At 46.5% G+C, this 209263-nt stretch overlaps 47 protein-coding genes, 1 long non-coding RNA gene and 2 pseudogenes across 65 annotated transcripts; 25 read left to right on the top strand and 25 right to left on the bottom strand.

Moving 5' to 3' along the window:
* Window positions 1–9874: 9874 nt before the first annotated feature.
* LOC6590441 (protein ORD) lies at window positions 9875–12343 on the bottom strand. The gene is made up of 6 exons (XM_002015832.2): window positions 12296–12343; window positions 11611–12230; window positions 11296–11545; window positions 11064–11240; window positions 10919–10996; window positions 9875–10855 (listed from the first exon to the last, which is right to left on the bottom strand). The coding sequence occupies exons 1-6, from the start codon at window positions 12335–12337 to the stop codon at window positions 10595–10597; spliced, it is 1428 nt and encodes a 475-aa protein (XP_002015868.1). The 5' UTR covers window positions 12338–12343; the 3' UTR covers window positions 9875–10594.
* Window positions 12344–22129: 9786 nt separating this feature from the next.
* Window positions 22130–23508, bottom strand: LOC6590440 (G-box-binding factor). The gene is made up of 4 exons (XM_002015831.2): window positions 23407–23508; window positions 22516–23306; window positions 22377–22429; window positions 22130–22309 (listed from the first exon to the last, which is right to left on the bottom strand). The coding sequence occupies exons 1-4, from the start codon at window positions 23461–23463 to the stop codon at window positions 22281–22283; spliced, it is 930 nt and encodes a 309-aa protein (XP_002015867.1). The 5' UTR covers window positions 23464–23508; the 3' UTR covers window positions 22130–22280.
* A 3822-nt stretch (window positions 23509–27330) lies between these two features.
* LOC6590439 lies at window positions 27331–27876 on the top strand (annotated as a pseudogene).
* A 21633-nt stretch (window positions 27877–49509) lies between these two features.
* LOC6590320 (putative odorant receptor 65c) lies at window positions 49510–51207 on the top strand. The gene is made up of 5 exons (XM_026985314.1): window positions 49510–49678; window positions 49732–49903; window positions 49962–50482; window positions 50533–50896; window positions 50961–51207. The coding sequence occupies exons 1-5, from the start codon at window positions 49527–49529 to the stop codon at window positions 51012–51014; spliced, it is 1263 nt and encodes a 420-aa protein (XP_026841115.1). The 5' UTR covers window positions 49510–49526; the 3' UTR covers window positions 51015–51207.
* A 1069-nt stretch (window positions 51208–52276) lies between these two features.
* On the top strand, window positions 52277–53837 carry LOC6590319 (putative odorant receptor 65c). Its single transcript, XM_026985315.1, has 5 exons — window positions 52277–52428; window positions 52482–52653; window positions 52712–53232; window positions 53282–53645; window positions 53710–53837. The coding sequence occupies exons 1-5, from the start codon at window positions 52277–52279 to the stop codon at window positions 53761–53763; spliced, it is 1263 nt and encodes a 420-aa protein (XP_026841116.1). The 3' UTR covers window positions 53764–53837.
* A 1574-nt stretch (window positions 53838–55411) lies between these two features.
* On the top strand, window positions 55412–57063 carry LOC6590318 (annotated as a pseudogene).
* A 3593-nt stretch (window positions 57064–60656) lies between these two features.
* LOC6590317 (proteasome subunit beta type-5) lies at window positions 60657–61802 on the bottom strand. Its single transcript, XM_026986170.1, has 2 exons — window positions 61608–61802; window positions 60657–61553 (listed from the first exon to the last, which is right to left on the bottom strand). The coding sequence occupies exons 1-2, from the start codon at window positions 61755–61757 to the stop codon at window positions 60738–60740; spliced, it is 966 nt and encodes a 321-aa protein (XP_026841971.1). The 5' UTR covers window positions 61758–61802; the 3' UTR covers window positions 60657–60737.
* A 7868-nt stretch (window positions 61803–69670) lies between these two features.
* Window positions 69671–70694, bottom strand: LOC6590316. Its single transcript, XM_002015825.2, has one exon. The coding sequence runs from the start codon at window positions 70633–70635 to the stop codon at window positions 69706–69708; it is 930 nt and encodes a 309-aa protein (XP_002015861.1). The 5' UTR covers window positions 70636–70694; the 3' UTR covers window positions 69671–69705.
* A 4523-nt stretch (window positions 70695–75217) lies between these two features.
* Window positions 75218–77792, top strand: LOC6590314. Its single transcript, XM_002015823.2, has 2 exons — window positions 75218–77485; window positions 77552–77792. Exons 1-2 carry the CDS (start codon window positions 75218–75220, stop codon window positions 77774–77776), a joined length of 2493 nt encoding a protein of 830 aa, XP_002015859.2. The 3' UTR covers window positions 77777–77792.
* On the bottom strand, window positions 77753–78692 carry LOC6590313 (bromodomain testis-specific protein). Its single transcript, XM_002015822.2, has one exon. It carries the CDS (start codon window positions 78595–78597, stop codon window positions 77800–77802), a length of 798 nt encoding a protein of 265 aa, XP_002015858.2. The 5' UTR covers window positions 78598–78692; the 3' UTR covers window positions 77753–77799.
* Window positions 78693–78766: 74 nt separating this feature from the next.
* On the bottom strand, window positions 78767–79552 carry LOC6590312. Its single transcript, XM_002015821.1, has one exon. The coding sequence runs from the start codon at window positions 79550–79552 to the stop codon at window positions 78767–78769; it is 786 nt and encodes a 261-aa protein (XP_002015857.1).
* A 14838-nt stretch (window positions 79553–94390) lies between these two features.
* Window positions 94391–97451, bottom strand: LOC6590311 (aminopeptidase N). Its single transcript, XM_002015820.2, has 5 exons — window positions 96955–97451; window positions 96736–96891; window positions 95269–96679; window positions 94716–95215; window positions 94391–94648 (listed from the first exon to the last, which is right to left on the bottom strand). Exons 1-5 carry the CDS (start codon window positions 97449–97451, stop codon window positions 94432–94434), a joined length of 2781 nt encoding a protein of 926 aa, XP_002015856.2. The 3' UTR covers window positions 94391–94431.
* Window positions 97444–98430, top strand: LOC6590310. The gene has a single exon (XM_002015819.2). It carries the CDS (start codon window positions 97495–97497, stop codon window positions 98209–98211), a length of 717 nt encoding a protein of 238 aa, XP_002015855.1. The 5' UTR covers window positions 97444–97494; the 3' UTR covers window positions 98212–98430.
* Window positions 98431–101676: 3246 nt separating this feature from the next.
* On the top strand, window positions 101677–102249 carry LOC6590463. The gene is made up of 2 exons (XM_026986442.1): window positions 101677–101737; window positions 101803–102249. The coding sequence occupies exons 1-2, from the start codon at window positions 101724–101726 to the stop codon at window positions 102059–102061; spliced, it is 273 nt and encodes a 90-aa protein (XP_026842243.1). The 5' UTR covers window positions 101677–101723; the 3' UTR covers window positions 102062–102249.
* Window positions 102250–105762: 3513 nt separating this feature from the next.
* Window positions 105763–107952, top strand: LOC6590462. The gene is made up of 2 exons (XM_002015817.2): window positions 105763–105821; window positions 105875–107952. Exon 2 carries the CDS (start codon window positions 105885–105887, stop codon window positions 107895–107897), a length of 2013 nt encoding a protein of 670 aa, XP_002015853.1. The 5' UTR covers window positions 105763–105821; window positions 105875–105884; the 3' UTR covers window positions 107898–107952.
* A 350-nt stretch (window positions 107953–108302) lies between these two features.
* LOC6590461 (ribose-5-phosphate isomerase) lies at window positions 108303–109220 on the top strand. Its single transcript, XM_002015816.2, has one exon. The coding sequence runs from the start codon at window positions 108399–108401 to the stop codon at window positions 109125–109127; it is 729 nt and encodes a 242-aa protein (XP_002015852.1). The 5' UTR covers window positions 108303–108398; the 3' UTR covers window positions 109128–109220.
* On the bottom strand, window positions 109209–110098 carry LOC6590460 (protein TEX261). The gene is made up of 3 exons (XM_002015815.2): window positions 109982–110098; window positions 109617–109918; window positions 109209–109558 (listed from the first exon to the last, which is right to left on the bottom strand). Exons 1-3 carry the CDS (start codon window positions 110049–110051, stop codon window positions 109337–109339), a joined length of 594 nt encoding a protein of 197 aa, XP_002015851.1. The 5' UTR covers window positions 110052–110098; the 3' UTR covers window positions 109209–109336.
* A 379-nt stretch (window positions 110099–110477) lies between these two features.
* LOC6590459 (protein mahjong) lies at window positions 110478–116685 on the top strand. Of its 3 annotated transcripts, none has more exons than XM_026986790.1 (11): window positions 110502–111074; window positions 111138–111288; window positions 111350–112162; window positions 112233–112505; window positions 112572–114695; window positions 114768–114888; window positions 114950–115047; window positions 115120–115482; window positions 115910–115970; window positions 116057–116290; window positions 116351–116685. In XM_026986790.1, exons 1-11 carry the CDS (start codon window positions 110692–110694, stop codon window positions 116353–116355), a joined length of 4626 nt encoding a protein of 1541 aa, XP_026842591.1. In that variant the 5' UTR covers window positions 110502–110691; the 3' UTR covers window positions 116356–116685. The 3 variants fall into 3 exon arrangements, 2 of the variants coding, with proteins under 2 accessions (XP_026842591.1, XP_002015850.2); XM_002015814.2 differs by having other exon boundaries at window positions 116045–116290; XR_003408532.1 differs by lacking the exon at window positions 116351–116685 and having other exon boundaries at window positions 110478–111074; window positions 115120–115970; window positions 116045–116058.
* A 61-nt stretch (window positions 116686–116746) lies between these two features.
* LOC6590458 lies at window positions 116747–119277 on the top strand. The gene is made up of 3 exons (XM_026986793.1): window positions 116747–117467; window positions 117870–118214; window positions 118275–119277. The coding sequence occupies exons 1-3, from the start codon at window positions 117279–117281 to the stop codon at window positions 119067–119069; spliced, it is 1329 nt and encodes a 442-aa protein (XP_026842594.1). The 5' UTR covers window positions 116747–117278; the 3' UTR covers window positions 119070–119277.
* A 434-nt stretch (window positions 119278–119711) lies between these two features.
* On the top strand, window positions 119712–123997 carry LOC6590457. The gene is made up of 2 exons (XM_002015812.2): window positions 119712–119980; window positions 120493–123997. The coding sequence occupies exon 2, from the start codon at window positions 120523–120525 to the stop codon at window positions 123064–123066; it is 2544 nt and encodes an 847-aa protein (XP_002015848.2). The 5' UTR covers window positions 119712–119980; window positions 120493–120522; the 3' UTR covers window positions 123067–123997.
* Window positions 123998–125058: 1061 nt separating this feature from the next.
* On the bottom strand, window positions 125059–125843 carry LOC113565224. 6 transcript variants are annotated; one of them, XR_003408533.1, is made up of 3 exons: window positions 125692–125843; window positions 125385–125544; window positions 125059–125315 (listed from the first exon to the last, which is right to left on the bottom strand). It is a non-coding gene; the product is annotated as an uncharacterized LOC113565224 (long non-coding RNA). The 6 variants fall into 6 exon arrangements; XR_003408536.1 differs by having other exon boundaries at window positions 125394–125544; window positions 125692–125842; XR_003408535.1 differs by having other exon boundaries at window positions 125398–125544; window positions 125692–125839.
* Window positions 125844–132179: 6336 nt separating this feature from the next.
* Window positions 132180–145263, top strand: LOC6590456. 2 transcript variants are annotated; one of them, XM_026986792.1, is made up of 10 exons: window positions 132180–132457; window positions 137230–137623; window positions 137672–137908; window positions 137969–138067; window positions 139567–139693; window positions 142134–142266; window positions 142327–142403; window positions 142458–142839; window positions 142910–143637; window positions 143697–145263. In XM_026986792.1, the coding sequence occupies exons 2-10, from the start codon at window positions 137339–137341 to the stop codon at window positions 144461–144463; spliced, it is 2835 nt and encodes a 944-aa protein (XP_026842593.1). In that variant the 5' UTR covers window positions 132180–132457; window positions 137230–137338; the 3' UTR covers window positions 144464–145263. The 2 variants fall into 2 exon arrangements, with proteins under 2 accessions (XP_026842593.1, XP_026842592.1); XM_026986791.1 differs by lacking the exons at window positions 132180–132457; window positions 137230–137623; window positions 137672–137908; window positions 137969–138067; window positions 139567–139693 and adding an exon at window positions 140880–141363.
* On the bottom strand, window positions 138152–139446 carry LOC113565240 (GRAM domain-containing protein 1B). The gene has a single exon (XM_026986968.1). The coding sequence runs from the start codon at window positions 139061–139063 to the stop codon at window positions 138152–138154; it is 912 nt and encodes a 303-aa protein (XP_026842769.1). The 5' UTR covers window positions 139064–139446.
* Window positions 145264–145532: 269 nt separating the features above from the next.
* On the top strand, window positions 145533–146193 carry LOC6590455 (NADH dehydrogenase [ubiquinone] 1 beta subcomplex subunit 3). Of its 3 annotated transcripts, none has more exons than XM_026986709.1 (3): window positions 145533–145586; window positions 145762–145906; window positions 145972–146193. In XM_026986709.1, the coding sequence occupies exons 2-3, from the start codon at window positions 145779–145781 to the stop codon at window positions 146159–146161; spliced, it is 318 nt and encodes a 105-aa protein (XP_026842510.1). In that variant the 5' UTR covers window positions 145533–145586; window positions 145762–145778; the 3' UTR covers window positions 146162–146193. The 3 variants fall into 3 exon arrangements, with proteins under 3 accessions (XP_026842510.1, XP_002015846.1, XP_026842511.1); XM_002015810.2 differs by lacking the exon at window positions 145533–145586 and adding an exon at window positions 145588–145654; XM_026986710.1 differs by lacking the exon at window positions 145533–145586 and adding an exon at window positions 145640–145691.
* Window positions 146182–147428, bottom strand: LOC6590365 (mRNA export factor). The gene is made up of 2 exons (XM_002015809.2): window positions 146944–147428; window positions 146182–146883 (listed from the first exon to the last, which is right to left on the bottom strand). Exons 1-2 carry the CDS (start codon window positions 147352–147354, stop codon window positions 146251–146253), a joined length of 1044 nt encoding a protein of 347 aa, XP_002015845.1. The 5' UTR covers window positions 147355–147428; the 3' UTR covers window positions 146182–146250.
* A 1991-nt stretch (window positions 147429–149419) lies between these two features.
* LOC6590364 lies at window positions 149420–150732 on the bottom strand. Its single transcript, XM_002015808.2, has one exon. It carries the CDS (start codon window positions 150330–150332, stop codon window positions 149733–149735), a length of 600 nt encoding a protein of 199 aa, XP_002015844.1. The 5' UTR covers window positions 150333–150732; the 3' UTR covers window positions 149420–149732.
* Window positions 150733–152559: 1827 nt separating this feature from the next.
* Window positions 152560–153196, top strand: LOC113565210. 2 transcript variants are annotated; one of them, XM_026986707.1, is made up of 2 exons: window positions 152560–152613; window positions 152663–153196. In XM_026986707.1, the coding sequence occupies exon 2, from the start codon at window positions 152671–152673 to the stop codon at window positions 153133–153135; it is 465 nt and encodes a 154-aa protein (XP_026842508.1). In that variant the 5' UTR covers window positions 152560–152613; window positions 152663–152670; the 3' UTR covers window positions 153136–153196. The 2 variants fall into 2 exon arrangements, with proteins under 2 accessions (XP_026842508.1, XP_026842509.1); XM_026986708.1 differs by having other exon boundaries at window positions 152594–152613; window positions 152670–153196.
* Window positions 153197–153889: 693 nt separating this feature from the next.
* LOC6590363 lies at window positions 153890–154694 on the top strand. Its single transcript, XM_002015807.2, has one exon. The coding sequence runs from the start codon at window positions 153996–153998 to the stop codon at window positions 154620–154622; it is 627 nt and encodes a 208-aa protein (XP_002015843.1). The 5' UTR covers window positions 153890–153995; the 3' UTR covers window positions 154623–154694.
* LOC6590362 (GPI mannosyltransferase 1) lies at window positions 154655–156132 on the bottom strand. Its single transcript, XM_002015806.2, has one exon. The coding sequence runs from the start codon at window positions 156117–156119 to the stop codon at window positions 154719–154721; it is 1401 nt and encodes a 466-aa protein (XP_002015842.1). The 5' UTR covers window positions 156120–156132; the 3' UTR covers window positions 154655–154718.
* LOC113565212 lies at window positions 156105–156356 on the bottom strand. The gene has a single exon (XM_026986713.1). It carries the CDS (start codon window positions 156334–156336, stop codon window positions 156139–156141), a length of 198 nt encoding a protein of 65 aa, XP_026842514.1. The 5' UTR covers window positions 156337–156356; the 3' UTR covers window positions 156105–156138.
* Window positions 156328–156619, bottom strand: LOC6590361. The gene has a single exon (XM_002015805.2). The coding sequence runs from the start codon at window positions 156610–156612 to the stop codon at window positions 156346–156348; it is 267 nt and encodes an 88-aa protein (XP_002015841.1). The 5' UTR covers window positions 156613–156619; the 3' UTR covers window positions 156328–156345.
* LOC113565211 (cx9C motif-containing protein 4) lies at window positions 156530–157012 on the bottom strand. Of its 2 annotated transcripts, none has more exons than XM_026986712.1 (3): window positions 156895–157012; window positions 156652–156824; window positions 156530–156597 (listed from the first exon to the last, which is right to left on the bottom strand). In XM_026986712.1, the coding sequence occupies exons 1-2, from the start codon at window positions 156959–156961 to the stop codon at window positions 156673–156675; spliced, it is 219 nt and encodes a 72-aa protein (XP_026842513.1). In that variant the 5' UTR covers window positions 156962–157012; the 3' UTR covers window positions 156530–156597; window positions 156652–156672. The 2 variants fall into 2 exon arrangements, with proteins under 2 accessions (XP_026842513.1, XP_026842512.1); XM_026986711.1 differs by having other exon boundaries at window positions 156554–156621; window positions 156677–156824; window positions 156895–157011.
* A 3381-nt stretch (window positions 157013–160393) lies between these two features.
* LOC113565190 lies at window positions 160394–175935 on the bottom strand. Of its 4 annotated transcripts, none has more exons than XR_003408512.1 (9): window positions 175849–175935; window positions 167430–167557; window positions 167178–167363; window positions 166877–167001; window positions 166704–166772; window positions 166557–166647; window positions 166362–166482; window positions 160733–160898; window positions 160394–160675 (listed from the first exon to the last, which is right to left on the bottom strand). XR_003408512.1 is itself a non-coding variant. In XM_026986551.1 (5 exons), the coding sequence occupies exons 3-5, from the start codon at window positions 166389–166391 to the stop codon at window positions 160464–160466; spliced, it is 408 nt and encodes a 135-aa protein (XP_026842352.1). In that variant the 5' UTR covers window positions 166392–166469; window positions 166557–166647; window positions 175849–175935; the 3' UTR covers window positions 160394–160463. The 4 variants fall into 4 exon arrangements, 2 of the variants coding, with proteins under 2 accessions (XP_026842352.1, XP_026842353.1); XR_003408511.1 differs by having other exon boundaries at window positions 166362–166469; XM_026986551.1 differs by lacking the exons at window positions 166704–166772; window positions 166877–167001; window positions 167178–167363; window positions 167430–167557 and having other exon boundaries at window positions 166362–166469.
* Window positions 162223–163521, top strand: LOC6590360 (dr1-associated corepressor). The gene is made up of 2 exons (XM_002015804.2): window positions 162223–162304; window positions 162498–163521. Exons 1-2 carry the CDS (start codon window positions 162263–162265, stop codon window positions 163404–163406), a joined length of 951 nt encoding a protein of 316 aa, XP_002015840.1. The 5' UTR covers window positions 162223–162262; the 3' UTR covers window positions 163407–163521.
* LOC6590359 (protein stum) lies at window positions 167675–175854 on the top strand. 2 transcript variants are annotated; one of them, XM_026986549.1, is made up of 11 exons: window positions 167675–168634; window positions 168692–169174; window positions 169239–169470; window positions 169510–170367; window positions 170425–171772; window positions 171849–172422; window positions 174351–174986; window positions 175057–175162; window positions 175225–175351; window positions 175415–175609; window positions 175678–175854. In XM_026986549.1, exons 1-11 carry the CDS (start codon window positions 167802–167804, stop codon window positions 175785–175787), a joined length of 5502 nt encoding a protein of 1833 aa, XP_026842350.1. In that variant the 5' UTR covers window positions 167675–167801; the 3' UTR covers window positions 175788–175854. The 2 variants fall into 2 exon arrangements, with proteins under 2 accessions (XP_026842350.1, XP_026842351.1); XM_026986550.1 differs by lacking the exons at window positions 167675–168634; window positions 168692–169174; window positions 169239–169470; ... (1 more) ...; window positions 170425–171772; window positions 171849–172422 and adding an exon at window positions 173253–173472.
* A 225-nt stretch (window positions 175936–176160) lies between the features above and the next one.
* LOC6590358 (eukaryotic translation initiation factor 3 subunit K) lies at window positions 176161–177037 on the top strand. The gene is made up of 2 exons (XM_002015802.2): window positions 176161–176273; window positions 176349–177037. Exons 1-2 carry the CDS (start codon window positions 176203–176205, stop codon window positions 176944–176946), a joined length of 669 nt encoding a protein of 222 aa, XP_002015838.1. The 5' UTR covers window positions 176161–176202; the 3' UTR covers window positions 176947–177037.
* LOC6590357 (TATA-box-binding protein) lies at window positions 177029–178298 on the bottom strand. Its single transcript, XM_002015801.2, has 2 exons — window positions 177476–178298; window positions 177029–177420 (listed from the first exon to the last, which is right to left on the bottom strand). Exons 1-2 carry the CDS (start codon window positions 178232–178234, stop codon window positions 177142–177144), a joined length of 1038 nt encoding a protein of 345 aa, XP_002015837.1. The 5' UTR covers window positions 178235–178298; the 3' UTR covers window positions 177029–177141.
* Window positions 178299–179294: 996 nt separating this feature from the next.
* Window positions 179295–179768, bottom strand: LOC6590356 (immune-induced peptides). Its single transcript, XM_002015800.2, has 2 exons — window positions 179684–179768; window positions 179295–179621 (listed from the first exon to the last, which is right to left on the bottom strand). Exons 1-2 carry the CDS (start codon window positions 179733–179735, stop codon window positions 179335–179337), a joined length of 339 nt encoding a protein of 112 aa, XP_002015836.1. The 5' UTR covers window positions 179736–179768; the 3' UTR covers window positions 179295–179334.
* Window positions 179769–180313: 545 nt separating this feature from the next.
* On the top strand, window positions 180314–181531 carry LOC6590204 (plant intracellular Ras-group-related LRR protein 7). 2 transcript variants are annotated; one of them, XM_026985508.1, is made up of 3 exons: window positions 180314–180508; window positions 180579–181151; window positions 181217–181531. In XM_026985508.1, the coding sequence occupies exons 1-3, from the start codon at window positions 180329–180331 to the stop codon at window positions 181466–181468; spliced, it is 1005 nt and encodes a 334-aa protein (XP_026841309.1). In that variant the 5' UTR covers window positions 180314–180328; the 3' UTR covers window positions 181469–181531. The 2 variants fall into 2 exon arrangements, with proteins under 2 accessions (XP_026841309.1, XP_026841308.1); XM_026985507.1 differs by having other exon boundaries at window positions 180579–181163.
* On the bottom strand, window positions 181488–182087 carry LOC6590202 (mitochondrial import inner membrane translocase subunit Tim10). Its single transcript, XM_002015797.2, has 2 exons — window positions 181862–182087; window positions 181488–181801 (listed from the first exon to the last, which is right to left on the bottom strand). The coding sequence occupies exons 1-2, from the start codon at window positions 182010–182012 to the stop codon at window positions 181674–181676; spliced, it is 279 nt and encodes a 92-aa protein (XP_002015833.1). The 5' UTR covers window positions 182013–182087; the 3' UTR covers window positions 181488–181673.
* LOC113565079 lies at window positions 182050–182356 on the bottom strand. The gene is made up of 2 exons (XM_026985509.1): window positions 182290–182356; window positions 182050–182219 (listed from the first exon to the last, which is right to left on the bottom strand). Exons 1-2 carry the CDS (start codon window positions 182325–182327, stop codon window positions 182066–182068), a joined length of 192 nt encoding a protein of 63 aa, XP_026841310.1. The 5' UTR covers window positions 182328–182356; the 3' UTR covers window positions 182050–182065.
* A 65-nt stretch (window positions 182357–182421) lies between these two features.
* LOC6590201 (WASH complex subunit 1) lies at window positions 182422–184110 on the top strand. Its single transcript, XM_002015796.2, has one exon. It carries the CDS (start codon window positions 182461–182463, stop codon window positions 183934–183936), a length of 1476 nt encoding a protein of 491 aa, XP_002015832.1. The 5' UTR covers window positions 182422–182460; the 3' UTR covers window positions 183937–184110.
* Window positions 184111–184306: 196 nt separating this feature from the next.
* Window positions 184307–184745, top strand: LOC6590200 (protein LTO1 homolog). The gene has a single exon (XM_002015795.2). The coding sequence runs from the start codon at window positions 184310–184312 to the stop codon at window positions 184724–184726; it is 417 nt and encodes a 138-aa protein (XP_002015831.1). The 5' UTR covers window positions 184307–184309; the 3' UTR covers window positions 184727–184745.
* On the top strand, window positions 184713–187283 carry LOC6590198 (methyltransferase-like protein 25). The gene is made up of 3 exons (XM_002015793.2): window positions 184713–185108; window positions 185176–185373; window positions 185986–187283. The coding sequence occupies exons 1-3, from the start codon at window positions 184731–184733 to the stop codon at window positions 186892–186894; spliced, it is 1485 nt and encodes a 494-aa protein (XP_002015829.1). The 5' UTR covers window positions 184713–184730; the 3' UTR covers window positions 186895–187283.
* On the bottom strand, window positions 185386–185787 carry LOC6590199 (small nuclear ribonucleoprotein F). Its single transcript, XM_002015794.2, has one exon. It carries the CDS (start codon window positions 185756–185758, stop codon window positions 185492–185494), a length of 267 nt encoding a protein of 88 aa, XP_002015830.1. The 5' UTR covers window positions 185759–185787; the 3' UTR covers window positions 185386–185491.
* Window positions 187284–187327: 44 nt separating the features above from the next.
* Window positions 187328–189604, top strand: LOC6590197 (cytochrome P450 6g1). Its single transcript, XM_002015792.2, has 4 exons — window positions 187328–187380; window positions 187781–188252; window positions 188319–189125; window positions 189195–189604. Exons 2-4 carry the CDS (start codon window positions 187788–187790, stop codon window positions 189501–189503), a joined length of 1581 nt encoding a protein of 526 aa, XP_002015828.1. The 5' UTR covers window positions 187328–187380; window positions 187781–187787; the 3' UTR covers window positions 189504–189604.
* Window positions 189605–189686: 82 nt separating this feature from the next.
* Window positions 189687–194008, top strand: LOC6590195 (probable cytochrome P450 6t3). The gene is made up of 3 exons (XM_002015790.2): window positions 189687–190195; window positions 192303–193536; window positions 193616–194008. Exons 2-3 carry the CDS (start codon window positions 192310–192312, stop codon window positions 193895–193897), a joined length of 1509 nt encoding a protein of 502 aa, XP_002015826.1. The 5' UTR covers window positions 189687–190195; window positions 192303–192309; the 3' UTR covers window positions 193898–194008.
* Window positions 190188–192149, bottom strand: LOC6590196 (probable cytochrome P450 6g2). Its single transcript, XM_026985301.1, has 2 exons — window positions 190569–192149; window positions 190188–190510 (listed from the first exon to the last, which is right to left on the bottom strand). The coding sequence occupies exons 1-2, from the start codon at window positions 191838–191840 to the stop codon at window positions 190223–190225; spliced, it is 1560 nt and encodes a 519-aa protein (XP_026841102.1). The 5' UTR covers window positions 191841–192149; the 3' UTR covers window positions 190188–190222.
* Window positions 194009–194071: 63 nt separating the features above from the next.
* On the bottom strand, window positions 194072–200652 carry LOC6590688 (proteasome-associated protein ECM29 homolog). Its single transcript, XM_002015789.2, has 9 exons — window positions 200625–200652; window positions 200360–200490; window positions 199379–200259; window positions 198824–199312; window positions 198289–198755; window positions 197870–198232; window positions 197165–197806; window positions 195782–197028; window positions 194072–195714 (listed from the first exon to the last, which is right to left on the bottom strand). Exons 1-9 carry the CDS (start codon window positions 200650–200652, stop codon window positions 194278–194280), a joined length of 5685 nt encoding a protein of 1894 aa, XP_002015825.1. The 3' UTR covers window positions 194072–194277.
* Window positions 200653–203001: 2349 nt separating this feature from the next.
* Window positions 203002–204284, bottom strand: LOC6590684 (40S ribosomal protein S11). The gene is made up of 5 exons (XM_026987057.1): window positions 204273–204284; window positions 203927–204049; window positions 203673–203846; window positions 203405–203610; window positions 203002–203198 (listed from the first exon to the last, which is right to left on the bottom strand). Exons 1-5 carry the CDS (start codon window positions 204282–204284, stop codon window positions 203075–203077), a joined length of 639 nt encoding a protein of 212 aa, XP_026842858.1. The 3' UTR covers window positions 203002–203074.
* Between the last annotated feature and the right edge of the window lie 4979 nt (window positions 204285–209263).

The following is a 209263-nucleotide window of genomic DNA, read 5'->3' as shown; positions in this document are numbered from 1 at the left end:
CAGAGAGGTGCCATCTCAAGGCGTAGCTAGCCAAAGAATGTCCCAGGCGATCGTTCTCCATGAAAATATCTAAAGAATCGAAGCCATGGAAAAAAGTATGATACATACACCTCTAGGTATTTATTTTGTATTATGTAGAAATTTCCTGGTTGATTTCAGTGTTAAATAATAACCTCTTCAGGACTGCCTTCACTCTCTAAATCTCTCTTCTTTTTATTTCTAGTTTTGTATCTGTTGCAAACAATTCCCGGCCCAATATTCGTATAGGGGAATTTTCAATAAAATTTACAGCCAACGAAATAGTTGCTACCTTTTCCTGCCCCTTCCTGTCTCTTTTTCCAGCATAGAAATACCTGCATACACTGCCGTACAAAACGTGCAGATATTTTAACTAAAATGGCGAAAATACGAATAGGATAGCACCCCCCCTCCACCCCCACCTACCAGAACCCCGTTCAAGGAGGGCTCAAACTGTATGGCTGCTGTTTTTCAGTCAACATAATTTTAGTACTTTTATGGGCAAAGTAATACCCGCCGCTAGTCGGGTCTCAAGAGTGCGAGAGGGGGGAGGGGGGGCTAAGCCACCTGCAGAGATACCCTGTACTCGCTCGCCCTCTCCCTGTTTCACTCGCTTGGTCTTGCGATCCTTGTTTGAGCTTTAAATTTAACAATTTTCTTTCATCTCACGCGTCGTCTCGCGTACAATATTCACAATGTATTTCCACTGTGTGTAGTACGTACACACATACATGAGGTGCGGTGTGTGTGTGTGTGTGTGTTGGTGTGTCCTTCTGTGTGTACGTGGGCCAGAGTTTATTGGCTTTCGGAGCATACTTTGAAATTTACCGAGTTTCTCGTGTAATGCCTCGCTATATTGAAATTAATTACAAACAAAGGATGCTCCAGCGAGGCGCGCGCGACGCCTGGAGGCAGGCGCCATGCCAACACACTCGCTATCTCTTCCCATTAGCCAGCGTCTATCTCTGCCTGTGAACTTTTCCGCTGCGAGGCCGTTGGAATGAATGTCTCGCCGAAAGCTTCTAATTTCTGATGTTCATCTTTCAGTCTCAACGGCAAAAGAGAGAGCAACAAAGGAAGAGATTCTAACAATAGTTGCAGGACTTAAGGGGAGGGGTTTCTATGGTTAAACAGGCCCAAAGGTGGGTTACTTGCATTTACAGAATACATTTCAACTTGAATAATACTGATACCTAAAAATGCAGATTGTATACAGAATGTGGCCAAAACATAGCCAGAAACGTAGGAAAACAAATTGAAGTCCACCGGTCGGATGGCTGCTTGAACACCTGGCCTTCGAAATATCTTAGTGTTAGAGCAAAGCCCTTTCGAGGGTACATCCCTGTATGAAGATCCTTTGGTGTAACTTCGATCGATTTGAGATTTCAGTTCGCTTAGTGAGCGGGGAAAGCCCGTGAGGAGAGTTGGCGCCAGAAGCGTATTCGCTGAATCCCACTCAAAGGAATAGACAAACATTTACCTTTAAGGGGAATCAGGAAGAAGCTCTTGGGCTCTATGGGCTTTCTACACATGTACATATTTATATTTCTCAATGCCTCTGATCTCTTGCTTAAGCACGTTTGGCTGCTTGAACACCTGGCCTTCGAAATATCTTAATATTAGAGCACAGCCCTTGTGATGGAGAAAACTAAGCCCTGGCCTTGGTGTAACTTTAAGATTGAGATTTCAGTTCACTTAGGGAGCAGGGAAAGCCCGTGTTGATAGTTGGCGCCAGAAGCATCTTCCCTGGATCCCAGCCAAAGGAATAGACAAACATTTACCTCTAAGGGGAATCAGGAAAAAGCGCTTGGAGTCTAGCTATGGGCTTTCCACATACTTATATATTATACTTATATGTATGTTTTCTAACTAACTATTTAAGAATATACTTGTCCGGAAGTGTACTAGAATCAGAAATCGGTAAAGATGATTGGCCCCAGAGGCTTTTCTGTCGGTTCCAGGATGGATAGATACCCAAAAATAAGCCGACAGCATGCGACCATCCAAAACTACTAGGTACAAGCTCTAGGTTTTCCGTTCTCTTGTGTAAGTGTGACACTCGACTAAATGTTTTATTGTTCACACTTTTTATCAGTCGATATTTATGTACTTTGAATCACTGCACCACAGATACCATGGAGTGTTACGAGTGGTTGCATGTGGAACGTCTTGAAACCTCGGAGTTTGATTTGAAACTGTTTCTTGTCCTTATTGGGGGGCATCTATTCATACCCCATCGCTGGCCAGCGGATGGGTGCAACTCCTGCAGATATCCTTTTGTTTCCTGCTGCATTCGCAGTGGCTGTAGGCTGTAGGCTGTAGGCTGTGGGAGGCTGACCTAAGGTGGATGGAGCTCTGAAAAGGGCAGATGCTGCCGCCTTGTGATAAAACAGCCGGGAGGAGGATGAGCCGATATAGTTGTACAATTGAAAATAACTCGAACTATTATCGGACGGAAGCAGAAACTCCTTCTGCTTATTAGTTAATTACACGCTTGGGCATCCATAATTGCATCTTTCATCACGAGTATATGCCGAGACCCATTGGAGGAAAAGGACCCAACTCTGCTGGAGTTGCATCCGTGCGCTGGCCACCCCATTCAGCACCCCAACCAGCTTATATATAGACGCCAGGACAGCCATATATGTACATATCTATGCATGGCCAATGAGAATTCGGCAGAAAGAGTTTGACCCCCAAGACGGGCCACGGTCGCCCAGGCTCCATTGGTCGCAGAAATTTTTGTGTTATGGCACGGAGGCAGCTACTCCCCCCATTCCGAACACCAACCCCTCTATTACTCATAAGCTTATTAGCTAATTACACGCTTGGGCATCCATCAATGCAATGCTGCCGAAACCCATTGGTCCCCAACTTCGCCAACAAAAGGGGTGGCGCACCCCATAGTGATTGATGTGCCACCAAAATTATGACACAATTCGGAAGACATTCAACTGAAAGGCTAAGGAACTTCCAAAGTACGAGAATGGTTTAGCAACGAAATATTAAAAACATCGAACATGGTTGGTTTCAATAGTTTTTTACAAAAAATTGTAGACCATTTTTTGTTTAAAAAATTCTACAAAATAATGCTATAAAGTCACGCGTATAAAAATTAGCCAATCCCATAGAATATTGATTAATTTATAGAAAAAAAAAAATGATATCTTTTTTAAAAAAGTGTGTGTTTAAGGCAAGTTTAAGTAAGGCTGCCACTGTTTATTTTTATACCCGATACTCAGATACTCAAAATGAGTATTAGGGTATATTAGATTTGTGGTAGATACGAGAAAACAGAAAACGCTGAATCGTAGAGGATGACTATATGTTCTAGAGTGCCAAATCTGAACCAGATCGTATAATTATTATAGCCAGAATCAAGAAAACAATATCATTCTTTCTCGCTCTGTCTCTCTCTAACACACAGGTTTCATGGTCAGTTTTGCCAATTGCAAAATATGAGTTCAAGGATCTCAGAACCTATAAGAGCCAGAGCAACCAAATTTGGTATCCACACTCCTGTGATATCGGACCTTGACCGTTTTGTGTCAAAATTTCACCACACCCCCTTCCGCCCCCTCAAATGACGAAAATCTGGGACATCCACAATATTGCAGAATCGAGAAAACTAAAAACGCAGAATCATAGATAACGACCATATCTATCCGGTTGCTAAATCTGGATCAGATCAGATAATTTGTATAGCCAAAAGGAACAAATCAATTTGCACTGGCTACGCAGCGCCCGACGTCACGCTCAGACTAATTTTCTGTCTCTCTCGCACGCACTGTTTGTCTTTGTTTAATATTAGCGCCGTCTGCCGGAGGAGAGCCATACTGACTAAGTATCGGGTATAAATGTAGAGTTGCGGTCTCCGCAGCAACTCACAACGTTCCCCCTCGTTTGGTGTTTGATTTTTTTGTTTTTGTTTTTGTTCAATTTTACGCTAAACTTATTTAACTCATTTGGCTGTAATTGTTATTTTTTTAATTGCCAATTGGCTGCGGGTTTTGTAATGGCTCATTTTCCTCCATTTGTGCTCGTTTTTTATGGCAATTATTGCACTGTTTATTCGAAAAAAAAAACCTTTGATAATTAAATTCCCAAATGTACATCATAATTCAGTCCGATCTTATTTACACTTTATAAATATTATAGTATTATTGTTGAATGCCAGAAAAGAGAAAAACATTTGCCAGCTAATGATAATTGAAATTTTGCTTTTTCTACATTGGCAAATCTAGTGGAAATTTAAGTATTTATGAAACTCGAATGTGTATGTGTGCGTGTGCTTGTGAGCTTTTGTTTAAACATTTTGTCTAGGGAGTGCCCTTAAAGAGGGTATCATGATTCCGAGCAGATTCCTGGAGCAAAAACCCTTCCATATTCGAAATATATGAAAAGCAAAATTTCTCGATGTTTTTGTGGATTCTCTACCATACAATATATTGCCATAGGAGGAATGATTATAGATTAGATCCAAAGATCAGCGACGACCAAAGGCTCGCTAAATGCTCGCAGACGGACTTAAAAACGGGTGTAAAATGTACAAAAAAGTTACAATTTAAGGGTGAAAACGGATACTCTAGAGTATCTATTGCTCCGGTGTAGCGACGGATACATATCGGCCACCATAATCCACATATTGACATAATCGCTGAAATCCTGAATATTTTGCAAAACATTTGCCAAGCAAAGCATTTATCCGTGTGATAACAAAATGAAATTATTTATTGACTTTTTGGTGCTGTTTACCTTAAAGGGAAAACCACACACACACTCGCACACGCATACGCATACACACACACACAGAGGAAAATCAATTACTTGCCAAAACAAAAAACTAATTAAAAAAAATATATATTCCTAAGCAAAGGAAACCAAACAAAATGAACCAGGAGTTTGTTCAATTGTGCAAATAATTTTTTGGGGCAAAGGAAAGGCAATTTTCCTTTTGCTAACAGAATTTTCACTCCATTTTCCTTCGTTAACAGAAAGATAATTGCATAAGCACAAATGAAATGCACGAAACATGGGCTTGGTTTGGGCCAACTTTGAAGAAGTTCAACAAAAACCAAGGCTCTAAACACTGGAGGACCCCCCGATCCCAAAATCAACAGAAGAAAATGTGAGAAAAACAATTTTTCGCATATTTACACATCGCAAATATGAGAGAGAAGACAAGACAATTACAATTTTTGAGCGGAATTTTGCTTAAATTTTGTTTTCTTTCAACTCAAACAACGAGCCACGCCTCGCCTCTGTGACGCCTCTTTTTTATTCGCAAGCATTAAGCACAAAATTTGATTTGGGCTCAGACACGGGGAGAGAGGGAAAGTCTGCCGCACATCGTATCGGAGGGATTTTCATCTGTTGTTTGGGAGATTTTCCCTCTTCTTTTCGACGTTTTTTGTTGGGCTCTCGATGATGTCTAGCTTTTTGTTGGCTTCTCTACGATGTCTAGCCTGTGATGCTAATGAAATTTAAGCCGTTTATGGTGCTGAAAATTGTCCTGTCCTGCCACAGGGACAGGCAGTAGGCGCTGGCAGGCGATAACTAAAACAAAACATTCGATTCGATTCGTTGCAAGGGAAGAGAAGTGGCTGCACAGACTGAAGCAATCTATGAGGGATTTGATTAGGAATCCGATTAAGGATAGCCAGCGAGAAGAAGAACCCTTTGGGAACCTCTAAGAACCTTTTTAAAGTGAAATGTTTAAGAATATTCCCATAGATCGTAGACTTTAAATGCTTTTAATTAAATAAGGTCTTACCTGTGCTAATATTTTCTTTCTAATTTCAGGTGAGTTTTCTTCACAGTGCAATCCATACACACACTCGTATTCCCCAGACAATAATTGTGAGTAAAATAATGATATAATATTCCCCAAAATATCTTACTTGTTCTTCAACAGACCGCAGCCATCAAATTTGCCATCTCTAGGCCCAATCCTTTCCATTCCGTCCATCACGGTGCCATCTCTAGGCTCAAAATTCAATGGCGCAAGCGGTTGGTGTTGGAGGCGGAACTGCGGTTGAAATTAAAAAGGAATTTCACCAAATTGCTATTGAAGCCGCGTGAAAAACGGGGTGGGCGGTTTGCGGTTTATTTGGGCAAAGTGCCAGACCAAAGAACCGGACGGAACCGAACAGTGGGAGGGAGAGAGAGAGAGGGAACAGAGCCCTGGTCAAACAGTTGCTTCTTCAATCAGTAGGCTGAAGGGGGGGGGGTGAATAAGCACCCACGGAAGAGTGCGGAGGGGGCGGGGTTGGGACGCGTACGGATGAGGCATCTCTCTCGTCGTCTGGTGTGGCCGGGCGACAGTTTAATTGGGTTAGCAACGTCAACGGCCTCTGTCCATTGCACTGGATCATTGGCACTGACGTGGGGGTGAATCCGCCAATTCTGCATCCCCCCCTCCCCCCACCCCTCTCTCCCTTCTCTCGCTGCAAGCTATAGGCTCCGAACCAATCAATTTCCATGGAATGTACATCCCCCCTTCGCTTTGGAATATTTTGTAATTAAACACAAATGCTGAAACTCTCCGCTACTCCACCTACACACCCCGCCTCTAGTCCCATCAATTTGAGCTTCATCTAGTGGATACTGTTGTTTGTCCTGCGGACACCATCGATTGTTGTTTCTGGTGTGGCTTCACCCCCGACTAATTAATGACACTTGAATGGATGATTTCACCTGTACCGCCCACCGCCCACCTCGCCCAACTCCCCCATCATATGGGAAATAATTTCAGATCGGAAATGTTTTTGAGATTCCTGGAGTGCTTCTCGGAAGAACTTTGAATGTGTGGCGCCACTCTTCGTTTAGTTTTTTAGTCACGTCTTTTCTCTTTTCTTGTCGATCGTCGAAATCATCGCCTCAGACTTATCGCAGTATCATATCGCAGAATAATATCGCGTAAAACTTATCCCAGTATCATATCGCAGAATAATATCGCATAAAACCTATCGCAGTATAATATCGGGATCGGTTAGGGTTAATATCGGTAAGGGCTAATATGGGGTTGGTTAGGGTTAATATGTGTTGCCTTACAAATGGAATTTCTTGAATGATGGATTCACTGGTTCTTTATTTCTTGCTAATTTTTATATTTTCCGACACTTCGATCGTTAATTCCCTTGTTTTTTGGGCTAAATAATTATTGAAAAACATTTCAGCACAAATTCAGGCGGAACTTTGACCCACTAAGGGTCCACCCCTCTACCTCATCGAGGGGGCGGCTAAGTGCTGTTGTTTGTTATTTGGTAAATGCAACAAATGCCACATCAAGGCAAACACACGCTCGCACGCCCCCGCAACCAGGGACCCCACAGGACCTGCTCTCTGTGTGTGTGTGTGTATCCATAGACACCCGCAGAACCACAATGACAACAACAAATTGCAAGAGCTGCCAGGATGCAGGACGCAGGACAGGCGGGAGCCTGAATCCAGGCGGGGCTTCATAATTAATTCAAATTTAAATTTCCTTTTGGAAGCACATTTTTGCACGCGCCATTTTACAAAACCAGCGAACACGAGGCGCGGTTTGGGGCACCAGTGCGGGTGCAGCATGCCACGCCCACATGTGTGTCCCTGTTTGTGTGTGTGGCAGGAACCCCAGGGCCCCCCCCCCCCCCCCCCCCCACCCAACATAATAAACTGTTTAAATATTTACTTGAAACGAGTTTTAAATACTCGTTGCTTTTTGTTGTTGTTGCGCTTTTATGCCAGAGCGGCCACCGCGAATGTGTTAAGGGGGAGGGGTGATAGGGTCAAAGGTCGGTAAAAAGATGGCCCAATATGTCCGCTGCCGTAGTCGACTTTTGGATAACTATAAACGCCGATAATGGCCACAAAAAGGGGACTAGCAGGCGTCCCGGACGGCCAATTAATTTATAATTATACAAATAAGAGTCTCTATACTTCATAGAGTCTTTTGGCTTTTCATTTACCAGTAAAATTTGCATTTATTTGAGTTTTTCCTGCCTTTGACTGTTCGATCGAAAGACAGTTCACGACAGAAACCAATTTTCAGTTCATGTGAAATATAACATTTCTCGCTTCTGCACTTCATTTTTCATTAGACATCTTTTACACTTGGTTTTCACTCTCTGCTGCTCTTGGGAGCAGCATGGGAGACAAGTGAACCTTCGGACTGTAAGATACCCTACAGAGCCACACACGCAGGTGTTCTACTCATCGAAAAGTACTTACTCAATATATTAACCTCCATTAGGCTCTTCCATTAGAGACTACCCAAAATAATATTCACAACATTTACACGTACGTATTTCCTTGCGCAATTAACAGATGACAGTGGCTCTTTTGGGGGGGTGGTGGGCGCCTGTCATTTGCCTGAGTGCCGTGGCATGCGATCTCCTGGCCGGGGTGCGAAATGTGGCACGCATCGTGTGGCTGAAACCTGTCTAGACGGCATCGGTGTCGCCCCGAGGCTAATGCATTTTCTGCACATATTTACTCGTATGATCATCCGCGTAGACGACCAGCTGCCCGCTTGACCCTGCGGCCACAGTTTCCCCACTAATAAATTGCATAAACTGCATCAGCCGTGGAGCCGCAGGCTAAAGAGAAACTAATTTCTCTATCAAAAGGTAGCGCCAAAAGTGTGTGCGTTAAATGTGTTAAATTAAAACTAGCTAAAAATTAACTTACTTTTCCGTTAGCATAACATTTGAGAGACGTCTTGCAAGAACAAGATACCCACCCAGTCGACTTGCCCAACAGGATGATCTAAGAGGACCTCTACCGTAGAAACCTGAACAGATAATTGAACCAAATAATATCCCTCTCCAAATTCTTCAACATTAATAACACGCATTTTCTTTTTTTTTTAAATCATCATAATTTTTCTGACTGTTGACTGGTATAAGTTGTTCCAAAAGTAATAGCAAACAATATGTATGTATTATCAAAAATAAACCTATCCCTAAAGTGGAAAATAAAAATAAACTCATTTGAGAGTCGAATTATTTAATGATTATTTAATCATACGCTTTATTTTTGCTTACATTTTTTTAAAATCAAATTTGTATTGATATACAACAAACGAATTTTTTTCCAATAATCTCGCATTCATTCTTTATTCAATTAATTATAAGTAGATTTGTGTTCAGATATCAATTTTATATTGACATACAAAAAATAAAAATGTTTATCTATAAAGAATTGTTTCTCATAATCTCACATTATTTCACTCTTCTTGTTATTCTCTGATATTTGTTTTTCTCGCTTTTTCTTTGTGGAATAAATTCTTAGAACATTGATTTTACTTGATATTCGAATTTTGAAATGATTATTTGTTTCATTCGCTTTATTTTTCAATTAATTATCAGTGAATTTTCTCTCAGATATTTTTCCATAATTTTTGTGGATCAATTTTAATTGGATATATAAAAAAATAAAAATTAACATAGAGACTTGTTTCCCATAATCTCACATTTATTCATTCTTGTTGTTGTTGTTCTATTATTATATTATTTGTGGTTATTATTATTTTTCTTTGTGGCTTAAACTCTTGGCACATTGATTTAATTTTAGACTCGAATTTTTAAAGATTATTTCAGTTACTTAACAGTGGATTTTCTTTCTGATATTTTTCCATAATTTTTGTGGATTAATTTTATTTGGATATAAACAAAAAAATGTATTTGTAAAGAAAGAATTTTTTCCAATTTTTTTTTTTCTTTGAGAAATAAATTTGATTTGAGATTCCAATTTTGTAATGATTATTTCCCTCGCTCGCTTTATTTTGTTATCAATTCAATATTGTATTTTTTTATATTTTTTTTCAATTCATCTTGACACAACCAAAAAAAAAAATGTGTGTATTTTTTCCAAATAAATGGGATCTATCCCTTGTTGTTCTCTGATATTATTTTTGAATGAATAGAATATGTTATATATGTAAGATTTGGCCCCACCAAGGCACTTATTGAATGCCAAATCTTGAATATCTTTGATTCTACAAAAAAAAAAGTGTTCTGTTTCCTTCGGCTTCGCCTAAAAGGCACTAACAATGTTAACTATTTTATGAAAATATCTTCTGTAGCACATTCGGATATGTTCTTGCGTTGAAAAGTTACCCCAACAACCGCCAATCAGTCAAGTCAGCCAGACAGATAGACAGACAGTCGCTCCTTCCAAATGCATCTCCAGGCCGTGGTCCCTGTCTTCTAACTGGGTCGATAGCGGTGGGCGTTGGGGTTTGGCTTAAAATGCTTTTAGGTTTACGTAAAATGCATTTCGCCAGCAAATGACGCGTGCCTTTGACTGACAGCCATTGTAGTTGTAGTTGCAGTTGCTGCTGCTGTTGTGGTGGCAGGGATATGGATGAGGATGAGAATGGTGATGGTGATGGCTTGCTGGCTGTGTGGCATTCAAACTGACAGCCAGCAAAACCCTAATTGAAATGGAGCTGAAGAATGGAGCTCTTGTTGTTGTTCCGTGAGCGGCAGCGGCGGCGGCGGCTGCGTAATTACAAAACGAGCAATGGAACAATGGAGGAGCAAAGGAAATATTTGTAAAACTAAAATTGGATGTGCGCTTGATAGATGCCTTATTCTTGAGGGGTGGCGGGCGCGACACTGCCTAGCTCCAAATTGATGGCAGTCTTAAAGATTTCCAAGCGGGACTCGGACGATTCGGCGGACCCAACTTTAACGTCCCAGGATTCCTTGTCTGGCTGCTTCTCACACTTGATCACATGCCGCTCGTCGGAGAGAACGCTCAGGAAGCTGGGATACTCGATGAGGACAATGATGCAGTTGGCCTGGGCCATTTCGACGATGCGTTGCAAGTAGCGCATGCAGACCCATTTCTGTAACAGAATGTAGATTAAAGGAAACCAAAGTCGGGAATGGGCGACTGCTGGGGATCTTACCGAATCTGTGGATCCACGGGCATAGATGTCGTTCATGTAGGAGGCCGTGATAAACTGCCAGGTCACGAAATCAGCTATCTATAAGATACAGGACGGGGGGGGGGGTATCAAGAGAAACGTAGACTCAAAGGCGCACAGTGCAAACCTTATCCAAATGGCTGATAATCAGCACCGATTGCTTGGCAATGCTGCTCAGGGCCAGCTGGAAGGAGACCATCAGCAAGTTGTGGACATTGTGATCGGACTGGCACCAGAAGATGTTCCTGTTGTCGCCAGCAATACGGATGGAAGTGCGCACATTACGCAAATCGAAGTCGAGATCCTGCCGGAGGAAAACGCAATGAAAAACATGTGGAAAACAGAGAGGTCGCATATACCTCTTCGGTCAGACTTTGAGGGCCCTGGGCGCCGGGCACCAGGAACCACACCGTGTACTGCTTCATGGTGATGTACTCGAATATGCGGCGCACATGGTTGAACACCTGCATCACGAACTGACGCTCCGAGCGGAGTACGGCCTCGTTGACGGTAATACAGGATTCGGCCAATTTGCACACCAAATCCTCCTCATCCAGCTTCTTGCGAACGAAGAGCTTGGCAAAGATCTCAAACGGATTGCCCGGGGTCCTGGAATGAATCTCAAATGTAGCAAGCCCCTAAAAGTAAATGATTTTAGTCGTTTCGAGACCCACTGAAAGTTTTTGTAGCCATTGCTGTCCGCCCGGATGATCTGCAGCCAATTGCCGGCGCACTTGTGCTGCAGATCCCACAGATGGATGGACGAGTACTGGGGATCCTCGAAGAACTGAGCGTGGAACTCGTCCAGCTGCCATTTAAGGATCTCGCCACCGTTCTCCGTATAGGTGACCCAGTCCAGACTCTGGGGATCGTCGAATCGCCGCTCGACCATCACCTCCTTTTTGACTACGAAGATTTTCTTGCGATTACGTGCAGCCTCGCGGCGTTTCTTCCGCTCCTCGAGACGCACTTCTGCCTGCGCCGATGTGGACGGCTCCAGGTCCAAGTCGCTGTCGCTGTCCTCTTGCGAGGGTTCGGGCTGCAACACCTGGAAGCGCAGGGAAACGCTGCCGCGTCCCACCTCCAGCAGCGGCAGCCGCTCCAAGCTCTCGGCGTCCGGAAAGGTCCGAGTGCACAGCAGCTGTATGGCCTGTGCCACTGGCGTCACGGCCATATTGCCGCGGGCCTGCTCCTGCTCCTGCCCCATCAGCTTGTACAGCAGCACGTGCACACTGTTCGATGGGGGGAACGACACGCTCACATCGCTGCAGCCGAGACAGTCTTTGATGTTCAGCTTCGGGGGCGGCACAGTTGTTAGATTCTATTCATGCTCGAGGGCATACGCCTGTTCCCACTTACCGATAGAAAGCGCATACTTTTATCTCCCTTAGCCTCGTCCATGTTTTTTTTTTCGCAGAAATCGAACAATTTTCACCAGAAAAACTTTTTCAGAGAGCTTCACATTCACAGTGTTGCCAAACACCCGCTGGCCACCGGCTGGGAAGCATGTATCGTGTATAGTGCATCGATACTTTCGATACTATCGATACTGATTTTTAGTGTGGGAAAGCTGAAATTATGCAAGGTGGCCCGCAAACCTCACTTTCGGGGCTTATGTTACGCTCAGCACTAGGGAGAGCACTTTGAGGCCATGTTTAATGAGAGAGAGCTCAAAATAAGATCCGAAAAGAGTGCGAAAAGAGATACTATCGATACTTTCGACACTGGTTCTTAGTGTGAAAAAGCGTGGCCTTTTCGGGGCTTGTTTAACGCTTCTTCTCTCTCTCTCTCTCTCTCTCACACAAAATATGAGAGTAGTGCTGAGTAAAATAAGAACCGAAAAGAGAGTTTGTGGACCACCTTGTAAAATTTCAGCATGGCCAGCCAGGCTCCCCTCCTCAACTACTTCTGCGTCTCTTTCTACTTCTACATCTCTACTACTTCTCTTTCTACTGCTACTTCTCTTTCTACTACTCATCGTTCTTGTTTTCCCTCCTACTTCTGGTTCCGCGTCTAACCTAAAATTTATGAATCAGATCAACATTCGGCCTGATTCAGTTCCATGAACCATTAAATTGGCTTTTCGGGATTAACGACATTCCAAGTGCCATCAAAACGGGTACCCCTCCCCCCACAGGCACCCCCTTCCGACGAAACATGGACAAAAAAAGCAACAATTAGCTCAAAATTTGCCATCAAAATTGAGACCAGAAAATTGTGATTTTCTTTTAATTTTTACGACAGACCTGTCGGCCGACTTTTTCGTCCCAGTGTCTTTATGACTCGTCGAAAAGGGCAGTGACAAGAAGAGGGAGATGATGTGAAGGAGTAAAAGAGAGCGATGGATGTGTAGGAGAAAAGGAGAACGGAACATTTGCTTATCGCTGCGTGGCTTCCCCTCCCCCTTTGTTATTTCTCTACCCTTCTTTACCCATCCCTCTTTCGCTTTGCCGGTGCCTTTTTCTCGTTTCTCTACTGATTTTTTATGCTCTCTTTGCATTTTTTAATGATGATTGCCATTTTTTGTTTGCGTTCTTTCTGGGGGATTTATGATCTTTCTGGTTTAATGATCTCTGATTCCGTGGACCACACCGGCGATTAATGGCGATTTAATAACCGAACCGCAATGATCGCCAAATATATGCAAGTATTACGGATGGATCGGTGGGCAAGAGACAGTGTTTAAGCCTAATGCGAAATAGATCTGTTTTGTGCGGCAAAGGGAGAGGGAGATGATTCCCTGGCAGCTCGTAAAGCTAACGAAATTATGGCAATTTAACGGACGATTGCGATCCTTCCGGGGGAAGCCAGGGTCCATGGCAATGGCCAGCAATTAGATGGCAGCCACAGAACAGCCTTGGGGCCTGTCCTGGCTCCAGTAGTCGTTGGGGCTTTATCGCCTACATAAATTTCCACAGATAAAAGCGCGAAGAAATGCACTGGTCCATGCTCCATGCCCCATGCTCCACGACTGGTTACATGTCCACACAAACAGAGCCTGGGGAATGTCCAGAAATTATAGCAATTTGCTTGTCAAATTGTTGCCGACTTGGCCAATAAATCGTGGGCTTTATGGGCCGCTTTGCCGTCGCCCGATGATCGCGATAGAGTTGTTTTAGAAATAAATTCCCCAAAAGGTGTACACCACCTCCACCTCCGCCTGCATCTCCTTCTGAAGAGGGGGAGCCTCTGGCTGTGGCTGTGGCTCTCCTTAGTGGTTCGTAAACTTGTAAAATGTGCAATTTTGTCGGCCGGCCGGCTTTTACTTAAGTCGATCGATCGCATTCGTTGTTCGCTTTATTTCTTTTGCTAATTTAATGGTCCTTTACCATCGAGCGGCTATCAATTGAATAGCTTGGCCTCGTGTCTGTGGGGGATCCACACGAACTGATTGAAATATAGTTATTGATGATTTACGATGCGGTAATGTTTGTGGCTCGCTGAGGATGCTCTTGGTGGAGCAGTAGACCAGCATTTCAGAATTATGCCTCCAAAGGGTATTCCTTTTAAAGCAGCTTCAACAGCCGATGTTCCATTAATGGAATGCCTGCCAATCCCAGCAAAGGAAACCCCACCCACACCCACACCCTCCTTCGATGTTTGCCTAATTCCACCAAAGTATGTTCTTGCAGCGTGCACCATTATGCCAGCAATTTTGCCCCCATTAGAATGCAACAACCATCTACCGCTGGCCGCCATTCCGCCATTCCGCCGTGCATTCGCCAGCCGTGCATTTGGTTTCGGATACGAATTCCGAAAATGTTATTGTCTCGCTGTTTTGGGGCAAGGCCTGCACCTGCTGCTGTTGCTGCTTTGTTGCCTCCTGAAGGGGCTTCTGCTTTCATCCTCCTAGTGTGGGGCATGCCAGAAGCTCTACCCCCTGCTGCTCCTCCCCGTCCTTCTCCTGTGGGCTCCTCCAAGCTGCCGAATTTCTCTCTGTGTCTGGCTCGCTCGTAACTCGAAATGTTTACGGTACATTTAATTTCATTTGGATTATTACAATATGCTATAGGAGGCCCTCTTTAACTGCCCCCCTCTCTCCCTCAATGCTCCATTTGCCAGGCCAAACAATGAGCCATGAAATGGAGGTGGGGTGGGGGTTATTCATGCCCCCGCTCGGGGCAGGTGTACCGTACAGCATGCGGACATATTTCATTGTTGTTGCCGAAGTGTAATTGCGAATTCCAGACAAATGTGAAATTTGAATTTACAAGTTTAACTTTTCTTGTGGCATCATTTGTTTGGATGGGAACCATCTCGTTGTTGTTGTTGCTGTGGCACTGTGGCTGCTGCTCCCTTCGACTCCAGTGTGCAGTTGGCAATTCTCGACTTGGTTCATTTGTTCCATTTCAACGCTTGCCTACTGGGGAGGCGGTTCTGGTGGGGTCTGAATCTTACATCTTGCCGGAGCGCATAAACAAATGTACTCGTGTCCTTTCTTTCTCCTTCGATTGTGCCAGCGGCTCACTCTCTTCGTCTCTCTCTCAATACCTTGCAGCAGCACATAATGGCAAACTGTTGCCATATTTCCGTCATTTGAAATACCCTGGAGTTGTGCAGGAGTACACGGGTTATATGCTATCCAGGGCTGACAGAAGAGAGAAGTCCTTCGAGCATTCGAGGATATATTCAAGTCGGAACACTCTCTGTCCCATCAATCGCTCTTGTTTTGTGTATTGTGGAGTGCTTTCATCGTCTCCTGCTTTTGTGAATGCAACATCTTCGCCATCGGGGGATCCAGCCCAGGATTCCGGAGCAGTGCCAGCGTGCAGTGTACCACAAATTTGGGCTGCAGTTTGCCAGCAAGTGAGTGCCGTGACCGGTTTCTGTGGCAAGGATGTACGGGATTCGTGCGGATTCGCATTGTAGTTTACATATCTTGTTTATCCTTTCGGCACTGCACTCCTTGTTTGTCTTTTGTACATTTGCTCGGCTTTTTGTAAGCTCCATGGGGAGGCGGCTCCTCTGGCGCTCCTCTGCTGCTTCTCTGGTGCTTCTCTGGTGCTCCTTTTGTGCTCGAGCGTTGTTCCGAAAAAGTTGCATTTCACGTCTTGTTGGACATTGGACTAGCAATCGGAAACGCGTCCTGGTGGTGGTCCTGGCCCTGTGCTGGGTCTCAAGGAGTCTCGTCTCTCAATTCTTCCGTTTTGCTTGGCTTCATCATATTTTCCACAGCCTGCTCTCTTCAGCAGTCCGAAGTGTACCCAAAAGTGGTGCGTTCCGTTTGGCCGCATAAAACACAATGCCACGCCCTCGGCGCCTGCACACACACGCCCACGCACACACGAGCACACGCACACGCACACGCACACACGAGCACACAAATACAATTAGAGACTTGGTTTGTTGGTTCAACTTGTTTGCTTACATTCAACTTTATTTCACTTCTGCTGCGATAGTTCCTTTCTTCCGCCGCCCCCCCTGCTGCCCCTGCTACCCCTCCACACACACATCTACAGATGTGTAAAGTTTTTGGCCAACTTCTGCTTCTCGCTGGAGTCGGAGTCGGAATCGGAGTCATCGTCATTGTGTTTTTTGACGGGGGGGCAGGGGCAGGGGCAGGGCATGGTCCTAACTTAATTCTGCTCGGATTTCTATACATCTCTCTACATTCGACAAGAACTCGCACTCGCACTCCTTCCTCGTGCTCTTATGTTTGCTTAAATGTTGTATAATTCACTGATTTCTCTGTGGCTTTATGCCATTGTTGAAATTTTGTTGCTGCTGCTGCTTTCGTTGCTTCTGCCGCAGGACTTGTGTGATTATGTTGCACATGAAGAATTGTTCATTTGGCGAACAGTTGCGGCAATCCTTTGCGGTGAGTCCTTGAGTGCAATTCTTCAATTGAATAATTAGAGAGATTACAAAATGGATAAAGCTGGAGACAGTAGATTGGGGTGTGGAGTGTGAGTCTTATAAAGGTAAAGGCTGTGTATGCTTTCCGGGCATCATGGTCGATTTACAGAATCAAGGTAAAATTCATTGATTTTCGGCTTCATAAAGAACCAGAAAAATCTTTGAGGAGGGTTTAGTGCTGCTTAAACTGTATATCGTGAAAGCAGCGGCTTTCCAACTACTAATCATGGATTTATAATATATATTATATTATATTATCTTTTATATATATTAAACATTTACATTTATATCGGTTTTAATGTGTATAAACTCTGAAAGATGATATATATTCTCTGTTGTCGCTTGATCTACACCCAAAAAAAAGTATTGCCATCTAGCGAAATTTGCTGATGGAAATATAAGCCTTTTACTGCCTTTTCCTTTCAAAGCGAGTTATTTTTTGAGTCTTTAATCTTTCATCGTCGCCCAAAAAGCAGCACTAGATCCTTAAGGCCTCAGGGGGTACCAGATCTGCACGAGTTCTTCAGTAAATGGCCATAAAATAGCCCAAAATACATTGCCCACACCCCCCCCTCACAAGTGGCAGGGCCAGTAAGGCCAGCCCCATTTCCATGTCGAGTCGCTGAACGAAATGCAAAGAAAACGCACAGGGAACATGGAATGAACATTGTAAATTGTTGTCCGAAAATTTATTGGCAGCACTTATCAGATTCACTCATAAATCTGCAAAAAAAGCCCCGTCTCCAAATCCATGCCCTCTCCCGCTCTTCCGCTCTTCCGCTCTCGCTCGCTGGCTGACCAAATGCGTGGGTGTTATTGCTGTCTCTTTTCCGGATGGGTGGCATGTGCGAGACATTTATTTGCATGCTCTCTCTCTCTCGCTGTCTCTCTCTGCGGTGCTCCATTTCGGTCGCACAGTCCACAAATTAACATGACATTTTTACAAGCCCAAACATGTGTACACATGGGTCCCGTCCCGAATGTGAGTCCGGAACCAGCACTCGAACCACTCGAAATTAATAGCCAGCAAAGCAGGCAGCCAGGCGGGCAGCAGGCAGCCAGCAAACAGGCAAATGTAAGCTCATTGAATGACCAAACCGACCGACAGGAGGGCTCACACACACACGGACCCACAGACGGGGGACGTGGTCAAAAAAGTCAAACATTTGAACAGGCCAGAGAGAGCCAGCGAGAGAGCGAGAGCGAGCCAGCGAACAGGTTGAAATTTTATGCATCCATAAATTTAATTACTCAAAGGCTCCAAAATGTGCAAAACAAAAACCCATTAGCCATGGCATCGCATCGGATCAGAGCGCTCATCCTGCCATCCTGCCATCCTCCCATGAAGTCCATGTGGACTTCAGGACTCTTCTGTTCGATAATCTGGGCCAAGTGATGTGCATACTCGAACGACAATCGAATTGCAGCAGAGCAGGTCTTTTCATTGACAGACAGACGAGTCCATAAAGGCCAAGGAGTAGAGGAAAAATCATGACAAAACATTTGCCCAACGAGTTTTCATTTTCTTTGTTTCGTTGTTGTCTCGGTTTCTGTTTTCTTGTTTTCTTGTGTGTGTGTGTGTTTTTGTTGTTGTTGTGTTTTTGCTCGGCTTGGGTTCCACTTGAATGAGAATGACGAGAGGACGTCCTGACGATGATGAAGTTATCAGCAAAAACAAGCCAAAAGTTGGCACAGTTTCAAAAAGTTGGCCCACATTCAGAACAGAACAGAGCAGAGCAGAACAGAGCACGACTCAGAGCGAGAGACAGGATCACAGGGTCTACAGGGAACTATTGGGGCGCCTAACAATCCGAAAAGCAGTCGGAAAATTCCAAAACAAGGCAAAAACTTGGCCTCACAGAGGAAGAGCAGAGAGAGACAGAGAGGAAGAGGCATATTCCTAAATAGAGAAGGACTCTCCCCGCTGTCAATATGGGCAGGAGTGACAGTGCAACAAACGACAAGTTAAAACTCATGTTCATTGCATTACTCGCCCCACGAAGAGGAACGGCAGGCGGAGAGTGCGGTACATGCCACATGAAGTACATGTGGATGCCACAAGTTTGTCTTTGGTGAGGTTACCAAACACAACACTATTTCTTGACGTCTGACACACTAATCGATTCTCCGTTCACATGTGCATTTATCAATTTGAATTGATATTTATAAACCCAAGGCCTGTTGGGTTATTCATAGGTTCTTTGGCAAATGCTAAATGCATTGTTAATCCCTTTAAATAATCCCTCAAACGAGGCTAAGTATTTTAATTGCGGTAGAGGAAAATCCATGCCAAGTAATCCATGGCCATCCCATTTTAGATGGGGGAAAAGATTAATTCAAATGCAAAATAAATTATAAGTCCTCTTGCATAAAGCAATAGGTTTGGTCTCCTTAATACTATTTACCTGGGTTGTTTAGATACGATATATGCAATGTACGGATTCAACGCTTAATAAAAAAAAAAAAAATAAAAAAAAATGCCAAATGAGTACAAAATACTGACTTGAAGGTGAATTAAATTAATTTTCTATTCGCTTTAATTTAAACTACGGCTAGGAAAGTGGATTTTATTCATCCTGGCCTGTTTTTTTTAAGTATTGTTAGTGGATCGTTAGCAGAAAGGAGTAAAGGGCCTTTTATAATGTTGGAAAAATATATTTAAAATACTAAATGCCCACCGCAATGAGCACTAAGTACTGATTTAAAGTTGTCTCAGATTTATCATTGAATTAAATAAATTGTTTTGTTAGTTTTGGATTTTTATTCATCCTGTCTTGATTCTTATAGTATTTCTAGCGGCCATCATTATCTATCTAGTTGAGCAGAAAATACAATATATACTGCAAAATACTAGAAAATACTTTGAGAAATAGATCAAATATCCCAGTTTACAACTTCAAGAGCTTACGATATAGAAACATATATATACAGTGGAATTTCCATCTAGCGAATCTCAACGTAAATTCTTTATGCCGAAAATGGGGAATATAGAATTAATCTTTGTGGAACAGAGTTCGTAATAGAGAAAAAAATACAGAAATAATATAAGAAACTACTAAACGAAAAGCTGAACTCATTTAGTTCTACGGGAAATACCACAAAATACCACAGCAAAAGTGCTAAAATGCTCCAAGCCCTACTCGTATTTGCAGTCTTCGTGAGAATTGCATTACCCGCATGCTTTTCTGGCACCTAATCTTCTGGCTTTTCATGCGAAAAACATGCCAAAATTCGGAAAATGTGCAAAGGTGTTTAGCATATTTTAATAGGGGCTAATAGCTGCAAATAAAAAGTGTTTTTGGCCAGGCACCTAACTGATGGACTGATGGAGAGATGGAGAGACGCACGGCATGAGTCGTTCGTTCTGCTCGTTTCCGGTGTTGGACAATAATATGACGGATGTGTCTTCATACTCGTATGTTGAGGCCAACAAAAAGTTTGCCCGCAAAATAAAAGAATAAACTAAGAAATTGGCTATTGTACAACAAACGAGTGCGAGCGTATACAGGAATTGGGGGGAGTCGGTGGGGCATGTGTTGGTGCAACCTTTCAAGCGTAAATTGCATATTTTGCAGAAACTGTTCCCCAGGGGAAACGATGTATGGGATGTGGGACGTAGGAATGCCCTGGAATATGGGTCTTGGCTTGGCCTGGCGTGGCGTGGCATGGCGTATAAAAGGAATTAGGAATGCAATTTGAGGTTATGTTGGCAATGTGCACCCAGGGGGGGCGACTGTACCCCACTAAAGCACGAAAACACTCTCATCCGGCCTCCCTCCCCCCCCCGTGACCACATCTGTATGCGCATTTGTTTAGAACGGGGTGTGTGTGTGTGTGTGTGTGTGTGTGTCAGTTAGACCAACAGACAGTTGGACTGACAGTTGGACAGATGCTGGGGCTGGGGCTGGGGCTGGGGCTGGGGCTGGGTGCTCGCTCCTCCGACATACTCCCTGGAAGTTGGACCCGGCCAGGGACCCTGACAGTTGGTTTGGAGTCCTCCTCCTCGTCCTCGTACTCATCCCTTTGCCAAGATATTAATAGACGAAATTTGAGTATTGCTTCCGTCATGAATAAAATTTTCTGCATTGCTGTAGCCCCCCCCCCCTTCCGCAGCACACAAAACTTTCCCGGAAAACTTCTCATCCGCCCCCAACGGCCTCATTGTCCTGTGCGCTTCGGTCTTCAGCCGTCCTGCTTCTTGCTGCAAAACTTTTCCCAATGTCCATTCGGCGAGCATTCAACGTCCATTCAACTGTCTGTCTGTCCATCTGCCCGTCTGCCCGTCTGTCGGTCTGTTTTTGTGGCTTGGGGTTTACGTCTATTTTTGCATCTTTTAATTTTAATGATGCCCCTTCTGCAAAAATGTAAAATGTTTTCGCTTGCTGCAGACCAAAACAAATTTGTGGGCGCATCCGGAGAGCAAGGACTGCCTCCTGAACGGCGGGGGAAGGCAACTCGGTAATGTGATACATTCGAATGCCCAGCAATCACAGAAATACAATTCTTTGTAGACAGAAAATTCCAAGTATTAATCGAAAATACAATTAGATTAAGCTCTTTCACAGAAGTACAGTCTTGCCACATCAAAGGGAGTCTCTGTCCAACACTGGAATTGCAATTTGCACGAAAATGAAATGAAATGAAACGAAACGAAATGAAATGAAATGAAACCACAAAACGAAATGCGGTGGAACGCAAAAACTTTTCCAGAATCAACTACTAAAAGATTTATGGTATCAAAATAGTGCCACATAAAATATTCACACCTTCGCCTGGCTGCCAGAATCTAACGACTTCAGTGCTCGGGCTCCATGCTCCATGCTCCATGGGTGCGGGGTGCGGGGTGTGGGGTGCTGGGTGCAGGGAAAGGAAAGCCACAACCAACTGATGCCAGTGGCTCGATAAAGCCATTGTTTATACAGCCAGCAGGGGAAGGGCGGAACAGGCAGGGGGGGCCTGGCAGGGGCCTGGCAGGGCTATTGCATTTTGGGCCATAAGTTGGCAACATTTTTTATGCGTTCATCATGCGGTCAGCATAAATTTTTTATCGTCTTTTGCGCTGATTCGTTTCGTTTCCCCCCCGGCGTTTTCTGTTGCCAATTTTGATGCCTGAATGCCATAAATCAATGCGTTTAAAGTCGCCAAAGGAAAGCCCCGAATGGAATGGAAAACAGCCTTCGGTTGTGATGATGAATCTTGCTTTGATCAAGACATATAAACCATTTATTCCAATGCATTGTTTTTTTTGAATACGTGCGTATGCTGGATCCATTGGTATGTGTTTTGTTATTGTTGTTGTTATTGTTGTTGTTATTGTTGTAGTTGCTGTTGTTGTTGTAGTTGCTGTTGTTGTTTTATGTTGCTGTTGTTGTTGTTAATGCTTGCGGAGGGGACTGTACAAGACAGGTTGCATCTAAGATGATCCAATCAATCGAAAATATAACGAAAACGATTGAGCTGAATGATTGGATAGCAAATCAAAGTTTCATTAACGCCAGACCTTATTCAGATTTTTGCCTGAAAAAAACGGGGAAGTAGGAAGGGATAACCAAAGTAGGCCAAGATGTCACCATTTAAAACTCACTTGAATTGAATGAATTGCCCTTGTTGTCACGAAGCGAAAGCATGGCAGGCGAGCTGTGGAAAATGTGTCAAAGAAATGTCGAAGAAAATATTTAGATTCATGGAGAAATGGGGAATGGGAAATGGGATTGGGGACTCACTTTAGGCCATTGCGCACATCCCGGTAGTTGTTGTTCATCATTTCGTAGTGCGACCTCATCCGCTGCTGGTTCTGGTGGGCCTGCTGCTGCTGCTGCTGTTGCTGTTGCATCTGCTGCTGCTGCTGGTGGTGGTGGTGCTGCTGCTGGTGCTGCTGCTGCTGGGAGGGACTCCCGCCGTACTGCCAGATATTGTTGCTCATCGGCTGGCCGTTGCCGTGGCTGCAGCCCCAGTTGCCAGGGCTACCACCACCGCCGCCGCCAGTGAGACGTCCCTGGTGCTGCATCTGCGGCATTTGGGTGAACTGCTGCATTGCCGGCATCTGCGACATCGGCGACATCTGGGGCATGGCCCCCATCTGGGGCATGCCACCCATCTGGGGCATGCCACCCATCTGAGGCATGGCGGACATGGGCTGAAGATCCGATATGACCGCGTTCACGCCGGGGGCATCGATCGAACCCATCGAATTGCCCATCATTGGCAGCATGGTCATGCTATTCAGCGGTGTCACCGCACCAATGGGCAGGTTCGAGGACATGGTCCCCAGCGGCGTCATGCCGTTGCCCGCTGGCATCATACCCAGGGGCAGGGATTGCATGCCGCTGCCCTGCATCGGATAGGACATCTGGCCGGTGGTCATCGGCGGCATCTGCAGCTGCGGCTGGTTCATGTTCATCTGCGCCATCGACATGGGCATGCCACCGGGTGGCATGCAGCCCTGTCCCTGTCCTTGGCCTTGGCCCTGGGGGCCATTCTGTTGCATGCCCATTTGAGCGGACATGTTCATCATCTGCAACGGAGATGGAAGGAGACGGTCAGCACTGTTACACTCTCGACGCTTGCAACTCGCGGTGGCAACTTGCGGTGGCAACGCGCGGTGGCAACCGTACCTTATTGGCCTCACTCATGCCGAAATCCGCTTCGTATGGAACCGAGCAAAAATTCATTTTGAAAATTTTAAAACGAACTTCTTTCCTTCAAAAGCAAATTAAAAAAAACCAAAAGAATTTTCACAGGAAAATTTGGACAAGAAATAAAATTTACTTTTTATAATTTTTGTAGTTTTTTTTTCTAGAGATCTGAATCTTACGATGAACTGCCTACGACTGAGGATTTCGGAATTCCGGGGCCAATACCAACGACAGGCCCCACACGTACGGCCTCCCATGATCGGGAAAAACTGTTGAAATTTAAGAGAACTTTCGGATTTTTCTGTGAACGCCAGTAGGCCATGCCACTTCTCCCCTCTCTCTTTTGCCCCCCTCCGTCTCCCAAGGAGAGCGTGATCGGGCTATTGGCCTCGCCCACATGGTTGGGCTCCACGCCGCGCCACTTGGCTCCCAGCCATCCCGGGGACGCCCCAGAACAATTAATTTTACCTCTGGCTTGTCATTTTATTGTTGGTGTATCTACATAAAAACGGGAGGAGGCTCTGGGAGGCTAGTGCCCGTGAGCTGTCGTGTCAACCCAACTCCTGCGATGGCTGTCTTTGGCCATATCCTTTTGGCCATGGCGGTGTCGTGGCGGCGGTGCAGTTGCCACACCATTTATGCCATTAAGTCATTAGCTTTGTTTAACAAATAACAAACTGTCAATGAGTTGATTAACGATGTTTTTCGCATGAACTGCAATTAGCCGTCTCCTTCCAACGTTGTGTCTCGCTTCTGGCCTGATAAATGGGTGTGATTTGGGCTTCCAGCGTGGCAGAGAGCCAGAGAGGTCTCGACTTGGTGGATTGTTAATGGGGGGCACTGGAGGAGGGAGTGTTGGAGTGCTGGAGCACTCGTTATTGATGCGCCGCCAGCCCCTCCTAAACTGCCGTCACTTGGCAATTATTGTGTATTGTGCTTCAAGTCAATGGCATTTGACACAGCCACAGCGATAGCTTTAGCCACTGCCACGGGTAGAAGCACTTCATCACACCCGTAGTCGTAGTCGTAGTCGTCATCATTGGCTCCACTAACAAGGAGCAGCATGAGATGGCGGTGGAGAGTCATCGTAAACGCAATTACACCCGTTGACAAGTGTAATGTCAGCCATTCTCCCATTCCCATTGGCATCCCATCCGATACGACCATCACGCCATCGCCATCATCCCATCCGACTGCCAGTTACCAGTTGCCTGCCGCTGACGCTGACGCTGTCGATGTGACGCGCTCCATCACTCACGCCACACGCTCCACGTTCCCCCCTGTTTTAGCCACTTGGTGACGCCTCGCCGTGGCAACAGGAGCGGAGCCCTGGGGATATATGTATCTATAGAAGGTATCTGTATCTAGATTTCCTGGTTTTCCTTCTAATTTTTCATCCGTGACTCCCATGGAACACCTAAGTGGAGTGGAGTCCGCTCCTGTTTTTAAATATTTACACTGTAATTATTATGCAAAATGCACTTTACTCCATTATTTACGATATGTTGGCACTTCGTGAGCAGACTTCTGAACAGGGGCCCCGGGATGCCATAAATAAATATGTATATATGTACAATAGAAATATACTGAACGCTGTACATACATATATATATGTATAAATGGAATGTCTAAAGGGTGTGCGGAGTCGCATTGTATGTCCACAAATTAGGAATTAGTTTGTCTGTGTGTGTGCGGTCGCTAATTGGCTTTCCCAGAAGTTAATTACGATGAAAATGTTGAAAACGTTGAAAATGCTGAAAATTTGACTTGTCAAAAACATTTTTGACATTTCCCGCCCGACCCTCTCCGTTTCCGTCACTCCTCCCCGCAATCATACGGCAGGAAATTAGTTTTACAAACTTTCGGCATCGGTTTTTGCATTTGCAATTTCCATTTCGCTTTAATTTTAAGCTAAAATTTCGGAATTTATTGTTAACACTCATTATGATTATTATTGCGAGTGTTGCGGCTATTATTACTAATATTAGCCCTCAAACCTCATCAAATAATTGAGGAAATGCCATTCATCAATGGAATGGAGTGCCGATGGAGTGTTGATGTTGCATTTGTGCGGCACACGGACATTTTTGAAGCTTAATTAAGTACCAATTTCGCTAATGAACTTGTGGTACAAAAGTCTGTATGAATTAATATTATATTTGATTATTTTTTTGATTGCTTTCGATTTGTATTTCATGGCGAGACTTTTTTTTGGGGAAATACTCGTATTTTTTAGAATTAAAATCATTTGTTTTCCAAGCTGCACAAAGCAGAACAAAACAAGAAAAACTTCTGTTCGAGTGTCTACACAGTGAATACTACTGGAATGTACCCTTCTTCTCCGGTGATGGTGGGCGTAAGAAAACCTTTGATAGGACATCAGTATACAGTATATAGATGGCCAGTTCATACCACGAAAGCGTCACACACTGGCTAGCGCGTTCAGTACCCCAGAGTACTGACGCGTCATCATGAGAGAGAACGCAGAGAGAACATCTTTGCATGTGTTAGTACACACGCAGTATGTTTCGCCAAAAATATGTGATTGTATGCTTTTTTCAGATTTTTTGAACTCTCTCAGGTCTGCACTATGGTCCGAACGACCACTTTTGTTGTCCAAAACTTGGTTATGATCACTCTGCATTAGAAAAAGATGGACCATTAATAGTGGAAGTTAGAACTTTCATAGAAAGCATTTTACTAATAATTACATTAAATTCATACATAGTTGGATTATTGCTGGTAACACCGCCAGATCTGATTAAATAAAATAAATTTTCTTGGTTTGATTTTGGGTCTTGGTTTAATTAGGACTTAGCAATATAAAAAACTTCATGCATTTTGGGCCATTGAAAGTATGGAGTTGATTGTTAAAATCATACCCTTTATGCAGTAGACTTCCTTTGGATATTTAAATTCTTCAAAATATTTTCGCATATCCGACAGGGTCTCATTGACAAGTTTTTTGTGTTGCAGTGCATTCCTAAATGGGTTTTTATCGTAGAGGACATGACTATTTAGACAGTCGAATAATCTATTAATTTTTTCAATAAATGTAGCCGTTGCTTCTGCTTTTTTTTTTTACTTTAAGAAGCCTCCAGAACTAATCATTGTTCGAAGAGCAGCGGCCACACTTTGGCTAAACACTTGAGTGGCATATTTGACCTTCATTTTTTCAAAGCTATTTGGATATACATATGTACATATATGCTTTGTTGTTAATTTCGGGCAGAGTCGCGTTGAATTTCTGGAATCGATTTCATACAGTTCTTCGACTATTTTCCATGAAATAACGCCATCAGGGGTATAAAGATTTCTATTTCGGACAATGTTCCTTAGCGATTTAATCAAATGTGGAACATCGTAAATCGCAAATATTTCTTTATCTTGAACTTTAAAGCTGGGGCAGCTCTATTATTTAACTATTTATCATTAGTTAATGCGATTTAACAACCCTTTTCACGGAACGAAACAAAGCCAACCTGCAATCAGCTGTTCGGTTGCAGAAGTCCCGCGGGGGTCCCGCCAGCCATCCGTAATTGGGGGAATATTTGGAAAAATTTCAATATTGTTTATTGCTTCTGTCCCGCGTACACTGTGATTATCTATTTACGATTCAGTGGTATTTCGATAAGAAGCCACAAAAGTGAAATTAAAGCAAAAATGGATTGTGCAGAAGATCGGATATCTTTATAACTATAGTTTATTAGTGTTCAATCAGCGTTTAGAGTAATTAAAGCAATATAACTCTACCATGCATAAATGAACACAGCATAAAATAACACGTTCGTGTCATTCAAATTTTATTGTGCCCTCAAGAGCAGGAACAATGCGTTGCCAGCTGATTATCTCTGCGCTTCTCGGATTATTCCTAACATTCCACATCAATATAAACGTAAATATATGGATAATACTAGTAAAGTGGACAATATTGAACCAAGTTTTCAGGATGCCGTCGTCTTCAAGTATACAAACTTCGTCTGCGAGAGTTACAACCAATCCTGGTTCGTGTTCCACAACTATCGTCTGAAGGCCGTCAGTCGAAACAAAGTGCTCCTCAATATGAAAGGGACGATACTACATCCGACCAACAATATTTAAATTCATGTCAGAATTTTCAAAAAGGCCAACGGCTATAAGCCTTGGCTCGTCGATATTTACTTTGATTTCTGTCAGTATTTCAGAAAGCGGAATCAACCTGTTTTTAATATAATCTATGGGCTCTTCAAAGGGTTTAGTAACATATACCACTCATGCCCCTATGTCTAACCACTTGTACATCTGAAATTTATATTGCAGGGTCCACAGATTGTCGAGGACTTTTATCTAAGACCTGAGCTACTGCGTATTCCCATGCCAACAGGGGATTATTTATTGGCGCTTCAGTGGAACATCGATAAGAAGATAAACTTTGATACGAACGTTAGTTTCACATTCGTGGAGATTTAATGAAGAGAAATTAGTGGGAATCACCTGATTACAGTATACAGGATACAGTAGAATCCTGAAGATCCCTGAAAACAACAGTAGAAAAAGTATTGTACCGATTAATCAAATATATGTATGGGCTAATCCGTGATATTTGACTGAACGCTGTATGAAACGAAAGGAAAATAGCAACGGAAATTGGGGCCTAGTTTCGGTAAAATAAAATCTGTTTAGCCGAGAACCATTTGATATTTTTGAGCTATAATTATCAGCATTTATTGACTCATTCATGCGGCAATGCGACGCTACAGGCTGCATGCTATTCGAGGTGATAAATTCGATCCGATTCTATTGGATTTTGAAGCCAACGGTCAGCTCCTTAAAGCCCTACCGCGTCTGAATCATAAATGTGCCTGCCAAACACACAGAATGCTTTACAACTGTGATGCAAGCCAATGCCCGAACGCGCAGCGCATTTCGCGTGCAGTACGCTATCATGTAGAAAAGTGATTAATTAATCGGATCAAATGATGTGTTCAGGGCTGAGGTCCTAGCTTACTAATAGCATTCAACCACTGACCATACAGTATATTTTAGTATACATATATATATTTTTTCTTATATTGTATATTTAGATACATCATTGCTTTAGTTATAATAAACAAAAAAGTCGAGAACCGACGGCGTTTGCATAAGTTTTACAATTTATAATCAACCTGTTTAAAATAAGGAAATAAATGTGTAATTATATTATTGTAATGTTTTATATTTTGTGGTATAAATCAAACAACCCATACACTAAAACATGCTGGTGGCAAAACAGAACCAGACCACAATGGTCCGAACGACCACTTTTGTGGGCCAAAATTAATAACTGTACCGAACGGTACAAGATTTTTTTATTTTTTATTTAGTTTTTTGTATTGGATATATATAATCAATAAGAAGTGGATTTAAGAATTAAAAATGGGTGTGGCACAGCCCCTTTTTTAATAATGCATATTTAAATTATTAGTTATAGTGAAAAAAAGTATTAAGCATAAGCGTTGCACGCTTAAAAAAAAATTTTGATTTCAATAAAAATAAAATCGTTTAAAGGTTTCCGTAAATTATTGCCGAAATCCTTGTCTAGAAGCAAGGTTAACGCCTCGTTAGGTGAGATATGTGCCGGCTTTCCGACTGGGTCCTGTACAGCCTTACGAACTTATTTAGCATTCTCTGGGAATAAAGATAAAAGTGTTGAAATAAAGGCTTGTGGCCAATCCACATATTTTCGTACAAACATCTGAGAATTTGACCGGCATTTGTTCCGTTATGTTGCCAAACGATAACAAATTTTCTTGCTGGTATCTTCAAAAGCTTTATCAATTTCAAATTGTCAAATTTCAATTGTCAAATAATTGATCATTTTACCCTTCTCTGAATTTCATACGGCAAACAACTCTGCATTTTCGAATTTGAATAACCTCAAATGCAAATTAATGCAAATTCCAAGATTTGTGGTGAAAAGTGGCATTTGATACTATATACATTTCAAAAAGAATTTTTTAATCTACGACACACAAAAGGTTTCAGGCTGGGACTAGGTAGGACTCACTTTGCACACCTTTTCAAAAATTAGTTTTCATTACAAGTTGGCACATGTTGAAGGCCTCACTTTAACCTTCAATTACGAGGACATCACAACTACTCGATACAGTTCAAAACTCAAAACACGTAGTAGAAACCCTACTGATTAAGATTCATCAAAAAATTTAATCAGGTCTTGGCGTTTTTTAATTTTTGAGAGATTTAAAATGGTTATTAATACGGCACTTTTTCCCTTAATGTGCTTTACGATAAAAACAGTTTGGTTGCACAGCTGATTTTGTTAATGTGTCGCCATCTATGGAATTTTCTTGTGCGCAGCCTTAATGATCCATCTTTTTCTAATGCATAGTGATCAAAACCGAGTTTTAGTTGTGACTTTTAAAAATTAGGTTTTGGCCAACAAAAGTGGTCGTTCGGACCATAGTGCAGACCTGAGAGAGTTCAAAAAATCTGAAAAAAGCATACAATCACATATTTTTGGCGAAACATACTGCGTGTGTACTAACACATGCAAAGATGTTCTCTCTGCGTTCTCTCTCATGATGACGCGTCAGTACTCTGGGGTACTGAACGCGCTAGCCAGTGTGTGACGCTTTCGTGGTATGAACTGGCACATCTATGGTTAGTGTATGGTTAGTGATTTAATATTCTTGGTATATTTAGTATTTTGTGATATTTTATAGGAACTTTCTAATTTAAAATCATCATTGTTCTTCGGTGCGATTTTTGTCTCGAGATTAGAAAAGTTAAGTACCTAGTTCTACGATTTTTGGTATATGTATTATGTTTTTGGGTGTATTTTTGGTGTATTGTGTACTTTTTATAATTTGACAACTGCTTGAAATGACGGAAAATGAGTAATCCCATTTGGGAGTTGTTCAAAACACCTCTAGCGAGTGAAATATATTATAAATTATCTACCCTTTGAGTACCGTGTACGAGAAAGCAATCTTTTTACTCTCATTACAAAAGAGAGATGTGGGTGTGTAGGTGGAAATTGTAGACCTTGGAGGAGCTTTGAGGAGACGACTCCAGGTTTATTAGGCAGCCGGCAGCTGGGGCAAAGTCTTTGATTTAACACCTAAAAACAGAGCTGCCAAACAAAGGCGCCCCTCATTAATTAGGGATGTTAAGATGATGGAAACTAATCTGCTAAAAGCACGCTCCTCTGCCGCTCACTGCCCTGCCACGACCTGCATACTCGTACTCGTACATGCCTGCAACGTACAACCTATAGTGGTGCTTCGCCATCAGAATCTCTGGCTTCCTTCAGGCAAGTAATTTGTCTGTCAGGATCAACGGCAAAGGTTCTGCAGGCGAATGAGGAGGATGAGGAGGAGGAGGAGCAGCAGCCATTGTTCATATGCTCTTAATGCACTTGCAAGTGCAGGCTTCACCTTCGACAATGCTGCACACACCGAACTGAAGGAGAACGATAATCAGGGACGAATGATAGAGATGGAGATGCAACAAAATAACCCAGGATGCTGAGAGAATAAGAGCCGAGAACAGACTAGCAGCTTGGTCCTGGCAAGGAGGTTGTCAAGCAGAAATCTGTGCAAATCACAAAAATTGGAAAACCTAGAGAGACGGCAGAAGGAAGAAGGCAGAAGGACGAAGGCAGTAAATGTTGCAGCCAGGCAGACTGCAGGCAGCCAAATGCCCAGCGAAGTAGGTAGAGAAGCCGGAATCAGAGCCGAGTCCTCCATTAGAGTCGGCCATAAAATAAGCATCGGTTGTATCGGTTGTATCGGTGGATGCAGCTCCCCCCCTGGGGCCCGCCCGTCTGCTGCCTGCTCTAAGCCCATGCATGACGCTTGGCTGAGTGCAAATTCAATTAACTTGTTACAACACAATCTCAGGATCAGCTTTAGCATCGGCCTCAGTCTCAGAGTCAGCTTCAGCTTCAGGTCCAGCTCTGGCTCTGGCTCCATCAGCATTTGCCCAGACGGGGATTGGGATTTGTCAGTGCATGAAGGAGCGAGAGAGAGAGAGAGAGAGAGAGAGAGAGAGAGAGAGAGAGAGAGCGAAAATTTCATAGCTTCTTCGTTGGTCCTTGGCCATGTTTTTGTTTATTTTATTTCGAATTTTATTTCCCAATCAAATTGGTTTTTGCGGTGCGCGCGAGAACACCATACACACATACACACATAAATAGATACATTTGTACAGTTATTTGATTTAAGCCCAGTTAGTAAATGCAGTTTTGCCCCTCATTCAATTAATAAAAGATTCGAATGGCTTCGGGGCCGCCTGCGATGGCCAACATCCATAACCAATTGACATTTACATTGGCCCAGATACATACGTGACTAGAAGCATCTGCTCGTAGATGCATGGCCGGGCATTCGATGGTTAGACAGATGCACATGTAAACGAATGCCGATGATTGGGTTAGAGTCATTTTGCAACAGTTTCGAGTCGAAATCAATAATCAAATGTCAATTACTCGTTGGATTAGCATATGTACTAGCCGAAGGACAACTAGATGAAGAGGGGACATGATAGGGCTGGAGATGACAGATGGAGAGATGACAGATAGATGACAGATTCTCATCTGGGGTGGATCAAATATAGCTGTTAACTCCATGGAATCTAGCCATCTTTAAGCCCCATTCATGGTGAACCCAGTTAAGAAATCCCCCACTTCCTTCCCCCACCCTTCGCCCCCAAGGAAATTATTCAGTATGCTCCCGTTTCCTTTTCTTTCTTTTCTTTTCTCAGTTTTTGCTGTTGAATCTTAAAAATACATCTACGTTGCCCCTTGGTCCATAATTTATGGCCTGTTCCAGTGCCCGTTTCCATTATGAATTCATTAGCACCTGAGGGCTGATAACCCACAAAAAAACAACACCAAAAAGAGAGAACGAAATTCCCGAATAAAGGCATTTAAAAATCCGACAAAAGGAAAAAATACCAAGCGCCAAAAAGGCAAAGTTCAACGGGGGCCAATGTCAAAAGGTTTAAAATTAAAGTCGAATTCCCGCAGAGACCCGCCCTCACAGGCACACCCCCACGGGGCGGGGGTCAAGGGTCTTCAAATTAGTCTGACTTTCTGCGGGTTTCGACCCTAATCCTGGGACTTGTCTGCCCCGTTCTTTGCATATCACGGACGGCTATACAGAAAAACGAAAAACGCTGCACAAATGATGCGATCCGTGTGGGACGTGCCAGCCATCTCCGTTTTGGCCACAAATCGATGGACCAGGACCAGGGCCAGGCCCAGACGCAGAGCCAATGCGCCTCACGTGCGCCGTCTGCTGCAGTCTCAGCTGGCTGCATTTGCAATTAGTTTGGGGACTGGGAGGTCCTGCCTCGAGTCTCGGCTTAGTCAAGGATTTGCAGTGATTTTGCGGCGCTAAGCAGCTAAATGGCCGTGACAGCTGCTCCCGAGTGGTGGGAAATCGAAGCCAGCCAAAAGCTGCCACCAGTCCAGGCAAATCTTGCGACATTTTATGACATCCTTCTGTCTGTCTGTCTGCTGCAGGAGGGAGTCCCTGGTCAGTCTTGTTTGCTTTATCCTTGGGAAATGTCACCTTTAAGACGTTGCCAGCAAATCAACGTCACGTCCGCCAATTCGAGGAGCAACGACAACAACAACAGCAGCCATAAAAATGCCGGACGAACGAAGCTCCGCCGCACGACTTGACGAATAGTTTTGCTGACTATTGCAGAAGCGGTCCTTCCTGGTCTACGTGCCCTGATCTCCTTACAAGTTGATAGTGTTTGGCCAGCGGCAAGGTCAAGGGGGTTCACAGCGAGGGGGGGCCGCCTCATTGGCAGTTTATTGAGAAATTGATACGAATCGGATGAGAAATCTGTTGAATGGGGAGGAGCTGGCATATGCAAATCGTTAGTGATTTTACTAACCATCAAAGACTCCAACTATTCATCTTATTTGTAGACTGAAATCATCCCATTTAAGCTTCTCTTTCCTTCAAAGAGCCATGTCACCAGCCTGTACCTATTCCCACACACTGATGCCCCATTCTCAACCTTTTGCCTTTCAGCCTTTGACGCTTTAAATGTCAAATGCATTTCCGTTTGACTTTTAAAGCTAGCAAGATGTACATTTAGTTAAGGCATGGGGCTTTCACTGAGTCCGAGCTCGGCATTTGTCTCTGATTCCGATACCAGTGTCTGGCCTGGGCCTCTGCTAATGTCGTTGCACACTTAAGTCCACGTGTTCATCGTCTGTATCCGCATTTAGCAGTGTAGGACAAGATATGCCCCATCCGAGTGTTTGCTGGTTTGTTGCCATTCAATCAGTTGTCGGTTGACTGCTTTCGTTAAGTGCCATCTTTGCATGTCTCTGCCTGTCACATGAGGATAGCACGCAATGAACATCCCCCCACCCCCTATCCATCTACCCATCTGTACATCATGTACCCTGTATTTGGATCGGACTCCGAATCGGACTCTCTGCCTGCCTTGCGTTCCTCTGGCCACATTGCAAATTATTTGGGTCTGTCACAGCCGTGATTTGGACTTTTGATTACTTGATTACGTTTGCAATGCGTTTGCGTTTGCGTTTCCTCTCTGGCACTGGACACTGGCCATTGGACACTCGATGTAGCTTTCCGTTGCCATCTGTCTCGTTTAGTCCGGGGCTGTGGCTCTGCCTCTGGCTCTGGCTTTGACAGACGCCATCAACGGACACGGATGGCATGGCCCGTTCTCGTCAATGATTTAAATGGAGGTCAAGTGAAGTTCTCTTTGATTGACACAGCAAATCGAACCGCTGCTGGATGGACGTTCTCCTCCTTGGTGCTTCGGTCTGCGTCAGTCTTTTAGCCAAGATGTAATTTGCACATTGATTACACGAAGATAAAATGAGTTACGCTGCAATTTAGTGCCGCAAATGAAGTGAAACCAATCCGACAAGCAGAGGGGGGAATATTGGATGATTGCAAAAAGGGGGGTAAGTCAGGGCTTGGTATACGTTTAAGGAAAGCTGGTTGATTGAAAGTGGAGTAAAGAGATCCCAGAATGGAATAACATCCTAAAAATATAAGCCGAAAAGTCTAGCGCCCAACATTATCCGAGTAAAAGCACCCGATCCACCCGTAAACACCTTTCTTCGGCCACATATTTGACATAAACCAACAGAAACAGGCAATTAGAGGCCTCCGCACATGGCCCCGGGGCCAGGCAGCCCATTATCGTGTATAAATCAGTCAACACCCCGTCGCTCAATTCTCAACACTTGACTATTAAAAACTGTTGCGAATTTAGTGTGGCCAGGCGGGCATACGATGGCTGGCGGAGTGGCCAGGCGGGCATACGGCGGATGGTGGTGTGGTGGAGTGGTGGTGCCTGGAGGCGCCATTGGGGACCCCTGCAAGTGGAGTTAATTGCTCTCGCTTCCATGTTGTTTATTCTTGGTATTTTAAAGAAAATAATTCATAAATTAATTTGGACAGCGCGTAATATTATATGTACGAGTATGTGCTGAGTGCTGGGGAAAACGTTTTTATGAAAAATCACCTCATAAATTTACAACTACGTGAACGCACAGCAATTATGTGCCCGAGGGAGGAGGAGAGGCAGGGATGGGGCTGGAGCATGTCGATTTTTATACGACGCTTACGTGACCAGGTCGAAGGCATCAACATCAAGTTTTATTTACTCAACAATTTGGCAACCTTTTTGTTAGCAACTTATCAAAAATTATGACAAAATTGCAGCAGCAGCAGCAGCAGGGAAGGGCATGGGCATGGGCTTGGGCAGCATGGGTTAAGGTTAACCCATGTCCTGGCCAGGGCGCCGCTGATTGGCATTCAAGCACTTCATTACAGCAATTGCCCCCCATTGAAGCCCGCTCCCAGGAAGCCAGAGCCAATGCCAGTGCCAGGAATTGAAACTTCACGCAACTTAAGCAGAGAGGAGGTGGCATGGCAGTGGTGGCAGGGGCTGGCTGCCACATGCAGCAAAGCAATTTAAATGTCGGCCATCGCCTGAGTGCGAAAAGGGTTCCCTTTCGACGACGTCGGCGGAGAGAGGGGGCATGGGTATGGATATCGTATCGTATGGTAGGGGACCTGCTCCCGTTTTCTGCATTGTTGGTCGCTGAGTGATGCCTGCTGTGGCAGCCCTACTCCTCCTGCTCCTCCTCGTCGGCCACTCCACTCCACTCCCTTTGGGCTTGTTTGAGCTCCTCGCGTTTTTCGCGCCGCGCAAGCCGATAATTTATTAAAGGCGATTATTATGGCCTGGTTCGAACGAGTTTGCACTCGTCTGGGACCTGGCACCGGGGACCTGGAACCTGGAACCTGGGCATGGGGCCTTGCGTGTTGTGGTAATTTACTGACAGGGAGGGGGCAGGGAAGGGAGTGGGCAAGGGAGAGCCACTCCATTGGGAACCCAACTTTTGTTGCTGTACTTTGAGGTATTTACATATGAAATGTGTTAAATTGAGCTCTTTTTTAGCGCAAGTTTGTTTTAGCGAACAAATTGCTGACCCCCCAAGCCCACGCCCCACCCTAGCCGCCGCACTCTTTGGGTTTTGCACATCACGGAATTATAGTTTCAACATTCCAGCCAAGCGGTTGCGGGGTCCCTCCATAATCGGCCGCCGATTTGATTAAAAAATCGCACAATCATCGCAATGAGAAGGAGGAGAGCCACAAAAAGGAAGGCCCAAGGGGCACTCCACATGGAAGTCGTAGTCGTGGTCGTTGTCGAGGCTTCTCTCCTTCAACTAATGAAAAATTTGCATATACCCTCCAGATTACCCCTTCCCTTCCCATCCCATCCCATCCCATCCCGTCCCATCCCTTTGCCCTGGAAAGTATAGTTCGCTTTTTTTGGGGCGTGGCCGCATAAAGTGCATTCAACTGAGAGGTTTTTAATGGCTGGGATGGACTGCAAGCGCAACCTTTAATGAAACAATGAAATGGAACATGCAAATGATGGAATGGAAGAATCCAATCGAGAGCCTAAGTTCCTCATCTCAATCTATTACTTTTCACAACAAAAACGTAACCCATGATATGGCGGAATGGTGGAATGGAACATCAGTGAACAATCCCATGGAGAGAGTAAGTTTTCACATCTCAATCTATTAATTTTCGCAACAAAAAGAAACCCAATAATATGGCGGAATGGTGGAATGGAATACAAGTGCATAATCGCATGGAGAGAGTAAGTTTTCATAGTTTTCACATCTCAATCTATTACTTTTCACAACAAAAAGCCCCCCAATGATAGTATCTCTATAAATACCACCCACCAAAACGGACATCTCGTGCATCGCGATAATAGATAATGTCCTAGAAACTTTCTCCTAAGTAACACACTCAAATCAGGATTGACAGGGCAATCAACCCTCACGATCCTGTCCGTTCGAGGTCCCTCGGCGCCTGCCGCCAGTTGATTTTTTGGGCAGCAAAAGCAACGTTTTTATGGGCCGCAAAACTTTACGCAAAGCTTCCGTTTCCATTTCGTCTCCTTTTGGTCCTTCTGGCCTCTTCGTCCCAGAGGAAATGCCCAATTTGACAGCCGAGACGCACAAATTGAAGACATGTGCTGAATTTTATGGCTTTTAAATAAGAAACCATAAAAGACAACAAACAAGAGCAAAAGGGACACAAAAAGAGCGAAAGAGTCAACAAACCGGAAATTGTCTAAGGAATCAAACAAAACGGAAAGCGAAAGTGAAAGTGAAAGTGAAAGCGAAAGCATTCCGTTGCAGGATTGGTATTTAAAAATGGACTGATACAATTTTATGCGCATTTCTCGCATCGAAAAGGAAAGTGCTGGGGTAGAGGGGGAAACAGAGGGGGAGAGGGAGGACGTATACTCCATAATGAATGAGCACTGGCGCCGACGCCTCGCTGGCTCGCTGCCTCGCTGCCTCGCTGCCTGGTTGGTTAATATTACAATTCCCTCTGGGGGATTCCCTTACTTCGTTAACTTGGTCACAATCACCCATGGGTCGGCTGGGAGTCGGTGATGGTGGCGGTCAGGTCGCTGCGGGTTCCTGGTTCCGGGGTCAGCATGGGTTCGGGTCGTGGCCCTGAAATGTGGGAGGGGGGGGGGGGGGAACGAAAGTTCATGTAATGAAAGCAAACGAAACGCGACGAAAATGAAACGCACTGCAATGTTAAATGGTCTTCCCCTTCGAAGGGAAGGCAAGGCCTCCCCGCGCGAGGCTTGCAGCCCCATGGAGTACCCCATGGAGTACCCCCGGAGAAACCGAGCAGCAACTGCTATTTACACATCACAAAAAAATACTCTTACAGAAAAAGTAAGGTACAAAAGGCGCAAAGGAGATGACAAAGGAGGAGGGAGAAAAGTGGTAAAGAAGCTGAAAAATAAGAGAAAAGCAGTAAAGAAGCTGGAAAACAAGAGGGAGAGCTGTAAAGAAGCTGAAACACAAGAGAAAAGAAGTCAAGCAGCTGAGAAAAGTAGAGAAAAACGGTTATGGAGCTGAGAAAAGGATAAAGGATAAATGGAGTCGAAACAAAGTGCAGGGGAAATGATTCAGACCAAAAAGTCAAACTCTTCCATTGATAATGACATTGGGGGGTGGTCTTTGAAAATGGGGGTCTATGGGGGTCCCCGAAGATGGTAGGAGATGGAACTGCAAGGCGGACCTTGCAGAACTGAAAATTAGAGGTTCTGGGTGAAGAGAAAAGTGCTGAAACAGGGAAAAACCAACAGTTGGAAGGGAAAGAATTTAGATTTTCATTAAAAGAAAAACTAGAAAATGCTAAACGAGCGCCAGACCACCCCCCAGCGACCCTCCACCGACAGGTAAAGCGATGACGGAAGGAAATCAAATGCCAAAGGTGCAAAAAGAAAGAAGGAAAGTCCAGTAATGGGGTAGGTAGTAATGGGGGCTGCTTGCGGTGTAATTCCCCCCCTTCTGGAACGCAATGCCACAATTGAAAGTGCAACTAAAAGCTTTGCAATCTTTGCTAATTGCTGATGAGGGAACGAGTGGAGTCCATCTGGAAGCCCAATTAGGGGAAAGCTGGTAACAATGAGCGGAGAAAAAGTCAAATGATTTGAAAGCAAAAAAAGAAGAGAAGAGAAGAGAAGACTCTACAAAAAATTGAGAGTGGAAATTAACTGCGATTTCTTTGCACACTAATCCCACTCCCCTTGTGTTCCATTTAAACCCGTTTGTTATCCATTTTGTGTTCCATTTCCATTGAATGCCTGCCTACAAATCGGGGAAGAACCCTTGTCAAAGCCGCTTATCGAACCCCAGCTGATTCGCCAGCTCATCCATCGATACAGCCGATAATAGTTAGGCATAAGCCCTGCACAAATCACTATCTTGTGCAGCAACTTGTTCTCTCCGCCTGTCTCTTTCTGTCGCTGTTTCGTTCCCCTTTTGTCTTGTGTTTCATTTATTTAGTTCCGTGGGGCATAGTGTGACAAAATCGCTTGAGCCGGCTTAACGAGGCTTGTAATTGAATTATGCGATTTCATTGTGATTATTCTCAAAGCTCTCACTGTCTCAGTGTCTCCCTTTGGCCACTGGTTGGGGCTGCTTGGGGGTGCTGGGGTGCCGGTGCCTTGTCACTTCTGAGTAATGAGATACATAAAAGTTATTTAAACTTTTAAATCCGCGTCGCTGCCTTTTACTTTCGCGTTCGCTGCCATTTCCCCCCCCGTCCCACCCTTTTATGGCGAAACCATGGCTCTCCATTCGCCATTCCACTTCACTCCGTTTTCATCATTTCAGCTCCAGCGCCTGTTGGCATGCCACGCTTTTTGGTTCCTTTTTGGGGTAGGTCCTGCTGTGGCAGGCGTCGGGGAGTGGGCTCTGCAGGCTAGTTAAACGTTTGAAAAGTTTCCCAACTGAATCCCTGAAATGATTTGGAAAATGACAACAACCAGAAGCAGCCAGAACCGCACAAGGAAAGGGATGGCTATCGAGGCTTGGGATACCCTTTTGCAGAGCGAAAGACGACACGTTAGATCCATTCTGCTTGTGCTGATACTCTATCGAATCCGAAATACTCTCTTTTCTTCGGTATACCATCTGTAGAGGGTACATGAAACGGGATCAGAGCACAGCCCTGAGTAGCAGATACAAATGAGTCGACATTTTACGGCCTTCCCACCCTCCGGAAGTATGCTGCTGTTGACAGTCGTTTCCCCCAAGCCCCTGCTCCACATGCCGCATGGCAATGTGATGTGGTGGCAGCCAGGAGGGGAGCCAAAGATGGAAAGAAAGAAAGGGTTGATTGGCATTTCTCGCAGAGTAAGCAAAAGTTATTCAGCCACCCGCACACCCGTACTCCCCGCACTCTTCCACCCGGAATCTTCTCTTCGCTTTTCTCTGCTCATGTTTTTTTTCTCCACTGTTTTTGGCGAGAGAGTGCCGACACCTCCCGACACACAGACGCAAGTGTTTCATTTTTGGACTGATTGGGCCCCCACCTTGCACCACCGAGGAGGTGGCATTCATTGCCTCTGTGGGTGCCTATTTGTGGCGAGAGAGAGGGGTGGGGAGAGGTGGGGTGGGGTGGGGTGCTGAAAATTCATTTGTATTTCGAAATCCCTTTTTGATGAACTCGACATTTTCGTGTCCGTGCCTCTCCTGTTTGTCTGCAGTTTTGTTTGGCTTCGGTATCCTTGCCCTTGCATTGGAGAGAGGAAAAGCGATCCTAGACATCACATAAAATGTGTGTTCGCCCCCCCCTTTGTTCTTCTCACTCAACAAATTCTCTCGTTGCTGCCTCTGTCTCTATTTCTCTGCGTCTGTGTCTGTGTCTGCCTCTGGTTCTGGGTGCAGACTCCATCGGGTCGCTCCTTTGCGCCTGTCGTAATGCGATTACTAAATATATTTCACTTTGCCGTGTATTTTGGCTGCCTGTCGGCCTGGGCGCCGGAATGTGTGTTCCATTGATGATATCTCTGGAAAAAGACTTCAAGATCAAAAGGGAATTACGTACAGCATTCTCCAGGGCAATGCACGTGAAGAAGGCCTGACATGACCTTCCTGCCTTCCTCAGACATGGCACAGAACTTGCCTCCTCCCACAGACGTGGCACAGGGATTGGCTCCTTCTATAGACATGGCACAGGGCTTCCCTCCGCTCAACTCCTTCCTCCCACAGACGTGGCACAGACTCCGCCACCCACACCTGGTAACCGGCCGCCCAAAATACTGGGCCATAAATTATCATTGTAATGCAGATTTGTGCCAGACGCCAGAAGGGTTCCGTTCCGTACTCTGCAGTCCATGGCCCTGAGACCAGCCTCAATTACCTTTTGTCTTCTTTGGTTTGGGGTGTATTTGGGGGCTCGGTTGGGGGGGGAGGGGGAGAGGCAAAGGGATAGACTCGTTGAATCATAATTGCAGTTGCGGATGGCCCTTGAAAAACTTTAATTGCTTCTTGTGGATGGGTCGATGGGTGGTTGTATGGGTGGGTGAGTGCCTCATTCCGCTCCTTAAACCGATTTAATTGATTTATGGCCTCTTGCTTGTAGGTGCTTAGTGTGTCCAGACACTGCCCCGCCCTCTCCCTGTGTAGTTTCGCTTTTCCCCCAAATCGAATCAATAAAGGCTGCATATAAAACAATCAGAAAAAAATAAAACTTTTGCGATTATAATTTATTGTGTTTTCCCCGCCAACAGTTTTTCAATTAATTGCAATTAATGTCAGACACACACAGAAGAAGAACACAGCAGAGAGGGAGAGAGACAAAGAGAGTGGAATAAAAAACAATAAAAGGGAATTACATTAAAATTACACAATCAGCAAAAAGCAGGAGGAGCAGCAGCAGGGGGAGCAGCAGGAGTAGCAGCAGGAGTAGCAGCAGGGGGAGAGAAATGGAGTAATGGAAACCTTGTTACGTTGCACGAACGGATAAAAAAAGCTTCTCAATGGTGCTTGATGGGAGGATGGCGGATGGAGAGAAGGCGATTTCAGCAGGGAGTCTTGGCAACAGGTTCATGAACCACTCCGCACCCTACCATCCCGTCGAGCGCAATTGAAATTGTTGTTAAACGAGTTTTAATTAGATGGGGATTGGAGCCGCTGAGAGGAAGGTGGAAGCTGCAACAATGGCTTACAGGGGGCAGGGAGTCTGTATTAGAGAGACGCAAAGTAATCAGGTGGTTGCAAGGAGGCGAAAAGGAGTGTGAAGAGGGTCCGCCAATGGCATCCTAATTAGATGACAGTCCGTCCAGTCAATGCCCGTGTCCGAATGATGTGCGAAAAGCCCTGAACGATGTCCGACTGGCAGGCACTCGACAAGCACTGGCTAAAAGCGCATCAGAATCAAATCGGAAGTGCAGCCAAAAGAAGTTGGCTTAATTACTTTCTTTGCGAATTAGCTGGGCGGAGATGAAGGCCGCGAATGGAGGAGATGGAGACCATCCGGTGGAGGAGAAAAGCCCTAAGGAGACGGCTAATGGAGTGCCAAGAGGGGCACAGACACTAAAAGCTTTCGATACAAACTTTTCTCTTCCGCTCGTCTTGAATATTCCCCCGAAAAAGTCGTCACTTAATTAAGACAAGCAAATTAAGTAATTATCATGAATAAATCTAGAGGGCATGGACATGGGCTGCTAAATGAAATGAATGAAGCCATAAGCGATGCGACATCCAGGTGCTGCCGGTGCTCCCGGTGCTCATGGTGCTCCCGGTGCGCCTCGGTCGTCCGTCCAGATGTTCCGCCCCCAGTTCTAGTGGGGAGACAGCAGACAGAAGACGGACATTTGTCGCTTGGCGAGATTGATTGAGCGTAACCTCGACGCGTTTCTCATTGTCGGGTGAATTGCTGAAATTTCTTGGCGTCTCGCTGTGTTAAATTGCTGAAATCGCCCTGACAAGAGCTCGGACTCCTCGGGGTAGGAGCTGGCCAGCGATGCATGCCATCCATCTGATGGCTGGGCCTTGGGTTTTGGATTGTCCAGCGTTTCTTTTCCTTTTTTCTTCTTGCTGGGGATCCACTGAACGGGCGGCCGACTGACAACGGAATTGATTTAATGCTTTTTTGTCTCCGTGCAGCAGCAGGCAGCAGCCACCAGCCACCAGCCACCAGCCACTAGCCACAGGTGGAGTCGCGTCCCATCCGAGTCGATTCGATTCGAGTCTCTTAATTGGCCTCACTTTGACTCTTGGCGGTGCTTATTCATGCGTTGTGGTTCTACCACTTTTTGCTTGGCAGAAAACATTTTAATTATTGCCGAGTGATAGACACAGTCGTACGAGAGGGAGTGAGGGGGACGGGGACAGGCGAGGCATTGATAAGCGCATAATTGCCTTCAATTAAGTTGCCCCACGGCGGTTGCAGTGGCAAAAAGTGGACACCGCGCCTTGGGGGCATCACTTAATTGAGTTTGCCCCAGTTATCTGCTTGGATCGACAAATGCCTGTTAGGAGTGCTCCTTCAAGAGCTATTAATGGGGCCCACTTTTGTTGTTGTCCAACAATGGGGAAGTGGAAATTCCCCGACTGAAAGAGCGGTAGTTATGGAAAAAATAGCGGATAAACAAGGAAGCCATAAAGGAAGTTTGTTTCGAAATCGAAATCCTCACACCTTAAACGATGCCATTGTCTTCCTTTTATTAACCCGAATGACTGTTTGGCAGATGCAATCCTCTGCCTGTCAGTTATAATATATATTGTTATCTGCACAGTATTTTTCTCTCTCTTTTTCCCCGCTACATAAACGAAAGTCAGGTGTCAGGATCCGGCTGTTAGAGTGCTCAACCATAGGGTATCAATTAACTCAATTGCATTTCTGTTTTAGCCTTAAATAAAATCATGACATGACGTCCCATTGAATGGGAAATACGTTTCGCTTTTCTGTGCAATTTTCAATTTCCCAACTAACGAAGCAGAGAGGAGAATAGATGGAGAGATACCTCCCTTTGTATTTGCATTTATGCATTTGAATACCCTTGTAGAGGGGTATATGGACACCGACCTCAAAGTACGTTTCGACGGTTCGTATTTTTTATTGAGAAACACATTCCTATTATTCAGGAAGTAAGGCTTTATTTCTGAAAGAATTTAGGTTCCGTTACCGAATCTGAATAAGATCGGATCGTTATTATAGCCAGAAGGAACAAATGAAATTGCAGTGGTTAAGCAAAACCTTCCACGTGTTTAGTCATTCTCTCTCTCTCTCTCTTACACCCTTCGTCGTGCAGTGTGTGGCCTCTCACGAAAGGAGCGCATTAAACGAGGGGGAACGTTGTGAGTTGCTGCGGACACCACAACTCTACGGTTATACCCGATACTAAGTCAGTATGGCTCTCCTCCGGCAGACGCCGCTAATATTAAACGACACGACAAAGAGTGCGTGCGAGAGAGACAGAAAATCAGTCTGAGCGTGACGTCACGCGCTGCGTAGCCACTGCAAATTGATTTGTTCCTTTTGGCTATAAAAATGATCTGATCTGATCCAGATTCAGCAATCTAAAAGATATGGTCATTATCTATGATTCTGCGTTTCTAGTTTTCTCAAATCTGCAATATTGTGGATGCAACAGATTTTCGTCCTTTGTGGGGGCGGAAGGGGGTGTGGCGAAATTTTGAGATATACGTTTTATAGTGAGATCTAACAGAAGTGCGGATACTAAATTTGGTTACTCTAGCCTTAATAGTCTCTGAGATTTATGAATATCCCCAGATCTGCATCCTTTGCGGGGGCGGAAGGGGGTGTGGCGAAATTTTGAAACAAACTCGTCTCGGTCCGATATATTAGGAGTGTGGATACCAAATTTGGTTGCTCTAGCTTTTATAGTCTCTGAGATCTAGGCGCTAATGTTTTACTCTAAGCAAAGCCGCCTATGCTACGTGTGTGTTAGAGAGAGACAGGGCGAGAAAAAATGAAATTGTTTTCTTGATGCTGGCTATAATAATAATACGATCCAATTCAGATTCCGCAGTCTAAAAGATATCGTCATTCTCTACGATTCTGCGTTTTTGGTTTTCTCGTATCTTTAAAATTGTGGATGCCACAGATTTTCGCCCTTTGTGGGGGCGAAAGTGGGCGGGGCAAAGTTTTGAAATATTTTTGTAGCAGTGACATATCACAGAAGTCTGGATCCAAAACATCGTTGCTCTAGCTCTTATAGTCTTTGAGCATTAGGCGCTGAAGGGGACGGACAGACGGACAGACGGACAGACGGACGGACGGACAGACGGACAGACGGACAGACGGACAGACAGACATGGCTCAATCGACTCGGCTATTGATGCTGATCAAGAATATATATACTTTATGGGGTCGGAAACGATTCCTTCTGGACGTTACACACATCCACTTTTACCACAAATCTAATATACCCCAATACTCATTTTGAGTATCGGGTATAAAAAGAATAAACTCGATCATTATTTAGGAGATTGCAGAAGTTTGTTATGCACGAATGTCAGCCAGACCGAGACCGATGGCAGTGCATTTCAGGAGCATTGGGAGGTGTTAGATGCTGATTAAATGGTGATCCAAGACAAAAAACTGGCACCTCTCGTACTTTTATGATGTTTTGTGGCTCTCTGAGAGTGTCGTGGCATTTGTGGTCGTGGATACTCGAAACATAAGGAAAGATCAACCGTCATGCCCATTCAATGGGAGATTGGGGGTGAAAGTCCCAAGAGAGAGACCGCTTCGACTTCAAACAGAATGTAGAAGGTACGCAATGAATTCTTTGAAGTCTTAAAAACCAAATCTAAGGTCTGAGAACCATTCTACTATTGCAGGCGGAAAACGATAAGATTATAGGCCACATGGAGATGGACAACGACAACTATGCTCAAAACGTTGGCCCTCCCATAGTGGAGAACCACACTCAAGTTACGATCCAGTTCCAATCGGATGCGGTTGGTTCTTTGCTGAATAACTGTACTCTCTTGAAGGGTCTGCAAACTTCGGTGCTGTTTTACTTTAAAATTTAATCATTTATTTATAAACAACAGGAGCAAAAGAACAAAGGAACGAAATCGATAAATGAAATCGAACGAGCACAAAAAAAAAGTACAGCAACAACAAAAAGTCCCGAAACATCAGGACTGAAACGGCATTTCAATCAACAAACAAAAGTGTTGCACTTGGGTTGGGTTTGTGAACGAAATGGGAATGGTTATAACGAGGGGCATCGGGTTTTGTTGCAAAGCCCCGGATTCTGGTTGTGCCTCTGGTTCTGATTCTGGTTCTGATTCTGATTCGAGCTCCGATACGGATTCGGATTCGGATTCTGTTTCTGATTCTGGTTGAGCTTTAGTCGGTTTCGTTTCTGTTCTATTTCTATTTTGTTGTTTTTTCTGTTGGACAACAAAATGTTTTCACACCAACTTGGCCCGTTGAGGGGTTTTTTTCTGGGCATTTAGCTCTCTCTTTTGTGATTTATTCGATGCTTGATGTCGGCTGCCTGCCAGAGAGTGGAATTCACTCGATGTTTGGGGTTTCTATTTGCTTTTTGTTTTAATTAAAAAACTCAACTTCATTCAATCGCCAGAGTCCGGTATCGGAAATTGACAAAATGCAGTCTCCATAGTAGATGGTCCTTTAATGGGTGGCTCTCGAGGGGCAGCAATGGGAGGATGCTTTTAAATGAATTTCAAGATGAACAACAGCATGGACATGCGATAGTCGATGGCCGATGGCCGATAGTTGGGCTGGGAGCTCGTGTCCACAATTGGTTTTCCATCAAACAAATTAAAACACTCAGTCACTGGCCGTCTGGGCTCTCTCCGGACTGCACTTAACTTTAAAACGTTTCATTTTATTCGACCCCATACCGTATGGTCTCCCTCGTCCTCTCTGGGTTTTTTGTTTTCCCCATTGGGAGTTTGGGTCTGTTCTGGTGGGGGAGGTGGAGGTTGCGGATTGCGGGCCATAAAGTATGCAACTTCATTGATAACATTTATTTCAAATGCACTCAAAAACCACTCAATAGTATGAAATTTGTTGCAGTTTATGTACCTGGAGCACAAACACACACACACAAATACGGGCCAGCCCCATCCTGCCCTGGGCCCCATCCCTGGGGAGACTTCAGGAGCGTGCCCGTATCGCATGTCGATTCGCCAGCCCTGGCAAATGAGCAAGCGCCAGATGGAGAGTGTGCCGTGAAAGGAAACGACCTGAAAATACCTCGCATTGCAGACAAATGAAGATTCCTTTCCTATATACAAGTACAGTATTATTGTTGTATCGTGGGATATCCTGGGTTCGGTCCCGCCTTCTGCACCCTTTATTGATCTCTTCTGCATACACCCCATGCACCAGTCGATGCCGTTAGTCGTTGTATAAATAGTTCTTTATTATATTTCCCATATGCTTTGCATGTCTCTCTGCCAGTCTGCCCTCTGCCCTGTGCCCTGTGCCCTGTGCCCTTCCCCATTTGGAAGGTATGTAACAATATATTCCGCTTTTGTGTTACATAAATTTCATTGAAGTGCTTCCATTCACGGCCCCATCGATGGCGATATGTGTGCGTGTGTGGGAGTGCATTTAGAGCTCTATAAATATTCCACAGGGGAGATGAGATGGAGATACATAGAGACACGGAAGCAGGGACTGATTCAAGGATATTTGGGATGTACGACGGCAGAGGCAGCTGCTGCCACGTGCCTGCTCGGTTGACATTCAATTAAACTAAACCTGGTGCTAGTCCCAAGAGACTGCCGCAGGCTCTGCATTAACCGTGGAGCCACTGCAAGGGGTCTCCACCACATCAGAGCCTTCATCTGGGCTCTTGTTTTGCCAGAGTTGTCTACTCTGTACATGTTTAATTGCTGCCCTTTGACCTGGCCTTCACGGAACTTGTTGTTCGTTGTTCGATTATTCAATTGAAATCTGAATTTTGTAGCTTTTTTAATTGGGTCCTGGCCTAGTTGCCTGTCAAAGTAAATAACGCTTTTAATTAATAAAGTTCTTTAAGCCGAAAGCCCGTTAAGCTATTTTTCTACTGCATAGTTTATGAAAGTTGAATATACATACGTACGTTTTCATTCCGGCAACTTTTTGCTAAATACGAGATTAGTTTGAGAGCTAATATAAAAGTTTTGAATTATTGTAGTTCCTGGAAAATATTTGAGGCTTATCCTGCTGGGCTTCAGTGCCAATTAAGCTGATTATACGAGTATTTGCAGCTTTTCATTTGATTTTCCCTCGCATATTTGCAGGCATTATGTCCATTATAACTTATTGTCTTTCTAATTGAAGCAACTGCACTCTGTGTTCAGTTTCGTTCCCTTTGTGGCGGTGGATGAATGGCCTTGCCTCTGGCAAAAGTCTATTCATTTGCATACAATATGCCAGTTATTACACATAGATATAGGGAATAAATAGACATTAAACGTATACATTTGTGGTACATGTTGTTTTGTTGGCCTCTAGTCTGCTTTTGGGGCAGAATTGTGTGCTGTCTGCTTTTGAATACATAAAATATGGCCATTCCACCTTGACAGGGTCGAATTTTGCATAAATTAAACAGCGAGAAATGAGGGGCGGGGAAATTCTATGTACAAATGAGCTTATGTCGTCGAATGTTTTGAAAACTAAAATAAATATGTGTGTGTGTGTGTGTGTGTGTGATGTAAATCTGACCTACATTTTCCACAGATTGCGACACATGCAAAAGTGCAATTTCATTAAATATCCAAAAGCCAAAAACAATGAAAACGATTCCCAGAACCAGAGCCATAGCACAGATAACAAATTACTTGCTATGAATAATAATAGAGTGCAGCGTTCCCTACCAAGCCCCAGCTCCAGCCCCAGCCCCAGCCCCCCCTCTCAGTAGTGCCCAATCTTCTTATGGCACAGCTGTAATGAATGCCAGGGAGGAGCGTGGGATGACGACAATGAGGAGGAAGAGCAGGACGAGACGTTGACGATGACAATGTTGACAAGCCGATGAACATAAAAGATATTTATATTGAGCAGAGCGAGAGAGCGAGAGAGCGAGAGGGAGAGAGAGGCATAAGCACTCGTATTCTGTCGGGTCGTTCTGGGATGCAAAATCTTGGGACTCCGGGAACATTTTCCAAAGGGGATCTAGGATCTATTCGCTATTATCTCTCTCTCGACAATCTCTCTCGGTCATTTCCCTGAAGTGCCAGCGATATCCCAACCGATTGTCAGTTCCAGAATCGCTGGCAAAGAGAAATCTGAAAATTGCCAAAGAGCCAAACGGGGAGACAATGGGTAAAATTTCATTACCGGACGATGGGTGGATGGGTGGCTGTGCAGCTCCATTGCAAAGATGATGACGCTGCTGATGGAGGCGTAATATGTTGGAGGAGGAGGTACTGCAGTCTTGACGGGAATTGAAATTGAAAAGAAAATGAATGAAGTGTGTCGCGAGGGGGATTCCACGGTCCATGGGAAATGGGAAATGGGAAATGGGGAACGAGAGAACGGCTTACTTGGCTCTGAGCTCGGAGAAGTCGTTCCACAGCTGTCCTCTTCCTTGCCATTCTTGTTGGCTGTCAACGCGACTGTCATGTGCCTCCCGCGCTGACAAGCAAGGCCTCCTCTCTCGTTCCAGTCTTGCCGCCCCCTGGCTACATCCATTAATAATATTATTCATTGAAATCGCTAGGATTTGCACAAAAATGCCTGCGATGAGCTCTTGTCGCTACATGAAATGCAATTGCCGAGAAAAGGACTAAACGGGCTAAGGGATAAAGATAGAAGGGCCTTTGTTTTTGTGGATTGAGACAACGAATCGTAATATCCAGTCACCCCCTCTCAAGAATCTTTCAATTGAGACCTTTGATAAAATTTTAATTTGATTTAAAATTATTAAAATTAATGAGGACTTGCCTTTAAATGACAGCCTGGCCGGCAAACTAGAACGAAAACCGGCCAAGACACTAAAGGAAAATGCTTCACAGGGCACTGCCGCCGAGCCTTAGCTCATTTCTGCAATCCTTAAGCGGATTATTCGCCAATAATTACAAAACCAAAGCCTATTTAAAGTTATTATTCCCCGGCACCAAGGAGCAGCTGGCAAATTCTCGCCAGAGAACACATTCCCATACGATTACATTGTGTTATACTTACAATACTTGACGCCTGTGAAAGGCAATGTCTGACTGCAAAGTGTCATTCGGTCTCCACGGCCAGTACGGTACGGTTTACACGGACTTGCAGATGTTCGAACTGCCTAGAGAACGGGTCGGACTTGGCCTGGGCGAGAAATGGAAGAGCTTCATGAAGCTTTACATGACATTCGTGACGGTTTATAGGAGTCCGGATGAGAGTCCCGAGCACACAGTGCCACACCAGTGCCGAGCACAGCTAAAGTCGATATTAAGACGGTATTTTGTACATAATGATAACCAGATTCGCTTTTTAGAGCCATGGGATACTACCCGAACTCGGAGGAAAGACGGATTCCCGGCCGCAGGACCTGGTTTCTGTTTATTTTCTCTCAGATAACGATGTTTTTCTGCTCCCAATGCTATGGAATATTCGACTCCCTGGACGACCTTGTGGAATGGGGTCGGGATCTCGCCTTCATAATAGCGGTTCGCACTGAATCTTTTCTGCTTACAAACATAGCTTCTCAAAGTTCTTTATTTTCAGTCGTTTTTTATCTATTTCAAGTTTATATATTTCCTGCTGTATGCCGATAACGTGGACGAGGTAATCGATGGCCTCGAGGAGTGCTACCATTGGGAGAGAGCGGGCCCGGCTGCTGCAGGAGTGCGATCGGCAAAACGCTTGCATTATCTGATTGTCATCGGGATGCAAATAATTTGGGCGTTTTCCATGGTCGTCTTCGTCCTGCTATTGGTTACCACGCCCCTCTGGACACAGCAGGACCTTCCGTTGCATGTTTCCTACCCTTTCCACTTACACGATTCATCAAAGCACCCCGTGACACACATCCTCATATACATATCACATTCTTGGAGCATTCTGTACTTCCTAACGGGGCTCGTCTCTACCGAAGGGCTATCGATCTCTATTTATTCGCAGCTAACGACTGGATTGAATGTCCTGTGCGTTGAGCTTCGGCATCTTCACCAGCTCTGCGATGGAGACGAGGATCTGCTGCGATGGGAGATCAATCGTCTGGTCAAATATCATCAGAAGATTATCAGGTACAAATAAGTGATACAATTGACGTCTACTATAGATGTCCCTATTTCAGTCTGGTGGATCGAAGCAATGAGGTATTCCACGGTCCTTTAATCATGCAAATGATCGTCAACTTCTTGCTGGTCTCCCTGTCGGTCTTCGAGGCAATGATGGCCAGGCACGACCCCAAGGTGGCAGGCCAGTTCATACTTCTAATGATCTTGGCCTTGGGTCACCTGTCAATGTGGACGAAATTCGGGGACATGATGTCGCAGGAGTCGCTGGAAGTGGCCGAGGCTGCATACGAGGCCTACGACCCAAATGTTGGGTCCAAGAAAATCGATTGCCATATTCGCCTTATAATGTTGCGTGCCCAGGAACCATTGATCATGAGAGCTACTCCCTTTCCCACTTTTAATATGATTAACTACAAGGCCGTGAGTTTAATGGAAGAACACTTGAATGGTAGCTCTGGTAGCACCCTCATAACTATTCTTCCAGATACTCAACCAGTGCTATGGAATCCTCACGCTTCTGCTGAATACTTTGGACTAGAATAATCTTGCCCTTCTGAATAAGCTTATAATTCACTTATGCTCACTATAAACACACCCCTCCCTGGTAATCTTTGCTCTTATTTTGGTCGATAGTGTATCGAAACGTCCCAAGACAATGAAGCAAATTGCACATAACATATGGTACTGCCGCCGAGCATAATAATCGCTATTCTTGTTGCTCAAATCCTAAAGTAAACCCTATGTACATATGTACATATTGCACACTGACTTTCAGTCGAACAAATGCTTATTCGCTGTGGTTCAGTGCTCATGGTGTGGTTCGCCCCTTGGTAGTGAATGCACCCAAGGCACTTCTTTATTAATTGGATTTTTCACCAAAGGATTATATAATTTCCCGATGAATTTTCTTCAGAAATTCTAATTTTCCCAGATATCCAGAGCGTAAGAAAAATGCGAAACAGAAATTTTACAGTCAGTGCCATCACCCATAATTAAACAGAAATCAGCTTTCGACGAAATTTAGACCGTTATGTAAAACTCATACCATTCGAGCGGGAAGGGAACGTTGTGAGCCGAGGCTAGGGCAGCGATGTACATCACTTGTGGGGCTAGAGCTGATCTTGGGTTTACATCATGACATCGTGTGCATTTAGATGCAAATTTGGTAACCATTTAATAGTTCACTCATAACACTATGCAACACCACATATGTGCCTACTGTGAACCCACTTGACTTTTTATGATCGATTTGGGGCCTTCAAAATGTTTGATAATTTTTTCCGTTTTTTCTCAGAGGTAGTGCTTCTTTTTTTCGCATATCTTAAGATACAATACATCTGGTCCTAAGGAATTTATTTCGACTTTTCCCGAGTTTTGAAAGCCAAAATTGTAGAAAAATATACCGAAGAAAAATTATTAAATTAACAATCCTACCAAATCGGTTTGGTTTCATATCCCTTACCAAAGGCAGAGACACAGACATTCAAAGAGAAGTGTGTGTGTACGAGTATGTGTGCCTTTCAATGTTCCGAGCTCGATAATCACTTGACTCATTATTCCAATCATTAAGTGGAGAGGATCACGTGCAAGTGTGCCAATAATTGTATTTTTAAAGACCATTCGGAGGTATTTTTCCCTGGAGACCCTAACAAGCAGCTGTGAAATTCTCGGCAATCAATTGCGAGAGGGAACATTTTTAATGGCCCACTAGCGGGCGTACCTTGACGTCCTCCAAGAAGCCCCTTTCGTGGCTCATTCATTCCGCACAGCCAGTACGGTACGCTTTGTACGGACTGGAAGATGGTCGAACCATCTGGAGAACGGGTCGGACTTCGTCTGAGCAAGAAATGGAAGAGATTCATGAAGCCGTATGCCCCGTTCAGGAGGGTTTATAGGACCCCGGGGAAGTGTCCGGAGCACACAGTGCCATACCTAAACCGGGAACAGCTTATGTCCGTATAAAATCGGTATCTTGTACATAATGCTAACCAGATTCGGATTACAGAAGCACGGGATATTACCCGAACTCTACGCAAAACATCGTGCCTGGCCAAAGGTCCTTCCATGTGTTTCTTTTGGTCAAGGGTACTATATTTTACAGCTCAATATTATACGCCGCTTTTGAATCCCTGGACGACATTGTGGAATTGGGACGGGATCTCGCCTTTATAATAGCGGTTTGCACTGAGTCTTTTCTGTTTACAAACATAACTTCTCAAAATTCTTTATTTTCAGTCGTTTTTCATATATTTCAAGCTGATATATTTCCTGCTGTATGCCGATAACGTGGACGAGGTAATCAACGGCCTCGAGGAGTGCTACCGTTGGGAGAGAGCGGGCCCGGCTGCTGCAGGAGTGCGATCGGCAAAACGTTTGCATTATCTGATTGTCATTGGAATGCAAATAATTTGGGTGGTTTCCATGATCATTTTTATAGTGCTATTAATTTCGACGCCATTTTGGACACAACAGGAGTTGCCGCTCCATGCAGCCTATCCGTTTCACTTGCACGATTCTTTGAGGCATCCGAGAATGCACATTCTCATCTACTTATCACAATCTTTCGACATTCTGTACTACCTCACGTGGCTAACCGTTACCGAGTGCATGTCCGTGTCCATTTACTCCCAGCTGACGACTGCGTTGAGTGTCCTGTGCGTTGAGCTTCGGCACCTCCACCAGTTCTGCGATGGAGACGAGGATCTGCTGCGATGGGAAATCCATCGTCTGGTCAAATATCATCAGAAGATAATCAAGTAGGATCTGTGCAACACCTGTACGTCCACTAAAGTATCCCTTTTTCAGACTTGTGGATCGATGCAATGAGGTATTCCACGGTCCTTTAATCATGCAAATGATCGTCAACTTCTTGCTGGTCTCCCTGTCGGTCTTCGAGGCAATGATGGCCAGGCACGACCCCAAGGTGGCAGGCCAGTTCATACTTCTAATGATCTTGGCCTTGGGTCACCTGTCAATGTGGACGAAATTCGGGGACATGATGTCGCAGGAGTCGCTGGAAGTGGCCGAGGCTGCATACGAGGCATACGACTCAAGTGTTGGGTCCAAGAAAATCTATTGGAATATTCGCTTTATAATTATGCGTGCCCAGGAGCCATTGATCATGAGAGCTACTCCCTTTCCCACTTTTAATATGACTAACTACAAGGCCGTGAGTTTAATGGAAGAACACTTGAATGGTAGCTCTGGTAGCACCCTCATAACTATTCTTCCAGATACTCAACCAGTGCTACGGAATCCTCACGCTTCTGATGAATACCTTGGACTAGAATAATCTTGCACTTCTGAACAAGCTTATATTTCACTTATGCTCGCATGTGTATCACCGATTCCCACATTAAACATACCCCGCGCTGGTGAGCTTTGCTCTTCTTTTGGTCGATAGTATATCGATATCAACTAAATCGATCGCGGCTGCATTTTATGGCTGTTCTACCGTTGGCACAAGGACCACTTGAAAATATGGGTGTACCAATGGGCTTTCCAAACTGGACTGCCGACTGAGAGTCCCGATGGACTGCTAAGAATTATCTCCAAAAAAAGAAACGATACGAAAGAATCCGTTTAGATATGAGGAAGTCTCTGCAGAGCACATGGCCGCTCGAGTCGATAGTTCGAGTGTTTGGATTGTGGTTGCAAAGTCAAATCCCTACTTGGAGGACAAATGCTACTGTGGGACGCTTATTTAATAGGTTAAGAACAGTGAAGACTTGGCTATAAACAACGACTGATCATGAATCAGTGATAGCTAAAGATATATGTATGTTTTTGGTATGTCTTTTCTGTATCGAACTGGTGACAGCCCAGTTTAAGAGAAACGAACAAAACCCCCCATAGAGAAGTCCTGGGTACGGCCTTGAAAACACCTCCCGAAGGTGTGGAAATTTTCCTTAGCAATGCCAACTAGAACGGCCCAAGACAATGAAGAAAATTTTACATATGGCACTGCCGCCGAGCCTAATAATCGCTGGTCTGGTTGTTCCAATCGTAGAGTTAAATGGACACACATATCACACACATTGTTCTTTCACCCTGGTACACTTAGAAGTAAAGTAATTTATAAATTAAATATTGAATAATATAACCCGGAAGGAAGCTAACTTTACCGTGACGTAGGGCATATACCCTTGAATTCACATACTTGGGTTAAATACCATATTGTATCAGTCATATTAGTGGCGAATTTCACAAGGCACTTATCATTCACGATTAAAGCGCAGACACCAGCCGTTTATCTCGCTTCACTTCGCCAGGGGGCTCACACTGCAGTTGGAAGAGTGTGAGAGAGAGAATGAGTAAGCCATTGAAAATTCATTTGTTCTTTCCGGCTATAATGATCCGATCTGATTCAGATTTAGCAGCCTGGTAGATCTGGTCATTATTTATGATTCTCCGTTTTTCGTATTTTCAAAATTATACATGCCTTAGATTTTCGTGGGGGCGTGGCAAAATTTTGAAAAAATGATTTAATGAGATATGACGGGATTCTGGATTCCAAATTTGGTTGCTCCAGCTCTTATAGGACGGACGGACAGACAGATATGGCTATATCGACTCGGCTATTAACGCTGATCAAAAATATATATACTTTACGGGGTCGGAAACGATTCCTTCTGATCGTTACACGCATCCACTTCCAGCCAAAAACCGAATATACCCCTATACTCTTTGGGTATCGGGCATTAAAACATCTTTAGTCTCTTGCTTGCCAGGGCATTCCTTTTCGCCAATAATTGCAAATGTCTTTAATTTAATTTCTCCAGACTGGTCGGACCACCGCCCTAAGAAGCAGCTGTGAAATTCTCGCCAGGCCCCTGCCATTGACCATAGCCATTAACAAATGTACTCGTATCTGTACGCCTTCAAAGTCGCATTCATTGGGAACAACTAGTACTGTACGGTTATACGAACTTGAAGATGGTCGAACGGGTCGGATTCAGTCTGAGCGATAAAGGAAAGAGTTTCTTGAAGCCGTATATCGCGATCAGGATGGTTTATCGGAGGCCGGATGAGTGTCCCGAGCACACAGTGCCATACCTAAACCGAGATCAGCTAAAGTCTGTATAAAATGTCATTATGATGATGTGGGTCTGATAATCTCTTTGTAGAGCTATTGGATATTACCCGAACTCGGAGGAAAGCAGCCGACCCGGTCGAAGGAACTGGCATCTGTTCGTTATGATTAAGGCGACGATATTTTTCGGCTCAGTGACTTATGCCATTTTCGAATCCCTGGACAACATTGTGGAATGGGGTCGGGATCTTGCCTTCATAATAGCGGTTCGCACTGAGTCTTTTCTGTTTACAAACATAACTTCTCAAAATTCTTTATTTTCAGTCGTTTTTCATATATTTCAAGCTGATATATTTCCTGCTGTATGCCGATAACGTGGACGAGGTAATCGACGGCCTCGAGGATTGCTACCGTTGGGAGAGAGCGGGCCCGGCTGCTGCAGGTGTTCGATCGGCAAAACGTTTGCATTATCTGATTGTCATCGGAATGCAAATTGTTTGGCTGGCTTTCATGGTAGTCTTCGTCCTGCTATTGGTTACCACGCCCCTCTGGACAGAACTGTCGCTACCGTTCCATGCAGCCTTTCCGTTTCACTGGCACGATCCTTCGAAGCATCCGTTCACGTTTCGACTCTGCCTACTTTCTCATGTGGCTCATCTCCATCGAAGGGATGTCAGTGGCCATTTATTCCCAGCTGACGACTGCGTTGAGTGTCCTGTGCGTTGAACTTCGGCAGCTCCACCAGTTCTGCGATGGAGACGAGGATCTGCTGCGATGGGAGATCAATCGTCTGGTCAAATATCATCAGAAGATAATTAAGTTTGAATCTGTGCAACACCTGGGTTATAAGTCCACTAAAGTATTCCTTTTTCAGTCTGTTGGATCGGTGCAATGAGGTATTCCACGGCCCTTTAATCATGCAAATGATCGTCAACTTCTTGCTGGTCTCCCTGTCGGTCTTTGAGGCAATGATGGCCAGGCACGACCCCAAGGTGGCAGGCCAGTTTATAGTTTTAATGATCTTGGCCTTGGGTCATTTGTCGATGTGGACGAAATTCGGGGATGTAATGTCGCAGGAGTCGCTGGAAGTGGCCGATGCTGCCTACGAGGCTTACGATCCGAATATTGCTTCGAAGGCAGTCCATAAGGATCTACGCGTTGTAATTATGCGATCCCAAAATCCGCTGATAATGAGAGCCAATCCCTTTCCTGCCTTCAATATGAAAAACTACATGGCCGTGAGTTTGGTTGAAGAACTGGAAGTCCGCGTAATAAATCTATCTGCATATCTCTCCTCTTAGATACTCCACCAGTGCTACGGAATCCTCACCCTTCTGTTGAATACTATGGAATAGGTTCTACTAAATTCTGTATATGTATTTCGATGTACAGTTTTGAACTTTAAGCTCGGCTTCTGAAGATTTGATAATGAAACCCACGGCTTTCCCATCCTCCAAGTCCCGGATCCTGCTGGCATCGACGGTTCAACGATTGACCAGCTTTTGATAACCTATTTCCACAATTGCTTTTTGTTGGTTCCTCGACGGCAAACAAGTTTCCATGAAGTTCAGTAAATTTGCGACTAAAGGTGGCAATAAATGGCAATGCAATCTGTGCTTGGCTGTTGCCCATGTTGCTGGGAGTGGTTAAGGCCCAGAGCTGATAAATTGGAAGTGCAGTTGACGCTGGAACTCCTCTGGCAGCCGCATGGCGGAAAAGATGTTACTGTTGCATGTTGCTCCTAATAAGGCTGCTGCTGATGCTGGCACAGCATTTGAATTTGTTTCTGATGCTGCCTCTGCTGCTGTTCTTGCCGTTGTTGCCGTTGTCATCTTTCTTCTGCCACATTGCCGCGACTCTGTGTTAATGAAAATGCCAGAGCCGGCAACGCTGCTGCCACATCCGTTGTCTCATAAGCATGCCTCTCTATGGGCGGTGCCGTGGCCAATTGTGTCCCTGGGCATCCCTGCCCCAGCCTCAGCCTCAGCCGCTTCTTCTGTCATGAGCGATGCCTTGGCCAAGTGTTGCCGCCGTGCCGTGCCAGCAGCAGCAGCAACATCATCATCATCATTGTACATGCAACAACAGCAGTTGCATCTCCTCGACGCTCCCGCCGCAACAGTCACGCTTGCTTGTCAAACACTCTGGCAGACTCTGACGGCCGTTGCACCTCTCTGGGATCCCTCCGTCACCGGCGTTCCATTCGCTTGGCAAAATCCATTTGCATATTTCCATCCTTATGCCCCGACAGCTAACGGCCCTGCCCCATGCCCCCTACACCCCCCAGTGACTGTTCGGGGCCTACCTTTGGTTGGCGGCGCGCTTTTAACGACAAAGTGTGAAATTTCATTGAATTTGAGCTCGTTGACAAAAGTGGAATGGCAACAGAAACACACGTAGAATCAGCACCAACAATCGCTGGGGTACACTGAAAGAAACACCTTCATAAAGTTACTTCGCGGAATGTGGTGTCGCTGTGGGCCCATGAGCTCATTATGTTCCAATTTTCAATGTAATTATACCCGATACTCAAAATGAGTATTGGGGTATATTAGATTTGTGGTAAAAGTGGATGTGTGTAACGTCCAGAAGGAATCGTTTCCGACCCCATAAAGTATATATATTCTTGATCAGCATCAATAGCCGAGTCGATTGAGTCATGTCTGTCTGTCCGTCTGTCCGTCCGTCCGTCTGTCCGTCTGTCCGTCCCCTTCAGCGCCTAATGCTCAAAGACTATAAGAGCTAGAGCAACGATGTTTTGGATCCAGACTTCTGTGATATGTCACTGCTCCAAAAATATTTCAAAACTTTGCCCCGCCCACTTCCGCCCCCACAAAGGGCGAAAATCTGTGGCATCCACAATTTTGACGATACGAGAAAACTAAAAACGCAGAATCGTAGAAGATGACTATATCTTCTAGAGTGCAAAATCTGAACCAGATCGTATAATTATTACAGCCAGAATCACGAAAACAATTTCACTCTTTCTCGCTCTGTCTCACTCTAACACACAGGTTTCATGGTCGGTTTTGCCAATAGCAAAATATGAGTTCAAGGATCTCAGAACCTATAAAAGCCAGAGCAACCAAATTTGGTATCCACACTCCTGTGATATCGGACCTTGACCGTTTCCTGTCCAAATTTCGCCACACCCCCTTCCGCCCCCGCAAAGGACGAAAATCTGAGGCAACCACAAATCTCAGAGACTATTAAGGCTAGAGTAACCAAATTTGGTACACACACTCCTTTAAGATGTCACTATAAAACGTATATCTCAGAATTTCGCCCCACCCCCATCCGCCCCCACAAAGGACGAAAATCTGTTGCATCCACAATATTGCAGATTTGAGAAAACTAAAAACGCAGAATCATAGATAATAACCATATCTATCAGGTTGCTGAATCTGGATCAGATCAGATCATTTTCATAGCCAAAAGGAGCAAATCAATTTGCACTGGCTACGCAGCGCCCGACGTCACGCTCAGACTGATTTTCTGTCTCTCTCGCACGCACTCTTTGTCGTGTCGTTAAATATTAGCGGCGTCTGCCGGAGGAGAGCCATACTGACTTAGTATCGGGTATAACCGTAGAGTTGCGGTGTCCGCAGCAACTCACAACGTTCCCCCTCGTTTTTGCATTGAATTTGTTGCCTGTGATCGTGACACTTTTCTCTCTCTGTGAATCAGCAGGGCAGGTGCAGTAATTTGTTGTTGCTGCTGTAATTGCACTTGTTGTTTTGCAAATTAATTTAAATTATAGTTTTTTGCTGTTTTGTTATCGCTGGCGAGCCGGTTAGGTGGAAGGTACATTTTAGAAGATGGAGTAGGGAGTACCACAGATGGATGGTTGGACCGATGGATGGGCATTTAATTTCTGTTTTAATGGCTAATTTAGTGGAAAGTAATAGCGGCAATTAATATGCCAACAACGCTAGAAAATACAAATTTTTGCATTGTGTGTACAATATTATTTTATGCAAATTTTAAGAGAGAGAGGAGAGAGAAATAGTAGTGTAGAATGGTATAGAAACGGAAGTTATCAACACGTGCTCATAGATAGATCCCAAAGTAATCCCGTTGTAATCGATGGTTCCACCATCCACCAATCCCCATGTTGAATGCTCTATAAATTCACACAGCACTCGCACAGATCTCTGCATGGGCCGCCGCACGACTTTGGCTTTAAGTAATTTTCTAATGACACCACAGAGGAAAAATGAGTCTCGGTGCCTTTGGGGTCACCTTGCCCCCACTATCCTCACTATCCCCCCATATCCTGACTATTCCTGGCTGTCCCCGCCATACTGCTGCTGATGGCGACGTTCATTAGATTAAAAGCAATTTACAGTAAAACTTTTTCCCACAACCGCCTTCTGGCCTGGCCGACTGCTCCTCCGCCTCCTTCTTATCCTCGTGCTCGTCCTTCGCTTGGTGGCTCTTCAGCTACTGGTCCTCCTCTTTCATGTGGCCACCACGGCTCCTTCTGCTGCTCCAAACACGTGCTGCAGCATTTGGTGACGCTCACATGTTCGCCGAGCGCCGTGCAAATGTGGCCACCATTTCGCCACCCCACTATCCGTCCCTCTAGCTCGCTCGCTCTTCTCTCTCTTCTCCCTCTTTGAGAGTAATTTGGCGCCTTTTTGGTTTATATTTTTTGGAATTCAACAAATTTGCGGATTTGGTTTGTAATTTATTAAATTTATCGCATGCTTCCGTCCAGGGGAACCCCTCCCCCCCCCCATACGCTTGCTAATGTCTGCGGTGGCGCCCCTTCCGGTTGGGCACACCAGGGTCCTTCTGCTTTTAGCATCTGCAACATTTGTTGATGACAACCGAAAGACACAGAGTGCAACATTTCGTTCACTCTCTCTCGCTCTAGCACTGTATCTGTGTGTTTCTATGGGTGTGTGTGTGTGCAACGCCCATTTAGGGGAAGTCATTCGGAGCTTAGAAGTTATTATTTTGATTTATAGAAAAAGTTGCTTTAGCGAGCGAAAGTTGCTCGTGCGAAGGAGCAAAGGCGGAGAGGGGGGCCAACATCCTGCCTAAAGGAGCAACTTTGAAATGACTTCATGCATTTGATGGCGGAACAGAAACTGGATTCGGAGAACAGACAACATCCGCAGAACCACCAAAAACAATACCATCTATACATATGTATGGGGTAATCTAATCAAGTATCCAGAATCAGGAATACACAAAGGCCCTCGTACACAGGAAAATATGGGCTTAGTTCCCCTCTTGGGTGACGGCTGCCACCTGCACCGAGACCTCGTTCTCCGGCACCTCCTTCTTTTGCTGGCAGCCACTCGCGCAGGGAACTTCGTGGATACAGCAGCCCGCATCACCCAGTCCGGCATCATCGCACGAGTGATCATCCTTGCAGTAGACATTGTAGAGCTCCGAGCAGTCCGTATTGGACACGTTGCGCCAGCCCTTCTCGTTGATGTGGTACAGCCGGACAATTCCGCCCGAGTAGGCGTCCTTGCTGGTGGCATGGTAGATGGCACGCCTGGCCAGATCGAAGGCCTCCTGGTCGGTCATTGTGAAGCGGTGGCCCGTGTCCAGGACGCCCAGGGCGTAGGGCGAGCCGCTGCCCACCGCAAAGACATTGCCGTGGCAGCGCATCCCCTCCGAGTCCACGTAGATGAGCTTGGGGCCCTCGTCGTCGTAGCCGGCCAGCATCATGCCCATGACCAGGCCCATGCCCTTGTATTCGGCGGAGATGTTGACGATCATCCGCGCCGCCGCGTCCACGGAGAGGCGCCGCTTGAAGCGCAGCTCGTGCAGCCGACTGTCCCGGGCCAGCACTCGGTCCCAGTAGACACAGTCGGCCGCTCCGCCGGCCAGGGTCCCCAGCATGTAGTCGTTCAGCTCGACGATCTTCTTCATCGTCTGCGATCCGATGTACTGTCCCGAAGTGGCCCTCGAGTCCGCGCAGAGCACCACCCCGCCCTGGTACCTGAATCCCAGGGTGGTTGTGCCGTGGGCAAAGTCCATCTTAACCCCACAGTGGGCCAGAATTTTGGGTAAATTCTCCACCGGCTAGAGGGACAGGGAATGGATTAGTCTTCTGGATTGGTTGCCTCGCGCTCTTACATCTTCGAAGGGTGGCGCCATCAGGGCGTAGGGATTCTCAAAGTTGCTGGTGGCTTCCCGCACCTGCTCCTTCTGCCACTCGGTCTGCAAGTGGTCGAAGCGCCTCATGAAGGGCCATCGATCGACGCCGCATATGCCCTCCAGTGCCATGGATGTGTAATGTAAACGAAAATTTTATCAAACTTATAAATATGGGGAAAATATGTGTCATGGGAATGATTTTCGATGATTGAAATCCCAAGGATATGGGAGATTCAAAGGTTTCTAGAGTAGAGTATTTCCCCCTTACAGAGCAATCCAATCCGATCGACATCCGCATCCGTTTGTGCGAGTAGTTCAAGTCCTCATCTATTCCGATTCCGCTGAATGTTCCGCTCTAATGAGCAATCAGCAGTGGCAAGGCCAATCACATTACCATTTCACACAGGGAGCAGAGGCATTGGCATTGGACTCCGCGTGGGAGTCCAACTGCAGCGTGGCGCCACCACAGAGATACACGACATTTTAATTGGACTTTTACCCGTCCAGAGCTCCATCTCCGCCCAGCATCCACATCAGGAACGCCATTGGCACCTGTGGAGACTCGCAAATCAACCCAAAAGCGGACTGAGGAAAAAAAGAGAAAGCAGCTTGGCCCAGAGCCATGCCAAGCCACGCCACGCCACGCCCCCACACCTACTACCTACTGCCTACTGCCCAGTGCCCAGGCTGTGGCAAGCGGATTAGCCGCTAATTAAACGCCAATTGGAAATGTTTGCTAAACTGTTTGAGTCCCCCAGATCGGGTGTGGGGTCTGGATACCTTTGCAAAGTATTTCCAATGCTTTCTTTCTCGCTCTGCGCCACTCTCTCTATCTCTGTTCCACCGCCATGTGTCACTGGTCTAAATTTATGCAAATTGCCAGCTGCAAGTGGCCTCGGCCTCGGCCTCGGAGTTGCCACCGCAGCGCAGCATCGTCTCGCACAATTCATTTTTGCACGCGGCTCCATTCGCGCCTGCAGTTTTCTATTCTCTGCCCTTTTAAATGGCAGGAGGAGGAGGCGTTCATTTGATGGGGGATAAGGGATACCCTTTCGAGAGAAGCTGCAACACCAGACCACAAGATCTACCAGCGGAGGCTAGAGACCTTCATGAATGCACATGCATGTCCCATTGCTAGCAGAGGAATAATCTCCACTGAAAGAGTGCTCCCCATTTCGGAGCTCCCACCGAATCTGCCCTTCTGTTTGTTGGTTCTGGATAGTTTGTGCTGCCTGCGCTGATTATTAAATCACAAGGCAGGGTCCAAACTGGAGCCGGCAGCAGCAATCTGATATGCAAAATCTGTTCTATGGCAAGGGGAATGGATGGCAACAGCACCAGCACCAGCACCGGCACCGGCTCCTCTCTGCCATCATCTGTCCCACGTTAATTACAGCCCAGCTTCAGTGCTGTGCACTCTGGCAACAACTTGTTAAAAATACCCGTTGCCAGTTTATTAGAGGGCAACTAAAGCAGCTAGCTGTCCGCCAGTGGAGTGCCGGGGAAATTTACTTGAGAGTTTAGCGCGAACCTGTTTTAATGACTAAGATGACGCCCAGTCAAGGGCGCGCAGGAGCAACAAACTTGAGTTTGTTGAGTGGAAATTGTGCCCGCGATGCGGGGGAGCAGATTAGGATTAAATTTAATTTCGAGTCATAATTAGTGGAGGGGGGAAGCGCCGTGCAAAGGGTTCTTAAAGTGGCAGCTCTGAAATAAAAAATAAACCATTTTGTAAGCATGCTGCAGAATACATCTGAGAATGTTTCCGAATCTTACAAATTTTCTTAAGCTTTTTGCATTACGAAAATAAAAGAGAACAAGCCCTTTTACGGCATACATTTTATTCCACTGCCGCCGCTTGGTATTATTGTTTTAAAATCCTTAAAATCCGTTGTTTTACTGCTTACTGCCTGCTCTCAGGTTTTGTTTTGTTGCGAGGACAACTTTTAAGCTCAGCTTAAGGCGGCCCAAGGAGCCAGCTCCCCCCTCCAGCATTGAGGGGGAAACTTTTGTCATGCACCACGTCCTTCCATCGAGTTGTTCATCATCTGTCGCGGACCTGTCCCAGACCTCTCAAAGCCGTACGGGGAATTTGACAGGGCACCTAATTGACGGTGCCCATGTCTCCACGAAAACTGTTTTGACATTTGCGACCGCGCGCGCGCTCTGCATTTAATTAATTTTAATTGAAAAAGGCCCGCAAAACGGATTAGCTCTGGACCAGGGCCTGAACCTGAACCTGGACCCCAGCAAAGTTCAAAGTTTGGGCTGCAGAACGAAAACTTAAAAACTTTTGCGCCCCAGTTGCTTATGGGGTCAAGTTGTGTCGGTCTGACAGCCAGTCCGCGGCGGCAATCCTCGAGAATCAAAGTCGGACAGCCAGTCCGCGGCGGAAATCCTCGAGAATCAAAGTAGGACAGCCAGTCCGCGGCGGCAATCCTCGAGAATCAAACTCAAACACAAGCAGGGGCAACTATTTTCACAGCCAACAACTAACAACAGACTCTACGATTTTTACGATGATGATGCATTAGATTAAAAACTTTGTCCGTCACGGAGACGGGTGTCTTGGCAACACATGAGGATGCGGATCTAATGAAATGGCTGCTTATTTATGGGCTAGATTAAAATTTTTTAAATGGAAAGCAATTCTACGCCCAATGTACAGTCATAAAACAAAGTTATCCGTCCTTCAGCTTCGAGGGAAAACTTTTCCATCAGCAGACAACTTTTGTAGGTTTTAACGACTTTACTTTGCATTGCAACGACTCTCCCGCAGTGAAGGACCCCCAGACCCTCAGACCCCCAGATACCAGACTCCGATTCGGTTTTAATGGTTGACACAACATATTCGCTCGCATTCCACTGCCGCTGGCACATATCCTATGGCCGCCCCGGCTAATTGTTGCGCCTTCGATTTTATGGCACTTGGAAAGCCATTAATCCGTATTTGATATCCGTCTAATTAGTTTCCCCGCCTTCCGGGACCATTTTATGGCCAACACACTTTGGGACCACCGGTTCTCGTAAATTTTGATGATTGATCTACCACAAAGAAATGGTCGTAATGCTTTTGACACCTCGTTTCCGAGTGGAGAGTTCCTCGTCGATCTATTGGCTTCAGAGAACTGGGCACCTGGCCTGCTTAATGTCCTTGTACTCGATGCACTCCCTTGACCATGGAATTACCCAGTATCTGGTCTGCCTTTCCTTTGTCCTTTGTCGACATGTTCTGCAAGAAGGCAAGAAAGTTGGTAGGATTAGTAGCTGAAACGGAACGGAGCAGAGCGGAGCGGAACGTGATGCCGCATTGCCATTCGACGGCAAACAATGGAAAATGTGCTTTGATTGTTGGCCAAACACGACAAGAGACGCACCAGGCACGCGCCTGAACAAGAGAGGGATGTGTGCCATGGCAAATAGCACAAAAGTCGTAATGACCAGAGGAACTGCTAATGTGTCTGTCTGCCCCCAACCCGGCTGCTTCTGCTCCTGCTCCTGCCGTTGCAAGCGATGCGTGGCCGCAGGCGGCATTTTGTTGCCGCTTTGCCTACGCACTGGTTGGCCAAGGCTTTTTGCCAATTTCCTGCACAAAGCGCGGGAATTTGTTTCGGCCACATGGCCAGGCCCTTTGTCCATTGCTGATGAGGAGCGCGCACCAATGCGAGCCATGCGGCACTAATCAGAAGCTTCTAGCTTCTAGCTGCCTCAATTACAGATCGTCGCTTGCCGCATTTCAATAGAGAGCATTCATCAGGATAAGTAGGAGGCACCAGAGGCTTGAGGCAAGGCGAGTACAGTTCTACATGCACTGGCAATGGTCTAGTGGTCGGTGCTCCATTCCGTGCATTAAAAATGTTTTTATTTTAAATCATTTAGCTGTTAGAGCTAGAACACTTTCCCTTTGGGGGCATTGGGGCTATGCAATGGGCCTTCAATGAGGATTTCCATAGCGACCCTTGATCGATGCCCGCGAGGCACATGTTTTGGCAGTGGCGGAGGTAGTAAATTCATTCGTACCAGCCACTGTTGCACCTGAAGCCAATTACGGGTACCGTGCCTCGCAGAAAAACATTTTAATTAATTGAATTCAATGTGTGTGTGTGTTTGTGTGTGCCCCATAGGCTACATCCCTGAAAATATGCGAATTGCATTAATGAACCAAAAACGTTGCAATTAATTGACTTTTCCCTCCTTTAATTAATTCTTTTTTTTTTAATCTATATTTTTTCCAAGGGATGCGAAACATTTAGCGCTCAAATTAGGTCGATTTTCATTTCGTTTCGCTTGGTTTGGTTTCATGTCCACCCATTAATCAAATTGTTTTTAAATGTATTAAAATCGCATGGCTGTGGTTGCCAATGGCCGTCGAATGGTTTCCAATTTACTTTGTGGATTCCGAAAATGTGAGCCATTAATTGCCATTTTTATTATTTTTTTGGTGCAAACCAAAGGCTAGATTTCATCGCTGTCCTTCGGGTTTAGTTTTTGTGTCTCCGCTTTTGGGCCGGGTCAGTTTCGCTTGGCCAAGAAGTGTCGCGAAATTCTTTTTAATAATGCAAGTTTGCACATTTTTAATTGTGGCGCCGACAGCCGCAAGAGCCCGGCTGCTCACTTGACCCACAAAGGTGCGGCTGCTGTTTTTCTTAGTCGCTGGAAGAACAGAGCACAGAGCACAGTACACAGAGGGAGAACAAACTACTCTTGGCACCTATGCTCCCACGACCCATACCCGTACGTATAAAGGGACGCGGCAAGGACATTACGACTAAATGTAAACAGCTTAATTAAAAAATAAAACTCCGCTCGGCACGTACACGGGGAAACACACACACAAAAAAAACAAGCAGCACACAGGGAAAATCCCACCCACACACACACACACACACATGCCTGCCGCATGCATCCGCGCTTTTCCTCTGTGCGAAGGTGTGTGTGTGTGTGTGTGTGTGTGTGTGTGCGTGTGTGTCCGTGTTCGCTCTCTTTATTTGCTTAAATGCACGAAAGTGTTTTTAATTTAATTTTTCGTCTTTTTGCACTTTGCTCTTTGAGGCAGTTCCTAATTAAAATGAAAGTAATTTTTCATCGGCCCCAGTGCGAGTGGAAAAAGTAAAATAATTTTCTTCTCCGTCCACATGCCGCTGAAGTGCTCATTAAAAAATGTTTCAAAACGTTGCAGTTTTTGAAAAGCGCTCGCACTTCTTCTAATAAAAAAAAATAAGAAAAGAAAGGAGAAAACTGAAATGTTTGCAATGTTTTTAACGAGAAAATTGAAAATTATTTCCTCCAGAGTCTGGCGCCAGCTCCCTTCCGCTCCTTCTCCTCCTCCTCCTCCTGCTCCTCCCTTCGTTTGTCGTCAGCTGTTCGAGTGTTTTTCCAAGTCGAAACTTTTCTTTTAAATATTTTCCATACTTATCCCAGAAGGAAGTGCGGCAAAAGTTTTATGCATACGCATTGATGGGTGAGTGGGTGAGTGGGTGAGTGGGTGAGTGGGTGAGTGGGTGCGTGGCAGGACTCCCTTACGGATGCTGCTCCCTTGCATACGGAGGATAGGATGCTGTCAGCGGGGTGTAATTATAAAGTTCTCATCAGGGGGGTAGGTGGCAGGTAACTTTTCTTTTAAGAATTGTCACTGAAACTCAAATAAATCCGTGAAACATCAGTTGTGTCTCGCATATCCGATTGAGATGCCCCTCTATGGCTGGAGCAACCCTCGCTCTCTCGTTCTCTCGCTATCTCCCACTCGCATGCTACTTCCCCCAATTTGCATCCCAAATTGTTTACTTCTGGCATTCAAATGCACTTTATCAATTCAAATTGAGTCGAGTTGCATGACGACTTGGGAAATTAGTTTCCAGCTAAAATTTCAACAAACAAGAAGCATGAAAAATGTGTTTGCCTTACAGATAAGATATGCATACACACGAGTGTATGCCAGGGATAGGGATACGGTCTGGATCCACTATGAGTATGAGTGCTAGAGTCAACCTCCTCTAGGGCTCCACAAATTGCTCGCTGGGGAGCTATCCATTTGGGTGCCAACCCAGCCAAATGGCGCTATCAAAGCTAGTGAATGTCTATTTAATTGTGTCTGCAGTGATGTCGAAGCCTGGACCTGGAACCTGGTACCTGATGGCGGCAGCATCAAATGCACTTTAGCGGACACGACACAGACACAGGTGATGGGCGGGAAACCGCCCAGCAGTCAATGCTGTGCTGGAGATGGAGTCGCGAGTCGGAGTCTGTGGTGTGGCTGCCACACCTGCACAAGCGTCGCGTGGGGGTGCCAGGCAGCCAGACAGTCAAACATTCGCTTGCTTGCCTGCGATAGTGGTAATGGAGAGGGATGGGACGGGACGGGACGGGACGGGACGGGACGGGGCGGGGCGGGACTCGAATGAAGTCATAAAGTCTGATTTCGCCTGTTCATACTCATTATCACGTAACGTCGCCGTGTAATCGTGTCCCTGTTGATAATGATAATGATAACGATAATGATGATGTTAACCAAGTGGAATCGCACTTTCTCTGTGAAAGAAGAAAGAATCTTTCCTCATTTATTTGGAGGAGCAGCTGGTGCTACGAACTGAAACTTTCTGACCAAAACGGACACTTTTGTGAAACAATTTAAAAAGTCATTGTCATCGGCATGCGAATCCTTCTTCCTTTGGAGAGTGGCTCTGGCTCTAGCTCTGGTCATGTGGGGCAGGCGCCCATGGCCCTCCGCCCGTGTCCTGTCAATGGCGTCGTCATTTGTTTTGTTGCCCATTACAGCGGCGGTCAGTGTCCCGAATCTCGAGTTGAAAACAAAATTGTCATTGCAGCAGGTCCTTGCCACGGGCATCTCCTCTAGCTGGCCATTCGCTCGACTCTTCGGAAAGTGTGTCCCAAGTTCGTGGTTCGTTGCCTCGGCTCGCACATCCTTGTTGGGTTTTGTTTGTGTCAGGAAAGTTTTAACTAGGAGGTGGCTTGCTGCCGCCTTTGTTTTCGCCGCTTACGTGACAGGGCAATTTTGAAAATAATTCCAAGTCTTGCAGCCAACACGCTCCGCAGTAATTGTTGTTACATTTCAAACGAAAATAACTATCACTCAGAGCGGAGTGTGGAAACGTTTTGCACTGACACAACATTTTTGTTGTGCCCGTCCCAAGGACTAGATTGGTCTCGACTTGAATATCGATGGGGGAGGAGCTCAGAAGACGGAGCAAGGGGAGTGAAAAATGTGTAAAAGTCTGGGTAATTTATATTAAAAAGTGCAAATTATATGCTCCCCCTAGAGGGATTCATTTCACGATTATCAAAGTCCTTGGAGGAACCAGCAGTCTCCATGGCCCCCCTTTTGATTAAGGGACAATAACCTTGCAGCAAATGTTGCTGAAATTCATTATTGCATCGTAATGAGGGTAAGTGGTGGAAGGCAATGGCTCCCAACAGTGTAATTTGTGCAGGCGAAAGCCACAGGATTTTATTGAGCGGAAAATTAAAAGCATAAACTTGCACGCTTTAAATTTCAATGCAAGACGGTGGCAGTGGCGGTGGCTGTGGCACCCACAAAAGTCCACGTCCAAGTCTTCTGCTGGCCTGGACTCACGCGCATAATAAATTCTACTTATTGACAGGCTGCAGTGCACGCCAGAACGTGTTCCGATAAGCGGAACAGGGGAACAGAACAGCGTGGGGGAATGCGGGATGGGAATACTTGGAAGCAATGTTCAGAAACGAGTTGAAAAATAGTGATTGCGGCATTAGTTGGGACATGAATCTTCGGGCGAATATTAATTGGGTAAATTATGACAAATTTTGAGTGGGAAATTTTTCAATATCCCCAGGGGCTATCAGGGTGCTTAGCAGTTCATGAGTTGCAAGCGAAGCAAAGAGGAGAGGAGGTAGAGGTAGAGCTCCCCATGGGACTGCCAAAGGTGAAAAGGGAAACAACAGACAGGACTTCCCCTTGAACTCTCGAGTGCATCCGCTTAGGATAAGCCTCATTATCGTCGCAGATTATGACACCGTCTTCAGCAGAGCTTCCAGGAAGGCAGTCCTCCTTCAAGTGGAGCCATTCTCCGATCAAACTGTTTTATTGAGTAACCAGAGGAGTGACGGTGTGCCCACCAGTCAGTGGAATATCAAACTGGGGATGATGATCGATAAGGTCGAACTGCAGAATCTTGTAGGTGGACACCAGCCACTGGCCCATGCAGCGACTGTTCTCCCGCACGTTGCCCATTCGCGTAGGTTTGACGGAGTAGTCCCGCCGGAAGCGCACAAAGATCTCGGCAAAGATGAGCGGATGGGCCGCGACCAGCGACGAGTTGTTAGCATTCTGCCGCATCAGACTGTACACCTCCTCGAGATCCTTGGACGAGCTGAAGTCGTTGCTGCGACGCAGCGCCACGTAGACCACGTCGATGAAGGCAAACTTGTGGCCGTAGTGCTGCAGCAGCTGCACTTTCAGCGGAATGACGCGATGGATGTGACGGCGCTCGAAGCGCATCATCTGCAGCCGCCAGTCGTGGGTGCCGTCTATCAGGTCGTGGCTGATCTGCTTGTACCCCATGGGCGTGGAGCACCTCTCGACATTGCGCGCCCGCTTGCGCCGGATGAAGTCGGTGATGATGAGCGCCCCATGGCTGGAGTTCTCCACGAACTTGGCCTCCGAGAAGGCCCAGTCGCGCAGAATTTTCAGCTTCAGCAGGCTCAGCTTGCTGGCCAACAGACTCCACGGGCCGTAGAAGTAGATCAGGGCCGGCAGCGACACCTCCCCCGGCGTCGCCACGCTGTGCACAACGTCCACCTGTATGCTGAGGTGATTCGTCTCGTTGCTCCTCTGCAGATCCGGCACCGGATTTACGTACGTCTGGCGGGCCTTGGCCGGGGTTTGCGTCCCCAGCACACGGATCGCTCTCCTCGCCTGGCCAGGGGGCGCTGACGGACTGCCCTGGTATACCCGAGGACATATCCGGCGCATCAGCGGAAGGTCGAGTCTCAGATTCATCGGGAGCCTCATGTTTCCATTGTTGAATTTTGATCAAACTTTCCTAGATGTTAGCCGAAACATGTCGCTTAAATCAGAGCCCTATTTTCCAAATGACGCGACAGTCAAAGGCTAGTCGGCGAGCAGGGAAACCTCGGCCGCAATGCAATTAGGTACCCCCCCTAGATCCATTGTTTGTATTTCATAAACCTTGACAGATCTAATTTCTCATATTGACAGCAACAATGAGCCCTAATTGCGCCAACATGGAAGGGAATCGACTCCACGTGGGACCTCCTCGGGTGGCATCCCGCAGGAATTTAGCAGACATTGATGCAGGGCACATCATGCAATTATCGAGTGCATTAGCAAATGCGAAACGCATCCAACGCCTTGCCCTGCCCTGCCCCGCCCCGCCCGTTTCCTTTGATTGTTGCCCTGCGAGTGGCGTGTGCGATTGGCGCTCATCTGAAGGATAAACAAACAATAGGGATCCGAAGGAGACATGCCACCAGACACGCCCCATTCCACATGCCACATGCCACATTAAGCTCAAATATGCGGCATTCCTGCCCACAGACAGACGTGTCTATAAACTTAATTCAAATCAATTTAATTGCTTGACAACTGATGCAAATTTCATAGGGATAATTGAGTGGAATGCCAGCTCATAAAATATTTGTCAACGCAGGAACTAATATTAGTTGCCTCAAAATGTCACTGATAATAGAATGGAGATGGTTCTCCCCCCAAAACCCCCCCTTTTTAATCCTCAATGAAAGCATTTCCATCTGTATGGATGCCGGGAAAACTCTTTAACTATTCAGAGGATACAAATCCTAAAACCATCCATGTTTCATGCCGGAGATTTATCAAACGAAATATGAAATGAAACGTAACGCAACGAAAGGACAACAATAAAGCAACTGAATGAATAAATGCAGAAGAATGGTCGAGAACAAGTGGAAAAGCACCGAGGGATTTGCTGTGAATCGAGTTGATGCCGAAATGGAAATGCGAGTCGAGTATTCCAGAGTATTTGGGCACACAAAATCCCCATGTAATCCCACCGGCAAAGCGGTGCGGACACCCCCCGGTCACCCCAGAGAGAGAGCAAAGTATTGCAATAAAATATGTTAAGTAAATACGGAAAGAGTGTGGGTACGGGAAAGGAGGGAAAAACTAAACAATAAGCCAGAAAGTACGCTTGATTAAGTTTAACTTCCGGTCTGTTATAAATTGAGCATTTATGTGGGATTTGTTTGCGAAAAGCGTTTCTACTTTGTTGGTCTCTGGTCTTCTACCAAAAATCTATCCCAGCCAAACAGCCAAACAGCCAACCATCTATCCATCCGTCCATCTGTCCATCCGTCGTCCATCTATCCAGACTCCTCTCTCTCTCGGTTTCATCGTTTGTCCTGTCTGTGCAGCACACACACATACACTCTCGTATGTCTATTTCCGGCGGAAGTGGTGAATAAAACATGAAACGAAATAAAATGACGGCCGCCCCAAGGCATAAGCAGTGGTAGAGGTTGAGGTAAAAAAAGGAAAGAAAGAAACTTTTAGTGGCCTAAAGTGAACATCCGTTGGTGAGCGAACATCCAGGCTCTGGATTTTGTTTTGTTTGCTTTGGCGCAAATGGCTAAATTATTCGTAAACCGGCCAATCGAAGGGTCAACAAAAATTAAATGGCAAACATTTCGTTGATAAACTCTCAAGCCAGACAGAGCCGTCGCCGAAGCTCTGGGGGGCATAACGAAATATGCCATAGATGCCAAAGAACTAAGGCATTTAATATCCGTAAATAAAATATTCAATTTCCTCCATACTGACAAACTTAGGAAATGGTCAAGAGACAGAATATTTACCTGCTTGCAGATGTGATACGAGAATAATGTCTCTGTTAAATCGAAGCGAAAGCCGGCCGCCCTTCAACAACTTCAGCGAAGTATCTTCAGGTATTCCGGCCATCAGAATATTATAATTCTATTCGAAATGCTAATTATCTTTATTGCCCTGGCCTAAGGCACTCAAGTGGCCAATCTATTGCATTTCAAAAGACCATAAGCTGCAGTTCGGAGCCAAATCTCATTTGGCAGAGTGCTGGGTCCAGGACTAGGGACTGTGCTAATCGTCTGCATCATTAACGATCCTGTGGCTAGATTGACCGCAAATTATTTTACCAGGATTTCCACTTGGCAAAGGAATAAACCCAAGCCCAAAGGAGCAAATATTTCTGTTGATTTCGTTGTTTGTTGGGTGCTTTATTCATTGGGGAAGCTAACAGATTATGGAACTAATATGTTGGTTTGGGCTATTGAAGTACTGGATGGCGTGGGCTATGGGAGGTTTTCATTAATGAGTCTTAGGGACAACAGGGATTCATGCAGTAGCCGCAGCAATTCGAGTAGCAGAAGCCTCCACAACAGTAGTCGCAGGGATAGCAGCGGGGGGTGCAACAGTTGCAGCCGCATGGCTGGACGCAGTCATACCCCTTTTTGATCATATGTTCGATAATGGCGCCTGAGGGATATTTGTTCTTCGAGTCGGTCCTTGGGGAAACCTTTTTCTTCTCTGGCTCTGGCTCTAGCTCTGGCTCTGGCTCTGGGGATCTTATTCTTACCTCATCGGTTATCTCCTCATGAACATCGATAACCATCTCCTTGTCGTCCGAATCGAGCAATTTTTCTTCCGTCTCCGACCTGTAGACCGTCCTTACTTGCAGCATGGACACATTATCATAATCATTTTGGTCAGTACTTTCTCCAGGCCGAAGCAATTGGTTGTCATTGCCAAACGACCTTGCCGTAGAAGCAAACGACGGACCGCCAGCCGAGGCCATATTATTCTTGTGGTCCATTTTAGAGACATCCTCGAACATCACATCCGTATTTCTGCTGGCCGCCGAATCAAGTCGAATTTGGTGATCCGACTTGACAGTCTTCTGGTACACAACGACATTGGGCTCCGACTTGAAATGATGTCCACTGGCAGTGGGTTCAGATGCTGAAATGGATCGCGCTGGTCGCATCGCCGATCGTATACTTTCACGCTCGCTCATTTTTCGACTATCTTCCGATCTTACATTTTTGATGTTCGGTGTGAGGCCATCTCGGTAGCTGCTTGGGGGTTCGTTAGACGATCTTCGATCACTTGGACGATCACTTGGACGATCACTTGGACGATCACTTGGACGATCACTTGGACGACCACTTGACTCGCGGGTTCGACTTCTGGACGATCGACTATCCTGTGACTCGCGTTTTCGATCACTTGATACGCTTCTTCGATCACTTTGTGGATCGACTCGATTACTTGACGATTGATGATCCTGTGGCTCGTGTCTCTGATGGTTCTCTGATTGGTATCTTTGATCTCTTTGAGTATCCGTTGGCTCGTGTCTTTGAGAGTCCTCTAATTGGTATCTTTGATCTCTTTGACGATCACTTGACTCGCGGGTTCGACTACTGGTCGATTCACGATCCTGCGACTCGCGTTTTCTATCACTTGATACGCTTCTTCGATCCCTCTGAAGATCCCTTGACTCGTTTCTTCGAGCACTTTGGGGATCGCTGGACTCGTGGGTTTGATTACTTGACAACTGACGATCCTCTGACTGGTATCTTTGATCACTTTGAGGATTGTATGTAATATGCTCGCCAGTTTCTACCGAATAACTCAAATCGGTCACAGATTGCAGGGTCTCTATGGTTTCTGCGTCAACATCGCCCAACATGTTAAGAGACTGAGACTTCTTGATCGTGGTCGTTTCCACCACCGGCTTGGAACCGTCCTCTGGGTACTTGGTCACCATCATGTGAACGGTATTCATGTACTCCGTTTCGCCTGTGCGGTGCGTTAGCGCCTTCTCCTCCTCGAATATGTCGGTGACGGCCGTGTACTCAGGCCCCTCTTCGTCTTCGGGCGTTTGGGACCCCGAGTCCACGGAGCATATTTCAGGATCGTAGGATATGTCTGTCTGGGTGAAGGCATTTTGGCAGGGGCAGCTGTAACTTTCTCTGCTTTGCCGAATGCCTTTCTTCCGGCACCTTCTCTTCTGCGGGGCCGACTGGACGACTTCTGGATTCTGCGGCCACTGTCCACCGCCTTCCCCATGGCAGGCGCATAGGCACATGCACGGGGGATATTGGGGATGCATCAAGCCGCAGTTCCCGAACCGCATACAGAATACATTAAGACCGGGCACACACTCCTCGATGCGGTGGGCCATCTGCATAGCCGGGGCATCGGAACGGCACATACATTGGGGGGGATTCTGGGGCTCATTGCCATTGCCCGCCGGGCATCTCCACATGCAGCCGTGCATCTTGGATGGGACACAGGATTCAGAGTGTTCTTTGATATGGGAGGAACCGCCAATTACATTTAACGCAATGAGTGAATATGAGAAAATTTTGGGAGCCCAACAAACAATTTATTTTTTTTGTTTATTTTTGTTTGAAGTTTTATTCAGAGTAACCCATTTCTAGGCCATATAGAGACCCTTTTATACAAAATCAAGTGTTCCCATAGTTCCAGTATAAAAATCATCCGTATTTTGGTTAGCTTTCACGGGATTTAAATTGAAAGTAAAGAAAATTATTGCGTGGAAATGAGTAGCGATCAGAAGAGACTGAATGAATTCTTCAAGAAGCTCGATTTTGCCAAGTGGTACACTGGCATCTCCGAGTACCAGCTGGCGGCCATTGGCGGCATCTCCGACGGACTGCAGGACGACTTTGAGCAGGGAACCGGCTTCCGGGTGGAGGAGTGCCTGAAGATGCTCGGCGTCCATCCGGTGATCGGCATGCGGAAGATTCTCGCCATGGTGCGGCTCAGTCGGGGGAACGATCTGGCCTTCCTCTTCTTCGTCCTCGAGGGATACTACAAGACACGCCACAAGGACGGCGTCTACAGCACCAACGAAAAGCTGCTCATGATCGCCATATCCAAGATTGATCTGCTGCCCACGCTCAAAGAGCTGGACCGGATCCTACCACCGCCGCAGCTGAGTCGCCTGGATGCCCAGTATCTGCAGCGGCTGAACCGAGATTCGGTAAAGCAGCCCAAGAGGTCCACCGCTGCACTGACCAAAAGGTCGAAGGCCACCAAGAAATACGCCAGAAATCCGTACAGCCAGCGCTTGCGGCGGCCCGTGTCCAATCCCACGTGCTACGCCCCCAAGGAAGAGCCCAAGCTTGTGGTCAATTTTCCCTTTTGGGCGCGGGGTGGTGCGCCCGACTACGGAAAGTCGCGCGATCCCCACTGGTTTTCCGTCTACAAGCTCGATCCGGGGAAGCGTGTAGTGAAGCGCACCCTGGACGAGACCATCGACAAGTACTTCCAGCTGATGGAGTTGTCAAGCCAGGTGGACACCAATGAAGAGTCGAAACTGGCCTACGAGAAGGACAAGCAGCAGCCGATGTTCAAGGAGCCCGTCCTCTGCACGTACCACCAGGTGATGCTCGAACAGGCACAGCAGCTCAAGGATGAGCTCACCGTGAAGGCACGGGACCGTTGCCTGGAGATGGCGGACCCCAGGCTGCCGAACAGCAGGGTGCGGAGGAAGCGCATCATCGACCAGCTGGAGTACGACATCGAAGCGTCCTTGGAGCGGTACTACCAGGCCATGCGCACCGATCAGCTGAAAGTGCTGGCCCTCAAAGACGACAGCTGTGTGGTGTGCCAGGAGGCGCTCGTGAAGATAGCCTGGCCCAAGCCTGGCCAGAAGGCGGGAAGGGCTCTGGTGGGAGAGCACTGCCCCATGGCGCATACGGCCACCACTGAGGCATTCACGGGTAGGCGGTTGAGCGGCGGTGGACTCAACAGCGAACCCCCAGAGACGGAGGAGGTGTCCTTCAGGTTGGCCGGCGGTGGCCTGCACATGGACAAAATCGACTTCAACCTGGAACCGGTGCCGAAGACCCCAATCGAGGTGGACGATTGCGAGGGCCACTCGGAGGCACCCAAGTCGCACATCACCTTTCTCTTGGATGGGAAAAAGATCAAGGACATGGCCCTGCCCCGGGCCAAGCCAGTGAAGCCCTCTGGCTGCAAGTTCTACAGCACCATCAAGCACACCAGGAAGAGCTTCTTCCGGGCACCTGGCGACCACTTGCCGTACAATTTCCGGTACCATCGAGTGCTGCAGTCGGGCCAACCAAAGCCCTACGACATGGCGAAAATCATCACAAAGTCGATTGTAAAGGCACTCGAGAAATCGCAGAACGAGGAAATGACTGGCGAAACCTGCTCATTCGTACAACCCTTCAAAAAGCTGCTGCCAGAGCTGAAGAATGAGGAGCGGAACAGACAGCAGTATCCAGCCTCGAAAGATTCCACTTTTCCCTCGTCTGAAACCACAGAATCCTTGGACGAATCGAGCGATCACAGCACCCGCAGTCACGTGGATCACAAGGTGGAAATCGTGGATGCTGTGGTGCGCTGTGCCAAGGCCATCTGGACAAAGAAGGCGGCCATCAAGAGGGCCGAAATGGATCGCAATGAACGGGCGAAATCGAAACACTCCCCCAGACCCGAGGTGTTGCACTACGACATGGAGCACTTTAATCCTGATGATGACGAGCTCATGGATCGCATGCTGGCCGACGGCATGAGAGAGCTGAAGAAGAGCCACCGCTTTGTGCTGGCCACCCTGCCGGACTCCCACAAGATTCCCGTGCTCCGGCAGTGGATCAAGCGGCGTTACGGCAAGGTCTACTCTTGGCGCGAGCTGCAAGAAAACCTCAACGAATCGTTGAAGGTCTTCGAGAAGGTCACGAGGCTGCAGAGCAATCCTCCCAGGCCGGACAAAATGGGCTTAACCACTATGCCCAAATCTAGGCAGAACTATGCCTACCACAAACAGACCATGGCTGAGGTAACTATGCGATGCCCGACGGGTATGAGCGCACTTATTGCACATCTCATCCCATCTCATCTGCAGGCGGATCGAGTAAAGATCGCGTACTTCACGCGGCTGAACAATGCGTACTTGGAGCAGATGACCGCCTGCTGGTATGCCATGGGGAACTACCTCTGTCCGGGCGGACCTCCGCGGAAGACCTTCTACGCCTACATGGCCTCCAATCACAAGGATCTGTTGCGGGTCAAGCCCTGGAACGGGGAGCACATAGACCACCGGAAATTTGGCGATAAGAAAAACAAATAAAACTTTATTCCCCGGCTAAGGCTTCATTCACAACTAGTCGATAGGTAGATCTTGGAACGGGTGCGACGGCCGGAACTATGATCCTTGCTGGCCAAGTACCTCACAATGGAGCACTTCGTCTGGGTCTTCAGGCTTTCCAAGTTGAACTCCATGCCGCCGTTGATGATCGGGATGTTCTCCATCTCCTTGATTATGTGAATAACCCTGTGCAGGACTTCACCCTTGAGCTCCTGGAGCCTGTCGCCAAGATGATTATTCTCCTTGGCAGTCCATGGACGCACGGCAGCCTCATTCGCCGAACGGCTCTGGAGCTGTTGTCGACGGGCCCTAGTCATTTTTACGCCCCCATCCTTATGCGGATTAATTGGTGCGTCAGGGATCGTGGCGATCGGAAACATGCTGCTTACGTCAGTCTCGGTTATGGTGTCGCTACTGTCAGTGGAAGCGATCTCGAAAAACATAGCCTCAAAGATGGCCTGCAGTTTCTTGGCCATTTGGTGGCACAAATGGTCTGGCGTCGTGTACAGATACGTGTTGTCGAACATCAGGCGCACGTCCCGCACAAATTCATCGGCATTCACGTACAGTCCGGCCTGGAGGCGAGTCCTGATCGAGTTCAGATCCATGGGCTTCTTGACAATCTTGTGGTAGTCGTGCAGGCCCAAATATGGTGCATCTATCGGTTCGTAGAATATCCAGGCCAGTTTCTTGTATTGGCTGGAGAACAGCTTTCTGATGATGGCCTTGCAGGCGTTGCTCTCCGGAAAAGGCTCCGGGTTACGGTTGCGGTTACGGTTACGGTTACGGTTGCGGTCCGACATTATTTTTCGGTGAAAATAAAGCAATAAGAATTTAAAGGCAATATGAAAATAAACAAGCACACGACGTCACTCTGAAATCGAATGAGTTGGCAACGCTGCAGCACAGGGTTGCTCTGACTACCGGAACTAGTTCTCATGAACGTTCGGTTAAACTTTTAGTGTGGAAGTATTATTTTTCAGTGAAAACATTGAATTTGCGTATGTTATATGTGGTGACGATCCAGGGGCTCGAATCGGAGATTAGCTCCTCGGCGGACATCAAGTGGGGCGTCGAATAGTTGCGGCGGAAGCGCATGAAGAGCTCGACGAACACGTGCGGCAGACTGTGATCGGGCTTGGACAGCTGCTTCTTGAAGTGGGAATCCACCTGGATCAGAGCCTGCTTCATGGCGTCCAGATCCGCCTTGGACTCACAGTCGGCCACATGTCGGAGGCCCAGCATGGCCACATCTACGACTGCATAGCGCAGCCCGAATACGTTGCACAGGTCCACGTTTATGGGCACCGCCTTCTTGATGTCCTCCGGGCGGAAACGCATCAGATCCGCGCAGCACTCGTGGGGCAGTTTGCTGGCCTCCCTGGCCATTTGGTAGGTCACATTCGAAGTGTAAAACTCGTCGACCATCTCGGGCTTGTCCCGCAGTTTCCCCATGTCCGACATTTTGACCGCCAGCGCCTTGGTCTGCTCCAGGAAGGCGTCCTGCCGGAAGTCGTGGTCCCAGTACCAGCGCAGCCTCCACAGCTGGAGCTTGCTCAGGCAGTAGCTCAGGGGACTGTACTCAAGCTTCAAGTGCGGCACAAAAGTACCCTTCACAATCATTTTGCTCGAGTTCCTTAAGCTGTTCGGCATCATGCCGAAACATTTCGCGTTGAGGCACTGTCTGATCGGGAGGCACATCAGCGGATTGCGCGGCTTGGCCAGTGGGCTGACGTTACGTATAAACACGTGAAACATCTCTTCGTTGCTACCGATTTTCAATTTCAATTCCGAATATTGTAAGTGACTGTGAGATTCATCCTGGACTCCCAAAGTCACGGCTACTGCGATGCGAGAGACGGCCCCAATTCAGGGTTATTCCGGCAAACATATTCGTCGCATAGTTAATTATTCAAGTGCTCCAAGTTGTCCGGCATTTATCATAATGAATGTGGGCGAATGTCTGGACCACAGGCCGCCTTTCCCCCGGGAAAGTTGTTGCTCCCCCTTCCCCCGCACAGAAGTTAATCTAATTCAGGCCCAATGTCAACAGTCCCTTTTCAGACGGAAGACAGGCGCAAATATAAATGTATTGAAGCAAACATTGGATGGACCTCCAACTCCCCTCCCCCTCCACCTCCCCGTCCCCTCGCCGCAAGGCATCCCACAGAGATTTTGCGATTTTGCGTCCAAAAATTTCATCGGTCAACCGCTGACGTCAGTTATTTTAGGCGCTCTGTTAGTTTTGGGGCAGCCATCAGAAATATATGTAGTTTGCTTTGCATATTATTTTGTTGTTTATACAAATATACCCTTTCAGATGGTATTCTGGCATCTATCTAGCTTTTGTGATGCAACTTTGTTTCGTAGAAAGCCTTGCGCTGGGTTACTGTGGAGGCATTGCTCTGAGAGGTGGATCCACCATCATTACTCATTGACTAGTATTCATGAGTAGAGGTGGACATGGCTCTAGGCAAAAACTCCCCAAGCAAGACCTCCACATTTGGGAGCCATATTTCCCGGTTACCTTTGGGTTTTTGCCCTTTTAAATCTCAACAGTCAACTAGTCAACGTTTAACAGAGGTACAATAAAATCCCCTGTTAACACAATTCCCTAATGTTGGTTTCCTATATACCGCAAACTTGAGTTCCACCATTCGTTGGCCTTGCCTGCTGTTAGCTTTTGCTTCCCCTCCTGCTAACTTGACTTCCACATTCCCCTGCTGTTAGCTTTCAATGCACGAATGCAATCGCTCTCTTTACCTGTTAGCTTAGATTCCATAAAGAGCGTGGCGCAGCTGTTAGCCATCATATCTTACGGCAACACCTTTTCAGTCTTACGTGGACGGCATTGGGACGTGGAGCGTGGGGCATGGGACATGGGTCATGGGGCAAATTCCTGCTTATCGCATGGCAATTACACCCGAACTCTAACGACTGACCCACTTGCGGCTGCAGGGGGGATGACTGGGAGAGGGTCTGTGCCTGGGGCTGACCTTTGGCACGCACTTAAACGCATCGCTCTGTATGGGTAAACGACGACGACACTGCACCGCAAAGGGAAGCCACGATATGCAAAGCGGGCTTAAGGCGCGAGTAGCTCCAATTAAAATCGAGTTACCATGCTGCTCCTCCTGTTCCTCCTGTTCCTCCTGTTCCTCCCGTTCCTGCTCCACCAATTGAAAATTATGCATGCAAAGGCAATCCACAACACGAGTATAGCAGACAATTGGAGAGCACATCCGAACGGAGAGGGAGAACCAAAGCGGTGGTTAAAAACGCAGGAATTACTTGGGCTCCGACATGGGATTCCTCTTAAACCTGTCGATTCATTGATAGCTGGTTGTCTGAGAGACGTCTGGAACCTGTTTTCCCAGCGATCAGGCGAGCCAGCGATGATGCAATTTCCCTTTCTACCAGCATTGTCAGAGGTTTCTAGATAACACCCCAGCCCCTACCCCTATCCCGAGCCCTGGGGCAAATCAGCAAATACGAATTCCCGCCACACTCAATCAGTTGACAGATGAAATTATACACCTCGGGCCTATGGGCAGGTGCTAAAAGGATCGCCACGGGATCACGGGGCCCTGTGCCCTCCTCACACATCAAACCCAACAAAACGAGAAACGTGTGAGGCTGTCAGAAAGAAGCCCCCATACGTGCACGTACCTGGGCCCGCATCTCATTGGAATCGGGCGATAGTAGTCCCTGTATAAGAAAGAGCGGCAGGAGTTGCACAAAAAGCGGCAATATGAAAGCCCAGCACAAAAAAATGAAGAGACAGCAGTAGAGAAGGTTCCGCACAGAAATGAGAAGATATGAGAAATGTACATTTGGACAGGCTACACACGGGACACAGGCAGCGAGAGAGAGAGAGGGAGAGGGAGACAGTCACATGTCAAACATTCTTTTGACACTTTGTCATAGCATCTCCCAGTGACACTTGTCAGCAGTCGGATTTCGCATTTCGGTGGAATGGATGCTGCTGCTGCTGCTGCGGCGGTGGCTGCGGATATGTGCCGCAGTTGATTTATACCCATACATTTGCACATACACTTGTGCTTTCTGTATCTGCTCGCGTGTCGGTGTGTATCCGTATCCCCATGGCATTTACTTATGAATCGCTTTGAATTCAATTTTGCTAATGCATGATGAATGCCTGCGACACACCGCATCGTCAATCGTAGTCCCTTTTTTGTTATCTTTTTTTTGGGTAGGAGCATACTCTCCGCTTTGGTGAGATCGGGGGAAGCTTTTTGGGAGCTAATATATAGGACATATCCGAGGGATTGGTCTGAGGAATACTTGAGAGATGTACAAGGCGAAAAAAATAAGATATTTTTTGCCTTTAAATTTTCATTTTAAAAGATTTTCCTTCCCCTCCATAAATAACTAATGGAAAATATAGATGAAAACCATCATTGATCGAACGAAAAGGATTTCCTAATCGTTTCTAAACCTAACACAAGCCTGTGACTGTCCGAAGGAACCCCCTCCATAAGAATATGTTTGCAAGCCCCCACAGAACGGAATTCCTTTAAGGTCATAGCACCATTTAGCCTCCGAAAATGTCCTTTCCCTTTCAAAACTCGATTTCAACCTTTCACCCTGCCCGGAATATACAACTTTTCAAGCAGAAAATATGATAATCAGTCTTGAGAGAAACTTTCGTTGGAAGAGCCCCCACCCGTGTGGGTGGGGGGGATTCGGCTGGAACTAACCCAATTAGCGGGCCGCCGAATTGAGTGAACAGTTTTGTTCTTTAACTAGCGATGAGATGGCGGCCATTTATCAGGGCATCTAATCTAATCCTTTCAGTGGTCAAATAAATTAAAATGGAAAGCCTTTTTCGCCAGCCACTAAATTACACCAAAGATAATTAGCCAACCTGTGGGTGGGGATGGGGTCTTTATTAGGTCTACGACCCAGCGCTCTCGGCGGAAGTGGGCGTGGCGGTGGGGAGGCGTCCATGGAGCAAAAACAGAAATTATAAAATGGTGTAAAATGATAGAAGGACGCGGCCAGACGAGGCAGCCATCCAGCCATCCAGCCGTCCTTGGCGTCCGCTGCGCCGTCCCAGCGCCTCGCTGGCTATTTCCGTTGGCAGGCATTTTTCCAAACGAAGTTTGCAAGTAATCATGAGAAGGTAATTTAATAAAAGCAAAATCGAGTAACATAAAACTAATTTACGGCCTGAAATTGGCTGTGAAAAGCGGCGCACAGCATCAGCGGCACAGACCATGGGGCATGTGGAAAATCAGCAACTCGGAGGAGTCCTGGCCGTACGGCAATTGAGGGCGGGGTCGATTCAGGTCAGGGCTGGTCAGCTTTGAAGTTCAAGGTTAAACACAACTCACGTTTTGAGGGGAACACTCGGCTTTTGGGTTCTTTGGGGTCCAACCAGCTGTAATAATAGACCCGCCCAAGGAGAAGGGATAAGCAGTTCGACATGTCCGGCCATTGTCGGACACAGGAGCAGCAACAATGAGCGGACACAAAAATCGAGCAACTGCTGACACACATGGGGGGTGGCGCACTCCTGCTCCTGCCCCTGCCCCTGCCCCTGCCCCTGCCCCTGCCCCTGCCACACTCGACCGCACGTATGACAAAACAATTTGGAAGCATATTTATTCTACATATTTCTCTTTCCCTCCCTGCCTCCCTGCCTCTCTGGGCTTTGGACTTTTGGCCAGTGTCCAAGCGGTGGAAATATGCTGCCACAAAATGTTGCAAGGCCAAGAGCTGCAGCAAATATTGCTAAAAATTCGAAAGGACAACATGTTAAAGTTTAAGCAAATATCTTTGCCACTGAGCAGGGTCCTGGCCTGGCCCGTCCTGTCCTGTCCTTTCGTTTCATTTCGTTTCGTTTCTATTGGCCAGCCTGGCATTCTCCATGGCTGCAACATGCCACTGCAACTGCCACTCCGACTCCATCTCTCTCCCTCTACCGCTCTATCTCTATCTCTGTTTCATTCCAAATCAAAGTATTTAAGCAGGAATTTCCACATATTCGAGAGGGTATGTGCTGTGTGTCTGTGTGGCTGTCCCTTTTGCTTTACTTAAAACTTGCTTTAATGCCACTTTATGCTTCGGCATGCCGCAGAAAAACTGGAGCAGCAGTGGGCCCCCAGCTGGAGACGACGGAGATGGGTATGTGGTGTGGGGAAAGTTTCTTGCCTACGCAAATGAGACCCAATTTCGAGAGGAGCAACTTCGCGGAGTAGGTCACGCGAGCCATCAAAAGAAGAGGCCGGAGAGGCGCAACTCAAAAGGGGGGGAGGGGGGAACTCGAACAGTTTATTTGGCAAGAGTTTTGGTAATTGAGTGAAAAATAGTTGGCAACAGCTGCTGCCAATGAGCATTCGCTTCAGATGAATCGATATATTCAAAGGAGCAATACTGCGCTTGTCTTTGAGCACGAACTCAGAGCATCTGGCTGCGATTAGCATATGTTTTCCTCCAGCAGGCTCCTGATGAACTCTAACAGATAGCCCCAGGACCCAGAGAATATGTCGCCAAACCATTCGCAGATGTTTAAGCCTCCACTTGTGCCCCCACACGCGGCCCATAATCCAGAACAGAAAACAGAAATGTTAAAATCCATTTTAATTTCTATTATGCAAATTTACTCAAGTGCCATGTGTCGGGGAGCTGTCCGGGCCCCATCACTTTTAGAGCCCACTCCAAGGGCCCCTCCGCCCAGCCACCCAACCGACACACATGCTGGAGGATGCGGCCAGTGGCAAGTGGCAGAGTCTAGTCGCCGGATTCGCCTTGTCCCGAATGCATAATAATATCATTATAGAGACGAGCCATGCCCCAGCCCGGGCTCGGGGTCAAGACTGGACCCCAGCCCCAAAGAGGAGGCACAACTGTTCTGTTCGGGTCTCAGTCCTAATCCTGGCTACGGTTTCGGTCCCAGTTCCGAGCAAAAACTTTTAGCTAAAATAATTTTTGGACAAAAATTTGAATGCAGAAATTCCCGTAGCTGCTGCTGCCGCTGCTGCTTCTGTTGCAAGCCCTTCATTTTTGACATGGCCAATTCAATTTATGAAAATACTGCACAAAGGGGAACCGGCCATATGTGGGGCACTGAGAAGCCCAATTTAAATGCTTGCCGAGTGACACATGCGACATGGAGGCAGGGTCTGGGACAGCAGATGGAGCTGCGAAAGCAGAGGATTCGGCAGACGGCAGTGAGATCAGGAGGAGCAGCAGCAGCAGCAGGAGACAACATTGCTGACGACAAAGCAAAGTGGGTCAAAAATAGAGAAAAAATGCGAGGCATTTCTCGCGGGTGTCACAGCCAAGCACACACATGCACACATGCACACATGCACACACGCACACCTCTACCACCCCCGCTTCGCACATGTTAAACATCCTCGCGCCCTTGTCCTGCCTCTCAGCCCCCCGCCCCCACTCCCACGTCTCTGGCCACAAAGGCCCAGCGGTGTCAGCGGCGGCACTTTGACATTTTTGGAGCAATGTGCCCTGCGGCTGGAACGAAGGCGAGTGGCAACAGGGCAGCCAGTGGGTCTTGAGCTGGAGCCCTGACTGAATCCGGGACTGGGGCATGCTCTCTTTCTCCTTCCGCTTGGGTGAAAGGCAAATCATGTGCGGCAGCGGCAGTGGCAGCGGGAGCAGCAACAAATGGAACAAACAACAAAAAATTACATTAGTTTTACTCAAAACGAAGTTGCGATACCCTTCGGAGGCGACTATACGCTTGGTGCCTGCTTGGGGCCGCAGGATTTGTGCAGGAAACGGACCCATGCAAGTATTCAGTATATACCGAGTTGATCAGAGCCGCACCCTTAGACCAAAGCCAACACAGCCCTCGCTTGGGGAGGGTATAACAATGCAACATGCAAATAGAATAAATGGAGCAGGACCGTCGAAATGGGGTACTGGCAGCAGGACGAAAACAGAAATGAGGATAGGAGGTGTGGGGGAGTGGGGGACTGGCGGACTGGGGGAAGGAACCACGACATTGATTTCGCATTTGGCATTCGGAATCGTGCTCGGGGGCTTCCCCCAGAGAGAGGCGCGAATCAGTTTACGTATGTCAATGGCGTTCGTTTCCTTTTTGTAATAAAATTTTATGAGCGCCGTCGCCGTCACCGTCGCCTCGGCATTGTCAATTTTTATTGTTATTGTTTCGGCAACATAAACTTGAAATCGATTAGAGCGAGAGAGCCAGCATACAGCACACAGAATCGAGTGCAGCGGCGAGAACGAGAGCGAAGGAGACAGCGCGACAGGAGCGGCAGGAACCACAACTTTCACAAGTCAAAAAGCTCAAGTGACAAAGTTTTCTTTTGATTTATGGCCCGGAATCAGGAAAACGCATAGAACGCCACCGATTCCCCAGCTCCAGCCAATTCTACAGCCAATCCTCCTGCTCCAGCTCCTGCTCCATCTCTGGCTCTGACTCTGACTCTTTCTGCCAAGAAATCAAAAGTCATCGTCGTCATTCGGCCAGATAAGTAAAAGCCAAAAAAAGAGGATAAAAATTAAGGCAAGCAAAGTCAAAAAGTTGGCCCACAGGCTGAACAAATAAATCACACAAATTAAACACAGAGCCAGCGACCAATGCAATTGGATGTCGGAAAGTTGAAAAGTTCTTCTGCACGACTCCACTCATCCTGGATGGGGGGGGGTTCTCCGAGAACTGAAGACGTAGCAGATTGTGCCAGTCGCTTTTATGATGCGGCCAGCAAAAGTTCTCTCCTCGGCGACTGGGCTTTCTCCTTCTTATTTTTGGGGGACGGTGCCCCCCATTTTTTATGCATTTCCCTTAATTGCATCAAACTGGGCGATTGTTTGGCCAGGGAATTGGCCAAATAAATTGTTGTTGACAAAGCAAGTAAGCGATATAATGTGCAGGACAGATCTGGGAGGTACTTCGAAGTGCAGTAAAGGCCAAAAATTAATACTCCTCTTAGCCTAGAGCCAAGGATTTCTTATAATCACTGTATCCCCACCATATATATGTACTTCCTCCAATTGTCGGCCAATCATTTCGACTTATCAAATTCCCATTAACAACCGATAACTCCAGGACTCCATTATCCCCGTTATCTGCGAGTCCCAGGGAGGGTCTCTCTCATGAGATGATTGCTCGACGCATTCACACGTAAGTCGTTTGTAATTTAGTCGAGTTCATAATCATAATTATTATGGGCTGGGGTGGTGGCATGTGGACTGCCAAGCACTTTCCCGAGTTCTTTGGGCCTTTATTTGCCTCCTTTTTTGTGCGGTGCTCTTGTCCTGCCACTTCCTGTACGGGTGTGTCCATAACATGCGCAAATAACATAATTTCTGGCATTAAAATCAATTTTCATCTTTCCCCAGACGCCGTCAATTGTAGCAGCTGCTCCCCAGATTTTCTTTCACTTGTACGAGTACGCCGGAATCGTTTCCGTTCTATTTGCCATGAATTGGCCGTGGCATTGTCGTGAAAATAATGCAAATAGTAATTTCTGGAATTGCCTTTTAGCTGCCATCGGCCCCATGCCATAGTCAGTGGCAGAGACGGAGACGGAGCCAGAGCCAGAGTCAGGGTCCGGGTCCGATTGGACTTGGAGATTTCTGGTCGAGAAGGCCTGCTACTCTAATGACAATGGCATCATTTTCATTCCCATTCCCGATGTCGTGGTCGTTGTCTGCGGCTGAAATGGCGCCCACCGACAATGTTCCCTAAAATTGTCGACCAGACAATATTTTCCACACGACAATCATACTCGTAATGGCAGTGTAACGGACGGGGACACCGGACACCGGACAGCGGACAGCGGCTCCGCAGGGAAATGGCCAGCACTTTAATCTGTAAGTTTCATCGCAGACGAAAAAGGGAAGACCTTAAAGGCTTAAGCGAGAGTGTCAGGAAGGGCCCACAGAGAGAGTTCTCCGAGTGAAATAAACATTGCGAAATAATATAAATGCGAAATATATGGGTAGCCCCTGCTTAGCGACGGGTGGGGTGGCGGTGGCGGTGGGATTGGGGTGCTGCTCTGAATGTGTGAAAAATGAAGGGAAGTGCCGCGACGCTGAGGCGGAAATGAAAAATGCACGAGTAAGAAGGAACGGAAATGCTACCAGCAGCGATAAGAATGCTTTACGGTACCCAGCAGAAGGCACGAGAAAATGAAGATGAAGACGAAGACGAAGAAGTAAACAAACAAAGAGCGAAAGAGAGAGTAATACACTCAAGAGTAGAAAAAGGCATTAAGAGCCGTATAGTCGAGTGGGCATGTGTTCCGGGCATGTGAGGAGAACAACGAAAGAGTCCAAGAAAAAAGGAGTCGTAATCTTTGCATACGAAATTTTAATTTGCGAAACTCTACCGAAGACTGGATGCAGATATGAATCGTAGAGTTCCAGGGCAGACAGATTTCATTCGTTGAGGAATTCTTGATCAACTCGGATCTGGAACCCTTGGGATCTTGGGAACTAAAAATCCAAGTAGCCTTTACTTTGCACCCTGATACGCTCCCAATGTTTATCTGTTTATCTTTGGAAATTAGTCCCGTTGCGGTGCTCTTGACTCCACTGCCTGAGATGGACGGAGAACATGTGTCGTTCAATTGCATGTTGAGCGCTAAATTGAGGGGCCCCAAGAGCCCCATCAGGCATCGCATGATTTGCGCTAATTGCGAGTGCAAGCATCTGTGAATGCGTCGCGTCGCGTCGTCAAGTGGGTGGACTGAAGTCCACTTCCACCGTCAGCTCTGACTCCACTCGAAAGAAATCAGAACGTGCCATTTGGCCAGATACTCGGGGCACTCTCAGACAATGCACCCAGTCGCAGTCGCAGTCTCAGTCGCAGTCGCAGTCGCAGTCACACTCTCCCTGTCCCGGGCTCCTCGTTCGCTTTTCAGGGTCCCAAATAATTTGCTGCGTGTTTGTTTGGCTTTTCACACCAGCAACTTGTCCGCTTCCGCGAGGAGGTGTCTGTGAGCGAAACAAAAGGCTGGCTCTGCAGACAAGAAATGAGTCATTAGGCAATAAACAAAGCCCTCGAAGGCCTACAAAACAAAGGCAATAAAAACGACAGGGAACGTTGATGGCCAAGGGCCGAGACTTTGGATACCCTTCGTTGCAATCATCAGAGCTTTTCGGCTACTTGCAGCGTCCTTTATTCCGTTTCAGTACACCCTCTGCGTGGGCAGGGTACCACAGGAAGAAAAGGCAAGAAATTTGCACACGCGCTATCAATTTGAAGCCCAACAATGGGACACTTCAGCCCTTCCAGGGGCTATTTCTCGCCGTCCTTTATTATTGTCAGACGAGACGCGTGCCGGCAATCAAAAATAATAAACACCCCTAATTTTGAGGACTAGAAAGAAAAATTGGTTGCATTACCCTGTCGCCTGTCGCCTGTCGTCTGTCGCCTGTCGTGTCCCCATCGGCATACTCCTCCCTGAGATCCCTGGTGCTTCTGTCTGTCTGTCCCTCATTAAAATCAACACCCGACGTCGCATTCAAAGATGATATTTCAGACTTCGTCAACGCCGTCGCATCGTCATTAATATTTGGCGCTTAGGCAAATGCAGCCGCATGAATTGTGGCCAAATCCTCCACTCCACTCCGCCCCCCAGCATCCTGGGGAATATGGGGTTGTGGACCACCCGTTGCGTTTAGCACAATGGCAGGATGACGCGTTGTTTTGTCCATGTCCCAGCAGGAGGAGGAGCAGCACCAGGAGTAGGAACAGGAAGGTGCCAGGCAGCAGAGATTCGGATCTTTCCCTCTATTGTTTGCAGCATCGAAATAATGCCGTTTCATGCATATGCATTCACGTATGGATTTCGCACAGAGGTTGGGACTCCGGCTTGAATACGGCTGTGGGAAAGCCGTGGATGGATGGAATAGAATGATGGAGAGAATGGGACTATACATGGGGATGGGATGGGATGGCATGGGATGGGAGCACAGTGCAGACAATCAAATTTGATGTCAGAATGTGCCGGCGAATAAAAGCGGTCTGTTTAATTTGCATATATTCGTACTCGTACTCGTACTCGTGTGTGTGCAACACAGTTCCAGTTTTCATGTTATTCTCCGGCACTCCGACTCTCCCACCGCCATCCACCCAGCCATTTGGGCCATCCATTTGCCAAAGCGCATCAAAATAATGAGCAGCCGCCCGTAAATATGCTTTAAAATTTGATGAGTTGTCATGAGTCTTGACGGATTCATGAATATGGGAAGAGTGTGGAAGTAGTGCCACCCCCACACTCCACACAGAGGGAGGGAATGGGTAATTACCAGAACATGTTGCAAGCAGAAAAGTGCCCCTTGGCAGGAACGATTATAGCCACCATCGTCACAAATATTAATCCTTTTTGGTGATCGAATTGTGAGCAGGACAGTTCCTGAGAGGCCATGCCAGAAGATACCACGAAGGTTCGATAGGTAGATGGGCAGATGGAATGTATTGAATGGCTCTTTGGGGTCTGGTCTGCACTGCTCTATTGGTTTTCCTCCTCGATGCGTGCTAAAAGTGTTTTTCTTTTTTGGTTCTGTTCTGTTGCCAAAGAAGCCAGAGCAAACACAAATAACGACAACGGCAACAACTACAAGGGGCACTTAAAAGAAGCACGAAGAAAGAGGCGGAGAAACTCAACAAGGAAAAGGGGGAGGAAGGACACCATCTACCTCCATCCAAGCCCGATGCCGGGGGGATTTGTTTTGCACTGCCAAGGTCGTGCCAGGGAGATGACTCTGCTATTCCAGCCACCCCCCCATCAGTGCCCCACTCGGAGCGGAGCCAATCAAGTGCTCGTTGAGGTGGTCAAGTGAATTATTGAGGCATGGGGTTACGGACATGGCTGGCAGCGGACTGAATTTGCATTAGCATCAAGTGCCTGACACTCTCAATATTTATAGAGGTGTCGAGGAGTGCCATTTCGATGATTGCTTATCGATTTAGTGGGAATTAGCCATAACCATAACCATAGCAGTACTGTTATTAATCACTCGAGTGGATCAAATTCCTGTGGGCATCCTCCCTTTTGTCCCTTATTTTACTTCTATTGGACCTACCTCCGAAATTCTTGGAGATCTCGATATCCCAACCCATGAATATATCCCCCCAAATCGCAATCGATTCGAGGCCATTCAACCGTGGCAAAGCCTTTCAAAATTCAACTTTAACAAGCAGCCTGAAAACTGTTTTAAATGCCACGTTTTATCTGTTCTCACAACTCTTTAAAGTCCACGCACAAACACACACACACACACCCAGGGCAATTGCAACTGCAACAGCAGCTGTGGTAGTGGCAGTGGTAGTGGCAGTCGTAGTGGTCGGGGCATGGGGTGGTGCATATGTTGCCACAGAAAATTTAAGGTCTACAAGGGGAAAATGCTGTTGCAACAATAAAATATTTGCAATTTAATTAAACGAAATTAAACAATCTTGCCAGCATTTGTGCAAACATGTGTGGCAATTGTGTTCGCTCGTAATCTAAATTTGTAAGTTGCCATCTCTCTGGAAATCCTGGCAGTTGCAGTTGCTCCTCCTCTGCCCACTGCCCAATCGCCGGACAAGTGGAAGTTTTTGGGTTTCTGGTCCCCCGCCTCTGGTGGTGCAGCATAGCATCTACTTCTGTGGCGATTCCTGAGAACTTTCTTGAATGTCTCCTTGCCTGGCGGCACCAGCACAGGGAGCACAGGCAGCACAGGGAGCAGAAGCAGCAGGAAAAGTGGAAAACAAGAAATAGTTTTCACGTTCTATTTCTTTTTCATAAAATTCAAAGAAAACTGCAGCCAGGCAAAAGGGCTGCCTGGGCAGGAAGCAATAAATGTAAAAGTAAGGCAAAGTTTTCCATTCTGATTATGATAAAGGGAAAAAGGCCGGTGGAAAGCAGGGAGAGATATACTCATTTGGTCAGCAAATCGATTCGGTTCGAGTATCCAGTCGAAACATGCAGTTTTAGCCAAAATACTCGTATATAAATATTTGCACATTCCCCCCTCACAAAACCCACACGCAACTGAAAAGTCAATAAAAGGGATTTTTGCATTGGCCAAAAAGTTTTTAATGAATTTATTTTCTCTTGTCGGTATTAAAACAATGAACAAAGAACAGCCATTTCCCAGCCATTGCCTCTTATGCCCTAATTTATGGCATACACAAAATGTAATACTTACACAAGTTAGACAATAAAAAGCATCGACATCCGATCGAATGGCAGGCAAGCAGAAAGTGCCAGGAATGCCAGGAGCTCTGCTCGTAATTGAAATATATTTCAAGTCCCTGGAAAGTCATCCAGAGACATCAGGGCCTCCATATTCATGAAGATTTATGATGCTGCATGCAAACAGCTGTTTAAAGTTTGATCCCAGATAGCTGTAGGGATACTCTGTTAATACGCTTATATAGAAGATGAAAACCGAAAATTCTCATTTCTGATATCATCGAAAACTATCAATAAGACGGACTGCAATGGCATTTGCTGGGGATTATGGAGCAACGATTGCTTGAACACTGATTGCCACTAGGACCGCACGGCGTAATCGACAATCGACGGAAGGAATTGATAATCTAAACACTTGAATTGAATTGCAATCGAAGCTACAGACAAATAATTGCTTCCACTTAGAGAGCGGGGCGGGGGGCAACCGACTACCGACTACCGACTAACCATGTCGTATTCAATTACGGATAATTAGACTATTTTCCAATGGACTAGTGCTCTCGATGTTATGATGGTGGTGCCTGCATTCGTGCCACGTGCACAGAAATACAATTCCACCCACACACACACACACACAGGCGTAGAGGAATAGATATAGATGGAGCTACGACTATCCACGAGGCACGCATTCGAGAAATTCAATTTTAATGCGGCTATTACATAATTTGATCCTTGTTCTGGCCCCGACACTGAATGCATATTAATTAAGCAACGAAATTTGATTTTATGCTAAGCTGCAGCCGGCATCGGAAGGAGCCACAAACTGCAGGCATGTCGGGGGATCGAAGGAGCTGCAATCCTGTCTTCTGTCTCCTACACTCAAGCTCCTCCTGCCGTTGGGGCAACAGACAATGCAAAGGGCTAACCAAACATAAAACTTTGCCCACAAATTGCTTGCATGACCCCTCCCAAGGCTGGGACTGGGGCTGCGGCTGGGGATGGGGCCAATGAAAATATATCGATTGTTAATGGGAGCTCCAAAGGAGTAGGACAGCTAGAAATGTCCTGTGGTCTGTGGCCGACTTGGATTTTCGACGGCTATTTCCATAACAATTTCATGGATGTCTGATGCCTGATGTCTGATGTCTGGTGCCTGTGGCAACTAATTTGACAGGTGAACGATATTAAGCTGCCACTCCGCTCGCGACGCTCGCGACGCTCCAATTCAATTAATTTGTGATAAATAAATAAGCAAAAAGTAGCGCTAAAATGCCAATGTCCAGCATAAATATTTAAAATACAATAGTCCGTGTCCGTACTCGCATCCGTGTGTGCTCAGAGCCGTACTCCCGCTCGTACACTGGGCCACAGAGCGCACACACGTCCAGCTGACATCACATTTAATTAATTTAATAACCGCTTTTAACAAGCATTAATAGCGTTAATTTATCTGACAGGACAGCGCCACTTTTCATTTGCATTTATGAATGCAATGAAGAAACTATGTACACATATTTATGTGATATGTACTCTATACATATACTCGAACCTTTATTGGCTTACATATGTATGACCAACGATTCTCTTTGTGGTTTCATCATCAATGGTTTTCCAATGAGTACTCGAAGGCATTTGCTTTAAAGCGAAAGCAAGGATTACCCAATCTACAATTATCTCTTTGGGCAGGAATCCCCTCAATGTCAATCTATATCCATTTAGTTCAGTCAATTGTTTCTAATTGCCTGCTTATACTCGCAGTAGTAGCCTAGATCTGTTGTCAAATGCATTGTGATGTGTAATTGATACAAGATTGCACAATGCCCTCATAATAGTGGAAGCTGACAGATACTTTCAACTGATTGATGCCCTAAGTCTCGTCTCCTGTTGCCAGTGCCATCCATTTATCCCTTTGGCACATCAATTGCAAACGATTAATTTCACTAATTGGCAGCCGTCGATGGAGCAGAGATGACAGCAGCTCGGAGTAGCTCCAAGCCAAACAAAAGGGATAAGTAAATGGCGGGGACAACTTTTTCCCATTGTTCATCTCCTGATCCAGTGCCACTGGCACTGCCATCTCCATTTCGATTCCGATTTCCACCCATGGGGAGAGGGCAGGACATGTTATGACGTACCCGTGTAAACGTCAAATGCCAGAACGTCTGTTTGTGTTCCGAGGCGGAGTCCAGGGACTGGAGAGGTGGAGAGATGGATAGTGTCGGTGTGTGTCCCGTGTCAAGCAATTTACAAGTCAAAGCCGGGACAGGACCCGTTTCTGACAGCCCGTGAGGCCAGCTCCTCCTTTCAATGCTAGTTCCAAGATTTCATCACCATTGCCTTAATTAATACCAAGAACAAGGGGGCCCTGACAGCCCTGAGCCTGAGACTGACTTGACGCGTGTCGCCATTTGGCTCGGACTACGTTCGTTCCTTCAAGAACTTGCGAAAGGAGGGGGATTTCCCCGTTTATTGGACATGGGCTGTGTATGGTTCTTAGATATGCCTCCCCAGAGCCTGGCTGAAATCGCCGGAGCAATCCCTTTGCCATTGCTGGTTCACCTTCACCATATCGAGGGCTTTCTGGAGGGGCTCCTCGAACTGCTTCAAGTCCTTCAATTGCTCCTTCAGTCTTGCCGAATCTTCGGGTCTGTGCAGATTTCCAGCCAGGGTCTGCAGGAGGCTCGTCAGCTGCCGTTTCTTGAACTTTTCGCTGTGAAAAAGTCATCAATTATTCGGTTTTTCGGTGTTCTTTTGGCTTAATTTCCCCCCACACTTACGTGAGTCTTTTGGCATGGGACAGAATGTGGTCGGCCGCCTCGATGGCCACGTTCTCACGTGTCAGTGCGGTCTTCACGGTCAGCATGTAGCAATCGCTGACTTCTTCCTTCTCGGACTGGAGCGTGTAGTCGAGGAACTCCCCAAGCAGACTGATGTTGCGGCTGCAGCCAAGAGCCGACGCATAGATTCCCTGCTGGGGGGCATTCGTCGAGTTCCTGAAGAGCTGCATCACGTGCTGGAAGTTCGCTTCGCCGCCCTGCTCGATGGCGGTGCAGTAGGCCACCTCCTGCAAGTCGGCGGGAAGCTCCAGGAAACCATTTGAATCTCGCAAAAAGGCCTGCCTGGCCTGGGCCACGCAGTCGTCCACGCGGTAGCGACAGGCCTGAGCGTAGATCAGCCGCATTAAGGACACCTCCCTGTTGGTCGAGGACATACTCGTGATGGCGCCCAGCTTGGGCAGGCGGCTATACGGCGCTGTGAGGAGCTTTGCCATGTAAACCTGGAAGAAACGGTGATAGAATAAAGTCCTAAAAGGACCATCTTCGAGCCTACCTTGAACTCTGTTGCCTGCCGACCACTCAATAACATTCCAAGGCGGTCTAAGAGGCCCAGACTTCTCTTCCAGGGCAGGAACTCCTCCTCCCTCTGCAGATACTCGAAAAGGTCGAAGGCCCAGTCGTAGCTGAGGAGTTTTACCGCACCCAAGGCCATCAGATCATCCATTAGCTGGACTCTGTTGTACCCGGGGATGCCCCCAAAGCTTGGATCATTTGCCAGAGTACTGATGATCATCCTCCAGTTGTGCTCGTCATAGTTCACCCGATAGATGACACTGACCTGGGGATTCAGAATGAACCACTCATTGAGTGCTGTACTGAGGGGTAGTTCCACTGTGTGTGCAGAGGTGGGACACTCCAGCCAAGACTGGGGACGAGTGCGCTCAAAGTCGGGATCATTTTGGGAGACCAAACTCAGCGGCACCCACCAGCAGTTGCCTGTGGCGGCGCCTTCCCTCAGGCCTTTCTCCAGGTAAAATCTCGTTTGATTGAGGCTCACGCTTCCCGTTTCGTAGTCCCGAACAGCGGTGACCAGTGGATAGCCCCCCTGCAGCGTCCACGAGTCCATGGCTCGACCAAGATTGAAGTCAGGGTGTAGCACCTTCTCCTCCACGGCTGCCGCCTGCATGGACTGCCACAGATGAGCCTGCTCCACATTTCCGAAGGAGTGTACGGAGAGATAGGAGCGAATGGCCAGCAAGAAGGCCTCCTCGCCGATCATCTTGTGCAGCATGCGCATGATCAGGGCGCCCTTCTCATAGACGTACTCTGAGAACTGCCCGAGGATCTGCGCAGGATCCTTCACCTCTCGGGAAATGGCGCGCGCCGAGCTGGCCGAATCCTGAAGAAAGAAACGTTCCAAGTCCTCTCCTATAAATCGCTCGCCGCAACACCAATCGGGCTGCAGGGCATCCAGGGCCAGATAGGCGAAGTACGTGGATGGGCCCTCCTTCAGCCAGAGATCGTTCCACCATTTCATGGTCACGAGGTTGCCGAACCACTGATGCGCATACTCGTGGGCCAACGTCTTGGCCTTGCCATCCCTTGCCGCCTGCAGATCCTTCGGGCTGTGCACGAACTTGGCCTCTTTGAAGGTGACCAGTCCCCAGTTCTCCATGGCCGAGAACCTGTGGGTGGGCGCTGCCAGCTGGTCGATCTTTCTCAGCGGAAAGTCCACCCGAAAGAGATCCTCAAAGTAGCCGATAACTCTTGGGGCCATGGCGATGGAGAAGTTGGCCTGATCCACCGCCTTGGGCTGCAACCAATTGCGGAAGATCACCCTGTTCTTGGTGTCGCTCTGAACGGTGGCCGCGTTGGTCAGATCGTGGACCGCAAAGGCCACCAGGTAGGTGGATGTCCTCGACAGTTGTTCGTGCTCGCACCAGACATAGTCAAGGAGGCTTTCACTGTGACGAGGAAAAGAAGAGAGAGGCTTAGTAGATCAGTATGATCGTATACTTACTGCTTTCGGCACTGGCGGATCGGCATGTTGCTGAGGCCCGTGTACCGTTTGTGGTAGCCCAGGGTAACGTTAAAAGTGGCCTTCCATGGGGGTTCATCGAAGCAGGGAAACGCCTGGCGGGCAAACGTCGGAGAGAACTGTGTTACTGCCAAGTAACTAATGAATGAAACGTGCGATCAGGAAACCGGCCATCGTTTGTCAAAGAGCAGCAATACTCACTGTTTCTCTTGGGATGCCGCGTCCGTGTAGGAGCTGTTGTAGTAGCCCGATTCTGTTGCATTCAGCGACGACTCAAAGTGCATCGTCAGCTGGTAGGTCTGACCCAACTCCAGATCCCGACACAGGTGCAGCGTGTAGTAATCGTATACCTCATTCAGCTCGATATCCATGTCGGAGAGGCACTGCCTCTCCTCTCCACCAGTAAGCGAAATGCCAGACTTGTCTATCCGCAAATTCCGCGCATGCAACGTGATGTTTCTGGTGGCCTGGAGGACAAGCAGATCGATCCTCACAGCCCCCTCGAAGCGCAGGTCGGAGGCATTCAGGTGGGTCAGGATGCGTATATCATAGTGCTGTGGCTCCAGGGCGGTGGGCAGCCGATAATGATCGTAGACAGCCAGGCTGGCAGAAGGCATCAGCAGTAAAAGCAGGCAGTAAATGGAAGTAGATCCGAGCATGCTGTGGCAATGGAACTGAGAGAGCATACAGTCAAACATACATACTTATATACAGGATTCCCAATTAATAATTTTCCCCAAAATGTTCCTAAATGTTCTGCGCGCCACCACCAAAATTATTGTTGCAGGGAAGCAACCATTTACCCCAACCCCGGCCCCGTGCTGCCGACAGTTTAGCCACGAGCCACCTGTAAAGGTGAGCCAGCTCAAGGACCACCTGAACCTGGCTCGGCTATATCTCCAGGAGCGCTACCTCCTGTGGAGGCTGCGCTACATCCTCGGGCCGGACTTCAGCGCGGAGGAATTCCTGGAGGGAACGTGTCAGGCAACCCTCGCGATGCTGGAGGCAGTGCGTCGCATAGACTGGAAGCGCATTCGAAGCTTCTGCACGGAGGAATTCTCCCTGACCATGTACGGAATCGCCCAGAGGGAAAGTGTGTACGCCAACCTGATGGGACCAGAGGGCTTGGAGCTATCGAAACCCATACATTTGAAGACGAAAGAATGCGACGATGGCAGAAGCTTATTGCACGTGCACCTGGAGATTGTGTTGCTGCGCCGTTTGCCGCCTAAGCCGGATGAGCTGGTGGAGACTGGGCTCCAAGTGCCTGACCACCAAGAGATTCGCGTAGCCTCTTATAAGATCGCATTGCGCAGGGAGCTGTCCGGTCCAGACGGCACAGATCCCGAACACGAGGATTGGGTCTTTAGTTCCTTCCAGATGCAATACATGTCTTTGCTGGGCTTCTGCCCCAAAAGTGGCACATGTTGGTTCATTCGGGCCTTAAAACCGTATTAGATATTCGACTTGAGTGCTCTGGTACCCCGGTTACAGGTTTTTCGGTCGACTGCAGTCACGTCCCAGTTCAACGATCGCCCTCTGTCAGCAGCTTCAAATAATCACAACGTTGACGCCGCTCAAAATTCTACCTGCGATCACGTATATATGTACTCTCCACTGTTCGCAGTCGAAATAAACTGAAAATGCTCTGTTCTTCACCTTCCAAAAATGTTCACCGTACTGAACGCACTCCGGGGCAGACGGCTTTATTTATGGCCATGCCGTCAGTTGACGCTCTCTTGCAACGAACGATTGGAGCGGATCAGGCATGATCAGTGATCACCGATCAGTAATCGGACATTTGTGTATAAGAACCTATAAAAGCCTTTCCTCATTTTGCCATGGTAGGGGAATTGTAATACAAAGTTCACCGAAAAGATATGATAGAACTGAAATCAGACTTGCGTGAATGTTTTGTTCTTTAATTGTATTTTTTCAAGAACAAAAACGAGACCCTGAAAGAAGGCTAAGCGAGTGCCATTTAATTAGGGCCTCCTTCAGTGTGAAATTTGTCAAATTCGACATGCTCTCTCTCTCTCTCTTATGGCTCTGCCCTCCAGAACGCAGTCCCGCATATTAACAATTCCAGTTTCTGTTGCACTTTGAAAAAGTAAACTATGCCCTCCTCCTCTGCCTGGAGTGGGAATGGTGGGGCCGCGGAGGAGGTGGAATCACGGCATGTCGCTTTCGAATGGAACATAAAAAATTGAGGGCTTAATTAAAAAGCAAAAATGTGCTGCGATTTTCCGCTTTTTTAACGCCAACTGCAGAAACTTCCATCCTCCAAAAGAAAAAACAAAAAAACCCCTTGTTGATGGCCAGGGACGTGCCACACACACACACACACACACGCACGCACGCGCATGCAGCATGGGAAAAAGGACCAAAAGACCAAAAAAGGAAGTGAAACTACTTGGTAGCGACTCTTTGTGCGCTCCTTGGAAGCCCACTGCCATACGAAATGCGCTTCTGGTCTCATGTGTCTTTTTATGTCATCTCTTTTGTTGCTCCGCTCTCGTTGTCCACAAATTAAGGTTTTTCATCAGGTTTAGCTCTCGTTTTGGTGCTGTTTTGCAGGGACCATGACTTTTGTTGTTAATTAAAGTTAGGCCAAAAAGGAGCAGGACCTCTCTCTCTCCCTCTGTCGAGGGCTCATTAAAATTGAAATGCGTGTTCGGGTGTGTCGGGCTCCTGCAGGTCCTGCCACCAGGTGGATAAAGTTTCGGCTTGATTCAACAGCAATTCGCTTGATAAATTGATAGGTTGGTGGGCTAGGGAGTACTTATTAAGTATACATTTCGTGTCCTTTGTTTGGTGTTCACTTGACCCGAAAGTTTATCATAAAATTGAGCTTTTAGCCAGTTTTCTGCAGTGCCCAAAGTGCTTGGGACACATTTCTTTGCAACTTCAAGAGCAGATGGATAAAGTGCCATTCTGTGTGTTTTCCGAACAATTTGAAATTAGAATTTGTAAAGCAAGCTGAAAGTCTCACAACAAACTCTTTGCGGGGACCCAAACTACCAGTGTCACTTGTACTGGATGTCCTCCTGTTGTCCTGTACAACGGGATTTGTACTATTGTCCCGAATCAGGGCAATTGCGGCGCTTTAAAGTGCACCACAGCCACATAAATAAATGCTTGCACATTTACTTTGCCCCGCCTCGCCTCGCCTCGCCATGCCAGAGATCCCTCTGCCAAGGCCCTTCCCTTCCCGCCTCCAGCATGTTCCGGGTGTTGTGTACGCTTCGGTTCCTGCTCCCAGCACGTCCATAACTCAACTCTGGCGTGGGAGGTGTTTCTGCTGTCTGCCAGACGCTTTATTTACTTGCAATTTGAAACGGACTCCACTGCAATTCCGATACAAATCCCGAGCAACTTCTTCGCTCTGATTCTGCACTGTTCCGCCTGTGATTCGCCATTCTCTGGAGAGACATTGCCATAACTTTGTATATTGTAATGGCAATGCAATTGGATAAATTTCAGCAGCACACATCACCGGGGAACGAGAACACTTACCCACCAAAGGACAGACGATTCTGAGTCAAGACCAAGCCCATTGCACCCATTAGATGATGGAGGAAGGGACCTCCCTCTTTTAGAAATATCCTATAGAAAATCGATCATATATCGCTGTTGCAAACAACTTCCATAGAGAACGATGGATTGACAGAGCGCTGTGTAATCGAGACATTGCCATCCCTGACGAGCAGCCGCAGTCGCAGCTGGAGTGGACTATGCCATGACAATGGTCCAAGTGCGGCAGCGGCATTCGCTCCATTTTCTGGGCAGTTAGCAAAATGTCACGTAGCAAAATGCGACAGCGTGGTCAACATAATGAATGGGGCCTGCCACCCAGTGCGAAGAGTGTACCAACAGCAAGAGCAGCAGCAGCAAAGAGAGCAGGTGCCCATGCCCGTGTTCGTCCTGCCCCTCCGTGATATCCGTGCTTTCCGTGCTATCCGCTCCAACACATGCACCCCGGGAGTTCATGTCTGGCGTCCATTGATTGCTTTGGCGGAGACTATTGCAATAACCTTTCTTCATGTCGGGCCCAAACGGGCGCTGTGCTCGACCAAATGTCACGACATCTCCTCTCGGTCTCCGCACGGTCTGGCTCGGCTTTGGAAGAGGGACAAAGGAACACAGGGAGACACAGTTGCCTCCAAAAAATGTGTCGATGCACGTGACATTTTCAGTTGCAATTTGCAATCTGATTTTGTTCCCCAAAACGGCTGCAATGCCCCCCATCGAAGGCATTGCGATGCCAAGTTTCAGTTTGCTGGCTGCATAAGTTCAAGGATCAAATTGATTCCCCCGGATGGCAGCAGGTGTGAGACGGTAACTGGCGTGTGGCACCGCCCCAACCCCCCTCCGAGTCCGAGTGTGGCCAGGCGAGGCGTCTTTACATTGTTACACTTGACCAATTCGGATTGCAATTACACACCTGACTGTTCCCCCCATCGAACATGACTTTGATAGTGTCTCAGTGTAGCCGGTGCCAAAAGTGGCCCAGCAACGATTTCGTTTTCCAATCTTCTCCTTGTGCGCCCCACTCTCGGGATTACCAGAGCGGGTACTGAGGCTGTGCCTGGCTTGTAGCTCCTTCCCTAAAAGGCGAAATGTGTAGCCCAACTTCGGGGTAAATGTTTATTAGTATCGTTTCATTCTTCATTAACATTTCTCTATGGCCTGGACTCAATTATATCTTACCTGCTTATTCACTTATCCCCATCCTGTGGCAGTTCCTCTTAAGTAGCTCATTTGCTGGACCTTCACTAGAGTGCTAAATGCGGTCGAGTGTCAGTCCTCTACACCATTTGTTGGATAGTGGTTTATTGATTGGCAGACTTGGAAAAAAAAACCCCTTCAAGAAGGCTTAGAGAAGATTGTCTGACAGGGTACAACAGTATTTCATCGATTCGATATTGAGTAAACGTGTTCCAGTGCCAGCTCAAACCCGGAATCCAAAGATGCCTGCTGATTTGTAAGTGACTTGTGGGGATTAACCATTATTTGGGCAGCTTATCCGTCGCTTACCTCCGTGAACAGTCTTTCGCTGCTCAACAGCCGCGACTCGTCGCTGATCACCTCGAACAATCCCATCATCAATGATCTGGTAAAGCCCATGAGCCTGGAGCTGAGCACCGCCGTGCAGTTGATCGCCAAGACGCGACGCCAGCGAATGCAGGAGCTGTTCGACCAGGAGTACGAGTGGGAGCAGGAGGAACTGTCTCGCCTGGGACTGAGTCGTATCAATGACACTTACAACTGCTGCACTCCCGATGGATTGCGCAAGGTTAAGCTATAGGCTTGCCCTGCAGATTTGTCCTCCAAGGATTCCAAATTTCCATGTCTAATCTTTCCGAGAACCCTCCCTGCTGGAGAATTAAATTCATTTTGCTCGTTATGTTCCCCGCAAGCCTTCCGCTTTTGTTTCGGCTTCTCAGTTTTTCCTGCGGTCAACTGTCGGCCGTATAATAAATTGATTTCGTCGGCTTTGTTTGCGGCCATTAATCTATCTATGTGGGGGCAGGCTCAACGGCCACGCCCCCAGCTCGGATTTGTTGTTCATTGTTTAATGAATGGCAGGCAAATTTGGCCGCCTTTGTGTCTTTGTTTGTGTCTGTGGTCGGGTAAAACCCTTTAGAACGGTGGAGATTTGTGAATGGCTTTTTTCGCAGTTTTCCAGATATTTGTCTCTGTTTTTTTCTGGCATCCTCGCTCCGTTGGACAAAACACAACTGATAATCAGGGGCCTACAAGGCCTAGGCTCAATAAAAGCGCCACTTGGCCGGATTAATTGAAAGCCAAAAGCGAGAGAACTTTTTATCCCAGGAGCGAGGCATGTCCTCTGGTCCTCTGCTCCATCATCATTTGTCATTGTCAGCCAACGGAGTGTGATGGCCCGCTCCATTTTGCATTGGGCCTCTAAGTAGATGAGGGATAAGGACGAGAATGGTGCCCGATTCAGATTCTGTGCCGATTTCCGCTCTCGCCTCCATCCCGCGCTCAATGCACTTGGCTGCACTTCCCGTTTGACTTTTGAGCGCGATTCGACGGCATTATACGAGGGCCGCTCCCTCCCTCGTTTTCGTGTGCATTCAGCGATGCGCTAATCAAATTATAAATCGCACCCATTGGAAAGTCGTTCGTTGCAGTTCCCGACATTGTCATCATCAGCCCAGAGAATCATAATTCTCACAAAAGAAGCAACGAGAGCCTGTCCAGCCCTGCCCAGCCCCATTCCGCCCTGGCCTGCCTCTATGAATTTTTTTCCCCCATTTGAGTTGCTGCGGGGCTGCCATAATGGATGTCAGTGGGGCTGCATCTGGGTCGCAGGTCCATTTGCCCCTTCGTTTTTGCCAAATTTTTGTTTTTTCAGCACGTAATTGTGGGGCACAGCCGAGAACTGTGGGCTGTTCAGGTGTTGGCCCGAAACATGCCACATGGGGCGCATTTAACAATGCCATTTCTTTAATTAACAATTTGCATTTGCTGTTTTTCCCCTGATATACGAGTATTCATTACTGTTTGCTGTCGGTCGGGGTTTTGTTTCGCTTAATTGCTGTTTACTTTGGGCAACTACGAACACTTGCCGATATATAGTAGAGTTCCATTTCCAGCGAAGTAATGGTGGAAGACGCATATGCATAAGCAGATCTTTCGATTCCTTTCAGACTATGTGGTCTCCTCTTTTGCTAATGAGTCAAAATCCCATCAAATCATGCAAGCTGGATGGAAATCTGTTTGCGGTGGTTCTTCCTCTTGCTAGCCACTGGCTTCTTTGCAGACCTGAGATAGTAATTTATTTCTTAAAAAGTGAAATCCATTAACACAAATTCTTTTCTCTCTCCCTCTTCCTCGCTGCACCCACTCAGGGATAACTCATCACCGTTTTCCTCCCACCACGAAAGAGAGAAATTGCAATCACCTTTGTAATTGTGCTCTGCTGCTTTTCAGCTTTATCGCAATGGCAATGCCAACAGCTTTGCTTTGTGCACTAAAAGTATTAAATTTCCTCAAATATTCCGGGCATACACACATACAGACACACTCGTACATAAGCCAGAATGCAACAACGGGGCTAGCAGCCTTTTGTGGGGATTCCCCTTTATGGCTTTCGTTCGGCCATCGTCGGCCATCGTCGTCGCCGTACCGCAGTAAGTCACAACTAAATGCTTTCAATTCCTTTTGCTGCCATTTTCTGCCTTTATCGTGGCCAGCGCTTAACTTTAAAAATAGTTTTGTATTGTTGCTATTCCCATTGTTAATGGAATCGCACGAGTGCACCCAGGAAACCATTTAGTGCTGAAACATCGCTGCAAAGAGAATGTTAGCTGCAATGTTGTATAACAGGCCATGTAAAGTGGAACGGATCCTGCCCGTGCCCGTTCATTCCTATGCTAACGATCTTCCAATATACATACATATGTATGTATGTATCTACCATTGTATTTGTGTACGAACTATTTGTGTACCCTCTCATGTGCCCTCTCATGTGCCCTCTCATCCTCTAGCATCTACTGTTACGTTTAAAAGATTGCTTTCAGTGTATCGTTGTATTTCTCATCTTCCTTTTCTGTCAGCTAAAACAATAACAATGCCAGAGTGCAGAACGCAATCGTTGGCCATCCAGTGTTGCAAGATTTTGAGCGTCAAAATAAGCTACATTTCACAAAAACACAAGCTAAAAATTGTAAAAAACATGCCAAAAAATAGGCTAAAAATAAAAAAAAAGCACATAGATATACACATTTCTAATTGTGTTATAATTTTATCCAACTCGCTATTACTCGAATCGGTATTTATCGCTATCGGTATTTATCGCTGGAACGTATTAAATTTAAATATTTCTCCGGTAATTGGTAGTTGGGGCAACATTTGCCATGACGGCGCAATCCATATCTGTAAAATTCAAAAGAATTATAGTCGTATTCATCAGACAATTAAATATTACTAAAACAAACCTTATATTTAATATTGAGTTTAAGTATTTAACAGTCATTTTGTTCCTAAGCTTGGTCTTAACGATATTTATTTGACTGATTACACGTTCAATGGCAGCATTTGACCACGGTAGACTTAAAATTTCAATGGCAAATAAAGCGATTTCTTCAAGAGGTTTGTTTTTTCCAGCATCTTTATAAGTCAGTACTTCTGACCAAAGCTTTATAGTGTCATCTGTACTTTGCCAAGGGACTACGTGAATTTTGCCACATTGGGCAAGAATTCCATCTATATTGCTATAGTTGAAGTGTTCCAATATGGAAATGAGATCATTAGGATTTTTATTATGTTCGAGTACATTTTCTGCTGCAAAAACGTGCAGTTTTTCCAATGTCTCGAAATTATCTGGAGGTCTGAAATTAAACAGCAGATTTTTATTTATTTTTAATATCAAATCCTATTGAAGCTTACCTTTCTCTGAGTTGGATAATAAGCTCCTTTATAAAATCCTTGCACCTCAATTTTACACAATTACACATTTCACACGATCGCCAAGTTTCTGTGTAGTAGTGACCGAAACTTTTCAACGAAAATATACAATATAAATGAATTTTAAAATACCATGATACACCAAAATATGTACAACAAATATACTTTTTGTTCGATTTGCCTAAAAATATATGTAGGATATAAAAGGGCAAACATAAACAAAGTGAAATGAAAAAAGGCTAGATTTAAGGCAATAAGCATTTTCATAATTTTTCAAGCTTTTCCGTTTTCAAATAAGCTAGATCTAGCCTTAAATAGGATAAAATGGCAACACTGTTGCCATCTCCTTCCAGCGCTTGTCTTTTCTGAGCGCAGAGAGAGCCAGAGCGAACGACACATTGCGGTACTCGTGTGAGAGAAGGATTAACTCATACATGAAATGCAATACTGAGCACGGCGCTCTTCCGACAGCGATCATATGTACATACATATGTGCAGATGTGCAGTTTTCAAATATAACAATTGTATTCAAAGCCGAAACTACAGTCGCAATCGCGGACAAATTCAATTCGCTTTTCTGCTGAACGAAAGATTTATTTTTTCTTGACTGCATAAACATTTTCGACGGCTGAGTAAGCGGAAATCTGAAGAGCTTCATTTTCATTTAACTTCAACACTTCTACAGCGAATATACGATGCGACTCAAGCTGTTTTTGGTGTTTGCCTTCCTATTGATCCCACCCGCACACAGCGTGATTCACAGGGCCGTGGATATAATAGAGATGATCAGAGATGTGACCAACGCAATATTAAAGGTCTGTGATGTGGTAGAGTCTCTAGAAGATAAGGTCACCGGCACCCATGACAAGCAGGGCCAACTGATGAACCGCATCGAGGTGGTGGATGACCACATCCGTAATTTGGAGCAAATGGAATCTCTTCGCACTGCCCTGACCATCGAGACCTTGATCCAGGAGCTCCACCAGCAATCCCAGCTACAGCACAAGCTGAATCTGGTCAACGACCTCACCAGAATCGTAAAATCGCGGTACGCACAGTTGGGAGACTATATCCAGCATAAGCATGCTCTTGAGCCGGCCACGCTTCTAAAATTTGCCGAGTGGAACGTGGACCCAGGCCCAGGTTCGTTGGCTATGCAGCTGGAGCTGATACATTCGGTTCTATTTGAGGATGAGGGGCAGGCGGACAACAAGACCGACTTTGTCAACACGCTGCTGTCTCAACTGACGCTTAACTACGAGAAATCACCGGGACAGATGTGCATGGCCAAACACTCGGCCCAGCAATTTCCATTTCAGCTCTACACAAGTGTAGCCCTCACCGAGCTCAAGGCCTACAGTATGATGGAGTTCTCCTGGATGATCCAGCGGGAGCTCGGGAAGGGCAACTTCACGCAGGAGATAGCTTTGATGCGCAATAACTACGCCCGGCGTATGGAATCCTCCGTGAGGGTTCTTAGTCAGGTGATGGCTCGCAGCGGGCGTGTCTACTGGCGCTGTGATCCCGGAAAGGATAAGCACGTCTCCGGGGAGACCTACGATCGGGCTACGCGTCTCCTGCAGGGCTACGTGGAGAACGAGGCCAACTTGGGCGAGAACCAGGGATGCTGGGGTACCTGTGGCGACTATCCGGACACTCGCTCCAATGGCTGCTACAAGGGAGACAAAGAGCTTTGCGGCAAGCAGACGCCTTGCAACGGAAGACTCTATAACTGCGACGACATGGACTCGGATGTGGAGATCTGCCCGTCTGAGGGGAACTCTTCGCGACGCTATGAATACATTCAATCTGATGATGGGGCAACTCTCGGCAGGAAGAGCTCCAACGGCAGATGCGAGTCGGCCACTAAAACGGCCTCATCAGGGTGGTACTATATGCTCTGGCGCTGCTCCTACTGCTTCTGCCTGTGCGACGAGCAGGGACCTCTCTCTGATCGCTACTTTAACCTGCGTGACTCGCTGTCGGACTTCATGGAGAACAAGGTGGTAACAGGTGTGCGCTTCGTGAAGAGTAATCGCGTCTTTCACTTGCAGCTGCAGCAGGGCGAGCTCTTGCCTCGTGGAGCAATCAATGTGTCCTCTCTAGAATGGCTGCCGCTAGACTCATACCACCTTAACGATGTGGATGTTCGCAACGACTACGACTACCACACTCTCACCGTCGACAGCCGCGCCATGGACCTGGACGAGATAACTTCCGGCTCGAACCGCTCCCTTGTGGTGACTGGGGCCCGCTTTCGTGTCTGGCACAAGCACCTCAACCTGGAGGTGCGGTTCAGCTATTTCGACTTCCCCACTGGACGCCTGGTGGAACCGAAGCGCAACAGCGTCTGGTTGAACAACAGCAACACGGAGAAAACCATCGAAAAGCCACGTCAAGAGCTGATCGTCAAAGAGGCTGATGTGCCCACAGCCGCAGATCAGCCCTCGTTGCCGCTGTCCACATCGAATCAGTATATGAACTTTTTCAGCTCCAGCAAGGTGAAAGACGCGTCCCAGAACACTTTGCCCTTCATTGATGTGCAGGAGGTTGTGCCCCATCCGGCAGTACCTCTGGCCGGCCTAGGCATCTTTTACAAGAGTCGTCCTGGTTCCGGAGGCTTCTTTGCCCCCAAGGTTGTTACCTATGATTACTCGCAGTATCTCAAGGAAGTATCTCTCTCAACAATCCAAGATGATAGTTATTAACTTGAAAATGAATATATGATATAATAATAATAAAATAAAATAGCTGTTAGCTATTTTTATTGCGCCTAATTTCAAATAAGAACAGCTAACATTTCTGTGAAGCGCATAACAGACGCTTAACCCATTGTCCACCAGTGGGTACTAAAATACCCTCCACGAAAATGATGCCTTGAAGAATTTTAGCAAAGTTTGGGTAAAAGATAGTCGTGGTTATTTTTATCTAAAGATGAAGAATAAGATGGACCTACAAGAGTAATTATTATTAGTATTATATTCCACGGCTAAACTAAAGTTTCTGTTCCGTTTAAAAACGAGGGCTTGAGTAGGCTAAGTTCGTTGTTTCATCGGTATATCGTCCCACGACATTTGACATTGAAGTTTTTAAACCACTAACATCACCACATGTTATTGGGTTTACTTCGTCGGGGTTTATCGCAACCACATTTCAATCAACATTTTTTGAACGCGCAGCAGCTTTTATTGGGTGCACAGACAAGGAACATGGGCGACGAGATTTCATTGGACGAGGCCAAAAAGAAGGCCGCACGCACGGCCGTGGACGAGTGGGTGAAGGAGGACACAAAAATTGTAGGGATTGGAAGCGGCTCGACGGTCGTGTACGCGGTTCAGCGCATTGCAGAGCGTGTCTGGAAGGATGGCGAGCTGACGGACCTGATCTGTGTGCCCTCGTCCTACCAGGCCCAGCATCTGATCTTGGACTACAATCTAAACTTGGGCTCGGTGGATCGCAATCCCATCATCGATGTGGCCATCGACGGGGCCGACGAGGTGGACTCGAATATGGTATTGATCAAAGGCGGCGGTGGCTGCTTGCTGCAGGAGAAGGTTGTTGCCGCCTGCTCCAAAAAGTTCATTGTGGTGGCCGACTACACGAAGAAATCGTTGCATCTGGGCGAGCAATGGTGCAGGGGCGTTCCAATTGAGGTTGCGCCCATGGCCCAAGTTCCCATAAAGCTGCAGATCGAGGCCATGTTTGGTGGCGAGGTCGTACTGCGCATGGCAAAGGTAAAGGCTGGACCCATTATAACCGATAATGGCAATTTTCTGCTCGACTGGAAGTTCGTTGGCAAGCGAGAGTACAACTGGGATGAAGTGAATCGCACCATCACCATGATCCCAGGCGTCTTGGAGACGGGACTCTTCGTTGACATGGCCCACAAGTGCTACTTCGGCATGGCCGATGGCAGTGTTAAGGCTCAGTCCAAGTAAATCTCGTACTATATTTCTATTTTCACAGGGATTCGTTTAAAATTAAATGTTGGCCATTAATAAAGGAATGTGCATCTTGCATTTATCTACGTATGTATACTTGCTCGCTTGTCTGGTTTATAGGTACAAAAAATAAATAATCAAAGGAACTACTCTAGATACTAGATCATTCGCATTCCTATTTGCACACATCTCTGAATATGTAAGTTCTAAAACGCCTTCTTGCTCCGCGCTGGGAGCAGCTGCTCCTTCATATAGTTGAAAAGGGAGAGCAGCCCCTGCTTCTTGTTCCGCGAGAAATAATTGCTGACCACGTCCGGGCTCCGTCTGCTCTGCTCATTCACCGTGGGCAGGACGCTGTCGTTGGCACTGAGCGAGACGAACAGGGCGAAGGGCACGATCCACATGCAAACGGTGAAGTAGGCAAGCACCTAAAAGCAATATTTGTGATCAGTCACTTAATTCAGTCCAACTCCCCAAGGCACTCACCTGAGTGAAAGGCACATAGACGGTGGTGAAATACTGAAATGCTAGGAAATGATTGACCACCAGCATGACGAGGGAGCCCAGGAAGGGCACAGACAGCAATCGTATGAATGGAAAACCTCCCATTATCGATAGGTGGAAGCCTTGCGCCACAAAGCCGCACAGCAGCATGCTCCAGGGGAACTCCTCGAAAATCATCAGCATGATGTACACAAAGATTGTAAAGCTGATCATGAACAGAATGCACCGCCGCGCCTGTGTCGTGTACTCTTCCGCGAGTTCCGCCAAATAGTAAAGTCCTGCCACTGGAAGAACATTGCAGACGTCGACACAAAACAATGGGCGTCACACAAAACAGAGCAGCTCACCTATGGACAGAGTAAGGAACGTGATCTGGATACCAAGGGATATCCATCCCAGAATATACAGGAAACCCATTACATAAACTGCACTTTATACTTTGATTTGACAAATGAATATAAAGCCAATGGCACCGCCAAAACAAAACAATAGGATTTTGTTTTTCTCTCGATCTGGTCGGTCGTCACAAATCAAACCAGACTGCCAGACGACTGCGAAGTGGCAGCACCTTTTGGTTTAATGTTAATAGCTGTGTGAGATTAGACTTTGGGAACTGACTAGCTGCAAAAACCAGTTGGCGTTCAGTTGGCGATCCAGTTGTTCCGTTTTGCTGGCTGGAAAGCATAATATTGTCAAAAATAATGCCTCAAATAGCCGGCTACGCACTCTAATTATGTGTTTTTCTACTCTCTTCGCAGCAAATTTATCAAAGTCTAGTATCATACAGCCATAAGAGAAGTACGAAGTGTCAACAAAAAAAAACATTCGAAAAAATAACAAACATCAGACCCGACCCGGCTTCATTGTTTCCCCACCTAACGACCAGGGCTGCATGGTTTCAGCATCGATTGCTCAAACCATCGATATATCGGCTCGAGCGCGTGGTATGCCGCACGCTTTATTTTCGCAAGTTGACTAAATTATTTACTAACCGTGAGACTGCTGTGAATCTGTTGGTGCGCGTTAAACGTATTTTCACATTTTGTCCACATTGACGATGTCAGAGGGCGGTGAAAACGGTAACGAGGCGCTGGCCGGGGCGGCGCAGGAGGACGTTGATGCGGAAGCCGAGAGAGAGGCTATCATAGCGATGGCCGAAGCTGTGGCAATTGCATACGAAAGCGACGATGATAATGATGATGAGGCAGCCGCAGAAGAGGCAGGAGCAGAGGAGGATGCCATGAGCGGTGGTGATGCGGAAGCCGCTGAGGAAAACGAGAGCGACAGCAGCCCCGCCGCCGACGATGCCTTTGGCAATCAAGAAGAAGACACAGCCGCCGATAGGCGCTCGTCCACCAAGAAAGAGCTGACGCAAATCATCGACCGCTGGGAGCAGCAGCAGACTCAAAGTGGCTACGATCCCGTGCCCACTCTGAAGAGGTAAGGCGAGAAGTGATGATGCAGAATAATAAATTGATGGGCTAATAAATGAACAAATTGTAGTCTGGCGGAGATTTTTGAGCGCGAAAAGGACGCCTACATGCGCAAGGATCCGGATCCCTTGGACTCGAGGCATCCATATCGCGCCGATCCCAGCTGCCAGTATGGGCTGCTCCTCAAGTTGCTCTTCCGCAAAGATGTGTTCATGGGGAAGGTGAGAAGCGCTGTCAACCAATATTTGGCTTCGAATTAAATCGTGTTTTGTACCCATACAGTTGCTAAACGACTATCTGCGCGAGAACTACTTCAGTCGCCAGACCATCAGTCGCAGCTCCCTGGAGCTGAACATCCTGGCGTGCCGCCTCATCCTGGAGATTATGCCAGGTCTGGAGACAACTGCCGTCTTCCAGACAGCCAACGACGATGGCACTATCAATCGCATCTACAGCTGGGCGGAGGACAGCATCGAGCCGCTCCAGAGCTATGCCACCGGACTTCTTGCCGAGGCCATGGAGGTCAGCGACATTGCGATCAACTATCGCGATCAGAACATGCGTCTGGTACCCAAGATGATCAAGCGCCTGCACATGCTTCTGGCCATAAGCAAAAGCGCCTCAGCGGACCACCCATCGGCGCTAAATTATTCAGCCGACAGCAGCGCCTCTGGCGGACTGCTCTGTTGGATGGCCTGCGGCAACGGAGCGTCGGCTCCGCAGTCGCCGCAGCACAACGGAAGCGGCATTGCGAGCTCAAACCATGGCGATGCCTCCAACATGTCGATTCTCTTCGAGAACAGCCGCGATGCTTTCTCCCAGTCGCGCTACTACAAGCGGATGTACATACCGCTGCACCCGCCAACGGCCGATGCCAGCCAAAAGCTGATCATGCGGTTCCTCACCAGCCTCGGCGAGTACCAGGAATTCCTGGCCATGGCCTTCGAGAACAACGTGATGCAGCTGATATTCGGCTATCTGGAGAACCTCGATCGCCGCGACACGTGCCTCGCTTACGAGGTGCTCAAGTACTTGGCCTCCCTGCTTTGCCACAAGAAATTCGCTCTGGAGTTTATATCCCACGGCGGCCTGGAGGTAAGTGAATTTGAGGGGGGAAACTCTGGAAAAATCTCTCATAGACACGGCATATCATTGTCTCATTTAGCTGCTGCTGAAAGTACCGCGCCCTAGTCTGGCCACCACGGGCGTGTCCATTGCCATTTACTATCTGGCGTACTGCGAGGATGCCATGGAGCGGATATGCAGCATGCAGCGTCCCCTCATCTCGGAGCTGGTGCGCTACGCGTTGTGGATATTGGGTCGCTGCCACGACTCCTCCAAGTGCCATGCCACCATGTTCTTCAGCCTGAGCTTCCAGTTCAAGGTGATTCTGGACGAGTTCGATGCCCAGGATGGTCTCCGTAAACTCTACAATGTTGTAAGTGACACTTTGAACGAACTCCTAAATGGAGGCCGATTGAGCTATTCTGTTGTGATATTGCAGATATCCGTGCTGAAGATACTCGATCCCAGCCAGAATGACAGCGACAACGATTCGGATATCAACGATGATGTGGAGTGCGCCTCCCGCCAGATGGTGCGTCACGTGTGCGTGGCCCTCAAGCGCTATATGGAGGCGCATTTCTTCTTCAAGTACAACAGCTTCCTGTCGCAGCACTATGCGACCTCCACCTCTCCGTCGTCGGCGCACTACTTCAACCAGAACCCCACAGTGGCGGCCAAACTCACCTTCGACCAGTTGCACGAGCAGATACGCACTCTCCAGGAGCACACATCGATCCGCGGCCACTGGCAGCCCGTGGACCAGCTGATGAAGCTGGGCGGCATCTCAATGCTGCTGCGAATCATAGCCTTCAGCTACGACTGGGTGAACAGCGGTCGCTCGGAGACGGTTCGGTCTGCATTGGATGCGCTAAGCGTGTGCTGTGTGATTCCCCGGGTCTATGTGGTGCTGTGCGAGCGCATACAGATGCTGGACAAGACGACCACCTCGGGCTTCTGCTCGGTTCTGGGAGCGGCAGCCGGAGAAATCACCTCCGACGCCGAGGTGCTGAAGTCGGCTCTGGCCGTGCTCTGTCACTGCGTCTGCTCGCCGATCATACGCAAGGACAGCGGAAACAGCCTGATCAAGTTTGGCAGCTCCTCTAAAAGGAACAAGGCCAACCACAAGTATGCCGAGGAGCTGATCGAGAAGGTGTGGGAGTCGGTCTGCTCCAACAATGGGATTGTGGTCCTGCTCTCCCTGATGCAGACCAAGGGCCCCATCACAGATGCGGACTGCATTAGAGGAATGGCCTGCCGAGCTCTGGCCGGTCTGGCCAGATCAGACCGCGTCAGGCAGATCGTCAGCAAGCTTCCCCTGTTCGCCGGTGGGCAGCTGCAGTGCCTGATGAGGGATCCCATTCTGCAGGAGAAGAGAGCCGAGCATGTGATCTTCCAGAAATACGCCCTCGAGCTGCTCGAGCGCGTATCGGGCAAGACCAAGGCGCTGAACAATCCGCTGGATCCATCGCTCTCCAACATGCACAAGGCAAACGTGATTGCCCAGACCCGCATCCAGTACAACGAGCAGCAGCTCTACCAGCTGATCTTCGAGCACCTGGAGAGCAAAGGCCTCTCGCAGACCGCCCAGATGCTGCAGCGCGAGGTGGGGCTTCCGTTGCAGACTCCCACCACCAGGAGTTTCCATCAGTCGCCTTTCGACTACAAAGCTCTCTGCAGTGGCAGCTCCATTTCCAGGAGTCGCCTGAGGAGCCGCATGCAGGACGTGAATGCGGCAATCATGTCGAATGGCGAGATGAATCGGAGTTATAACGAGGACTCGCCCTACGGCGGGGCTAGCACCTCCACAGCCAGCATACCCAACTTTAGTAGCATCTCCGTCCAAACGCCGATCAAGATACGGAGGACTGAGCGCTCCATCAGCTCTGTGGGCCGCTCCATACAGAAGCAGATTGCCGAGCCCGGCTGTAGCGCTATAGGTCTGCCGGAAGACTTCGCCTCCTCGGTTCCCCTACACCCGAAGCGGGTGACCCTCAACACGATCGTGACGGAGTATCTAACCAACCAGCACTCGCTGTGCAACAACCCGGTGACGACCTGCCCGCAGTTTGATCTGTACGAGCCGCACAAGTGCCCCGATCCACGGCCCAGCCGCTTGCTCAGCTCCAACTACAATCTGACGAGTCGACACTTCCGCACCCAGGCAGGCTTCACCACGGGACGCTTTGACCGGCGGTATGTGCACACGCACTTCTCTCCCTGGCGCACCATTCGGTCGGCTGAGTACGAAGATCTGGAGTTCACCTGCTGCGACCTCGTGGGCAAGTACATCATCGTGGGCACCCAGCAGGGCGATGGTCGGGTCTTCAACATGAACGACGGCGTCGAGCAGTTCTACTCCAACTGTCACAACTTCAGTGTAGATGCGATCAAGGCCAACCGAGCTGGGGACCTGGTCATCACATCAAGCTTCTGGCGTACTCCCACCAGCATCCTATGGTCCATTGCGGACAACGAGTTCAAGTTAAAGCTGACTCTATCCGATGTCACATACTGCGAGTTCAGTCAGACCTCGCAGGATCGCCTCTTGGGTACACAGAACGAGGTGAGTGCGGCTAAAGGTTCTCCCGTGGTGTTTTCCCAACGTGACTCGACTCGACTCGCTATTTCTTTGCAGTGTGCCACGCTCTTCGACATCAACACGGGCTCCAAGCTGTCCACCTTCACCCCCACCATACCCAACCAGTATACTAAGAACCGCGCCACGCTTTGCCGCACCGACGAACTGGTTTTGTCAGGTAAGTCAATGGCCAGCCGCCCCTTGTTTGAATTCATAATTGATTCGTCCTTCTGCTTCAGATGGTGTGCTCTGGGATGTGCGTTCCGGCAAGGAGATCCACAAGTTTGACAAATTCAATCAGTGTATATCCGGAGTCTTCCATCCAAACTGCCTGGAGGTACCGTATCGCGCAACAACCTCCACCCCACTCATCTCCTTTAATGCTGACACACATGCTTCGTTTCCACAGATTATATCCAACACTGAGGTGTGGGACCTGCGCACTTTCCATCTGCTGCAGACGGTGCCAGTTCTGGATCAACGCAATTGCACGTTCTCGCCAATGCATGTGATTTATGGGGCCAGCCTGGGAACGGACAGGGACCACGACATGGACACCACCACCTATGATACGAGCTTCAACGTGCTTGACGCCTACGACTACTCGAGTATAGCCACCATCGACGTGAAGCGGAACATCAATGACCTGAGCGTCAGTGCGAACGGGAGTCTGATTGCCGTGGTCGAGGATTACAGTGGCTACGAATCGAAGCAGGAGACTTATGTGAAGATCTATGCGGTTGGCGTGAAAAAGAGCGAGCGATCGGAAGAGGTGCGTGCGGTTAAGGATCTAGCCAACGAGGTGGGCGGACGCAATAGCGCCGAGGCGGAGGCACCTGCACATTCACCACACTCTCATGGCAATGGTGGCGAAGCTCTACTTCGTGTGTTTGATGATGTGTCGCGCCCACCAGCCGGGGGCGGTGCGCCAGAAAGTCCACTGCTCCGTACCAACAACGAACAGGAGAACAACCCACGGCCACGCCGGGACAGTCCCGCCTCGAACGCAAGTCCGAATCTTTCTCGCCAGCATGCACCCAACAGCTCAATTGTTGGGGTGCGACGGCGAGCACGTACACTGGGTGGCAATGGCAACGGAGTTGGAGTTGGCGGTGGCGGCGTCAACGCTGCCATCGATCTCAGAGCTCTTATGCGGCGTATGGATGATATTGAATTAAATATTATGTCTATGCTTGCAGGAAGATGATGAGGAGGTGCCCGAATCTGATGAGGACGGCTCCGATACGGGTTCCGAAAACAGTGAGTCCTCATTCCCACAATTCTATATATCATGAATTCGGGACTACAAACAAGTCTGTCTGTCGCTTATTCAGCATTTGCTCTAGGTCCGAATTTTCTGCAATTTCCGATGCTTCGCAATTTTAACTCTTCGAGCAACGATGATGACGGGGATGATATGGATAATGACGGATATGATATAGTCGATCTTCTCGACTCTGATGACGATGATGAGGAGGACGATGATGGCGATGGCGATGGTGACGGTGATGACGATATCGATATGGAGCTCTTATCCGATGCCGGTCTCGATGTCGCCTTCGACGACGGCAGCAGTGATGGTAATACCTCGTATTCTTTAGATTCTGTTCGTGTAAGACTTGTCTTTTCTCCATCCTTAGATTGAGTATAGCCACCCACCATCCTGTTCCTCCCCCCATTGTCTCGTCTCGTCCCGTGTCGTGTCGTCGTTTATTTCCCCATTCTCGTCGCAGCGTGCACGAAACGAACAGGAATTCACATCCAAATCTTCAATAGTCTTAATATAGTTTGTATACTGTTAAATTTAAAAGAATGTTGTGTTTGAAAATTGTACAAAGCATAAGAAAAAGAGCGTTAAAGAAGCTCTCAACTGTAATCGTAAATCTACTTCACAAAACCATCTGTGAGAAACCAATCTGTAAATTGTAAGCAACCGAATATTGTTCAACAATGTCAACTGTACAAAGCTATAAAAGATGTATACTTTTTCTATTAAACACATGTGTAATCTGGTTAGCATTAAGCGCACGCATATTGTCCATCGTGAACCCCTCTCAGGGGTTAGCCATTGCCATAAATAGAATGTGCCACCAGAGACACTTCCCCTCCTCCTAATGGGAGATATCTACGAATGCCTGCATCGCTTAACGTTTATCTTATCGCCGACGGTGGGCTCCAAGTTTGGGAAATGAACTCCCCTTCGGTCGGGCCGTGGCAGGCCTTACTCATTGGCATTGGTGTGACGCCAATCAATTGTGTTTCGTTCGACGTTTGATTCGGCTATGGCCAGCGCACCGCGTTTAACTCTCGCACCTCCAAAAATCGTAGTGAATCTCGGGCAAATCCTTCATCAATAGATAAATATGGTTATATTCGGACGATCGGCTCGTCGTTTATCGGGCTGCTGATGTTTTGCGGTCAAGTTGACTGCGCTGCGTTCGAATAGGCAATCGAATAGCTGTCAATTTAAAATTGCAAATTTAGTTACGATTTGCCAGCCGTACAGAGCGTTTCGATCGATTGCGCGACGGAGGAGTCCCAAGAACTCTCGCCAACGGAACAGCGGAAATGTTTATTCAAACAATAATTGGACTCGTGACCTTGCTGGCGCTTTGCACGGCGTTCGAGGAGCACCCCCATTTCTGCATAGAGACGCAGCCTTTGCTCCTCGCCGATATTGATCGCCATGTGGTCATACCCACAGAAAAGGATCTAAAGTGCCACATTAAGGCCACAACATTGACGACCAAAGAGAAGGTGAACCATTTAGCCCATGGGAGTAGCAAATGAAAACAGAACTATAGGTTTAGGTTTAGATACATGTATAAGAAGGTAATCGGCTCTTTATCCCACTCTGAGCCTATGTGAGATTCACACTCTATTCCTGCCATAAATAGTTGATCAATCAAACGATCAGTCATTGGTAGAAACCGGTTTGATGGAGCTACATCCTTAAATGACACTTTCAATGCCAATATGAGTAATAGATAATTCGTCGCGAGCCAAATTCGAGTGGCGCAAGTGTCTGCGGCTTGCTATTCCAAATTGAATTAGCTTGACGATAGGGAGATAATGCGCACAGGGCAGATAAGGGGAACTTTTTGACGAGCACGCAACCCGAGTGTTTCCTCTTCAACATTTTATCTTGCTAATCCTCAGGAGAGCTTCATCGATACCATGTGCACAGACCACGGCTCCACGACGGTCAAGAGGGACAATCATCACTTCTTTAAGCTGCACAATGGAGAGCTGAGCGGCCGTGGCCCGCAGTCGGAAATATGCAACAACGATGGCAGCTCCGTGCTGGCCTGGGTGCCCTACCCCATGATGCTCAAGTTCTATGCCCCCGAACTGAATCCCAAAGAGCGGCTCACGTACATAGCCAAGGCAACGAGTGTCGAGCGGGAGAAGACGGAGCTGTGCCACTTCCGACACACGGATCTAGTCAACGCCGTTTCGGATAATCTCTTCACCTGTGTGGTCATGATATTCGGAGATAACTTTGTAAGTTGCACCAGCAGACGTGATCAATCTGCTTTTAAACAACTTCCTTTCATTTTGCAGTACGGCCTGGAGGACAACATAAACGTGCTGGTTGAGCTGGAGCCTCTGATGTACCAATTGCGGAACATTACGTATATGCCCTGGCGCAATATTACCAATAGCTACAAGATGCATCTGGGCGACAGCGTGCTGAAGAATCCCAGCGGCGAGCGCAAGCCCATCTATGGCAGCATCAACTATGCGTTTGTGGAGAAAATCCACCTGAACACGAGCAGCATATACCAGGATGAGCACCTGACAAAGCTCCCCCTGTTGTTCGAGCATCGTGGTTCCGTCCTGGAGCTTGATGCTGACGGTGTGGGCGGCCTGGACGTGGAGCAGAAGGCCTACTTCGGCCGCAGCATGGATCCCAGGAGCGAAGTGAAGGTGCAGGTGATTGGGCAGTGGGTGGATCAGCACCGGGAGTTCAGTGCAGACATCTACGAGTACTATGGAAACGGTTTGCGGCGTTACAGGCAGCCAATAAGCGGAGCCAGGCTCACCTTTGTCAGAATAGACAACACGGAGCCGGCCTTTGAGGCCCCCGAGTCGAACAATCTCGTGAAGGCTTCGCTATTCCGGGAGCACCAACTATCCAGACTCAGTCTGAACGGATCTGCGGCCAATTTTACTGAATGGGAGAACGCGACAGAGGATGAGGATGAGCCGGGCTTCTACAGCTGGTTTGTGGTCACCTGCCTTCTGGTGGCCGTGGCTGTGATCATTGGCGTGTACCTGATCGTCCGCACCCAGAGCAGAAAGAGCAAGAAAAGGCAGAAGTACGATCTGGCCAACACAAGCGCGCCGCCTGCCTGAATTAATTAATAGTAATTTAAGCAAATTTCCGAATTTATTTTGCAATGTCACTTGAATCGAACGAGTTGGCAACCCAGCTGCCAAATCCTTTGCTCTAGATTCCTCCCTTTCCAATCATAATTTAACTGTATTTGTGCTGCTGGGAGTGAGTGAGGAGAGGAGTGTTACGTGGTCGGTGAATAAAACGCGAATTTTCGAGTGAGTTGTATTGGCAGGTGAAACTCAAATGTGAAGAAGGCATGGGATCCGCTTTTGGATTGCAAGAAAGGTAAACGAAATGTTTTTCAATTACACAAAATATAATATTTTGACCGGCAATTTTGGTCGTATGCCACTGCACTTCAAGACCAATCTAGTCTGAAAAAACACGACACAACAATAAGTTTGTGCGATTCCGATTAACCAACTTATTATTCCAGATCGACCACAAATCTAAAAATAGCATATGTATATGTATTTTTCTCGCTCAACGTTTTTTTCATGCTGGTTTTTATACCTGGCTCATCTCACTGCCTTTACTTGAAGTGTAGTGGTATATTACCGCTAGTGCTTTTTTATATCAGCAAGTTGGCAACGCTGCAATCAAACACGCCTATCGTCTCACTCACACACAGAGAAAGACAAACGCAGAGACATTTACAGCTCCTTCACCGCGATTGGGGAAATAGGAAATTCATTCATTAAATTTGTATAAATTCCATACCTGCCTGGATATCTAGTTGTTTGATTAACTTGCCCCAGAATAACCCTCTGGTGTGGCATTCTTTTAAATCGGTGTGTTGTGCGTGCAAAAAAGACAAACAAACAGAAATGTGTGAACTTAATGCAGAAATTGTGTGACGCGGCCATATTTGAGGAATTTTTATATTGAATGTGGTGCGAGCTACGCAAATTATATAAATACAACGCAGGTAAGTGCATAAGAACAGCAATTTACGCGTGTGTAAATCTCCAGTGAAGTGTGCATCGAGTACGGGAGCAGGTGAATGAAAGCGCTGCTTGATATTTCTTGAATTCGGGCCCCAAAACCAAAGATTATGTATTTGTTTCGCTTTTGTGCCTGAAAATAGGATTTTTCGCTCACACCAACACCAAGATGGTAAATTGTGTATAACAGTATGGCTGTCTCTGTCTCGCCCCAGTTGCGGCCGCAGGGCTACCAGACCAGTAGGAAACGGCTCTCAACAGTGCTGTTGTTTCCTAACAGCTGCCTAACAGCGGCAGGCTGATTTCGCAGCTGACCATTGATTACATTTTTAATTAATGAAATTTGGCGCGGAAACAGGCGTACAGACAATAACAATGACCAGGGACAATACGAAAGCGATTGGGCTGGCACACTCGGCGCACCCGTACTCGGTGCCCCTTTTTCAAGATTAGCACAACTTGTAGGCCTTTTTTTCACATGGATCTTTTTTTGCAGAATCCTACTGAACACTCAATCGCTTAATCAATGATGGACCGCAAGAAAGCCCTGGAGTTGGACAAAATCTGTCGCCTTTGCATATCTGAGCGAAAGGAAATGCGTCCACTCTTCAGCGAGAAGGTGCCGGAGATGCTGATGGACTGCACCAGCGTGCGAATAGTGCCCACCGAGGGCTGGCCCGACAAGATCTGTGTTCAGTGCGTCCACTCTGTGAGTCGGAATCACGCCTTCAAGACGCTCGTCGAGCGCAGCGACAAGGAGCTGCGCGAGTACATCACAGGCCTCACAGTGCGCATGGCGATGGAGGAGCAGTCGTCGGCCAATGCGAAGCACCAGCAGCAGCAGGAACGCAAGCAGCAGAAGCTCCTGCAGAAGCAGCTTAAGCAGCAGCAACTGGAGGAGCAGTTCCAGCAGCAAATGGCCCAGCAACAGCACATCCAAAGCAAGCCCAAGCTAAAGCCATTGCTGAAGAAAGGGTCGCGCCAGATCAAGCTGCGGCACCTGGAGTCAGCCGCAGCGTCGCCTCCTGCCCAGCTGCAGCTCATGCCAGAGCCAGCACCAGCCCCGCCACCGCCACAGCAAGCCACGCTGCAGCAGCAACTTCAGCAAATTCAACTGCCAACTCTCCAGCAAGCCCCCACCCACAACCTGCTCTCGACCACAACCGCCGGGACGATGCCCCAGCAGATTCTGCTGCCCAATGGTCAATTTATCACAACTGCCCAGATCGTGGCCCCACAGCTGGCGCAGATCATCAGCACTGCGCCGCACGGAACGACAAACGGAAATGGGGGCGCCCAGCAAGCACAGTTCCTGCCACAGCTCCTCCAGGCGCCCAACGGACAGACCCTCCAGATAGTCCAGCAGCCGAACGGCACGCAGACGCTGCAGCTAGTCCAGTTGGTGCCGCAGAGGAGTATGGCGCCCACGGGCGTGACAACAGTGACCACAACCACATCCCCGGTGAACATGGGCAACGGAACCGGCTCCCTGGCAGATGCCGACGTGCATCTCCTGGACGACGGCTGCGATGTGGAAGACGAGGAATTCGAAGAGGTCTATGAAAGCCTCGATAGCAAGGGTCAATCGTTCGAGACGATCGTCCTGGATGAAGACCAGCACCAGGAATTCCTGAAGGACCACCAGCATCAGGTATTAATGGACGACGACCTGACCCAAAGTGAAGGCCAGGAGCCCGAATACTTCGATGAATTGGATCAGCAGCAGCTGGAAGACAGCGACTTGAAGACCGAGGATGATGAGGACAGATTTATCATAGAGGAAATCCAGCTGGAGGAAGAGGATCTGATGGATGAGGCCGACGAGACCATAACACCCGACTGTGAATACATCACAGACGACGCGGACCAGCATAATCTGAGCGGAGATATGGACGATGAGCTGCACTACGCCATCATGGAGCCACCAGACGGCGAGACCACTGGGGACCTCGAGCAACCCTTCCTGGAACCAGCAGACGGCGAGGCCAGTGCGGACATGGAGCAAGCCTTTATGGATGCGGATGACGTAGAGCTGCACCAGCACCATCAGGACGACATGGAGGGGATGGAGCTGCAAAGCATATCTCTGGAGAATGCCGTGGTCGAGTTCAGTCAGGCGACGACAGACGACAACATGGGCACCCCCACCCTGAGCGTCAGCTCCCCCAGTCCCACGCCCAAGCGGGCCAAGCGAGGTAACCAGTCCACGTCCACATCCACATCGGCAACCGCCGTCACATTGGAGCTGTGCAATCATCAGAGCAGTCCGCCTGCCATCAGCAGCAAGCTGGCGGCTGCCAATTCCCGACAGCTGGTCCAGACTGCCAGCGTCATAGCTGCTGCCGGGGCGGACGACAACTACGAAATCGACGCCAATCTCGTGACGGAGTTCATCAAACAGCACACCTCCCCGCTGGGCTCGGGGCGGTACGTCTGCCACCTGTGCAGCACGGAGTTCCGGCAGTTCAAGGGACTGCAGAACCACATGCACTCGCACACCAACTGGATTCGGGCCAACTGCAAGAAGCAGCCGCAGTGCCAGATCTGCCTGAAAAGCTTCAAGGGTCCCGGCATGCTGCGCATGCACATGAAGACCCACGACGCCGAGACCAACACCCCCATCTGCACCATCTGCAATCGCACGTTCAAGTCGAAGGCCATCCTCTACCGGCACCGGCAGACGCACCAACAGCGGGCCTACTGCTGCGGCGTCTCCAACTGCCGCAAGAACTTCTCGTCGGCCGCCAACCTGCGCTGGCACGTGGAGCGCAAACATCCCGACGTGATCGATCCCTTCTACAAGTGCGGGGAGTGCTCCACCCTCTACGACAGCATCGACGGACTCCAGCAGCACGTGGAGAGCACGGACCACAGCGAGGCGCAGATAAGCGACGCCACCAGCAATAGCAATGCCGCCTTCAGTGGCGCTGTCAGCATCGTTAGCAATGGCACCGACATGTCCAACATGATTGCCGCTGCCCCCGGGGGCCTCGGCACCAGCGCCCCCGGGGACACACATGCTGTCGTCGTCGGATCCTCCGGCGAGGTTTATTTTGTGACGCAGGCGTAGCCCGCGGAGTATGCCGCAGTAGGCATGTCCGAATGTCTGCTCGGCCTCTAGACCATATAGATTATGCATATGCCTATACGTATATATACATATACATATATATATATTTTTGTACTATCCAAATTAGTTGTCGTACTAGTATATAGCACACCACACCAAACCTTCCCCACACACAAACACAAAAACACATATTGCAATCCAAGATTTCTATCGTAGAACTTGTTTACATCGTATGGTAGCCCTTAAGCACAACTACTCGAATTTTGTAAGTGAAAACAAAAGTGTAGGTAAGCAGAACGATCCCACAGCCCACATATCGATCCCATCCCACATCCCACATCCTTGAAGAGATCGAATTGAATCCCAAAACTACTGAGTGCAAAGATCACTCTATCTATCGAAGTTAACTGAATTGAATGTACATACATACATATGTTGGTTAAAAAGATATAGCGGTTTGACTTATGAAAATTGTTGAACATATTCAGTTGAGCGGCACTGTATGACATGCAGGGTACGCAGAATGGGCACTATACTGGTTTATAGATCCTGTGTGAAAACTAGTTCCCCATCTCCGTATGAAAGCTTACTACAAATATCGATTTTAATGGGCAGGCAAGCAGCTCGATCCCTCAAATATTCTCCATTTCCCATCCCATCCCATCCCGTCCCGTCCCATCCTACTTATTCCACCCTCCTGTATGAAAGCTAACTGAATGTAAAGGTAATTTTTGGGGACTGTGTCAGTTGATTTGTTTTTAGTTTTATTTGTATTATTATTATTTTGTTTTCCCGGGAATATCAGACTGGCATTTTAGGCTAGAACTTTGTCGGCTTTTGGTTTTCATTGTTGGGCATTAATTGAACACGGATAAGAAGAAAGTGGTTTTATCAAACCTCATAACAAATAAATAACAAAAACTTGTGTAAACTTGTGTGTCTTTCCATGTCCCATCGATTGTCGAACTATTGGGCGAGTCTGTGGTCTCTTCAGGTCGCAACCCGTTAATGTCAGAGTATTTCTGCTTAAACTTGTAATCCTCCTGTTGCTGTGGTGGGTCTGCTCTTGTTTTGCTCGACTGTTGTTCCCTTAACCGGAAAAAACAGACAGAAGCAAAACAAAACCGATCCAAAGAGAATTACAATCAAGTCAAGGTCCACGGTATATTGATTCCAAAGTGCCACGTGCCACGTGCCAGTGTCTGATTGTGGCAGCTCTGGTAGGGTCGTAGATGTATCGGCAATTAGCACAACATATCAAGCAAAGCTATGCAACCCGATGAGAGGCAATTGAAAATGGAACCAAGTCGCAGATTGGGGGTTCAGCTTTCCGTTTGGGGCGCTCCATGTGCCATCTAGTGCACAGCACTCGACAATTCCGATGTTTAGGTCGAAACTTCAACAATATTATGTATTTCCTCGACTAATTGGTTATCCCCCCGCAATCTCAAGTCTCTGGCTGTCATATAAAATTGATAATTAATTAGCAAATAAGTTGGCGAATGTCATAAATCGGAATAGCACCCGGGCAGCGAAAATCGCCTTCCAGGCAATTCATTTTGTTCGTTCAGATTATTTATGGCAGCCCGGCCCAGTCCGCCGCCGAGTGTCGAGTGATAAGATAGCCTCCGCTGCTCTGCTGCTCGGCTGCTACATATTTCGCTTTTCCAATAAATTTCCTCTGGCGGAAAAGCCCGGCCCCTGGCCTGCATTAATTATAGCAAGAGTAAATATTGATTATTCGATGATGACGACCTTCGTTCGTGATAATAGCTTAAACTTAGACTCATGCCAAAGCTTCTATCTATGCAAATGAGATTTGATTTCCCCAGAAACTACTTCCTCCATTATTCGGTTGTTGCTGCTGCCATCCTCGACTGGAGGCGTCCTTGAACTTTGGAGCGTCTCTGGCAGAGGGAAAACTTGGCCCAGAACCAAAAAAGTAAGGGGAATTATGTGGATTATGCCGGGCAGAGCAACGCTACAATGGTCTTTCATATTTCAAAACTCAAGTATGTATTTCGTATAGAAATTGTTTTGTAACCACAAAACCAAAACAGTTGGCAAATTATATCAAATTTAATTGATTTGACTCTCTGTTGAGAGAGGGAGAGGGGGAATCGAAATAATTGCAAAGAATTTTGAATCCACACACATTTTTGTCCTATTAATAATTCATACATCCATGGGCGAACCAATCTGGGGACCGGAGGTCCCTCGACGTCACGTCACCTGCGACATTAGTCACGCTACGGCAGAAATTTCACAGAAAATATATTTAATTTTTAGTGATATTTACGGGTATGTATTGTGCATACCATACATACATACATATGTACATATGTGGTGCCACACCTTCTGGGAACGGTAACTGTAGCTCTTTCGAATCCTTCTGCCGAGAGACGGGCGAAATTAGAACGCAATTGGGGAAATTCTGTAAAGCCAACGCGCAATGGAACACTTGTATCGTCCGAATGCCTGAGAAAACATTCCACTATTATTCGATTGAATTATGGTTCTCACCTGCGACGGCTGTTTATAATGCCCGTAATATTCCCGCTGATTGGCAAGAACTCATTTCCCAGAAATAAATCTGAGGATGGAGATCCACTTCAAAGAGCATACCCCTCTGCCCTCTCCCAACATTGTTGCCGGGCTAACAGTTCTCAGTTTGTGTCGTTAAATCGACTGAGAGTAAACAATAAACAGAAACAATACGTATTCAGCGTCCGTTCGTCCGGAAGAAACCGAAAGCGAGTAACGCCTGAGCCACACTGATCTGTTTACTGATCCTATAGCTGATTATGATCGATGCAATTTGTTGCCCCCAGTGTTGGCGTGGCCCAGACATCAGACCGGACCATGAACACACAGACGGACGGACGGACAGGGCCAAGTAAGACAGGCAAATACTTGTTGTCTACCTACACCCCGCCCTAGCCCAAGATATCTGCCCATTGACGCAATTGAAAAGAATAACAATATTGTTTACTTTTTGTGGTCTGACTCTCTGCAAATAATACCCATACTTAGCTCCGATTATTCGTGTATTTCGAGCCAGATACTCTTTTTCGTAGGGCTATGATGCTGTGTGCTATAGCTTGAAATTCCCACCAAATTGGTTAGCAGAATAACTATTCGTTTAATATTTATAAATTGTATGGCAATTATATGGGAATACCCCATACAAGGGGCTCGTTAAAACTGAACTTGTCATTACTGGTGGGTGATTCCCCTTCAATCTTTGATGGCATGACCAGTGAGTGAGTCATTGCACTTTCATTTCCTCAGATTGTAAGCAATCAACTCTGAGACTTTCTCTGCATAAAAAGGGACTGCCAAGACCCGATACGAGTAGATACAGTACATAGGGTATACGGCATTCTGCTATCCCCGAACCAGTGGCTGCCTTCCAATTGTTTTGCTTTGGAAACATCACGAATTAGCAATTCACACTTCGCATCGCATCGCATTTTGTTTTCATTTCTTGACACATTTGTGGAAAGAGTTTGATTGAACTTCGGTTAGGGGGTACATGCCCTTGGATAACCTGTTCGTGGACATAAATGTAAGTGCGGTTCGTCTTTCCAGGTTAGGGAATTCCCACTTCGTCGATGCTGTTCCTTTGGATTGCTGTAAGCGTTCTATCGCTTATCTTTGGCATTAAATTAAACTTGATCTATATATCCATATCCCCCGGCGACAAATGCCAGTACAAAGAGTACACAGTCGCTGGGAGGCACACACATAAATCCGTGCAAATGCTATTGCCGTTCAAATATTTATATAATTCGTACAATTATAGACTGGCTACGGACCGTGGCAATATTTATAGCGAGAGACCGATTTTCTTTTTCTGCTTGCGGCGCAATTTCAGTTCATTTCCGATACCAAGGCTTGAAAAAAGCGAATTTTGTTTAAAAAATCATGTCCACATATATTTTGATGTGGGGCACACGAACTGATCTCTGAGAGGGTTCTTGCTCTTCTCGGACTTCAGCATCTGCCATTGACATTGGTCATTCGTTTGGTCATGACTTTCTCTGGCGTGTGCTGCCTGAACGCAGACAAACGGCTCCAAGGATCCCCAATAAACTGGGTTAGCGATAGGGATAAAAGACCTTTGCTACATGTTGCACACTTTATGGGTTAAATCGATGAGTAAATGGGAAATTCCCAAAGGGTTTTCAGTCTTTCAGTCTGGGGCAGGCATGAAGGGTGCGATGGCATTTATCATTTTGCCGGCATTTTTGATTTGGCAATGGGCCAAAATATTTTACCCACCCATATCCCACCACCCACATCCCACAACCCACAACCCACATCCCCGTCAGATGGCAACAGCTGGTAACGAGACACGACCCACAATTTGGCGTGGTCAGTGCTAGCCGCCGAATCGTTTGGAACACCGATGGCATGTGGTACGTGGTCAGTGGCCAGTGACCACGTTCTTTCGAATTGCCCATGAAAAGCTCCCGGCAAACTTTGTCTTTGTCAGGGGCAAACATTCCTTGGCTCGCCTTGCGCCAGTCTGTTTGGGCAACGCCTTCTCTTGGCCGCCCGTCCGTCAGACCCACCCGTCAACGCGGAAACGTATTCTGAGATTCGGTCATCAGAGCGCCAGCGATCACGGCGGGGGCTCGTGGCCATTGTTCCGGTAACCGGTGACGTCTCGTCTTCCCCACAAAAAATAAAAGAGAGCCCGTCGATACTCAGAGCATCTCGATTCTAGATAAATCGGATTCCCGCCCATTGGCGAATGCCTGGCATAGTACGAAAAAGTAAAATTTATAGCATTGGGGGAATTCGCTTCTCGAGCGACGAATGAAATGCCTTTTTGCTTTGCTTTCTATATGCGGACTTCAATGTCACGGTCGGGTCGCGTTGTCTGTGTCCGATTCAGAATTACATTACCTGCTGCACATGTTCTCGTACCCACATAGTATAGTTAATCCACACTATACATATGTATGTATGAACATGCTTAATGCTGTGATGACACACGTATGTCTTCGACTTACTGCCTAAAATATAAATGCTTGATTTAAAAAGAAATTAAATAAATTCACTTTTTGGCATGCCACAAAATTCAAATAATTCCGTTGGCGTGCTTTCGGATGAATTGTATAATGTGCTTGCTAGTTGTTGAATAAATTTAAATTTGAATTCTATATTCTTATGAAATGAAAGAGAGCGAGAGGAAATTCTCATAGACAGTCATTCTGTGTGATCATCTTTTATCAAATCGCAAGATGTTCTGTCTCTTCTTCGTTCTTCAGCTTCGATCGATTATTAATCGAAACATTTCTGCTATCGAAGGCGTGATGGTTTCAGTTATTGTGCTTCTCTCATCGAACCATGTCAGAGAGTGGCTTCCTAACTCTTATCGATCATTAATCGAAGCCTGTTTGAGCCTGTTATTTGCTATCGAAATGCATTCCATCCATTCAGCTCAACTGTTTTGATCACTGGCAAATGAAAATCAGCTGATAAACACTGTTTCATCATAGGTAACTGGAGAAATGATGAATAACTCATTTGATTGTCGTTGTAAATTTTCAATTGCCCAACTGCTGTTGACGCAGCTGTTGTGGCACTTATGTCTCGAGTATTTTCAATTGAGCTGGAATCACACGAGCAGCGGGCGCGTGTTTTCAATAATAGTTATCAATAACGCACCAGACGGCCAGGCACGGACTGGAACTTCATCTATATAAATAGGAATGTAAGGTACGAATATATCTGCATGCGCTTATCGAGAATTACTTCTGTGGAGTGACGTGGTGGCTGGTTCTTGTGGCTCCAAGAAAACTGTCTTCTTGCACGCATGGCTTTTCGTCTAATTGCGATTCCGCAGGAGTGGGCTCTAATGCAAGCCCAACGACAGAAACAAACCAGCCACCATGTCCTTGCTATCCCGCCCAGAAGCAGGAAAATCGATGATGGGAAAAGTTTTAGGTGCAGCGCGTGTCCTTGGCGCGGCAGAGCGGTTGCGGATGCGGATGCGCCAGCATCCAGCTCAAGGTCGACTCCCATCCAGCACCAATCGAGGATACATATCTGCTTCCGTTTTGATTGTCGCCAATTACACATAATCGGATTACAAACGTACAAGTTTCTGAAAATGATTGACACCATCAACATCATCATCAGTAGTACTTGCTGCCTGAGTGACAGCTTCCCTTGCTGGCTTCTAGCTGCCGGCCGCCTGTCAGCCAAATTGGCCCACTAGAAGCCCCTGCCGGATGAGTAATCCGGCATCATCGGGAAGCATCTGAATCGTATTTACCCACCCGACAGCGGAACAGGCCCCGACAACACACACAAGTGAAATGTGGAATAGTCATATATTTGCCGAGTGACAATTCCGCCCAAAAACATTTGCCGAGAACACAATCATATAGTATTATTTGAAAGCGTTCCACAGTCAATTAAGTATTCTAATATTCAAGAATCTGTGAGGCGATCACAGTAATCAAGTAAGGAATGAGGTTTTTGGCCAGGCATGAGTGAGGCACGTGCAGGAGGTAAACTTAATCTGGAACTACGTTAGAATCTACTGAAAAGCTACTGTACTGTTGTTTGTCCGTCGTGATCATGCCCAGGCCTGCCCTTCAGTGTGACCTGCATTCTAGATGCCCTATGGACGGAACTAACGCATATATGCAGGCATTGCCTTCAACAAAGAGAGAAGGTCGGGCCAGGCCTCGCTCGACTGCAGTCAAAGTCAGTGTCAAGGATGGCAGCGCGACGAACAATGGAAGCGTCAAGCGGTGTGGCGCCCACTTACTTGCCCAGAGCCTTGACAATGAATGGCCTTGCCTCCTTCTCGTCCTCCTCCAGATGGGCAGAGCATAAAGCGCTTGGAATAAATTATTTATGGGGGCGCCACAGGGTCTTTGGGATTGGGCCTGACAACACCACTCCGAGCCGAGCTAGAAAACTGGATGGGAATGGGTTGTAGGCGGCTCTTAGAGGATGGGGCCCATCATATGTAGCTCTTATCGGTTATGAGTGGGGCATGACACAGTACACGAGTATCTCGACAAGTCTGCTCTTTTCGTTGCAATCTATTCTGCTTGTGTTTGATGTTAAAAATATCCGGGTGTTGCGTCACTTTTGCCATTTTCCAATCTGAATGAAACCTTTTGAGTTTTATTTTCGTATGTGCCAAATGGAGACGACGCCACGGAAGCTCACGCGATGATTTTCCTTTCATTCGCTGCTGTGTGTTCTCTATTTTATAGCTACGACATTCCCCGTAAACACTTTCGATAATAACCTTAGGCAATTGCAATTCCCGTACGAGGTACGGTACGGTGTAGATGTACGAGCGTTTCCCGACATTTGCTAGGTTCCGTGGTCAAACGGACGGGGAATTGTATGGAAAAATTTGATAACTGATGTCATCGCTCAACTTCTTAATGGTATCGACCGATCGATCGCTACACTTGAAAGGCTGAAAGCCCCATGATCCACAGCTGATTCCTTGTCAAGAGCTTCCAGACAATGAGTATCAATATATCACCTCGACGCACTCCACTCCTTACCGGCCGATCGGCCTATAGATTGCCGATGTTTAATGGAATATTTTGCGATAAGATGTGAACGATAATGGCAAACGTCGAGTCGTTTGTCAACAAGAGCAGCTGTTCACGTTGTGTTTTTGGGTGCCGTCCCCGTAATTTAATTAGGGCGCTCTGTTCTGCGTTCCGTAAGAGGTATCCGGAAACCAGGGAGGTGCCAGAGAGGTGCTGCCCGCCCGGCTCTTGGCCCCTAGTGGCTTCCGTCAACAAATATTTGCGGCGGACTTTTTATTGGACAAACAATGGGCCGGAGATTAACGGAAAAAACAGTTTACCTAAGAGATTTCCTATTGTTTATTGTTTTCTGTCACAATTAGTCCGCAATCGAATTTATTTCTCGGAATCTTGGACAGCGCTCTGGCTGGCTGGAAAGATTGGGTTGGGATCTTTGCCAAATGTTGACCCACAAATTGGCCATTTCTGCAAGGGAATCCGGGGCTCTGGTGCGTGCACCGCGATGATTTGTCAGAGGGGTCACCACCTCACGTGGCCCAAGAGCGTGTTGGCTTCTCAATGGAAAATCTGGTTCGCCTGGATGTGACAGGCGGTGGATGTCATGGGAGGAGGAACACCCAGGCCATGGAAGAGTTGGCTGTTGGTAGCAGTGCTGTCAGATTTTGAGAGTCACCATAAGCTAGATCACTAACCATACAGCATGGATATGACAGGCGGTGGATGTCATGGGAGGAGGAACACCCATGTGAACAGGCCATGGAAGAGTTGGCTGTTGGTAGCAGTGCTGTCAGATTTTGAGAGTCACCATAAGCTAGATCGAAGAAAAAACTAAGCTAGAATAAGCTAAAAAGTACAAATGGTCCCAATTTTTGCCTTACAAAAGCAGCAGTACGATTTTGTGGGGTCAGTTGGCACATTGCGTAACCACTTCTTAAATTAATTTTTTGTATGTAATGTGCAAACATGTGCATACTGTAGTGTGACAGAAACTTATCAACGAATAACTAACACACATTTATACACAAAATTGGATGATATACCAAAATACAGCCAAGAAATATGATTTTTGTTCGATTTCTCGATAAAAATTATCAAATATTACAATACAATCAAAAACTAAAATTGTTTTGTACTAAATTTGTATAAGCTTAAAAGCTAGATTTCAAGCTATAAGCATTTCAATTTTGTTTTAATATAACCCAAATCTTGCTTTAAATAAGCTAAAATGGCCACACTACCAACTTGGTGGGACGCGGAAGAGCGAGAGAGCGCTGCGCAGCCAAAGTATAATAATACAAGGTGCGGCTTACCCACGCACCTTAACTCGGAACACACAAATGCATCAGGAAAGAGAGCATCAAAACCTCCCCTCGCATTAATATTCTTTGCTGACCAAAGTATCTGTAGGCGCGCACAGATAGCTTGCTCGCTTACGCTCACAGAAAAACCCCGAGAAACAAGTGCTGCGACTATCTATCGTGCTCTCGCTCAGGCGCAAGTCTCGCCACTGTAGTCACCATAAGGCTAGAGAAAAAAATCATTTTTGTGGGCCTTTTGTTTAAACTTTACAGTTGTTCGAGTCGGACGTGTGCGCGCTAAAGTATCGTGGTGGAAAAAGTGTGTGATAAGTGCAAAATAAGCTGAAACGCGCATGTGAGAAATCAAATTTAATTGAGAAGCATAAAACCGTATACATACATATCCAGAGCCACGCAAGTGTTTGTGTGCGTGTGTGTTTGTGAGAGATTTTCTCCGTGAAAAATGCAAACTGAATGAAAATCAAGCCAACAAATTGGAAATTGGAAAAATATTCTAACACATTGGGGACAACCAGAGTTGTCTCGAAAAAGGTAAATTTGTTGCAACGAAACGCAGCCAAAAAACGATTAGCAATTTTAGCCCCGATTGTGTGTGTATTTGTGGGAGTCGTATGTGTGCGTGTGAATTTTATTTAACTTTTTTTTCGTGTATGTGCACTGTAAAAATAGCTAGAGAGACTCCCTCTCTCTCTCCCTGCTCGCGACGTCATCGTTCAGGGCAGAGTTTTTGTTGAAGTGTATACGTTGGCTGGGACTGCTTCTTCTTCTCTTTCTTCTTCTCCGCCTTTTGGCTATCTGTTTTGTGTTAATCTTTTGTTTTGAATACGTTTTATCTCTGCGTCTGCTTTTGTGTGAATGTGTGCGTGTATGCTGGCGAGATGTGTCGTAGTGGCCGCCTCTTTCCTCCTCGTCATCGTATTTTTTGCACGTAATTCGCTTAGATATCGACTTCACAGCTGCTTTTTGTTTTGATATGCGAAATATTATATTCAACCTGCCCCAAAACTGGTATGGTATAATCGAAAAACTCTCGTATATAAAATCCCCGTCCAAAGCTGGTAAATTTTTCCATTCAAACTGCTATTGCTCCTGTAGATCGTACGTGTATGACTAATTGCCGTTTAAGTTGCACAAAATACCCATTGTACTTGTCCGGTTTCAAGTGGCTCTCCGCCTATTGTTTTTATCGCTTTTGTTTGTGGCAAGATTTAGCTTTCGTTTTGCCGACGAGCGGCCGAGACGAGACACTCGCAAATGATAACTGTTGTTGCTGTTCCCTCTGTCGCTCTCTCTCTCTCTAGCTCTCGTTTAGTCATAGTCGTAGTCACCAGTCCCTTTAAGCTCTAATCGCAGGGCTTTCTTTTTGAATTGCTCCTCATTGAATGCTTTTTTGTTGTTGCCAAGTGTTCGCAGAATTCCGTTTAATCTGGCTTTCGTTGTCTTATCAGTACAGTGGGCAGAGTTCGGGTCCCACCGAGGGACCGATGGAGGGGGCTACGCTTCAGATCTGGGCAGGCAGGCCTCCTTTTCTGTGCTTATTCTCCATTTGCATGCGGGTCAGGTTTACGACTTCGCCTCGATTCGTAGTTCCTACACCATTTACAATTTTCTTAACCATCTAGTTTTCTACCTGTTCTTTGTGCTGCCAACACATCAAGGGGAGTTCGAGTATGTTCTCTTCGACCGACACTGAATGTCTGTCTGGCTATCGTTGTCTAGTGTCTGAAATGTCAACAAACACATGGGAATGTGTTTTTTAATTGATATCACTACTTGTTTGTTTGGCTTTCAATTTGCACATTTTATTTTTGTGTTCAGTGCTTAGACCTTTTCGAATACACTAGCTTTATTCGCATTACGTTTCGAGAATGTTGCGGAATTTCCTCAAAGTTAATCAATTCGTAAATGGGGAATGACTGGATTGTTTCGCTGTGTTGTCATAGCTATATAATCGATGGCTATGTATAATCGGCTCCGTTCCACTTCCTTCTCTGATTTGCCATGCAAATATGCTTTCGGGCAGCAATATCTTCCGATAGAGCGCAGTTCTGTCTGGCTCCGCGTCGCAATTGCAGCTGTTTGGGGTCTCTCTGTTTCAGTGTCGGTCTTTGTCTGCGAGGTCTGTGCGTTGACCCACTTCAGGCACCTTATATACATGCATGAACATATGTACAACCGCTATACATGTACATATTTACACACAACACACTCAGAATGTGGAGCATCCCCTGGGGTACTGACTGGGGAAGTTCCACACATAGTTTTTGCGTCGCAATATATAGTACACATGCATGGATTTCCACCTCCTTTTTTATTTCCTTTGCTTATTTCGGTCTCTGTTTTATTGCCATTTTTCCATGCTTTTCCATTCCCATTGCCCCACAGTTTTTTCCGCTCTTTGATAAGGTTAGATTACGCTGAATAATCTTGATCTGTAGAGCGCTGCCTCGACTTGATCTTCAATCTTCGATCTTTAATCGCATTCAATTAATTGCCCGATTAGCTTGGCCATAAAATACACCTCTAGCCAAAAACAAAGTACATCGGGGTCGTGCTAGTTTGTTATGGAATAGCTCGAATTTTTGTAAATTCCAATTGTTTATATTTGGAAAGTTACAGTCTTGCCAAATATTTAAAACAAAAATTAGAGTGTGGAACCATCTTTATAAAATTATATGCTTTCATTTTTGCTGGATGGGCATACACTGGTGTTATTTATAAATTTTAATGGATTTTATAAGGATTTGGTCAAAGGCTTGTTGGTTTTTATTGAGTTCTTTCATATTTAAGTACATGAGGTAAAAAAATAGGCCGTACTGATGAAGAAAATAAATTTTCCATAAATCTTCAAAAAGAAAGGAAAATCCCCTTGAAATTTTGAAAAGTCTTGGACGCTCGGTATTTTTTGTTCAGAATGCTTTAAGATCTAAAGTTCTTATTGAAAATCGAGGATGGAAGAAGAAATCTTTACAAACAACGGGCATCATCAGTCTTGCAAAAAAGGATCAGTTCATGTCTTCCAAGGCCATATACGCTCTAATTGTTAAAGAAAAATCAGGTCTGATGGTTCATCGGAGACTTCAATATACAGACTTAACATACGTCCTGTCCATAGTCCGAAAAGTTTCCTTACTCCGAGTATAAAATTTGAAGATGAGGCAAAAAGTCGTTGAAAATCATTTGGCATGGTCTGGGACAGATGGGTCTTAAAAGTGGAATAATATATAATTGAGAGACGAAACAAAAATAAATCTTTTTGATAATCACTCCAGAAGCTGTATACAACGACCCAAAGGCAAAGAATTCGACTTCCGGTACACAAAGAAAATGGTTAAGAACGGAGGCCGGTGTATACATAGGTGTCTGAGGCTGTCTTTCTTGGCAGGCGTTGAGCCGGTACATCGCATAACTGATCCTGTGATCCAATTGGGGTATAAAAACATATTGGCAGACATTTTGCAACCTTATGCTGAGGAAAACATGCCTTTGAGATGGGTCTATCTACAGGAAAATTATCCAAAGCACACCTCAAAGCTGGTCAAGGCTTGGTTTACGGGAAAAAATGTAAACGTTATGGCTTGGTTTAGTCAGTCTCCTGACTTGAACCCATTTGAAAACCTTTGGGGTGACTGGAAACGTCTTATTGGTAAAAATACTTTTTAAATTGAACAAAAATTGTGGAGAATTTGTGAAAAAAACGTGGTATGAGATTCCAGTGGAGACTTCCCGCAATCTTATTGCTAGTATGCCAAAAGGAATGGCCGAAGTCATCCGAAATAAGTCTAGCTATATAGGATACTAGTAAAAGATTATAAATTATAAGAAAAAAGTGGAAAAATGTTGATACGCTTTTAGTTTTTCGCTTTGTAGAATTGCTGTACTTATTATTTTGGTTATTTTAAGGTTTAATCGATTATAAAATATATATTTGAAATGAAAAATGCTTATGATAAATATTTGTGTAGTCTATTGTAGATTAGAAAACTAAAAGTAAATTTGATTTTTTAATTATGTTTATTAGAAAAGTTTTATAGGACGTGAAAGAAAGCTCATAAGTGTGTACCTATTACTTTGGCTAGTAGTGTAGCTCTGTAGAGAGCCGGAGTGTGTCTTTAGACTGACATTTTCCCCCGAAACTCTGTAAATATTGAACAAAATAAACAAGTAAATAAATGATTTATTTTAAGGCTTTCGTTAAAAATAACTTGTGCGAGTAGCCTTAGCTCTTGAAAAGCGATAATATTTCTCCGTATTGTTTTCGCGTAGACAAGACAATGCCCGTCGGTGGCGGCAGCGGCATGAATCACTCAAGTTAATGAACCTCATCATCGCCGCTTGAACCTAACAGAATGGCCGGCGTCGTAGTCGTAGTCGCAGTTGTTTTTAATCGCTTTGTGGTTCCCAGAAGTCGGGCGAAGGGTCGTTCCGCACAGTAGTTACTATCTGATCTGTGGCCATATCTAAGTTATCTATACCGCTTAGGTCTGGGCCCCGACGCCCCAGGTAAACACGGTGCAGGTAATAATTGCAAGCAAATATGCATCAGAAACACAGACAGAGAGAGAAAGATAGATTTTGTTATCTTTATGACGTCTGCAGTTCCATGTTTGCAGTTCCGATTAGATGGAGGGAGAGAGCGGAGAGTGGTGGCAGCCTGTCTGCAACGCAATTCCGTCTGCGATCCTATCAACGATCTACAGATGCTCCGTACCTATGCCCGTGCCACACGCTTGAAAAATTGAGTTCCCTTACCCGTCCCAGTCCCCCCGTTCGCATCCCAATTGTATTCCATTATAAATACGCTTCATTAAACGATTTGATTGCTATTGTCGGAGAGATAGACGTGCTTCGGATCGAATGATTCAGTCATCCACAGAGCGAATGATCTCTCAGCTGATTTGCTATTCGATCTGTGGGGAGGTGTTCATGACCATTGTTCCCTACGGCTTTCCAGTAGATCTCCGTGCAACTGTCGCATGTCCTCGCGCAAGTTGCATCAGAATTGTAACCGGAACAGAAATGCCGTGATCGCGTGTGGCATGACTCGGAACCATTCGTTGCTCCGGAGCGTGCGTGTTCCGTGGCGGAAATGACATTGAACCCGGCTTACCGCCTGCTGGCAGTCAGAATGCACTTGTTCCGATGTCGCTGGGGAGCCCGAGGCCCCGGGGGCAGTGTCGGAACCGGTTCAGTGCCCGATCAAAGCGATTAACCGATCAAGCGGGTCAGATTGTGGGTTATTCCATGGGGATTACGGCGAACATGGCCCATTTAGTAACGGAATTTATGATCTATATTTGCAGACAGAAGAACAAAGCCGCATCAGAGTGAACTGCGTCGAGCGGGCAAACCAGCAGCAGAAGCCACAAGGAGAAGAACCAGAGCTCGTTACACTGATTCGCGCGGCAGGGAATGGTATATTTCTTGGGGGATTGGGGCATGGGAGATTCTGACTTGTCGTCATATCAGCAGCATGTTCCAAATATACAGCAGCAACAGCGCATCCATGGACGTGATCTACATCAACAGCAGCAACAGCAGCAACAGCAACAGCAGCAGCAGCAGCAGCAGCAACAGCAGCAGCAGCAGCAGGAACTGGTTGCCCAAATCTCCACCAGCCTAAGCCAGTTGCAGTCTCAGCTGCAGTTCGCCAGCGGCTCCAACTTCCTACAGCAGCCAGGCTCCACGGCAACGTCGGTCTCTCCCTCAACACCCCATCACCATCAGCACCTTCCCCAGCAGCAGCTGCAGCAGCACCATGTTGTTGGCCCAAGGAGCACTAGCACCTGCACCAGCACAAGCAGCAGCCTGGTAACCGCCAATCTCCAGCAGCTGTCGGTGAGCAACAGCAACACCAGCAGTTCCAGCAGCACTGTCAGTGGCAGTGGCAGTGGCAGTGGCAGTGGAAGTGGCAGCAACAACAACATCAGCAGACAGCTACAGCAGCAGCCATTGCTGGACACAGTAGCTGCTTCAGACGGAGTATCTGGGGTATCCGGCGGCTCCAAGGGCCATCCATCGTGGCTAAGGCAGTGCTCGGAGGCGTCCGTCGACGGCAAGCCAAAGCAAGCCTCCTCTCTGCTCGGCAAGGATTCCCTCGAAAATGAAGATGAAGTGGCGCTGCATCCGCTCTCCAATCAGGTTAGTACCCCCTCCAAGTAAACGCAAACGGTTACGATTATGATTAGTGCAAACTGCATGTGTATTTATTGGAAACTGTCCGCTCTAATAAGTGGAGCCGCTGGCAGGCAGCGTCGTGGTACGCCTCTGATCCCTGAGCAGCGCACTGTAGAGGGACTGAAAGAACTCCTCGACTCCGGCGTAGGTGTGCTTTTCGATGAACGACTGGACCACCGCCCACACAGGCTTGACGATCTTGACTTGGGCCAGGACCAGGATCTTGGTGTGCCCCTCGGGGGTGCCGCGCAGGCACAGGTGCATGGCGACCATGAAGGAGTCCGCATAGGGAATATCCGCATTGACGCTGGTCGCATCGATGGAGTAGAGTTGGCCGGGGCGGGTGCAGTCGCGCAGGGTCTGCGTCTCGGTGACCTTGGCCACTTTGGGGCCGACGTTGCCCTTGAGGGCGACGGTGACCGTGATGACGCGCTCGTTCAGACCTGCGGCATTCTTCCGCCACTCGCCCAGCTTGAGGTCCGTCGAATTTCGCATCTCGTGGAATTTCTGGAAGAAGGGCGACGTAGCGGAGAACAGCATGTTGAATAGCGTGTCCACGTGGACCCGCATTTTCTCATTAAGCACCTTGCGGCCCTCGTGCAGTGCGTTACAGTTGTATTTACCCTCCAGTGAGTCCCTAATTGGCATGATCACCTCCACAACTGTCATGCCTCGCTTTGTTGTGATGCCCTGATCCGCGTTAGACGGTCTCGCGTTAGACATTCTCTTCTTCGCCTTGCCCCCAGCCACCATGTAATTGTTTTGGTCGAAGGCCACGGACTTGGCTTTTATGTGCCTGGTGGTCCGCCTGCGCCTGGCTAACGAAGTTAGTGATGCATTCGTAGCCCGGGAGATGGATCTGCTGCTGGCCGCGGTGGTGTTCCTGGTTAAGGGCTTGCTGGTCGATTTCGAGCGCTTGGCGCCGCCCCACTTCCCAAAGCGAAACCGCAGCGACTCCATGGCGCCGGTGACGGTATCCGCGAGTTTCTACCGGAGACTGTCGGGCATTCGCCACTATGGGGTAGGGACGTATTCCAAATGTGATTTTCCTGACAATGAATAGAAACAAATGACATTTGCAGATGACTGATATCTCAGTCGTTCTGCCCCTTATCTGGAGATAGTGTCTCGCAGCGATATGAATTTTTGTTTGCCCAGTGGATATTCTGTGCTGTTTCTCCGCTGTTTATGGAGAAATAAGCTCCGGCACTCGCTCGAGGCTCCAATGGACTTTTCGCACTTTCGCTGTCCGAGCACTTGAGCTTCCACAGATTAAGACCGAGAAATGACGTAGGAGGCGATAAGATTCCGTCGGTTATGGCTATGGCACACGCGTCAGCGTCAGGGCAGGCCTGGACGGTGGAATAGTTCAAAAATTGCCACAATTTGGAAAAGTTGAAAACTCGACAGTAGATCAGTGGATGTTGGTGTTTAATGTCGGATTCGGTGCTTCTTTCTTGCAGGTCGGAGGACACACTCGCCTGTTGCTGCTCAACCAGTCGACGGTGATCAAGCCCCTGAACTTGCGGGAGTTGGACTTCTACCAGAACATTCCGCAGGACATACTGAAGTTTGTGCCCAAATACAAAGGTAAGATACCGGCCTTTATTGCCACCCCCCAATCAGATCAGATCACAGATCAGATCGCAGCGATCACACGTTCAAGAACTACCAACTTATCGATTCAATCGAAGCGCTTCATTTGATCTTTCGTTTCGAAACAACTAACCGAATCGTTCTACTTAATATGTAGTATATCCATGAAATCGAGTCGAAATTAAAACGAATAATAACAGTAAATGAATCACAAAATGAATGAATGAACAGCGAGTCTGAATACGGCTTGAATCGCGCCAAGCAATTGATTTGTCATGTGTCTTGAGTCTCGAAATCGCCAATTTGCTATATATACACACACACACACACACATACATACTATATATCGTAGAATGTATATCGAACTTTTGTTTCTGTACTAACTCGCAACAACAAAACAAGCAAGCAAAAAATTATGAAAAAGCAAACAAAAAGAAAACGAAAACAATATGCGTTGTATCCTCTTGTATCGTCCTTAGATAAAGCCAAAGTCGCATTTGAATATCATTTTTATTTTAAGTATCTTTTTTCTCTTACATATAAAAACCTAACAAATATGTGATACATCCATAGTCTGTAAGTTGTTTTACTGAAATGGAAATACAATAAAACAGAGCACAAAAAAGAAAACCAAAAAAAGAAAAAAAAAAAAATGAAATGAAATGAAAAACTGAGGAAAAGACTGAACCATTTAAATACATCTTAATATGTAGCTAAATCATAGCTTTAACGAATACGAATTTGTAATACGAAAAGCGAGATACGAAAATAAAAGAGAAAACAAAAAAGTTGTATCTGCCACAGCCAGAACCAGTACCAGAACCAGAACCAGAGAATATTATGATAAAAAACCAAAACCTTTTAGTTAGTAACCGAAAAACAGACAGCAAGTCGGGTAAGTCGCAAAATAATAAAAAAAAAAAACAAAACTCCAGAGAAGCCACTCTAAAGTAAAAGTAAAGTAACGTAAAAGTAAACCACCTGCAAACTGTGAAATCCCCCATTCAGATTGTACAATTTTACAATTTTTGATTGCAAAAATTCTACAAATTGAAATTGAATGAATAACCACTAAGGCCAGCAGCCACTACACCCTCGATTCGGGCACTCTATAGGTGACTGGGTCGGGGGTCGTGGGTCGGCCCCTTGCCACTACATAAACATACGCTCTATGCTCGTATTATCCAAAGGTTCGAGGTGCCTGACTGACAGAACCGATCTCGAGATCTGCCGCTGGCTGACCCAAGCAATATCCAAGCAGAACCAGAACCAAACCGAACCGAACTGATCCGAACCGGAGAGAGAGAGAGAGAGAGTAATATCTTTAAAAACAAACAAAACCAAAACAAATTGCAATTTTTCCAATCTATTTTCCGAAATGCAACAAACAAAATCGAGTCTTATTTCATGTGTTTGTTCAGAACGCACATCGTGCTCGTGCTCGTGCCGCCCCTGCAACTTCCCCTCGAACGTTGTTGTCGTAGCCGTCGCCGTCGTCTCCGTCTCCGTCTTCGTATCGGTCTCCCTACCGATCCTAACCGATCCGATCGGCCCTGCTCTGTCTGTCTCCTGACCTCCACGTCTCCGAGACTCTCACAGCCGATTAGAAATGCAAGCGAGCCAAAGCCAAAGCCAAAGCGAAAGCAAGACAATGGCCGAAAAGGGTTTGTATGAATAAAGCTCTCTATCTACTATCTATTTTACATACCTACTATACTATGTTAATTACCACTCCACAATTTAAAATTACAATTACAACTACAGTACGATACAATCCAGTTACAATACGATTATGTTAGCTAAGATGTTCCGATTTCCTTTAAGTTAATTTACTCTTAAGTTTAGGGCACCCAAAAACCATCATCCACCGAAGGGAAATTTGAATGAAATTCATTTTTGAGTACCATACCGCCTCCTGTTCCCCCTGCTCCTCCTGCTTCTCCTGCACCTGTCCTTGCGTTGGCTCGTTAAGTCTCTCACTGTTTGCACTCACTGGACCTAGATTAGGTCTACGATTGGCTATAACTTTTTTTTTATTATTACAACTACGATACATAACCATACGAATGTCTGTGGGAACCCTTCTGTTTTTGTCTGATGTTTAATAGAAATCATTCCATCAATGTCTGAGGATGAGTTTTGCTCACTTGAATATGGCTTTGTCTGTTCCACTGTCGATCCACTCTATCCATTTGTCTGCTAATTCGTTTGGATAACTTTTTGCATAAGTCAGGGGGCAGCCCGCTGTTGGTCCGTTGCCTCCGCGTCCATATAATACATTCGCCTAACGTAACTCCTAACCCGACCCCACTTGTCCTGTCGTGTCGATTCGATGCTAAACTACATACAACTACAAGATCAAGATCAAGCGACGCCTGTGCTCAGCAACAATCCACTAATCGCCGTCCCGGTCCCGACTCTATATCTATTCCAGGCGTCATGCAAGCCACCAGCATGGGAGGCATTAAGCTGGACAAGCGATACTCGCCCAGTTTCCGGGATGACGCGGCCGCCGTGCCCGTCCGCAAGATGAGCGCCTCCAAGAGGAAGCGGGACGAAGTGCTTAGGTAAGTCAATCAATCAATTAGCCATGAATGAGAACCAGCTATACGGGAATACATTTACAGAATGAAGGTCCACAAGAACGGCAACGCAGCCGATGTGATCAAGAGCATCTCCCAACTTGACAACTCCAACAAGCAATGTGAGTATTCCATCTTTGTCTTGGGAATCGTTACTAAACCCCTCGCCCTTGCAGACTTCCTTATGCTCGAGAACATCACCTCGCAGTTCCGCAATCCCTGCATTCTCGACCTGAAGATGGGCACCCGCCAGCACGGGGACGACGCCTCGGCGGAGAAGCGCTCCAAGCAGATGGCCAAGTGCGCGGCAAGCACATCGGGCTCCCTAGGTGTACGCCTCTGCGGCATGCAGACATACCAGGCCGATCTCGAGCAGTATGCCAAGCGGGACAAGTACTGGGGCCGGGAACTGAAAGAGGATGGCTTCAAGAAGGCCCTTCATGATTTCTTCTACAACGGCTTCCGGCTGAGGATCCGCGTGATCCGCAAGATCCTGCAGCGACTGCTCCAGATGCGCAGAGTTATTGAGAAGCAGTCCAGCTACAGATTCTACTCCTGGTAAGATCGACACCTCAGGTTTCCCGATAGTTTTGTGACTTACTTTCCATGTTTCCCATGTCCACATCAGCTCCCTGCTCATTGTCTACGAGGGCTTCGAGGAGAATCCGATGGCCTACCCTCCATCGATCAGCCTGGATGAGTGGCCGGAGGCCCCCAAGTCGGCGACCATCGCGACAACGGCCTTCGACTATCATCCGGAGAACAGCATAGATGATGACGACATCGAAGACGAGGACGAGGCGGGAAATGAGGCAGGCGACGAACTGGAGTCCCATGACACGGATGAGGACCTGCACCTGGTAGCTGCTGACAGCGGCAATGCCTCGGCCACTAATAGCAGCACGGGTGGAGATGCCTGCAACTACGATGCTGATGCATCGAACGATTCCAGCGGTCTGCTGAATCTGGCCACTCGTCGCCATCTGCACAAGCGCGGTTTTGGGGAAGCAGCGGCCCGAGGGGTCAAGCAGTCGTCGGCCATCATTACCACCACCGACGAGGAAGAGGATGAGGAGCAGGCGCACCCGGCTGCTATGCCACCGCCACGAAGCTGTGGCGTCACGGCTGCGAAATCAGCGGGCGCCAAGGGTCAGAGCAGCAGTGTGCAGCCCGCACCCGCATTCATTCCAATTTCCGAAGAGACAGTATTCCTGGATCCAGAGCCAGCTTTGCCCAACGTGGCCACCTCATCGCCACATTCCGGTGACTCCTGGATGAACTACAGCAGCAACAGCAGCGATGACTTCTCCGGCCTGTCCGAGCAGATCAAGGCCGTGGCCAGCGGTCGACAAACATGTAAGGATGAGACAATCTTCCAATGTTGCCAGATGTTTAACAGTTCATTTCTTCCATAGGCAACAACAGCTCTGACGATGCCAGTTCCGACTATGAGGGCAGCGTCATTGGATCCACAGAGGCCATGTTTAAGCGCTACAAATCGTTCGATGCGGCATCAGCAGGCACCGGAACTGAGCCAACGTCTCCTCCACACACTGCCGGTAACTCGAGTGTCTCCAACGGCGGCACCGTCAAGTCTCTGGTTTCACCCGCCTCCTCCAGCGCCTCGTCCCTCAAATCGGTAAAGGGAGCTGTCAAGCGTCTGCGCTGCAAAGACGACGACGAACATTATGCTGCCCACGATGACTGCGACTCCAGGGAGGCCAAAAAGTCTACGATCACCTCGACACCCGTCTCCACCGTCTCGTCGCCCGCAAAGACGGCCCCGCAGCGCAGCTGTGAGAACATTGCGAACTCCATGATGGCAGGCATACTCTTGGATTCGCTGGAGCGTCGTTCCAGTGGCAGTGGCAGTGGGAGTGCCGGTGCTGAGGGGGAGAACAACAACAGTGGTGGCATTGAGCCGCCACAGCGTAATTCTGCACTGCTTCAGCATGGCTCCAAGTCGCTGGACATGTCGGCGCCACCCACAGACGACTCGCAGTGCTTTGTGGACGTTCGCCTCATTGACTTTGCTCACACAGCGTTTGTGCCACGCAATGGCAGCATGCTACCCACTCCGCCCGTGGCCCCCGTTCACCATGGACCTGACGGCGGCTTTCTCACCGGCCTGGACAGCCTCAATCGACTGCTCAATGAGATACTGGCAGAGGACAGGATCTAGACAGAGTTCGGGGAAAAGAAGTGAAAAGAAACAGGGAGTGGAAACTAGAGCGGAGAAAGGAACACAAGTTAAAAGTACAATTTAATTTCAAAATACCTAAATTGTTGTAGCAACATGTGTTAAATTATGAAACAAAATCAACTAATCTTTAGAAATTCGAAATGTGATTCAAAAGAAACCTATTTAACCAGATATAGCCCCCCAAAATGAATGGAACCTCTTTTAACCTATAACCAAGCATAACCTTAAGAGCAGAGCAGAGATTGGAAAAGATTTGGTCCCCCTTGATTTTTCAAAGCATTTGCCAGCAAAGAACCCAACACACTACAAAAATGAAAAAAAAAAACCATAAAAAACGCTTCCAAAAGTAGATGAAATGTTTATAGATTGATAGATTGATTGAATGTTCGTGCTTTCTGCATTTCCAGATCAGAATTAAGCTTAAAAGTGTTCGATGGAACTGAATATGATTTAACCGTTTGTGAGAATTCTTTATGAATATACACCTATATATGTATTGTATTTTAAGAGTGATTAAGGGGCATGCGGATCATGCGTTTTTGTAACTAGCTTTTACAATACAATGCAAAATGACAAACCAACAAGAGTGTAAGGAACAGTATTTCGTTATACGAGAATGTATCTATTGTATGCTTTAAACCGATTTCCTTTTTCCAATGGTAGTGACAGTGTTTTAAAGTGAAGGAGTTCATCTATTAAAATAACCACAAACACAATGTATAAGTTAATTAAAAGAATCGCTATTAATATATATGTAAATCCTGCAAATATTACTATTACTTATTGTGTAACTAGAGAATTAAATGAAAAATAATTCATGTATATTTTCACTTAAGCACGTTTACAAATTACAAATGTTCTACTGATTTACGTTTAAATAATAAAGAAATATTCGAAAAATTTAATCTAGCAAACGCTTTTTTCAAATATCGATAGACAATATCTTGGGCACACTCCTTTTGTCATTTTTTAGCCCCTTGTTGCGATATATCGATAAGTCAGCTGGGAAACCCTATCGTCACATTGATCATCTCTAGACAACTGTGTGTACTTTATTAATTTTATTTTTCTGATATTTTCTCCGAAATTCACAGGGTGAAAGGTGTTATTACAGTTACAGTTGCATTTAGAGCTTATTGTGCTTAATTCCTATTCATTTTATTTTGCCCAGTAAGCCGAAGAACTTTCAAAACATAAACATTCTTATGTAATTGTTCAGGGATAGGTTAAACTTGCAAATTACACGAAGAATCTAATTGATTTGGTTTAAATTCCAGCAAAGGCACAGCAAACAATGGGCGGACATCACGGAGAACCCTACAAGGTGCCACATCCATCGATCTACAAGGTGGCAAACGTGCCACAGCTGGTGGAAGTGAAAGAAGCTCTGGGTCGCCAGGGATTGAGTGATCCATGGCTGAGGTAATTGCATTCAATTGCGATGTATTTGCTGTCCTATTTGATATTCATTGTTTGGATTCTTTTAGGAATGAAGCCTGGCGCTACGAGAAGAAGGCCTTCGGCACCCACAGATCTCGTCTGAACGCCTTTCTCTTCCGCGGTCTCGGCGTTGGCTTTTGCGCCTTTCTTGCGACCATCGCCGTCGAGTACGGTTTGGGCATTGGCAAGGGCCAGGGCGGCCATGGGCACGGTCACGACGACAAAGGCCACCATTAGTGAAATTAAATAAACATGTGTTACGCTCTGAATTAATTTTATTCGCAGTTCATACTGTCGATTAACTCCAAACTAAAACAAGCCTCCAATCAATTGATCCTTGGCTTTAATTCCTCGTAGCACGAGCGCAAGAAAATTTGTGGCTTCTTTCCTGGATTGAAGTACTCATGGCCCTTCGACCAATCGTATCCAACCGCGTAAGCGAATATTTGGCCATTCGAATTGAATCCGCACTTGGTTATAGACTGATCCATGGCATCACTAGACTTGAGCTTAGTACGGGCGTCCTTATCCCAGAAGCTGAATGTGCCATCAGAGCCGACTGTGACCAGAGTGCCATGCACCGGATGGAATGCTATGTCGTTTACGGCGTAAATGTCCTGGAAGCCAGAGGTGCTTGTGGAGCGATGACACTTGAACGTGAAGTTATCTTTGGGATTAGCCGGATTCACGTATTGGATGGCTACGCGACCCTCAATACTGCCCAAAGCGTATCCAGTGGGCTCTTTTTTCTTATCCCTAAAAATCGATATGGTGCGATGCTGATATTTCAATGGACTCTCCTGCCGCTTGTACTCGCTAGGAGTATTCTGCAGCGAGTATATGATTAGGCCCCGCGATGCAGTGCCCACAACGGCCATGGGATACTCCACATCCGCACAATAGCAGCGTTCAGGTAAGTTGATTGCCATCATTGGGTTGGGCGATCGGGTATCCCAAAACTATTTAACAAAGGAATTAGGTTTTAGTGTATTGGACCTGAGGGAATGGCAGAGGCTTACCTTCAATGTTTTATCCCAGGATCCTGTCATCAGACACGTGTAGTTCGGCCCCTTTACCATGTGACATGTTTTTACTGGCCCATCGTGAGCCGCCACTTGCATTACTTGATCCGATCCCAAGTCCCAGAGCTTTACTTGTTTATCGCAGGACGCCATAAACACTTTCGTACCATCGTCAGACCAGCACACATCGAGCACTGGTCCGCCCATTGATTTTATTGATTTTGGCACTGTTGCTCCATTCTGTTCCACCTCCCAACAACGTACGCTGCTGTCCCAGCTGCCGGCAATCAGGAAGTTTTTGGAAGGCAATGTGCTTGGGCTGAACTCCAATGCCGAAACAGAGTCGTCGGGCGGCGATGCCACCTCGAAATCGTTCATGCGATTCGATGATTGTGTGGCCCCAAACATGATTTTATTCTTTAAATGTCGCAAAATTGTTAAGTTTTTGTTGTTGTCGTCGCGAATGTTGTATTGTGTATTGCTTAAAGATGACAGCAGATTAGAGATGCTAAATATATATCAATACATCGATAATATATATGTGGGTAATATTTTTTAGACTGGCGAAATTATTATTGTGTGGATTTTTTTTATCATCTATTATCAATTGGGATATAATTTACGCTATTTTTGTGCTGCTTCACTTCGCGAGATAAGATGTGCCGACTTTTATTTCTGCTTATCGACGCACAGGGTAGCTTCACAAAATTATCGGTATTTTTGTGCGATAAGCGGAACTTATCGGCGTTCTATTTTTAAAATAACAATATTGTAACCGAGTTTGATTGGCATTTATTAAAAAATCATGTTTTTCAGTCATAAAATCATCGAGATACAGTATACAGTAGAGGAACCTGCCTCTGGTGAATTGGTGAAATCAAATGAAAGTAGTTTGCAAAATGTTAACATCAATGAAACGGTATACCAAAATTCTCACTCCTGCCTAAAACCTGTTGCAGATAACACTCTTGTATAGAGTGCCAATCATTTTCCTTGCAAAATAAATATCAGGAATGCTCTTCTGAGTAAAATAAGACACAGGCATTCCACGCATAGCGGATCCAATCGATTGGCAGGACTGTCCCGATCACGAAAAGACATTTCAGACAGATCGGCCATGCAGAAATAGACATGTATCTTAATTATTTGCAAAAGCAAAAGTTCAGTTCGACTATATCTCGACAAAACGGTGAAGAACCTACTTAATGGTGTCGGTTTTTGCCCTACTTAGTTATGTAATGGGGTTGGATTTATTTAGAAATTATGGCAAAATCACAGGCCGTGCTGCGAATACCCTATTTAAATGTCGCAAAATTGTTAAGTTTTTGTTGTTGTTGTCGCGATTGTTGTATTGCGTATTGCTTAAAGATGACAGCAGACCAGCAGATCACACCAGCTACATATATGACTGGTAAATATAGCCAGATCGAGTGTAAATCGTTTCTTTATAAAAGTGGATCTGAGGACTCGGGCTTTACAGCTGCTCTGTTCACCTGCTTCTGTTTATATCGCCGAGTATTACTGTATCGAATGATGAAGCCACAAATGTATGAAAGTGGTTTAAGTTACTTTTGTATTGCATCATCCCTCAGTAGAGGAAGGGCTGCATCATCTTAATGAAACTCGAAGAATACGTTTAATTCTGCACCACTGTTAAATATTTTAGGGATGTTCTTGGACGATTCTAAAAAGAGTTCTAAATCACTAAAAAGAATACCACATAAAAGCGAATGATATGAACGCTTTATCTTTATATGTATACTGAGGCATCGTATCCCGTTTATACCGCCTAGTACCAGTAGATAAGCCCGGAATGAAATTATGTTGTCAGTGCGGAAGTTAGGTCCGATGGGTAGATCTGGTACGTTGGGAACCCCATATTTGTTAAGCAGACTTTAAATATAGTATAACAAAAACAATTCAGTGTATATTATATTATACCGCATACCTGTCCACACAATAAAAAGGTAAACACAGTTTTTCGGGTACTACACTTTGTTGCTTTGTATTCAGCTGTCACCTGTGTAAAAAAAAAATCCCCCAGAATTGATATTCGGCACTCAATTTCCAAGGGCAAATTTTAGTAAGAGCGAAATTCATTTATATAATCATCATATTGATATTGATAAAATCACATACATACGTGTTTAGGTACTTATTTACACGGGGTGCTTTTTCCAGTGACAAAGAAAATAGGTCATTGAGATTGAGAGCGGGGGATTGCTTGAAAACCACAAACATCAACCTCGCATCGCAGTGAGTAAGAAATTAATTCTAAGAAGTTATGAATGGGAATAAGACAACTGAGTATAACAGAGTACGAGCAATGCCCCCGCCGAAGAAAACTATATTATTTGCACAGTTGCTGGGGATTTTACCCAGCGCTTCAATGTGATCGATTGGGGGACTTTTCCGAGACAAAAATATCCTTGGCTGCTTCTTTGAAAAATAGAAAGAGGAACTCGTATAATGATTTCTTGTATATTAATATTGTGGTTTATTTAATCAGATTATTCATTCTTGGAATGAAGCACAATCTTTTTTCATTATGGGGTATGCTACGGCTATAAAAGTAGCTCTAATCAATGTGCACTTAATCATTAACTACTTGGCGTATAATACTTTACAATGCTGAGTGTTATGTTTGTAGCAGTCGGAATTTGCATAATATAGGACTAATGACTACAGTCGGTAGGAACCATTTAGTACAGAGGCAAGAAACAATTACATTATTAGTCTTTGGCCAGGTTGACTTTGAGAGCTCCCTGTCTCCTCTCCTCCTAGGTTCATATGCTCACATTGATGGCATTCTTGATCACAATATTCCCGGCCACGCCATTCACAATCGTGAGATTGTTGTCGATCTCAATACCCATCGATGGCGTCTGCTTGGGCGTCTCCTTGAATTTGGGGGTGTGGGTACGCTTGCTGGGCTTCTTTCCGCTGCTTTCGAGATCCAGAGATTTCACCACCTTCAAGAGGCCATTGCAGCCTGTGTAGTCGACGCTCTGCTGCTGGGAATCACTGCCCAAGTAGATGCGTCCGTCATTCCCCGTATACTTGATGGACCCACTATTGCTCTGGATTTTCAATCTGGTGGCGTTGCCGATGACCTGAAGATAGCCCGTGTTGCTGACAATCCTTATCCGGTTGCAATTGCCGATGATACGCAAATCCCGGGTATTATTCTCGATGCGGTACTCCTTGCAGTTGCCCACCAGATCCTTGCTGATATAGCTGGCACCCTCTGGTGGCGAAGGGCTCCTCTTGCCATTGCCACTCTTGGGCTTATTCGGTGCTTTATGTTGCTCTTTGTTGCACTTCGAACAGTCGTCATCGTCATACGAATCACTGGCCGAATCAGCCTCTATCACACGCACGCCCATTTTGTGTGAATTACCTCAGTTTTCGTCGTTTCTTTCCACTGCTAATCAACCAGGCAAAAATCACCGCCGCTGTAGTCCGGTTAGCAGTTGCTCATTCTCTGTATCTCTACTCGTATATCTCTCTGTGTGTATGTTTGTGTGGTGCTCAGTTCGGGTCGCTCGCGGCCTACGGCTCTCTGGAAATGGCTGCTAGGTGATGAGCAATCCGACGGTGGTCCCCGGCTTTGGTTTGTTAAGGTTATAATATCCAATTGTGTTTTTTGTTGCTAATAGCGTTCAGCGATGCGCGTTGATAATGATCGGGGAACGTCTGCTTCCGCAAGGGGAACTCCCGCTGTTTTGTATTTGAGTTCACTTTCGCGACGCGACTGGGTGCCAGATGTTGACTGAATGTTAGCTTGTGGGCTTTTGAACGATATCAGTGCCCGACGACCGCTTTTATACCGGCCCGATCGTCTCTGGCAGCAGTATCGGGGCTTTTTTATTTTCACCCGATGGCTGACTCGAAAAACACTTAGAAGGCATCAGAAAATTCATTTTTCGGGTGCTTCGTCTTTTGGGGAGCCCTCTGATAGGTCGATAATACCTATTGGAAGTGATTAATACTCACCTGCGGACACTTTGGAATGGGTTCACGAAAATGATTACCTTATTCATATTACCTGTGCTCTGGGCGGGTGCGGTGCATGCGACTATCAGCTGATAAAACGCAACCAAAAATGTGTGGGGTTTTTTCAACTTCTCTTATCGTTTGTTAAAACTGTTGATTCCAGTATCGGTCATAAATTTTGTCAGCAACAGTCGCATAATTAGAACACCCGAACGACAAAAGGTAATAGCCCTAGATTAGACGATAAAGTTGTCCGCAGGGAAAGATTCTGATCTATGTACCTATGATATGATATGCATTTGTAAGTATAGTCCGAAGTGTTAGTTGCCAGGCAAGATATGTAGTTTCACTGTAGCTCCCATTACTATGTACACCTGTACATACTCGTACATGCATATTTATCGAAGGCATTCGCTTCCCACTCGCAATAATATTCGCACCAGAAATTAATTAACATTTCCAGACAAAGTTCAATTTACCTCTTGCTTGCGCTCAGTATTCTCTCTCTCTCTCTCTCTCTCTTTCGAGTCGCTTCTCCAGATCTCTCTGCTTCGAGACCGGCTGTTCACTTATGCGTTTCAAGTTCAGATTAAACGTTTCATTTCGATTTCATTCGCCCGGCGAGCCGGATCGGAGCAGAACCTGAAAATGCGTATCAGACGTAGCATCGGATCGAATATGAAATTTAGCGTAAACATTTGTGCTAATGTTTGTTTATTGGGGGGAAAGCACCGCAACGCAATGGAGCCATATAGCGGCAATCGACGAGGCCACCTGAAATGCCCTGCATAATAAATGAAAGGGTTGGACCACAATAATACGAGGGGGTTGCGTCAACTGGTACTTTTTTGTGGTGCACTTTTCCGAGTGCAGTTGTTGACAAATCCATTATCTTTTTAGGAAAGTTATTAAATGATTTATTTTGCCTGTTCATCAATTTTAAGGCCGTAAACGGGGACTTTTCTGGAGTTATCTCAGTCACACTCGACAAAAGCCAAAGTCGAAATAAAAAATAATGAAACGAAACATTATTAAGTACAAATTGCTCAATTCTATATCAGCTACTACGTGTACTATAATATCAGATAGCCCGCGGTTCCAGCAGCTCTCTTACATCACAAAACTATCAGAAAGAATAATGAAATGGTTCGACCGAAAGAAAAACCCCCCCACGACATATCATAGACACCTGCAGCCGCTATCTAGCACGCGTCTGGTGGCAGTGCTCGCTCGCTCCCTCACGGGTGGAGCAGCGCAAAAATCACCAATGCCAAACAATTGTATCTGTTGTTTAGATCATTAACACGAACCTTTGTTTGTTGTTTTTGAGGATCTATAACAACATTATTGTGTCGTTTACCAACAGACATCTGATAAGTTGTGAACATTTTTAGTACGTTATTTCGCAAAATATGGGAAATAGTAATTGCTCGAAGAATATATGCATATTTGTGGAACCGGTAGGATGATCTCATCAATTTCAAATGCCCGCCAAAGTGCGCACAAAATAAAGCTGCGAACATATGTTCGCTTGCCATTCGCCTGCTTGCGATAAGTATACCATCTCTATTAAATATTGTTGTGAGCTTTTTATTGTGAAACTTGAAATTTCATTTGTAAATATATATAAAACCCGCGTTCAATAGAAGAAGACTATTGCAAATTAGCCGGGTAAGCGTAAAGATCTCATAAATGAACAGTATTCTAAACCTACTATCAGATCGCAGGATGGAGTCGAATTCAAGTGTTTTGGCAATTGGAGACGAGACCAGCGAACCTTCAGAAAGAGTGACCGGTCTTACGCACAACGAGTACACATTTAAGGAAGAATTCCAGATCCGTTTGCAGAAGTTATTACTTCCTGATCCTCCTCTCCTGGCAACTAGAGCTGATCCAGAAAAAGTAGAAAGATTTGAAGGATCAGTTTTTAAGAAAAATGGTAAACAATACTATGAATTCGGTTCACAGAACTCCAGACATCAGCATGTCATATCTGGACCAACGTTCGACCCAAAAAGTGTTGCATTATTAGTAAAGAATCGGATCAGTAAAGAGCACTGGGTAAATGAATCAGTGATTGAGTCTAAAATGCAATGGGGAGAGGTACAAGAAATAGTTTCTGATTGTTTAAATGAGCAAGACAATCGTGTATATTATTATTTGCGTTATTTGCTAGAAAATCGTAAGCGGTAAAACATTTTTACACGTTATATATGATGTGTTTTAAGTGCATGTACCTGAATAAATGTTTAATACAAAATCGCCCTTTAGCTTCCTATTTTTATTATTATTATTTACATATGTATGCGGCCTCCAATGCGCATTGGAATGTACCTAACGTCACTCAGAAATTAGTCGGTAGATAATGTCCAATGTTACAAAAGTAAACAATTGAGCAGTATTTCAAGAAACTTTTACAGAAACTACTACTGTCAGCCGGAAAGGAAAATTTGGTGGAAAGGTTTGCAACAAGATAAGTCAAGAAAATGGGAAGCTTTGTTATGAGTTCGGTCCAGACAATTTCAAACCAGGATGTATCATAGAAGGATTCACGGTTGACGACAAAGAAGTTAGAAGAACACTGGATTAATGACAGCGTGATTGAGTCTGAAATGCCGTGGAATCCAGGTCAACAGTTTCAGAGAATTTATGCAGCAAAATCGTAGATAAATTTATTATAATATTTTATTGGTCGCTTGTGAAAATCATCTTAAATTGTTTAGAGTTTTGAAACAAGGAGTGAGGTAACGTTTAGTCATAAAAGACAACAATTTTGGCTTTAAAATTTCCGTCCTAATGTGCCTTCAAATAAGTGATATGATAATAAGTATTTGCCATTCCACGTAAATGAAGTTAAAAAGCACCATATAGTAGCACCATTCCCATCACTAACATTAAAAGCTTCTTTTTGTTGTGAAATATTTTGTATGATTTCGAGCTACCACTAAACAACCCGACCATTTAAAAGGTTGGCCCTCAGTGCTTATTGCCTAATTGTTGCACAGATATTCATAAAGAAAGCATATATTGTAGTAAAAAACGAACCAAAAGCAATGGAAGTCGAAACAAGCAACAGTGCCAGTAATGACTCCATTGATAAAATTGAGTCATCCCAAGCTCCAGTGCTGAATATTTCCGGAAGAAGTCGAGACACTCCTCGTATTAGGGGGAAGAAGAAGACGGCTAAAGATGCAGGGCAGGGACAGCCCAAAATCAGCCCTAGAACATTTCCAACGATCCTAAGTAGAATTCTGTTGAAATGTAGCTCTCCACCAGCCCTGCCCCCAAGAGATCCATACAAAATCGACTACACACAGAGTCTGGGTTTCCTGTGTGTAAAAAAACCAGTCGAACGGAAGAACTTATACCATATGTTCCTGTCTACGTCTACGCCTCTAGACAACGACTTCGAGAAAGTGAGTGCTATGTACAGGAACAAAGCAGACTTCAAAATTGACTTCCAATTCACCGTGGCCACAATCTGTGCAGGATCACTGTACCGCAGAGTTCAGAAACACTTTTCCGATGCTACGTGGAACAAGCAAAGGAATGTTTTTGAAATGGAAATGATTGGAGAGTGTGACGCCTATGGGGTTCAAAGTAAAGTGTATCAGATGCACGGTGAGGAAGTGGAAAAACTATTTAATTACATAAAGTACTTGAGCATTACAAAGAGCTGAACAAAAACTGTCTTTAAATATCTAAGTTGTGATTGTTTTTTACATTTTTATTAAAACTCCTCTTTAAACATACTTGTAGTATGGGCTATTTCTTGGTTAAAGCAACTTCCTATAACTAATCTTAAATTGTGTGAACCCATAGTGGCTCAGTAGCTGTTCTAGTATGTATCCGTTTGTTACAAAAAACACTGCGCCCTGCAGTCCAATCCAGTTGAAGCTGTTCCAGGTTTTGAACTCCAGCAGATACGCGGGGAGCAGCCACAGAGCCTGGGCCAGCAGCCAAAGGACCAACAGGAATATGGATCGGCTCCACGACAGGAGTTTGAAGTTGTTCAGGCATAGGGGCAGGATCGCCAAGTACCAGATGAAGTATTGTGAGGTCACCACGGAGTTGTAGGTAACGATTACAAAGGCCACGGTGAAGATGCAAAACGGCAGCGTCTGACGAAACTGGCCAAAGCTCAAGCTCAGGTAGAGAATGAGGCAAAACTGCGGAGCTACTACCAGTAGCTTCGTCAGCAACGCAGATTCCTCAACTGTCGCCGCGCTGCCCAGATATTGAAGCAAGAACTGCAGTGAGAAGTTGTGACGTGGGTCCTTGCGCACAAAGTGGTAGAGGTAGGCTTCGTAGATGTATTGCCAGCCATAGAGTGAATAGAAAGTCCACGTGAAGGCCACTAGACTGAGAAGTGTGCCTAGGACCAGGCAGAACTGTTGCTTGTTGGGGCGCATGATTTGGCGCAGGAAATCGAAAGGCGTTCGCGTTAGACGTGATGACAAAGACAGATAGTAGGCCAGACTAAATAGCAAAGGGTATAGTCGTAAATGGATAACTAGTCCGTGCGACAGTCCGGCGGCAAAAATGAGCCAATGCTTTTGCGACGATTTGTGTTCCGATCGAATCAGCAGATAGATGGTCAGGATCACAAAAAAGCTTGAAAAGCAGTCTCCGCTCCCGCGTGTGGATATTACTGCCGTCAGCGGATTGTAGAGCCAGCAGCATGCGGAGACGCGAGCGATGTTTTCTGGGTGACTTCGTTCATCCAGCGCATCGAGGGACTGGTCTGGTTCATGGGGTCTGTTGAACTTGCTGAGCAGATGCTGCACGGTCTTCTGGTACTGACTCTTGATCTCCATGTGCACCAGGTGATAAATAAGAGTAGCAATGAGTAAATCGAAAGTCGCGTAGAGTAGTTTTCCGCACGCCGGGTGTACCAATATGTTTAGTGTCTGAAGATATGCCATTATAGGGCTGTAACGATAGGTGTGCCTCGCAAACGGAGTGTCTCCCGCCAGCACTTGACGGGCTCCATCAGTGACCACTTTGTAGTCGATGTCCGTGTAGGGCACCGCAGACTTACTGTCGTGTATTTGTCCGTAGCAGATCAGAACAAGACGAATTAGAGCGGAGATCAGCAGATGGGTTCGAAAGGTAATATGCAGGATTTGACGGCCAAATCGTTGCCATCCGGTACTCGCCACTTTCGTTCGTAACATTTTGTTTATTGCTCTTCGTTTACAACTTTGTTTTTAGCTCCATTGCGCTCTTTCGAATGCAGCTCAAAAATTCCTTAAACTCGGCGTCGCAGATCTTATGCTGCACGTTCAGGTCGCGCGACACGCAAATTGCATATGCTGAGGCCTTGTCGGCACACTTTGTAAGCAGAATCGGGTAGTTGCGGAGACGTTGGTTGGCTTTGCGAACCGATTCCATTCCTCAACGTTAACGTTTGTGCGGTGGCACACGGATCTCACTGGGAGGCAAGGGATCTGCTATGAACGCGTCGTAAATGGGCTTGGAGAAGAATATGAGTAGCGAGCTCGTCAGGAAAGTGATCTGAAACAGTCGCGGGTTTCGCTGTATCCAAGTGCGCTTGGGCAGCACGGCTGTACGACGGCGCTGACCAGGTTGTTGTTGTGGCTGCTGCTCCTCCTTTTTATCTAACAAGTCTTGAATGTCTTTTGGAGGCTTGTACTGCGGTATGGACATTATTTTTCTCTGTTGGTAATGAAAGTTAGCGTGACTTACAGCATCAAGCGCATCAAAAACTCACGACTTGCCGGCACCTTTGGATGCTTCTGTTAAGTATGGTTTCTCCAAATCGATTCCACTGCAACAAAGCGATACCTTATGCCACTTTAGACAACATTGGCGCATAGCTTCGAGAACGTCAGCACACTTATCCTCCTGGTAATTATTTTCTGCAATGACGATTCTTAATAAGTGGCACAAGCTTACATAATAACAAAGGAAACGATTTCAGGTACGTACCGTTCAAACAGGCTTGTATGCGGCAGGCGTTCGCTTTGCAAGGATCCTTCTTGCGAGATGCAGACATGTAACAATATAGCTATTTTCATCGATTTTAAACGCAAACTAAAATTTCTTATGACATGTGTGTCTTCTTGCCAGTGATGTAAAAAAACATCGATGCATCGAGCATCGATGTTTTTCTGCCGATGTTTACTGATGTTTTCCGATGTTTTTGCTGCTACCGATGTTTTGCAAAATATCAGTCACTTCGTAGTCAACTCATAACCGTATATTTAAATAAGAATTATTAATAACCTTTTACTGACAATAAAACTTTACCTTATTCACAGAATGCTTTCGCCAGTTCATACACTGAACATGTAAAGGAACTTTTTGGATTGGATCCCAGGGTCGTCGGCTCTGGCATTCGGCTAGCGCCGCGTCATCATGAGCCAGCCACGACGCCCATTCATACGACTCCGAATCAAACGCTGGGCTACAGCTTCGAGACGAGTAAGTGAATCAGTATATAATTGTGGACACATTTTAAAAATATTTCTTCTTTCACAGAGGACCTATGTATCGTAATCGTATCCGACTTCGACCCGCCAGACGGGGTCCTATGAAATTATCCCAGCCGGACAGAATCATACCCCAACAAGACAGAATCGCACCCCGCAGCATCCGAGTATAACAAGCCATCGACAACAAGGACTTTGACTATGGCAACTAAGCGAGCGGCTACGCGGGCTACTGGACTCTAGATACATATCGTTGTTGTTAGGTTTAAGGATACATTCGTTCATACATTTAGATAGTATATACAAATTTTGTCCACTTGTTTATTTATTTATACTAACGAATCCTATACTAAGCTATGTTTTGATGAATAAAATGATTGAAAACTCATCCTTTCTTTCTTCTGTTTTGGGGACACTATCCCGGTTAAAGAAGTCGTGGCACGCCCAGATCGGTTCAAAAATAGCGGAGAAAAATAAATATTTTTGATTCGGGAAAATGTCCTTGATCCTTGATCCTTGATAAGGACTTCATCAAATCAGGGACATTATTTCGACCACAGGAAGCCGTCGCACGCCTAAATCGGCCCACAAGTCGCCGGAAAAACTAGATCTGTATGGTTCGGTTGTTGTAGTCCTTAGCGAAGGATCAAGGACATTTTTCTGATTGCAGAAGCTGTCGTACGTCGCGATCGGTCCTCGAAGGGAGAAAACAAGATATATATGGCTGGAGAAAATATCCTTAATCCTTGTTCCGTGATAAGGACTGCATTAGATAAAGGAACCTATTCCGAGTACGGGAAGCCGTCGGGAAGCCTAGATCGGGCTACAAATAACGGAGAAAACAACAAAGGTTGTTGTTGTCAATTGTTGTACAAAATTTGTTCTTGTTGTTGTACAACAACTTTCAACTAGCGACCGCTCAAACGGCCAAAAACGGGAATTTCAAATGTGGGATACCAGGTGAACAGAAATCAGCACAAGGTCCCTGGTTATACCCGATACTCAAAATGAGTATTGGGGTATATTAGATTTGTGGTAAAAGTGGATGTGTGTAACGTCCAGAAGGAATCGTTTCCGACCCCATAAAGTATATATATTCTTGATCAGCATCAATAGCCGAGTCGATTGAGCCATGTCTGTCTGTCCGTCTGTCCGTCTGTCCGTCCGTCCGTCTGTCCGTCTGTCCGTCTGTCCGTCCCCTTCAGCGCCTAATGCTCAAAGACTATAAGAGCTAGAGCAACGATGTTTTGGATCCAGACTTCTGTGATATGTCACTGCTACAAAAATATTTCAAAACTTTGCCCCGCCCACAACCGCCCCCACAAAGGGCGAAAATCTGTGGCATCCACAATTTTAAAGATACGAGAAAACAAAAAACGCAGAATCGTAGAGAATGACCATATCTTTTAGAATGCAGAATCTGAATTGGATCGTATTACTATTATAGCCAGCATCGAGAAAACAATTTCATTTTTTCTCGCCCTGTCTCTCTCCAACACACAGGTAGCATAGGCGGCTTTGCTTAGAGTAAAACATTAGCGCCTAGATCTCAGAGACTATAAAAGCTAGAGCAACCAAATTTGGTATCCACACTCCTAACATATCAGACCGAGACGAGTTTGTTTCAAAATTTCGCCACACCCCCTTCCGCCCCCGCAAAGGATGCAAATCTGGGGATATTCACAAATCTCAAAGACTATTAACGCTAGAGTAACCAAATTTGGAATCCGCACTTCTCTTAGATCTCACTATAAAACGTGTATCTCAAAATTTCGCCCCACCCCCTTCCGCCCACACAAAGGACGAAAATCTGTTGCATCCACAATATTGCAGATTCGAGAAAACTAAAAACGGAGAATCATAGATAACGACCATATCTATCAGATTGCTGAATCTGGATCAGATCAGATAATTTTTGTAGCCAAAAGGAACAAATCAATTTGCAGTGGCTACGCAGCGCGTGACATCACGCTCAGACTGATTTTCTGTCTCTCTCGCACGCACTCTTTGTCGTGTCGTTTAATATTAGCGGCGTCTGCCGGAGGAAAGCCATACTGACTTAGTATCGGGTATAACTGTAGAGTTGCGGTGTCCGCAGCAACTCACAACGTTCCCCCTCGTTTTTTTTTAAATTTATTTATTTTTCTCGCCATTTTTCAAAACCCACAATTTTGCAATGTTTTTTCATATTTTCTTTGGCCACTTTTCCGTTCTTCGGCCGCTCAAAATGGTAGAAAACGAGAATTTCAAATGTGGAATACCAGGCGAACAGAAATAGGCACAAAGTCGCTGGTTTTTTTCTAATTCCTTTTAATTATATTTCTCCATTTTCCATTTTGAGCAGAAATAACGTAGCCCGATCTAGGCTTCCCGACGGCTTCCCGTACTCGGAATAGCTTCCTTGATCTAATCCATTCCTTATCAAGGACCAAGGATCAAGGATATTTGCTCCAGACTTATATATCTTGTTTTCGCCGTTATTTGTAGCCCGATCTAGGTGTGCGACGGCTTTCCGTACTCGGAATAGGTTCCTTTATCTAATGCAGTCCTTATCAAGGAACAAGGATTAAGGATATTTTCTCCAGCCATATATATCTTGTTTTCTCCCTTCGAGGACCGATCGCGACGTACGACAGCTTCTGCGATCAGAAAAATGTCCTTGATCCTTCGCTAAGGACTACAACAACCGAACCATACAGATCTAGTTTTTCCGGCGACTTGTGGGCCGATTTAGGCGTGCGACGGCTTCCTGTGGTCGAAATAATGTCCCTGATTTGATGAAGTCCTTATCAAGGATCAAGGATCAAGGACATTTTCCCGAATCAAAAATATTTATTTTTCTCCGCTATTTTTGAACCGATCTGGGCGTGCCACGACTTCTTTAACCGGGATAGTGTCCCCAAAACAGAAGAAAGAAAGGATGAGTTTTCAATCATTTTATTCATCAAAACATAGCTTAGTATAGGATTCGTTAATATAAATAAATAAACAAGTGGACAAAATTTGTATATACTATCTAAATGTATGAACGAATGTATCCTTAAACCTAACAACAACGATATGTATCTAGAGTCCAGTAGCCCGCGTAGCCGCTCGCTTAGTTGCCATAGTCAAAGTCCTTGTTGTCGATGGCTTGTTATACTCGGATGCTGCGGGGTGCGATTCTGTCCTGCTGGGATACGATTCTGTCCGGCTGGGATACTTTGATACGACTCCGTCTGGCGGGTCGAAATCGGATACGACTTCGTTTGTGGCGAAGCTTACGATACATAGGTCCTCTGTGAAAGAAAAAATATTTTTTAAATGTGTCCACAATTATATACTGATTCACTTACTCGTCTCGAAGCTGTAGCCCAGCGTTTGATTCGGCGTCGTATGAATGGGCGTCATGGCTGGCTCATGATGACGCGGCGGTAGCCGAATGCCAGAGCCGACGACCCTGGGATCCAATCCAAAAAGTTCCTTTGCGACATGTTCGGTGTATGAACTGGCAACAGCATTCTATGAATAAGGTAAAGTTTTATTGCCAGTAAAACTTTATTATTAATAATTGTTATTTAAATATATTTATGGGTTATGGGTTGACTACGAAGTGTCTAATAATTATCTAGACATGATTGGTACGACTATGTCGTCCAGTTTCGAATCTAAAACAAATCCCGTAGAGCTAGAAGGGTTAATGGAAATACTGTAAAAATATATTAAATATAACTTTAAGAAAAATTGTTAAAAGCATTAATTAGGCGTTTTTTTTTTTCTAAAAACGTTCAGCTTCGTTTCGTTTTCTTTAAGTTAAAAACAGCCTTTATCCTGTTGAAAAGTTGGCAGCACTGTTCTTTTTGCGGCACTTGCCATTCACGGAGCACTCGCGCAATATTGCCAGACTGTCACAAAACTTGTTCTAAATATTTTAGATATTTTTCGGTATATTTGATCAATAAATCCGCAGTCACACTGTTTGGCACCAAGGAACGGAACTTAGTGACGTAAATTTGAATGAAAACATCGATGTTGGTTTGATACATCGGATTTATTCTTCGATGCATCGATGTATCACCGATGTTTCAAAACTTTCCCATTTGATTATATTATTATTATTGCGTTATTATTATACAAAAAAAATCTTAAAACTTAAAAATTGTGGAAGATAGGTTATATACGGTACATAAACCGTCAACAGTTCGGTCGTCGCAACTAGAACTTGAACCAGTTGGACTGCGGAGTGGGTATCCTACGGTGCGCGAAATGAGGATCTGAAGACACGGCGACAGCCTCTGATGATTGCGATGGGAAAATTAGTGACCGGCAGTTGTGGTACTGTTTCTGATACTGAGTTTTGTTGAACAAATGCATCTCCTTATATAACTAGCAGTGGTACTCTTATTGTATGGGAAGGAACGCCAGGCTCCATGTGAGATTTTTTTTTTTTATATAGGGTGCACTCTGTGCCGGGGCTACATTTCAGTGCATTTACTTAGGTACTTGGCAGCAACAAAGTAAATAGTTTATTGCTTCATCCTTTTTGATGGGTTCGAGTTTACAAGTGCAATTGTCTATTCTTAGTTGCTAATGTAATTTTCGTGTCGCCATATTCATTCACATGAAGTGACATGGACAATTGTATTTATGAGTATTTGTGTATATATATTCTGTTATATTAATAAGGTATACGATGTTTTGCAAAACATCGATACATCGCTCAACATCGGTACCAGCAAAAACACCGGAAAACATCGGCAAAAAAACATCGATACTCGATGCATCGATGTGTTTTTACATCACTAAACGGAACTGTTCTTGTGTAAAAAACACACACACATTTTTAATTTCGCTAGGACTTGGTATATTACTTCACAAAGCCCGAAATGCCATCGAAAAAGAAAAAATACAACGCGCGCTTCCCAGCGGTGAGTACGGACGAAGCGGAAGTGGTCAATATTTCGGCTCTGGCGTGAACCGACAATGGTTATCAGTTTTTATGCATGTGTACATACATACATACTCACATAATCAGAGGCTCCGTGTTGTGGGCGCAGCGGCAGAGCAGCACGAGCCCGGTGTGATTTATCATTGACTCGATTTTAATATTTTACTCCGCAGGGTCGCATCAAGAAGATCATGCAGAGCGATGAGGAGATTGGTAAGGTTGCACAGGCGGTACCCGTTATCATTTCCCGGACGCTAGAGCTATTCGTGGAGTCGCTGCTAACGAAGACGATGCGTATAACGAATTCGCGCAATGCCAAGACACTGTCCACTTCGCATATGAAGCAGTGCATCATGTCAGAGCAGCGATTCGATTTCCTGAAGGAGCTCGTCCGGAATATACCAGACATCAGTGTGGCCGAGGAGGCAAGCTCCTACAACGATGACAGCTCACCAGAGCAATATCCGGACTCAGATACGCCATACGATCTTAGCCTGCCATCCACATCTATGCGGTCATTGCCGAATGGAGGCGGATCCGCTATCGGCCCCTACATGCGCTCAATGAGCTTGAATGGCACCGGTCTGAAGCGTCAGCAGCAGCAGCAGCAGTACCCCCCACCCACACACATCCCATCGGTAATTGTGCCTTCTGTGGCACACACGCACCAGCTTCAGATGGGACACGTGCCCGCCAAGTTGGCTCGCTCGGAATCAACTCCGTCCTACACACCGCGGGGCAGACCGCCCAACCAAAACTCCTACCATAAGAAACAGTCGCACGACACTGCCATACCTGCTCCGATCTGCAGCTATGAACTCAATAAACCAATAGTCAAAATCGATTATAGCAACGTGCAGATGCCGACCAGCAACCTGTGCACGCCAGAGGCTGAGGCAGATGCCAACTCCGCCTTCAATTTTGACATTGCGGCTCCAGTTATCAATATCGATCTGACGAATATTGTAGCAGCTGGAACGGCTGGAAAGAGCAGCGCTCCCATCATTCCAAAGGCCACTGTGGCATCAACGACCCCAACTGAAACAATTTTCGAATTAGACGAAGACTATGACAATATTTGAATAGTATCTAAGTGAATGCGCTTTTAAATTATTGATACATTAATATGTACTCTAGCTCTAAGTAATCACAATACAACATTTGCAAAATAAAGACCATGCTGGATTTTAAGCTGAACCTCTGAGCTGTGAACCTTTGCTAATTTAAAATCTAATCGAAGAGTGATGATTACTCGAGCTGAAAGCGATGGTTTCCGCTCAACTGGTTCGACGGCTTTACTGTGCCCAACGATGCGCATCGCATCAAGGCGGCCAAGATCAACTTTAAACTATTGTATATGTTTATTGAGAGGGAGATTTATGCAGGATTGGTATGAAGCGGCAATAGTCGAAGCTACCTTCAGCATTGGGAATTGTTCCTACTTTAAAATGTATCTGTACACAAGCCATCTCAGCTCAAAAGCTTCCCATAAATACGGGAAGCTAATAACCAATTACCGAAAACTTAATTTGGTTAGCCTTAGCCTCCAAATAGGCCAAACAATTGGCCCACGGAATTCCCTGTGTCCTAGTAAGCTGTGACCTTTATTTGTTGTGCGTAGAACTATTTATATGTGTATATACACATAATAATAATTACGAGTATTACTTAATTTCGCCCAAGGTGCGTCCACTGACTGCCACTTAGTCATTGTGTAATCCTCGGTCACAGTCAATTACAATTAAATGCCTTTCAATCCCCATGGGGATTCGTACATTTGTATATTCGCACACGCAATCTCGGACCAGCAATTGATATTAATTTGGGGCACGATGTGGGTCAAGCATTGATGTGCTTCTATACAGTACAGATGTGGGACATACTGGGATGAACTGACAAGCGGAGAAACCAAAGTCAAATATCGCGTGGGAAAATCTTATTGTAGCAAAATTACTAGCCGCTCCTTGTGTTTTGTGCGCAAAGGTGCAGTTTAAAATTATATGAATTATTATGAAAGCACAGTCAGAGGGATTTTCGCTTTTCGGGTTGCATTTGGGTTTGGCATGGCTGATTAGGGTCAGCAGAAGGCCGAGATGATTAGTCCCCCTACGAGGGGCCAAGCCCAGATCAAGCTGATGAGTTCCTCCTCATTTGAGAGAAGGAAGGAAGGCAGAAATAGGAAGCGCCATCATTGGGGAGACACGATTTCGTGAATTCAATTTCCCCAAACAGAAATCCAGATCTGCACTCCTCTCCTCCATTGTCGTGTGCTGTGCTCCCAAGGGACTATGGGTGTCCATTTGGCTTGAGTCATGGTAAAAACTTTGAAACAATAAAAACAACTTGCGGCGCGCCGCCAGTGCCAAGTTTTCATGTCCAAGGCGTATTTATGTCAACCGGAAGTAGGTTTACTGACCCACGTATACCCGTACGTGTGTACGTTCGCCCAAACAGCGGCTTCGACAATCGTCGTCCTCGGTCGGCGACTCCTTCGGCGGCCGCCTCGACTGGTCATCCCCAGAGCGCAGGACGACGATAGCCCCACGTATAAGAAGGTATTTGCCTTTAGCGGATTAGTTTTTCTACGAACGGCGAGTGCAGTGCATCGGATCGATGCCAATGCGCGTTGATTTTTTGGGTATTCCGTTTGAGTTCAATTTAATTTTTTTTTTTAATATTTTCAAAAATTGCTAAAGTACAATAAATCGCGAACAATCCAAAATCCCCCTCGAAACGATCGACAACCCGAAACTTAACTCGAAAAAAACAAGAAAACTAAACCATCTAAATGGGAAATATCTTGAAAAGGGAACAACGCCGAACCATCCAACGGCAAAGTTAACTCATAGATGTCTCCAGGAATTCCTATGGCTTTGGACTCTGGTCTGGGGAAACGAACTCAACTTTTTGCTGGAGTCGGTCGCCATGGGGTAGTCGGGGGCTATCACGACATTAGCCAAGGATTTTCCCCCGTCACTGCCACTTAAAAGTCAGCCCCCACCCCGAACCCAAGAGGGTCTTTTGAGAGGGTTTACGAGTATAGGCGTTGTTTCTGTTGCTTTTGCTTTTTCTGCTGCTGTTGCTGTTGTCTTGATGTTGCAACAGTGCGCCGTGGCATAGGAGAGCCGGAGGCCCAAGTGTTGTTGACTCTTTGCCGCTGCACAAGGCAAAAGGAAATTTGTTGCGGTTTTGACCCTATTCCAAAGCCAAGGAAAACCGCACTTTACCCTGCCTGTACTCGGCTCGGCGATGTTCTGGCTGCCACATCCCACATCCTAGCCCCGTCTCGTGGCTTGAAGTGGCTCTCATGCGGTGTCTCACGTGCGTGCAGACCCGTGAAGATCCCCGGCAGTGGGAGCATCCAAAATATATGATTTAAGGACGGGAAGTCGGGAAGTGTGTGCAAGCGTATCAAACAAAATATAAGACCTACATATATGGATATATTGAGTATATGTGTGTGAGTGTGTAGGGACATCGCGTGCCAGAGACATGCCAACAGGTGTCACAGCCAGCGCTGGGAAACAATCAAAAGTTGTCTAAGCAGCAGAAGGCAGATGAACAAACATGCAAACACGGCCGGAGAGAATCTACGGACATTGCAGCGCCCCGCCGTGCGGCGAAATAGTGCGGCGAATTGGCAGCACTGGCTGGCGGGCTCCCCTCCCCCGATTGCTTTTCTTTTTATACCCTGTACTCGGGGAGTGTATTGTATTCGTGCAACTGATGATGGACAGGCAGGAGAGTGTGTATGTATTAACAAATTCGTAGAATTATTGCCTTTTTAAGGATATGGAAACCACATCTCACAGCGTTTGTTGAATGTTCAAAGAGTATTGTCATATAAGTGGGTATCAAATAGTCAAATAGACTTCTGCAAAACAGTGTTCTTGGTTGTTTCTTTTGTAGCAGTATCTCAGCGTGTCTGCGTGTGCACACTACTAGTATTATTATAGTGGCGCTTCCCCTGGTGTTGTGCTTTGTTTGAATTTGAAGTGTAGGCAATATTTCTCTTGAAGGTTTCTTTGCTCACTTACCGCGCCGCGGCGCCGTGGAGGCAGTTCCATTTCAGTCAGTGCCAACGTCCCATCGTGGGCTCTATCGCTCTCGCTCTCCGTTTCCAATGTTCATTTTTCGCGGCTTTTCTGTGTAATGATACTGTATTAGAGTTACTCTCGTGCACAATTGAAACTAATTTAAATAACAATTACATAAGGCTGGGCATCACTTACCGTATACCAATACCAATTTCCTCGAGGGGACTCCAATTAAAAACGGTTCTTAATGTGTGACCCCAGCCGTAATGAGATGCAGGAAAAGTGCCTGTAATCCAGAAAAGTGTTTAGAAGAGAAGGAAAATTTGCGAAAAACCAACGTACAGGCACAGGCCCGGGTCCGGGCCCGGCACGCGTCATGGCCATAACACAGCACACCGGTCTAGTCACTTCCTGCGAGCCAAAGTGTGTCACCGAAATTCGAGTAGCGCCCCATAAAATGTAGGTTAAATATTAGGCAAAGGAAAATCAATGCGAAGAAAGGCACTCATTCACACCTGCCATCCCTCCCCACGTCCCTACGGTTCGGTTCCGCAATACCGCAATCCTCAAGCGGCCTACGTCATGCCGCAAAATATAACTACTATTTGCGTACCCCAGTCCCATCAAATGTTCGGAGTATCTGAATGGAAACAGTAGGAGAGACAGAGAGAGAGAGAGAGCAATTAAAACATCATGTTCAGCTGATAGTTGGTGTCGGACAGCCAGCCCCAAACATCTTCGAGCGATGCACTCCTCAAGTGCAGTCACTAATGCGGCAATTTGCAACATGCAATCCAATCCGTTCCAATGCCATACCATAGCCATGCCACACCATGCATCTCCCATCCATAAGGCTGAAGACTGTTGAGCGCTCATCAAGTTCTGCTCTCGTTAGCGTTGGCTTAACGGCTTGGGGGGAGTTGGATGTGGAGTTGGAGTTAGATGTGCTGCTGGAGCAGGTGCATTCCGATTGCATGGGGTTTATCAGCGCGGCACACGCAGCTATTTATAGGATCGAAATGGAGAGAAATGGCATTAGAAAATACTCGTACAAATAATAATAATTACTGTTTTCGCCATGCCCGTAGTTTGGCTGTGCAAATCGGAAAGTTGGGAGGCAGTTGCCCACGGTCTCCCGCGTCGCGTGTACGTCCCGTCTCACTGACATTGCAATGGCCGGAAGGTCTGGCCTGTCCCTAGAATAAATACATATATACGTGTACATACGTTTGTGAGCGAGTGATTTTTGAATATTTCTGTTGCTTTGAATAAACAGCTTTTGGCGTCATTGGTTCTGTTGCACCCGAACGAAACGAAGCGAAGGACAAACAAATATAGCAAAGTAATCCTGCGTAATTCTTTGCTATGGCCAGAAGAATGGACAAGGACTCATAGTGGACGAGAGAGGGATCGATCGAGCGACCGTACCAATGTCAAATCATGCAGCAGACCCTCTCGTACTCATCATCATCGCCATCCCCCTCTCCGATGCCAACGCCAGCCGGAACACCACACCCCCCAGCGACCACCCATGCCCCCACCCACACCCATCCACGACCCGGCTCAACAGGCAGCGATCCCAACAACAGGTTTCAGCCGGCCATCATTCCGGTTGACTACAGCTACCACACCCACACCCATTCCCACCCACACTCCCACTCGTACGGCCACACGACCATGGCCCCCTCGACGTACACATCCACACAGAGCTTCATCCGCCAACCGACGGCCAGCACAGTCCAGGAGCTGGGCTCGGAGCGGGACTCCCAGCCTTATAGCAGTCTCTTTGGGGACCCCGTGCCCCCGCCGTCGCAGGTGGAGGAATACTTCGGGACTGCGGCCTTTGAGACGTTACGATCTTCTTCGCTGGAAATCCCCAGCTCGGAGGAGGATGCTCTAGTGGCCGCTGTGGCCCTCAATGCGCTGATGGGCAACGAGGCTCGGGTCAGGCAGAGGATCTTCTCGAATATTCCCTACACGAGAACCCCCCGGGCATCGCTCATCCCGCACCTGCAGCCGCCCGATATCCAGATCTTGCCCAATTCCAGCGGCGGGTCCAGCTCGGAACAGCTGGGGTCTCCCAACTATCGACTCCTGGCCCCGGACGACATCCTTAATAAACCGGATATGTACGACTTGGCGAACCCCAGTGAGGAATCACAGTACATGACACGCTTGGACTTCGATCGGGAGGAGGAGCGAACGCAGACTCCCAGCCGAACGGCGGGCAAGCAGAGTGTCTCCACCATGACCTCAGATGACCATCACCACGGGTAAGAGGCAATCCTATCCATCAGTCAATGAATGATTCTGTATTTTATCCGTTTTAGCTTGCTGAGCGACTCTTACTCGGGCAGGGACTGGTTTCGACCTGCTCCACAGCACTTTCCGGAGTTCACGCGCATCCCCAAGCTGCGGCCCAGCTCGAAAAACATCATGTCCATGAAGCAAGAGGAGGTGCCGCTCTCACCGCTGGCCACGATGATCCAGGACATGAACAGTTCCAGCAGCGGAGGCGATGAGCGGGTAGCCCCCGATGGGGAGAAACAGTCAACGATGCAGGACATGGACGTCATACTCTCACCGAAGCAATACCTGGAGCAGCAGCTGGAACGGATGAGTGCGGTCAGCGAGCGGCAGCTGCTTGAGGACTACAGCCCGCCGTCGCCTCCACCAGCTGACCCGCCGCCTTCTTGCCACCAGAGTAGCCGCAGAGACACGGAGGAGAGCGTCTGCTCACGTCCACCCACCATGAAGAGAGAAATGTCCCCGATCATCATCAAGGACTCAATCTCCGTGGGCGGAGACTATCGGTAAGTGGGAACAACACTCTCTGCCTCTCCTGGCCAGTTCTAATCTCTGCTAATCCCCATCCAGCGTGGACCAGCCACGGCCACACAAGAAGACTGCATTTACCATCCTCACAGTGCGCTCGCCGCAGACATCGCCGGCGTACAGCCCCGCCAGGAGAGCCGCCGCCAGGAGGCACGCTTCCATACAGTCGACATCGACTACCTCATCAATGGCCACCAAGCCGCCGATCCTGCCGCGTCGCAAGACTCCCAGCGACTCCCGCCTACCGGAGCTGCCAGGATATCTGGCCCACTCGGCGTACCCCAGCCAGCAGCAGCCACAGCCGCAGCCACAGCCGCATCCACTCCACACAACCGATGACTCGCCACGGCCTTCGGTGCAGTTCAACATGAGTGGACGGCACAGTCGCAGCAAGCTGGCGACGCCTTCGAAGGGAATCCTCCAGCAGAGGGACTCGCTCACCTCCTCCATAGACACCTACACGCCGAGGGCGCAGAGACGAAGGTCCATGGCCCCCAGTAGTCCCCAGCAGATGTCGTATGGCCAAAGGATCAAGAGCATGGAGAGCCTGCCGCTGATAACCGATCCCTATCGAAGCGCGATTCCGCGACTGCACTACTCCACCATGGACCTGGGCAAAGAAGCGGCAGCCTTTCCGCCGGGCGCACTGCCACGCCCACTGAAGCCAAACCACAACCCCACGCGAAAGCAGCGCGGACTCCTGAAGGTGATCAACCGGGAGGAAGCGCTCGCCCACATCCCGCCCCGCTCCAACTGGTGCAGCCTGGACGACCTGGCTCTGGCACCGAGTCCCCGTGCATCCTTCGACGTCGGCCACGCCCAGGGTCGTCGTCGTTCCAGCTCCACCTCGCCCGAGCGAAGGAGCTCCACGCAAACAGCCTCGGACCGACGCAGCTCCAACCTGAGCAGCATAACCGCCACCACCTCGGACTTTAGCTTCCGACGTCCATCGCTCGCAACACTGCCAGCATCCCGGCTGCGTCGCAAGTCGGTGCAGGCGCCGATCCCCGGGCGTAGCCCGCGACGACAGTCCATCTACCAGAGGGATCCGAAGCCACCGCCGCATGGGAAGCATGGGAAGATCGCCAAGCCCAGCAGTTTGTCACCGATTCTCGGCACCCCGAACAAGGACAGCAGCTCAGGGCAGAGTCCTACCCACGGATCCTCGATAATTGGGCACCGGGAATCATCGCTGTTTGGGCACCATGAATCCTCGCTTATTGGTCACCGTGCAGCCGCTGTCGACACGCAGTCCGAGGTGTCGACGCGTCGGGACTCGCTCTCCCGCATTCCGATTCGCAGTCGTCCGGGATCCCGGGTGGAGTCTCGTTCCAGTTCGCCGTCGAAGGACTTTGTGGCTATGATTCCGACCGCATCTGGGCGCACCTCACGGGCAAGCACGAGTCGATCTCCCTCTCGGGCGATGATTCACAGCAGGACGCCCTCACGGGAGAGTGCGCGACCCGGAGAATCGCGATCTGTGTCCAGGGGCCCACCTTCTAGGGCAAGTTCTCGCATGGAACAGGCACGGGAGCAGGCCAACTCCCGAAGCAACTCGCGGGCCAACTCCCGACTGAGCATAAACTCCTCGCTGCGATCCTCTAGCGTATCGCCCGTCACCATGGCCAGGAACAAAACCATACGGGGAACCACACCGCAGCCCAGTCGCAGGAAGTCCATATCATTGAGTCCAACCAGCGGCATGATAGGGCGTCGAAAGTCCATAAGTCCAGGGGCCATCACACAGGCAAGACGGATGTCCATGTCCATTAGAGGGAAGCCAGAGAACCCGGAGACATTGTCGCGACGCAACTCCCGCTCCCGCATCCCCACGCGACAGTCGGGAAAGATGGAGTCCAAGTCGCCGCCATCCTCCTCCAAGAAGCGTTCAAAATCCCCCGAGAAGACCAAGGGAATACCGGCGATGACACCCAAGGGCACCAGAGCGGGCAAAGTCCCGCCAAAGGGAAGCCCCAAGGCAAAGCCCACATCCAAGCAACCTGCAAGTGCCAAACCCAGGACAGAATCTGTGAAGGCTGTTAAAACCGCGGAGCGTCTTCCAGTTGTCAGAAGGGAACAGGGAACAGGGAAGAATCCAGCCCCCAAAGCGCCATCATCCACAGCGAAGGAAGCGAAAGCCGAGAAAGGAAAGCCAGCAACCAAGAGCAGTGCACAGGGACAACCAGCAGCGCCCCCGCGCACCAAATCCCAGCAGATGAAAGCCAAGCCACCTGGAGGGGCGACAATGGAGGCCAAAAGACCTCCTGCACCCACGGCCACCAAAGCCCAGGGAATTGTACACGAAAAAGGTGCCAACGGAGGAGATGCTACAACAAACATGACTCCACTAGCTGCCCAGGTGGGCAACGTGGTGCTCCAGGCAGCCGAAGCCATTCCGGCAGTGACCAGCGAGGTGACCGTCCCCTCAACTCCAGGACGCAGAGGCCAAGGAGCGAACATGTCCAAGCTGGTGCGGATGAGCTCCCGGCTGAGCATGCTTAGCCAGAAGAACCGAGCAGATTCGCCGCTGAATCGAAAGGTGGCAACAGTGCCCGAGATAGCGCAGGAACACGAAGGTGAGATTCAGTCTAAGGGGCCAACAGACACAAGATTTTTTTATAAATTAATTAATCTTATTCTATTAAATTCTAGAAGCAGCGACCCACGGTTCTCTGATGAAGTCCAATGATGCTGGGAGTCTGCCTGCCGCCATTCTGGAAAAGTCACAGAAAACGCTCGAAAACATACAAAAGACCGTTACGGAGGCCACCGATGAGATCCACAAGACCATCAGCGAGAACCTCACCGATCTGAAGACTCTGGAGAACGACATGGGCCTGACCGCAGATGGCCCTCCCACTCCCACACCCACCTCTGGCACGATGCTGGCCAAGCCAGGCGACTCTGAGTCTCGGACAGGGACAGCGGATGGTGGGAATGCTCCTCAGAGCTCGGCGGAGCAGGCAAAGTCTCCTTTTACGGCCACACAGCCCATCGAGGCCGCGGTCTCGGTAGTGCACCCGGACGAGCGAGCAACGATATCCAGTGTGCCCGAGGTAGAGTGCGAGAGCTCTGACCTGCCCACAGTCCTGGACGTGTCCGAGTCGGAGCTGGGTGGCCATGTGATGCCGACGCCCGAGAGCGGAGCGGACTTCAAGGTGGACGCCAAGCGACGCTCTCCAGACGGACAGGGCGGCTCCGCAGCGGGAAGTGGTGGCATGGCAAAGTGAGTAACAGGGAAGCACTCTTGAAAAACTAATTAATATTGATGAAAAAAGCATGACTATTCATGGGCTAGCCCCACAACGATCTCTTCTGCGACCCGGACGCAGTGGACATTTTAGGCGGGAAGGCTAACGGAGAGTACTAATTTTTTTCCTCGACCGTAGTCTCCACATAAAGAGCTCGCCAAGGCTTACAGCGCCTGGCCAGTCGTCAATTTGCATACAGGAAACACCCAAACAACAGCAGCAGCAACAACACTTTACAGTGCCGTGTGGGCTAGCGCTGCCGCTGGCTTTCTCGTGGTGGTTCAGGCGGGCACAGGTCCGTCAAGCCACTCATAAGTGCGTCAATAAATTTTGAATACAAACACGAAGTGGGGTCTATGGAGCGACTAGAGTAGAGTCCCTCCCCCAAACGCTAGACCACGACCACCAGCCCACACCAGACGACCACCTTTGAGGAAATCCGTTCTCTGCCTTGTCGTCGTCGTCGTCGCCGTCGTCAGGTCGGTCGCAGTCGGCGAAGGTAACGATGTCCTTCACTGCATTGTTTTTCCAGCCAACCGATATGAGCGGGTCCGTGTGTTTGCGTGTGTTTGTGTGCATCCCTAGCCATGCGAGACCCCAAGAAAACGTGTGACCGACCCATTACAGTGGGCACCCTTCCCCATGTACTCACTAGGAGAAATGGGCTACGATGTCCACTCTAGGGAACCCCCACCGTACGGGCATGGTATAGCGTGCATATCGCACGGAGGTAAAAGTATTTTCGCAACACGACTTAAGTTTCTTGCCGCAATAACAAATCAGTTTCGGCCGGACAATCGCGCTAACCGCAGCCTAGCTCCCGTGAGGCGACTCCCGAATCTCCCAGAAGAACCAAAGTACCAAAGACCCAAAGAGAGTGCTGTGCTTGCGAATTTCCAACAATTAATCCGAAAACAATTCAGATAATTTGCAAAAATGCTGAACGAAACAAGCAAAAATTCGGTTATATATACGGTTGATCTGACGCAGGACTCGTTCATAGATGGCGATAAGTATTTCTTTAGGTAACGAGCATTAGCTTCCGGATTCCTATTATATTTTATCGTTCTCCATCAGATGGCATAGGTTTGGGTAGTTAACGCACCAGCGACGACCTTGTGGATTAATTTAAATACAAAACTGGCAAGAAAGTTTCTTTCATTCCGATTGTTGTCACTGTTCCACGAGTACTCCAACTCGAAGTTTCTTGGATCCATGCCGCTCAGAGCGGGTCAAATAAATTACCGACCTCCAAATTGCGTTTGGTCGTTGGCTCGTGCACAACGAAATTAAAGGCGTTCGAAGCCCCAAAAACATATACTATACATATATACATGTACGATACTTGTACATGAGTACAGTATAGGGACTATAAATGTTATGGGCTTTGGGCCTATAAAAATTGTGTAAGCGTCTCGATGGGATTTTCATGTTTTGAGTTGACATTTCTGGTGAGCGAATAATCTGAACAAAATGTTCTTTAAGGAAGAAAAACAGTCTCTGCTTTCATAACCAAATGAACGAGCCAAGAAAATAGTACATTACAAAGTCTTAAATCTACATAATCCATCCATTAGATGTTGCTGTTTTCCATACGAGTAATTTATACACATAAAGTAGTGGTAATGCTCCGACTGTGATTATATATGCAAAGCGATGGGCGGAAGTGATTCAGGACTATCCCATAAACTTGAACTTTGGCTCCGTAGCTCTTCTAACAACTTTCCAATCATACAGAACTTCCGGCTCTTGGCACCTTGCCAAGCCTTGCTGAAGCCATAAAAGCTTATATCCGGTCCTTGGTCCCAGTCAAGGATGGCATGCGGAAACCGCGAACAAGAGCTACTTTCCAGCAACTAAAAATTATTATGAGACTATTTTCAATCTACTCTTCTCCCACCAGAACCAGCAGCCAAGAGTTCCTGGAAGAAAAGGACAATAATGCCAATAAGAAGGGATTGTGTCGCTGTTGTTCCTCATTGTTCATGCCCTGTCGTCGCTCTCGATGCTCCCGCTGCTGTTATCGACGAGAACGGAACCCCTTAGCCGAGGACCAGCCCGTGCTATGGAGTGCAAACAGTAGTGCCACAACCGCCACCAATGTCCAAGTGATTGATGAGACCAAGTCGAAGAAGAAAAAGGTGACGGACTGGCTCAAGTCGAGCTGCTGCCGGAGCTGCCGGAAGAAACATCCGCCCGCGAACACGGACAAGCCGGAACCGCCAAGCGTGAAGCAGGAGGCCAGTATGAGTACGGGACCAAAACGTGGGGGCAAATGCGGCCTCTGTCTGAGCAAGGTTTTTTGCTGTCGCTCGGTAAACAAAGTGGACGACACGGGGAATGAAACCGAGCTGAAGAAGTGCTGCTTCTGCATACCATATCGGAGGAACCGTAGCAAGCCGAAAGGTAGCTCCGTTTCCTGGCGGGATCAAGATCCAGAGCTTGGCATCAAGCCAACTGATACATCGGTTCTGGAAGGTGCGTCCGAGGCCTCAATGACATCGGCAGCTGCGGATACTCCGGCTACACTACCAAAAGAGTAAGTCTGACAGACACCATACCCCTATACTTGATGTGGAGCTAAGAACCTCTTGCCATTTTCATTAAAGGGGCTGCTGCAAGCGTTTCTGGCTAATGATGCTCTGCTGTCGCAAGAAACCGCGTCGCGAATCGAATGCTCGCCGACAGAGCATCAGAGCCCCGCCGCCCAGTGAGGCAAGTGATGATACACTTTGATCCATGGTTACAACATTCCATAATTTATTTCCCGCACTTAGGACACACGCCGGAAGCTGCATAACGACCTAGTGGAACACGCATCCAAAATGAAGGGAGCTATTCCTGTGCTACCGCTGTATTTGGCTTGGTTCTGTGCCTTCTGCAACGTAGTCTTTCCAGGCTTAGGTGGGTTTTCCAGAGGTGCACCTGCCTGAATATACGGCTTCTAAGGCTTCTATGATTTCTTAGGCACACTCCTGTCGGGACTCCTTTGTTTGTGTGTGGGCATTCCACGTTTCTCGCAGTACGACAGTGCCCGGGCTCGAATCGGATCCTTCATAATCAACATTATTGTGGCAGTGTCGCAGTTCTGTTGTGTACTCTTCTGTTTCGTGGGCTGGGGCTGGTCCATCTGGTGGGGTACTATTATGCTAAAGTGTGCAAGTAAGTGTGGTCATTTACCGTCTAATATTTTGAGAGCATACTTTAACAAAGATTCGCACAAATCTTAGGGAAACTGAGCAAGATCAAAAAGGTGGAACGTTTGGAACTGGAGGAGGAACAACGACAGGCCCAACTGGCGGCCACTGCGGCTGGTGAGACGGAGCCGGCGAAGACATAGTAATCCAGTCCAACAGGACACATTCAACGGGACGAGCTTTTTTATACAATTGTGTACATACCTTTGTACAAAACTGTACATTCCACAGACTCGTGCACTTCCAAATGTACTTCCATGATAAGTAAAGTGGAACAATACTTCCTTAGAACAGAACTTAACTCTAACTATGTATTAAAATCATTAAACTTCCACTAAAATAACAAGAGTTTTTTTGCGCGTTTTGCTTAAAATTTTCTGTAGATAACTGTAAATATCGGAGTGCAAAACTATCGAACATTTCGCCAGTGCTGTAAAACACCCAATTTAATACCAGTTCTGGTAAAACAGGGTGGATTCTTTTTTCGACGGCGTTCATTAAAAAAACACGACGTCAGTTTGCGAATTCTGTAAACTATACTATTTTGGCTGTATAAAGATGTCGCACCTTGTGAAGATGGAAAATGGCCAGAGCCAGACGATACAGGAGATGCTTGGATGCATTGAACGGTAAGCTTAGTCCTCCGCCACCGAGTTTTGTTCAATAAATAAACAGATGCACATAACCTCGCTTTCTGGCCACAGCTACAACCCCGACCATTTGAAGACTCTGGAGGCGTACATTCAGGACCAGGCCAAGAATAACACCTACGACCTAGAGGCCAACCTGGCCGTTCTCAAGCTGTACCAGTTCAATCCGCACATGCTCAACTTTGAGATCACCTACACGATTCTGCTGAAATCGCTGACAAATCTGCCACACACGGACTTCGTGATGGCCAAGTGTCTGCTGTTGCCGCAGCAGATGAAAGACGAAAACATTCAGACCATTATCGATCTAGCAGATATACTGGAGCGTGCCGATTTCACACTGTTCTGGCAGCGCGCCGAGGTTAACCGTACCATGTTCCGCCACATCAGCGGCTTCCATGATTCCATTCGTAAGTTTGTCTCCCATGTTGTGAGCATCACCTTCCAGACCATCAAGAAGGATTTGCTGAAGGAACTTCTGGGCGGCATTGAGGACTCGACACTGGAGAGCTGGATCAAGCGCAACGGATGGAAGCATCAGGGCCAGGATCTCATTGTCGTCGCCATGCAGGACGACAAAATTAAGACGAAAAATATCACAGAGAAGATCGAGTTCGAGAACGTTGGCGCACTTATGGCACAGTGTCTCTAGGTTTCTCTCTACATTCATAGTTTTGTCTAAATTTCTACGGAAAGTGCATAATATAAAAGAAAAATAAACGCCCGGCCCGTCATACAGCTAACTAATTAGTTTTATTTAGAGATACACGCGAAGTAAACATATTAACTTAGAAAAACTATTTTCCCTATACGCACACTTTACAGAACTAATAATTTCTTAACCTTGTTATGACTGTTTTTTGAACTTTTTCAATATGGGAAATATTTTGTCGAAGGCATCGTAGATCTCCTGTCGGACTTTTGCGCCCGTCAACACCACTTTCCCCGAAACGAAGATGAGAAGCACAATACGCGGACGCACCATACGATAGATCAGACCTGGAAAGAGCTCAGGCTCGTAGCTGCTGAAATTGCAATGCGTCAGCACCAGGCCCTCCAGTCTTATGGGAAACTTAACATCGCACGAGCCAACCATGTTTTGAATCTTGAAATCGAGGAATTTCGCCTGCAAGCAAAGAATTATGAAATGTTCTCTAGATTGTGAAGGGATTAGTACTTACCGGGAATCCCAGCTTCTGTATGATGCGAGCGTATTTCCGCGCCGCCAGTCTTGAGTCGTCTTCACTTTTGGCGCCGGTGCATACCATTTTGCCGGAGCTGAAAATCAGAGCGGTTGTGCGAGGCTCACGGATACGCATGATGACGGCAGCAAAACGTTTTGGGTTGTACTCGGCGTTTCTTGCATGTAGTGCAATCTTTTTCAGATCCAGCTTGCAGCACAAATTCACTGTGGACACAATATTTTGAAGCTGAGGAACAATTCCGGGGTCTGCTGAGCCAGGCGTTGCCGGTGTCATGGGGGTTGCTGGACCCATGGTCTGGTGTATGTTGCTGAGGGAATCTCCTGCCCCCACTCCTGACGCACTGCGCTCACTCATGGGAATCATGTGCGACATCATGCTCTGTGGAGTCTGTGGCTGCATTAGAGATTGCGGTGTAGTGCCTCCAGCAGGTTGTCCCTGCTGCTGCTGCTGTTGCTGATATGACGCTGAGGGTTGGTAGCTCTGCATTTGTTTGTGGGCCAAGGGCAATGACGGTTCGTGGCCAAAAAGTCCACTGCCGCCGGTTGTAGCGTTGCTGGCATCTGGCTGCTGCTGTTGTCCCGCTACTGGTACTGGGGCGGATATTGCAGGTTCTGGCTGTGGTATTGCCGGAGGATGATAAACGGGATTTGCTATAATCTGTTGATCAGCCTCCATCTGATGCATTGGCGTTCCAATGCTCGGAATCGAGAAGTTTGGACTTAGCATTTGATCCATGTTGCTGGCTATTTCTGAAGACGGTGAGACGCGTATACAATTAACTTGAGACGCAGATAGACGAATATGGTTTACAAGTCAAATATTTACACTTCTATCCCGCGTGTTAATTATTATTAATTGATAATAATTACTTTATTTCAGATATCCTTCAATGAAAATAAAACAAAAACAAAACAGCAAATGGGAACGGGCACCGTGTGATAGAGCTAAAGAAACATCGATGCTAGCATCGATAAGGTATATACGGTCTGACCCTCAGAAATATACCAAAATATTCCGCCTCATTTAAAAAATATACCGTAAATATACTGGCGGATTCAAGTTCAATATTCCTCGATTTTTATATTCCGTTAAATATTACTAGCTAGATATAACATTTAGCCATGCCGACATAGTTTTATCCTATTAGTGAATCTATTTTCTACATGACTGGTTCATTTTAAACACTTGCTTTTATTACATTTCTATATAAAGTTGAAAATGAAATTTAATAGATTGATGAAATTGACAAAATATAACATTATATACCGATATACCGTAAATATATCGTCGGTCAAATTTTGACCTAAAAAATACCGAAAAGCTTTAAAAAAAATACCGTAAACGGTCCCCCTGATGGGCACCTGATTTAGCGCTTATACCGACAGACTCTCAGAAGTATACCAAAATACACCGTAAATATACTGATGAAATCAATCTACTACACATTTGCGACACGTTTCTACACAGAGGACAGCTATCGATAACGTTATCGGAATTAGCCACACTGTTTGTGATACTTTGAAAACCGCGACTTTTTAACCGTAACACTTCGCACCTTGAATACCCTAGTGCACCTTTATTATGAAGTCATGTATGTACTCTCATTATATTATATATTCTATGTATATATGTATATTCTGTATTAATAGCATCCAAAGCATGTGTAAAATAACAGTTCTTCTGATAATGTTGGCAAGCGTCTTCAAAAAGAGTCAACTCCGTTGGCCAATACAGAATGAAATGACACATCTATACACTGTATGGTAAGACCTTGTAAATAGTTACGAGGGTAGGATAGAGTAGTTGAAAATATTTATTTAAGCATCAGTTATTAATTAAAATGAACGCATAAGAATGATCGAGATGAATACCAATACAGAGGGGATGGCCAAAGGCAGACCTTTTGCGGCTGATCCTCCCGACTGGGAGTGAAAGTGAGTATAGGTATTTCCATTCTCATCTGTGTATGCATGTCTTCCAGTTGAGGGCGAGTTCTGGAATGTGCCAGTCACGCCTGGGACATTGTAGGGTCCTTCATTCTGACCGCGTATGTAAATTCCATTTTCCGGACTGCCAAACTGATGCGGGCCATTCCCGTCAGAACTAGTCTGTGCACTTACCGCTGCGTGGGAATCGGAATAATAATAAAACAATCACTTTAACTCTGAGGTCACCAGAGCTTACCGGCAAACAGCATGCTAGCAACAACGATACAGATGACAACGAAATATCTCATGGTGGATGTAGCAGCTTCAGTTACAACGCCCAGCTTGAACTGAGTGCAGTTTTTGCGAAAATCTATTTATATATGAAGCAATTTAATTACGTCGGGAGGGAAGAGAGCGCGAGAGCGAGCCCATCTTGCGGCAATTAGTAGAACCGAACTTGAGAATCAGATGTCCAGACTACATAGTATATGATCTGACGTATGTACATATGCATGATCATCACTTCCAATATCTTTATACCATTCAAATTTAACAAACTATACAGGAAGACCCTATCGAACATTTACAAGGGAACAAATACACAAATATCATTTTGCGCATGCTTTTCGAGAGCCAATGTAATTTTTAATTTTAGTACGATACATGTGCATACTAGTACATACATAGTACATATGTAGCTATTTATGCATATACTGAAATTGACAAACGTTACATAATAAACACTCAAAATCATGAGCTGCAAGTCCTCAGATTTGGCCATAAACAATATGAAAGCAGATTCGAAAAGAACACTACGTTTGAGTTTTCGATCAGACCGTTAACGCAGTATAATGTTTTGAAAAATAGCTGTAAATTAAGATAAAACAAAATTTGTATCGTAATGGAGACGATTTTCAAGTTCTTCCGCAAAAATTATGTGCTGGCCAACTGCGAGAATGCCATCATCAAAAAGGCCTTCTCGTTGAATCTTTCTCACTACCAAATTTCTGAGGCACCCGAAATAATTGGAAAATGCGAAAGTTTGATAAAGCTTTTTCTGAATCAGAACAAACTAACAAAGGAAAGTGCCTCACACAACAGCTGAACTCATTTATTGACAATACGTACCGTACTGATTATCAAACTTACAGGTTCCCTCCACCATTACCAATCTCGTGCGGTTGCAAGTTTTGGCCTTGGATTACAACAAGCTGGATGAATTTCCACTGGCCATTTGTCAACTAGTGCAACTGAAGTCCCTCAACATAAGCTGCAACAACATCCATCGCCTGCCCCCGGAATTGGGCTACCTAACGCAGTTGGAGACCTTCTGGTGCAACAACACAGGGCTCCTGGAACTACCGTCGGAGATCGGAAACTGCGAGCGTCTCGAGATACTGGGAGTGCGTGGAAATCGCCTGACAAAGCTACCCTCGTCGGTCGGATCACTCGCATCACTGCGCTGGTTCACGGCCGAAGGCTGTCAGCTGCGCGAGGTGCCCCTATCATTCGCACTGTTGGGCAGCTTGGTGCACCTCAATCTAAGAGGCAATCGTCTCAAACGGATTCCAGGAGTGCTAGTTGCGATGGAGAAGTTGCGGTTCGTATTTCTCAACGAGAACATAATCGACGAACTGCCTACACGCTTCCAATTGCAAGAGCTGCGTTTTCTGGAAATGCTCAACTTGAAAAGGAATCCAATCTGTCTTCATCAGGACTTGCAGGTTCTTGCAGTGGTATGTTAATAATTATAAGGTCAAACTGAACATCGAGTAACTGGATTTTACAGCGCCAAACAAACATCTACATGGAACTGCCGGAGCATCTAATGGATGCAGCCGATGAGTTTGCCGCTGAATGTTCAAATAGAGATCAGCATCAAGACCACCAGGCCGGTACTGATGATACGGAGACGTCAGACTGGGCTAACAGCGCGCGAACCAGCCAGCTGGACACCACAGACGAGAGCTCGTTGGAGAATAGACTTGAAGATTTGAGCGTAATGCTGCCAGCGATGTCGCGTTATATCACATCCTTTTGAAGTTTGAAGTATGAGCTTGTCAGTATTACACAGCACGCATAAATGTGTTATTTATTGTTTGGATTTGTGTGTTTGTACATGGACCTTTAACAACCTATCGTACCGCTTGAAATGCAGGCTCTAGCCGGTAGGGGAACAGGAAACAATACGATTTGGTTATGTAGGAAATGGTGCCAATATGACAGGTGTTTGGTATGCCAACGCATTAACTAGTCATATTCTTCATGAGCTCTGCGTCCTGCATGGACATGGCCGTTAGCTTCTTGCCAATATGCTCATGAATGTCCAGGTACTTAGCCACACAGCGGTCGATGCAGACCATCTCGCCCTTTCCTGCAACAACACGGGCCATATTTAGCCAGAGAGCTCAAGCGTATTTCTCGCAACACTCACCCAACTCCGACTCCGAATAGCGCGGTGGAATGCACTTCTTGTGGCATGCGGTCGTCATGCGGTTATATAAATCGGACATCATTTCGATTTCCATTTCTTGCATGACCTGTACTTTGGCCTGGTCGGCCGGGCTGATCTGGGACATGTCCATGGTTCCTTTTGTCGTGCTGCTTTTAATTGATGGTTAACTAAATATGTTCGACCTTAGTCAAAACGCCTTTCAGAAGAGGAAGAGTCGTAGTCGCCGTGATTTGCTTTTCTCATGCGTTCACGCACTCGCATGCTCTCGTAACGCCGGCTATCAACGGATTGCTTGGACAGCACAAAAGCGTACACTCCACCAGCGGTCAGAATTCCCCTGATCAGACAAGAGTTTAATTTAGAATTGCCCGAGACTTTAATAAATTACACAATATTTTTCTACAAACCAACAAACAGCAATTCGTCCAGCGTTTCCTAACGTCATACCTATATCGATATTTTTGGCCGATAATATATTTGTAGGGTGATAGGGCGTTCAGCGGTTATCGATAGTCGAAAATTGCTTATCATTGAAGTGCAAATGGCCATTCAATTATTAAAGTATTATTTATCCTAAAATGGACACCAACACCTACCTACAAAGCGCCTACCACGTTGCGATAGTACCGACCGATCTACATCATGAGGCGACTATAATCAAAGCAGCCCAGTCTCTGGATTGCCTACACAAAACAATAAATTCTATTTTCGAGCGGATTGATGCCAGACTCGAAAGAAATGGTGCCAAGGTCCAGGACATAAACAGACGTGTGAGGCGGGCGCAGGCGAAAATAGATGCACTGGTCGGGTCCAAACGAGCCATTCAAATATTCGCTCCGGCCCGATTTCCTGCCGGCGACGTGCTGGTCAGCATTGCTTCCACCTTTCCACAGGTGGCTGGCAAACTAATGGAAGAGAATCACGAAAATGCGCACTGTCGACAGCAAGAGACGGCATCAGTGGCAGATGATGATAATATTTCCTTTCATGTGCGAGCCGAGCAGGAACATGAAGCCCCGTTGGTCGCCGATAGAAAGATGACTAATCGGACTTCCGGCTTGGGTGGTCTTCCCTTGACTGGCGTAAAATCGGTCCCATCATTGATGCGTTTCAACACAAACGAGTTTGCTTACGGTGATGATTTGAATGCTTGGAAGCGTTCTCTTCCCCCGCAGAGGACAAGACGTACAGCCAGCCAAGCCAAGATCACGACGGAGAACCTACTAGCCCCGGCTCCGCATTCATTGGCTTATGGCACCACAAAGTTGGCGACTCCCGCCGGGGATTTGCGATACAATCCAGCCGCTTTGGCTGCCCCAGCCATCGATGTGCCCTTGGATTTGCCCGACCTTCCTGGCATAGCCAACGACTTGCAATATGAGCCTGTTGAAGAGAATACGCCCATTGCTCCGTCCCAGCAGTTTGGAGAGTTGCCAGAATTACCCGGATTGGAGGTGGAGGAACAGGAGATCACAGTGCAGGCTCTGGCAGCTCAAACGCACGTACCAGTGCCAGATAAGAAGACAGTACGAAGATCAGTTGGATCAGTTCCTGTGTCGACCCCACCACCGCCTCCGCCTCCACCACCACCACCACCACCCCCAACTCCTCAAAATGTGGTCACGCATCCACCCCTTCCTACCCGAGGTCCCATTAAACCCCTTTCTCCTTCTCGTGAAACTCCCCTTATCATGCCACCCCCTCCTCCCCTCCCCGCTGACCCACGATCAGAGCTTATGGCTGCCATACGGAATGCTGGAGGAGCACTTGGCGGACGTCTCCACTCGGCTGCGGCTGCACCCCTCGATGTGGTGGACACGACGAGATCGAAAGCAGGAACCAGTGCCACTGGTGATCTTATGGCGGATCTCCACAATAAGCTCCTGCTAAGACGTAAAGGAATCTCGGGCAGTCAGAATCCTGGAGATCCTACCGCTGGTAATCCGCTAATGCACCAGCTGTCCAAGGTTATACCGCCACCTGTAGAGTCGGGAAAATCCCCTCAATCAAGCGAGGAAGAGCACTCTGAAGAGGACGTGGATGCGTGGACGTAATTAAACTAGACGAATATGCCTTAGCACCAGGTTTACTGCCTTCCATGGCTTTAAAAAATAGCATCAAATTACCTCTTAAATTTAATTTTTGGCAATGCCCGAGCAATCATGCAAATTAGTAAAGTTTTAAATTTTAATAAAATACAAAAATATAACCCTTCAAGGGTATACAAATGAAAGTAGTTTGATTCAGTACCGCCAGCAGTTTTTTCACCCATCACCATAGACCACTTATACGCTATAAAAAAGGGCGCGAATACCCTTACTACGCTCTGACGTTCTTCAACACTTAAAAATCTCACATGGTTCGATAAAAATAACAACAAACATATAATTTATAAATAATGCTACAGAGCATTTAGCAACTTTGATAATGTCCTCTCCGTCACGAGATATCAACGATTTGTTTGATGATATAGTACTTACCGAAGAGAATCACGCTCGTCTTGGCTACGAAGAAGGCTTGAAGGACGGTAATTCGCAGGGAAACGAGGAGGGCTATAAATTGGGCTACTCGCAGGGCGTTCAGTTGGGCGAGGAACTTGGCAGAATACTGGGTGAGGTTGTGGCTCAGCAACAATTCCCCCATACGGAGAGGGTGCGACGAACCCTTGACCAGTTGCGGTCCCTCATTGAAGGATTTCCCCGGAAGAACGAGCCGGAAGCGGACATTATCGGAGCCGTAGAAACCATCCGCAATACTAATCGGCGCCTTCGTGCCCTCTTGGGTACCAAAGGAACAGCTTCTCCCGAACCATCCCCTGCTAATCGCAAGGATTATAGTTTCTAGCGTAATGGCCAAAGGTGTAACTCAGCTGGAAAAGCGCCTCGATGCGCTTCTGTTATATCTCCAGCCACATTGGGATTTCCTCAATTGTCATATGGTTAACTACCTAACCGATCAGCACTGGACCAGGTTTCTCCCAGAGGCAATGCGAAATGAGATCAACAGCAAGAAAGATCTAGATCTGGCCATAGAGAATCTTTTTTGGGAGAAGAAGCGTTCCACCACTGAATTTTCTGAATGGGAAGATTTTTTAACGAACGCAGAGCACGAACATTTGTCTGAACATCCAGAACTACTGACAACCGTGGACCAACTTATAGCGGAGCAGGATAAGGCGTCCCAGATCACCATCAGAGAATTCATGAGCGCCAAAAAGTGTCATGAGGTACGAGAAAGTAAACATTTCTGATTAAATCGAGACTCATGTCCGTCCTTTGTAATCCTATAACCAGGTAGAGCTTACAGCCGCTCTGGTCGACAATTTGATACAGAGCACTGGACGTCAGCATGATTTCTTCATTGTGGATGCCGGTGATGGCAAAGGGTATCTGTCTTCTCGAATGGCGCTCCAATATGGGCATCGTGTGCTCGGCATCGATGCCAATGCGGCCAACACGGAAAGCGCTTTGAACCGTAATCGCAAACTTCAGGTAACACTCGACTACAAAATAAATACGTCTTTATTTCATTAGTTTTATACACTTAATATAAGTAGAGTAGAGTTTCCATTATCGGCGAACGGCTCACGGCTGGATTGCCGTGCGGTTCCTAGTCGCGCATTTCACCCTCTTCGTCGTCATCCTCCATGCCCTTTATGTAGAGCACATTGTTGCAACGTATCAGCACCTCTCCCAGATTGCCGGTGACAGAACCCTCGATGACTTCCTCTGTGTTGGCCAATTGCATGTTCATATAGCCGTCCACGGAGACCAAAAAGCCTTTGTATTCTTGTCCCCATTTGAGTTTCACCAGCACGGGTTTCCCAGTAAGCCCATTAAGAAATGGCTTGGGGTTGATTGGCATGCCAGCAGACATTGTGTTTGTTTTATTATTATACGGTTTTGGAGTGAAAACAAGAAAATCTTGTAAAAATGCCGGGTTTTCGCGTGGAAAAGGTGTGAAGAAGCAGAATTAGGGATGATATATATATTGATCAATTATCGATAACATTTTTAGCTAATTAGTGTTCGAAAATACGCGTTCAGCGGTGCTGTAAAGAGGGAAAATTTGAATTTAAATATTGTTTTTTTTTTATAATTTAGCGCGCATGGAATGGACTTACAGAACGCGCGGAACTTCAGAGCCAAGGAATCACACCCAAACGGCGCGGAAAAAAGTCACCAACAAGAAATACAGCGAAGAGTATACCCGTTCTGGAAAACTACAAAACGACCGCAAAATTCATAAACACCGAAACTAATTTTGGTAATTTGCTAGCCGAGCACTTCCCGAAACCTTCTTCGGCGGGTAATTTAAGCATATGCCTAACGGGTCTGCACACCTGTGGAAATCTGGCTGCAACCTGCCTACAGGTATTCCATGCTCAGCCCGACTGCCAGATACTGTGCAACATTGGTTGCTGCTACCACTTGCTAAAGGAAAGGTACTCGCAGCAGGAGTTCTTTGGGAATAAGACGTTGATGGAGATGCAAACAGACTTTGGATTTCCGCTTAGTCAATATCTCCAGATGCGTCAGATCAGATTGGGCCGCAATGCCAGGATGCTGGCGGCTCAGTCTATTGAACGCACTTTGAATGGCAAGGAACTTCCCAATATAACGCTCTACTATCGTGCCCTGCTGGAGGTTTTAGTTTGCCGGCACGCTCCGCACCTAAAGAACGAACTGCAGGTGGGCAAAGTGCGTAAGTTTGACAACTTCCAGGATTACATACAGAAATGTGCCAGGAAATTGGACGCTCCATGGTTGGCGTCCATTGAAACTGCGGAGCTTCAATCCATACTTCAAGAATTCGCCTTGGATAAGCACTTCTTGGACATGTTCTACCTCATACGCATGTCATTTGCTCCGGTATTGGAGAGCCTCATTCTGCTAGACCGCCTGCTTTACCTGAAGGAGCTGGGATACGAACGCAGTTATCTGATTGATTTGTTCGATCCTGTCATATCGCCCAGACACTTTGCAATTGTGGCTCTCAAGACGCTGCCTTAACTGGCTTATGCACACTCTGACATTGATTAATCCATCAAAGTCAAAAACCGGCTCTGCGTAGAATTTAATTAAACCGAAGCATGCAATAATTTAAATATATAATAATTGATCGATGCTGTTGTTAGCCACTAAGCCACTACCATTCTCAACTCGGTTATCAACATATACAATGGACCCAATACTTCTACAGGTTGTAATCAGAAAATTGTGTTATGCCCCATCCAAGCCATTAAGTACGATGTCTTCCATTTCCGCGGACATCGAGTGTCTGTGTTTGTTTTTGAGCAATATATTTAAAGTCAGTCAGTCATACATATGTACATACTCGTTCCTCGCTATCTCACAATCATCTATAAATATGGCAGCACAATTCCAATTCGCGTTGAGTATTGTGCGAAAAGCCTTAATTGTCGGTCGTTTCGTTAAAAGCGTAGACTTTGTAACTTTGTAAAATACTTGACTGAGAAAAAACAAGTTGCCAATTTGGTCAGTTTCAAATAGGAAATGGTTTTCGAAAACAATAAGTGTATAAGTTGATACCAGTTGATTTTGTAATTTCAATAAAGTTTAAAACTGTTTAACTTTGTTAAATAATTCAAGTCCATACAAAAATGAAGACACATCATGACTTGCAAGTCCTTTCCGAATGGTGCTATAAAATATACTAAGGACTGAATAGATATCAGAAATATCTATGCCTGGAAAAGTACTTAATTAATTTAAATCTGCAGTAAACAAGTATAGCAAAACACTTGACGTGGGGCTCAAGAAACCATTTGGAAACGACTGCGATAAGATTAACAATAGTACTGACCTACTCGTATCATACAACCTGGTACTTAAGAGCAGAATTATAAATGATTGACATTATCGTTATTATTTTCAGCAATAAGATGGCGTTGACCGAGGCTCTCTTCCTAATCGTGGGTGCTTTGAGTGCCGTTTACATATGGTTCCAGCGCAACCACAGCTACTGGCAGCGCAAAGGCATTCCCTACATACCACCCACACCCATTATCGGCAACACAGAGCCCGCTTTCAAGCTTAAGAACTCGTTCGGTCTGCATCTGTCGGAGATATACAGCGATCCTAAGATGCAGGACGAGGCTGTGGTGGGAGTATATGCACTCAACAAGCCCTGCTTGATCATTCGCGACCCGGAGTTGATCAAGTCAGTGATGGTCAAGGACTTCAATCGATTCCACAATCGATACGGTCGTTGTGATCCCCATGGCGATCCTCTTGGATCAAACAATCTATTCTTTGTGCGGGACACGCACTGGAAAGACATCCGAACGAAGTTGACGCCGGTTTTCACCAGTGGAAAGGTTAAGCAAATGTATTCCTTGATGCTGGAGGTAAATACCTCATGTATTTAAAAGTAAGATTCAGTTCAATTTCAGTTCGGCCTCTTTTCCATGCAGATAGCTCACGATCTAGAGGAACATCTGAAGAAGCATGTCCAGAACAATAGCAATTCAGGGAAGTATATCACCGAAATCAAGGAAGTCTGTGCGCAGTTCTCTACGGACAGTATAGCCACTATTGCCTTTGGTATTCGAGCGAACAGTCTGCAGAATCCGAATGCGGAGTTCCGTAACCATGGACGCAAGCTGTTCACCTTCACACTCTCTCGCGCGAAGGACTTTTTTGTGGCTTTCTTCTTGCCAAAGCTGGTGTCGCTGCTGCGTATACAGTTTTTCACCCAGGAATTCGCTCATTTCTTGAGAAGTACGATAAGCCATGTCATGGAGGAGCGAGAGCGTACCGGCTTCGTTCGAAACGACCTAATCGATGTCCTAGTTGGCCTCCGCAAGGAAGCGGCCGAGGAGCCCTCCAAGCCACACTATGCCCGCAATTTTGATTTCCTGGTAGCCCAGGCTGGTGTATTCTTTACGGCCGGCTTTGAAACCTCGTCTTCAACCATGTCCTTCGCCCTCTATGAACTGGCCAAAAATTCGCATCTGCAAACCCGCTTGCGCCAGGAGATCAACGAGGCTCTGGTGGAGGGCGGCGGAAATCTCTCCTACGAGAAGATTCAGTCCCTCGAGTACCTTGCCATGGTGGTGGATGAGGTGCTTCGCATGTATCCAGTGCTTCCGTTCCTTGACCGCGAATACAACAGCATCAAGGACCAGCCGGACCTGTCCCTAAAGCCCTACTATGACTTTACGTTCGAGCACGGTACACCGGTCTTCATACCAATCTACGGATTGCAGCACGATCCGAAGGTAACTTTAAATATGAAGTTCTACATAAATCCGTGATTAGGCAAACTCGATGTATTTTCTTTTATGCAGTACTGGCCAAAACCTGAACAGTTCGATCCGGAGCGCTTTTCTCCAGAGAACCGAAAATCCATTGTGGCCATGGCCTATCAACCCTTTGGATCCGGTCCCCACAACTGCATTGGGAGCCGCATTGGGCTGCTGCAAACCAAGCTGGGACTGGTACACATACTCAAAAATCATTCGGTTAAAATGTGTGCAGACACCATAAAGGAAATGAAATTCGATCCCAAGGGATTCGTCCTGCAGTCCCTGACAGGCATTTACCTGGAGATAGTCAACGATCGCCTTTATGAGGAGAGTGCAGCTCGGGTCCACTAAATCGACTCGAAGTATAGTTTTGTCTAGTACGAACTTATTTTTTATATACAGAGAGAATGGTATGTGATGTGTGCTAATTATACATAATTCATATAATCATATCAACTGTTAGATGGTTATGTTGTGCTATTGATTGGCGCACGTGGGATACAAGCGACCTATAGTAGCCTTTAGTAGAAAAACAAAATTATTATAATATAGTTATCAAATTGCATTTAATCTCTCACTTTGTGTGGTTGTGCGTTGAACTTGAAAACATGGAAAACTGCGCCACCAATAAATAAATATAATCTAAATTTAGTTGAATGCACTTTTAAACGTTTTCGAAACGCTATATTGTTAATGGGATTAGGCGAGTATTAGGTAGTACGAAAATAGAGGCGGCTGAGGCTGAGAGAAGGGAATAAGTGAATGAAAAAGCCTATAGAGAGGGAGGATAGATTGAATTGATATCTCTATAGCGTGGAGAGAGTGTACATACTCGTATGTGTGTAGTCTCATCTGATTTAACCGGCAAGCCGCATGCGTTTCTTATTGCACTGATAGACACGCAATTTCCCAATCAAAATGCACTCCAAGATGTGACAGTCTCGGCTTCCCAGTTCAATTTTAAATGACAGAACACGCGAATCTCGGACTTAGTTCTCATTCAGGTGCTGTTGGCTGCATTGCTCCGGAGCCAAAAAAACTTGGTGAGTCATACATACTATTTATATATATCAGATACCCAAAGGATCGCGCACGAGCCTCAAGTGTATCCCGCCCTGGGCCTGCAGTATTATAGCCTTAGGATCAAGTTTCATGCGCCGCGGAGTGCGCTCCGATGTGGTTACCTGGTGGTTGCGCATGAGATTTACCAGCCCCACCTTTGCCTGTAGCAGTCCAAAGCGCTCTCCGATGCAGCCATGCGGACCCAGGCCAAAGGGCATGTAGGTGTAGGGAGTCTGAAGTTTTCGGTTGGTGGGGGAGAAGCGCTCCGGCTGGAATTTCCGGGGCTGTGGAAAGTACTACAAACGAAGAAAAATATCAGCTATAAAGAACAGTTGCTTTGCTGACAAAGCTCACCTGGGGATCCATGTGCAATGCATAACAGGGTATGTAGATGGGCATTCCCTTTGGCACTCGGAACCCGTGATACGGCGTCAGGGAGTAATCCTCGTCCTCGGCAGTGCACTCTCGGTCCAGGAACGGCAGCGGGGGATACATGCGCAGAACCTCTAGCAAGACCATTTGCATGTACTCAAGGGAATCTATCAGCTGAAGGGTCACCTGTCCACCGCTGGCTATCAAAGCCTCCTTGATTTCATGCCTCACACGCAGTTGGATATCGGCATCCTTGGCCAGCTCGTACATGGCAAAGGCCATCGTGGAAGAGGAGGACTCGAAGCCGGCGGTAAAGAAGAGCACCGCCTGTGCCACTAGGATGTCGCCCTCGAACACAAACTGGCCGTGATCCCCGGCAGCCCTGGCCTGTTGAGTGGAGCGTCGGAACTCGATGAGGATGTCGATAAGATCGTTTCGCGTCTGCTGGGACCGTTCGCGCTCGGCCATTACATAGTTGATGGTGTTGCGCAGGAACCGGGTAGCCTCGGAAGGCACCACCTTGAAGCCAAAGAGCGGGACCAGATGCGGCAGGAAGAAGACCAGCGTAAACTCCGCCGCCCGCTTCAGGCTAAACTCGAAGACGGCTCGGCCGTGCCTGCGGAACTCGCCATTGGGCTGGGTGAAGCTATTGGCCTGGACCCCGTAGGCCACCGAGGCAATCACGTCCGTGGTAAATAGGGCGCACAGCTCCTTGGCTTCCAGGTCGAAGCAGCGGGTCCGTTCGTTGTGCAGCGGCTGCTCGCGCAGATAGGCGTCCAGATTAGAGCCAACCTCCACGATGAGGGGAAACATGCTCTTCAGCTTGTTACTGGTAAAGAAGGGCGACAGCTTGAAGCGCACCTCCTTCCAGGCGGGATTTTTCAGGAAGAATATGTTTTGCGATCCCAACGGATCTCCCTTGTAGTCGGAGTTCGAGTATCTGTTGGAAAACTTGCCAAAGTCCTTGATCAGGATCCGCTTGATCAGATCGGGATCGCGCAGCAGCAGAGCCGGGCGGTGGAATACGTGTATGCCCACAAAGGGCTGATTTAGTGCATCCGGATGATTGTACAACTGTCCCATAAAATCCGCCGGACTGTCCCTCATGCTCAGCAGTCCCGCCAGGTTGCCCAATATCCAGTGGGGTCGCAGTTCTCGTACTCCTCGACGTCGCCAGTAGGCATAGTGCTGCTGGAGGAGGAAGCAGATAGTGGCCAAAAAGATGACCACGAGCAGGAAAAGTCCAAGTACCATGTTCTCCCTGAGAGATTACTCTAGCTACTGACGAGCGCTGAGCGAGCTCAGCACGGGTTTAAGCTGCCTTGGAAGTTGCCTTGGAAGCTGCCTTTGAAGCTGCTTGGGTAGCGGGAACTCAGCGCGGGTTCATCAAGATGGTGCCCTGTGTTATGAATGAATTGTGAAGCTCAGAGTTTGTGAATGGACGAAGAATAAGTTTTTGTGATGCTGATCAGGTTGGATTCTATTCTTTTATTTGTTCCCGTTATGTAAAGTTTTTTGTTGTTGGGAAGAGCAAGGTTAGTTGTATCGTCGCTAATCTGGGGGATCTCTAATTGTTTATAAATATAATTGCGATCCCAGAAAAAGGTCAGCCATATTGAACATAAAAGTTGAACAGTTGATATGCTGCGGATATACCAAGCTGCCAGTTCGATCGGATAATGATTTAAGAAAATTTTTGTCGTTTTTCATTGATAGTGTCATCATGGTTTCATTGTGGCTGCTGATGCTCGGCATCCTTTCCATTTACCTCTGGCTGAGACAAAGGTATAGCTACTTTGAGCGCCACAATATCGTCCACCTGCCCGTCTCCGCGTGGACACCACTGGGACACCTCAGGAAGTTGCTGCTGTTGCGAATCTCCTTTGGCGATCTATTTCACAACATCTATGCGGATCCGCGCGGTGGTCAGGCCAAAGTAGTGGGCTTTTTCCTGTTCCAGACCCCAGCGTTGATGGTCCGCGATCCGGAGCTGATACGCCTCGTGCTGATCAAACATTTCAACAGCTTTCTGAACCGCTATGAGGCGGCAGATGCTGCTGGTGATCCCATGGGATCGCTGACATTGCCGCTGGCCAAGTACCATAACTGGAGGGAGAGTCGTCAGTCGATGGCGCAGCTGTTCACCAGCGGCCGGATGCGCGAGTCCATGTACCCTCTGATGATGGGAGTGGTGATCGACCTGGAGCAATATCTGCAAAGGAAGCTCGGAGACCGGTCCGAGCGGATGCTACCTCTGAGTAAAATGTGTCAGCTATATACCACTGATGTCACGGGAAACCTATTCTACAGCATGGATGTGGGCGGACTGCGCAGAGGCAAATCCCAGCTGCTGAAGAAGACCAAGGAGTTGTTTGACCCCGATCCTCGGAAGGTCCTGGATTTCATGAGCATATTCTTCTTGCCCCAGTGGACGAACCTGCTGCGGGCTAAGGTGTTCAGCGAGGAATACGCACAGTTCATGCGAGGCTTAGTCGGGCATCCTAGGGAGCGAAGCAAGGGCGATCTCATCGATCAGCTGCTGCATCTTCAGAGCAGTCGACCCTCCAGCCACTACGCCCAGCATCCGGACTTCATCGCCTCTCAAGCGAGCATTATTTTGCTCGCTGGCTTCGAGACTTCCTCGGCTCTGCTGGGCTTCACCCTCTACGAGCTGGCCAAGCAACCCGATCTTCAGAAGCGTCTTAGAGAGGAGCTGGCAGAAGCCTTTTCACTGACTCCCACCCTGACCTATGAGACGCTGGTCACCCTGCCTTTCCTTCGGAAGGTCTGCCTGGAGGCACTTCGTCTATATCCAGCCGCTGCCTTCATCAACAGGGAGTGTACCAGCTCAGATCCCAATGGATTCTCCCTGCAGCCACACGTGGACTTTGTGGTACCAAATGGGATGCCTGCCTACATCTCCATCCTGGGACTGCATCGCGATGAAAAGGTACGGCTGAAAACTGAGGGAAGCTCTCCCGCATGCTCAACTCACGTTACACCTTCTTCTCCCTACATTTCCATTCCAGTATTGGCCCGAGCCCAACCGCTTTGATCCCGAACGATTTGATCCAGATAGGAGCAAGGATATCATACCCATGACCTATATACCTTTTGGAGCTGGCCCCCATGGCTGCATCGGCAGTCGTCTAGGGTCTTTGCAGCTGAAACTGGGTCTGGCCCATATACTGAGGCTGTGCCGGGTGGAGGTCTGCGAGCAAACAGTGCCGCAGATACGATTCAATCCGAAAACGTTCATGCTGGAATCAAAGGATGAGATATATTTGCGATTTTACAGGGATAAGCTATAAATTAACTGCAATGTTTCACCGCGTGGCTGTGATACTTGGGTATGGAAAAGGGAAAGTATTATTTTTAATGAAAAAGTTATATTTGAATTGAATTGTTTTATTTGGATGAAACACCTTTGTTTTTTTGGGTAATTTAAGTGGCGACCGTAGTAAGGGATCAACAGACACACAAAATATGGATTATCGTTCACTCGACAGCGAAGTATATTTTCTTTACATTTTGAATACTTTATACACAGACACATATATAATATAAATATTTCTCCAAAAGGAGAATCTCTTTTAAATTCAGCCACGATTTACTTCCAGACTTAACCCCAAGCTACGCCGAGCTGGCATCTTTCTCTTTCACCCACAATTATATCGATCGATCCTTAGTTCTAATTGACACTGTCCAACTGGCTGAGCTTATCCTCAATATCTTTGATACGACAACGGATTTCGGGGGCCGAGTCGCGCTGGAACTTGGTTAGATTCGATTCGAAGCTCTGCTTTATAACGGACAACGGCTGCTGATCTTTTGCCATGCTGAGGCGTTTGATGAGCATGAGAACAATGTTGAGGGCCTCCTTCTTGAGTCCCGTGTGCGGGACACCAGCGGCCAGAGAGACTGCGGCCAGGACATCGCTGCAAATCTTGCCCACAATGGCCTCACGCGTCTGCAGGATTGGCGTCTCTGTCTTGAGCTTCTTCTCTTGATTGATCTGCGAGAGATCGGGTATCTTGGCCGACTCATCGAAGATGTACAGCCGTTCGATGTACTTGGTGAGGGCGGCGAGCAGACTCACCTGAACCGGACGCGTGCTCTCGCTTAGGATGCTGGTGCAGTTCGCGGCGAAGAAGAGCTGATATCTGTGCTGGGTCTCGATCGAATGGCGCGGCCACGACTTACCCAGCGTCTCCCAGACCACCTCCTTTAGTTTGTTGAGTGTCTGCGCTCGCTTGTTGCGCTCATCGGCCGTTAGATCCTTGCTTGGCTCATCCTCATCATCCGACTGGGGGTCGCGGAGATCCTTCTTCTCCAGCAGATTCCAGATCATGTCGTAAACATCTTCAAAGCGATCAGCCTCCAATTGATCCAAGATGTCGCCCAGGGCAGCCAGGGCCAATGTGCGGTAAACTGGCTCCCGTTTGCGGGCCTCGCGCATTGCCGCCTCAATAATGCTCGGACAGATCTCGTTGTTGCGGTCCAGTCCCTTGCAGAGAGCAGCCAGGGCCTGCAGTAGTCGCTCCTTTCCCTCGAACGTGCGTCCCTGTAGACCACTCAACAGCAGTCGGATGAGACGGACTCGCTCCGGTTCCTCGAGGCTGCTGCACAGACGGGTGGCAATTGTCTGGATGGCATTGGCCGCCTGTGCCTTGCGTGACCAGCTGGCGTCGGTTAGCGACGATTCCAGTTTGGGAATGATCACGTTCAAATTGAGACGAATTCCCGCATCGCCGGGGCTAGTGTCGTTCCATAGATCCTTCCACAGCTCCACATTGGCTTTCGACTCCTCTGTGGGCTCCTCGTGCATGGCAAAGAAGATCAGCGGGAGCATGCTGTCCATGTAGTCCTTGAGCAGTTCGTGGTGACGCTTGTTGATGGACTGTATGGTCAGGGCGATTGAGCGGTTGTTTGGCTGCTCCAAGTACAGCTCATCCAATTTGGCAAAAAAGTTCTTGATCGACGATTCCTTAGCCAGTCCCAGGAGATGACCAATCGCGCTAGCGTTATACTTCCGCACAGTAACATTGCGATCCTTGATTCCCACAAAGCAGGCGCGTAGGTATTTGCCCACCACGGGCGTCATCTCCTTGCCCAAGCGGATACTGATCTGAAAAAACAGAATAAGAATCGATGTAATCGGGGAAACAGTGCATCTAGCTTTTGGGCTGACTCACCAGGCAGACAAAGTGGGCACATCCAATCTTGGTGCCGAGATTCACGCTGGACTTCATCAGCTCGAGCACTTCGGGAGTCATGCGCTCTAGCACTGGGTAATCGATGTACCGCACGCACTTGCTGATCGTCTCCATGGTGTGGTGAGACTTGGCTGCCTCGGCGCGCAACGTGTCGACCACCTCCTGGGCCTCGTTATTGGCGCCGAGGCGTGTGGACACATAGGATAGCTTTGTGTTTTCAAGTTCCCCGGTGGCGCGCAGAAGGCAGGGAATCAGAGTAACTAGGTGCGGGGCTATGAGCGCACCGGAGGAGTCGATCATGTCTGATATGGTTTTAATGCTAACTTTTCGTATCTCGACGACTTTGTGGCCTACACCCGTCTCCAAAAGGTAGGGAAGAATTGAGGAAGCGACTGCTGTGCCTGACTTGCCATGGTCCGAGGAGGCTGCGATCACACAGAGCTTGCCCAGGAATGAAGCCGTGCCATGCGCAGTGACCCGAGTACCCTCGTGTATGTCATCCATGACACGGAAGAGCTGAAACCAGAGTTCCTTTAGCTCCGGTTCGGGCGCCTCGTCCACCTGCATGGCGTCGGGCGTGACACGGCTCGGACTGCCAATGGGCCGCACCAGTTCCTCTGATCGAAGCTTTAGGCCATTGGGACGCTTTAATAGATCCCTTACGGCCAAACAACAGGCGATACGCACTCTCCACTCCTTGCTGGTGAGATTGTCTAGCAGCTCGCGCAGGATATCCCAGTAATACTTCTCGGTCACCTCCTTGGAGTCGCTGACAATCGTGTCCCATATGGAAATCATCGAGTTTTGTATCTTGGGCGTAGGATCGTACTTGTAGCGATATAGACGCGGGATAATTTTGCCCAAATACGGTTGCATCTTCTGCTTGGATTCGGCCGAGAGGGTCTTCAGTCCGAAAGCAGCTCCCAGCTTACTGGTCCACGCTGCATTGTGATTTGCCAGCTGCATGAACTGATAGATCATGTCCGGCTGGTTGAGATCCGAGGCCAGGGAGCACAGCTCCTTGTAGGTCGTTATGTTTCCGCCGGTCGGGGTCTTACCCAGCATACCTTCGGCAAAGAGTTCGGTGTCGGCAGAGACCTGATTCACCTTCCGCTTGCCGCCAATAAGCTGATCCAGCAGCGAGTTGGCCAAGTCGGTTTGACTGCCCGCATCGGAAAGGGTGTAAACTAGTCCAAGGCCACGCGAGGCAACATCCTGCACAAATTCTGCAATTAAAGGCAATAAAAGATTAAAATAAAGAATAACGAACCGAATCGCGAAGATCTATGGTAGCTTAGCATACAGCTGTGCTCAGATCCGGACCATACACTCTTCAAGAGTATAAAATGTTGTTTCACATACCACTATCGTCGGATAGAAGCTCGGTGAATGCGAATTGCAGGAGCTCCTTCTTGCGAAGCACAGCGGGGCGTTTGCTGCAGTGTTTGACCACGGCCAGAAGCCACACTGAAATGGCCTGACGGGAGTGTGGATTGGGCTCAGTGACCAGTCGGATAAGGGAGTTAAGGAACTTCTCAAAGGTAGCGTCGTCGCAATGTACATTTACAAATTCCTCGGATGGTTGCCCCTTGTTGACATCATAGCCGCAAAGGGTGTTCACAATCGCCTCCGAAATAGCTATATTGAGGGCTGCATCCTTTTGTACCTTGGTCAAGGTAAGGAACTTTTCTAGGTTGCGCTGGGTGAAGTGTTCGCCATCGCCGATTCCCAGATAGCCCAGACATTTGGCTGCCTCCTCCCGATTCTTTTGGCGGGCTGACGAGCTTCGCAGCAGTTGGAAAACCACACCAAAGATGAGCAGCTTAGTGGAAGCCTCAATGTTCTGGAGTTCGGTCATTTCCTCATCGTCATCGCCACCATTGCTGCTGACGGCCGCTTGAATCTCTACTTTGACATTTGGTATCTGGACTGCCTTGCCGATCATGGATAAGCATTTTACGGCAGCCGAAACAAGCAGCCATTGCGACTCGCACAGGTTTTTGGCTGGAAGAATAAATAAATGGTAAAATATCTATTTTGCGATCAAGCGTTCAAGCGATTACTTACAAATAATCTTCACTGCCTCGATAAACTGCGGCCATGTGGAATAATCCTTTGGCGTGTTCGACTGTTTGAGCATAGCAATCTTTCGATTGAATGCGTGTCCCAGCACCAGAAGCCACCCATGCTTGTGCTCCAGGGTTTTCTGCGTGAGGCTGACCATGCACTCAGCGACCTCTTCATCGAATTGATCATCATCGAGGCCTGAGGCCCACAGAATGGCATACACCTGGGATACATGGATCCGCATTGTTTCGGACACATCCTTCAGGGAGTTGCTCAGAGGCTCCAATAGATGCAAGTTCTTGGCTGCAAACAGGTCTGGGGCGGCAGTCAACAGGTCGTACAGACAGATAAGATTCGATTCACCTGGGAAAAAACATAACGTTAGTAGAACATAGCATTGATTCCATTCGATTACTCACTTCTCTTGGCCTCTACACCACGCTGTACAAACTTAACATATTGATTGATGGCATTGCCCTCCTCGTCATCGTAGTTGATGTTGATATATTCACGCAATTCGGTGGTATACTTCTCATCGCCCGGAGCAGCCACAACCCCAGCCGAGTACCACAAACACAGCCGCAGATAGTCAAGCAGCTCTTCATAAACCTCCAGGCTATACGGAAGCTTGGTACGTCCCACCACCACACACGAGCTGTTCTTCTTCAGTCGCTTGTTGGCCATTTCATGGACATGCGACATCATTACCTTAAAACTTGGCAACACCACACGGCGTTGTTCCAGCGAGAGATGGTTGAAGTCGCTGATAGTTTCGCTGTTGCTGTGGTTTCCCGCCTTCTCAATAGACGAGATCAGGCTGTAGTTGACATGATCCTTCTTCGAGGTGCCATACAGATAGGTGGTCACATTCTCACGCAGAGAATTGCTAAGCGTTGAAAGAGAAATACATCAATAGGAAACATAGATACGTAATGAATCAAGATATGCAGTTACCGTTCGCCTGCGATGAGCAGCAGCAGGTATCTGGCAGGCGCAAAATACTCCGGATAGCAGCTGGTTAGAAAGACGCTCGTCACATTCTGTACAATCTGTACCTTCGACTCGGCGTTGTCCAGCAGCATGGCCAGCAGCAGATGATGCTGTCCATCCAGCTTCACCTCGGTTGGGTCCACGGAAGGATCATCCACATCCATGGCATCGGTGGCCTCCTTTGTTTTCCAGGCGAATGCCGGAGCCATGGAGACTAAAGCCTCCCGTATAGAGGAGTGCAAGTCCGGTTCACTGTTTGCCAGGTTGTTGAAATAGCCCAGCACCAGCTTTAAATCCTGATTAACGTCGTTAGGGAAACTACGGGCATGTTGGGCCAGGGCTGAATATGCCGCATTCTGCACATCATTGGGCTCGGCTGTGTCGCGTCCAATGACTTTGGTGATGCCAGTGAGGATTACCTTGGAAACCTTGGAGACTAAATCACGTGGTCCGCTGCGGGAAAAAGGGTAAAGTAACATGAGAACAGGAATGCTGATTATTTATAAATCTATCGCTTACTCCTTTAGAACCAGTTCCACAAACTGCAGGGCCAAAACCTTGCATTTTTGATTGGTGTTTGTGCCAAACAATCCCTCAAAGATGACCTGCAGTCCCTTGGTGACATTGATGCTCTTGCCACGGCACCTGATCAGATACTGCAGCAGCTTCTGACGGACACGGGCGCAGCAGGGACGCGTCTGGCGATCTGGCAACTTGCTCTGATTACCAATGAAGAGGGTGTAGAGGGGAGCCGTGACGGCTGGATTACTGAAGTCCAGCATAGTGCAGAGCTTGCTTAGATCAGCTATGGCCGGCGTCGCTACACTAAAGCGAGTATCTGCCGAAGCCACCACGAGCGGCACAAAAACTTGGAGATCGCTGAAAACGCCGGCGCATAGGAACCGAACGATGCCTTTCTTAACCTTCTCAAGCTCTTCGGCCCGCCAGTTATTGGCAATAACCCGCTTAAAGTTGTAAACACTGAGACCTGGAGGGACATCGTGCTCCTGGGTGATGCCATAGGGAAGGAGCAGTACGTCTTGAAGGAGCGAGAGGAAATTCGTGCTTATCGAATGCTTCCCCTGAAGATTCAGCAGCGACGCTCGCTGTGCGGGATCATCCGGTATCTTCATATCGCTCAATATGGGCAACAGAAGTGTGAAGAGTTTGTCCTGGTAGTTTTCAAGCTTGTCCTCGCTACCAACTACTTTAGCGGCCAACGCCGTTTGATGCTCCAGCGAGAGACGCGGAAATCCCATCGTTATGAATATGATGCCAAAGTTCTTGAGAAATGTGGTGCTATTATTGGCTGCATACTGGTCCAAAAGAGCCTCAACGGGGATCTGCACTTGTGCTCGAGAGGCAAGCCGGCGCTTGATGTGAGTTAGCACCTCCACAACCTACAGGAGGGGAAGTGCAATGTATTAGTCTTTAATTTTTTGCACCGTCATGGTACTAGAGGGCGGCTTTGTTGCGGCTCTGTTTCGGCCATTTACTTGCCTTTGTGCGGACTTCATTGTGGGGAGAGTTGATCTTAAGTATCACTGGAGTTAGAAACTTTCCCACCGTGGTCTCCAACTTCTCATCGCTGTCTGTATTGCCCAGACGCAACAATACGCGCTCTAGGAGCTCTAAAAAATTGAATGCAAGTTGTTTATTCAATAGGCCAACTCCTTCGTTTCCAGCCGGTAGGTGGCTTGATTCAGGCCTGACCTGATCCGGGCTTCTTATATTTAACTAGATAAGCTTTTCAATTTTATTTTACCAATTTCCGCACTAGGTCCAGTTTCCATTTTCTTGTTTTTCGTATTCAGCAGTGTGACCGCGGATTTATCGTTAGAATATACCGTCCGACCCTCAGAAATATACCAAAATATACCTCTTAATTTAAAAAAATACCGCGTAAATATACTGACGAATTCAAGTTCTATTTTACATATTCCGATTTTGATATTCCGTGGAATATTATCAGCTAGATAGAACATTTAGCCATGCCCACATAATTGTATCCAATTAATGAATCTATTTTCTACTTGACTGGCTTATTTTAAATACTTGCTTTCATTGGATTTTGCAAAAAAAGTGGTTATGGCGAAATAGGTCAAACAAAAAAGGTTTTAGCAAAAATGGGCACACTATTTGTGGAAATTTAGAGATTCCGTTGAATAATTCTGGCTAACTAAAACCTTTAGTTCTGCCCATAATTTTAGGCCATTGATGAATAAATTTTGTACAAGATTGGCTACTGTTAAGAACTCCCTTTTTATTGTATTTTGACTTAAACAAGGTTTAAACAAAATAGTTCCACAAACAAGACACGAAGGCATGATGCGTGTATAGACCTTTGTGTACCCTATTTCGTTAGTTTAGTATGAAGCTGATATGAAGATAAAACGTAATTCATAAAGACCTCTTCTCATATTGATATTCATGTATTGATATTCATTCAGACATATTCATGTAAATTCTTAGTATCTTGTATATGTATATTATATATATCGATCCTGATACCTATTTGGGGTCTCTGTAAGAAGACAATAAGCTGCAAAATAGCGTTGAAATAGGTTTCAAACAGAGACTAAAATATTTTTGCATTTATTGGAGCCTGGGATGACAAACATAATCTCAATTCTATAATATTCATTTCCCCCAGGGTATGCCCAGAAATGTATGGGATTCAAGTTCGGTTATCGATACTATCGACTGGATACGATTGGTGCGCGCCAAATATAAATTGCTTGGAAGTGAATGAGCGAAAAGGATTTAAATGCAATCTATTGGAATAAATGATACACGTAAGTACGATTTGTGCGCGAAAATTTTGAAAACTGCGTATGCACTGTGGACAGCTGCTTTTTCGCGTATCGAAATTATATCGGTACTTAGTGTTAATGCCAACTGAAAAGTTTCAAGAATTCCGGTCAATTATATACAACGTACTTTATGTACTCTGTAAATATCATCCCCGGGAAAATCATTATTATTCCCGGTGACAGGAAGAATTTAACATTTATCTCCATGAACTTCATCATTTTGAAGACATTTCTCCGTGTTTCCTTTTTCTGTTCGCAAGAACTACTTTGAATCGATCCCATACCATACCAGTTTTTCGCACTCGTTCATTGGAAAATTCTACGATAATCCCTGGTCTTTGATGTGAATATAGCTGCGCAGCTAAGAAGAATAACCGCGAACAGAACCTTATTGGATCCTAATTGCAACTATTTCTTTTTCAGGTGTTTTTCAGTGCCGCACCAACAAGATTTCCAGATCTTGAGATGGCTTGAAACCTTTTGCTACATTTTATAAGGAGCGAATATTGCACTGTGATTCTTCAAGTGCTGCCAGAAAACTCAGCAGGATCTCGCCTTCTCAGTCAACACGCTAACTCATTCAGTTAGTGCTACAATCAACAGATAACATACTGTACAATTACCCAAAAGAGCCCGCGCACTGGTTGGAAGTCCGAAAGTAGCGTTATATCAGAATTCGATAAGAAGCTAGTCGAAAAAGTCCAAAATCAGTTTAACAGAATAACAGGGATATCAGTCGTTAATAGGAATAAGTTCGATAAGTTAATAACCCTACTTTAAACGGTAAAATATCTTCACGATGGTTGATAATCTGCTAAATACTGCCACATCCGAGTAGGTCCTTTAAGCCGATATTTTTGAGAATTTCTTGCTTCTTCATAATTAAAAATTGGTATTCTATTCCATTTTTCTGCACCTTTTAAATATATTAAAATTCATTATTCTGGCAACCTTTATTTCGGATTGAAAGTTTTTTTATTATAACAAAAATTTCATACAAGTTCCCGTTATTAATTGATTTATCTTTCACGAGTGGTCATCTTGAATTCTGAAAAAAATAACATTACATTAGTAGGGAATTGGTACGTTTTCCAGGTAATGTAATATTTAATTGAAAAGTTTCAGTTTTTTTACATTTTGTAAAAAAGAGTCAAGGTTCTTCAGCAATTTGTTTTATGAAGACCGTCATGATTTTATCATCAGAATATCAATTAAATATACGTAGTTTATCATATGATAGTTTTATACATACCTTTAAGTTAAGTGGCTGCCGGCAACATCTGAAAATGCTGTGGAAACTGAAAGAACTGGACTGTGGAATAATAGCGATTAAAGTTAAATTTTTGTTTTATTCAAAAAGAATAAATTCTACAAATATTATCTTTTCCGCTGGTGTCCTCATTTAAAACTTCTTGAAGCTCTTCTTGGCGCCCTGACCCTTGTTGACTTTCAGTACATTGAAGCGCACAGTCTTTGAGAGGGGACGGCACTCGCCAATGGTGACAATGTCGCCGTGCTCAACATCTCTGCAAGAAAAAAAAATGTACAATTTTGATTAGAAACTAATTCCGCCATTCAGTTGCACATCGTGTTAGGTTAGGGGGTTCGTTCAGTATTTTTACGTTTAGTAAAAAGAGTCAAGTTTCTTCAGCAATTTGTTTTATGAAGACCGTCATGATTTTATCATCAGAGAAGTGAAGGTATGTTCGTGGCGTCCGAGATTCGAGATTACCTGAAAGCGGGCGAGCAGTGGACGCTCATGTTGCGGTGACGCTTCTCGAAACGACTATATTTGCGCACAAAGTGCAAGTAGTCACGACGAATGACAATGGTACGCTGCATTTTCGTCTTGCGGACAACACCGATCAGGATGCGACCACGAATACGAACATCGCCAGTCCAGGGGCACTTCTTGTCAATGTAGGTACCATCGATGGCCTGCGGTGGAGAAGATAAACATATTAGTTGAGGAATACTTAAGCATCGAGCGGGACTGTCACCTCACGAGGGGTCTTGAAGCCCAGACCGACATCACGATAACGGCGGAGGATCTTCTTCTTGGTGACGCCAGGCTTCACCTTGCGGTTTAGGTTCACACCAAATTGTTTTTGGAAGGCGCGCTCGTTCTGGTTAGTGGAAGTGGGAGCGTATCGTGGGCGGGTGGCAGGCAGGAACGTTCAGCGTGCGGGATTGAAACGGAAACAAAACGAGGGAGGGCGCAACATTAGTCAAAGTTTGCCTTTGAACCTCTTACCTCAGCTGGAGCCTTAAAGCCCAAGCCAATTTGGCGGTAGAAACGTGGCCGCTTCTTGAGATTAATACTCTTGCGCCGCACAGTGGCCACCGCATGTTGTTTGCGGAATGCACGTTCAGTTTGCTGGAATACATTTCGTGTACACTTTGTCAGATACCATGCGCTAAAGTAAGGTTAGGTTGAACATGGACCACAGTTTCTTCTTCCGCATCACTTGACATCCCTCTATACAAAGTTTATTCACGCTCAACTCACTTACTTTCCATCTGCCACTATGTATTTACCTCACATCCGCCTTAAAACCGCTATAAATGATTAATTTCAACACATTTTCCGAAAGTCTTACCTGATCAGCCATTTTGAAGCAAAAGAAAGAAAGAAACTTATCGGACTTATCGATGAGGTGTACGGTCCGACACTCAGAAATATACCAAAATATACCGAAATCTTTCAAAAATATACCGTAAATATACTGACGAATTAAAGTTATATTTTACATATTCCGATTTTGATATTCCGTTGAATATTACTAGCTATATAGAACATTTAGCCGTGCCCACATAATTTTAGCCCATTGATGAATCAATTTTCTACTTAACTGGCTTAATTTTAACACTTGCTTTTATTGTATTTATTGTAAAAAAGGGTTAAACAAAATAGTTCACCACATAAACAGTCGCAATGTTGCTAGTATTTGAAGACATGATGCGTGTATAGGCCTTTGTGCACCCTATTTCGTTAATTTTATATGTAGATCAAACGCAATTTATTAAGACCTTTTCTCAAATTGATTTGTTTTTGACTTATTCATGTGTATTATTAGTATCTTGTATCGATCCTCATACCTACTAAGCCTTGGAAGACAAACGTATTTACAATTCTATAACATCCATTTCCCCCAGGGTATGTGTGCATGGAATTAGCAACATGTTTGTGTATGGAATGAGACTCATTGTTGCAATAGCGAAACTGCGGCGAATCGGGTATTGCCTATATTTCAAGCTATAGATGCCCACTTAGCTTTATCCCATAGATAAATGCATTTTCTACAAGATTGCTTCTTTTAATTACCTTAATGTATTTTATTTTGACCAAAAAACGGTTTTCAAGTAAATGTTGCTGCAACAGTGTGTATGGAATGTGCAACATTGTGTATGGAACGAGACTCATTGTTGCTAAAGCGAAACTGCGGCGAACTGGGGCGAACTGCGGCGAATTAAAAAAAAACGAACAATTCCTCATATTCTTTGTTCCGTTGAATAATACTATTTATATAGAACAATTAGCCATGCCCACTCAATTTTATATGTTTGATGAATCAATTCTATGCATGATTAGCCTATTCGAAATACTTGCATTTATTGGATTTTTATATAACATTGAAAATTAAATTAATAGATTGATGAAATTGACAAAAATACCATGGGAGCGCGGCGAAAACCAGTATTTCTACAGTATGACCCTCAGAACAGCACCGAAATATACGGTCTCATTTGAAAAATATACCGAGTGGTGCGCGCCAAATCGAAATTTTTTGAATGTGAGCGACAAGGATTTAAATGTTGTCAACCGGGCCTTTATCTATGCCCACATAATTTTATACGATTAATGAATCAATTTTCTACAAGATTGGATAGTTTTTAATCCTTGCTTTTATTGTATTTTGACTAAAACACGGTTTTCAAGTAAATGTTGCCGCAACATTGTGTATGGAATGGGACTCATTGCTGCTAAAGCGAACTGCGGCGAATTCAAATTCGATTCAAAAAATTACCAATTCCTCATATTCTTTGTTCCGTTGAATAATACTATTTATATAGAACATTTAGCCATGCCCACTCAATTTTGTACGATTGATAAATCAATTCTATACATGATTGGCCTATTCGAAATACTTGCATTTATTGGATTTTTATATAAAATTGAAAATTAAATTAATAGAAGACAAAAATACCATTTAGCACTAAAAAACACCACATGGGAGCGCGGCGAAAACCAGTTTCTACAGAACAGCACCGAAATACAAAATATACCGAGTGGTGCGCGCCAAATCGAACTTTTTTGAATGTGATCGACAAGGATTTAAATGTTGTCAACCGGGCCTTTATCTATGCCCATATAATTTTATCCGATTAGTGAATCTATTTTCTAATTGCCTGATTTATTTTAAACACTTGCTCTTATTGCATTTTGCGTAAAAAAAGGTTTTAGCGAAAATGGTCAAACAAAAGAAAACGAAAGAGGACAGTCGTTCATATTGCTCAATTTAGAGATTCCGTTGAATAATTCTGCCTAAGTAAAACCACTAAACATACAGTATATATACAGTAGTTTTGGGCTAGTTTTTAGTCCTTGCTTTTATTGTATTTTGGCTAAAACAAGTCATAAACAAAATAGATCAACAAAAAAAAAAACAGTCGCAATGTTGCTGGTATTTAAAGACCTGATGCGTGAAGATGTCTTTGTACACCCTATATCACAAATTTTATATGAAGATAAAACGTAATTTATAAAGACCTTTTCTCAAATCGATATTCTTTAGACATATTCAAGTACATTATTAGTATCTTGTATATATTTATCTCGATTCTGATACCTACGGAGACTGGGATGACAAACATTTTCTCACCTCCATCATATCCTTTTCCCTAGGGTATGAGAATTAGTGTTGCCAATAATCATTATTGTCAACCGGTTATTACGACAAATTCCTGCTTATTCTTTCTTCCGTCGAATATTCCCAGCTATATAGATCTCTCAGTTTTGCCCAATTAATTGTATACGATTGATGAACAAATTTTCAACTTGATTGGCATAATTTAAAAATTTGCTTTTTTTGGATTTCTATATAACGTTGAAAATGAAATTAAATAGATTGATGAAATTGACAAAATATACCATTATACAGCGATATACCGTAGGTTCAATTTTGACCTCAGAAAATACCGATAAGTAAAAAAATACCGTAAGTGGTTAGCCTGGAGGTGAGTCCAAAATATGGAATTTTCAAAATATAGCGTATAGTTGTTATATTATAGATATTCCTCGTTTTTGATTTCTGTCAAAAATTACTAGCTAGATAGAACCCTCCGCTCTGCCCACATAATTCTAGGCTATTGATCTCCCTCCACCAAGATAGGCTATTCCATCGCAAAATAGAGAGCAAATTTCAAAAATAGAAATTGTCTGAAAGTGAATGAGCGAAAAGGTTTTAAATGCAATCCATTGGAATAAATGGTGCACGGGCATGGCCAGGATCCGTCCCACTTTATATGGCCTTTTAAAATTCGGCATTAATTCAAAAAGTGATCTGGTTCATGAATATGTTCACAGGATTTGAATCAACCGAAACTGACTCGACATTTGACATGCATTCTACATGAGTCCAGCCTCCAACAATATACATATATATCCTACAGCCATCTACACATTTGTAGATGGCGCTTTTTGACAACATTTTGGCAGGGTTGCTTGGGTGGGGCGTTAACTATTTGAATAATTTATTTTTCTCGGTCGTTTGATACACTTCACTTGAATTAGCATATCGCTGATGCAACTTTGTCTCTGCGATTGACCTTCATCTTGGCTGACGTTGCTAAAGCCAAGGCAGATATTTCTCTAGCGCCACTTAAGAGGTTTTCTCGAATAGAAATGTCTTTGTGCCAGCGTATGGTAGTTTTAGTTTTGTCAAGCACATCATAGCCATCATAGCTGGTGCTCCCCACGCACTTCTGAGGCAATGCCTCGTATAAAAAATGACAGCACACTAACTTTTTAAGGAAATGCCAGAGCGCTAATTCTCCACATAGTTGTGGACGCTGCAGAAAAATATGTCGGATTAAAAATAATGACAACATAAACGAGTGCAAGTGCACGGCCTTGAAATGCATGCCAGTACCTCCTTCTCCCCCACTCTCTTTTTTCTCTCTCTACCTCTCTCTCACTCTCTCTCTGGTCTGACCAAGGCGAAAGCTGCTGCAGCTGCTGTAAATCCGTTTAGGGCTAAAACGTCACGAATGGAGGCTACCTGCTATTGCTGCTGCTTTTGCTGCCTGCATTTCATTGCCATTGTTAATGCAGATGTCTGCAGCATAAACGAACGGCGAACGCTGCCTTGGGCTCTGACGTTGGGGCCATTAGGCGTGGCATGCGTGTGCCGGTGAAGGTTTTCTCCATCGTCCTTCTTCCATTCCTTGGCAAGGTGAAACCGCCGAGCCAAGCGCAACGATGGTAATGAAATCCTTTTACTGTCCCAAGGTCTCCAATCCCGCATTTCACGCACATCACATGCCTTACAGGTAACGGAAACGGTAGGAATGTGGATGGATGGGGCCCAGTAAGTTTGAGGTTAGTTCATCCGTAGAACAGCAGAACATCATTTGGTATTTATTGATTAAATAAACCCCCGGGACATCATAAACAGCAGTAACAAAGTTAATAACTTTCTCCCCTGCCCCTGCATTTGCCTCTGTTATTATGATTTCATGCTTATTGCCATTATTAGTGTTGTTTTGTGCCGTGGAAAATGAAAAAAGTTTTATGGCCGCCAAAGTTTATTTGCAACCATTTAAATGCAATGCTGCTTTAATATTGTAAAACACTTTAAAGTCAGAAACTTTTCACTTTCGCCCTCAAATTAAGCAAAATAATTTGCATGCTTCCGAAAGCCAAGGGACAACGAGCTCTGCTCTGCTGTGCTTTACTCTCCTAGTAGACAGCGGCATCAAGTGCGCAGCTTAACGGTACATTAGGTAAACAGAACAGTGCTGTCAGCTCGGGCGAGGCAAAACAAAAGTGTGTGTTGTACAAATGTATGTGTGTGTGTAGGAGAGCATACTTGAAACTTGAAAGTGGGTTGGGTTGAAAGCCATTAAAGGAGCCGGACGGACATCGAGGTGGGATGTGGACTGTGGACCGTGGACTGTGGACTGTGGTGTGCGGTGGACAGAGCGTGTATTTGAAAAGTGACCGAGATAATTTTTGGCATGCTTTGTTTGTTTTCACTTTCTTCCCGAGCTTCCCTCCTCATCGTGCAGCTTTGATGAACAGCAGCTGGGCTGTGGTTGAGCCCAGGGGTTCTGTCCTGTCCCGGTCCCTGCCCCCTGATCCTTCCTCTCTTGGTGGGTTGTTGTTTAGCAAGTAAATTTATGCGCTGCGTGTGTGGGTGTGGGTGTGGCTGGGCCAGAAGTTTGCATACCTCTCGTCTCGTCGTAAAAGGCAAATGGAAAGATATTATTACGATGCTGTATTTTTTTGGGAACGTTACTTCGCTGCTCTGGACCCACACCTGCCGGCCGAAGAGAAGGGTTGAAAGCCGTAATTATGTTAATTTTCAAA

The sequence above is a fragment of the Drosophila persimilis genome, unplaced genomic scaffold, assembly GCF_003286085.1.
Source record: "Drosophila persimilis strain 14011-0111.01,24,50 unplaced genomic scaffold, DperRS2 tig00000002-arrow-pilon, whole genome shotgun sequence".
NCBI lineage: Eukaryota > Metazoa > Arthropoda > Insecta > Diptera > Drosophilidae > Drosophila > Drosophila persimilis.
This window is presented reverse-complemented; position numbering and strand designations above follow the sequence as displayed.

Bases quoted from the DNA above. Each gene is read 5' to 3' on its own strand.
- LOC6590201 (XM_002015796.2), top strand. From the start codon at position 182,461: ATGGACACCAACACCTACCTACAAAGCGCCTACCACGTTGCGATAGTA.
- LOC6590440 (XM_002015831.2), bottom strand. From the start codon at position 23,463: ATGAATTTTTGCTCGGTTCCATACGAAGCGGATTTCGGCATGAGTGAG. The intron at 22,430-22,515 runs GTGAGTCCCCAA...CATTTTCCACAG, and splicing joins GATGTGCGCAATGGCCTAAA to CTCGCCTGCCATGCTTTCGC. The intron at 22,310-22,376 runs GTGAGTTTTAAA...CGTTTTTTTCAG, and splicing joins GGGCAATTCATTCAATTCAA to GCAAAAATCTGAATAAGGTC.
- LOC6590314 (XM_002015823.2), top strand. From the start codon at position 75,218: ATGAGTAGCGATCAGAAGAGACTGAATGAATTCTTCAAGAAGCTCGAT. The intron at 77,486-77,551 runs GTAACTATGCGA...TCTCATCTGCAG, and splicing joins ACAAACAGACCATGGCTGAG to GCGGATCGAGTAAAGATCGC.
- LOC6590365 (XM_002015809.2), bottom strand. From the start codon at position 147,354: ATGTTTGGGGCCACACAATCATCGAATCGCATGAACGATTTCGAGGTG. The intron at 146,884-146,943 runs GTAAGCCTCTGC...TTTGTTAAATAG, and splicing joins CCTGGGATAAAACATTGAAG to TTTTGGGATACCCGATCGCC.
- LOC6590198 (XM_002015793.2), top strand. From the start codon at position 184,731: ATGGCCAAAGGTGTAACTCAGCTGGAAAAGCGCCTCGATGCGCTTCTG. The intron at 185,109-185,175 runs GTACGAGAAAGT...TCCTATAACCAG, and splicing joins GCGCCAAAAAGTGTCATGAG to GTAGAGCTTACAGCCGCTCT. The intron at 185,374-185,985 runs GTAACACTCGAC...TTTATAATTTAG, and splicing joins ACCGTAATCGCAAACTTCAG to CGCGCATGGAATGGACTTAC.
- LOC113565212 (XM_026986713.1), bottom strand. From the start codon at position 156,336: ATGGAATCGGTTCGCAAAGCCAACCAACGTCTCCGCAACTACCCGATT.
- LOC6590441 (XM_002015832.2), bottom strand. From the start codon at position 12,337: ATGGACGAGGCTAAGGGAGATAAAAGTATGCGCTTTCTATCG. The intron at 12,231-12,295 runs GTAAGTGGGAAC...CCGCCCCCGAAG, and splicing joins AAAGTATGCGCTTTCTATCG to CTGAACATCAAAGACTGTCT. The intron at 10,997-11,063 runs GTTTGCACTGTG...TGTATCTTATAG, and splicing joins TTATCAGCCATTTGGATAAG to ATAGCTGATTTCGTGACCTG.
- LOC113565190 (XM_026986551.1), bottom strand. From the start codon at position 166,391: ATGGAACTGCCTCCACGGCGCCGCGGCGCG. The intron at 160,899-166,361 runs GTAAGTGAGCAA...CCTTATTCATAG, and splicing joins CTCCACGGCGCCGCGGCGCG to AATGCTGTTGCCAGTTCATA. The intron at 160,676-160,732 runs GTAAGTGAATCA...TTTCTTTCACAG, and splicing joins GGGCTACAGCTTCGAGACGA to AGGACCTATGTATCGTAAGC.
- LOC6590459 (XM_002015814.2), top strand. From the start codon at position 110,692: ATGTCAGAGGGCGGTGAAAACGGTAACGAGGCGCTGGCCGGGGCGGCG. The intron at 111,289-111,349 runs GTGAGAAGCGCT...GTACCCATACAG, and splicing joins AAGATGTGTTCATGGGGAAG to TTGCTAAACGACTATCTGCG. The intron at 115,971-116,044 runs GTGAGTCCTCAT...TCGCTTATTCAG, and splicing joins CGATACGGGTTCCGAAAACA to CATTTGCTCTAGGTCCGAAT.
- LOC113565210 (XM_026986707.1), top strand. From the start codon at position 152,671: ATGGAGTCGAATTCAAGTGTTTTGGCAATTGGAGACGAGACCAGCGAA.
- LOC6590457 (XM_002015812.2), top strand. From the start codon at position 120,523: ATGATGGACCGCAAGAAAGCCCTGGAGTTGGACAAAATCTGTCGCCTT.
- LOC6590363 (XM_002015807.2), top strand. From the start codon at position 153,996: ATGGAAGTCGAAACAAGCAACAGTGCCAGTAATGACTCCATTGATAAA.
- LOC6590319 (XM_026985315.1), top strand. From the start codon at position 52,277: ATGGTCGAACCATCTGGAGAACGGGTCGGACTTCGTCTGAGCAAGAAA. The intron at 52,654-52,711 runs GTTTGCACTGAG...CTTTATTTTCAG, and splicing joins ATCTCGCCTTTATAATAGCG to TCGTTTTTCATATATTTCAA. The intron at 53,646-53,709 runs GTGAGTTTAATG...CTATTCTTCCAG, and splicing joins ATATGACTAACTACAAGGCC to ATACTCAACCAGTGCTACGG.
- LOC6590358 (XM_002015802.2), top strand. From the start codon at position 176,203: ATGTCGCACCTTGTGAAGATGGAAAATGGCCAGAGCCAGACGATACAG. The intron at 176,274-176,348 runs GTAAGCTTAGTC...TTCTGGCCACAG, and splicing joins ATGCTTGGATGCATTGAACG to CTACAACCCCGACCATTTGA.
- LOC6590361 (XM_002015805.2), bottom strand. From the start codon at position 156,612: ATGTCCATACCGCAGTACAAGCCTCCAAAAGACATTCAAGACTTGTTA.
- LOC6590462 (XM_002015817.2), top strand. From the start codon at position 105,885: ATGCGACTCAAGCTGTTTTTGGTGTTTGCCTTCCTATTGATCCCACCC.
- LOC6590317 (XM_026986170.1), bottom strand. From the start codon at position 61,757: ATGGCACTGGAGGGCATATGCGGCGTCGATCGATGGCCCTTCATGAGG. The intron at 61,554-61,607 runs GTAAGAGCGCGA...CTGTCCCTCTAG, and splicing joins TGGCGCCACCCTTCGAAGAT to CCGGTGGAGAATTTACCCAA.
- LOC6590197 (XM_002015792.2), top strand. From the start codon at position 187,788: ATGGCGTTGACCGAGGCTCTCTTCCTAATCGTGGGTGCTTTGAGTGCC. The intron at 188,253-188,318 runs GTAAATACCTCA...TTTTCCATGCAG, and splicing joins TGTATTCCTTGATGCTGGAG to ATAGCTCACGATCTAGAGGA. The intron at 189,126-189,194 runs GTAACTTTAAAT...TCTTTTATGCAG, and splicing joins GATTGCAGCACGATCCGAAG to TACTGGCCAAAACCTGAACA.
- LOC6590360 (XM_002015804.2), top strand. From the start codon at position 162,263: ATGCCATCGAAAAAGAAAAAATACAACGCGCGCTTCCCAGCG. The intron at 162,305-162,497 runs GTGAGTACGGAC...TTTACTCCGCAG, and splicing joins ACAACGCGCGCTTCCCAGCG to GGTCGCATCAAGAAGATCAT.
- LOC6590458 (XM_026986793.1), top strand. From the start codon at position 117,279: ATGTTTATTCAAACAATAATTGGACTCGTGACCTTGCTGGCGCTTTGC. The intron at 117,468-117,869 runs GTGAACCATTTA...GCTAATCCTCAG, and splicing joins CATTGACGACCAAAGAGAAG to GAGAGCTTCATCGATACCAT. The intron at 118,215-118,274 runs GTAAGTTGCACC...TTCATTTTGCAG, and splicing joins TGATATTCGGAGATAACTTT to TACGGCCTGGAGGACAACAT.
- LOC6590196 (XM_026985301.1), bottom strand. From the start codon at position 191,840: ATGGTACTTGGACTTTTCCTGCTCGTGGTCATCTTTTTGGCCACTATC. The intron at 190,511-190,568 runs GTGAGCTTTGTC...CTTCGTTTGTAG, and splicing joins CATTGCACATGGATCCCCAG to TACTTTCCACAGCCCCGGAA.
- LOC113565240 (XM_026986968.1), bottom strand. From the start codon at position 139,063: ATGGAGTCGCTGCGGTTTCGCTTTGGGAAGTGGGGCGGCGCCAAGCGC.
- LOC6590311 (XM_002015820.2), bottom strand. From the start codon at position 97,451: ATGTTTGACTGTATGCTCTCTCAGTTCCATTGCCACAGCATGCTCGGA. The intron at 96,892-96,954 runs GTGAGTATTGCT...TTCATTCATTAG, and splicing joins GCGGCATCCCAAGAGAAACA to TTACTTGGCAGTAACACAGT. The intron at 95,216-95,268 runs GTAGGCTCGAAG...CGTTTCTTCCAG, and splicing joins GGCAGGCAACAGAGTTCAAG to GTTTACATGGCAAAGCTCCT.
- LOC6590357 (XM_002015801.2), bottom strand. From the start codon at position 178,234: ATGGATCAAATGCTAAGTCCAAACTTCTCGATTCCGAGCATTGGAACG. The intron at 177,421-177,475 runs GTAAGTACTAAT...CTTTGCTTGCAG, and splicing joins TACAGAAGCTGGGATTCCCG to GCGAAATTCCTCGATTTCAA.
- LOC6590460 (XM_002015815.2), bottom strand. From the start codon at position 110,051: ATGGGTTTCCTGTATATTCTGGGATGGATATCCCTTGGTATCCAGATC. The intron at 109,919-109,981 runs GTGAGCTGCTCT...ATGTTCTTCCAG, and splicing joins GTTCCTTACTCTGTCCATAG to TGGCAGGACTTTACTATTTG. The intron at 109,559-109,616 runs GTGAGTGCCTTG...TATTGCTTTTAG, and splicing joins TCTATGTGCCTTTCACTCAG to GTGCTTGCCTACTTCACCGT.
- LOC6590310 (XM_002015819.2), top strand. From the start codon at position 97,495: ATGTTCCTAAATGTTCTGCGCGCCACCACCAAAATTATTGTTGCAGGG.
- LOC113565211 (XM_026986711.1), bottom strand. From the start codon at position 156,961: ATGTCTGCATCTCGCAAGAAGGATCCTTGCAAAGCGAACGCCTGCCGC. The intron at 156,825-156,894 runs GTACGTACCTGA...TCGTCATTGCAG, and splicing joins CATACAAGCCTGTTTGAACG to AAAATAATTACCAGGAGGAT.
- LOC6590356 (XM_002015800.2), bottom strand. From the start codon at position 179,735: ATGAGATATTTCGTTGTCATCTGTATCGTTGTTGCTAGCATGCTGTTT. The intron at 179,622-179,683 runs GTAAGCTCTGGT...ATTCCCACGCAG, and splicing joins TGCTAGCATGCTGTTTGCCG to CGGTAAGTGCACAGACTAGT.
- LOC6590316 (XM_002015825.2), bottom strand. From the start codon at position 70,635: ATGAGGCTCCCGATGAATCTGAGACTCGACCTTCCGCTGATGCGCCGG.
- LOC6590195 (XM_002015790.2), top strand. From the start codon at position 192,310: ATGGTTTCATTGTGGCTGCTGATGCTCGGCATCCTTTCCATTTACCTC. The intron at 193,537-193,615 runs GTACGGCTGAAA...TTTCCATTCCAG, and splicing joins GACTGCATCGCGATGAAAAG to TATTGGCCCGAGCCCAACCG.
- LOC6590688 (XM_002015789.2), bottom strand. From the start codon at position 200,652: ATGGAAACTGGACCTAGTGCGGAAATTG. The intron at 197,029-197,164 runs GTATGTGAAACA...CTTTAATTGCAG, and splicing joins GCTTCTATCCGACGATAGTG to AATTTGTGCAGGATGTTGCC. The intron at 195,715-195,781 runs GTGAGTCAGCCC...CTGTTTTTTCAG, and splicing joins GTGCCCACTTTGTCTGCCTG to ATCAGTATCCGCTTGGGCAA.
- LOC6590461 (XM_002015816.2), top strand. From the start codon at position 108,399: ATGGGCGACGAGATTTCATTGGACGAGGCCAAAAAGAAGGCCGCACGC.
- LOC6590320 (XM_026985314.1), top strand. From the start codon at position 49,527: ATGTTCGAACTGCCTAGAGAACGGGTCGGACTTGGCCTGGGCGAGAAA. The intron at 49,679-49,731 runs GTCGATATTAAG...TTCGCTTTTTAG, and splicing joins CAGTGCCGAGCACAGCTAAA to AGCCATGGGATACTACCCGA. The intron at 50,483-50,532 runs GTACAAATAAGT...TCCCTATTTCAG, and splicing joins TATCATCAGAAGATTATCAG to TCTGGTGGATCGAAGCAATG.
- LOC6590456 (XM_026986792.1), top strand. From the start codon at position 137,339: ATGGTATATTTCTTGGGGGATTGGGGCATGGGAGATTCTGACTTGTCG. The intron at 142,267-142,326 runs GTAAGTCAATCA...ATACATTTACAG, and splicing joins AAGCGGGACGAAGTGCTTAG to AATGAAGGTCCACAAGAACG. The intron at 142,404-142,457 runs GTGAGTATTCCA...TCGCCCTTGCAG, and splicing joins TGACAACTCCAACAAGCAAT to ACTTCCTTATGCTCGAGAAC.
- LOC6590364 (XM_002015808.2), bottom strand. From the start codon at position 150,332: ATGGGCGTGCGTGTGATAGAGGCTGATTCGGCCAGTGATTCGTATGAC.
- LOC6590312 (XM_002015821.1), bottom strand. From the start codon at position 79,552: ATGTTTCACGTGTTTATACGTAACGTCAGCCCACTGGCCAAGCCGCGC.
- LOC6590455 (XM_026986709.1), top strand. From the start codon at position 145,779: ATGGGCGGACATCACGGAGAACCCTACAAGGTGCCACATCCATCGATC. The intron at 145,907-145,971 runs GTAATTGCATTC...GGATTCTTTTAG, and splicing joins TTGAGTGATCCATGGCTGAG to GAATGAAGCCTGGCGCTACG.
- LOC6590359 (XM_026986549.1), top strand. From the start codon at position 167,802: ATGCAGCAGACCCTCTCGTACTCATCATCATCGCCATCCCCCTCTCCG. The intron at 169,471-169,509 runs GCGTACCCCAGC...CCGCAGCCACAG, and splicing joins CAGGATATCTGGCCCACTCG to CCGCATCCACTCCACACAAC. The intron at 172,423-174,350 runs GTGAGTAACAGG...TTCTCCCACCAG, and splicing joins GGAAGTGGTGGCATGGCAAA to AACCAGCAGCCAAGAGTTCC.
- LOC6590313 (XM_002015822.2), bottom strand. From the start codon at position 78,597: ATGTCGGACCGCAACCGTAACCGTAACCGTAACCGCAACCGTAACCCG.
- LOC113565079 (XM_026985509.1), bottom strand. From the start codon at position 182,327: ATGACGTTAGGAAACGCTGGACGAATTGCTGTTTGTTG. The intron at 182,220-182,289 runs GTTTGTAGAAAA...TTGTCTGATCAG, and splicing joins GGACGAATTGCTGTTTGTTG to GGGAATTCTGACCGCTGGTG.
- LOC6590204 (XM_026985507.1), top strand. From the start codon at position 180,329: ATGGAGACGATTTTCAAGTTCTTCCGCAAAAATTATGTGCTGGCCAAC. The intron at 180,509-180,578 runs GAAAGTGCCTCA...TCAAACTTACAG, and splicing joins ATCAGAACAAACTAACAAAG to GTTCCCTCCACCATTACCAA. The intron at 181,164-181,216 runs GTATGTTAATAA...TGGATTTTACAG, and splicing joins ACTTGCAGGTTCTTGCAGTG to CGCCAAACAAACATCTACAT.
- LOC6590684 (XM_026987057.1), bottom strand. The intron at 203,611-203,672 runs GTGACAGTCCCG...TCTCCACCGCAG, and splicing joins GCTTCAAGACCCCTCGTGAG to GCCATCGATGGTACCTACAT. The intron at 203,199-203,404 runs GTAATCTCGAAT...TTTTTCTTGCAG, and splicing joins CACTGCTCGCCCGCTTTCAG to AGATGTTGAGCACGGCGACA.
- LOC6590362 (XM_002015806.2), bottom strand. From the start codon at position 156,119: ATGTTACGAACGAAAGTGGCGAGTACCGGATGGCAACGATTTGGCCGT.
- LOC6590200 (XM_002015795.2), top strand. From the start codon at position 184,310: ATGTCCTCTCCGTCACGAGATATCAACGATTTGTTTGATGATATAGTA.
- LOC6590202 (XM_002015797.2), bottom strand. From the start codon at position 182,012: ATGGACATGTCCCAGATCAGCCCGGCCGACCAGGCCAAAGTACAGGTC. The intron at 181,802-181,861 runs GTGAGTGTTGCG...GTGTTGTTGCAG, and splicing joins CTATTCGGAGTCGGAGTTGG to GAAAGGGCGAGATGGTCTGC.
- LOC6590199 (XM_002015794.2), bottom strand. From the start codon at position 185,758: ATGTCTGCTGGCATGCCAATCAACCCCAAGCCATTTCTTAATGGGCTT.